This window comes from Xiphophorus maculatus, chromosome 18 (assembly GCF_002775205.1).
Source record: "Xiphophorus maculatus strain JP 163 A chromosome 18, X_maculatus-5.0-male, whole genome shotgun sequence".
In the NCBI taxonomy this organism is placed as follows: Eukaryota; Metazoa; Chordata; class Actinopteri; order Cyprinodontiformes; family Poeciliidae; genus Xiphophorus; species Xiphophorus maculatus.
Genome location: NC_036460.1, coordinates 22,275,959 through 22,497,695, shown reverse-complemented (window position 1 = coordinate 22,497,695; position 221,737 = coordinate 22,275,959). Strand labels below are relative to the sequence as shown.

The 221,737-nt window shown below is 38.3% G+C and overlaps 7 protein-coding genes across 11 annotated transcripts; 1 reads left to right on the top strand and 6 right to left on the bottom strand.

Moving 5' to 3' along the window:
* Window positions 1–5,624: 5,624 nt before the first annotated feature.
* On the bottom strand, window positions 5,625–20,510 carry LOC102228294 (prolactin-releasing peptide receptor-like). The gene is made up of 4 exons (XM_005804147.2): window positions 20,306–20,510; window positions 11,265–11,737; window positions 9,727–10,124; window positions 5,625–7,722 (listed from the first exon to the last, which is right to left on the bottom strand). Exons 2-4 carry the CDS (start codon window positions 11,725–11,727, stop codon window positions 7,429–7,431), a joined length of 1,155 nt encoding a protein of 384 aa, XP_005804204.1. The 5' UTR covers window positions 11,728–11,737; window positions 20,306–20,510; the 3' UTR covers window positions 5,625–7,428.
* An 11,956-nt stretch (window positions 20,511–32,466) lies between these two features.
* LOC102228043 (interferon-induced very large GTPase 1-like) lies at window positions 32,467–40,591 on the bottom strand. 2 transcript variants are annotated; one of them, XM_023350825.1, is made up of 4 exons: window positions 40,362–40,591; window positions 38,695–38,833; window positions 33,488–38,195; window positions 32,467–33,345 (listed from the first exon to the last, which is right to left on the bottom strand). In XM_023350825.1, exons 2-4 carry the CDS (start codon window positions 38,735–38,737, stop codon window positions 33,207–33,209), a joined length of 4,890 nt encoding a protein of 1,629 aa, XP_023206593.1. In that variant the 5' UTR covers window positions 38,738–38,833; window positions 40,362–40,591; the 3' UTR covers window positions 32,467–33,206. The 2 variants fall into 2 exon arrangements, with proteins under 2 accessions (XP_023206593.1, XP_014326154.1); XM_014470668.2 differs by lacking the exon at window positions 40,362–40,591 and having other exon boundaries at window positions 38,695–39,015.
* Window positions 40,592–46,089: 5,498 nt separating this feature from the next.
* On the bottom strand, window positions 46,090–156,206 carry LOC102220268 (Down syndrome cell adhesion molecule-like protein 1 homolog). Of its 4 annotated transcripts, none has more exons than XM_023351424.1 (35): window positions 155,983–156,206; window positions 143,465–143,785; window positions 133,921–134,067; window positions 91,641–91,787; window positions 91,233–91,511; window positions 90,232–90,507; window positions 89,030–89,329; window positions 85,621–85,763; window positions 85,331–85,460; window positions 82,241–82,519; window positions 80,734–80,862; window positions 80,456–80,635; window positions 79,006–79,211; window positions 78,003–78,099; window positions 77,749–77,877; window positions 77,479–77,646; window positions 77,255–77,325; window positions 76,195–76,435; window positions 72,384–72,530; window positions 71,483–71,638; window positions 68,358–68,497; window positions 63,692–63,845; window positions 61,104–61,221; window positions 60,871–61,034; window positions 60,628–60,726; window positions 57,292–57,480; window positions 55,504–55,632; window positions 55,167–55,325; window positions 54,879–55,037; window positions 53,480–53,510; window positions 53,213–53,331; window positions 52,919–53,071; window positions 52,419–52,613; window positions 51,971–52,279; window positions 46,090–51,406 (listed from the first exon to the last, which is right to left on the bottom strand). In XM_023351424.1, exons 1-35 carry the CDS (start codon window positions 156,023–156,025, stop codon window positions 50,832–50,834), a joined length of 6,282 nt encoding a protein of 2,093 aa, XP_023207192.1. In that variant the 5' UTR covers window positions 156,026–156,206; the 3' UTR covers window positions 46,090–50,831. The 4 variants fall into 4 exon arrangements, with proteins under 4 accessions (XP_023207192.1, XP_023207193.1, XP_023207194.1 ...); XM_023351425.1 differs by having other exon boundaries at window positions 52,958–53,071; XM_023351426.1 differs by lacking the exons at window positions 133,921–134,067; window positions 143,465–143,785; window positions 155,983–156,206 and adding exons at window positions 110,331–110,431; window positions 110,608–110,693.
* A 9,601-nt stretch (window positions 156,207–165,807) lies between these two features.
* On the bottom strand, window positions 165,808–168,907 carry LOC111612058 (sodium/potassium-transporting ATPase subunit gamma-like). The gene is made up of 6 exons (XM_023351938.1): window positions 168,759–168,907; window positions 167,576–167,624; window positions 166,914–166,949; window positions 166,614–166,688; window positions 166,297–166,328; window positions 165,808–165,951 (listed from the first exon to the last, which is right to left on the bottom strand). The coding sequence occupies exons 1-6, from the start codon at window positions 168,822–168,824 to the stop codon at window positions 165,922–165,924; spliced, it is 288 nt and encodes a 95-aa protein (XP_023207706.1). The 5' UTR covers window positions 168,825–168,907; the 3' UTR covers window positions 165,808–165,921.
* Window positions 168,908–169,190: 283 nt separating this feature from the next.
* LOC102220005 (FXYD domain-containing ion transport regulator 6-like) lies at window positions 169,191–180,740 on the bottom strand. The gene is made up of 8 exons (XM_005804116.3): window positions 180,446–180,740; window positions 175,348–175,401; window positions 174,944–174,967; window positions 173,425–173,460; window positions 173,216–173,290; window positions 172,965–173,001; window positions 172,798–172,847; window positions 169,191–171,421 (listed from the first exon to the last, which is right to left on the bottom strand). Exons 2-8 carry the CDS (start codon window positions 175,394–175,396, stop codon window positions 171,384–171,386), a joined length of 309 nt encoding a protein of 102 aa, XP_005804173.1. The 5' UTR covers window positions 175,397–175,401; window positions 180,446–180,740; the 3' UTR covers window positions 169,191–171,383.
* Window positions 180,741–182,111: 1,371 nt separating this feature from the next.
* On the bottom strand, window positions 182,112–193,173 carry LOC102227785 (transmembrane protease serine 13-like). The gene is made up of 13 exons (XM_005804145.3): window positions 192,941–193,173; window positions 189,138–189,312; window positions 188,921–189,028; window positions 187,860–188,024; window positions 187,430–187,556; window positions 186,965–187,060; window positions 186,831–186,874; window positions 185,555–185,717; window positions 185,181–185,350; window positions 184,571–184,669; window positions 183,590–183,732; window positions 182,756–182,908; window positions 182,112–182,653 (listed from the first exon to the last, which is right to left on the bottom strand). The coding sequence occupies exons 1-13, from the start codon at window positions 192,956–192,958 to the stop codon at window positions 182,639–182,641; spliced, it is 1,476 nt and encodes a 491-aa protein (XP_005804202.1). The 5' UTR covers window positions 192,959–193,173; the 3' UTR covers window positions 182,112–182,638.
* Window positions 193,174–201,634: 8,461 nt separating this feature from the next.
* On the top strand, window positions 201,635–206,472 carry LOC102227526. The gene is made up of 7 exons (XM_023350772.1): window positions 201,635–201,879; window positions 202,641–202,761; window positions 202,915–203,096; window positions 203,185–203,330; window positions 203,488–203,659; window positions 204,787–204,905; window positions 205,001–206,472. The coding sequence occupies exons 1-7, from the start codon at window positions 201,816–201,818 to the stop codon at window positions 205,874–205,876; spliced, it is 1,680 nt and encodes a 559-aa protein (XP_023206540.1). The 5' UTR covers window positions 201,635–201,815; the 3' UTR covers window positions 205,877–206,472.
* The last annotated feature ends 15,265 nt before the right edge of the window (window positions 206,473–221,737 follow it).

Here is a 221,737-nt window from a genome sequence, read left to right as displayed (position 1 = left end):
ACTAAGAGAGTTATGCACTACATGTAAGTTAAGAACAGCACAATAACTGTCCCTTTGATCTTGTAAATGTAAAGTTTGACTAAATTAAAGTTGCAGTCTGACAAAATTGAAGTTGTCATCAGACGTCCTGTGGCATCAAACGCAGGTTATTAAAGATTTCTTTCTTTCTCCTGACTCAGCTTTAATGAGCCGCCTCAGGTTGCTGATGGACTCCTTGGTGAATCAATATGGTTTCATTGATTTGCTGTTATGACTCATGGCCTTATTGTGTGATGAAAGCTAGGTCTAAATGCGCTGTACAGACGAGCTATTCTTAGACATTATTTTTAGTGCTCAGTCAATTATTGTAGCCTACACAAAAGTGCACTCAGAAGAGAATAATTTTTCATCTCTTTTTCCTCTATGCCCATCATAGTTTCTAAATTATACCTGATTGCTGTTCTCCAGCTGCTTGTTATGCTATTGTATACCTTTAATGAAACAGCAAGCTTTTGTAATTAAACTGAATTTACAACCACAAATCAGGGATGGGCAGTCAACAAACTAGCAATTAATCATCGTGATCATTGTCAACTAAGGTGTGTTATAAGTATTAAAGGCAAAATGTGTTTTCTACTGATGCGGTGACTGGAGCTGTGTGAAGTGGGCTTTTGAATGTAGAGCTCTTAATTGCTTTTGTGATATTGATCTTGTGTTGTAAGAAGATCAATACATTAAGCTTTGTTCACCAAGAGACACCCAAACAACCCGATCTATGATGAAGCTGAAACTTTTGCGTGGTATGCAGTAAGCAGAAAGCTACTAAGATAAGATAAAGCTCTATTATGCTCTCACGTACTGGAATGATGAATGATTTCTGATGATTTATACTGACGGTTATCAGCAAAAACAAACGGGGGTGATGAGGATGGCGCATCAAATGCGGCACAGCGGGACAGCAATAAAGGTATAAAATAACTGGTAATAAATTATAAATATTCTCTCATCTAATCAAAAAATCCCAGATGGTGGTTGGTTGCTCACCTGCACTGACACCAAAATAAAGAAGGTTCCTATCAATGGATAGGATTCCTGTTTCAGCTAAGCTACAGTATACGCTCAAGTACACATAAAATGCCTTACAAGTATTTATTGAAAACCGGCTAAGAGGACTGATGAGCTCTGAGTGAAATCTGCTTTTCTCTATAGCCGCATGATGTCCCAGTTGATTATTCAGTATACTGGACAGATGAAGCAGCAGCACATTTTTCACATTTTTAAAGGGGGCTGAGGTCAGTGCTGTGTGAGGCAGAAATTTAGAAGCTCCAAGGAGGAGCTGAGTCTTGATGAGGGATTAACCTTGTGTTGTATAAAGCTGAAAGAAAGTCAGTTTTACATAATAGTCCTCCTGTAGCAAACGTGAACAACGACCCCAAGCAGGCTGTCACACCAGAAATGGTCTTGAACTCAACAAAATCAATGTTATGGACTGACCACCTTAAAGCTCTGCTCTCAGTCCTGAGAAGCTTGTGGAAGCAAATCCAAAATGTTTTCCTTTGTCATGTAGATTTAAAGGTAATTCTACCAATAGACTGATTTAAACTCAAACAGTGAGAAAATTGCTATATCTTGTATTTTGTTCTTTTGCTGCAATGCCACAATCTGGGAATTGACCACACTATTTCCACATTACCTCAGTGTGTGGATTTGTTTGCTGTTACTATAATAAAAGGGGAATTTTGTTCATTGTCATTTCCCTATTCCAAATGCAAAAATACTTCCTACAGCAGATTGTTAACCACAAGCAAAGATTTTTATTTTGTTTTTTTCCATGGAATCGGAAAATGCGATCTTCATAAAAAGGAGGCCTAATTTCTTTGCAGCAAGCATTTTTGGCAGAGATTTGTGCACATATGTTGACGGGACGCTAAGAAACTGGGTTTTTTTTTTTTACTTTGACCTAAAGTCAAAGTTAAAATCATGTTGAAATCATTGGTGTAACTCCATTTTCTGATTTTAACACCATGTGACCATGTTTACAAACATTTATAAGTTTTTCCAAAGAACAATAACTCTTCTTATTTCTTGTGTTAAATTGCAATTGTGCTTTTTTTAAAACGTGTGTGTACTGTTCAACAGTAATCTTTCATCGATCTTGAATCAAACATTAACCACTGCGAGGCCTGGTTTCAACAACCTTTGCATAATGAAAACCTGATGTGCCCCTCTGGACACAGGATAGAGATGATTTTAATACGTATTATACACGTTTTAGCATTTGGATGTGTTCGGAAGAATTCCCCCTGAGAAACCTAAGACGACTGTGACTCCCAGCATCACAAAGATTGTATCTATTGAGAAAAGCAGAATGAAGTCGTTCTTTATTGCTTGACCGCAGTTAACTTGAAGCTGCAGCTGTTACAGATATTGCATTACAAACAGCAAGGATGACTTCAAGATATACTTTACAATAAGAAGATAGGGAAGAGAGAATTTTTCTTTTTACCATAAACCCCAGCAGAGGATCTAAAAAACGTTTCTCGGGGGACCCGCTCTTCCAATTTCAGCTCAATGTTCCTAGACATAATTTTGAGTCCTTTTGCTAATAATCCATGAACTATCACTGCTACGCAGCCCTACTAAATGAACAGTTCGTTCATTATATGAGCTTTGTAGCTCATTTATTTCTTCATTAGCTTGCTTGTTTGCATATTTCAACATTACATTTAAGCAGTATCAGTATTTAGCCAAATCTGTAAAACCTTTTAAAAACTTATTTACTTTTTTTTTTGGTTAAACTTAATGTTTAGTTTTTAAATGCAAACATATTAATGTTGTCCAGTTTTGTCAAAATTTCTTAAGCTCCTTTCCCAAACATGTTCACTAAATGAAGGAATTTACAAAATATCTAGTTTATTGTTATAAAATTTAAATTTTAGGAACCTGCAGAGTTTCTGTAAAACAACTTCTGCTAAAACAACAGGAGGATGTGAGTAGGTTGTAAATTTAAATGAACTCAACAGTTCACTGTGAGTAGTGTAGTGTTAAAGAATTATCAGCTTATAACAAACTGTGAAAGTAGGAGAGACAGTGTATTTTACATGCACCAAGTCATAGTTTGGCTTTAAATGTGCCGAGTAAGATGTTTGTTTGTTAGTTTTTTAAACAAACAAGCATTGTGTAATGCAGAATTAAACTGTCGACATTTTGATTCACTTCACAAAGTGAATGTTGACAGTTTAATGAATGTTTTAATGCATAATGCTTTGGGCGATAAGCTCATGTTTGCTGACACTGAGCGCTCATTCAAATTCAATTTGCAACTAATGTGAAAACACTTTCATATCAAATTTCATAAGACAGGAAAACATAGCTAACCTTTAACTCTATAGTGGGAGAGTGGCTACACATAATTACTTATTATTATTATTAATGAATTTTTTAAATAACAAACATTATTAATAATAATAATAATAATGATTATCATCATAGGGGTAATGAAAATAAAAGAAACAATAGCTTCACATCCTAAATACAAAGTCTTGGCAAAATAAATCTTGATGAAACATACCTATTATTATGTAAACATTAAATTTCATAGAAAAAAGCTACGCAGTGTTATTGGTATTTTAATGCAAAATGTATTTTTTCGTGTTTGAAAAAATACATGAAAACATCATGTTTCATGTTTGACAAAAATAATTGCGCGTCTATGCTGTACTTGGATTATGTTTTAAAAGACAGTGTGTGTGGGAACTAGTAAATGTGGAGCATGTCAAAAATGAAAGAAAACATTAGACTCATATCAGTCTTAACCAAACTGAAAGCACCCAGTTACCTTGGCTTGGCCACCTCCACCCTTCATCGCCGTCTCTTCCTCCCCCTCACTGTTCTGTCTTGTCTATTCCTGCTTTGTGTTTGCATTACTGGCAGAAGTGAGTAATTTTTTGCATGTTTGTGATTTGTTAATTCCAGTGAAGGAGCAGTGGTCCACCCATTTTCCTGTGTCTGTGCAGAAGTTCATAAGCCTAGTCTTAGTCAAGAGTTTGTGAAGCAACGTCTGACCCGTATGCTTTTTACCTGCCTGCTCTGTTGTGACTCATAGAGAAGATTAAGTCATAGAGCTCCTTCTAAGAATTTTACTCTGTGCTTTGTGAAACTAATAACACGAAGGACACACACAAAGCTAAGCAAGCAAAACAAGTTTTGTGTGTCTTTAGTACATGCAAAACTTCTTCAGTCTGTAACATCTGCTGTGTTGCAAGACAGCTATGTTCCAGAGAACTGCAAAGTAATGGTGACTGTGAAAAAATGTCCAGACAACCGCTGAGTGGTTTCTGATGGCATGTCATGTTAGAAAAATCTTAAAGCACATAGATTTCTATGTTCCAGTGCATACCTCAGATTGTGTATTGTTTTCTACTGATGTGCTTTTGACTTTTAAAGGAATCAGCGCTTCCAAGCATCTGAAGTATTTTGTTTTTGACAGGGGGGAATTTGAGTTATAGACATGTGCAACACATTACCAGGTCATTAACTGAAAAATAAACCTTTTAAAGTGGATTCTGATATGTGAGATGTAGTTTTTCCGGATCTGGACCTCTTGACAGATGGAGGGAAAGTTCATGCAGCTTTAATTAATTTCAGTGCCACAATGTGTTTCTTTTTTTTTTTTAATCATTATTAATTTCTCTCTAACTTCTTTACAGAAAACAATGTTACATCCACAAAGTTTAATGTATTTCACTAGAATTTTATGTGTTAGAACAACATAAAGTGTAGCATAGTTGTGAAGCGAAGGTTAATTATACACAGTTTTCAGCATTTCTTTGCAACTACAAACAATAAAGGTGCTGCATGCATTGGTGTTCAGCACTCCAAAGTTAATGCTATGGAATTACAGCTGCACGTCTTTTAGGATACACGTCTAGAAGATGTGCGCAGTTGTCTGCTTGATGTTGTCTTCGTCCTCGGCTCTGTCATTCACCTGATGCACCTGGGCTGCATGAGTGTCGTTTCTTAGCAGGCTGCTGCCACAATACCCGAGAGTCACTTCCTCATCAACTTACCTGCTTTAAAGGCCCCGGCATGCTTATTGTTTGCTAGATTATTAATGCTAATGGTAATTCTAGTTTCTGGCTTTCTATATTGCTAATTTCTCTGGTACATATACCACAGCTTGGCTCGCACGCCACTCAAAACTTCTCCAAAACTTTATCTTTGAACTATTTGGTGTTGCTTGTTCCACAGTGCTTTATGGTACCCCATAAAACAGTTGTATTTATGGAAAATGACATTTACATTGCAGTTGGCTTGGCTTGTGAAGGCAATTGGTTGTGCTGTTTTATTTAGGAGTATCAGAGTAAAGGGGGCTGAATATAAATGGATGCCACAATTTTTAGATGTTTATTTGTTAAAGAGAATATACTGTATCCGTTTCCTTCCGTATCCATGTTTTTGTTGGAATAGGTTGGCAGTTATAACATGACAAAATGCACAAAAGGTCAAGAGATTTGAATACGTTTGCAGATTACTGAATGTCACTTTCCTTGAGAAGGGAGTTAATATTTATGATGAATAAGTAATTACTTGAAATGATTTGCTAAATGTTGCCACAGAGTTTCATATCATTACAGAAGATTGCAGATCCTGAAATGCTCATCGATATTTATTCATGATTCATAAATCTGCAAAGGATCTTCTTTAGAAAAATCCGCAATGAATGTCACAGAGGGACAACCACAATGGAAAATTTACAGTTTATTTGAATTTTATTGCAGATCCTGAAATGTTTACCGCCATTTATTTATAATTCATCTTCTTTAGAAAAATCAGCAATGAATGACACAGAGGGACAACCACAATGGAAAATTTACTGTTTATTTTTACTTCCCTCTCCACCCCTATTACATCAACTGACTTCTGTGAAAGTTTGATCTTCTTCTTCTCATTCCTGCATTTTATTGAAACACTTTCTAACAATACTAAACAAATATTTATTTTCTCAGGTTACCAGGGAATAGGCATGGAAAGAACATTAGGAGACAGCCCCAACTATAATTAACATTTTTATTAGCAAATCTAAGCCATAAGTCTCCAACCGCGTCAGAACCAAGTTAAAATCACTAGATTAAAATCACTCTTTGTTAGAGGTGGATCTTGACAAGGAATTCACCGAAGAATATATTCCTATAAATCAATAAGAGGACTCAGCTGTCGGGCAACACGCAGCACGGTAATATGATTGTTAAAATGTAAGAGCTGGCGTTTGTGCCGCTGTCGATGGGAGCTGTTAATGCCTTTATGCCGTGCTGGGTGTTTCTGCTCCTACAGGTACCTTCACCAAATAGTTCATGTGTTTTGGGATTGCTGTTGGACAAGCAGACTAGATATTCTTGTACTATTTTGGTAAAACCCCTTTCACTCTTAGATTATTCTACTCTTTTATTTTCAAAAAATAAAAAAATAAAAAAACTGAGGTCAAGTAATTGTAATAACTTATTTTTCTGGTTTAAAAATGATTTGCCATAGGTGCTTTGAAACCATTGATCATGCTTGACAATAGCTCAGTAAGAGTGGTGTCACTGCAGAGATGCTTATGAGTGACTGTTCTGGTTATGCTCTGAATATTAAGATAAGTATTAAATTAATTTAGCTTCTCCAGACACATCCAAATGACTGTTTATCAACTCTTTATGAATCTGACATTTCGAACGCTGGCATTGCAATCATTTGGATTTTTGTGGGTTTTTTTTCTGTTTTAATCCATTTCCCTCATAACCTGAAAATGCACACTATTTACAAAAACAAATATTTCTAAATTGAAAAGATGTCACTGTGAAGTAAAAGCATCTAAATAAAACAGCACACTATATAAATAAAAAAAATAAGCCAGTTAATGCACATTTCATCACTAAATCAAGGTGATTTATAAGGCAAGCGAGGCAGAAACAAAAGAAAGAAAAAATACACATTTGCCATGTGTATAATAAAAGAAATATACTTCATTTGCACTTTTCCTCTTCTTGGCTTGTACTCCATATCTGGTGTGAAGGATTCATTGTTCAGCCTGCTTTCTGAAGTGCTTTTATCCATTGTCACTAGTCTGAGCCTCAGTCTTCAGCATGTGTCTCCAGCCTCAGGGCTGGTTTATGCCTCTGCTGAGCTTTCTAAAACTTCAGTCAGCTGAATGTCGAGGCCACAAGCTTTGCTATTCAAGAAAAACACAGATATCCAAAAGGATGGCTTAAGCTGTCTTGTACGTCATCATCAAGCTTGGCATCATACACCCTGGTATAAATCATTGCCTGTTTGTGGTATCTGTGGTGAGACACAAAACAGGACTAAATGTCTTGAGGTTAATAAAAAAGCTGAAAAGCCATGAGGGAAAATGGTTTAAACGAACACTGAGCCTGTGTTTGGCATTTTCTCATATTTCTGAACATCAATTTAAATGTTAGGATGAATCATGTGGCTTTGCATGACAGGAGCTGTTACTGAAGACGCCTCAAACACTCCGCTCCTGGACGGCGCGCGCTCAACCATTTCCCCTCTACGACTGCGGCAAGGACAGAGGTAGCCTTTCAGATGCATGCGCACCTTGCTGTGCAGAGAGGCGTAGATGAAAGGGTTGTAACATGCAGAGCTCATAGCCACTAAATGGCAGCAAACTTGCAGGACGTTTATGTAGCGTTTCCCAATGATAAGGAACTCTGGGTCCAAGTCCAGCAAAAGGTTCAGCACCTGAACAATATGAGACATATGGAAAAAAAAAGTATTTAATTTAGAGTACATGAAGAGGAAATGGAGGAAGAAGGCGATGCTCCACTATGATCTTCCTGTCTGAAAGACGGGAGCATCTGAAGTATTTCCTGTGACTGTAACTGAAACAAGTGAGGGGGTGGATAAATCAACAAACATAGTGCCACTTCATAGCACCATCAAGTAACTGTTACCTTCAGTTGTTATAAGAAATGCTGTATATATCAAGTATGCTGAATTTAATGCCTTGAAATTGGGTCTCTTTCTCTTTAACTTCTCTTTAACCCAGCTGCTGTCTTAAGCGATGGGGTCATTTGGACCCTGTGTGCACGGGACAAGCCCCGCCCCACACTGGTGAAAGTTCAACAAGGTTTTATTATATAAACGTTTAATGTAAGCAAATACTGAGCTGTCCCCAGATGTTCTAACACCATGCAGTGTAATGAAGTTCTGCTGCTGTCGGGATTATGATCCAGGATGGCACTAGGAGGAGGGATAGGTGATTAATAATAACCGTGGAGATACTAAATAATGAACTGATTACAAATGCTCAGGGCTTATGGGTGCTGAAAAAAAAAAAAAAATCAAAGAGAATGGACTGAAGAGAATCAGTCCATTCACAGAGGTTGGGGTTGACAACCTCTGTAGACCTAATGAAGTAGCCACTCGTTTCTAAATTACACACACAGGAAAAAACTGGATAATTTTAGAAATTTCAACAGAACAAACGTGTTTATTTTATAGTAATATTAAGTAACCTCAATGAATTTTTGTTCTCAGGTTGTAGAACAGAGAACAGCATCGAACCCAAAAGCAAAAAGCATATTTTCATAGTTCAATAATTCCAACTTGAAACATTTACATTTAGGAGAATAAGAAAATCATTTAAAGCCCAGTAAAATTAAAGAGACCAAAGAAGCTCATTTTCCATTAGTTTTATTCTGTTTCACTTGCAGAGACTATTTGCATGAAAGCAAATTAAAAATGGCTGAAGGACCCTTTCATATTATTTTCATTCATTATAGGAAAAAGAAAATGTTTCATGTTATTATTGGTCAAAGTCATTAAAACCCAATGAGGAGGGTTTAAAGAGTCAAATGTGTGCAAGTTTACACACTCCTGGACTGTATTAGCTTCAGCCTGTGGGACCACATATTACAGATTTCTAATAATTAAAGATGTCCGAAAAGTTACCTGATGCAGGTAAGTTATTGACCCCTAGTAGCAGAAATTAATTTAAAAAAAAAAAGTCTTATGTCCCTTTGAGTTTTTCATTCAAAAACCGCTTTAGCAGTTTAGAAGATACCAACACATTCTGAAGTGTCAGTGAGGTGATTGTATTTGACCACGGTAGTACTAACCTGTTTAACATAATCTGCCAACATCAATCAAAGGGTTACTATCTTTGACATGCAGAGATTATGCTTATGAAGATGATTTCCTGTTTGTGGCATGAAAAAAAAGCAAGCGACAGCCCGGCACGATTGCAAATGTGTCTGTAGGCTGCATGGAACGCCACTGTTGTTGTGAAATGAGTCTTTCTCACCTGTTAAGCTTTGCAGCATAATCAGAGTGACCTTAAAATGATGCCCTCATCACCCACTACGCTGTGTAACTTCATCCTCTCCTTAGTCCTTGTAATAATGAAATCCTAATCTTTTAGTCTTTCGTAGCTCATTGAGAAAATAGTGTCGGATTTGCGGACTCTATTACTTCAACATGGCTCTCGGTCATAAATGATGCAGAAAATCTAATCTCGCTGGCAATAAAAGTTTCATTTTTGGCCTCTTCCCTGCTGTTGTGTTTATCATTTGCCGGTTGATACCAATAGACGTAGAATGGAAATTTGGTCTCCTGACATTCAGCTGAATCAGATAGAAAAGGGGGGTAATAAATAAATAAATAAATAATAATAATAAACAGTAAACACTGGTAAACATCAAGTGGCTAGTTATTTGCTTTTGGTTTTGCTTGCTCGGTAATTACCTGAAGAGGCAGCCAGCACAGTGCAAATGCTAGCACTGAGGCCACCAACAGAGTAAAGGTCTTTTTTCTTCTTTGACTCCAGCGCTGTTGACTGCTGGATGCCTCCCCAGGCACTGAATAGCGCTTAAGGCTAACAGTGATGGCACAGTAGGAGATGCTGACGGACAGCAGCGGGATCATGTAGGAGGTTGCAAGGATGAAGCAGGAGTATAACAACCGCAGATTGCCACTGTCGGGCCAGAATTCCTCACACACCACCAAGTCGATCCCACTGGGACGAAGGTCCAGGTAGCGTGTGTAAAAAGACGGAGGTGCAGCCAAGGCAAGAGACAAAAGCCAGACACCCAGAGTCACTGCACCACAGCCCCAGACAGAAATTCTTTTCCTTACTGGGTGAGCTGCGATGAGGAAATGAAAAAAAAAAACAAATGGAAATAAACAAGAAGGAAAGCATTAGGAACTTATTGCTTTCAAATCCACTTAAGAGAACTAATAATATACTGACTTGGACAAACCTGTTGGCTCTCCTGATCAAGAAGTGTGCAAAAAAGCCCTAAAATGAATTAATATTGTATTCCTCTATGCATATTGTCAAACTAAAAGGCTTAAAAAAAATCTAACTTTTGGTTTGAGTTAGGAATCCAATGTTAAGAAAAAATTAACATTAAAGAGAAGCACGTTATTCGTTTGAAATAAACAAAACTTAAGCATTTATTTTTGTTTTTGTTTTAAATTGATTAATATTTTCAGGAACTTCTAATTAGTAATCCATCACTTCCTGTAAATATGACTTGACATAAAGGCCCATCTGTTTTGACAACTGGTCATTACACTACATGAGCATCCATAATTATCTTGCCACTACTAACAATAAGGAGAATTTTGGTAAACTGCAGCATATAGTGGCATCAGGTCGCCATAACAACCAATAATTTAGTTTTAAAATTTTATTTAACCCTTATTTCAACAGGAAATAAATAAATAAAAAAAAAACAATTGAGATTAAAAACAGATTTTTCGTTGGAATCCTGGCCAAGAGGCAGCAAGAAATACAACACAGGAAGCAATTAGCAATATGCCCACCGTGCTAACTGATTGATTTAGATTAATGCAGAAGAAAAATAGTGTCTTACCAAACATCACAAATGTATGAATGAAGTATGGTAAAGCTGAAAAGCCTAAGATTGGGAGTTTAAGCAGCAAATACTCAAGATGGGTCTGGTTTTGATCAAAATACTAAAGTATGGTGGAGGATCTGAGATGCTGTGGGTCTTTCACTTGCAAATGTACCTTGTTACATCATCAAATGATTATTTTTATTTCTTTTTTTGTTATTTTACAATAAAAGATAAATTAATTTTAAGGTTCTTTAGGCATCTTTACTGGAGTAAATGGCAATATTCTCTTAGATCAATACATTATCTACCATATTAATGTAAATATATAGCTTTATATGGTGCTTAGTTTCTATGCAGATGATATTTATTGAGTATATGCAATAAATTCATATTCCAAAGCATAAATGTTAAGTTATTTACCTACAACAATGTAGCGATCAACAGCAATGGCTGTGAGTGAAAGCACCGAGGCAAACACTGTGGCACACTGCAGCAAGGGCACCAAGTGGCAGAGAGGTTGTCCGAAAGCCCAGCCATGGCTGTCGAAGGCGTAAGACACAGTCAGTGGGACACAACTTAAACACATCAGCAGGTCGCCAGCCGCTAAATTACCAATGAAGAAGTTGGTGGCATTGTGGAGCTTTTTGTCTGCCAAAATACAGGCCAACAAAAATGAGTTTCCAACACCTGCCACAACCACCACCAGGCAGTAGAGAGGCAAAAAAAGAGGTTTGAACCGTTGAAGAAGCTCCATCCCAACAAACATGTCCAGTGGGTCACTGTGATTGAGTCCTTGGCCTTTGTTGCCTTCTGGTCCTCCTGTTGGTTGAGTAATGTTTCCAGTCAAACCAAAGCCCTTATTCATAAAGATGTCCATGTCCATGCAGGTAAACCTTAAAAGAAAGGCAAAAATGAATCATTAATTACTCAAATTTGATGAATGTAATTAGTCATTATCAAGGGATTTCAATACCATGGCTAGTCTGACTAATTTAGAGTTATTGTATCTAAAATAAGACAGAATTAGTCACCATGACTACCTATGATGATTGCATGTTTAATGGGCAGGAGTTTTACTTTTATGGTTTAATTCTTGAACAAACATGTATGGCACAGAAAACGTCTGCAAACCTACAAGTTGCTCTCAAAACAGACCACAAGGATGGTCTACATTTTCATTTGTGACTGTGCATTGCAGGAGTGGGCAACTCCAGGCCTCGAGGGCCGGTCTCCTGCAACTTTTAGATGTGTCTCTACTTCAACACATCTGTGTCATATAATGAGGTCATTAGCAGGACTCTGGTAAACTTGACTGCACTTGGGAGGTGATTCAGCTGTTGGATTCAAGTGTGTTGGACCAGGGAGACATCTAAGAGTTGCAGGACTCCGGCCCTCAAGGACCAGGACTGCCCACCCCTGATTTAGAGGGGTCGATTGTGTTGTAAAAGTAGCTTGTTGCCAGAAGATGAGGCACAAGGCAGCTTGTGTTGCATCATGCTGTGCACATTGGCTGAGAAAAACAGAGTGCGAACGGGAAAATGGACCCCAGGGAAGGAAGTAGCAACATCATAGACTTCCTGCCAGGGACGTCCCATAACATAGTTTGGCCCACAGACAACCGAAGAAACTCTCAATCCATTTGAGTGTGATATTTGCTCTGACTAACTATAAATGATAGTTCACCTATGAAAACTTAATGCTAGTTTAGTTTCTTATGTCTCAGGTCTTCTGAAACAACTCGGATCACTGGACTTCAACTGTGGGTGAGTTTTTTCCCAAAATGTAGAAACATTTAAAGACACATTTGAGTCAATAAGAAGTTTTCTGGTAGTATGAGGTGTAGCGGTATAGAGTGGATGCCCCAAATATGGAGACTGCTGACCCGTTCCCTGCCTTCACTTTGAATAAAAACCCATTATTCTACAACAAATTAAAAGAAGAATTTTTGAGCCACATGCTCCTCGACTAGGTTTTATAACGACTGAAAGAGACATATTTTTCTTTACAGGTCGTGTAAGACTTATTTGTTTTGTCCTTAAGTTGCACATCACCTACAAGGATCCACACAGTCTGTTAGAATACCAGAAGTTTGACCTCTGGGTCACAAGAAACCAGTTGCCCAATATTAGCTGACATCATTTATGGTCAGAATGACAGCAGAATACGATCCGCTTATAAAAAAAGTCAACATTAATGTGTTTGTATAACTATGTTTCATCTTGATAAACAAATTCATACTCAGGCAGACAGCACAGGAGAATGTATAAATCCCTGATGCTTCTAAACATGCGTACACACTGACAATAATTATTCACTTGCAGATCTTTTTTTTTATGTCTAAATGAAACAGAGTTTGAGTATAAACTCTCCTAGGAGATCATTTAAAATATTTGTATGACTTCTCTGGGGAGCGTTCTAATGTGAAGGATACATTTTTCTGCTCCAGTGCGTCGCAACGCATCAGATGCTGGAACATTTTACTCACTAGTGGATTTGCTTCGAAGAGCTGCCAAATCCCAATTCTGGTTGCTGCTGCGTGCAGTTGTTAGATATACAGTGAAGTGCACACCAGCAGAGAAATATAATGAAAAGTGTGAATTTATCAGGCCTTAAATGTAGTTTTTGTAAGCACTCATATCAAAGATTAGCTCAGTCCTTTTTAACATAATCCAGAATAATAAGAATCTTTATCTGCCGCAATTGTGCCGAGATGAAAGCCATCTCTTTCATATCATCACATTCAATTTAGAGCTCAACAACGAGAAGAGACGTGCTTGGAAATCTTAATTTAAAAATCTGCTTTCAAGAGCATTTGGCAGGAGATTTAGTATTAATGGAGGCATAATTGTGTTGGTACTCTATGACAATTTCAAGCTTATTATTGACAATAAACCTTTAAAACTGAAACTTGCTAGTTCTCAAATATTTAACAAAATTCAACGATCTAGCATTGTTTGCGATTACTTTATATGTTCCTCGTTATTATTATTTTTGGCTCCATATTTGATGGCATTTTTCTCTATGACCAAGTCCATTCTCGTGAGGCACAGGACTGAGGTGGCTGCTCCCTATCGTCATGTGGCCTTTATGTTTTGGCAGCTAATAAAAGAGCAAACAGCTGCAGTGGCTACAGAGTAAAAAGCCATCTGAACCTAAAATGATTTTCAGATGCCTGTGAAGCTTTTTTTTTTTTCCACAATTGCTCCCTGTATCCAAAACAAAACTGTGACCTTTACCCGTACATCAGTGTTTCCAACATGTTAAAATAAAAACTAAATTGACCTGTTTTTATTACTTTAAATTTACTCGAAGACTTAAGGATTGTGAATGTCAGGATCGCCAGGATCGTCTACGGCTAAACGAAATGTGTGTACCTTGAGTTTTTCATTTGAGTGAAAAAACCCCCAAAAAACCAAATATATATACAGTATGTGTGTATATTATAGTTACTATTGACAAAAAATTGTGTTTTGTGTTAAAACCTCCTGTGTGCGTTTATGCGGCTTATCTGTGTGTGTCAGGAACTCGCCATCAGGTACGCTGTGCAACGTTACTGTGTGCCAAGCGCATTGCATGCATGTCACCCGTACTTGTGTGGATTAGGTCTGCGCTGGTTTTGTGCGCCACACGATGCGGGTTGGGCATGTGGTCGTGTGGGCCAGGTGCAGTGACAGTTTTGTCTTTTGTGCGCGCCCTCCGATAATCTCCTGCAGGCGCCCTTGATGAAAGCAAGGTGTTTTATTTGACTAAGGCTGATTATTCCAAGCAGCACAAACATCCCTCACAACACAAACCCCTTCACACTAGCTGAGATATAATTATTAATCTACTGAATACAGATTGGTGCTGTCACTAAACAGATTATCCATGGACTAAAAGGGTTTGCAGCAGGGAAAGCATGCCTATCTGTGGACAGGATGTGTGCGTAGCTAAGAATGCAGGGCTTTTATTGGCACCGCTCGAGTGTTTTGACATTTTGTTATATTACAACTGTAAAGCTCATGTTCCAAAGCATTAGGCCCTGTCCATGTGGAAACTTTTTTTTCACCCTCAAAAACAGGGAAAATATTTGTGGTAGTGCTGCAGCTGCTGCAGAACCTCATTGGTCAACTTCAAGAAATTATCTGTGCACCGTAATATTTCACTGACAAGCGAAGGCTGAGGAAAAAGAACATATTCAGGATGCTTGTGTAAGGGTGAGACCGACAAACGGGGCCTGACGAGCCTCATCACCACAAACACATAATGGTGGCAGTATGGTTCTGAAAGCTGCTAAGAGATGACAGAAAGATGGGTGAAGCTGAATACAGAGTGAAGCAAAAGAGGCTGCAAAAGACTGGAAACTGGGCCAAGCTTTATCTTCCAATAGAACAACAACTCTCGGCGTAATGCCAGAGATATGAATGGAATAGATTAGTTCAAATCATCCTTAACGCAGCTGCTTTGCAGAAGAGACTAGAAAAAATACTGGTCTCTACAAGTGCAAAGGTGCAGAGACATGCTCCAAAATACTTTCAGCTGTACCTGCTGCAAAAGTTGTTTCAGTGGGGCTCAACACAAATGCAGATCAAACTTTACAGTTTTATTTGTAGCAGTTTTTCAAATCATGCATTCTTCCTTCCACTTTGTAATTGTTTATCAATCTATTGTTCATGTGGAAGTCATAAACGATAAACATACAAATCCCAATAAAATGCACTGGAAATTGGTGTCTGTAGCATTACAGAATGTTTAAAAACACTATAAGGGTCATGAATGTTTTTGTACAGGATAAACTTTAACCTACAAATCAGTTGTTTAAAGTAACAGAGTAACATTTGGGGCATTTTGTCTTCTTGCCTCTTGTGCACATTGTATAACTGGGGTAACGTTTGAAACTTTGGTAAAACGGTCCTCTATTTTTAATTTTTAAAAAAGGGATAGGTCTGTTGACTACATAAAACATATTCAATACATTTTTTGAAAAAGATTATTGTCAGGTTATGAGATTTCACCTGGCCAGTTCAGTCTGCTTTGAGCTCCTTTACGAATGAGCTGTTTTAAGTCTATGTCTCTATTATGCAAATAAGCTGCTGCTGGCTGTGCCTCCAACTCAGTGTTAGGACTTAATAGAGGTGAAAATGGCTGCAAGCAGATGCTCAAATGTACAATGACACAGCTTTCACCCCTTCATTACAGAACGGTCAGAATGACCATGGGTGCGCTTTTATGAGCATTTTTTTTGTTTTTGTGGTTTTGAAAAGAGACATCCCCATTACATCCCTGTCTTTCAAGAATTACATCTGCTTCGCTCTTCTTGAGCACTGAGCTAAGACAGGACAGAACTTTCCTGTAATCGAAGTCTGTTGGTAAATCCTGTTGTCTACTGTCAGTAGTTTTCAAAAGAGTCCTTTGTTAAGTGATTTATGAAAACTATCATTTTGTTTTCTGGCAGTATGGCTGAGACGTTGCCATTAAAATGTAAAATGAAGCCAAGCAGCTCTGCTATCAGTGACTGGGAGAATACATGGCCATATGTTGTTCACCGCAAGCCAACAACAAAACACTAGTCTTTTCCAGCAGCCATTGTACAGTGTCTACATCAGTTAAACCAAACATAAAGGTCTTCTAATAATGAAGTGAGCATAGTTCTGTGGGGATGATGAGGAACTGGGCTAAACTGGGGTTGCTAGGTAAAAGGTGAAGTGCCTCACAATTGTGACTTAATAATCCAGAGGTTTTTGAAACAGCTCATGTTCCAAACCCCAAAACACATTAACTAATTGGTTGGGTGTTTTGTTTTAGCCTTTGAACTGCTACTAGAAGCACTACAGACCCAAATGGAAATACTATGATGCATAGCGGGGCTGGTGCTGCGGTTTTGCGGGTTGCATCTCTAAGTACTCATATTACGTAACTACTTCCAGTTTCACAGTTTTCTGGGAAAAACTGTGAACAATGCCTTCCTGTCTTACACTTGCACCATCCAGGCAAAGCAGGGCTCTGCTTTTGTGTAAGAACAACAACAAAGTGTCGGCCTCCCTCTGTATTTTAAATGAGGGAACATCCAAAGTAGCACAACATGTTTTGCTTCATGTTGTTTTCATCTGTAACATCCTGTAACAACACTGTATCAAATATTTATTAGCAATAAATTTACCTCTTTATGAGGGGAAATAATTTCACCTTCCCTTGAAAGCGGAAGCCGATTTCCTGATCTGATTGTTCTGGTAGAGTTGATTGTGTTGTTGATTGCAGTTCTGCTACATATTTTATGACTTGAGTATTCTTCAATATTTCTGTCGTATCAGGCTTCACATGATCAACGCACTATAAGGATAAATGGATTAAGTGTAACATGAGTAAACCTTTGTGTATTGGCTTTTCATCTCTGAAGACATTTGTGTTTCTGTTCACTTCAGCAGAAAAGCTCTACGTCGTTATTTAAACAACATGGACTCTTTCACCTTTAGCTGAAACGAAACGTCTTTCTAAAAAGTAAGTTGGTTTAAGAGGGTTTTTTTTGGACATTGCAAAATTTTTTTTCAAACAGTGGGAAGATTGTTGCCTTGAATGTACTTAGCAGATGCTACGTTTTAAGAAATGCTTTGGGTAACCTTGAGTTCATTTTTTTTCTGACTTATTTCAACAGGTTTGCTTATGTTATGATTATACATTTGGGTATATTTTCAAGAGATCTACAATATATGCAAGGCTTTTTGGTGCAACCAATTCTGTAACCATTACTTGTCATTGAGATCCACGCGACCCAGTATTGCAGCATTACAAATTATTTAATCTCATTCAAGCATATTTGTCTTCTGCCTTGTTGCCTCTACTAAAACAACTGTCCTACTGGAAGGCTACAAAAACTTTTCCTTGATAATTGATGATAGGAATTTCTTTTATCCTTAATTTCTTTTTTTAATCACTAGTATTAAGGAGACATTAACTACTGTCAAAGGTGCAGCATTGTGTTCTTTCCAAATACTTTGTGTAATTTCACAGCACAGTCAAGTAACTCTGCAATCTTCAGTTGTTATAAAAATTCTGTACATATGAAACATTTCTTAAAAGAAATTTCACTTAACAAACGAACGCTTTGAAACTAGCTTTTGTCTCTTTAAGAAGCTCCTGCTCTTTCTGACACTCCGCCTTCAGAATGTCATCACAACAATGTTTTTCCATTATGTTTTTGATCATCAGCCGGTGAGATTTTTTTTAAAATTGACATTAAAGTTATTTAAAGTGTCTGCTAGATCTTAGATCGTAATTTGATATATTTCTCTTTCTTTCTTGCAGATCAGATCATTTGAATACGTAAAGAAATATGTTGTGTAATTATTTGTGACAAATTAGATTCTATGAATTGTAAGTTATTAAGAAGCAGTGATTTAATGCAATGTTACTAAATTGTACGAATTGGAGTTGAATATGACCAATGACCAAGAGTGTTTGTAACACGAATCCCTGTGGAAATGGTGATAATAGTGCTGGCCAGACTTTTCTCTAAACTCCTAACTTCTGACGAACGATCGGTCTTTCAGTGATAAAGTCGGCTGCACAGACAAGTATTTATAGCTCTTTGCTGCAAATGAAAATGACTCAGATGAGTGATCAATTCTTAAACAGATGGACCCGCTTGAATGACTTAATATGTGCACTGCAGCGTCTCTGCAATCAGCGAAGGGGGCGGAAGTTAAACGGTTCTTCACGATCAATCCAAAACTTGTTGGTAACCATTACTTTCTCAGAATCGCTCCGCCCGAGAGCTGGCCGGGCCCGGTGTCAAACCAAAGTGTGTCTTTGATTGCTAATTTGTTATCCACATGTCGGTAATCCACAGCAGGAGCTTGCGCTCTGATCCCATCTGGTCTCCCAACATCTACCTTATCAGACGGCTTAGAAGGAACCCACCCTTGCCTAGTAACGCTGTTGCCATGGCCTTTGTGGAAATCATCCGGACCACACAGCTAATTTGCGAGGCGTGATGTGAATTGAGCACTCTCAAAATGCAAAACAGGAAGGACATCTACTGTTGATGCTCTCTCATCCTGCTTAGCTTGCTCTCTTGTATCCCCATCATTTTTTTCCACATTCATTTTTATCACTGTGTGACTCCACTGACATTTCCCTCTTTTGAGCACTTTGTTTGAATTTTAAACGTCCGTCATACCGAGTGTGCCGAGGCATCCAGACAGAGCTGGAGGCAGAAGTTGGATAAAAGTGAAACACAAATTAGGGCAAAGGTGAATCTATGCATTCCTAATGTGGTGACTTAATGCTTTCACTTACTGTCTAAATTGGGGATGTCAGATAAACAATCCATAATTTCCACTTAAACTTAAACTAGAGACAGTCTGCATATTAGAGTCAACAAATGACTGAAATTTTATTCTGTAACTATTCGCGTTTCTTCAGGTCTGGGAAAATAACGATTAGTTGCTGGTTAAATGTTATTTTCACCTGCCGACCATTTCGTTACTGAAGGTCAAAGCAACCCTAGAGGCATTGGTTTATTGAAAAAAAGGTTAGGTTAATTTAAGAAGTTACAGTCAGTATTTTTTTTTTGCCACTGAGAAGTTGAAGCAGCACTGGAGCCAATAAACAAAAGCAGCACAAACAAAAAGCTTTATTATATCCTCAGTTTTACAAATTTCTTGGATGAAAATTTGATTACTTCAGATGATCTTGTTTTTGTTTTAGATTCACTGAGAGTAGCTGCTCTGAGTGTACAAATGCTTAAGTTTCATTTTATTCAGTAAGTCATAAAATCAGGCAAAAACCAAAGAACTGGGCTTTTATAATTCCTTTCCTTTTCTCCGTAGTGTAATGCCTTGTGATTGCAGTCTGTGCAGCACACAATAAATGTTGTACGTTAAATGAATTCAAAACAGATAAAGTTGTTGACTTCTGTCACACATATTTTACATGTTTGGTGAAACATTCCTACAATGTAACTTTTATATTATTTTGTATTTAAATCAGGCATTCCATTCTATTTTAAAAGTATCTCCAAATAGAAAAAGATATACAGTATATCTGTTCAAGAAAACCGCATGGAAAACCACCAAAGCAAAATCTGCAGGCAGGAATGCATTTGTTTTCTCTAGCGCACCTTTGAAATGTCACACACAATCCTGCAGAGCCAGAACACCTTTAAAAATAACAAACGCTGCTAATCAGCATTCATCTTAAATTGGTTCAAATTACAGAGTGTTATGTTATGGTAATCAAATCATTTAAAAGCTTAATTTCTCTAATTCATTTTTTCCTTCTACTTTAAATGAATGAGAACACTTTCTAACAATCAGTTGCCTCACAGAGAAAGTAATTATTTTTAGATGACATTTCAAACCTACTGTATATATTTTAGCTAAATTCCAAAATAAATGATTTAAAAAAAAATTATTGTTTGGTTGTTTATGCATAAAAAAAACCCCTGCCAGTATTTCAGTATGTCATCAAAATAAAGATCTTACCTTTTCAAATTAGACAGAATTCCTTGTGTGCCTCTCCACTTTTTGCGAAAAACGCTCACTTTCTTTTCTTTTTATCCCTGTTGTGAAAAATCTCAAATATTATCACTGAACGAGCTCTTCCCGCAGCCTAAAAAAAGCCCACGTTATGTGGAGAATCGGGGAAGAAGATGGTGTGTCTCACTTAGCCCTCAATGAGAGTGACAGGGGAAAAAGGTGGGAGAGGGAAGAACCCACGGTACGTCTCTCCCTTCAAATCCTCACGAAATGTGCGCCCTCCCTCATTTGTTCCTTTATCGTGTCTGCATTTTTACACATTCACAAATACACACACACACACACACACACACCCCTACACCCACACACACAAAAGTGGCAACAGCCGGCTATTATTTGACCTCGGCTGGCAGAACGCCTGTTTTTTTGTTGTTTTTTTTTCTGCTGTATTTGATAGCCTTGATTGCCTTGCTGAGATATCAACTACCTGTGGAGGAGAAAGAGGGGGGTAAAAAAAAGAGAAAAGAACAACCATGTGAAAGATGGACAGAATTGTACCGCATGTTCTCAGAAAGAACCTGATCTCTGCTGACCGCTGCTAAGAAGGCAGAACTATTGTAGAAGGATGCAGCTTAGTGACTGTGAGGAATAATTTAAACATAAAACATTGGCAATATCTGCCACATTTTTGTCAGCTCAACCATTTACTTGATTATTTTAACACTTTCAAATGGTTTGTGTTTTATTAGGAAATATTTGTAAAGCCATGATGTCACCATTAGACTAATTTCTGTTTGCTCTCTCCCTCCATTGACATGAAGCCCACTCATGGATATCCTGCTGACTGTAATGAAACCATCATCAAATAACATTTGGACTGTTTTTTTTTTTTCTCATGCTGCCATTTCCATCATCCCCCTCTCAACCGATGCTTAAGGTTTGAAGAGATTTTGATACTTTGTGCAGACATTTGCTCCACAGCTTTTATTTCTTCTTTTTTTCTGACCATTTTTCACCACTGCAATTTCGGGGGACCAATCCAGTACAAGATGGAGCACTCAATAGAACAACCTATCCTGGGAAGAAAAAAAAAAAACCAACCCCCCACCAAAAACACATGAGATCTACAAGCAGAGGAGCAGAATAAAAAGAAAGAGATATATGGGTTGGTGAATCTCAAAGGAAGTCTTTGCAGCTGAAAGAAACTGAAGGTTTGAGTTGTGTGTGTCAGTAGAGAAGATAGAAACCAAAAGGAACTTTCTTCAGCCGTAGATGTTACATGTGAACAGTAAAGATAAACACATATAATCAGAAGGAACATAAACAAAGGGTTTAGATGTGTGAAAAGTAAATGTTGAACGTTTTACTCTCGAATCAAGTGCAATTTTCACGTTGCACACCGCTGAAATTAGATGTCAGATAAGTCCTCATATGCTTTGTTTTTAGGAGGTAAATTGACTAAAGATTATATATGATTTTGTCCTTTGCAGGTATAAAAGAAAAGCTTTTAGCAGTTTGGTCTCAGATGTATGGGCTGGCATTTATTTAACCTTGTTATCAAAATGTTTTAGCTGTCTGTGCAGCTGATTGTCAATATAATCGCTGTAAGAGTTTCATAAAAGGGCGTTGGGTGTTATGACTTGTGTAGAAATATTGCTTACAGGTGCAGGAGTCCTGAATAGATGTCGTTTAGGCAAATCTAAATTCTTGTAAGTGAAGAACACAAAGACCAGCAGACGTGGAAAGAAACCTTGGTGGAGTGGGAATTCAAGAAATCAAGAATTTTTATGTTTAATAACACTAAGATATGTTTTTTTAAAGGTGAAACAACAAAAAAATCTTGAAGAAATCTAGACAGCATATTTGTTTTAATACCATGTATAATTTAGATTTGATTTAAGTTGTGTAGGTTTTTTTGACTGTGTGTGTCTGAAAGGTGGTTGGATAAATTTCACTTGTTAAATGAAGTGTACAAAGCAACCAAAAGCATTTATTGGAACCATTTACTGAAATATTCAGTTTTTTTGCTACCACGTTATTTAAAACAAAGGAAAATAATAATAATTAAAAAGCTGTCAAACTATTTTTGTGGATACAATCTATTTCCTCAGTGAAGTTGGTTTCCATTCCAGGTCAAAATGTGATCATTCAGTTCAATAAACAGACATGGTCATATTCAGATGTGAACACATCATTGTATATTTTTAATAATTACAAATGTTTACAAGTTATGGATTGTTGCAAAGCAAATTAAGAAAAATAAGTAGAAGCTGTGGTCAGGATAAAAGAATCACAGTTTCCAACGTGTACAACTACAGCCACTGACCAAGCTCAAGTTAATTTAGACTTAAATAAATGTTTAAATCACTTCAGGAAACTAGTCAGTAATGAATAACACAAAATAAAGAGCTTCTAAATGGATCAGTGATTTTCATTAGCGTTTAATGTAACATCCCTCTGGCTTTGAGCTGTCAGGTTTTTCTCTTTTTGCATTCTCCTGTGTGGGGTTAATTATTCAATACTTTCATTGTGCAGTCCAAATATGTCAGTTTAAGTGAGTTTAATTGAAGGTGTGATTGTGAATATAACACCCTAATCTCATTTAAAATGAGTTCGATTGGATACTTTTAACAAGATAGAACAGACTTAACTATTGGCTATATGAACTGTGGTGTAAAATGTCATTGTGAAAATATCTTAGTACTATGAGGAAGGTCACCTATAGGTGGTTTAAAAGTCTGCATCTGTCACTTTCTTTGTTTTTGCACAGCTTCACAACCGCCTTTAGTTTTTTAGCAGCATTTTGTTGTACAATTTGGAACTGTCCTGCTCCCCTGGATAAGAGTGAGAGGGTGAAATCAATAAAAAGACGGATGGAGGAAAAGGTCTGATCTCTTGCAGATGTAGAGCCAGGTACCGAGTTCCTTTGTAAGTGTAAAAAAACGCCAGGAATGCAATTCGTCTCTGACATTTTGATTATTTTTGTTACCACTGAGAGTTAACCCAAGATCAGTCCATTAGCAGGGCCATCAGAGAGACATACTAGACAAAACACACACACACACACACACACCCACACCCCCAAAGACATTTTGAAACCACCAGTCAACTTGACATTGTCGCAGGACTCTAGAATACCTGGAGACACTAATCAACAGAATCTTCCCCAACTAAAATTCCTTTGAAAATGTTATTACAGTGAGGTGACAGTACTAATCACCCTGACCATAATGTGGACTACTTCATTCAGCATTTTGACAGCTACATATTGGTTAGCTGTAACTAAAAGTCGTCTGGGTTGAAGACATCCAAACATTAAACAAGTGGTCTCCATCTGTGTACTGTAGGGAATGTAGATTTCGGTCTGATCTCTAAGATTTTCAAGATGCTGCTAACATTTTCAAATCCGTCATGTACATGAAGGATACGGCTGTTCTCTATCAACTTCATGAGCAAGACTATTGCAAGAGTCTCGCTCTATTTTGTAGTTTGAGAAAATGTCTAATCTGACTTCATGTTAAACTGATACTGAAAATAGATACTTTCAGTCATCTTCTTTCAGTAGCAACCTCAATCCCAAGTGGTGATGTTATCACTTCAGCTGGATTTTTTCACTGATTGAAAGGGGGAAAAAAAAAGAGTTTCCAACCACTTGATCGCTGCATCGGGACCTTTAAGCTGAAATTCATCCAATTCCAGTTACCAGACTATTTTTTGTGCATCTCTACCCTTAAGTAATTTGAAAGTTGTTTTAGCTGGTTAGATACTATCACCACGATAAAATAAAGCGCAAGTAAATTTACTCGACACGATTAGTTGCACCCGAAACAATCAACCAACAGCAATAATACAGCAATGTGTTTTTGCTGCTTCTCTGTAACTATACTTCCAGTTTGACAATAGACGGTATGCTGTTGTTGGCAGCTTTGCAAATGTCAGACGTACAAGACTAAACAATGCATGAGCAACATCCTGCTGGTGCCATCCTTACAACTGAATTCTCTCTGCACAACTGGGTTTCTAAATGTCTGCAGCCACAGGTGATCTAAAAATATCTTTCAGATAGAAGGTCCAATGTGTGCAAAATAATCCACCGTGCGTCCCCCTGCTGCTTGCACTTTCCCCCTGCCCAGCTCAATCTGACATGATGCAACAATGTCAACTTTTTAATAATGAAATTTGAAAACAAGATTTTGGCAAACAAAATCACATTGATTTACAAATGATCAAACAGGAGGGGGGACCTTGTCATGGTATTATCCGGTGACGAGTTGTGTCCAGTTATTTGCTTTTCAGCAAACTCACAAAATGTTATTATGTCGAGAAAATGAAAACACAAGAAATTTGTTAGGGACAAATAGTCTCGCACACCATACAGAACACGCATTTTGCTTCTATTGTCAAAACAATTCACCACATTTTGGTCGGCATAGTTACCATTAAATTCATAGCCAACATGAAGAAAAAAAAGTAAAAAGCAAACAAATTGAGTCCCGAAAATTAAATCCGTTGCCAGGGAGCGACATTAACATTGGTTCATCTTTAAGTTAAAACTCAAAAAGGTTATCTGCTTTAAATGTTATTTGATTTGTTAAAAAATCAATTTTACTTCTTTTTTTTGGCATAATAATCTTTCAATCTGGAGAGACTCAGATGGAGATGAGAAGACAATTAGAAGAGTTTATTGACAAACAGGATTTAAAGTCTTTGGCGCTTTGGATAACGGTTATCGCAGCGTTAGCGGTGGGCTTCAGATGAGCATCCTGATGCTGTTAGGAACGTCATCCCCCAGGGCCCGGCACTGGTGGTGGAGGTTGAAGAGGGGTGCGGGCCTCAGGACCGGGCGAATGGAGGAGAAGGGGTGGTGGTGGGTTGAGCTCGGCTGGAGAGCGAAGGACGCCATGAATGAAGGTCCTTATCAGCTGGGACTCGGTCGATGATTGGACGTGACGTGGCTTGGTCCGGCGTTGATAGGTCGACGATTGTGGGCAGGTCGCTTCAATTAATGGGTCCCAGTGGGGATAAAGGAGTCTTCCGGTTTGAATTTGCGCCTAGGCTTCATTTTTGAAAATCCTCCTAAAATTAAATTTTCTCCAACCTGACCCTCGGTGGGTGTTTTAACCTCTGTCAAAAGAACACCAAAATGGTTTGTGGAAAATGTATAGCCTCTCCACTGTGAAATAATAACAGTCATACATCACACAGTGGTCAAATGATTTCACTTTACAGGTGAGTAAACCTCCTTTCCTCTCCAAGCGATTCTAGACTCCCATGCCAGCAACATCCAATAAAGGTTTTCTTTAACTCTCTCATCTTAGACATGGCTGAAGTGTGAGGTTCATGTGAGGTCTTGATAATTGTGGTATGTTTTTCCAATAAATGACAAAATTAGGTATAAATAGTGGGAAATGTACATACATACATATACACCGCATATGTGTATGCATACTTTTCACACACTCAAAACATGTTTATTTATTTATCTGTGTATTTATTTATTTATTTTGGTTAAAAAAAGTTTTGTGACATCATGAATGTTGCTTCATTAAACAGCAGTACAAAATCATTACCGATAATGAAAGTGCCACTCATGATTTATTTTGGTTTTCAAAAGTTTTTCTAATTTACAAAGACAGTCAACATTATATTGAAGTCCTGCTTGGTTTTATTTTGTTTGTTTGTTATGGTTTCTTGTAGACTTTGCTATTGATTTTGCGCTTCTTTTTAGATGTTCACCACAGCAGCGAATTAGTTTAAAGATGTGACTTGGCCAACCCAATGTCAATTAAATAAAGCAATGGCTCAATCTGCCGATGTTATGGGCTCCTCCACAACCTTCAGGGCTTTTTTCATCAGTCCAAAATACGCAACTGCTGCCTTGGAAAGCGCTGTGTCTGCCGCATGAACTCTGAAGTCATATGTGTAAATGTGAGTAGAGCCTCATTAAATGAAATCTGCTTTTGTGGTTTTTAGAGTTGAAAACTAGGCTACTTCACAGTATGTGCAGCGTTTGATTACCACTCAAATACGATATTTTCAGGATTCAACAGTGCGGCATGCCTACTTTAGTAAATGTCACGGACTTTCTAAATTTGCCCCTTAAGCACCTTCAGTAGCCAACAGTTTAGTCAGATTAGTCTGACTTCACAGCCGTCATGGCAAATATCTGCAGGTACAAGAGGCACCTGACTGAGATAAAACTGAATGCCATGGAGAACTGATGATGATTTTTCTAACAAAAGACACCCAAAACCCTTTGGTTTGTGTTCTCTGGAAAATTACTGCAGGATTTCACCAATGAAAGAAGAATAACTTTAGACTTCAAGCTTCGAGTTAAGTTTTTTCTGTTCCCTAAAAGTGAAAAGTACTATAAGTACTCCTGTTGAGAAATCAAGAAATTATATAGTGAACCTTCAATCATTTTTATATTTGCTATAAAGTACAATATTTTCTTGTCATTTACAACCTAAGGCGACCTGCTTGTATTGTACTGAAGAATTTGGTCACAGTGACAACAAGGCTGTGTTTCCATCTTCATTAAGATGGATTGATTTCTTTTAAATGGTAATTATCTCCATGAACCACCTTAAATGTGTTACTTATTCTATTGCACAAAAACGACACAAATATTTGCTCATCTATCCAAATAATTACATTTGGGTGTTCAAATTACCTCCGTGGTTACAGCTGCACAAACTCCAGACAGTCAAGTTGCTTCTATCAATATTTATGACAGAATAGGTCGCTCTCAAGTGCTCAGGAAAATCCAGTAATTAAGATGACTGGATCTCTTATGGAGAGATAAGACCTCTCCATAATTCTCGTGGTTTAAAAAGAAAGTTGAGCAGAGAGCAACTGATGTATCTGGTGACCCATCGCATATTACAACATCATTTTATAATAATTACACCCTTATCCCTCCTGCGGTCTTAGCGCGACTCTCAGGAGGAGGACGGCAAATGTCACTGTCGGACAGTGGAGAAGCTGGGGGGTCATCCCACCAGACTCACAGATTCCCAAACCACATACTCTCCCCACCCAAAACAAAAAACTTGCAGAAGGTTTTTACTCTGTGTGCCTGCCTGTGCAAAGAGTAAAAATCTTGTGGAGTCTAAATGAAGGTTGAAAGCCTTTTACAGTTGTTTAAAAACTGGAAATATTTTAAGGTTTTGATTATAATGTTTTGTTTTAAAATCAATACAAGCTTTTTGTTCTAAACCAGGATGTTCTCTCACTGATAAGAAACAGACACTGCAGTAATAAACTGGACTTTTGGGCTGCATAAAAACATTATTGAAAGTCAGGTACTCTGACTCTCATCCTAAACACTACCAGGACAACATAGTGTCACTGTTTGTGTCAGTTTCAAACTCGCAAAGCAATAATCACCATCTCCTATCAAGAGATAGGAGGTGGTCTCAGTTTAATTTTCTGAGACTGCAGAGTTCCTGGCTAAACTTTAAAAAAAATTCTCACAAAAGCAAAAATGTTAAATGTGCAAATGTTTTCAAAATGTGTGCTCACGACTCAGGATCATGATTGCAACAGACAAACAAGGTAACTATGAGCACACAATGGAAATAAAAAGTAGTCATGCTGAACTGGCCGGCCTGTAGTTATGATTCATTCTTTATAAATACTATGTGAAGGATTCAACATGACCCTGTACACAATTACAGCTTAGATGTGTTCGCCAGAAGAATGGCGGGGGAGAAACCACCTGAAATACCACTCTATGGGGTGTTTTCAGAAGAGAAATACCAATATTGTATAAGAGATGAACGCTTCCAACTTTTTGTGAAAAGTATGTTAAGCCTGGAATGCAGGAACTTCCCTCCCTAACGTAGAATTAAAAATGAGTTGAATTACTGCTGTTTGTACTTTCTTCACTCAGTTTCATTCTGCTGAAAAAACCAGAAGAACATCGATGGATAAAGTATTTAAAAATCTTTTAAACTCTGCACATTTTTAGCATTGGACTTACAGTTTCTGAATGTAATGTTTGCACAGCCTTATGTACTGAAAGCCACGGTGACAACATGAGGAGTCACCTTCCAGACAGAACAAGTGAATCAGCGAGGCTTTGTTTGAGCGCTGATGCGTTGGTGATGCTTCTGTTAGCTCAGGCACTGTTTGCTGCTGTTTTCTGTGGTTTTGTACCACGCTTAGCTTAGAGGGCGCCCCAGTTGAGTTGGATTAAGCTAATGTCCTTTTATTTGTAGTGTCACTGCTTCAAAAACTAAGATAAAATATAAAATCACCACTTCAGGAATTGTACAGTAGAGGAAGAAGCTGAAAAGAAATCACAGATATGACAGTTTAATTTGAAAACTGAATATAAAGGCATACACGATAGATGTCAGGTTCCAACTTTGGTGGATAGCAGTTCAGAAATCAGCTCTGGAGCCTTGTGGTCATTCGTTCATTTTTCTTTATACATTTTTGATCAGACTTGGATCTTTTCTGCCAGGCCACCATATATTTCCTACATGAATTTTTTAAGGGCCTTTGCTGTGTAGCAAGCGTATTATTATTATTATTATTATTATTATTATTATTATTATTATTATTATTATTATTATTATATAGACTTTCTTACCACCAAGCAGAGCTTTGATTTATAGAGTGCCCAAAAACAAAAGTTGCAAGATATGATACAAACCCATGTTTATTTCTTGTAAAAAGTAGTAACTCCATAGTGCTTTGGCTTACAGAAAAAGCCATACATCCACAAAGGTCTGGTTCTCTGTAAGTAAATCTCTCTTAGGAAACAATGCTTTTTATTCTAGATCATTTATCGTAGTATTACCTTCCTTTCATCATCTACAGTCCATAACTTTGACCATCTGTAGCCGTGTTTTATTAACCTTTAAAAATCATTTGCCATATATACTTTGAGATTTGCATTTTTTTTCCTTTCACTTTTATCTTAATGCTCAGTTTCATTCTGAATGATTTCACATCCCAAGTGGGCTGTTAGGGCGTTAGGGCCTTAAAGTCAAAGTATATTTTCTGATCACTGCAGTGCTTAGGCTGGAACCACTTTCCAAAGAAGCAGCCACATAGCGAGTCGGGATCCATCCTTCAGTGAATAGATGGATCCCATGAGATCCCAGAGACACCGATGCACATCAAAACAAGACATCTATTTCTCTGTGGTCTAGTATTTATACCATCGTACCAATTCTAGTTTCTTTTGCTGGTAGACAAGGATCAGCGAGGGCTTCCTGTTTATTTTGTGTCTATGCAGCCTGATAAATAAAATTGCCATAAACTGTATGTTTCATCAACCACATGTGCCAGTTTTTGCTCTCCATTTGCATGAGTAATCCTTGGTTTTTCTCATGTTCATTTCTTAGACAACTTTTCATAGATCAACTGCAGACAAGAAATATCTAAGACATGAATATTGTCTATATATCACAATTTTCCCTTTGTCAAAATTTGCTCCAAACCTTATATGCTTGTCCGTCTTTTCTGCCTCTAAAACATAAAACTTTGAGGAAAATGTGTCCATCCCTCACTAACAGGTACAAGAGACAATCAGTGCCAATCTTTTCACTTGTCAGTAGTTGGAACACTATACCTGATCTTTGTGCAAAATTCCCACTAAACTCCATCCCCAGGCACTTTACAAAACAAACAAGCCAATTCAATCTGTTTCAGTACAACTAAGTGTCCAGTGCACTGAAATTCAATTGATCGTGTGATGAAATTGCAAAAAATAAATAAATAAATAAAAATAAAATAAAAAATATCTAAGAAGCTCAGTTGATTGTAGAACAGAATCTGGCACAGAATGAACAGCAATCTACCCCTGAAAAAATTATTTCCTACAAAGGTTTTGCAAAGCAAAGAAAGAAAATTTTAAAAAAATAAATTAAACAAGCTGCAAGCCAAGGAAATGACTGTAACTTATCCCATTTTTTTGACATGTCATTTCAAGAAGTAACTTCATTTTTTATTTATTTTTCTACAGAGTAAATCAGTCTCTTTTGATTTATGTATTTTTTTTGCCAATGACTGTTGTACAAACACTGATTTTGCTGTGATTTGATAGTTTTTAATAATTAGTAGTTTTGGACTTTAACTGTAGAAAGTGTGACTATGATTCACTGGCAACATTACGCATCGTTGTGTGAAACTACCTTCTCTGATTAGACTACTGTATTCTAGAAATGAACATCTGACATTTTCAGCACTTTATTTGCCACTTGACGGCATGACCTTCACATTGCTGCAGTTCTATTTTCAGAAGGTTTTCATTCATCTTATTTCGGTCTTAAAGTCAAATATCACAGTTGAAGCAAGAAGATTCGTGGTGTGTCTCATTTTCATGTCGACCGTTTCTGTGTGATGAGGCAATCTGTTCACTCCCACTTGCTTGCGTAAAAAAGGGTAAATCTGTGTATCACAGACGGTATGTGGTGACAGTTGGCTGGCTATTTGTAATACTGTCAGGGGTGAAAGGCTGTCAGAACAATGAACACCTCAGAAGGAATTGGCTATGATAATTATGAGCTAATTTGAGGTGTGAGAGATGGGATACAACGATTTGGAGCTGGCAAAAAATTGAAGTATTGATGAAGAGTGTGTAAGTGGCACACTTCACGTGTAAAAGCACCGAGATTACAGTTTCATGTGAAAGCAAATCAATAAGACAAATGTTTTCATTTAGAAATCACACATAGAGAAAGAGAAGGCTTTTTATTTGTATTCTCAGCTGCTTTTTCATTATCTGTGTGTTTTATGTTGTGTGACCACCATTTGAAAATGTGTGTGACAGTAATGGTGTGTAAGTCATATGCATGTGGTATAGGTTTTTCTATCAAACATGTTTGTAGAATTAAACATGCAGAAGTGGTAAAAGTTCTCCAAGAATTTGCTCTTAAAGCTTCATGAAGAAAATTTATTTAAATGTGTCTTCTTAAGCAAAAAGACTTAAATGTAAATATATCAACAGATAATGATAAATTCCCTTAGAGAAATCCTAGAGATTAAATTAGTCTCAGTCTTATTATTCTCAGAGAGCCAGCAGAGATTCCTGCAGCTTACATTGCCATCTTGTGGATTTAATAATTTTTTGTTCTCCTTTAATGCACCCAAATCATTGGCCTCTTAAATTTAAAAAAAGAAAAGGTTTTTTTTTTGGAATCATACAAAACACACAGTTCGTTTAGCACTGCAAATACAACAGTAAAGTTCATTTAACCAGTCGTACTGCTTGTGTTATCCCATGTCTGCTTTTATTGGTTTATTAGCAGTTTGTAACAATCCTTGTAAGCTCTTACGGAGCATCTAAATTGTGAAACTCAGTTACAAAAAAATAAAAAATAAATTAAAATAAAAAATAACAACTGAATCAGCAAAAAAAAAACCCATTCAACTTATCAAGATTCAGTTGTAATCAGTTTTTCCTTTCTTATGCTGTTTGGTTAGGTGACCATCTGGTCATAACTATAGTTGCCATGCCGATATTTTCCTGTCAGCCAACCTGCAATGCTATTGTAAAGCTCATGAGGTATCAGAACTCCAAATTATGGATTGTAAAACTCTTCTCTGTAAAATGGTGGAGAAATAACAGTCTCTTTTTTGATCTTCAGTTTTCCTGCTCTACACACTTTCCCTATTAGCTTTTCAATAGTAAGTAAATTGTAGTGTGATTAATTAAAAGATCAATTCTTGATTACATTCATTACTGTTTCCCATTGTCTCATATAAAGCTTAATTAAACATAATTAGTTTTGATTTTTTTAAAATTTCCTTGTCATTAAATGTGTTTGAATTTGTTCATTGAGAAAGGATTATTTCATTCTTTGGACAGGTTTTACATGAATTAAGAGAGTGATATTGACAGAGTGATTGTGATATTTAATAAATTATAAAACTATAAAAACTATTGCATTAATAAAGTTTGCAATTAATTAACAGTGCTTAACACAGAGACGACACTTTGTATTTGAATTCTGCATCAAGCATATGCTGGCTGCTTCTTTGGGATTCAGATTAGTATCAGATGAGTAATTAGTAAACTTACTGGTGTCACAGTAAAAAGACAGAATGATTATCAGAATTTATTTATTTAGTACAACATACATTAAAAAAGTTAGACATAGAGAACATATTAAAAAAATTCTAAAGGAAACAAATAAAAATATTAATACAGATATCAATCAATAATCAATTATACTATTAATTTCACACAGTCATGTTGATCAAAAAATATTGTTTAACTACAGTCAATCAAGAAAAACAAAACTACATTGAGAAAAAAATGCACATTTTCATTAAAATATATTTAACAATGGAAACACATTAAGTGACGGAAAAAGATTAAGTGGTGAGAAATAAAGTAGCAACAATATAAAAAGGACAAGTTTTAAACACATTTTAACTTCAAAATCTAAGATAAAATATTGAGTTAATGGACATAAAAATATTTAGTAATTTGTGATTTTAGTTAAGTCGAGTTTCTTTTGTGTATGCTATTTTTTCACGTATCAGATACCACACTAAAAGAAATAAAAACAGCAGCAGCCTAACAAATGTATCATTTAAAATAATTTCACTAGCTTCAGACATTTTACAACTGTGTTAAAGTACGTTATTTTTCCAGGCTTGGTGGAATATTTTGCCATTTTGACATAATGACAATAAAAAAGCACACAACAGAATTTAAAATATGTATGAAAATAGTAACAGGTGAATAAAAATAATGAAAAAATGTAACATATCAGGTTTTAGACAAAATTCTCACATCAGGTTCACATTTTTCTTATTTTAAACATACGAAGTCAAAATAAGAACAGAATAAAAGATATTTAGAATAACTCACTGAACTACATGAAGAATATAAAAATTAATACGGCAATAAAAACTGAGTAAAAATAAAAGCCCCATTTTAGTTTCACTCTTTTCTGCCAAAGACTTCTTTCAAACCATCTAAGGCCTCCTCTTTTGTGATCTTCGTCCAATCCTCTGGAAACTTTGCAAGCTCTTGCTTGTGTTCTGCTGCAAACTTCTCATTAAACCTCACCAACACGTACCTGTAGATTCAAGAACAGAATCTTTATTTCAGATTTGATAAGTGCTGACAAACTGTACATTTGTTCAATGTACATTTAAAGCGTTATCTCAATGTTCAGCAATGCTATTGTAAAACTCATGAATAGTAAACACAGACAATACCTCCAGTAATTGTTGGCCTTTTGGCTGTTGAGGTCATCAGAAACATCACTCCAGTTCGTATCTTGCAAAGGAAGATTTTTACATATCATGAATTCTGCGTGTGAGTCCTTGCTGGTTTCTGAGCTACTGAGATGAAATGGAGAACAGATGTCACGAGGCAGTATGCCTTTGGGTCGATGAAGCAGAGAGCTGTGTATCTCATGGTCAAGCTCTACTTTGTCACAAGGGGCCTTGCATAGAGGGCATCTTTTGTCACAGCCTCTCACTATTTGGAGAAGGTGGTCCTGCGGCAGAATTGAAAGGTCATTGAGAACCTCGAGTACATCCACATTTTGGTTGAAGGTCTGACTGAGACCTAAGTGCATTGTGGCCAGTAACTCTAGTAAACACTTAACAAAGCAATCCCAATCTGTTGTGATGCTAAAGAGGGGACCATTTAGAGACTCCTTCTCAACGTTAATGTTTGCATCTTTCTCTAAAATGAGACAGACTCTCTCCAGCAGTGGCTTTGTATCACTGAGCACTCCACTGGCACCTTCTGTTGTTTGACTTACAGCTGCTGCAATCTGGCCTACAACTTCTCCAAGTCTTTGTTGCTTTAATTTACGAAGGCTGGTTATGTCAGCCAAGTGAGCAACCACTGTGTCATTAATCTTTGTTCGTCTGTAGTCTTCATAGAACAACAAATATTGTTCAAAGCTTTCAAAGCAATCTTCATTAATCAGATCTTCTAGTATGCTTTGGTGGAAAGCATGTGGAGACTGAAACTGCTTAGCTTTATTCTCAATCTCCTTTGCTATTTGTATCCCCAATGGCTGATTGATATATGCTAACACTAATGGTTTGATGACCATGGATATGAATGCTTGGGCCACCCTCTGGCACTGATCTCGTTTCCTAAACTGGTAAATGAACTCTGCTGCGTACTTATTCTTGGTTTCAGATATATATGTCAGAAGTTCTTTGTCCTTGCCAAAGCGGTCATGTAATTTTTGGAAATCTTGACATGCTGCATTGCACAGATGTATTTTTAAATCGACTTCAAAAGCTGATCGGATTTCCAATGACTTTTCTCTTAAACCATTTTCAATCATTTCTAACAGCTCAGTGATGTAGCTTTCTGAGAAATCTGCTGCTAAGCTGCATTTATTTGCACTAAACTTGTTGTATTCCTCTATGATTTTGTTCGCTGTCTTTTGAGCATCTAATTTTTGTTGCTTATTGTTGTCTTCAAGCATGTGTTTTAACCGGCTGCGATATCCAAAATGTTCATCACATACTTGGAAATTGGAAGTCTGCTTTTGGCCTACGACATTAAGTTTTTCCATGTGTTTCTGGAGGCCACGACTGATTAGATTCTGCCTCAGAACGTCTGCCACACTTGAACTAATGTCATCACTTTCTGAAGGTCTGAAGTCAAAACTGGAACACATCTTCTTCCACACACTCTCAAACTCCTCTTCCAGTTCGTGATCTTGAAGAAGAATATTGGTGGACTTGCTTGTCTCCACTAGTGCAACTAACTTGAACTCCTGCTCTCTTTCCAGTGATGTTTCAAATTTTTCAATTTGAGTCAAAGAACAGTGCGACTCATTGATTGTCTCCAACTTTTGCATGACCTCCTCAGAGGCTCTTTCCTGGAGTTTGCTCATGTTGCTCAAAAGCATAGGCATGAATGTTTCAGAATTCATTTTGAGATTTTCTTCTGACATCAGATAGCTTTCTGCTTTTGATTTGAGTTTGTGTACTTCTGATTTGACTTCCTCCTGCGCTTCTTTCTTCAACTCACTTAAAAGGGCATCTTGAGCGGTACCATCCAAAGCCTTTGTGGCAATGATTTTTGTTGTTGCCCCCATTAACCAGCTCTCCATGCTTTCCAGAAGACCATCTTCCCATTGGGAAAACTCTGTGCAGAGCAAAGAAAACCCTAAAGCCATGTTGATGTTCTGTAGACTAATGGAAAATGAATCACTTTTTACTGCATCCCACACCTTAGACAACCGTCCAATGAAATCTGACTCTTCAGACTTGGTTGAACATCTCTTTAGGGCTCCAAACAGGGTTTCCTTAAGCTTTAACACATCATTTGTGTATTGTTTATCAACTGTTTCAGAAAGAGACATATTGGGCCAAGGTCCTTTCACAAATGTGGTGCTGCTTGTATTTAATGCATAGAGATTGTTGACATTTTCTTTGTCTTCAGTCTGTAGCATCTTGCAAACATGCCTCAACTGGGAAGCTTGTAATACAGCGTCTAGGCCCTCATCTTGAACCAGGAGATTGCAAATAGGAAATACACCGCATTCTTTGGAGCGGAGGAGAGAACTGACCATGACCTTAAATGTTGTCTCGATCTCTTTGCCAGCATGAGGAGAAATGTTCTGGAGTAAAACATCACTTAATCCTATTGCAAATGTGGCCATCATATTGTCGTGACTTAACATATCAGTTTCAATTCCTCCTGAAGCTAAGCCAAGGCCTTCCACGTCAATTAACAAAAGAAGATCATAATCTAAGTCTTTTCTGCAATCATCAGGGAGACTTAGAACAGCCATATAAACCCCTCTGTTTGTTCTTTTCCATCCCTCTTGGAGTTCAACACCAAACAGGCCAGACAGAACCACAGCATTCCTAGCGTGATGATTGCCTAGGATCGTCAGCACTCTGGTCCTCAACTTCTCTTGATGTAGGAAGTGGTTCAGCTCTGCAAAGATGGAACCCAGCCAGCATATTGGGACGTTTGATGCATCTCCATCCATTAGTTCTAGTGGAACCCCATGGAGGAGAAGATCTGCTGCAAGCTTGGGCAAACGCAACACATTCTGACTTCCACTTGTATGTGTGAGCTCAAAAATCAGCCCCATCTCACGGAAAAAGTGTTCAATGCCTAAATTGTATGTTTTTGACTCAAGAGACTGTGAATACAAGGCTTTAGCATCTTCACATGAATCTTCAAGGTACAATTGTTCCTCGTTAGAACGTGATAACTCTGGTGTGGACTCCAAATGTTGAGTGGTGTTTTCTGTATTATGCAAAGGTTGTTCCTCCTCTTGTGTTGTTTTGATGCACTGAACAATGTCTGATCCTTCATTGTTTACTGGCTGTTCTTCAGTTTCCTCTTCAGAATCTGTACAGAAACTGTCACTATCTACACTGTTATCGGCTTCATGTTTAAGGTTTTCCAGTTGTTCTGTTTTTTCTGTCTGTGACTCTGGAAAACTGTTCAGTTTTTCGGTTTGTTGTAGTTGAAGCCTCAATTTGAGCCAAGTAAGGAAATAAGTCCTCTGAATTTTATCCTTTGTGAAAAGAGCGTCTATAAAAATCTTCATAGCTGGGGTCATTTTGTACCTTTTTAACTCTGCCAAGATGTCTTTCTTTTCTTCTTGAAGTTGGGGTTCAGTTTCTTTTTCTGATTTTCTGTGTTTGCTTTCCTCCTTATCTAACTCTGCCAGTTTGTGCCACAAATGCCCCTGCAAAGGGAGTTGTTTCTGTTGAAATTCAACTGATCCCTCATCTAAACCCTTCAATATTTCCTCCACTGTGGCCATTGCTTTTTTGCAGACTGGGCTTTCATCCACATTTAGGCCAATATCCAATGCTAATTTTGCTGCTGCCTCAAGTGTAACGGGTTTCAGATTGTCTGGTACCCAACTTTTAAGGATTTCACAAAGGTTGTTTGCCACTTTCTCCACACTCAAAGTACTCCCTGGAAGCACAGACTCTTTGGGAAGCCATAAACATTCTTGAAGGCTCTGTCCATCATATCCCATAGTTGTGTTCTCTTCTCCTTCTGTGCCGTAGACGTCGATTAGGATGAGCTTACTTGCCATGGCTTTGCAAGATTCAAGGAGTTGTTTCTCTTTCTCCTTAAAGTCTCCACAGAAAATTATAACAGCCGATGATGCTTGACATAAAAGTTTGAGACATCTCTCATGATGGCTGGCATCACCTCGTAAATTAGAGATAACAAAAGGGGCTTGGTATATATCTCTGTCGACATCTTCAGTGGGTAGATACCATCCAATCTCTACAAGGCCATTAGAGAGTCTTCGGGGAACTTGCCCTCCATCCATGCCCTTATGTATGAATATGTTTTTGCTTGATTTAGGTCCAGTCAGAACATAGTTAAGCACTTGTGACTTAGAGACACTGCAACGGCCAAGTTTTATACATGAAATAATTGGCAGAGGTGTACTTGCCAAATTGCCATTTTGTACTCTGCCATTAGTAACCAGAGAGTGCGATCTCCATTGGCCCAAAACACCTCTTAACGGCCAGAGAAGGAACTGACTGGGTTTCTCTGGATCAGCGTTTGGTAGGACCAAAGGCACAGCAAACTTGCACTGCATCATGCGCACAGTTATCTCCTGCTGCAGAAATGTGTCAGCAGATATAAAGACAGATGTGACCAGATCCAGGGGGTTGATAGCATTTTCTTCCAAACTGCTGAGTTTTTCCTCTGGTAATTTGCCATCCTCATTGAAAGGGTCAAGCTGAGTCTGGCAACAAGTGCTCCGGGCATCTTCACTAAGCAGCCAAAGGCGTCTGAGGAAAGTATTTGGGAGATCTTTGAGTTCTAGAGGCTGTTTATCCTCCAGAGTCCATGCGTTGATATTTAACACTGATGCAGAATCAAGTTGTCTAGTGCTATAGGCCTCTAGGCCAAGCTTATGAAGAATCTCTGCCTGGGCATTGTCCTTCAGAGGTCCTAGTGACAAAAAAATAAAAAATAAAAAATTATTCAAGGATGTAAAAACTGTATTTTAAATTGTACTTGTAATTTTGTAAATTTAAACATATTTTTAATAATGAATAGAAAAATGTTGAATAACATATTTTAAAAGGACTCTACTGATTTAAATTGTGCATATTTTGATTTCAAACCCAGCAATACACTGAATTACTGTTTCTATTTTATATAAATAGCATATGTGACAAGAAAAACATCATGTTCCAATCCTAAATATGTGCACATTGTGACATTTACAATCATAATAGAGTAGTTTACTGCAGTCAACTCTTAATCTCTGTTTTCACCCTGTCTAGGGTTTTAAATCACTAACAAGTTACAATAAGGCTGATTCATGACCTCAATTTGATGGCTAACTGAAAAGTACGAATATCTGGGGCATGCAGTTTATTCACAGTATTAAACCACCTGATTTTAACTACAACATACAGGGCAAACGACTGTTCAATAAACATACTTTTCTTTTTGCTGCTCGGTCTTTTGGTAAGCTTGAAAGACATTGTGAATGCCTCTGGGTAGCTTCACTCTCTGTCTTAAATTAGGTTTTCCTCCCTCATCTGGCACATCCGCTAGAGTCTGGGAAACTGGCTAGAAACCTGTGAAAAAAAATCAAAATGTCAGTGAAATAAATACAACAGCAACCACAAGATAGTAAAAAGCTTTGTTTTATTTAGTAGTAGAACAAATATGAAGATGTGACTTGGCTCGACATGCTGTCTCAAAGGAATGCTCGTTTGGTATGGAGATAATGCAGAGGGCCTGTTTTACCGGATTTTTATCTTCCCGATCTGGCCCTAACCGCACATCTTTCTTCATATTTTACATAACTACAATCCAGTGTCATCTGTTTTGAAAGAAGTGTGACATGCTGATAAGAAGACATTTTTTTAGCCAGACATAGAGACTATGAGACGAACAATAAAACCGGTTACTCAGCAAAGAGTTAATTAGAGCTGCTCTTAAGGTTTTGTTTGGCCACTGAAATAGCACACATCTAATGAAGAGGTCAGGAGAAAATGTAGAAGTTAGTTTGTTAGGCATTCCTATTTATTGCACTTAGAGTACATATTTTATTTATTTTTTTGTAATTTTGATTATTATATCTTACGGATAAGGAAAGCCGTAAATTCAGTGTATTGTAAATTTAGGCCATTGCATTTAATTGACAAAAAATATCTATTTTAAACAGAATTGTCAAGCTTCTGCGATCTATGTTTACTTCCGTGAGCTATATTCTTAGCTATAGGTGCTATTGTATGAATTGCTGCATGGAAACAATCCGTCTGCAGCATTGTTGGAAGCCCAGGTTGCTTTGATACAGGCTTCCAGGTAATGTGCATCCTTGTATCTGCTGTTTTTCATCTACCTCTTGATAAAAACTGATCGATTCTCTTTAGGTTCAGGTCAGATCAGGTTACTGGCCAATCAAGCTGAGCAACACCAGGGTCGTTGAACCAGCTTTTACTGCCTTTGGCAGTGTTGGCAAATGCCAAGTCCTGAAAATGAAATCAGCATCTCAGCTAAGCTTATCAGCTGAAAGAAGCATGAAGTCTTCCAAAATCTTCTTGTAGATTGCTGTGTCGACTGCTGACTTCTGAAAACACAGCTGATCAATACCAGCAGATGACATGGCACCTGATATCATAACTGCATGACAGTGACATTTTACACAAAGCAGATTCTTTAACTCTTCACGCTTCTTCCACTCTGAGACCTTGATGTCAAAATAAAATTCAAACCTTAACCTTTGCTCAAAAAAGGGTTTTGGATCACTGAGCAACACGCTTGTTGTCCAGGTGTAGGATGCACAAACTGCAGTTTCAGTCCACTCCTTGTAAAGTTCTAACAAATTCTTGATTTTGCTTGACAATCCTCCCTACGCTGCCGTTTTGCCTATATTTACTGATTAACTTTTTCCTAACTCACTTATTTCTTTCTCTTAACTCTCTGAATAGGAAGTTTTATAATGCATGAGTTTCACCTTTTGAAATAAGTGACTAAAAATAGAAAAACTTTCACAAAGTATTCTGCTCGTTTGAGATGTACTTATATATTGTTTATTATTGCATTCTTAATCATTCATACATTTCTAGCAGGTTTTGTCTTAAATCAGAGAATTCTTACCCCCTTTTGTTTCTCCTGTGCCTCTGCTTCATGGGAAGAGTCCAGACATCTGGTTGTCCCGTCACAAGTTAATTTATACCCATCGGTTCAGTGATGAAATACCCACCAGCACCTCCTCTCTAACCATATTGGAACAAAATGATCATTATTTACACCCACAGATACTGACAGAACACATTCAGGACCTGCAAGGAAATGGAGTGCTTGCTTTGGCAAAAATTCCTTGCATCACAGGCTTGACACTTAATCTTGATAATAGCACAGGATTGCAGTCTTTCACAGCGCTGCTGAAATGTATTCAGTTGCCAAAAGGATTATCATTTCCCTTCAGGGGTCAGTGACAAGGCTGCAGTCAGTGACGCACTAAAGCCTCGGACGTGTGTCATCTCTCAGAGGAAGGTCTCTTATTACAGAAGAGGAAGAGTTAGCATGGTGATGGTTAATTTTATTCACTTATAGCCTTTTTTGTAACTCTACCGATCTGTCCTCAGATGTGAGCTTTTTGCTACCGTACTTTAGAATTGCCAGTTGTATTTGGACGGACAATTTTTCCACAGAGTTCAAAGGACTCGGCTGAAGTTTAAGTTTGATGAGAGAGAATGCCAAAGACTGAGATGTGAGTCCTGACTGAAGTGGCACTTTAGTTGCGAACACAAAGTCTTACATTTGAAACTCGACTCAGGCTCAGTCTCTCATGAATAATCTTTATCTCAGGGAGCGAGGGGTGAAAATAATCCAACAGGTGAAAGTTATTTGAGAAAATGATCAATGAGGACATCAGATTTTACCAAGTTCCAAGGGCTGATTGACACAGTGACATTACACATCTCTTCTATGGTTTCAACAAAAGGTGCTAAATGAGTTAGACATCCAAGCTCATCTGTTATTATTTCATATTACAGCTAAACAGGAATCAAGATGTAGACAGCGCCTGAGATGTGCACATAATCCAGTTAGAAATTACATTTGTTTTCATAATCAGACTGTGAGCACTAAATTGTTCATGACAGCTTGTTTATGTTTATTGAAGCTATGTAATAACGGCCGCATGAAGCTTTTTCTTTCTAAGCATGCCAAAAGAGATTTCAAAGCTGTGATGCTTAGGTCTAACTAAGAACAGTGGCTCCTTGTGGCCAACTGAAGCCACTGCAGCCTCTCAAGAGCAAAACTGAAGTACTGGCGCTGTTTGAATCCAATGTGAACAATTAAACTGCAGCGTTGAACATCGTCAGTCATGTGACAGGGGTGTTAAAAGCTTAAACACTTTGCTTCAAATGACTCGGACTCAGGAGGAGCAAGACAAACTCCACAGTGTTTGTCCATTAAAAACATCATTAAACCAAGATATTTCTTTGAAGGGAGAGACACTAAACAAGTTAATATACTTAACTTGTTTATGTGCTCACTGCTTAGTTGTCATTATTACAAGTTTTTTTTTTTAAATAGAAGCACTTCCTGTTTCATACATTGAATTTGGCATTAACAGGTATCAACCTAGTTAACTTTAAACTTTAAACCCCAGCTTTTAAGTTGTTTGTATGTTTTTTCTTTACATGAACTGCATGCGTTAAAAAGATAAAGATGATCATAAGTTAGAATTAAGGATAGCAATTTGGATTCATGGTATACATCAGGTTTGGTTTAGCCAAATAAATGGCTTGCTATCATTTTAAATACAAATGTTTCAGAACATTATGCAAGATTAAGTGAATAAACAGGAACTTGGGATCCGTCCCACTCACTTACACTTATGGAGGGCATTAATATGTCACAACAGCAAAGGTCAAGATTAAATAGAGAATAACTTTCCTGATGGTTCAGAAGGCCCATTTAGGAAGGCAACAATTTTGCATCACTCTTTTCATAGGACATCTCCACTTATACATTGCATTATCAGTGGGTAAAGCTTTATAACTAAAGGCGACACAAAGAAAATTGTATAATATTTGCATTCGTAAATGCCACATAAAAACCCCCCACAAATACTGGAAAGCTGTACGTCCACCTGAGGGATAAGTGCTCTGCAGAGGAAAAGATTACAGCTTCTCTATTTCTGTCCTACAAAGCTCTTTAGCAGTCTTACCATTATGTGTCTGGAGCTGCGAGCGCGAGGCGTGTGTGTTTCATGAGCCTGAGAGACTTCTGCAAACGGACATAATCAACACTGTCTTCACATTGCCTTCCCCTGAGAAGTCCTCTGCTGAATTGCATGCCTGATTGCGCAGACTTATTTCTGCATGGACTTTTAACTTTCTGTTAGCTGAACTGAGGACTGCAACAGACAGCCAAGACCGTAAGGAATATTAAAGACTCAAATAATAGTGGTCAAGATGTTGATCACAATGCTAACGGCCATGTATGTGATGGTGAAAGTTGTAGAATCGGTAAGCTGATTTTATTAACATATGACTTACTGATAGACTGCTAAAGATCTGTGTTGAGAATCGTAGTTGCAGCAGTTCAATGCATACAAAATACATATTTTCTCTTCTCCAAATAATTTCTTTATGGAACTGAATTTTAATGTGACTTGCTGAAGGTAGCTATTACTGCAACCATTAATTTATATATCTTGCAGTGAGTTGCGTCAGTTTAAATCTGACTTATTCAATTAACATAAAAAAAACTCTGTGTGATTTGTCAGATATTTGCAATAGAAATTGTCTTCCAAGAAATGGAGATTCACTTTCAAACTTCAGAGTGTTTCGAAAGGAGGAAGAAAACACTCAAATGTAACTTCTAACCCAAGCCCCCCTCCCTTTTTTTTGCTTTTAGATTGGGGTCCGATTCGCACAGAAAGACGAACCTTTGCCTTACATGGTATCTCAGCCTTTGCCCTGGCAGGTTCACTCTGTCTCTCACAGCCGGAGGAGCAGCAAAGCAGAACAGGTTAGTCTTAACAAGCTTTCTGCTTCATTATTGCTGATGCTTTCTTACTACCCTCAGTTACCAAATTTATTTCTATGCATGTATCCAAATCTTCTGTCTTCTGGATTCCTTCAAAGTGTCTTGTCCACTATTTTGTACATATGACTGAATCGGCTGCCCCTCTCTTCGCTTGGCTGCGTTTTCATTTTCATGAACTCCTCAGTCCAGTGCTCTGTTACTTTAAGATAAACCACGTTGAAAGTTCACCAGCCAGCCGGAGCTCAACGTCATATAATGGCAGCTCCTCATAGAATCACAAAAATTTGACTTTAGTGGGATTTGCACCACAGGCAGCACCAGATATGTTCCCCAGTACAAATATGTAATTAAATTATGGGCTAGAATTTGTTTACTTTTTGACATTGTACTCCACCACAACTTTGTGTCCATAAACACTGCTGGTCTGTGTAACACAATAAAGTATTTTATTTATTTATTTTTTTTAAAATACGGTTATATTTGAGTTTAGATAAAATTACTTTCAAGAGTCTGATGAATCGTTACCTATAAGTCCATGGATGTTTGCATAAACTGGACACCTGCAAAGTCTCAGTTTGCCATCATGCTGAAGATTTTGAAAAGGTTCATGGGGAAAAAAAACACACACACAAAAAAACAAAACACATTTTTTCAAGCTTCAAAATATCTGATGGCAAATGACTGACAGTCTGAATAATTCCTAGCACCTCTCTTGTACCTTTGGTGGAGTTTTAGGGGCCTGATTTGAAAGGTACCTCTGTGATTGCTTGACAGCATAAGAAAAATAATTATAGACTCAATCTGACCGCAGCTTCATTTCACTTGTACCAGAGTGAGAGCAGAGTGCACACCTTTTTGTTAGTGTCACAAAACCGGTGTTCAAGCTGAATGCAGGCACCTAGCCAAATTTGCAGGTAAGCATGCCAAGACGGGACAGTTCTCCAACTCTGGCTCCCCCGCCAGTTCTCCACTTGAGCTGTAATCCCAATCAAGAGGATTTGTGTGTGAGGTCATTATTCAAGCTCTGGATAAAAAAAGGGCACATGGGTGAAATCACACATGCAGCTACCTGATGCCCAAAAAGAGCAGCCCATTTTTACGGCGTCAACGGATTCTACGAAAGCTAGCTCGATAAGCTATCCATGTGCTCAATCACTTCTGTATTCAAAGGAATGTGAACAATGTGTACTGCAACTTCCAGATAACTTTGTGTGTTTTTATCTGTTGATCAGATGGAGGCTTTAATTTTTACGAGCTTTCTAACAGAGTTTTTTGCTTTTGCAGTTTGACGGCTTCAGGAGGAACAGCATAGGCGTATACAGAAAGAGTAAGTCTCAGGACACTGACAGTTTACACTACCATGATTGGTTGTTCTTTAAAATGGATTTTAGAATAAGCCCAACTTTTTTTTTTTCTTTTTTCAGATTAAAACTTATGCTAAAATAATAATAATAAAAAAATCTTATAACACAATTAGTCACAGAATCACTCAAAAAAAATTATTTGATTTCATCGTTATTTCTTCGACTCTCTTGCTTCCTTTCATTCTCAGGCTCCTGTACCAGCAATGGCACATGTGGCACACCATCAGTTCCTCCTCTTAGCCCTATTGAAGTTGAAAAAGCAGCATCTACCATCCAGAACCACTTCAGGAAGTTCCAGCAGAAAAAAAACAAGACCGACAAATAGATGAACGGTGAGGGTTGGTGTGTTGCAGGTGCAGTTACTTTCAAAGGCTACAGGAAGCAGGTGGGCCATGTTGATTCACCTCAGATTAAACATAACAGCCTGTATGCTGTATACATGTATACTGAAATTAGTTCTGAAAATATATCACAGGAAACCAAGCAGTAACATAAAGCAGTAGCCTTTATGACAAACAAATTTTGTAGCGTCATTAAGAATTCAAGATGACAATTGATGTGAATTTGTGTGTCTGAATGAATGGTTTTCATGTGCATTGCTGCCAGGTGGACTGTTAAAATGTGTGTATTTTTTGAACATGATGCATGACTTGTTTTAAAAACGTGGCAAAAACTGTGAACATATTTTCCTTTCAAAGAATCCTTGTTGAATTTTAAACTCAGGATATAAATAAAATTGTCTAAGACTTTGTTGGATGTTTTTCTCTGATGTTTTCCCTTTTTTCTCTTTTATACTCATTTACGAATGTAAAGAAAAATGGCTTAAAATGGCTGGATTTCACAATCACATTAAACTCCAGCTCTTGCAGAACAAGAGGCGAGTGAAAACCTTATGGCAATCGTCTTTGCACACTCGCTCACATACTGATACTCAAAGGCAAGTTAAGAGAGACAAATTTAGCTTGTGGAATCCCCAGAGAGAACTCACACATACACAGGGAGAACATGCACACAGAAAGAGCCTGGGCTGGGATTTGAGTCCAGGATCACCTGACTTCAAGGTAACAGTGCTAAACAGGTGCACTAATGTACAGCCTTATACCAAGACATTCCTGGTCTCAGTATGGGGCTGGTTACACTGCAGCGACACAAAATGTGATATGTATTTTTCCATTCTGATGACTTTGATCAGGAGTTTGTTATATATATTTAACAGCTTATCCTGACAAAATAAAATTAAACTATGAACACGTTTTTACACTTAAGCAATTTCACTGAAATTTATTCGTTTTTGTCTCGATGAGTATGATTTTCACAAACTTCCTATTTCCGACTTTTACTTACTTTACCGGAAAAAATTGAACAAACATTCAAGGTATGCGCAGCATACGTTTAATCTCCCTGTTATTTTAGCATTGCTACTAAATAGACCTGAAAAAATAAACATCATCACAGTTTATAAAAAGATAGCTTTATTGCACAAGGTTTTAAGTACTCTTCTTCCCCCCCGCTTTTGTTTGTTTTGATAGAAAAGAGAATGTAGGGTTAAACACAAGCAATTGCAAACTGAAGCAATGTTTCCCAATAAAAGTTCAAAGAACAACTGCTGGATTCTTAAAATTCATATTTTTTTTATTAATGTCTGTTCATTTCACCTCTTCCCCTTTTTCTCTTTTATAACCAGGAAAATTTCAGAACATGCAACGCTGCTGCCCCTCACCCAAAAAACTCATTGACAAAAAAGGACCTCTAGATAAAAAAAAAAACAACAACAAAAATCCTGTGAAGTAAAAACAGAAATAAAAATTAAAACTATGCAACAAAACGCCCAATAAAATCAAACAACATCATTAGTTAACATTGCATGGTCCATTCAGACATGTTGTATCTGGTCCATGGATGAGGATAAAGCAGTTATTTGTTTAATTCTAAGTTTTCATTGAATCTTTATCACATCACCTGTACTTCAGAGTTTACATTGTGCCCTGGTTGCTAGTGAAGATGTCGAAAATAGTAGTCATTTATACAAAACACTTTTCATATGTACACAAGTCCTTTCTTATGGTGTAGAAATCATTGTATAAAGGTGGACAAAAGGCTACAGAGGAGGGAAGAGGAGAAGTTCTGATTGGTTGACAGATGTAGAAAAAAAACACCGATGTAAAATATAGGCAGTATGCAGGTCAGTTTGAAAGCATGTTGTATCATTTTAAAGAAAAATCCACCCAATGTAAATTACACATCATATAGCTGCAGTTATAGGCATGGATTTATTTGAGACATTAAATGACATTTTTAAAAGTTTTTTTGTTCTAAAAACAAAAAAACATTTTTCAATTATACGTTTTGAATTCAACGTTCAAGAAACGTTGAATTATTATACAACACATCTATGATGTAATAATTTTTAACTGGATAAACGGGTTTCCATGAACAAGGTCAAAATTACCCATTCATACTCAGACATACTATCAGACTACCACTAATATTTTCATAAACAATCGTAAAGTTCAAAGGGAAACAGTTTTCAAAGCTGCCATCGAGGTCCTGCTGTGATTCTGGGTGGATATTTAACATCTCTTTTTCTTTTGAAAGTTTAATTTATGTCCAAGTTTCAAACATCAGCACACAAATAATTCTTGTTCTTGTGGTCAAGTAGCTCAGTGTTTGCCTCTTCTGACCACTTGCTCCAGAGGCCACTTGGCCCATCCATCTGAGCACCTAAAATGTCAATTTATGGAGCAGGGACCTCTTTTCCAGTTTGTGTATAAAACATGGCTAAATTTGAGTGTTTGGAAGGGTTAGTTTGGCTGAAGTTAACCTTCAAGAGCTGCTGTGACTTTACCTTCTTGAGGTATTTTGCTTAGAGGACGGCCATCGGCAGAAACTCAAAATACTGCACTGCCATCCACCCTGAACCATACAAAGTCGTCTTGATGTTGACAAGCAGCATATGGTTTCTATGCAGCTGCCAGGTGAGATTTTGCCAAACAATACAGAGGAGTTACGTAGATTTGAGAAAAGCCACAATAAATGGAAACATGTTCACCCAGATCTTTTTTTTTTTTTAATCATTGAAGTTTAATGTTGTATTGTCAGTCCATCTTGAAATAATTAATCTAAAGCCTAAAAATAATGGGATTTATACATTTATTGCAACCCTATTAATATTGTAGTTCTATTTCAGTGAACTTCCCAAATTGCAGTGCTTACAAAGAAAATTGGAAATCTCAAATTTACAAAAATTGTGTGAGTCTAATGAAAAAGTTGTTTCTTGGTTAATACAGAAATATTAGTTCACACACCATTTCAATTTGCAGTTAAGATGGGGTGGAAATTTCTTTGAAAAGTAATACATTCACTTTAAGCAAACTGACTGAAAATTGGAGGGAAAGCATGTTGGTAGGAAGTTTATTTCATCTGTCCAACCAAAATCCATATAGTTGGAGTAAGGAAGCCCTTATGGGGGAAAAAAACAGGCTTAATCCTTTTCCAAACTCATACTTTTTCCCAGGACAAGTGTTTGCATAACTTAAAATGAAAAAGGCAAGTAAATGCATCTTAACACTACGTATAGAAATCAACACATATCCATTCTTCGATTCCAAAATACATTAAAAAAAATTAATTCTTACAGTTATCTGCAGTAATATCTATCACTGGCCTGGAGAAATACGCAACCTGCTTGTGTTCTTTAGTTGTAGTTTGGTAGTGGCGTTGAGTCTGTGAACACAAATATTTGGAAGGTACAATACAACAAACCACAAGAGGCTCAATCACTTTATAAGCTTTTCCTTTTAACCGTTTTCTTTTGCAACACCACACTTCCTGCACTATCTGAGACCACAATAAACCAGCAACACATCTCGCACTATATTTTCACTTTCCTGTGCTTGTCCTTTTCAAAATCACCCGGGAGTTAACGTCTCATTTCTCGAGTCCCAGTTTCACCAGTAACTTTCACACCACTTTCGTTCTCTCCAAGGTCTTCCATCCACAGCTGTGCTACCCGTTTAAACCTCCCGTCTTCCTGTTTCGTTATCATTTACTGTGATGCTTCACTCGGAGCGATTGTCTTGTGATCTTTTAATATATATTTTCAATTAGAACGGCTTTTATATGTCTCTGCTCTTTATTCATATATTTGCTATATATTTGAATAGAAATATATATGTACATACTTTTTTTTTTTTAAAACAAACATATATGATATCTTTTTTCTATTGCGAGAGCCCTGATGTTACGTTTTACCAATGCAAAACTTTTGGAGCAACTCTTTTCTTTCTTTTTTTTTTTTTTTGGAACAATTATTGTTATGAGATTACAAACTTTGGGATAAGAAATGAAGAATGAAAACAAAAGAGGAAAAAAAAACCATTTCAACCATAGTATTAAAATGTAAATTCAAAAAAGTTGGAGAAACTTGATTTTTTTTTTAAGCAAATTCTTCAGATTCTTTTAACACTACATGATTTCATTGTGTGTTCATTTATTCAAAATCATACAAATACATTTCTCAAAAATTTGCTGAATGCGCGCATTCAAACTGTCACTGAAAGTTAAGCATTTCTGCACAGACGTGGATAAAGGATACCTCTTGTTCGGTTGGTCTGTCTTTGTCTGGCCAGCATGCTAGTAGTACATCACAGTGACACTGTATGAATGTGATGGGGGACGGGGCAGGAGGAAAGGAGAGTGGATGATGGAAGTGTTGTGAAGGCGGCAGTGAAATGATGGGATTGTGAACTGTAAGGGAGATTCCTAAAAATATGTTTTATTTTTGTCCAGATAAAAGTAAATATAACTAAACAGGACCCTCTAATGCCTTGCAAAACTATAAATACTCCTTGAACTTTTTTCATATTTCCTTAGATGCGACCTCAAACCTGAATGTAGTTGGCTGTTGCAATGTGACAAAATGTGAAATAAATAAAGGGGGGTGAATACTTTTGCAAGGCACCGCATTTCTAATCCTCAAATAAAAGCTTATGTCCTTCATTAGCATTTGTATAACTCACCTACACCATGTTGTTAGCAACAGATATCAAATCTTAAAATAAAAAAATACTAGAGTAAATTAAATTTAAATTGAGTTAAATTGTCAGCATCATCGTTATCATTCTGTGTTTTCATAGGTACAAAAAGAAAAAAAAAATGGGGAGGGTTTTGTTTTGTTTAGACACAGACTTCTGCCCGAGAATTCAGCATACAGATTGGTTTTAAAAAGGTCCATTGTTGGTGTGTGCCTGCCACATGTACACATATATATTTACACATATACATCCACACACACACGCCCGCACACCCCCACACTCACTCACTCACAACATTTCTGTTACTTGGATCCTTTCAAACTGTTTCCTAGTGCACATGGGGTTATACTTCCATCGTCTGAAAACAAACTTAAACCTTTTTGGATAAATAAAAAAAAAGAATCTAGATTTCACTCAATGATGCTTGACATTTTTAGCTCCTCTTTCTATAAAATCTTCCATTGTGACCGCAATGCTGGGTCATCCATTGCATGTACAAGAGTCATTCCTCTGCCTCTAATGTATGGATCTATGATGGACTAACCTTACAGAGCCAAAGTAACACAGAGGCTGGGGATTTGTGCATACAGCAAAAGCATTCTGCCGTGGCACAGTGCTGAGATATGAACGAATCTTCCATCAGAGAACATAAAGGTTACATATTGTTTTTTAAAAAAAGAAAGAAAAAAAGAAACGTCAACACACATCTTAAGCAACCTGGTTCAATCTACAGCTGTCTTGTTATAGAAAGCAAGACAGTGCAAGTTAAAAGCATTTTGTGCATAAGTTCTGTGTCCTTGCCTGAAAATGAAGATAGACTGAACAGATAGATCATTTTTGTTTTGGCAAGTGATTTCCAGGGTGATTTAAAAAATAGAAAGAGCGAGAGAGAGAGAAAGAGAGAAATTACACAAATATAACGGAACACAATCAGGCAGAAAGAAAGGCAAGCCCCTGTGCTGTGGACACCCAACTCTGACCCCTTGAAACAGTTGTGTTGACGGGAGCCCAACCAGCTCCCTGCAGGCTGGCACAGCACAGGCACTGACGGGTAAGCTGTGCATGTGTATGTTTGTCACCCCGATTCACCATAGAGGCTCCAGGCAAACGCTGGCTGAACCAGCATTGTATTAAGAGTTACAGTGACAGGCCTCGCTATTGGCAGGCTACACCAGTGTGTAGGACTTGGAGTAGGCTCCTGACCCCCCATCCCTCTGCTTCTGCAGTCTGCCTAATCCCGAAGAGCTGCTCTCCAGGAGAGAGTCTCTGGATCCTCCCATTTTGGAGGAGGAAGAAGAGGCACCTCCAGGGGTCGCCCCTGAGGTCCCTGCTGCCCCACCGCCAGAGGAAGATGATGCGCTCCCTGCAGCAGCGGTGGCTGCAGCGGCGGCAGCAGCACTCTGAGCCGCAGAAGCAGCGGAGCCAGGCATGGTGAGAGTCCGCTGGGGAAGCGTGGAGCTGCTGGAGCTAGCAGACAAGCCTCCACCGCCGCCTCCTGTTGCTCCTCCAGAAGACGCCCCAGAGGAAGTGAGGTTTGACAGGCCAGAGTGGCCCATGGTCAGAGCCTGTTGCTTTGCAGAGTCCATAGTCACGTGACGGCCCTGGCTGTGGTACGCTCGCTGGGCTAGGCCACGAATAGAGGCTTCACGTGGTGGAACTACTGGACATGGGTCATGGTGTTCTGACTGCTTTCGGAAAAAGGGATCGGACTTCATGTACAGGGGCAGGTTGCAGTAGTCGCCTGGAGAGGAAAAAAAAGCTCAAATCTAACTTTAAGATCTCGCTCAAAGCAAAAGGCTATAAATGTTGAATTAAAAATTATCTATCTGAAGAAAATTTCAAAGATTTTCAGTGGCAAATTGTGTTTGACTGTGGACATAAGACTTGCTGTGGACAAGGTATTTTAAATTGGACCCTTGAAGATGGACAAATGATGGAAGATGGAAAAAGACCTTCCTGTTTGAAAGGCTCTGTTCTGTTAATCATATGACATTTCAAACAATGACTGGAACATTATACTGCATTTCTGAGTGGTTTGACAAAACCATTTACTGTGTCTACAATTTGTATTATGTCCTTGCTTGGTATACATCATTGGAATCTCAAAAATTCAGCTGTCTTGTTGTAGAAAGACAGCTGTACATAAGAAAATGCAGATGTACATGGAAAGGGTATCAAAACCATAGCATAGCATAACAGTACATAAGAGCACTAATGGGTTTTAAATACGGATCATATTACCGTATTTTCATATATGCATAGATACTCTAAAATAAATGGGAAACATTATGCAGCGGCCACTTACTCTTGGCGCGGTGTGGAATGGGCACGGCTACATTCTTGCCACGATCGTAGTCTTGGGGTTTGGGCGGTGAGGCAGTGAAACGGCAGATACCGGGCTCTGATGGTGTGCTCATAGACGTCATACTGTCTGCGTTGTCATTGGTACCTGTAGTCATCTGATCAGATGAGCTGTCGGATATAAAGCACTCTGTAATCTCAAATTTGGCATGCTGCAGGTGTTCCTCCAGCTTTGCATGCTCGTAGGCTCTTGCCAGTTCTTCGTAGGTGGAGGAGGCACTCTCGGTGGACACCATGCTGTTGCGCCCCTTGTCTGTGACATAAGAGAAAGTACATTTTGTCCAGTATTTTATGCACTCAAGTGCTCAAAAATCACATTCTCCTCCACTCCTCCGCACAGTTTATTTGATACTTGTTAATGGCTTTAAGTGTCATTTCACCCTTGTACCAACCTGTGTCCTGTGAGAGGCTGGCACTGTAGCTGTCACTCTCTGTGACAGTGATACCATGCTGAGAACCAACTGTGCGCCAGTCTGAAGTGAGAGTGCGGGCTGGCGTTGAAGCCTGACACTTGGTCAGAGTCCACTGACTGGAGTAGCGGTTCCTGATGCTGTGGGCTGACTTAACACTCTTCCTTGACACTGGGTCTGGTAGCAAGCAGAAAAAAAACAAACAAATAAATAAATGAGACGCACATATGAACAAACAGAGTTTACAGTCAAGAAAATGGATGAACATTTACAGAAAAAACAAAAACAAAAACCACAGCCTAACATTTGTGAACCAATATTTGTCCCCAGTACCGTGACAAAAAGTTGATATGTGACAAGAAATTGAGCAGAAAAGCAGAAAATTTTCACAGTCAATGTTTATACCAATTACTCTATGATAAATATGGCATTTGCAATAGAGGTTTCTGGTAAAATGAACAGTGATGGAAAAGAACACATACTGGTTCCTGGTCTGATGTCAGACATGTCTATCAAAGGACCTGTGTTTTGGATGAGGGCAGGGTGATGGACAGAAACACCAGTGCAGAAGCTCTGAGGATTCCCAGTTTGGTTGAACTCTGTGTCTGTCACAGGAATAGTGGCCTTGTCATCTCCTACAACAAGTAAAACAAATTTAGTTCATCAAACATACAAAGTTCCTAGTAACTATTATTAATATACAGACTACTTAATCCAGTAAATGTGAAACATGCACAACCTTCTCATTGTTTTTTTTTTGTTTTTTTCTCTCTCACCGATTTGCTTGATGCCTTCTTTGTCCTCAATTAGCAGCTGCACTCTGGGGATGTCAATGTGTAGCCGTGGGCCCTGAGGAGGTCCTTTCACTGGCGTGTCAAAGCTGCGGTTGTTTTTACTAATTCAGAGAAACAAGATTAGCATACACGATCACCTGTGTCTTTCAGAAAATTCATAAAGCTGACTTTCAGGGTAAATTTAAGTTTTTTCTTTACATAAATCTAAATAAAATGTTGGAATTTGGGTCACAAAATAATGTATCTCACCTGATGAGCATCTCTGCCAGACTTTTGGCATCTAAGAGAACAGGAAATATAATATACATATAGTTATATAGATATAAATTATTATTCTTTTATTTGTTAATACATTTATATAATAGCCACAAGTCATTGTGATATTTTCTCTGTGCTTCAATGGATCTCTTAGATGCAAATGTCTTAATTTTGTTTAAATGCACAACAGTGCCAACAACTACAAAATAGGGCCACGAGGATCAAATTCTGTTGTTTTTGATATGGGATTTCAAGGAAGGACAGGACAAGCTACATGAGTCTCAATTTTGTTGTATTTATATCAGCTCTTTGTCCTGTTTAGCAGGCCAGTTTCTGGTGTCTGTCACTCAGTGTTAAACTATGATTTATGATACCAGCATAATGAAACTCAGAAAACTCCACTATAGCTTCTGGCTTGGGATGGCTACCCAAAGACAATAAGTGGTCTACCTATGGCTTTCCCACTGAAAACTTTGTTTGACATGATCCTGTAGAAAATATCTGATTTCCCGGATCTGTGTCCTAAATCTAGGATCAATCTCAAAAACGTCAAAGCAATTTATGCTAACATATTTTATTTTAACCTTAAAACCTTGACCACTTATTTTGTAAATAACCAATTAAACATTGTGTTCAACACAATGCAAAAGTGATGAATAAAGAATAAGTAGCTGCTATGTTTTGAGCTGAGAGATGTTTCCACTTTGATCTTAGTCCATCTCCTACCAGCTGTTAGTCTGAAGTCTTCAAAACCACGTAATCTGGAGTCATCTTATAAAGACTTCTCAGGCTTGGTGATGACACTCAGTAATATGAAAGCTGTAGAATCTGGCACCACTTTAAGGTCAAAAACTACAGGTACAAAACATTTAAGGTAAAAAACAAAAAAGAAATGGCGAAAGTGTGACAGCAGTATTTGAGCACTTTGAGATTGCTGTGGCTAGCCATTAGCTTCTAACTATACTAGGATTAGGACCTGCTTTAGAGTTTCTTATCAACTCCAAACTGAAGGGCTATTTCACAGTTTTTAATTAGTTTGGTCAAAACATTTTACGATGCAGGCAACTTGCAGTATATTCATTATTTGTGAAAACAACAAACTAAGCAATGTGAAAACTTCCTGGCATTAAAACCACCTTTGAATCAGTTACTGAATACTGAAATGGACTGAATAATACTACAATAACTGCAAAAAATTCTGTGGTTTTCTATATTTCTGAAAACAATTTTTTATTCTGCCCCAAAAAATATTGCTGAAATCCCACGAGAGGAAATCAATGTTGCTGCACCAATAATACTAAATAAAACTGCCAGGGATCGGAACGGAATCTCACTCTGCTTTACTTTTACTGTGTTTATGCGTTTTCTCTTTTCTCACACAGTCACTTACCTCGGAGTCTCTTCAGCCTCTTCTCTTTGCGTTTCTTGCGAATGGCGACAAACAGCAGCGCAACCCCAAGAGTCACCAGAATCACAGGACAGCCGATTGAAAACAGCTTCTTCACATCGTCATTTTTTTCCAAGGGGGACTTAATGGGAGGAATGGTGCCTGTATACAACCAGGAGGATATTGGCAATGTCTTTTTTGTGACTGTAGTATTTTAGGTCGTACTGTTAAAATAAAATGTTGACCACCAAAGATAATCACTCAAAACAAAGAGAAAGAATATCTACTCACTGCCATCATAGTTGGGTGTTGAAAACTGAGAACTCTGGTTGCCACAGCCAGCACTGTTACATGCTTTCATCTTCAACTCATACCAGGTGCCTTCACGTAGTTCTGCCAGAAACACGTCTGTGGTGGCGTTGGTGCGGACATGCTGCCATGTCCACATACCTGTACAAATGCAAACTTTCATCTCAAGTTCGTTTTATTTTACTATGGGATTACCTGAAAAACTGTCAATAAAGGCTGCACAATCTTGATAAATGTATGCTTATAGATGTTTTTTTATTTCTTTTTTTTATCAAGAACATATTTAGTAGTTAAAAAAACTGAAGAACAAATGTTCCACCTTTTGGTCTGAATTCCAGTGTCATTGAGGTGATTGGACAGCCTCCGCTGGCCCAGCCCTGCAGGTTGAGGCGAGCATGGGTGGAGTTGACGTAGGTGAAGATAGGCTGGTCCTTGTTGAACTGAGGTTCTGAAAAAGCAAAACACCAAGATGGATCAATTTATATTTGTCTATTGGCATAAATATTATCAGTTATTATGAAATAGACCAGCATTGGTGGTAGATGAAGTATTTTTACAACTAAGAAAAATCTAAGAATCCAGTGCCTCGTCCTCACTAAATGGCCTTTCAGCGAACGTCAATAAGGGACTTGCCAAATATCAAACTTCAGGTAGTATCTTCACAAGGTTTCTTGCTTTTGCCATGATATTAAGTCACCTATTTTGCATCACGGCATGTTCATCTCCTGAACACAGACCTCGTCTCCATCCTAAAGTCTACAGTATGACTGCTGGACATTCCTATGATGTTTAAACTTTAGTGTAATAGTTTGAATACAAATTTGGCACCTTTAGAGATGAGGAATTTGTCATCAAGGATGAACCAGACATGACGAGGTTAATTTTTTTTTCTTGATCACATAACTGATTTCTTTTTATTTCCCCATGATGTAACCAAAGGAAGCAGTGTGTTACGATGCTGCTTAAAAATACACCCACAGTTCCCCTCTACTGCACTTCCCTCCAACTCTGCATTCTATTTCTATACTGTCTGACAGAACCTCGTTAATGCTCTTCTTTTTAAGTAACTTATATAACGTTGAAATTTACTACACCGTTATGCCCTCCTTTAAAGTCACTTTGGATAAAAGCATCTGCTAAATGTAAAAACATAAATTAAGTCATCAAAACAGTTATGACATCATCATTCTGGTGTTCAGAAATTGTAAGATATAGCAATCTTGGTGAATCTCAACTTCTGGCTTTTACTAAAGAAATAAAAAATATCTCCATCTCTCCTTATTCTGGCATTTAGCACAGAGAAATAATTTGTGGTTATCATAGCTGTTCCAAAACAGGAAGTGTTTAATTAAATCTCAGATAGTAACGAAAAAAAGGCTATGTTTTATCATACAGTGCAAGTAATCATCTGGTTTCAACTACACAACTATATATATTCCATTCTAATTAGTTTATTGATTATGTCACTGCAGAGTATTTGCAAACTTTGGCTCTGGTCAGTAAATTACACCTGTTTAATCGTCTCCTGCTCTCTTTTTCACATAAACTGGGTTTTATTCCCAGCAAAGCCGTTCACATATTTCCTCACTGAAGTTGTCAGAAAGAAAAATGAGTCTTACTTTGAGAGAAAATGTGCCCATTAGGACTACATTTTTTCTTAATCATGGCCACTGCCGGTGCTACATGAAACTGGTGTTTCTTGATACGACATCTAATCTGTACTTGACTATACTTACTGTATCTAAGCAATGGTAAAAGAGCAAAGTCATAAGGGACTGAATAAATTAGACTGCAGTTTTACTTCTATGCTCAACTCTGCTGCATCTCCAAACCAACACCTACTATAACACTTTTAAACTCAAAGTTCTCGAAAAAGTTACTGTGAATACATGGGTGCTTGTTTATGTTAATGCACAGCACTAATGTAATTATAATAAAGCTTGTGCAAAAATAAGTATAACTTTAAAACTAAAGTTACATGCTACATACATGATATCCCAGCTTTTAAAGGGGATCTTCCTTCTTTTTTACCATGATATTGTTTCCTCTTTTATATGTCTGTTAATGTTGCTGTAAATGTTTCAGATTCAACTTTTTCTGCCGCTACCTCGCCCGTGGGTCTTTGCCTCAATGATCTCGCTGATGCGTCCAGCTCCAACGCTGTTCTTGGCAGCCAGCTTGACTTTGTACCAGGTCCCACAGCGCAGGTTTTCCAGTTTAAATGAACGCTCTGATGAACTGATGAAAACATCTTTCCATTCTTCTGTGTTATCAACAGAATACTGTAGCACAAAGCCTACACGGAAAGAAAGGCAAACAATACTCATAATGATCCTTGTTCTTTTGTACCCAAGTCAAAATATACATCCAAATGGACAACATAGTGATTTAATGGGAAATTCTAACAGATTTGGAAAAAGTTAGGGAATTAGTTATTCTGATCTGATTTTTTACATCACAAAAAATGGCATTTTATGAGGGGTATATACAGTTTTAAGATCTGCTGCTAACTATGATTACTTTTGAGTTCTTCTTATCAGCCCCTTCGAAATGTTATGATGTTGGTACCTTTAGTGTCCACCAGATGGCAATGAAAGACTACCCTTTGCTATCAGTGAAATCCAAATAGACAAAGTGTTGCTGCTTTCCATCTACGCCGCCATTAGTTACCTACAAACGCAAAGCCTGGGATGGCGCTGACTGAGCATCTATGCAAATGCGGGTTTGCAATATGGTGACTGTTTTTATAATCAGCTTCCTTGCAGAGCCAGCTCCCTCCTGCTACGGGAGTATTTCTATCTATCCTCTATCTGTCTTTGCCTCTTTTTCATCTGTATGTAATTATGCATATCTGAATCACAAAAAAGTGTCCACTCTGTATTTTGTACTGTCTGCTTTCCCCTCATTTTTTTTCTAACAGATGGTGTGACAGAGTCCGAAGCATTGCACTGGTTACTGCGCATAATTTGAGCTGTGTTTTGAAGTTTTAAAGTCTGCCACAGAACAGAATAGCACAGCTACAAAGCTGTAATAACGCAAGAAGATACTAACTTAAAACTGATTTTAAAAGAATACTGATTTTGCCACCTTATAGTATTTGTAAATCTAGTTCTCAGTACCTTTTCTTTATCATTCCTGTGCAAACTGAATGGAAAACTCAGAACGAGCATAAATGTTTACTTTTGCCAATTTAGAATTAATGCAGAAATGTTTGTTTATGGGAACCTTGAGCATTGCCTTGCACAGATGGCCTTACAAGCAGGTAGGCATTCTGGTATTCACAAAAGATATACAGATGGGATTATGCATATATGCAGCACAGAACGATGTATGCAAATACCAGAGTGTGGAGCACCATTACTTGAAATACAAAACTACACGTCCAGCAAACTGTTTTATTGCTTTCCATTTGGATGTGCACATTGAATGCACAAGAGTTTTTCTATTCGTTTGCTTGTTTTTCTGAGGATTTCTTGTAGGTTGGTTAATGGTATGTAAAAAAAAAAAGGGTCAGATTTGGGTATGATAAACACTTAATGAAATCACTTTTGAAATCATAGTTCATTCTTTTTTTTTATTAACAAATACTACACAAAATTAAACCCTGGACAAAGTTATACACAATGTTAGAAAATGACCACACAGCTGGTGTTTGATGTGTCATATAGGTAATAACTGCAGCATGAAATCAGACAGCTGAATCTGCAACACTCCCACCACCCCTCTATCCTGACAAATGGGATGAACAAAGACAGCAGCTGAAACTTCATTTGCATGCATGCCCATTCAGCCACACACACTGCAGCCTTCCACACAAAGAGATCACCAATAATACGATAATCAGATAGACACACAGTCAACAGGGAAGCATAAAAGCAGGACACCACTCAATGAATTGATGGATCAAACAAACACTAAAAATGTGGCAGGTAACAAAAAACATCAAAAGCAAACAGTGATATACAGAAAGAAGACAGTATGAATTTAGTGGTGACTTTTTCATCACATATAATCAAAAAGTTACTTATCAAGTAATTAATTTCATACATTGTACACAGTAAATCCATCAAACAGAGAAATACATTTTAAGGGTTTATTCCTGTTAATTTAAAGAAAAGGGCTTGAATGTAAAGGAAACCCAAAATGCAGTTTCTCAGAAAACTAGAATGTTACATAACATCAATAAAATACTTAAATTGCAAAACTGTCAGGCTTCTGAACAGCATGTCCGTGAACTGTAAATTAAAGTGCTTCTGGAAAGTATTTACATCGCTTCAATTTTCTCACGTTTCACTATGTTACAGCCTTATTCAGAAGTGTACAAAGTCAGTCTTCAGAGGTTTCTGCAGTTTAAACGTAGTTTACCTGTGGTCAACTCAGTTGAATGGACTTGTCTTGGAAAGGCACACACCTGTCTATATAAGTTGACATCATGTAAGGCCAGGTCAGAGGTCAAACACCAAGCATAAAATCAAAGGAATTGTCTATGAACCTCAGAGACAGGTTTGTCTTGAGGCACAAATATGGGGAAGGATCCAGAAATATTTCTGCAGTTTTGAAGGTCCCAATGAGCTCAGTGGGCTCCATCATTGGCAAAAGGAAGAAGTTTGGAAAAACCAGGACACTTCCTAGAGCTGGCTGGTCATTTAAACTGAGCAATCGGTGGAGAAAAGCCTTAGTCAGGGAGGTGAGCAAGAACCTGATGGTCACTAAGTCAGACCTCCACCATTCCTCAGTGGAGAGAGGAGAACCTTCCAGGAGACACAAACTCTGCAGCGATCTATTGCTGGTAGAACGGCCGGACAAAAACCACTCCTTAACTAAAGATAAAGTATTTTTGAGTTCAATTGAATTTGAAACCAGGTACGATTCCATCACCAGACCACCAGTGAAGCATGGTGGTGGCAGAATCATTCTATGGGAACATTTTATTCTATGTGTAATGAAACTCTATGCAAAGAAATTCACTTTCTGAGATGATTGGCAAAATATATTGCTCCTTTATGCAATATTCAAATTCTTTGAGATGTAAAGGTTAACCAGGGCAGGGAAATGAGAAGGGGAAAAGTATTCTGAATCTTATAAAATTGTAAGAGAAAGAAAATGTAAATCTACATTTAAAAAATCCAAAATCCAACCAAAATGAATTAAGACAAGGAACTAACTAAAATGGTAAGAGATAAGGAAAAGAAAACACAATAGAGAAATGGTCAAAAAGAGAAAACAAACTGAAGCTAAAAGCAACAAGAGATCACAACAGAAGCAATGTGAATACGTTCCGGATGCACTGCAAAATCAACGTCTCATCTCTCTCTCACTAAGCCAGTCTGGTGTCTTGACTTGTCATGTCAGCTGAATTGATCATTACAATTTATCATTGTGTTGGGACAACACAAAGAAACCTATACCATTAACCAACCTACAAGAAAGAAACCCAACTCACCTCTGATGGAGCTTCCTCCATTGTCCCCTGGAATCCAGGCGAGAGTAATGGAGGAGGTGGAGGTGGTGGAAACGGTAAGACGAGGCTGATCTGGAGGGACTGTAGAAGAGCATAGAGAGTTCAGAGCCTGTTCTTTCCTGCTCCGGCAGAATCATGGCTGCTCATGAACGGTTTGTTCAATAGATTCTTTTTTTTTTCTTTTCATGAATGCCACATGCTGCAGCTGAACCCATATTCTCATACCTTGCACCAAAAGGTTGACTATGATGGTGTCGAAGCCCAATGTGTTGGTGGCTGTGCAGGTGTAATAACCAGAGTCTTCAGCTTTGACGGATCGCAGGACCAGCGTCCCATTGGCCAGAATGAGGCGCTGTCCATCGAGAGACACTGGGATTGCTGTGTCCTCACTAAAAGAAGTGAAGAAGCGATTATAAAAGAACAGTGACAGATGCACAGTACATGGGAAGGATGCTCACCTGTCTTTGGTCCATTTGATTGTAGGTGTTGGTTCACCTACGGAACTACAAGGCAGACGCACCTCCTTCATCCAAGGAGTGGTTACCGTACCTCCAAATGACAAGATTTTGGCAGGGGCTGTTCAACACAAAGAAAGATTCAAATGAAAGAAGTACATTTAATATACGTATAGAGAAATAGCTTGAGGTGACTCGAATCTAACATACAAAGATGTGTGAATAGTTTTATTAAAAAGTCATCTCTTTTGTAAGCAATTGGTACACTCTTAACTATTTTAATTATTCTGCTGCCTTTACTTTATACCTCAATTAAAACCAGAAATAAGCTTGGAAAAAAAGAAAAGCCATCCTTCATTGTGGTACCATAAACCCAAACATAAAAATATTTGCATATATTTACAAAGTTAATTAAATTACATATTAAAGAATAACTGTTTTTTTTTTTATATTAGTTGGGCCACATTTATTGGTTCTCCTGGTAATACTTTGTGCAGCCTTAATTTGGTGACTTTGTGAGCTAATAATTTTGAGTAATATAGTAACTTCTTGACTTAAGCACATTTCTTAATGTGCTTAAACTAATGGCTGCATTTTTATAAGAGATGTTTATAAAAAAATTATGCTGGTGTAATGAATGATAAATGTATTTATTTTACTTCTAGAATTTTTTTCACATATGAATCCCAGGAAATTCATAAGAATTTATTATGTTATCCATAAAAAATGTAGAAAAAAATGATGATTATTAGAGGACAGAGAGGGAGCATAGAGGACACAAAAAACATCCTCTCTGGTTGCCACATAACCTCTTTTTTCAATGCTACTCCACCACCTGCTCTCTCTTTTTCTTTCCCACACTTGGCATCTAAATGGTTGTGCTCTAGTGCACTTATGTTAAGGTTAAATTAGGTATTGACTATTCCAGCCTGGAGGACACTGTTATTTTACAGCTGCTGATCAGATGAGCCCGGCACTCACACCAGCAAGCCAGCAAACCTTTGCCCTTGGAGGTCAGAAGGATGAGCAGATAAAAGAAAACGGACAGTGCATTCATACAACTTTTTCCACCTTTGAATCTGAAAGCCTATTGATTAACTGTAACTGACACGCTCATTTCCTAAACACACCGCCTCTATCTTGTTTTGCTTGGGAGTTCTCTCCACTCCCGTTTAGTCATTTTCTCTTTCCCCTTTTGCCTTCCTCCTGTTGTCTTTCCTGCTGGCTGTCTCCCCTCCTGATCATCTCCCTGGCTGGAGGCATTTTATCTGGTGCACTCTGAACTCCAAAATCAATAGCACACCTCTGTGAAGTCTTAACAGGCAGCAGCACAGAAGGAATCAAGAGACAAAAAAGAAAAACCTCGATACAGTGAGCCGAATAAGGGGCAAAGTGAGAAGAAGCTGAGTGATATGAAGAAAAAACATCCTTCAGGAATCGTTGCTTTTGTTTCAAACAAAGTCAGCAAGAGGTTTGAAGAGCAGCAACTACTCCAGACTTAATAGTGTCAAAGTGCTTCATGAGAATGAAAGAAGATGCAAGCAGTGAAAATCAATTAACACAGTAGACTCAAAGTAAATGTGTCAGAAATTGCTTTTAACATAATCTTTTATCTTGTAAAAACACCAGATAATGACAACTTTCTGCTGTCTTTCAAAGTATCACATCTGTAAATAATGGACAATATGGCTGTATAATTTGAGAATCCTCTCCAAAGCATGAATTACATACGAGGCAATGATTTTTAAAATAGCGAAGCCCTTTAATTTAAAGAAAAAATTGAAGTTATTAAATCTTTCAGACTTGTGCTTGAAAGAAAGCAATGGAGCAAGACCTTTGACAAAGTCAGTATCAAGCCGGTATGCAGATTAAAGTCCTTTCTACGAGATGCCGGAGAAAGTTCAGAATGAGTTTAAATTACGTGGTGGAGAACAGCTCTGTACTGACCCTCACTTTTTTGCTGCTGGAAAGAAGGCTGCTATACTTTTCCTTAGCCCTGAAGGAAAACAAACTTGGCTCTTGGGTAAGATTTTTGGTCATGAATAACATGGACACTCATTTTGACAAGCTATAAGAAGCATGTATGTGAAGCAGGCAACAGAAGACTTGAGCAGATAGCCAAACAAATTACTCACAAATATAAAATTTTTCTCTCTCTGTTAGTCTCTAAACAGAAGAAAAGCCAAAATAACTTTTTTCTAATTATTTTGCTGCATAACCATTTGAAAACTAAGACTAAATTTAGTTTATTACATTTTATTATTCACTAAATATCAAAAACCAACAAAAAAACACACACAAAAAAAAACATTACTACAAATTAAGTAAATACTGGGTTAAGAAACTTTTGCATCAGTCACCAACTTATTTTTCTGCTTTAAATAAAAGCAATACAATGATTATCAAAATTGTAGTTGTACATTTGTGTAAATAGTCTGATACCTTGAAAATGAGTTATTTCTACTTACGAGTAATCATACCACTAAAAACGTCCAACCGCTGCTTGCCATTAGGTGGAATATGTTGTGACTGAAATCTATAAATATGTTTAGTAGTCATAATCGATGTCACAGTGCCATAAAAGGCCTCACCCTTTGCAGCAGGCTCCACTGTAACTTTGTCGCTGATGTTACCGCGGCCGGCAGTGGTGACAGCAGCAGCCCAGATCAGGTACTGCTGCCGGTGGTTCAGGTGGGTGATTCGGTAAAGAAGAAGTTCTGGGTTAGCTTCATACTCACTTGGCAGCTGAAAGAAAGCAGACAAAGCATGGGGTCAAACATGACAGACAAATCTGGCGGCGTTATAAAATGGTCACTTTGTTCCAATACTCTGGGACTTGTCTAGTAAAAAAAAAAAAGATAAAATAATCAAGGCTACAGTAAAATTTTCAGAGATAAGTGGACCTATCTCTGAAAAGTGAGCTGTGTAACTGGTTTTAGTCTCTCCTGAGGTTTAGGGTACCTCTCTACTGGGGTGACTGGTTCTGTGGGAAGAGTAGTTGTCTTGAAATCTGAAAGCTATAAACATGGACCAGACACTGAGCCCCAAGTGGCTTACTGATCTCTGTATTGTAGTACAGAATTATACTGTAAAATTTGTTTCTATTTAAAATCCAATTGGACATATAAAGCAATATATGGCGATTGGACCATTGCCAAGGTCTTGAGCCGGAAAAGGGTAGAGTGCCTTCTCCGGGTCGGGGGGTGTCCTGCCCCCAAGTGGAGGAATTTAAGTATCTTGGGATCTTGTTCACGAACGAGGGAAGAAGGGAGATCAACAGGCAGATTGGTGCAGCGTCTGCTGTGAAGCGGCCGCTGTACTGCTCTGTCGTGGTGAAGAGAGAGATGAGTCAAAAAGCGAAGCTCTTGATTTACTGGTCGATCTACGTTCCCACCCTCATCTATGGTCATGAGCTTTGGATCATGACCGAAAAAACGAGATCATGGATACAAGCGGCCGAAATGGGTTTTCTCCGTAGGGTGTCTGGGCTCTCCCTTAGAGATAGGGTGAGAAGCCCAGTCATCCGGGAGGGACTCAGAGCAGAGCCGCTGCTCTTTCACATTGAGAGGAGCCAGTTGAGGTGGCTCGGGCATCTGGTCAGGATGCCTCCTGGACGCCTCCCTGGTGAGGTGTTCGAGGCACGTCCCACCGGGAGGAGGCCCCGGGGAAGACCCAGGACACGCTGGAGGGACTATGTCTCTCGGCTGGCCTGGGAACGCCTTGGTCCCCAGGAGGAGCTGGAACAAGTGGCTGGGGAGAGGGAAGTCTGGGCCTCCCTTCTGTAGCTGCTACCCCCGCGACCCGACCCCGGATAAGCGGAAGAAAATGGATGGATGGACATATATATAGCTTTAAATTTAATTGCTTGAAGTGGTTGGCATGACTAGAAAATGACTCCAGCAATTTAATATAATTGCCCTGTATTTAGCTTACCAGACGTTGACCCGATTCCCTGTCCCTGGTAAAGAAAATAATTCCTACAGCATAATAATACCACCACCTTACTTAAATAATCAGATGACTTTTGAAGGCACCTTGTTTGCACTGGGTTTTACTCTAGATGACTGGAAATAAATACATGCCACTTTTCAAATTCTCATTGTAAAATCATTAGATAAACTTGAATAATTTTTTTACTAATTTGAATAATGAACAACTCTTTGTTGGACTGTGTTACATACAATCCCAGTAAGACACATTGTTGTCTGTGTAGCTTGGCAAAATGCGATAATGCTGAAGCGGTACGGAGACTTTCACAGGATACAGTAGATGTGATGTGAAGGACTGAGTGAACATCATTGCTGTATATTTTGTTTCAACTGTGTTGAAGTAGAACAGATAAAATGATGAGACAAGGTTATAGAGGTTTGGGGGCATGTTACACTTGTTATAAGGCAAAACTGTCTGAATGTATAAAGCTAGAAAAGTGGGTAGAGAGGGTAAAAAAAAAAGATGTGAAGGTTTTACTGGGGGAAGGGAAACCCCCTTGCCCTTTCCTCCACCGTTCTCCTGGGAGGACAAACACAGATATGACAGAGCAAGACAACAGGGAACAGACTAATGAGTCAGTTGGAGATATCATGAACAGTCATATCTACAGAAGGGATCTTTGATGGAGGAGAGGCGAGGAGAGTCACATAAACAGAGAAGGAGACATGGCTATAAAAACACACATAGACTGAGGCACTGACACACAAACAGATGCACACACAGAGTGGCACACACGACCTGGAGGTGGATATGTAATTGCAGTGTGTTTAACCCGGCCATGTGTCTGCTGTCTAGACATGTACGCATCACTGTCCCCTCAGCACACACACATGCAATCCCACATTCACAGAGAGAAAAATCACTATTTTTTCTTACTGCCAATCACGATTCTCCTACCCACCAATTATACCTGTATTCCCTCAACTCCTACTCCACACCTACTCTTCAGCTAACTCAGCCTTCTCGTGACACACACACACACACACACACACACACAATCCAGATGAACAGACACACACTTTCACACAGTTGTCCTTGGCCATTCAGTCCGTTTCTGTGCTTTCATCTATGAATAGAGTCATAAAAAGAAAACGACATCACAAATGTAACACATTTGAGCGCCGGCATCATTTCACATCTTCCATCAGCTAAATCACGTTTTACCACACCTCAGTGATTTAACACTAACTTACATTTCTGACAAAAGCAGCTTGATGAAAGGAAGGTTGTGATACAGGAGTCAAGTGGGTTGAAAAGTCAGAGGAAAAGTCACACGAGTAAGATCTGTGAAAGCTGCTGAGCTCAGATCTTTTAGTGCTGAATGGTGCAACGAAACCTCGGCTGGTGGCCGGGACATCAGTTTGATTAGTAATGATGGTGACCAGTCAATTGGAAATACTGAAAAATAAGACCTCTTCCAATAAGTATCAATGTTGTGGTAGCCACTGTTGAGTGAGCAACTAAGTCAAAAAGAAAACATTGTTATTTTCAGTTTTTCATTTGGAGGAAGCACAAAAGATATGAGAGCCATTTCAAGTATTACCAACATTTGCTAACTATGTTAAATGTACCAGTCACTTGTATAAGATTCCAAATTCAACTTACTATATAAACTACACAATTATTTGGTCTGGTTTTTAATTACTCAAAAATGCTGTTTTATAGAGAATACTCTCCAACACCCAATGTCGTCTCTTCTTCTGCTACAAATAACGATCACTTACTGAAGAAAAAAAAAAATTAAATGTTAATTTCTTATATTGTACTTCCTTGAGAGAATTAGGCAGTACAAAGCTTTACAGAAACTGGCTATGCATTTCTGATTGGTGTATGTTTAGTAAGTACAATGCTTTAATCAGATTTATGTCTTTCTTTTTTTTTACTCCCACGAACAAGTCATCATTGTCAAAATTACTGAAATTTGTCTCTAATGTGTTCGTTCCCTTTTGTGTGTGCCATTCTTATCTGGTTTCCCTGCCTCTTTATCCAATGCACCATCTTTTCCTTTCTTTCGCCACTGCTCATCCATCTCCTCATTTTCCTCTGTCACCACTTTTCCCTATTATTCCACTTATCTATGCATCTATCCACAGATAACCCCATGTGTTTTCAACAGTTCCCTCATAATCACACATCCCTTTAAATATTTCTCTGCACATTTGTCTCCATATCCTCTGCAGTGAGAGAAGGAAAAGGATGGATGGATGGATTGACACATGGAAGGATGGATGATTGTACAGTGTAGGTGGGAAAATCTTGGGAGGAAGGATTGACAGAGTGTGTACTGCTGTAACGGATATTAAAATATTCCTCTTGCGTGGAGATAGCGGTGATCCGGGGAACGATAGAGCAAGATAATGAAAAGAGGAACAAAAGTACTCCCCGCGCGGAGTGTCTGACCCCCTCCTTTCCCTCCCTCCCTCTCTCCAGTCGCACTCATTTACATAGTAATCATCCCAAACTCTGCATGGGAGCTTGGGAGACAGAAAGAAAGGCCGAAAGAAAGAGATAGATGGATAGATGCGTAGATATAAAGAATAATTTGTGAGGGAGGGAGGTAAAGAACAAGATGGATTTATTTTTTTCTTGAAAGGTCCGTGGGGTGCGTGCGTGTGCTTGGATGTGTATCGATGGCAGATGTATTTCTTGGTTTTGAATTCACACGGTCATAAAAAAACATTAAACGCATACTGTGTATGAATGAAGCACTTTGTCCCTGGCGTGATAAATTTCAGAGTGTTTTTCTACTCAAATGTGTGCACCCCTGCGTGTGTGTGCGTGCATGCGTGCGAGAGAGAGATAGAAAGAGTGGGAGTGAGAGTGTGTGTTTGCTCTCGGCTTGTTTTCCACCCAGGTTTGATGAACAGATGAGGTTGTCCTGGCAACGTGATGAGACGCAGATATGTAAATGAAGCTGGAGGGTGAGCTTGCATGCACACACACTGCAGTATGAGGGGAGCTAATTTCACGCACACATCTTGCTGAGACTGCAGCAATAGGCCTCAGACACACACACACATGCACGCCAACAGCGAAGCACAGACACATGCATAGAAACTCAGAAACAACAAAAGCAGTACAGCCCTTAATTAAATGAAACTGCCACCAACATACAGAATGCACAACAGAAGGTCTTTCTGTTTCATAAGAAATTTTTAAAATACAAATCTGTCCTTGCTTATTACTTAGCCACATTAAAGTCTCCCTCGTACCAGTTTTTAATCATTTATCAGTACTAAAATCCACCACACCCCTACGGTAACTCACCGGTTGGCCGGAACCAGAGCTGGAGCAGTAGATGGTGTACTTGCGGATGATTCCATTTGGTTTGTGAGGGGGTAACCACGATACTACGACACTGCTGGCAGAGGAGGGCACTGCTTTAATGCCAGCTGGAGGTCCGGGATCTGAATCACACAAAGAAAAAAACCCATCAATCTAAGATATTTACTCCACGTTAAAATATACAATTTTAACTATCTTGATCAATTTTGTATATTAGTGGTATAAAATAAAAGAGTTTGGGAAAACAATATTGAAAAACAGTTATTTTAATGCAATGGCTAAGCAAAAAGCTCAGCCACAATTACATGACTCATGTAATTGTGGCTGATGTAAAAATGTGAACGTGTTCTTTCAGAGTCAGAATGCTCCAGATTTGATGATTTGTCCCCCTCTGGCCTGAGTCTGCACTGACCAATGGGCAGCGTAAGCCACTCAAGACTGTAGTGATGATGGTGGACATCCAGACAGCACCCCCTCACACTCCTTCCCTCACAATCCTTAACAGCACTGTGTCTACTGTTGACTGTTTGTTTGAAACAAGTTGCAGTTAGTTGCAATCACTGACCATTAAAGTCTTTAAGTAAAAATATTATACAGTCCAAAAATCCTTGGTAAAATTTTTAAGAATAATGCACCAAATGATGTAATCGTCTTATTTTCTCACCATCTTGTAACTGAGTTGTGTAATGTTGGCTCATGATTTTATTTCAAGGCTGTAAACTACTTGTCATTATACTGATATGTCAGAAGCCACAGTACCAATTTTGTTAAATGCTTGCGTGTAAAGCAGTAGGAGTCTTATGGAGGGTTGTGTGGTCTTTGCAGAGTTGGGATATTAGGAAGATAAATAATAATTAGCATTTTTAATAATTTGTATTTCAGTTTGAAATGCTCTTCCCTAAATATCCTTTGGCCTTTTCACAAAATTATATAAAATCAGCTCCAGCATAAAACCAATACTGCTGCAAAGATGAACGTCTCATTAAACTGTCTTGGCCTTTATAAACGGAGCTAGTCATGGCCTCAACAATGCATGCACATAAATTTGTGAAAAAGTGTCGGAAAACATTATACTTTGTAAAAATGAAATGCTGCTCACACCTCACATCTATCTACGCTGTTGTGTGACCAACGTCCCTGTTGAATAAAAGGCCTAACAGCTGTAGACCTACTTCTACTACCTCCATGTTGCTGTAGGTATACTAACTTACTCAGGCAGAAGAAGGAGGTATTTAAGGCCTTAGATGAAAGTGTTTTGTGAAAGTGGCTTCAAAATGTATAGAATATACAGAATTAAACATCAAAACGGTGTTGCTTAGACATTAGCGAAGATATTTTAGTAGTAAAATAGTAGATTAGTTTGAAATAAGATATGTTGGCTTTTGTAGAAAGGCAGGCACTGATATTAGGTGAAACAAATATAGAATAGAATTTTTATTTTAAATTTTTTTTAACCAAGTGTCGTTTTCCAGCTGGTTTCACCACAGTTTTATTTTCTCTGGTATTATTAATAATTTGTTGTTCCATTAATAACTGCAAACTTTCTTATTAACATATATCCAGTAAGATGTGACACCTGACTCTGCCAATATTTCAACATAATATTTCCAGGTATTTTACTTAAACAATGATTTACATTAAAAGCAAACAATTCTCCTTGCTTTATTTTCTCCACAAAATCATCTTATGTTTTTGTCAATCTGCTGTTGAGCATCAGTGTCGTGCACAGATGTCATGCTGACTAGGATTCAAAAATAAACCTTTTGGTTTTAACAAGAACGGCCTTTAGTTGTGACCTTGCTCTTGGCATGATATTTGACCACATATGTAAAAAGTAACATTGGAAGTGAATTAATGGCAGAGATCACACTAATTGAAAACATTCAATTTAAATTAAGCTGGTAGTTATTTAGATTTTTATTAGCATTAGATGGGTAATAATTTTAATTTGGCTATCTTCAACTGTTCTACAGTTACAGCAAATAAAAATTAAATGCAATCATGAGATAAAAACCACAAAACTGCTAAAATGTAAGCTAAAAACAAAACAACAACAAATCAAAAAGAAAAGAGCCCGGGGTCTCCAGAACCTTAAAAAAACAACTATATAAATAAATGGCCATGTTAAAAGTTCTTATGCTTACTGTCCAGTGTGTTTGGGCATCCAAGAGACAGAAGCATAAGATGTCAGGCTGAGAACTGGCTGTTTGCACAATTTCATTGCAAACACTTTTCCATGTGTTACAGACAGAACCGAATGCGAAGAGAAGGGTTAAGCCAAGAGAGACAGATAACGTTTGTGAAGAGGTTGCCCCTGGACACAGTGTCAACACATATCAGGGGTAAAAAGACAGACTCCGACAGACACACTCAAAGACTAAGAAAATACACACATTTGAAGAGCTCTTGCACAGAGGCCAGCTCATAAAATGGAGATACGGCAAGGAAAAGAGAATAAAGGCCTTTTTTGAAATGACACTTCTTAGAATCTATCTCCCCCCTCCTCTCTAGCACTCCCTCATTTTCTCCATCTCGAGATGCCTGCCTCCTTCGCTGACTGGCCCCAGGGATGGAGAGGAGAGGCGGATACGGATGTAATCCACAGCCCGCCAGTGTAAGCACAAAATTAATTCTCTCTAAGCCACAAAGAATTAATCCCTTTCCTCTTGCTTCGCTGTGAGCTACTCGCACACAAACAATAATGAACGGTGCACACATATGCAGCGATACGTGCACACCAACTCAAAGACTTGTCCACATGCAAAGACAGTTCTAACCCCCTCGATGCACACACATACCCACCCCTTCACACACACTGACTGACACCCTTAGGGTTCTTTGCAGCACACACTTTTTGGCTTCTTAATTTTCATTAGCACTGGTAATGGCATATCAGAGCACAAAGAGGTTGTTAATCAGCAACCTCAGCCTTACAAAGAGCCCCTCTGCACACACTGGCTCCCTGCCTCCCACACTGCTGCCTAAACTGGGAGGAAAAATCCTTAAAGCTGTTTCAAAAAACAGCGTCAAGGCAAATGAAACATTATTGTGGGTAATTTAATTACCTGGCTTATCTAAGCTGATACACCGAATAAATGTAAACTTACAGTCTTCACGGGTTTGGATATACAGGACGTTGCTCCGAACACCGTCTCCGGCCTGGGTGAAGGCCAGAACCTGGATGCTGTAGTTGGTGAACTTCTCAAGGCCTTTGAGCTCCACCTGCTCCTTGGTGGTTGTAATGTTTTGCATTTCACCCCACTCTGGGGACAGGATTGGTGAAAGTCAAACTCTAAACTGAGGCATCAAATGATCACAGTTTGAGTATTTACAAGCTTCTCCACACACTGGCACAGAAAAAGACATTTTTATCTCTTACTTAAGAAACATAGGATATTTCTTAAATCCAGAAATATAATATCATAAGTTTGAGTACAGTCATTTGGATGAGAAATAAAACCCATGTTTCAAATGAATATTTTTAATCACATCACTGCTGACAAATTAATTCATGCCATTGCTGGTAAAACTTTGTATAGAGTCCTTTTTGCCAGTGGAACAGCACCATGACAATGTTCTTATATAGCATGGTTGGAACGCTATATAAGAAAAAGAGTGACATTTGACCATTTCTCTCATCACCATCATCATCTCTTCTCTTCAGCTCGTAATACATATTCTCCATATGTATTACGAGCAAGGTTTGGGGAAGCAAGGTTTGGGGAATAACATGGACATTGAATGAGGTTGCTTCTATCTGGGATGTAATTTCTACGTAAATCTGGTCATTTGTTTTGACATAGTCAAAACAAACATAGTCAAACAAAATTGACTATGTTTAGGTTTTTGGTATAGTGTACCAGATTTCTTTTATTAAGTCTCATCAATCCAGACTCCATTGATTTGTGTAATTTGCATAATGATTAAAAGTCACCAGAAACTGAGATCAACTTAAAAACACAAAAAATATAATTAAAAAGAATTATTTTGACAGACAGACAGTCGTACCTCCGTCTGGGAACACAGCCCAGAACACAACACGATATCCCTTCAGTACACCATGGAGAGTCATTCTAGGAGGTTCAGCCCAGTTGATCACCGCCTCATCTGACGTTACGGAGATGGCTCGTACGTTCTGAGGAGGCTGACTAGGCACTAAAGATGAGAGAGAAAGACGTACGTACTGCTAATGTGTCTTTAGTATTTAACCACATGTGTCTAAATGTTTAACTAAAAATAACAGGTAATCACAAAAGGACAAAGGAAATAAATGTTACGGAAATGTTACTTTTCAAAACAAATAATTTATGGAGGAGTGACAATGGAGAGTACATGGTTTTGTCTAAGAAATAAACAACCGTACAGATGTGGTTGCACCTTTTCAGATTTCATACAGGTCTATACTAAGTGGAAAGTTGACCACAGACGTCTACACATAGGCAGTTAATCAAAATGTCAACAGTGTAATCAGGAAATCTAAGTTTTAATTGAGTAAACCCTGTTAACCACGTGATAAAAGTACACAGCTAACCATAGTTGTTAAAGAGAACTTGAATCCATGTTGGGAGGTCAAAGCTTTACAAAAATTTAATTGGAATTGACCCCAAACCTCTGATCAGTGAATATTTAACTTAAACTACTGTGCCAGTCTTTGGTTTGTAGGAATAAGCCATTGTTGGTACAGAGAGAACAAGGAACACATATCGAACGGCCCCTGGTGCACATATGTAAAACAAAATGTTCACTCGAATGTTTCACAATGAAAAAAATACAATTTCACATCAAGAAAGGCAATATTGAATCATCCAAAACATTAAACGTGGCCAATTTAAAGGATACCGCCACAAAATTTGGCAATAAATCATTTTGATACACCTATTCGACATTTCCACATCCAACCTAGATTATGTAAAACAGAGTAGTGATTAAAACTTATTAAAACAACTACAACAAAACCCTGCCATGCTTCTACTTTGATGTATAGGATCATCTCTCTTTCTCCATACAAGCCCCACTCTGTCTCTTCTAGCCCAGGTGTCTTTGGTATTGGCTGCAACTGACCACCAGCCATTCAGGCTTTGAATTACTCCCACTGTTGAAGATGAACAGAAGTCAACTTGTGAAAGGAGTAAGGACAGGAAGAGAGGAAGAGAGTTGACTAAAAGACAGCATGCAATCAAAGAAGGAGACGGTGCCAAGTCCACCAGAGAATTTCTCTGCAGCTGGTGGAGAGAGTAAAGGAAGTGAAGGGGGGAGGATGGAGGAAGGGAGACAGAAATAAACGAGGGTTAGAAAACAAAAACAGAGCTTTGCATTAATAGATCTTTGAAGCTAATGATAAATAATGAGGATGCATCAAAAGATAGCCCAATATCCATATTTAGACCTTGCACAGAGGCAAAGTAAGAATTAGAATGCAGGCAAAGAAAGTAGACGCCTAAAAACATCTAAGATTTGGCTTTTGCTTAGCTGCTCAACAAATTCATACGTTTGTTAGAATGATTAGGAAAGAACAAAACAAGAAGAAGTGCAGATTTTTGGAAAACCCTGCTAATATATCGAAGGCCATTGTGATCTAAATCCACAATAAGGAGTAGATGGAGAAAAGAGACAGAATATAAATGGGGGAATTGAGGAGGAGAGTTAAAAGCAAAGGGGGAGAAAGATGAAAAGAGGGAGAAGAGAGACAAAGCACTCAGCTGTGGATAATTACAGCAGGAAGCCAGGAGAGGGAAAGAGAGAAAGACAGACAGAGAGACAAGCTAATTATAATTATTTTTAGTATGCTTGTTGGTATCATTATTATCATAATGGCCATCAATATCACTGTCGCCAGGGTTACAACCACAGGAAGGAACCAGGAGGTCTATGTCTCTTCTGGACCAATGAGGCTCAACCAACTGTGGACAATTATGCGACGCATGTGTTTATGTGTACTTGAATGTTTTGTACATGATAAAAAATTTTGAGAATTGGATTAAAAATAAATGGAAATATATAGTGCTCTATATCATTCAGAGCAAATGCATGAGTATAAATAAAATAATCAAAAATTGTGTTCTTTGAAGCCTGAAAAAAAACCATGTGATGTTGCTTTTGTGGTTAAAAAATATCATAAGCTTGTAATGGTAGATTTCCGACAAAGACAAATATTACATTTTGGTTGTTTGGCAATGTTTTCAGGTATAAAATGTGGGACATTTTGTGGGTAAATTATCTTTTTTAGCCAGTAACTTTAAGTAATTTTCTATATTTAACTTTTTCTCTGCTCTTAGCTGGGCCATCTTTGGTAAAATGCTTTAGACAGATTTTCAATCATTCAAACTGTAAGTACTCTATTTAATACTAGAACAACATTTGATTTACTGAAAACAAAACAGCAAAGCTTTAATATAAAAGCAAAATTGTTTCAAGACAGAAAGTACATGAGTCTACTGTCTCTCATCTTCCTGTCATGTTTTATACGAAGTCTACGTAGATCAATGTGTTTTTATTCCCAAAATATTAATGACAGTCTTTTTATGTGGCCAGGCAGAGTTAATATCAGTCATGTGCTTTTTTTCACATGATTGTGACTGTGACTGACTGTGTGTGTTTATGTACTCAAGTTTTTTGTTTTAGTTGTGTGCATTGTGCATTTTTGCACGGTTGCTTTTGTTGCTAGAAACTTAAAGAAAATGTCCATTTTATATTCTTTTAATAGACAAGAGTCTTGTCTTATCTAATCTGAAATCCTATTTGAGACACTTTCTAACTTCTATTTTCAGTTTTAGTGGTGCCAATGTCAGAGCTTCTCATCAGGGCTGTGGAGAACTCAGTGTTTGAATGTACCTTTAAAAGTGTTAGTACACACAAAATAGTGGCATCATGACATCTTCTTGCAGAAATACCAAAATAAAAGTGACATTTATGAAGTTAAACACTCCTTAGGGTTCTGTCCCCTACATACATTCAGAATACTACTTTTACAAAGAAATGTTTTTAATGACAAAAGCATAACACTCCAAGCTGGTTCCCTGGCTGTGGAAAATCAGGAACTGGCTCTTGCATCGTCAAGGTTTCGCACTGTTACTGCTTTTGAGAATAACCTTAAATAAGGTGCAAGAAAGAAGGTTAATGGATTTTGATCAAATTTCTTGAAATATTGCACTAAAAAAACATTTTTAATGAGTCTGTGCACAACAACCACGTGAATGGTTGGAAGGCGCTATTGAGAATGACGCCTTTTGACATTAGTGACACTGTTGCATACCTGACATACACACAAAAAATTTTCAAATGCTGTCCCAAACTGTGTAATACTAGAAAACATGCCTTAGCAGCTCATTTAATCATTTGTTCACTCACTCAGAAATATTCTGTTTATCCCTCAGTAGTCAGGGGGCACAACTGCTTCTCCACATGTATTTACTGAGATCACTCAGTTTCCTGAAATGCACTATGTTGTGTCTTTGAGACTATCTGTGTCCTTGGTGCAGAAACATTTGAATTCTAGCAGCACAGCATTTATCGTTGCCTAGAGAAGACGAGTGAGAATATAACAATTGTGGATTGCAAATCAGAGAATGACTTGACAGAGATTATTGTACAAAGAGAAAGCTAAAACAAGGGCAAACAATTGCAGTATATGTAGATCAGAGAAAAAGAAGAGTGGAGGTGAAAAGACTCATAGCGCTGGCAGATAAATGTTTATAATGATCCATGCTGTTTAACTTGTTTTACTACTGCTGGTCAACAATGGATCTGAATCCTCAATGAAGATGAATCACCAGTAATAATGATGACACCTGATGTGTGTTTTGTTTGTGGTAAACCTTACCATCCTCCAGTGTTGTCGCATTGATCTCTGAGCTTGAAGGTCCTGTGCCTGCTCTGTTGAAGGCCTGGACAACCACGCCGTACTGAGCAAACTTCTTCAGGTTGTCCAGGGTGTAGACCTCACTGTCCCCAGTGGCTTTCATCTCAACAATGCTGTACTGGCCGTTGCTGCCAGGGCCATTCTCTCTGTAGCCGATCTGATAACCGCGGATAACCCCATTCTGTAGCTCTTTTCTTGGAGCCTGCAGAGAAATGTAGCAAGAACAGAAAAAGTGTATTAGTTATGGTATTTGGTACCTCCAGCTGCTATTAGAAAATTATTTCGTCTGGTGCAGTGAGACTAAGATATTGTAAAGGTTGGTGCTTTGAGCTTGCAACAAAGCACCAACGACATACCCCTACTTATGCTACATTTGGTAACTTAACACATTGAAAAGTAACTTTAACATAAAAAATTCTAACACTGGCATCCTGTAGCTCAGACAAAAAATTTTACAGTACTGGTGTTAGTTTATAAATCACTGAATGGCTTAGCATCACATTACAATAAAGATCTGTTGTATCAACCTCCCTGAAGACCTCTCAGGTTTTCTGGTTCTGGTCTGCATGCCCAGAACCAGAACCAAACACAGAGAAGCAGCATTCAGCTTCTATGCACCACAAATCTGTAACAAACTTTCAGAAAACTCCAAAACAGCTGAAAGACTGACTTCCTCTAAATCAAGACTAAAAACTCACATGTTTAGAAATACTTTGTACCATAATAAATGAAACATTGATCAACATACTGGACATGTATTGATGAATTTGATCATTTCACTTGTCAAAATGTAATGTTTGTGACTGGTTTCTCAATTGTCAACTGCATGGTGTTTTGATAACTTTTTAATTTAAATTCTTGTGTTTTATGATGTTCAACACTGTTTTATGAAGTGCACATTTCAGCACTTTGTTGCTGAATTTATCCTATACAAATACATTTGATTGATTAACTGAATAGAGAAGCTTGCTTACAGGAGCAAAACTATTAAGGAAGCAAGGTACATGTTGTATAAACTTGCCTTCCAGGTCACCCGGATGCTTTGAGAGGTGACTGGCTGAAGGACGACATCCATTGGAGGACCATCAGGCTCTGCGCAGTGAAAGACAAAGTCAAAGTCTGTATCATTAATTCCCATTAAAACACAGTTTAGGGTTTTACTATTTGTAGTACATCTTATTTTTTTAAAAAGAATTCGAACCAACATAAATGCAAAAGTAAAGAAAGTGCAGTTCAGAAACCTACGTGCTTCTTCGGTGCTGATGGTGAGCTCTTTACTGGCCTCACTCTTGCCTATTGCATTGTATGAGAACATACGGATACTGTAGACGGATGCAGGGTGGAGGTCTACTATGTTGGCCTGATTGTTTGTGGGAGATATATTTCGAGTGGCATGCTTCAGCTCCCAAGTATCTGTCAAGACGAAAAATGAAATAAATATAATTTTAGTAACCAACAGTTACAGTAAATTATAAAATGCTCTGTTGCGTCAACAAGCAGTCTAGTTGAAGTTACCTGTCTTGTTTTTGTATTCAATGTCATAGGAGGTAATGACGCTATTTCCATCAAATCTTTGTGTCCATCGAAGATTCATGCTACGATCTTTTACTTCTCGCACTTCTAGCTCTGGAGGGTCTGGAGGCTCTGAGAAATTTAAGGAGAATTTAAGAACTAAATAACACAAACACACCAGATGGTGCAACAAAAAGTGGGGAAGTGTTAGCAATGCAGTTTTTAATTTATATGAAAATATTGACTTGAATGAATACCTTGCACAGTGAGTTGGATAAGGCCTCGTCCTTCTCCATAAGAGTTGATGGCATGACAGGAGAAGAAGACTGAATCTTCACGCTCTGCTGGCTTTAGCTACAGAGAGAAATGCAGAAAGAGAAGCGTCAAAGAGACAAAACAACTCATTCACACTGCTGGAATGTTGTGTTGGGGAGAGTCTTAATGACTGTTTCTTCTGTGTGTTTGTTAGAAACTGTTTAGGTGACATTGCATTACATCAGTTGAAATTATGAAAATTTTTTGATGCCTGTCATACATTTTGATTCACAATTTGCTGTCCGGCTACCAGATCAAAGTTTCAAAGTTGTAGTTTTGTTAATTTATAATTGTTAATTATTTTCTAATTCTTAATGCATCAAGAATAATCCTCAAAGAACTCAACACAATATCAACCCACTGTACAATAATTAGTAAATACCTCTCTTCTCTTTACGGGTGTTACTAATAATGTGAGTAGTATGTACATCGTTTTAAAAATGTACTTTCAGTAGTTCTGTTTTAATTGTTGTTAAGATTTAATTACTTTATTCATATCAGAACAATCTCAATCCCATTACAAGAAGATTGGTAACATTATACTAAAAAGCAATATTAGATAGGTGAAAAAACAGCAAGATCTCTATATTCAAGATAAAATATCTTTTTATACTAATACTGTGTGAACTGTATAAAATTTTACATCTTTGTGATATTCCGATGTGATTGGTCAGACACTCAGAAGCGCTAGTATGCTTTCTGATAGTTTAGGGGACTCAATACTTCGATGAGGCACCGCTAAGATTCACTATGTGTAGCCCAGCAATGCAAACCTTCACCACTTCACCCATCCCACCAAGGTAAAACCTCTAAATAAAAACATTTGTGGACAACAGGAAACGTGAAAAAAATTAAAGTAAGCTATTTGTCAAAGATGTGAGTAAAAAACACACAGTTGTCTGATTTCATCAGCTTAGCGTTCTCCTATAAACAAATGTGTTTTACCTTGAGAGTAGACAACACCTCATCTGTCTTTTCATTGGGGCTTGTGGTTATGGAGTACCGGGGGTTGCGATCTGGGTCAATCACTGTGTCACCTCTTTCCCAACGGATGATGATGGGCCATTCTCCTCTGGCTGTGCAGTTCAGCTCCTTCACATGACCCTTTTTGGCCATGGTAGTGTTGGGGTGACTGGTGATCATTGCTGGGACTAATGGGAGAGAGGAAATCGAGTGTAAGATGAAAGGAAGGTGTGGGCAAATAGGTAGAAGCAAAGGAAATCACTAAATAGATAGGGATGCTGGATGACAGAGATAAAAGAGGAATGAAAGAAAAGTCAAGAGTAAGTCAAGAGTACTAAGCAGAATTTAAGTGAAAAGAGACAGACGTGAAAGAGCAGAGAGAGGTATAGGATAGCTGGCAGTGGAAGGAGGAGCTCAGAGTAACAGAGTTCCAATGCATTAGAGCAATCAAGAGCTGTGGTCATTGAGGTAAAGTCAATAAACCTCCTTTCTCATTCTCCAATAGTTAACATAAGGGGAGTAAGTGAACGAAGAGGCAAAAACAATACACTCCACCTTTCGTGTACGATACACATATCCCTCACATACTCAATCTTCTAAGTCCAACACGCGCACTCACGCCCACACACCCACAGTATCGATCTGACGAGGGTTCTGCTGTTTTGTTTTCATCACTTATTCATCCCACTCGCCGTCTTTTCCGCTTTTCCCGCTTCTCCGCTGAGCGAAACAGACAGAATTGAGGGAGGCAGAGGAGAGGAACGGTTTAATCAATAACACTAACACGAGAAGGAGAAAGGAGTGCACCGGAGAGAGCGGGGCAGCCCCATGGATAGAAAAACATCTTGAGAACAGTAGATGCAGTTATCTGCACCTTGTTTTACTAGATTGTGTGCGCAAGTGTTAAAAACTGCCAGATATCAAGCTTAACGTCTCTCTTGTGAGAACAGCTGAATTGCAAGATCAATGCACTGCAAGTTACAGAATACATTAGCCTTGGATGGTGCTGTACTTGATAGTAATAATCTTTGTTTTTGGATTTATGAGTGTGTGCACATATACTGTTTCCTTTTCATTTTTATACAAGGCTTGGAGGTTCCTGACAGGCAGAGCGGGATAGAGTCATTGATTACAGATAACGATCAAGCTCAAAGTCTTTTTGACTGTCTCAACACAGATCCCATGAGTCAAAAGATCAATGGCTCAGTTATCTTCTCACTGTCTATTACAGGTTTGCAAACAAACTGCTCTCACTCGGGGGTGCTCTTTTTTCCCCTCTGTTAATCGTCACCTTTGCTTCATCAATCCGAAGGTACTGCGAGCTAATTTATTGGCTTGATGGTGCAAGGATCCTAATAAAGCAAAATCAGAGCCTCCTAAATGTTCCATCTCTACTCCTACCTCGTTTCCATGTGTGCATTTGTATACTCACTCTTAACAGTGAGGACCATACTCTTGCTGATGTCCGAACCCACGCCATTGGAGGCCTGACAGAGGTAGAAACCTCGATCTTCCTCCAGTACATGTCTGATCAGCAGGGAGCCATTAGTCATGATCTGAATGCGGCCAGTTAGAGGAACCGGGTGGTACTGCTGTGGGTTTCCAATCCCAGCTGGACAAAAGGTGAGAGCCAAACAGGGAAGGTTATTGTAAAGTATTTTTCAGGCAAATGTTGACAGAAGAATATGACACATGCACATCGGTATGTACCTAAAGCTCCTCTGGCGTGCTTCCACATGACCTTAGGAGGAGGGTATCCATCAACAGAACAGTTCAAGATTGCTGATTTGCCATAGATGCCATCCTGGTTGTTGGGCTGCACAACAAATCGTGGAGGAACTGGAAAATCATTTAAAAAAATGTGCTTCAGTACAAGTCAAAAGCCAATTAATTTCAATTTAGGTGAGTGTCAAAACTTTTGACCTGAGTGTATTTAAGATTCTGTGCAAGTCACATACACCATCATCTGCATTCATGTGTATGCATAGGCTAAAAATAAAACTTTGCTATTTTCTTTTAACGTATTGCAAATTTCTTAGCTGCTTTCACACATCTGTCCAGAGACGACATGTGAGGATGAACCAGTTGATGCAGGCTTGTTTGTGCTGTGATGACAAGCTGATTTTATCCAAGTACATGTACTGTATGTAGGACTGTTTAACCATCAAAAGATGTTCCATGTTGCTCGGCTTACAACAGACAGCCTTCATCTGATCTGAAAGTGTAGCAGTTTAAAAGTGAATTTGAAACCTTGAAAATATGAGCTGTTTTAGAAGACAGGAGTTCTTATGCTGACTCTGTTGTGAGTATCAACGTGCTACACCTTGATCTTGGAGACTGAGATCACTCTGGCCACCATCTGTTGTAATGAATACATGGATGCTTGTAAGTCTAGTCTACTCCACTTCAAAAATCTGAACAATAATATTAGTATTTGATGTAATATGTGGCTCCATAAACTCACAATTTATGTGTGAAAGACATTAAGGCCAATGAAAAATAAACAAATAAATCAAATTTATTCCAGATTTATTGCTTCTTTTTATTTCATAATTTATAAAAGGGAAATAGCAGTTGTTTTACATTGATTTTAAATACTTTCAACAAGACTTACAATTAATCTTTTTTACAACTAACTTTACAACTTCACAACAACTGAATTTACAAGGTAAAAATTGTTTAATTACAGCCACATTCACGATATACAGTACAGACCAAAAGTTTGGACACACCTTTTAATTCAATGAGTTTCCTTTATTTTCATGACTATTGACATTGTAGATTCACACTGAAGGCATCAAAACTATGAATAACACATGTGGAAATATGCACTAAACAAAAAAGTGTAAAACAACTGAAAATACCCCTAATATTCTAGTTTCTTCAAAGTAGCAACCTTTTGCTGTGATTACTGCTTTACACACACTCTGCATTTTCTTGATGAGCTTCAAGAGGTAGTCACCTGAAATGGTTTTCACTTCATAGGTCAACCTGCCCTGTCAGGTTAATAAGTGGGATTTCTTGCCTTATAAATAGTCATGAAAATAAAGAAAACTCATTGAATTAGAAGGTGTGTCCAAACTTTTGGTCTGTACTGTAAATGTTAAGAATAATCTCTTATCAGTCTCACGGTGCCTTTTTATTTTCCAGCTCTCCTGAAGCTAATTCTCTAATTATACCAAATATTTTTGTGCCTATAGCCTTCTTGTTTGCTTACCTGTAACTGTGAGCTGCCTCTCTGTGCTGACAGTAGCAGCATCGTTGCTAGCGATGCAGGTGTAGTTGCCGTTGTGTTTGAGCGACACTTTGGAAATCTGCAGTGAACTCATAAACTCCTTTGTGTCAATGGTGATCCCCGAGGAGGGCACGATCTCCTGGCCGTCCTTACGCCAGGTGATTCGTATGGGCATGTCTCCAGATGACACCACACAGGCGATGTACATCAATTTACCGATGGAGGTTGGGGGAAAGTCAAACGGCTGGATCAGCGGGGGGACTAAAAGGGTAAGAGACAGAATAAATGAAAGAGAAAAACCGAGGTAAAGGAATAAGAAGAATTTAGTTGAAGAAAAAGAGAAGAAGGTGCAATAAAAAGGGAAAAAAGTGCTCTTTTCAAAAAATCTGCCCATAGAATCACTTATTTCCTTCTGACAATATCATTAACATGTCTCTTTCTCTGTTAATAAAGTAATCTAATACTAATGATGTCTTGTGTCTATCTTCTTACCCTGATATCTTAAAGATTAAAAACTTCCATCGACAAAACTTGGGCAACTAACCCACTAAACCCTCCACAGTGGCCCTCACCAACTGCTCCACTCCAACCCACCCTGCCCTGCTCAAGCCAACCCATAATAGCTGCTCTAATTAGAGCACCATCCATAGGGGAGAAAAACTGTGTTGGCATGGATACCAGCTGACGCTGATGATTTGAAGAGGGGGATGACAATGGGGGCTGGGAGGGGGGTCTTGGTGTTTCAGCAGAGACATCTGGGAGATTTTATCTGGGCCTCATTAACATTCATCTAATTAAATCAGAGGCATGATGGGCACAAATTCAAGTAAACACATACCTACATCAACAAACAGCAAGAAGAATGTGCATATGCACACACATGTAAGTGGTAGCCTGCTCCTAAACTTAAACACTGCAGCATGCAAAACAAGGAAACAACAAAAATCTCACACGTCGAGGGAACGAACACAACCCACACTCACACTTCACAACTTCCTGGAACAAACATGTTGTTCTGTTGCAGCTAAGGACAGCACGTAACATTAGGAAGAAAAAATATTCACAACACATACTTTTCATTTATACGAACGCGTGCAATGAGCGAGGAGCACACAAAACTTATACAATAGCCCTCCTGCTCTCTTTAATTGCTGAGTGGCTGAGAGCTTGCACTTGGCCTCTCTGCCCCCTAATCAGGGGTCATTAGAGGGAATGCACAGAGCTTTCTTTTTTCTTCTCATTCCGTTTCACTAAAACAGTCCTGCTTCTAACCATTCCAACAATCACTCTGTTTATGGCACTAAACCAAAGTAGATTAAAAAGGATCATAATTCCTCTTCACTGATTTGTTCTTTGTCACTGCTATGAATGATAATCCTAACAACCAACCTGATTGACAAATCCTTCATAAAAAACATTATGAAGTAGAAAGAACTTCAAGCATCCTGGAGCAGCACTGATTAACATATTCAAAAATGGCTTAACCTGAGACTGGGTTGAAGACAAGCAAAGAACTGATTACAAGTTGTCTCAGAGCCAAAGACAAAAGTGCACCATAACATAAAAGGTGAATGAAAGGTTTCAGCAGGCAGATCTGAGATTGTTGATCGTTTATAAAGTGAACAAGATTGAAGGACAATAATGGATTTCATATTGGAAAAACATCAGTGGAAAAATCAAGTTTTTGACAATTTCTTTGTGAAGGTAAAGTTAAAGGAACAAACTCCAGAAAGCTGAATCAAATCTGATGGGGTTTCATGTTCTATACAATGCATTGTGAGGCTTTCAAGTGCTTAAAAATTACACATCAGTAATTACGTGTGGGCATTGTGTAAAATATTGTAAAAAAAAAACAACAAAAAACTATGCTATTAAATACATATATTACGCGTCAAAAATTTTAATTTGTTGTCCTCTCCCGGTGCTATGCAGATATATTTACATTCTTTTTGAGTCATAGTTTTCAGTCTGTTCATTTTTCTCTATTACCTATTACGTTTTCTCGCCTATTACATCACTACATTTGCTGTGGAAATGCTAAACAAGGGCATGGACTTCTGGCTCAGTTTTGCGAATCTGCCATTTTTTTTCCTCACAGTGATCTAAATACATTTATTGTCATTCTTGTTGCTCATTCATTAACCATGTCACGACTTTCTTTACTTCATTCAAATTGTGGTAGCATTAATATTTTAATAGGTATCTGACATGCATGGACACTATAGTTAAACTACGCTCCATGTTGCAGGTAGTTGGTATGGATGACGAGTGTAAATACTGTAATAACGCCATTCTGATCCATTCATTTGAATGCATGGCTCTGCAGGTTCGTTGTCTGTATTCTCCTGCTCTGGGTCAGATCCTGGCTTAAACATGCTGGGTTTTTGTTGACATCTTTATCTTTGGAATAAAAAGTTTCTCTTCCGGTAGATATCGCTGCTATCGGACCACAAAAATGACCAAAAGGGATAGAATGGAGCGCTACCCCTTGGAAGGAGGTGGGGTGTGAAATATCTCATTCACATAATGTTTAAGTACATATAAAATGCTGTAGGATTGCAGAGATAAACTGTCTTTGCACTTATGATGGGATTTGTCACATTAAACGCAAAGGACACACAGTGCTGTACAAGGTCTAGTAGTGCACACATAGATGTTGGAGCTAGAGTCAGAATTATTCCTAGTGAAAAAAGATTTTGAACAACTTAGAACTACACTCACATGAAAATATTATTATAATCGAACTTAGTAGATAATTTAACTTCCCATGACTGTCAGAGTCAACCAAATCAACATTTGATTAAAAATTAAGATGCTAACAAAAAGAAAAGTTATTTAGGATGCTACCTATACGTAGCAGAGAGAGTGTCTAGATAAAATATTGTACTTATGTGTAGCAGCACATTGAATTTTGCACATTCAAATGGTCTATCTGAACTCCAACTGGATCATGCGTACGAGCAGAAATCATGTACAACCGAGGAAGTGTCCAGTTGTAGTGTTAGATGACGTTCCACACCTCCTTTCAGTAAGTCAGATATCATATTCAGTAGTGTCATGTCTGTAACTGACCTTTGACGGTGACATAAATGGTTTGTGTGATGAATAGCTGTGGCTGGATCAGCACGCTGCACACATAGGCGCCCTCATCCATGCCTTTCTGAACATCGCTGAGCTTAAGTGTCCCATTCTCAAACACCACCTGGAGAAGTATCATGAATGTATTAGCATGCACTGATACGTCATCAGTAACACAGAAGGGTAATTGTGAAGAGTATGTTTTTGGACTGTAGGAAGAACATAAAAAATCCCCTTATTTGTGCAGTGTGCATTATATTTTACGAGTTTAAAGTGGACCTCACCTGACGATGGTTGTCAGGCAGCAGAATTCCCTCCTTGTACCAGTTAATTGAGTAATAAGGATACCCAATTACTCTGCAGTTTATGAAAGTGTTTCTTCCTGCCACCGCTGTAATATTCTTCATAGGCCTAATCCTCGGAGGCCCTGATTTGGAGAAAGAGATAAATACAGATATGTGGGGAAAGAAAGAGAGGTACAATCAGAGAAAGAAAAAGAAAGAGGGGAAAAAGAAGATTATTAGTTTATGGTGCCAATAGCAGGTCTTGGAATTTTAGGAATAATGCCGAAAGGGGAGGTGGAAAAGGAAGGGAGTTGGGGAGAGGGGTAAGGAAAAAAGACAGAACTCAGACAAAAAAGTTTCGAAAAAAATAAAGTTTAGAAAGAGATAGAGGTTAAGACATCTTCTGATTTTCTGGTAAAATGGCATTTTAAATCTGGAGCTGTATTGGAATACCCGAATGAGGGCTATTGAAAATATATCGCATAAAATTGTTATGAGATGTGCCTGTTCCTCTATATCTACATAGACCAGAAGAAAGATTATCAATAAAGCTCTTATTTTTCTCATTCTGGAGAGGAGATGAGATTTTGTTTAAAGCTCTTTATCAACAAAAACAAAAAACAGAACTGACTGCATTAACTACAAAGGCAAAAAAATCTAAGTAAGTGAATGCAGGAAAACTTACATGGTTTTGTTTTATTTTTTTTCTAGTTTATTTAAATATTTCTGGATTATTTGAAGGAGGTGGATCTATATCTAAGCCTAAGAATAGCAGTCTGTTAATTTATGCTGACTGATTGGTCCTGAAAGGTAAGACACCTCCACAGCAACTGACAAAGCAATTTTCAACATCTCAAATATTAATTTTTTGTGACTCCCCATTTTTAATGCATTTTGTGTTTCTCTTGCAAATACCAACGTATGTTTTCTGTGCTGTTTTGTTGTCTATCTATGACTAATATTATAAAAATATACAAGAATGAATTCTATGAAATTTGCTGGAGTCATTGTCAAAGGAAAAAGTCACGAAATACTGTTTATTCCTATCCATCTACAGTAGTAAAAGAAGCTCCCATGTTGGAGCAAAATGCTTCTTCAGAAAACTATGTGTAATTTGACAGAAAACGTTTAGCATTTTTGGCAGAAATTGAGAGCCATCTCTCAGTCATCCGTCACTTCGTCTTTGACCTTCTCACCATTGTTCATCTTGTTTTTGCTTTTTCTGACACCCTCTCCTATACCCCTGCCATCTTTTGGTCTCTTATTTTTTTTCTCTCCCTTTCCTCCTTCTCTCAGCATGTTCTGAGCTTTGAAGTCACAACTCTGACGAGTCAGAGATGTATTATTCAGGAGCTCCATCACATATATGCACACACGCCCATGTGAACGCACACACTCAGGCTTAACATAAATATGTGTTCAGCTACGTCTGTACATCTCTGTGAACTTGGTTGCTCAGTGAAAAGGATAATTTGAATAAAGCAAACCATAGTGAGTGGGAAAGCAGAATAGCATGATTGGGCTTTGTGAAGTCTGGTCATAAGTATGCGTGTCAATGTATGTGTGGCCGCACCATTTCTGACAGTTTGTGTAGCATGGATGGCTAAAACTCTCTGACACTGGAGCTCATTCTCACTTCAATAATCTTTCTGGCATGTTTGCTTAGAGCAGACTTGCATGTCACAACTATACATCTCACCAAAAGGAAAAGAGACAGAGAAAATGAGAAAGAGAGAGAGACTGAGAGAATGATACAACTTTGTTCATTGGCGTCACTCTTTATCAATGTCATCCCAGACAACAGTAGCTTCATCCCTTCTCTCACCAAAGTTTACAATCAGCTGCTCCACTTATAAGAAGCTGTCTTCTTCTTTTAGTTGTTCTCTTGTTTCACCCAATCTTCCTCGAGTACATAATCATTTACTTCCTTCTCATCTTAGGTTTCATGGGTGAATTTTCGATAATGGCTTCTTAAATTGCTATGACTAGATGTATAGCCAATGTACAGTCTGCTTTTAACTAATTTGAAGCATATATGTGTGTATGTGTACATGTGCATAGTGTGTATGTAATATATTTTCTCATATTACCCACACAAAGTGTAATGTACTTTATTGAGACCAACTGTAGGGCATAATTGTGAAGTCGAATGAGCCAGCAGTAGAAATATTTTTCACCGCAGCTAAAATCGCTAGTCCATTGGCACTTTACCAAATTTCCACAAACTTGTGACGTTCATAATTAGTTGATTCGATGTCAATGCATTCTCTTGCCTGAGCTATAAATACCTGTAGTTCCACCAGGATTACCATTGTCCTCTTGGCTGCTTCTCTGATCATTGCTGTCCTTCCGTAGCTTAGCGGCGTACATTGGCCATTTGTGTCTGAAATGTAGTGTTTAAATCAGGCCTAAAAATCCAACCTGACCTGACCCGAGCCCATACACATTGTATCCAAGCCTGACCCAACCCAGCTAATTAACTCTAATTAGAGGCCTGAGACCAAAGGTAGTTTAAAATTCATCCAGATATCTGACTTTGCACTCTGCTGGTTTGTAAGTGTTACTTCCCTTGTTTTTTAGCTTTTGTTTTGCATATTCCAGCTCAACTTTCTCACTTGTTGTAAATGTAGGGTGAACCAAGTGCAAATCTTCTGGGATATGCGATAGGGGCCCAGCAGGATGGAGCCATGTGTGCATATACAAGCTAATACACGTCTGCACCTTATTTTCTTTGTTTCCTCACCAGGGTAACCTACTTTCTCCTCTATTTGTACTTTTATAAGTAGATTAACACATCTTTATATTATGCATTCTTGTTTAGTTTTCTCTGTGTTGTATGCTTATTAAAAATGAGCCAAAGAAGCCCAAGCTCGACCACCAACCATATAATTTTAGCCCGACCGGTTTGGGCCATAGATCTAAACTCCACTAAAAAGATTCGCAGTTCTGTCGCTCTCCATTTTCAGATGTTGGACTAAACAGTGCTTATATGGTGATTTAAAATGGTTGTTTAAAATGGTTGTTCAAACAGATAGGTTGTGGAGGTATCTTAATGTGAATTGTGTATGCATCACTACTGTAAAATATATATGCTCAGAGGTTTTGATTACATAAAATGGCAAAAAAAAAAAAAATGACACAAAGAAAAAAAGACACAACAAATATAATTTCCAGAAAAAACAAGAAATAAAATTTTAGAAAAATCTAGAAATTTTAGAAATATTTATTTTTAGAACAAAATTAAAAAGGTGTGAAAAATAAAACTATATAGAGGAGAAAAGACAGACATACAGAGCCAGAAATAGAGCAAAAGGAGGGTCCAGTAGAGGTTATTGGTCAGGGTAGGGTGGGGGGGGGATCAGGCTATGGGAAGCCTCTGTATGACTGATATTGAAAAGTAGACAGGCACCTCTTACGTTTATGCGCGCTTGGTACTCAGCACTACCAGCCGAGTTTCGTGCGGCGCACCGATACACTCCTCCATCACGAATCTGCGGGCTGCTGACGTTGACGAAGCTAACGGTGCTCCCATCGGAGAGCGTGTACTGGCTGGATCTCACACGTGACAGATCCCGAGCCACGGGCTCGTCATCCAGGGTCCAGGTGATGGTAGGCGGAGGGGCTCCTTTGGCAGCACACATCAGGGAGAATGGCTCACCAGGGAGCACCACTCGTTCGCTGAAGGAGGCGACAATACGGGGCGTACCATCTAAGACAAAAAATTATAAGGCAAAAAAATAAGAAATAGGAAATCACCCAACAGCGGTACTTTATTCCAGCTCTCATTTCTTCTAGGCCCTCGTAAAACACTTTGCCTGCACCATCAAGCAATTAGAAGAAAGTGCTTTGTGCTGTATATTTTGTGACATTTACCCACCAGCTAAGGTCTTTTAGGACTCGCTGTGGAAAGCCATGTGCAGTCCATATTTTTGTGGTTGTGTGAGCTGTCTGCACTGGCACAGAAAGTAAAACTCTTAGTAAGAGTTTAAGGCCAAACACAAAGTGGTAAAAGAAAACAATGGGTATGATTATGAACTCTTAGGTTTTGGGGTTTTTTTAAAAGTTTTTTTTCTTCTTCTACTCTGAGTAGTGTTTCAGTGTATAAAACAGCATTTCTATAAATCTACAATAAAAGAAAAGTAAAATACAAATTATTAACATAATGATAATGACAATTGTACCAACAGTGAGTTTATTAAAAACAAATGGGTTTTTTTCCCCCTACATAGACAAAAAAAATAAGGTTACATTTTTCATTATCTTATGTGATTTTAGGTTACTGGAATATAAGTTGATCTTTTAACAAATCTTTACAGAGATGCTGGTAAAGATGTTGGATGTTTTGAACAGCAAAAATTATCCTTTTCATGGATTTGTGCCTTCTCAAAATCAATAAATGAACATATTAGCAATCAACTGCATTACACATTCACCTATAAAGCAAAGGTCCAACATTGTTCACCAACATTTTTTGTTTGTCTAAATATGTTAAAATACTGCTGAACTACTATATCATTGAGACTAAAAACAAACCCTTATTCTAGCCTTAATGCGAGTAAGATTACAGAACAGAGAGAAAATAGTTAATATTAGACCTTTTTTATTTTTTACCTTCCAGCAGTATGATGGAGAAGTCCTGGGCAGTCTGGCCCTTTCGTGAGGCAAAGCACTGGTAAGCTCCAGAATGTCTTTTTTGTGCAGCAGAAATGAAGAGTGTCTCATTGTGTGCTCCTTGGATGGAAAAGTGCTGATCAGGCATCACAGGTTCTGTGTTACGGTACCAGGAAACAGTAAAGTGGGGGGAACCCTGGACAGCACAGGAGAGGATTACTGTACTGCTGATCCCCGTCTTGAGGTTCTTTGGAGACAAAGTGACCCGCAGTGGTTCTAGAGATGAGGAAAAAAATAGATGACAATACCTTAGATGGAGGCAAGTAAGTACCTACATATTGAAGGAACAAAAGTTGGTATATGTCAGCATCCCAGGCACAGGATGGAAATTTTCTTATGAGCTACACTGTGCTGGCTAAGCAACACAAATCATATTTTGGTGTGTATTTCTTGTCTATGTTTCAGTTCCTGTGTCTGTCGGGGGGTGTGTGTGTGTTTGTGTGTGATTGAGATTGTGTGCTGAGCAGCAAGGAAAAACCAAGACAGGAAGACAGAGAGGGAAAAAATGTCAGTGAGCAATAAAGCAGCTGGTGTGATGAGCTGGGAGCTGCTGAATGTGTGTGAGACCATGTGTGTCTGTGTGTCACTGCATCTGCATGGGTAAGATGGGGTTTTTTTCACAGAATTAGTGCATGTATCCATGACTCCAAGTCTGTGAATGTTCTACCATATATGATCTGTCACTTAAGGTTTGAGGTTTGCACTGTAATATGGTCACTCTGCTCAAAAACGTGTATAAAATACAAAATAAGAAGTGAGTTTTAAGCAATTGGGGTGTGGGACTTGCTGACTAGCTTGCTTTTATCCTCAATAAATCATAAAGAGTCCCAAATAATAAGTCTAACTTTAGGAGCTTGAAGTTTATATAGTTATACCCAAGCCTTAGAATGAGACTAAAGTCAAAATGTCTTAATAAAGTCATATCTACCCTGACTACCTACCTATAACATTGAGATGACCCGTCACCTCTTTGGAGCCAAAGCTGTTCGTGACTTCACAAATGTAGTTGCCACTGTCCTCAAGTCTTAAGTCAGAGATAGTGAGGCCAGTGATGCGGCGTGTCCAGCGAGAGTCAGCTGGCAGTGGTCGACCATCCTTCAACCATCGGATGGTGGGATTTGGATATCCGGAGGCAATGCAGGGCAGCTCCACGCTGTGTCCAACCTGCATCTCACCAGACTGGAAACTATCCAGCACAGATGGGGGGGACTCCTTAGGGTCTAAAAGTGATCACAGAAATGTGATTTTGATTCAGATTAATATGCTCATCAAAAATATTCTAAGAGACCAAAAGTCAAAGCATGATGCATTAGTAACAAATGAAAAAGAAAACAAGTTTCTTTACCTACCCTTTACAGAGAGCCTGGCTCCATTACTCTGGCGGGTCTCTCCACTGTACTTGTGCTTTGTGATGCAACGGTAGGTGGACAAAGCATCTTCCTTCTGCACTTCTGAGATATATAAAGCGCCAAATGAGGTCAGGAAGAAACGATTACCTGTAAAAGAGTGGAGAAGTGCAAGCTGGTCATTTTGGTATTCTGTCAAAGGTAATTCCCGCATGCAGTGTGCCCTATGTCACTCCTTTGACCTATAAACCATTGAGACATACAACCACTTCAGTGATGAAACCCATTCTGCAAAAAATACCTTCCGTGCTGTTACTTATAAAAACACATAAAAAACTAAAAAAATATTGAGGATAACTGATCTAAGGGATGGAGAGCTAGATTTTTTCACACACAGATTTCACAAACATTTTTTTTAAAAACATCTGTAATTGAAGACAAATTATATTGAGGTAATTTATAGGACATTTTACACTCTTCTCAGTATACTTGAGCAGGAGTTCCTATATCCATGCCTCAAGGGTCATTGTTCTGCAACCTTTAGATGTGTCCCCAGTCCAGCCTCCTCAGTATCCAGTAACCCATCTAAAAGTTGCAAGACACTGGGTTTCAAAGCCTAGATTTAAAGACCCCTGCACTAGGAGCTGGTTGTTTTATGCCAAAGAAGCATTCAAAAGGCTTGCTTTGTTTTTTGACATTAAAATTTTTTTAATATGATCTTAAAGAATCAGAATTCCAGATGAAGTTATTTTATTGAAGTCTACAATCTAAACTTTCAGCTAAAGATGATCAAATGCTGCCCAGACCGCTTAAAAGCCTGTAGTTCTCCAATTTGGCACGGAATAAAAGGTTTTGAATCAGACACTAAGCTTAGTGTCATTAGCAACCATTAGGTGTGGAACAAGGGTTGTTGATGCTTCCACTGTGTCTTCTGTAGTTTTTGACAAAGGAAATCAAAATAAATTGTCTTAAATACCACATAAGCACACATACAAGTTATTATTTCTACCCTTTTTAGGACTTTATATTGGCTTCCTTTCATTTTTCATTTTTGTGGCTGTATTTATTCCTGACCTATCCAATTTGTTGGAAAAATCGGCCGTAAAAGTTGAGAAATGATAAAACACACACTAACAGACATCAGAGTAGTTGTGAATAATTCTTTGCAAGCATCTGTGAGTATTTTTAGTTATTTTTTCCTTAATGGCATACATGACTGTCAGCCAGAGCACTTACAATCATAAAGTTCACACACATGTGTTTTCATGTGAGTCAGACTGTTGTGCTGAGTGCTAAGCAACGTAAGCTGTAATTTCAAAGCCTGCCCTTTTGTTCCAACCTGGGTATTATACCTTATAGGATAATATGCACTTGGTGAGCGGAGCCCTGTGTAACACATTGCTACACCCTTGTCACAACATGCCTGAAGAAAGAAAGACGGAGCACGAAGGGGGTGATCGGGTAGGAGGGGAGTGAGAAATTCAGAGACTATTACAACTGAAGACAAAGTAAAGCAGCATAGAGGACATAAATGAAAATAGGCTTGTCAAGAGACAATGTGAAGGAAACTTACTCCACCACTTATCCATCAGTTTTATTCTCCTCTCAATGTTTTTATAAATACAAAAGCAAAACAAGTAAAAAAATAAATAAATAAAATCAACATCAGGAATCTGGTATCCTCACAATTGTAGTTTAGTGTGGTATAGAGTTAAGCTATTACACATTTACACAAGCCAGTCAATTCAAGACAAGCTGCCCACAACAAAGGTCACAAAAGTCTTACTTTGGTTAGTTTATTGAATTATCATTTTGTGATCAAACCCTAATTTGCTATCCCAAACAAACATCACAAATTAAGCATGACATATGATTTCGATTTAAAAAAAAAAACAAAAGGATCCACACTTAGAGATTTTTATCAATTAAAGTAGCAATTAAAGACCTGTTGTCATAACATTCTACACTTCTCATACGGAGAAGCAGCATTACGTTTATAATAAAGTACTGAACAGTTAATTTATTTACATACGTTTATTTGATAGGGAAAGACATACATCGGACAAACTGAACAGCAGTCCCATGTTTGCGTCATAGTGCTTTTAGCAACAGCTAATTTGCAGCTATTGCTGCGTCCCTAGATGGGCTTTTAAACAGTACATCTTAAAACTATTAAAAATTGAAGTAATAATCATTTAAAATAGCACAGCTGTAACATAATGTTTACAACATCTACACAATCATGTACATAAGACATGATTGTGAGAAAGAACATTAAGTGTGAATACAGTTCTGTCTTGGACATAACCAGAGTTTTGTTAATCTGATTACAGACTTTAAATTGACAGGAAGTGAGTTCCGTACAGCAGATCCTCTCAGACAGAGCACTTTGAGCAAAAGTGGTTCTACGAAAGGGAACCTTACAATTTAAATTTAAAGACGCTGTAGTAGATCTGCTGTTACCCTGCAATCTCTGTATACAACCGTTGAATGGTGTAGGTGCAAATCTGTTTAAACACTTAAAAATCAATGATACTTGGAGTTGAAGAGTTGATGCAACAGGACAAGGTTCAGCTAGGTAAGTTTCTAGTATGAACCCAACCTCAGCTGCATTACAAATTTGTCAGTGTCAGGTAACTCTTTTAATTGAGTGATAGGAATACTGAGAAGTCTATATTCAATAAAAAATATTGAATATATTGTTTATATAAATAAACCTTGATTTATGGATTTCCATAATTTCTTGCCCCATGTCCGCTCCCATTTGTGGTCTTATGGTTTTCTGGCCCTCCCTCATTCTGCCTTTATTTTGGCACAGCTTGTATTTAATTTCTAGTCACCGCCTATCCTCCTGCTGTCTACAGAGATGAGACACACCTAAAACAGTGGAGAGGGTGCAGGCAGGGATGAAGGGAGGCAGCAGTGAAGAGGAAGGGTCTGAGGGCCTACAGGGAGGAGGATGGCAGATGGAGATTGATGGAGGGAGAGATGAGAAGATAAAGAGAAACATGCCGCTGGGAGTGACAGAGGAGGGAGTGAGAGTGATGAGGGGCCTACAGGCCTGAGAGCTGAACACAACTAAAAACAATTCTACGTCTTTCTCCATCTCGCCCTCCGTTCGCAAACCTCTCCTCGTGGGAGAGATCAATTCTCGTCTAGTCTGCCTACGCCTCCAGGAGTAGGCTGCTGTGGTTGAGTGTGTGTTTGTATGTGTTCCTGCATGTGTTTTTGTGTTTATTTTATTTATTTATTTATTTTGCTGTTGGAGGAAGGATGGGAATTTTGAATCTCACACCTATGGGAGTTGCACAATCACTTCACTCCCTCCTTATTTAAAAAAAAATATTTACAGTTCCTTTAGTTCCCTTTTCTATTTTGCGTGCCGCCCTATAGTCCTCCTTCTGCCCTCTACCTAATTCCACTCACCCCAACATTTACAGTGCTCTTCTTCCCCGTATTACACAGGGTGGGGGTCTGTGAGTAATGGAATCAGTTCAGCTGATCTGCCTGAGGCAGGAAGTCATGCCAGGAGCAGAAGCCTCGGCTCGATCTTTGCACATTTTCTGGAAATCCACAGACATACATGAAAATAACAAGACAGAGAAACAGGAATGGAGAAGAAAGGGATCATGGGGCCCAGGAGTATCAATTGTCTTCCACAGAGTTTCTCCAGAGAGAGAACACCCCTCTTCCTAAGTATTGAGAGGTGATTAAGAAAAGTGCAGCTAAATGTGCACTGTGTATGGCTGCTATTCTTTTAACAAATTATTGTTAAGTAGGATAAATAAAAATAGAACTAGTAGAAGGAGCCAAAAAGAAAATGAAAAATCTTTAAAGAAACGTATTCACCAGGAAGAATGGACAAACCCCCAGATAGGAAAATGGTGCATATTTTAAAACGTTAACTAGAAGATGGACGTAAGGTAAAGATGGAAACAGATAACAGAAGATGTACGCAGGAAACAGTCATTCAGTGGCAAACTGAGCTGAAAAGGAAATGGCGTAAGTACCGGGGGATTCTTCTTGGTGCTGCCATGCAAATGAGAGCGGCGCTGCAGCTATACTAACTAACAGCAATTCACACTGTTGGACTCATCACTTATTAATGCTCCACAGCTCTCCCCTCTCTTCTCCCCCCCACTTCCCTCCCATCTCTTTCTCTTTACCCATTCTCCCTCTCTCGTGCTCTCGCCAGGATCTCTCTTTTTGTTCACTCTTTCGCTCGCTGTTGCTAGGGCCTGGGCACTCACGTGACAGCAGCTGGGTAGGGGGCGCTGCAGTGGCACACGACAACGAGGGCGAGTGTGCATTTTTATGCACTTAGCGCACATGCACGTGTGTGCGGCAGAGTAACCTTCATTAGAGGTAAAAAAAAAAAAAAAAAGAAGAAGAAGAGAGGAATCAGCCATTTAAATGAAGGCAATGTAAATCAGAGGAGAGGAACTGCTGAATGGATCTGTTACTGATTCGCATGCCGAGACCTTAGGCCACAGAGGGGCTTGCCGCATCACTCGTTGCATAGTGCCACTTTGTTTTGCACTCTTGACTTCTAAAACACGTCCTGGAGTTTGGCACTGGTGCTACTGTCAAAGATTGCCCTCCATAGTTCAGCGCCGAAGTGACCACGGGTGCTGTGCACAGTGCAGGCCAGCAGTCGCACAAATGGACTTCTCAGAAATGCGCACTGACTCAAACACACACAATGCATCTTACAAGCTACATGCTTGTACTCCAACTATTTCACAATCCACATTTAGAGTGTGCACCTAACAAACTGTGAGCCGAGCATTTTCTCTACAGAGATGACACAGCAATGGGAAGACAGTGGAGTACACCTACACATCCCTTATTTATTCGCCTGATTTGTCCTGTTTTTTGTTTTTTTTTCTCTTTTCCCATTTCCACATTTTTCATTACAGATATAATTTTACCAATTAAGCTCCCTACCAGACATAGAATGTAAATGATTAAATATCTTGGCGATCCTTATCAAAGATGCATGCCTGTATTGACATTTATGCTGTTAGCGAATCATTAAAACTGTGTTAGCAGATGAAGTGGATCGTTGGTGCATACTTGTTTTTAATAAAAGATGTCAGGAAAATATTTAACACTGAGAGGCAAAGAATACCGTGTAGCATAACTCCAGGACTAGAACAAGTATATATAGCTTACAGCAATTTAATGGTAATAAGTAGGAGCAGGCTTGCATCAAACCAATAAAATGAGTGTAGTAGAAAGTTTGGCTTGAAATGCACCAATTCAGATGCCCAACACTGACCATTGGAAATAGCAATTTTTCTTGTTTGTAGATGTTGCTTGATTGGTGCTAAAAAGGTCAAATACTAAAAAATCATATTGTTTTCCTTATTTATTACATTTTTAGAAACATCAAACACCCCTGTGTATTTTATGCACTTTTACATTGTCATAAAAATCGGATCAAGCTTAGGAATTTGATGCATAAATGGAAATACCATTATAATTAATATAGGTTTAAAGTGATATTTTAATTGAGGCAGCATGTTTCTTCTGACTGGAAGTTCAGTAATAGCATTGGTTTGGAGCCCAACTTCAGTTGAATCTGACATAAAGCATAACCTGGTTTAGAGCTCATCACTAAAGATACATTTATTGTTGGTAGAAAATGTCTTGGTGTTGCATTTTCAGGTTTGCTGCTTATTACTTCAACTGAAACATATTTATTTTAAAAATACCAAAACTTACATGTCTTTAGATGTGGTAGCAGGGATAAGATCAAGTTAAAATTACTGCTGCAACTATATTTTAAAACCGTTTTCAAATGTCTGTTAAAAAAATGTGTGCCTACAGTTTACAAAAATCTACAGAACATTATCTGCACTTAGTACATGAACGATAATTATTCTACTTAAAAATCATCAACAACAACAAAAACAACTGCAAAGGCAATATCAACTCATTACATAATGATATTTAAAATATATGAAGAGCTCTGATGCTGAATCACAAATTAAGAGCTGTTGTTTAAAAATCTCAATATTCAATGTCTCTGCACTCTGTTGAAATATCATTTTCTGAAGAATATTGCAGAAGTAGGGTGGATTGTCTGGGAGTAATAGAATATATTCTTATGTGGTTTAATTTATGAGTACTTTTAGTCCTGGTAGGGGAAGATAGTACCTTCCAAAAGTGACTCCTTTAGATTTTTATGTTTCTAAAACAAGAAATGTTTAAAAAGTCATATACTTTACTTATATTACAAACTCTGACAAGAGAGGCATTAAGAGAATCAAGCAATGTGAGCAATTTAAACATGGCTGGCATCCCACTTTAATGGCACATGTGTTGAGATTTGCCTGCAAAAATATATTTCTTTTCCAAGCAGCTATTCTTCAGCTGTAAAGCAGTGAATAAGGAAGAGGCTTTGAAATACAGTCAGACAAGATCCCTGCACCTCTACTTCCTGGTAGGATTTCATTCCTTTCCATAGCTAATTCATTTCATAATTACCAAGGGCCTATTATGGTTGATTTGAAAGATGCGCTGGGAAAGCTTACTAAAAGCTATTTCATTTGAGCTCCTAATACTGTGTCTGAACTACCTCCTTGTGTTATGCATTACAGCAGACACCGATTACATATTATTGCACATCAGTCAGTGCTTGTCTTCATTTAGCCCAGAAAATTCGCTGACATTTTGAATTCCCTTTACCCATTTGTCCGTTCCCATCTAGTCTAGACAAAGATGTTGAAAGTCAAGCCAAAATTTCAACTACATTTTGACAACCGGTGACTTTACGCCGACAGCTCCTACAGTCAAAATCTCATGTTTTTAAAGAGAAGGTTATGTAGACTTTTTGGAAGTGGGGAGAAATGCCACCACCCATCAGCTGGGACAATAGCTGATTACAATGGACACTGATTACTGATATTTGCCATACACTGATTACAATACATGACGACTGTGAACTGCAAAAACACAAAATCTCACCAAATATTTTTGCATAGTATTTAGTGCAAATATGTTAGTACACAAAGGACAAAATTAACTTACAAGTAACTTTTCAGCAAGATATAAGAGCTTTTTTAGGTCAATAATTCCTTAGCATTTATTCCATTTGCAGATTATTTAACTTATAACAAGACCTTTTTTCCTGTACAAACATTGTTGACCAAAGACTTTAAAGCCACTTCAGAACGTCCATTTGATCCATTATCTGCCCTTTCTTGCGTCTTGTCGCATGAAAATTTAGACAAAGAAAGAAATTACCAGATATTTCCACAAACGCTTTGGGTTGTTGTGTCTGTAGCTTAGAAATAACTGAGCTGATGATCTCACGTGAAGCATCGGCAACAGCAAATGATGAAAACTAATTTGGATAATAAGTTGAAAATGGTAGACAATATTTTCTTCATTTCAATGCACTGGATGCATTGGGACATTCAGCATGAAGACTGAGGCACAAAGCTCAGTTATGGGAAAAACCGTCTTATGCTCAAATTAATGGTGCAAGTTACAGACCATCCCTCTTTGGTGGTTCCACCATTTCAGCTACATTCTCTGAAGGCGTTCAAAGGTTGTGATCTCACCAGATCAACTTAACTGGTATGACTACAAAATCATCCATGTTTAGGAGATTTTGGTTGCACATTAATCTGAAAGGGGTTACACTGCTTTCTTGGAAAGAGACAGGTGCTGCTACTTAATTTCCAGCATCTAACGAAAGAGAGCTCTTCATTAGATATGCCCAATATTGTTTGACTGTGTATTTTTAAGTTCCATTAAATGAAATTAAATTAGCTGTCATTTTCAATTGACACGTTTGTATTGATGAGGGAAATAGTATTTATCTGTGTATTAAGCATGAAGTGAGTGCAAAATAATTGTGGAGAACTGCATGCATGCATCTGTAGAGGATAAAGATTGGATTGTAATAAAATGTCCCCATCCTCCTAAATCCCCCTGCTGCCCTCTGCCCCTACCTGCCATATTAACACACCCATTACAAGGGCAGATGAATGAAAATGAACAGAGCTGTGGCGTGATTCCCTGAGTGTCAAATCAATACGGCTACCCTTCTTTCTCTCTCCCTCTCTTCCTCTGTCACCCTCCCAGCCCCCCTTCATCTTTTTTTCTCTGCTGCTATCATTTTCCTATTCTCCTCTCCTCTGTTGGGTCTGAAGAATTGGCATGTGTTTGACAAAGGGAAATCTACACCTAGTGACAATAGGCGCTCTCCCAGTTTGAGCCCCCCCACCACCACCCTCTTCCCTGGTTTCGCTCTCATATGAAATGAATGATGCTTGTCTCTATTTCCTCTCTATTCACATTCAAAGCAGCTAGAAATAGTGAAGTGCTTCTGAGAACGAACCCGATACAGAAAGAGCCACAAGGATGGCGTATTACCGGCGCTTTCTTTAACTCAATCAGAGACCAGAACCTTGCGAAAGGACCAGTAAGAGGTTAAGTCAAAATAATAAAAGAAGGTTAATAAAGAGGAAATGTGTGAATTTTATTGACTTATTCTTTCCATCTCCTTCCATGAGTCTGGAATTGAGGCAGAATGATTTCTAAAGAAAAGGCCGACAGACTCCTACTACATTCTTATCTTTAAACAAGTGTTACAGTTTTCAACTCCCAACCCTTGACCTTTTCATCTGCCAGCTCGGTTACGTCTGTTTTCCACGGTTAGTTCGAATCAGTGATCTGAGGATGGCCATGGTGAGGGCCAATGGACCCATTTAAAAGAAACAAAAAAAACCCAAAAAACATACTTCACTGTCAGTTCCAGCTGCTGCCCTCCCCAACACCACCAAGTCTCCTCTTCCTTTGTCTTTTACTCTGAGTATCTGATTCCTTGGTTTCTCAATTTCTCTCATTTTCTGATGCTGCAACTCTGGATCCGTTTCTATATTGGTTATTAGAAGGTGACACCCCACAGACCCACACACCCTTCAACTCATGTCTCAGTGTGGAGGGCTTGAAAAAGAAGAGCAAGAAGCAAAACAAATAAAGCGCAAATATGCACTCTTCCAAATGAAAAGATGTTTGTCTCAGTCCACCACCCTTGCTCTAGGGAAGGCCTCTAAAGAACTAAAACAACCTTAATCAGAATCGCCATACTGTATATATGTATATATACATACACACACACACACACACACACAAGAGGCAGTGATGTATGTTGTAAAAAGAAAAAAATAGTTAAAAAGGAGGTGAAATAACATAAAATGACAATTGTTATACACTGCAGTTTCCAAAAATTGCTACCTTTCCATAATGTCACACAGGCTAAAGTCAGACTAGTTAAATGTAACGCTTCCAAAATTCACATCACGTCAGCTAAAATTTGCATTTAATTTATTGTCTTTTTATAGGAGAGGTCAAAATAAAAGAGTGCCCATTTGTGAAGTGAAAGAAAACTGATAATGTTTTACAAATGTGTTCGTTTGTATTAAATCCTGTAATGAAACCAGATTTCACTCAGCTGCACATCTTTTTAAGATATTTATTTATCTACCAGGTTTGCCCCACTAAACCATTCCAAGCTCTGGCTGTAGGTTTTCGGTCATTGACGTGACAATGAACTTCCACCTCAGTCTCAAATCATTTCCACCCTGACAGGGTGTATTCCAGTTTTCTTTGTATTTGGCCCCAGCCATCTTCCGATCTGTCTCTGCTGAAGAAAAGAATTCCCACAGCATGAGACAGCCACCACAATTTTTCTCTGTGGTGAATTAGCTGTGACCTCCATCAGCACAACAGATTCTCCCACATAAGCCATGGACCCCTGCATCCACATGAACCTCGTGTTACCTTCTCTGATTGGTCTGTCAGTTAGGGTGTCTTGGTTTGCAGTTGTCCCATATTCTTTCCATTTTCAAAAGATGGATTAAACTATTATGTGTTCAATACATGGGATATGGTTTGACTTATTTTTGCTAGCAATTACTCAACAACCAATCTGCTGTGCTCCTTGGTCTGAACAAGATGTTGGTTAATGACTCGCATGCACTGAATCAACCTTTGTTAGAAAAGCCATAAATATGCAAGCTGCAAGATGGCAGAGCTTGCTTGCCTGACAAGTGGAGTTAAAAGGTGCACTACAACATAAAATGACACATCATGTCATTTTGATTAGCTCTCTGTGTATCTACACAAAATGTATTCAGCTAAGTGTACATTTACTTCATTTTGGTCGCTAGCAATAGCAAATAAACACAGACTTCTGATCTGTCAACTTGTGTGTTTTTAAATATTTATTCCTGTCAATAATAGACACAGACATGCTCGACAGTCATGAGAAGGCTAGTAGGGCATCTCTAAGACCATGATGCACGAGCTAATTAAACTTTGCTAGAATGTTTTACTTCCGTTGTGGCAAAACACAAAACCAACACAATGAAAACTCAAAATTTACACGTAGATCTGCTTAGTTTCATTGTCATCTATCAAAAAGGAACTAGCATGAAAAAGCAAGCAGAAGATGAATTGTGGATGTTATTCAAAAGTGGCACTTAAAACCCGTTCTGTGAGCTCTGGAACTTGACTCCACTTTGATTTGTTGTGTACATGCCTGTGTGTACATGAGAAGGAGAGTGTGCTGACACATGTGATAAACTCTCACACAAATCAATAAAGCCTTGCCCTTTGTAAAGCCATGTTCTCCTCGGTGGGAGTACTACAGTCCCTCAGGATGTAAGCACCACCCCTGTGACATATTCTGAATCTCAGAGAGCAGCAGGGTCACTGGGGAGCAAAGCCTGTGCACGAATGAGTGCACCTTACACAGCAAGACATATGAGGGGGAAGGAGAATCGGGGGGAGGATTTGCGCTTTCCATCGCATTCCTACGGAGGCTCCGCTTGTTTGCCGGGCCACTTTCATGATGTCCCCTCTACACTGTTGCTGGGCATCTTGGCGACACAGACCCAAAAGAGGATGAGGAGGAGGAGCCTGCACACGAGAAGGAAATGAGGGGTGACTGGAAGCAAATAAGCTGCAGAGACAGATGTTGCAGATTGGAACGGAGGAGTGGTGACATTCTTAAAAGTGGGTCCCCCAGACGTTGTGGGGAGGCCTGAGGGGCCTGGAGTGCCTGAGGTACATTCTTGGAAAAGGAAAGGAGGAGGGTCATCACAGCAGAACAAGCAGCTATCTCTGCACGAGTGTCTTTCCGTCTCTTCTGCCTCACTGCCCTCCTACACTCTGTCCCACTTTAGCCCAATGTCACTGCCCGAGCAGGGGGGAGGGTGAACTTAAAAAAAAAAATGCAGGAGCAAGAGAATGAGCAGGAAAGAGGATAAATCAAGACAAACATAGATAAAGAATACAAAGGAGATAAACAAAGGGCAAACAGGAAATGATGAATCTAAAAATGTAATAGTTAAAGAGGATGAGGGGGACACAGATCCTCTAGCTACAGGTCCGTCACACACTCAAGTTTTTAAGATTTCTTTCCCTCAGATCTCTTTTTGCCTGCCCATCACACAAACATATCGCTCTCAAGAATTATGTAGAGTTACACAAGCAGTCAAGCACACAGTCCCTAGTGCAAATACACCTCTATGCAGACAGGCAGGACATGCTTCCACATACACACACACACACCATGATGGCAAATCAAGCGTGTTTTGCGGTTTGTAGACATGGTCTCCTCGTGTAGTGATGTGTTATTCTTGGAGATAGGCAACATTATGTGGAATACAAATATACTACAAACTAAATCTGCCACTGAGTATCAAACATGCAAGATTAGAGTACTCAACCCGCTGATTATTGCTACTTTTCATGTTCAACCCTTCGTGTTGTTGTCTTCTTCTTTTTGTTTCCATAGTCAGCTTTTAAATTAACCTAACTTAGCTGATATCTCTTCAGGCAACCAATAAGAACATGTCAAAGCTTTCATAAAGCACATTTTAATACGTAGGTAAAATGTATGAAGAACTCTTGCTGAACCAAAATGTGCTAATGTTCTTAATAATGGGTGGTTGTCACCGTTAGATGGGTAATGTCTGCAAAGAAATTGCTGTGGTTCTGCTTCTGACATTTCGAGGTTTACATTTATGCAAAAAGAGAGGTCAGTTAGAAGAGCCAAACCATAACCTTTAAATTGGATCACCAAGACCTAAATCCCAGTGAAAGCAAAACTTTGATTTGCCCTGGATAGGAGAGTGTCGATTAGAGAAGCAGCCAAGAGACCTACAGTTCAGCTGGGAGAATCTGTCATAAACTCCTTTGCAGTCTGCGACAAGCTATGCTGGACATGGAGAAACATTTAGACCAAATCTGAAAAGTTTCTCTTTATGCAAAATGATGTGTGTGAAAAATTGTACTCTACTCAATATTTAAAGTAAAACATAGTGGTGGCATGCTATTGGGGGTGTTTTCCTTTAACAGTGAAATCAAAGCTTGTCATAATTGCGGAAAAGATGAATTGAGCTAAATATTGGGTAATATCGGAAGAAAAACTGTATTATGTTCAAAATCTTAAAAATGGGTCTTCATCCAGTCCTTATGAGGTTGAGCTATTTTTCTAAAGATTTTAATGTTTACATGCGTGAAGCTGGAATGTGTAAATACCAAAAGACTTGCAAACTGTGATTGGAGTGAAAGGTGGTTCTACACAGTATTGGCTGTATACACATGCATGCCAAATGATTGTCATTTGTATGAAACTATTTATCCTTCTCTTTCCATGTCATTGATATTTACTGCATTTTGTTAGTCTTTTCCATTAAATTGCAATAACATATTATGTAGTTTGAGGTTGAAACATGACAAAATGTTGAAAGGAAATGAATCTTTTTGTAAATTGCTGTATGTCAAGTATGCAGCAGTATCTCAACAAAATGTCACCTTCAGGTAAAAATAATTGCAAGCCCTGACAGATTCTTATTTAAGATTATTTACATTCAAACAGGAAGTTTGTTTCTGAAAGGAAATGAGACAGGCCTCTCAAGATAAAAAAAATAATGCAAAATGCCATGTTGAAGATTATTTAGATCCTTCTCAATGCAAAACAGCTTTTTGCACCATCTTACATGTGTTACAACTTTTAAGTTATATTGGGTGATGACTCCAAATCTTTGATGTTGAAAGGCCTTCTTGTCATCAACCTATTCTTTCATTACCTCACATATTCGGTCATGATCCAAAATATTAACAACATCCAGCAAGACAAAAAACCCTTTGGTAAAAGAAAATAATTATACATTTCACCCTAACTCTTGTAGCACATGTTAGTCTGAAATGACTGAAAAAAAAACAACAAAAAAACATTTTAGCAAGGACTGCAAGTATTTGTTCAACATTTAAGTGTGCCATATGTTTAAACCATGATCATTTTATGAGGTAGGACATCAGGTGTAATGTTAAAAAGAGATGAACATGCAGTCAGGTTTTGCACAATCAACCTGATTGTGCAAAACCATGGCATCTAAATGCCATGGTGACTCCTCAGTCTACTGTTTGTGTTTTTGATCTTTTTATCATATGGATGTTTTGGATTAGTGTCTCATCATACACACCTCTTAATGAACTTTCCAACCGTGTATACATATGAAAAATGCAATCTGCAACACAGCAGAATGATATATGAAATCAATTTCCAGTAACATGTTCATATGTCTGATATCTTACTAGTTTTATGTAAAATTCCTTCCTCTTTCCAGTCTATCTGCAGTCTTGTAACATCAGTTTGTTGAAGAGGGAGGTCTCATCAAGGGCTGGCACTGCATAATTTGGCAAGAGGCAGCATCTGCCAAGGTCACTCAACATGCATGTGTGTGTGGCACGATCTCTGTTGTGTTGCTCAAACCCAGGATTTTGCATTTAAAGAAAAAAAGCTCCACAAACATTGACTAATTTAATATCCGAGTTTGTAAAGCTGGATGCAGAGAGGAGGCCATTTTTTGAGGGAATCTGCAGCATACAAACAGGCAACGTTTGCTGCTGCCACCGCTACTTATCTGTAAATGGGCCAGCAACTGAAGCCGAACCTCAAATCACCGTAATGAGATAGAGTGATGTCCACATTTGCAAAGAAAGAAGAAGAGACAGTGAATTAGGATTTTAAGTAGAGACAGAGAAAGATGTGGCAGCAAACTATGTACAGTGAAAGCAGCAAAGAATAAGGGAGAGCCAGAAAGATTCCTCTGCATCTCTGATTTGGTTGGCTGATATTCATCAGAGCGACGGAGCACAGGGAGGAGTGGATGGAGTGAGGCAGCAACCAGGGTGGGGGGAATAGTGGCAAAATAGAAAAAAAATGTGTATCTCTAAAAGCCATTTGTTGCTGTTAAGCTTTCCTGCTTGGCAGAGCTGCTGTCTTCTGCACCAACCACTTCTTATGTAGTTGACTTATAAAAAGCAAAACCTCATCTAGGGGGAGAAAATTTAAGAACAACATACAATCATATTGAGCATCCTTAAGATGTTTCTGCAGCTTAAAATGGAGTCCAACTGTGGTAAATTGAGTTGATTGGACTTGATTTGAAAAGACACACACCTATCTATATAAGGTTCCACAGTGCTGGTCAGAGGTTAAACACCAAGCAAAAAATCAAAGGAATTGTCTGTAGATTTCCAAGAAAAGGATCGTCTAGAAGTTCTTCGGAAAGACACAGAAAAATGATTGATAATATGAAGGTCCCAATGACCTCAATGGGCTTCATCGTTCATAAATGGAAGAATTTTGGAACCAGCAACACTCTTTCCAGAACTGGCAAGCCATGAAAACAGCATGAATTGGGGTGAAGCGCCATAGTCAGGGAGGTGACCAAGAACCCAATGATGAATCTGTCAGAGTGCCAGCGTTCCTCTGTGGAAGGAGGAGAACCTTCCAGAATGACAAGCATCTCTGGATCATCATGCTATTGCGAGGTAAAGAGGTAAAGATAAATGCAGCAACAGACAGAGACATCCTGGAAAAAAACTTGCTCCAAAGCATCTTGACCTCAAACTGAGAGATCATTTTTCAGCAGGACAACGACCCAAAGCACATGACCAAGATTGCAAAGGAGAAGCTTCAGAATCACCCTGTGAATGTCATGGAGGGGCCAAGCCAGAGTCCAAACTTGGCATCATACTCAAAAAGACTTGAGGCTGTAATGGCTGCCAAATGTGGCTCAACAAAGTATTACGCAAAGGCTGTAAGTTCTTATACAAATCTTTTTTTCTTAATATGCAAAAAGCAAAACTTTTTTCACCTTGTTTTGATAAGGTACTCGTGTGTAGAATGTTGAGGAAATAATTAAACCAATTTGGAATAAGGCTGAAACATAACATGTGAAAAATGAAGTGAAACTTTCTACACACACTGTATGACCTTTCACTTATGGCCCAAACCAACACAAATAGTGGCCATCCCATTCTCCAGACCGAAACCTAGAGCTCAGCTCAACAGAAGTAAGTATAAAAGAAGATCCAGAACTCAACCAAGCTCCAGGGGAAGAAGGGTTTGACTATCAGGTGCTCACCAATTCTTAAAGATCGCCCACAAAACCAAACTCTGGAGTAGAGCATTCTACATCTTCAAACAGGTCCACCAGACTTCCTACTCAGTCCAAAGTTTGCTGATCAGTCTTGCCCGTCATTCATTGAAGTTACTGATGCGTCTTACTTGGGGGTTTTCTGGGTATACATCATTGGAGGGAGACCCAAGGCCAGACACAGAACATGCTGGAGGGACGATATCATCTTTATATCATCTTTAGTATTTTTGAAGAAAATAACACCTTTTTGGGAATATTTTTGAATTCATTGACATAAAAAGAAGTACAAACTATTGTCATATAATTATTGTCTTATACTACTTACTCTCTTTGTTTTTTTAAAGGTTTTGTTGGCTCTCATGGCCTTTATTTGAAAGTAGTTCGACAGGAAACAGGGTAATGAGAAAGGGGGAAGACATGCGGCAAATCTCGCCAAGCTGGGAATCGAACCTGCAACCACCGTCACGAGGACTAAGGCCTCAATATGCGGGTCGTGCTTTGCCCCTGCGCCACCACAGCACCTCACTTACTCTCCTTGTTGACAATACCTGGCCATGTAGAGGGCAAATACTCAACGTGAACAAACAAGGTATTTGTAATAAATGCTGCCAAACAGAAGATTTAAACTGTTCCAAAACATTGTGAAATATTTTATTTTAAAAATGCTAAGCTTCAGAAACTCGAAGAGAAAGAGAAAGCTGGGAGGGCGGGATGGAGGAAGAAGAGAGGGAATGTGACAGAGTGGTGACAGAGAGAGAGAGCGAGCAGGGCACTCTGTATGTGTGTGTGTTGTCTGTGTGTCAGAACTGTGTGTGTGTCTGTGCTCGTGTCCCGAGGCGCAGGCAAACATTAGCTGCATTAAGTGAGCTGACAGGTCCCTCCCCATTACCACTACTGGTGGCCCAGGGAGGCAGAGAGAGACAGAGCAGGGCAAGAAATGGAAAAGACACTGTGGCTCCTATGAAATGTTTGTACAACTCAAAACAAATGTGTCCTCCTTCTGTGCACATGCAGACGTGATGACATAGCTGCTTAGAAAAATATGCCTCAACGTTGGCCACAATCATGCAAAAATGGCACTCTATGGAAACAATGATTACTGGCATAAAACACACACAGGAGCCAGAAAAAGTCTAAACCCCTGTTTCAACTCATAGGCAATGCATTTTTCCTCAGTGTACAGAAAAACACTCTCCATGCATCATATATACTGACAGTGATTCACTGTCTCACAGTACACAGCAAACACAGACTCGTGTGTATGAATATGTGTACTGCTAAAATATTGATTGTTGCCTTGTCTGGGGGTCAGGGTTAAAGACCTTCTACTACTCCCAGTCTTCTAATATTCCCTCACAGCACCACCAACCCCCTCTGCTACAACACGTACACAGAGATTAGTCCCTTGGGGGGCATTTCCATTTTTAGAGCATCTTAATAGCCTAATACTACACTTACTACAATGTGCCATGTAAAATGGCTGAGCTTTCTGTTAATACAACTCAGATGGAGTGTCGTTCATCATAGATACTAATACAGAAGACAGGTAGACAGATCATTACACAAGTTTAGCTATTTTTTTTTCACAGCCGAATGGCAGGAGGTCAACTTTGTGACAACTCGGCTTCCTGAAAAAGAGCACCGAGGACAGTAATGAGATGAAGGAGGAGGAGAAGTGGCATAGATGTTGCAGAAAAAGAAGTGCAGAGAGGGTGAAAGGGAAAAAATGGATGATGTGCAAAATAAGCAGGATAGCCAACTGGGAGGCAAAGAAGAAGAAAAGAAGGGAAAGACAGCAAAAGCAAAGGAGGTAGTTGACCCCTGGCAACACAGAGCTTCACTCTAGTGCAAGAAAGTGGGGGTTGTGAGGAGTGGGATGTTTGTTCGTGAAGATGTTCTTCCTCAAATGCAGTGTCTCAGCACTGTGGTCTGCATGCGTGAACAGATCGGCGTGTTTGTGTGTGTGTAATCTCCCCAGAGCAAATCCCCTTTTAGCCAAAGCAGGGAAGAATAGAGAAGAAAAGGAAAAGCCATCTTTATCCAAATCCAATTGCAGCTGGAAGGAAAGAGCGGCGCGAGGGAGGCAGAGGAGGAGAATAGAGGAGGAGAAGACGTCGTAATTTGTCTGAGGGATTACAAGAGGTGCTGGCAGAGCACGACTGCTTACTTTGCTTGTAAGCAGGCTTTGGTGTGTGTGTGTGTGTGTGTGTATTCCACGACCTAACCCTGTGAATTCAGTGCATTTTAAAATAAGCAGCAATATTTTCACAACACAAGTAGCACTGAAAAAAAACCTCAACAGGTCTTCTTACTTCAAGTAGACATTTGAGCCTTTCATGGTCTTTGAGAGCTGGCGAGCAAACCCTTTCAGTTTAGTGCAGTCTTCTTGTGCCATTATTATTCCTCTGCCTATTTTATTTGCCACATGTTGCGACTAAAATAAGTGTAGGACCATACCTCATAAATCATGCCCCATGCTGAGATGACAACCACCCGCTCCTCTAATGGTGTTCTTCTGGAGATCTAGTGTCTGCAGAGGCCACTGGAGTACAACAAGCTCATCGTCATGTTCAAGAAACCAGTCTGAAACCATGTAGCTTTATCTTGACAGAAGTAGCTATCAGAAGATGGGTACAATACTGTACCCATCTTCTGATACCCATCTTCTTAGTATAGTTGGTTAGCAACTATACTAAAATAGGCTGTTGTGTATAAACGCTCAGTTGACATTCGGCGACCCAAACTGTGCCAAGGATAAATAGCCTATCCACCAGCAGCCTGTAGCATTTATACAAGACCAGAGGGATCCATCCCATCACGTTGTTTATTCTCACCCTATCATTTGAACATTGGAGCTTAAAAATAATACTTATCAGACCAGTCTGCATTTTCCCAACCTGCCATTTTTAAATTTTGGTTTGACCTCTGAAAATTAGCCTCACCATACTGCTCTTAGTTACCAGAAGCTGAACCTGATATAGTCCGTTCATGCTGGAAACCTTTGAGTCCAACAGTGTTCAGAAGTGATTGAGCAACTGTTGCCTTGTTTTGTCATATAAAACTAGTCTGCCAATTTTCATCTGACCTCTAACATCCACAAGCAATGTTCACCTAACAACTGCTTCACGCTGAATGTATTTTCTTTTCGTATCATTCTTGGCAAACTTTGGTTTTGTACAAATGCTATCCTAACAGACATCTTTCAATCTCTACTTACCCGAGAAGACCCTGCGTCATCGTCCCTGTTCCTGCCCTCTCCTGTAGTGTGTCCTCCCTGACTTTGCTCTTTCTATTGCGACAATAAAGATTTCTGCACTTCTGCACAGAAATTAAAGAGGATTGGGTTTATTTTTTAGCATGAACTAACAACAAAGGGATGCAACATGGCCTAAAAATACTAACGTTAGTATTCTTGAACAGCTTAACGTAATATATCGGCATATATTAGCTAGTCCTCGTTTAGCTAACATTATCTGCAGTATTACTCAACTTACTCGGTTTGATAAGGGAAAAAAATGTGCAGTTTTTAGGTGTTTGCTGGCTCAGACTGGAAGCTGGAACATGTCTTCCCTCGCTGCCCCCACAGGTGAAAAATCAAAAATCAACGTCACAGCGTAAACACTCGTGATGCGTTTAAAGACGGCTCGGAAAAAATACAGGAGGCACGGGATAAGAGCAGAGCAGGTGACATGTCTACCCACAAAGCTAGTCACAAAGAATCATGGTGTTGATGCTAGCAGGTGCTGCCTAAACCCAGGTGAGGTTGACATGAGCTCGGCAAATAAAACACATGGAGTGATGCTGTCCAAAAAGTTTAAGCTTATTTTCACTGATACAATGTAGCCGTGCTATCAAATGCCCCAAAGAGACTGTTCAGCATTGAGAAGCTTTTCTTCAGTCCAAACATGTTGCAAATCCGTCGACAGTTTCTTATGAGAAGTTCAAGAAGCGTGTTTTTTGAGATGCAGCCAAATATAATGTACACATGGATGGATGGATGGATGGATGGATGGATGGATGGATGGATGGATGGATGGATGGATGGATGGATGGACGGACCTGCAAACAGTATCCATGTATAGAAAATGATTCTGTAAATGTTACCAATTACTCCTACTTTTGCAGATATGACTTGTGCTAAAATCAATAAACCAAATCAATGTACCAAATCAATAAACTACATCAAGGTAAACAGATACATTGATTGTTTTTTATATTTTAGATACAATAAATTAAACATAATTTGAAGGCATTTGTTGTCCAAAGCTTTGTTGAAAAGCACAACACTTCAGGGGGGGGGGAAAATCAAGTAATTCATTTCATAAGATTAAGATTGTTGAATAAAAGAAAAGGGGGGAAACAGTCAACTACAGTAAGACGGCTAAAGAAGCTTTAGGTCAGAGTTTGGTTGTCAGTTTGATGCGATATAAACGTTAGAAACACATGAATTCGTACATCTGCCTGGAGCAGGGTAAGACTTAAGGACAGTGGAGTCAGATAAGTGTCAGGGTAAAATAGCATCAGTGTCTTTCTTTGTTTTTGTGAGTGACAGTGATGCAAGGCAGTCTGCCTGAAAACACAGACATAAACCACGCAACAACACAAACATGCACTAATATGACTGCCCAGAGGCCTTATGCAACCATAGCTGTTTTGGTGTGACACACAGCATACACTGCACATCACATCAAATCCACAGCAGCTTCTTACCAAGAAACTTGTGGACCTCAATGACACATAGATACCCTGCTTCAACAAATGATGACACACTTCTACAGATATATTCAGACTGCAGTGACACACACATATAAAAAATATGTATGAGAGACCGAACAGTAAAATGAATTCACACTTCATATGTGTAAAACATCGGTCAGTGATATTGGGTAGTGATACATTATAGACAACAGGATTCTGTTTGTTTTTAATGGAAGCGATTGTAAAAAGTGAGTCATAAGCTTTGTACAAGCAATACGGTTAACAAAGACAGTTTAAAATTTTGGAGCTTTTACATTAAAAATGTTGAGTTGTGTTAACATGAAGAGAATAGTTGTTACATAAATGTTGTACTTTAATTTTCCAATTTTTTTTCAGAACTGTAATTTCATTTACAGTAATAATTACCACTCAGTACAATCCAGAATATAAAACAATGATCTTCCTGACTCTAGGTTCAAACATGCAAGCACAGCAGGATAATATGTTATTCCTGTTTGTTTACTCTTAATACTCTATGCAGTGTGTTTTGTATCAGTGATTCATCAATGCAGAATTAACTTAGTTTTTCCAATTATGAATCTTACCTTCAGTCTTACCAGATTTCTATGGAAATATAATAAAGTACAATCAATCTTCAGCCATGTTGCAAGTGCACTTACAAAGAGTGGTAAACATTGCGTAACTCAACTTGAGAAAGCTTCAATACCGAACGGATAAAATGCATGAAATTGTGCTCCGGGGATGTCTGAAAAACGCATTGAAATGCCCTGGAGATATTCAGTAGCACTGAATGTAGCAGTGAAAAGGGAAGTGGTGAGGTCGTGCAGTTTTACAAAGTAACATTGTCAACATATACAAGAGACAGAGAAAATTTGTGTACATGAAAAACTAGTCTATCGCAGCAGGACCTCAGTCAGCAAAGGGGAAACCAGAAGAGAAATCTCATGCAAAATACTCGCTTGTATTTGTGTATGGCTACACATTTACACCGTGGAAAGAAAAGCTGTAGGATAATTATAGGATTAGGATTATTGTATATAGTAAATTGATTATGCACGCCCTCCTCCTTCTTTCAATGGGCTATTCAGCTGTCATAGAAAAAACAACCAGATAATTATCTTTTTGTATTGTTTCAAGTCACGAGATGCGATCTTGGTAATTTTAACTGTTTAGTGTAATAGATCTGGCAATTGAGAAATACAGAATCCCTCTTCTTCAAAAGACAGAGCAGGAATTATGGAAAAGAAAAGGAATGGCTGCAGAAATAAATCTCACTGTGTTCAAAGGGATCCCAAGATTAGTTGAACACATTGGACTAAATGTTTTAATTTTCCCATTAATTCTGATGGAAAATTACTTTAACATACAACCAGAGCTAATATGGAATATTATAATATTATCTAGTACAAGTATTGTCTTCTTTACAATTTCTTGTTTGTGTTTTATATACTTTTTTGACATCTCTTTTTGCTTAGATATAGTTTTTCATTATTTTCTCTGACAAAGCAACAGGTAGGTCTTGAATGACTGGAGAAAATAGGTTGTGTAAGTTTCCCCTTTCTCCTCTTGCTCCTCTTCCAGTTGGATGGATGGAGGTGAGGAGTAAAAGAATGGGAGAACAAACGAACAAAAAAAAGACAAAGAATGTAAGCCCCCACAGTAGCACTTAAAGTAAGTCTGCATTATTGATGAAGAGACAAAGGAAAACATTTATTTATCTTTGCAGATGTGAAGCTAAGGTGATCCCCACAGAGTTGGAGGAGGGCGAGAAAAAGAGAGTAAAACACAGTCAAGTGATAGAGAAAGGCCCTGTTGAAAGACAGATGTCTACAAAAACTTCAGTGTGTTTGTGTGTAAATAATATATAAGGTCAGGGCTGAGATACGGCCTGTACATTTCCATGATCTGTTGAGGGATTTCCTAAGGGCTGACGGATCAAGACCACACCATGGAATTATTTATGAGTCCTAAACAGGCGTCACACCACTTTCAGTGTTCAACACAACGCTAAATCTGATGTTCAAGACCCATGGTCATACACTATCATTTTTGGCTTGCTTTGTACTTAAAACAACAAACATAAATGAACACAGATGAGTGACTAGTTTTCCTCCACATTTGTTTTTACTCTGTTTTTTAGCATTTTATCAGACTGATTGTTTAACTCTCACATTTTGAAGAACACTCACAGAATCAAAGTGCAAACAAATCCTAATTATGCAGTCTTCCTGAACAACTTGTAATCCCAGCACTGCTGTGTAATATCATTATACCTGTGATATAGCGCCTTGTAAAGGTATTTATGCCTGTAGTGGAACTTTTTCTGATATGGTTACATAATAGCAATAAATTGTCATTTATTTTACAGGCATTTTATGTTAAAGGCTTAGTCAAAACCACTGCTTAATTTTGATGTGAAATAAAAATGATAAATGATTTTCAAAGCCTTCTCCAAAGCAAGAGCACACAGTATAGTTGAAGAAAGAATGTGTTTTCCATAATCAAAGGCATGAATACACACCTTTAGAACACAATACGTTTTTTTTTGTGTGCCACAGAATAATATTCTGACAACTATTAAAAGATTTGGTTCACTTCTTTAACAAATCTGACACTAAGTGTGGTGCATGTTTTGACAAATATAAATATTCTAGGTTATCTTGACCTTCACATTGTTGTGCCAAATGAACACTCTCCTCCCTTTGGTCCTACTGCCATCTGCAGAAATATACCGCTCAGTAAGAAACAACCAATCAGAGCCAGGAGGAGGGTCTTAGCTCTCAATCATGCTTGTGTAGGGGCTGCTCACACCCTCCCCCTTGGTCGCTGCTATGTTAAAGTTGCTTCTCCCCAGCAGAGCTGCAGGGTAGTAAGTATGGCCAACGATGAAGGCGAATAAACAGTTTTCCTGTTAAGGTAAATTGTTTCTGTGGCATTAGCGCCCCTGCAGCAAACTGGCAATCTTGAGCAGCATGTAACCAAGCGACCTTCCTCTTCACTCTGATTATTTCTGACATAACAGCAACAACAGATAGCATAGGACCACAGGGAGGTAGAGGAGTTGCATTTTGTTATGTCAGGACATAGTGACAATTTTAACCAACAGATAAAAACATATTTGTTTTTATAAAAGTTACTGATTGCAGCTTTAACCTTTGATTATATAAGAGATTTGGAGTCAGACTTGACTCCAAATCTCAAATTCAAGTCAAGTCTAACGTTTTTATTTACAACATAAATGCAACCCTAGTCTAAGTGTCAGTACTGAGCCCTCATTCTTGGGGTAAAGTGTGTTTTTTCTTATCCCAGTGAAGGGATGCTTTTAAAATGAAAAAATGGATAGCGTGACCCAGACTTATCAAAATTCTAAAAATATTTTCACTTTTTATGCCTTTATCCATATTTATTTTTTACATATATATTTCAGTTTCAGTAGTGATGAGGCTTCGTGTCAGCCGATCAAAGCTTTCACAAGCAGGAACTTTTCCCGCACGTCGCATTAATCTGATGTTTGCTCTAGAATGACCCATTGTCCAGCTGGGACAGATGGATTTCCTAGGAACTGACATGTGAAAGTGGCTGAGCCTGCATGTATGTACAGGCCGGATTTTATCGGCATGGCTATACATTGTGTGTATTTGTGCTTGTGTGCAGAGGGGGGCCGTTAGGGGATAAGCACTCAATAACAGCTGACACTGAACTGCCCTCTGCTCTCACTCACACAAAGAACTATGATTATATTACTGTTTGACTGCCTGTCCCCTTTCCCTCAACCCCCCTCACAACACTCCCCACTGTCAGCCCCTATTCTGCCAAGCCCTGTGTGCTCTCCACAGCTAAGATAATTACCACTATTGTGTGTTGCACACACACACACACACACGCACACACACACACACACACACACACACACACACACACACACACACACACACACACACACACACACACACACACACACACACACACACACGCACACACACACCCATGCAAAGTGTGCCACGTGCTTGCCAGCTACCCCATCTGTCTCCGGCTCTCACTATCACTTTTTTTCTCCCCCTTGTTCCTCTGATCAGTTTTGTTATTGTTTCTGTGGCAACATTCACTCTCTGGTATGAGAGAAATCATTTTTACAGATGGAAGAAATTGGTGTAACTTTCAAGTTTTTTCACAGGTTAGTGTTACTCAGTCAGCAGTTGTCTCCTTTTGAGACGAAACATACAAACATAATCCACGGTTGCTCAGTCTATTGAATAGAGTGACATAAGCAATAGAAAGCTACATAAACTATCTGGCAGACTTATCACTGAATAATGATTGCTGAATCGATATTCTTTTTAATGTATTATTATCCACTCTCCAATTCCTCTTCATCAGTCTTTCTCGTCTTCTCTAACTTCACTACTTAACAAAGAAGATGAAAAGCAGAGAATTGAGATTGAGTAGCTATTGAATGGAGAGTGGTTTGTGCGACAGTGGCGTCGTCTTCCTTTCTTCCCTTTTGCTTTCCCTTTCGTTCCTGCGCCGGTTAAACTTTAATGCGTTTTCCCCACTCAAGTACTCAGGGAAACTCCTCACAAATGGCTTTGGTTGCAGAAACACCAGAGTGGTTGTTGCGTGGCTTCTGTGTGTGTATGCTGGCATTGTAAGAGACTCAGATTTAAGTGGGCTTGTGGCTGTGTCTGTATGTGTGTGGTGATGTGTGGGGCAACAATATGATGTTGAAGTGGCGTTTACACGAGCGAGCGAAGCTGTGGACAAATGTAGCCGTTAATACAGAAACCTCTTTCTGCCATTTCTCCGTCAGTCCTTTTTTTTTGTTGGCTTTGTTCATTTTCTTCTGCAAGCTGCAACAAACCTACACTTGAGCAATCTAATCTCTCCCAGTATTTTTTTATGCTAATGTCCATCAAGGAAAAAGTATTTTTAAACATTCATATCTTTGAAATTTTCTTCCAGGACTTTGATTGCTGAAAAACAATTTACAATAGTCTCTACATCCCGGCAACAGTTATACCTGAAGTTATTTAGACCCCTGGAAAATCTGGGTGTAAAGAATGTTTTAAAGTTTCCAATGTGTTTTAATTCCACTTTGATTAGCATTAAGATTTGAGCAGGCCAACAAGATTCTTGACTTCAGTCTGAAAGAGAATCTGTGGAGGGAGCCACAGGTTTGGATGATGGAAAGATGGCTTTCCAAACTGAAAGACTTACTGCTAATCACCAAATATAAGTAATCAAAATATAAGTAGAAACATGCAAAGGGATGGTGAGGTTGGTTTCAAATGCAAAATTACTGTAAAGCCAATAACAACAATTTCTCGTGCTTATTGAGAAAATGCCATTTTTCAGACATTTTTTTTAAACACTTTTTTTCTTCAAATTTCAAACTCCATTTAAGTTATTTTATTGTCTTTTGAGGGATGCCTGTCTTGCTACTTATAAGAAACAAACTCACGGTTTAAATTCTTTAAATTTGCCAGTTTGTAGAAACACCTTAAAATAAAAATTAAACTTTTACAGATACAGAAATAAAGACTGAAAAAGGTTGATTTTCTGTATTGATTTAGAAATTAAAAATTGTTTTTGTCTTTAATCTTACAGAAAATCACTAGGCGACATATTTTTACTTATATGGTAGAGGAAAACTATTATTTTTAAACTTTCTCTTATTTCAATACAATCTAACAAGGCTTCCTTTGGAAGAGAAAGAAGCCCACATCTTCACAGATCCTCCACCATGCTTCACAGCAGTTGACCAGTCTCATTGTTATCTATTTAAAGGTTCAATAAACCTTTAGTAAATTCTATATATTCATAGTCTTAATGATTTACATCAGAAAAGGTTTTTTCTGATATGCCTTCCAAAAAAACCTCTTTGCATGTTGTTGTTGTGAGTTGGTGCAGATGAACGTCACTCCTTGCTGCTTTTCAAAAACAGGACAGTTCATAGGTGCAATTATGCTGAAGATTAGCTTGTTCTATGGCTTTTTGCTTGTCTTTACCAGGGGCTGGCATTAGGCGTGGAGGATGCAGTAATACAATCACTCCAGGTGAAAACCTTAAGACAAGCTCCCAAAATGAGGTTAACAGTGACTTCTGCTGGAGAGAAGGACAGAGACTGTTAATGCAGGCAAAACAAGATAGAGAGAGGGGAAAGAGGAGCACCTCCCTTAGCGGCTGCCATGTGGCTTTAGCCATCTGTTGGCAGAGTCAAAATTAATTAGCTCCACTCATTACTAGTTTGCAAGAGTGCTGTGTTCTAAACCAGACACCAGTTCTCTAACTTTCTTATGATCACCCGTTGCCTGACCAAAACCCGTCCACACCTCCTGTTGCAGTCTGTAAAGTAAAATAGGATTTTGTACATTCAAGACCATAATCAGATTATTATTGAAAACCTGAAAAGGTCCAGCTGTGACAGTTGTTTTAAAAAATCCAATATAAGTGAAATGTTCCAGAAATCAATAGTTTATAAAACCAATAAAAAGACTGTGTGTGGGTGTGAGCAGATGTGGAACTGCCCTGTTGATGTGAACCAGTAGAAACACATGTCCAGTTAAACTGAGGAATTTTATCTGAAGTTTTATCTGAAGTGTAATGAGTATAGTTTATTATCAGATTTTAGAGCGAGGCAAGTGTTGGACGGCTGTTTCACGTGTTTCTGATTCAGGCACGTCAGATTTAAAGTAATGCTTCAAAAACGCATCTCTTGCTTTCAAAGCTGCTCCTTTTCCCCCAGCTTAAAAAAAACTGTCAGTGTGAGGAGAGAAAAAATATTCTTCAGCTTAAGGGGGGACAACTAAATACTCAACTATTTTGAGACATTAAATCAAATAAACTAATAAATTCGCAGCTCAATAGTAAATGATAAATGGCCTGTTAAATTTTGATAAATACAGTCGTGATGTGAAAATCTGCTGTATCATCTCATCTTGTGTAGTAGACACTACACAGAATATATAAAGATGCTATTCCAAATTTTACAGTAAATTATAATTACATTGAGCTATCTGATATTTACAGATCTTTTGATGTCATCTATTTGGACACACCTTCTTCACCCTTCGCCCTCCCTTTTTTTGCTCTCTTTGCCTTCCTCTGCCCTCTTATCCCACTTTCCTCTCTCTTCCTCGGGGACTGCTCTGTGCCACCACAGAGACGACAGATGGGGCTCAACATCATTCAGAGAGGGGAAGGGGTGGGGAGAGAGAACAGGGGAAGGCTGCATTCATTATTTACATCACTTGGTATTGGAATATTAATGCTAAAAGCAATCGGGCAACCCTTCATTAAATTAACTAGAAATGTAGGAAAAGATAGGAGAGGTAAGATGGAAGGAGAGGAGAGGAAGGGAGGCAGAGGCACGGGAGAGAGAAAAAGGCACACTCAGTTAAATGGGTCCTAAAATTAGTGAAGCAAAAACACCTCCATTAAGAAAACCTCCATCTCTTTCCTCTCTTTTCCTGCACTCTAACTCTCCTCTCCTCACTCCCTTATTCTAAACACCTCTTTGTCCCTCATACTCAGAAAAATCACTGCTTTACCCTCAAGTCCCTGCTCAAGAGAAATATGCATCTCTTTGCTGTCCCTCTTAAGTGCCTGTTCAAAATTTAAACATGCTTATGGTGGCAGAATGTGTCTTTGGTCTCCATGTGCATCTCCCCAGAGAGAATTCCGCTGTCTTTCATTCTCAATATCACTCCCTCCTTGGCAACTGCTCTTTTTCTTTATGTTATCTCCCTTTCCACTTACATTTCTTATTCCAACCTCCCTATCTCTCTTTTTCTCGCTACGTACCATTGACACATCGGACATACAAGTGCATAAACATCCAGTGCTTGCGCAGGAATGCATAAACGAACACACACACGTACACACAAATGCATGCGTGCACATATGCAGAAACATGCAAATGCCAATTTGAAAGTCTAAAATTATGCATACAGGCAGTAAAGGAACACATCCAGATGAACGCATACTGACAGAACCAGAATGGCTCTCTGCTGCACAGCAACACATTGCGTAAATGCAAAACCACTCTCCCTATTAGTGGAAAGCTGCGACGTGCTGTTGACTTCTGGAGAGGAAGCGGTACTAGTGTGTCTGCCAGTTATCTGATGCCACTGTTACCTGCCCCTCAAACTGTCCACAGCCCTGCACATACCCTAGGTAGTGCTCCATGTTTGCTCAACTTCAAATTAGACATTGTGCATGAAGAAGATATGTATATTCTCTATTTGGGTGAAAATGAAAGTCCAGAAAAGGACACAAATCATTTTGAAAGAATCTGCCATCCTTGCTTCTATTTTCATAATAGAAGATTCAAACTACATAATGACAACTTTAATATATTAAAATTTAAACAACTCAATCATTCTTTAAGAGGACTGCTTAGATTTACTTTACCACGTCATTTATTTTGTTTGTAAATTTCAACAGCATCAAATAGGATAAGAAGTGATAAAGAAAATGTAACCCGTCAACTGTTAAGTTTTAACAGGTTGCTTTTGATGTGTAATTTGAACCTTAATTGTCACTTCACTGAAACTGAATTTAGCAGCTCTTCTTCTTCTGGCCATGCAATTTGTTTGCAAGTTTTTGCTTTCCTATGTGTGTCCATATTACCTGCACCATTCAAGCACAAGTCTGGGATAAAATGCTGGCTTCTTTAAATTCCCCTCTTAAGACAGCAGCATAAACTGAATTAAGAGTTGCCACTGCAAACATTTCCATTTGCAAAACCCAGATATCAATACAAGAATGACAGAGAATGTGTATATATTCAGTATATACAAATTAGTCAAATTAGACTGGTCCATATGCTTAATCTGAAAATGCGGAAATTCAAAATACAACCTTAAATGAATTTTATTAAAGATTTTATTAAGGATTTTTTTAAAAATAACACATTTTTATGACTACACTCAAAATGCAGCAAACAAGCACAGTATAGAGTACTGGCTGCAATGGCGTAAAGCTCTGATCGTGTCTGCCTGCTTGTGTTACACCTAAAGAAAGGAGAGACACATGATAGACCTTTCTGACAAAGCATCAGGTAACCATTTAAAAGCAAATGTCCTATTATTGCACATGCTGCTTTGATCTAAATCCACTGTGTATATTTTTTAATTCTCTGTTTTACCATTTTCCTCTTCTTATGGGAATGTGATCTATACCAGTATTTATCTGGTTTAAAAATCAAGTCTACAACAATATACACCACAGATTTAGGCTTTGGCAGAATTTGGCCACATCATGCTTCCATGTTTTACCGAGACGTTGTCCATTTCAATTTATTTATCTCGACAATTAACAATGTGGGTAATTTATAAGGATGAATGTCAAATTAAAAGTACCTTTCAAAAATGAACCTTTAAGCAGGTACTAGGCATAATCTTAATAAGCCTCCATCAATGTATTAAAAATGTTTAATATTAATCTGATGGATAATGCAATTTTAAATGCTGTGTTATTAGATAAAAGCAAAAAACAAAAATCTTATAATTACCAGTAATAAGCGCTTGAAAACATCAGTCTGTGTGTAATTAATCTACATAGTAACGTGTCTTACTTGGAGAATTGAGTTCTTGAAATAATATCACTTTTCAATAATAATCTAATTTACTGAATATGACTGTAGTGTTACCTTCTTACTCTGCTTTGTATTTGCATTTTTAACATGGTAATATATTGTTAGGGACACACATCACAAATTAGCTTAGAAATTTGCTGTTGTGGACATGTAAAAAATTCGGCAGCTTGTAGACCCTATAAATTTATTTCAGTGCCTACAGGTAGAGTTTTCCTCTCTGTCTTTGTGTGCTCCAGCTTCTAATGTTATATCTAATGTACCACAGCGTGCAACAATTGAAGCCAGTATAATGGATTTCATTATGTAGAGAGGCTGCATGTGACACACCATGTATTTTCAACTCGGCTGCAGAAATATAGTCAACAAGGATGAATGAGCTGTAGTGCAAACACTCAACCGTCAATCTGTGCTCATACACAAGAGCTCTGTCCACGAGAACCGGCTAGGCGAGGGGGTTACCGTGTCTGTGTTTGTGTGTGCAGGCGGCTGCAAAAAAAGAATGCATAAAGGCTAGAATGACGTTAAACTGAAATGTATATGAGATTCAAATGACTTCCTTTCTCCCTTTTTACCCTCCCTTTTCAACCCCCTTCATAGTTTTTCTTCAGGGAGCCTTACTCAGCTTTGCTTTAATGCAAAAACACTGGCTGCTGCTTCTGTCTCTCTCTAACAAAAGAGCCCATACAAATACAGACACGCACTTACACTATCATGAGGCTGCTGCATGTATGTTTACAAAAATATGTGAAATTTGCATTCCAGTTTTTATTACTAGTATTGAGGTTGATGAGGACTCACGACTTTCACTGAAAGATTTTTTTTGTTATTGTAAAAATATCTGTAACTTCTTTTTCTTTTTTTTTCTTTTTACTTTTTTGTCAATGGGGAGTTTGAGTCTTCTCATATTAAGCACCCTATTCATTTACTGGTATCCATATTAAAGATATTAGCTTTTTTCTCAAGTGTGTTAGAGTTTTAGGAAATGTTAATTAGTAATCCGAGTTCCTGTTTCTTTGAAAGATAATATGGCTGCTTCTTTCTCTTAAGCACATTACAAGAAGAGAACATGTCACTCAAGGCACATGTGAAATTATCTTCAAGCAGTCCTCTACAAGAAAAAGACTACCCATCTAAACATTTAGAACAGTGTATAAATAGCTTAAATCAACAGGGACCCATGTTTATCTTGGTACAGCACCGATCAAGAAGGATCATATGAGAGGTAAAACAAAATAAAAAATAAAAAACAACCTCGACTGATCACTATTAGAGGTCATCATCAAAGAGCGGCATCAAGAGAGCACTAATTCTTTATAGCAAACATGATACACGATTTGCTCGCAAACACATTATTTGGACAAAATGGCAGAAAAGATGTTTTTTTTGCCTACCATTAGATAACTTAAGATGTATAGTTTGCCAAACATGCTGTGGCTTTACCTGGTACCATGTGCTCTGTTGATCTCAGAGTAATAAAAATGTGAAAAGTATGAAAAAAATTGACTAGCACACTGGATGATCTGTGGTGATGTGGGCCTGTTTTTCTTCCTACCGTCATAGAATGACCATAAACTCTTGTACTTCCTTTAAATGAAAAGCAGGTGATCTCTGCAGGTGTGAGTGAGAGTGGAAAGCAGAATTCTGGATCATCAACAAAGATCGAGCAAAGTGGGTTGATCAAAGACCCCTTTCTCTGTATATTTCAGCATTGTAAAATAAATTGGAGCTCTACTACAAAAAGACTCGTGTCAAGCTCTAAATGGTTTCTGGATCCTGGGAGATACAGACAGTAGTTCACAGGCTGTAGACAACAGAACTATCAATCACCTTCACCTCACATCACTGCATACATTTGAAGAGGAATGGATCAAATATTAAGGTCATGTGACCCTTTGCCAGGCTTCAAAGACAAACTGATACATTTATATAAAGTCCAAAATGGCAGACATCATAGACGAAAGCAAACATAAGGTTAAGAGTTTTTATTTTATGTATACGTACTAATCTAAGAGGACTTGTTTTTGTAAAATGCTGTTTTAATACATATTTATGCAAAATAACGTGACACATTTGAACAGCTTAAATAGTAAGACATTACCTGAACTTGAAAGTGTTTGATCTTCTTGTCTAGTTGGTAATTCAAAGAAAGAATAACACCTAATTTAGTTTCCTGTCAACTCATAAACTTTTGATTTAAGTGTTGTGCTACAACAGATCCAACATCTAACATTTTTGGTCATTTTAAGTGACTGCAAACTTCCTGCCTTTCATTCCTCCATTTGAATAGAAACTTGTTTGAATTCAGTGGAGCTCCAACTATTACTCAGCTTAAAATTTCAGTCTGATGAAGCCAAGAGAACCAAAACAACTTTAAAAAGTGGCAGATTCTAAGTCCACAAACCAGGCACTCTCCTGCCTCAGGCTGTGCCTTAAGGCAAACAAACTTGTTGGCCATGGACAACACTGACACTATCGCAGAAAGTAAAATGCATTTCCTGCTGTTGAGACAGATAATGCAGTCCATATTAACCACAATAGCACTCCATGTGGGATGCAGTAAGAAATCTTTTCTACCTCATATAAACTCTAAGGTAAAGTAAGATAGGGACTTAGATCATGAATCAGAGTTTAAATCAACTAAAATATAGTATCAAGCAGAAAATAAGTCCAGTTTGACACCATCACCAATAAGTAGTGCTTCACACTATCAAAATGTTCAGAATTTGCAAAAATCAATAGCACTACATGGTCGTTTACCCCACCAATCAATACTGAACTGTAATCTGGTGGCAGATCAGAGGCGTTTCTACCAATAGGAGGTGCAAAAGCCGCGACAGCTGACTTTGATCTATTGACTACAAAGAAAAACACTCAACATGACGCCATCAAGGGAAAGCTACATTCTCTATGATTCTTTAGTAGGACAGATGACTATAGATGCTCCACTACAAGCCCTCCAAAGCGTCTTGGAGACAATGCCAGCAAGAGTGCAGAACAGATGTCTTTCATCTCCAAAAGAAAATAACTAAACACAGCAGGCTGTGAAAAGTTTCCAGGATGTTGTATCATTGGTTTTAATTGTGGTCTTTTCAGACAGAGACAAAAATAATTCCACAGTTTAGGAATTAAATTAGCTGAAATATAATTTATTTATACTCCCTAAATGTCAAAGTATGCTCACTTAAAGCACACAAAAATATTATTCCATTTCTAATGTTGTCAAGCCTCACTGTCATGATGTTTTCAATGCATTTACAATGTTGACATGATTGTTAGACACTATATTCACCAGAGCGAAGTTCAGTTTCAACCTGTGAAATCGGAGCCAAGTTTCAAACGGTAGCAAACATGGGCATGGTGGAGCAGGATGTGATGATGTACGCTCTGAGAAACTGACAAAAGTCAAGGCAGTGCAGGAGAAAAGGGGATCTGTGTGGCCCTTAAAAAGGTTGGGAATGAAAAAGTAATATAATTTTTCTTATTGTCTTCTTTTTTACAACATGAGCTACATAGTGCCACACTGCCCTCAATATTAACAGCGGCTGTCATCAATGGCATAGACAAGTCAACAAAATTCATTTGAGTGAGCGCTGACGTTTTCACACACTATGTTTACACCACACAAACAAGACACTGCTGCAGCACTATGACTCACTAATAACATTGCTCTCCCTCTATGCAAACACTTCACTTACCTCAGCATGCTAGTGGTTAAAGCTAAAAGTGAAACTGATGGTAAGACCTAGTTTTGGATCAACTTGGATAATAGTCATCTGAGCACATGGGGGGCATCCAGATCATTCAGCTGATCACCTTATGTCAAAACACAACAGATCAGTCACAACACATAAAATTCAGCAATTAATTTGTCACCCTTGATGCCAATACACATGCATTGTTGAAAATTGAACTTCAACCAAAGCAACACCATTAATTCAACGTTTTACCAGGATTGAATGTTCCAGATAGTCTCTTTAATGTCCTTACATTAGGACCCAGGTAACACATTTACAAGATGACAGCATACCTGGCAAGATAAGAAACAGCGAGAATTCACCTTTAAAACCTCCACTTCACATAACCCAGCAATGTATTTCTTTGTAAAGAACAAAAGATCACATCTAGAATCTAAAGTTTTACATTTACAATGCTGGAAGTATTCGGTGCAAAAAAATTCGATCAGTATTAGAGGAGTAAATCATGTTTGTTTGTGTTGTTTTTCCCATGTTGTAAAGAGGGGAAGAAGAGAGTATGTCTAAAAATATGCATTAAACGCCAGTGAACTATTGACGGGTGAGCACTTAGATGCCAGCATATGTCTTGCGGGAGTCCTCAGGCCATAACATACATCCCAGAGAGCTCATTGATTAGCTATTAATAAAGCACAGAGATTCCATTGCTGACAGGGGAGCTCAGGCTCACACACACACACACATTTCGACGTAAGCACACTCACAGCTGCACAACAGAATATAGAAGGTTCCCTGAGTTGAAAGAACAGGATAGAATAATAATATTAATAACAATAGTGATATAATTAGAAATTAAACAAGATGCAGTATGTCAAAAAAGACAGAAAACTGAGAACAGATAAATTATGTAAAAAAAAAAGATAAACAAAAGGAAACATTTGCATGTCTCTCCATGTCATTTCACATTTATTTGCTACAGTTTTCATCCATTTTGTGCCTGATCCTTCACCCCAGTGCTCTCTGTCTCCATATACTCCTCCTCTTCTTCTTCCTGCTTCCTTTATGTCCCACTTCAACTACTCTGTCGCTCGCTTTCTTTCTTCTGCATGTACATCTTCAGGTCACGGGTCATTAAGTCAGCTCCAGCAGGGATATGTTGGAACAGGATATTTCTCATACTACCCTGCCCCCACGGCACTATTGAAACACAAATATGCATAAACACTTGCATCTCTGAAAATACATGTAAAAATGCTTGGTTCATACTTATTCTCATTGCTTTTTTTTACACATACCTTTCATGTATTGTTGATGTTGGTCAACTTACTCAATACTTAAGAATGCAATAGTGCATAATTTATTTTTGCACAAAATACAAATTCGGATGCAAACAACACTCGCATCTAAAAAGCACATAGCCTCTGAACAGAAAAAGTCATGTTTGGTCTGTCCTTTGAACAGACAGGTATTTCTATATTTTCTAATATTTTGAGGTTGTAAATCACATTTAATAGTTGTGCATTGTGTTTGGAAACCACACAATAAAATGATAGAATTTTATCTTTGCATCCACAGACAAGATATGCATGAAACAGATGTGTGTTTATAAAAATGAATCACGTTGCATTTTCTTTGTAAAGCAAGTAGGAAACAACATCAACATCTTAGAGTACTTTGAGAGGTAAAATCTAAAAGTGCTGATAGAGTTGATAGTGGTATTGGTGCATGCCGGCCCATTTAAAGCACTAATTGCACTGTGCTTTAGTAATTACAGATTACTAAAGTCCATCACACAATTGACTAAACACAACATAATAATCCTCAAGACTCTGTGGACTGACGGGACAAATGTCGAATGTTTTTGGAAGGTATTCATCACATTACTAACACTGCAGTTCTAAAAAAGAAGCCGTTTCATTATTTGAAACAAGAAAAAGTAAGAAAAACTTTTTTTACAGCACCGTGTGTAACCAACTTTGTCACAATCAGGTAAAAACCTGGCTTCAAAACCACACACACACACAGCAAAGTTCACACACACATACAAATGTGCATATCAGAGCTCTTCTCCACCCTGGTTGTTGTGCACTGTCAAACAACATTAGATTGTATGAGGTGTCAGTGGGATAATTAGAATAACACGTTCGCTGCATTCTTCATTATATGTGTCATCACCACTTACTGGCTGAACTTCCTCACTGACACCACCCCAACCTTCAAACCCTCACACCCAAACAAACAATCACACCACCTTACTCCAACTTAACTGATGTCTTCTTTTTCTGGGGGTGGAGAAGTGGTGGTGGTGGTGGTGGGGTGGGGGGGTAGTCATGCTCCCCATTAAAAATGGCCTCCAGCAAAAACCTAATTGTCTGAACTTACATCGTGTATTTTTCCACTAATTAGTTCCTTGGGAAGGCAGCATGATGCACAAAGTTGAGGAGCAGCAGCACGATTTCAGGAGGAGGGTGTTGGCAAGAGATCATGGCGGGAGATGAGTAAGGCTCTGACGTCGGCTCTGGATTTGGCAAAATATCTGAAGGCGACTCTGTCTGCTTTCGCTGTAATGGAAGGAAGCAGTGAAGCATGTGTCCACGGAGTCAAAAGAGATGTTGAAAACACTGGAAAAACCCCCAAAACAAAACAAACAAACAACAACACAGCTAGCAATGATCTCGGGCACAAAACGCGAGGACGGCAACAGTACAGAACGAAAGGCACGTTGGTCTGCGGGAGGTTGTGGGGGCAGGGGGGTGCATAAAGCCCAGACAAACTCACACAAGCGGCCTTGCACACACCTTGTGGTTAATGAATAACTAACAAGCAGAAAGGAAAGGGAGCCTTCTCTTCTGAGTGAGGCCAAATGAATTCACAGAGGCGCTATGCAAATGTTCCCTGGGCTAACGAGACTGCCTGCATGATTGGAGTGCCATTGAAATTCTCCTCGTGCGCAGCCCTCTCTCACTTCCTACCTCCATCATATCCTCCTTCAATCTCCCTCCATCTCTCCCGCCATTTCAGTCAGAACGTCCATGTTCTTTCTATCTATCTATCTATCTATCTATCTATCTTCAAATCAGGTTTTCTGCACAGATAAACACTGCAGGTCTATCATTGCCTGGACAGCAGTGAATGCCCCTGTGTCTGACTCTTTCTTTCCGTCTGTCTCACCGACAAACACCCTCACACACCCCTACACCCTCCAGCCCACCCCAAACACACACACACACACCAGCGCACGCCCACAGACACAGAGTCCGTTCAAACAGAGCAAGCTCAGAGTCGCTCTGCACCTGTTCTCTCTGTAAAACATCCAAACACGAGTGCTGAATAAATAACCCAACCTAACACACATCACAGCCAGGTTCTCATACACAAACACGCACACACCACAGCCCATAAACACACATCAATAAGTAAACACCACCCATTTCCCCTCCCCGGTTACCCTGCTGCCTGCCCTCTTCCCCTACCTTTTACGTGAGGTATAAACTTCTCTGCTCCTAAAGGAAATCACACATAGATGTGTATAATGGTTAATGGTCAGACACTAACGGCAGATATAACAAAAGGACAAAGAGAGACACAGGAGAAAAGATGGAGGAACTTGTCAGATGCATCTTTAATGACTGGGGGCTTTAAAGCTCCTGCTCTTCTCCTTCCTTCTCCCTTGGGTGCTGGGGACAGCAAGAAAACTAAAACATACACCTCTCTCTTTATCCATCCCCACACCCTCTCATGCGTCCTTATCTACCTACCTAACTTATTCCATCGTCTCTCCACCCCGTACTCGCTTTGCCATCTGCATAATTTAGCATGTCATGCTTTTGTGCCACTTTATGTTCCCCTGTTTTCTGCTTATTCTGTGGTTTTTGGGCCTATCTCTTGTTCACTTAGAGGGCTGATGGAGTGGATGGAACAGGCCAGGCATTGTCACTTCACTATCTCCTAATAAGTGCCTCTAAAAAGGAAGGACTAGAGGGGAAGAAAGTTAGGAGTGGATAGACGGAGGGATGGAGAGAGCTAGCAGGCCTCTACAGAGAGGATACAAAATGGAGACTAGGGCAGGAGATGCAGCAGCTGTGGCGACACTGCACTTTACTCAGAGAGGCATGTAGTGCGTGTCAAAGAGGCAGCTTCAATCAGTGAACAACATCACATTTTATTCTTCACTTTCTTCTTTAGGGGAAGGGTTCCTTTTCTTTTTTTCTGCCAATTAGTTGAATGTTCATTTGAGTTCCTCTAACTCAATTTATGCTGCATTTCTGAAGGTAAGGAGGTAGAGTGTTGATAGTCAGTATTTCAGGTTATCTCCATTTCTGGATAATGGCTCTCTTCTTAGAAATGGCTTTGAGCAGATATCTACATCAGTACCTATGTTTTTCTTCTGTTTTTTTTTTTATTTTTTATTCATTCACTCCAAAGATTTTTGTTCTCTAAACCATCAACAACAGACTAATTAATGCATAAATACTCTTGCAAACTAACAAAGACAACACAGCATACTGTTTCCACTTTGTGCACACTAAACCTTTTTTAAAATAAAATATATATATTTTATATATATAAATAAATTAGTCAAAATTGGAATTAGAAGGGCAGTCCTCAGGAAAGGTTAGAATTTTATTTCGGATAGAAAAAAAACAATCTCCTCTAATTGTAGTGTGTGTAATACCGTGTTTTAGTCATAAAATGTTGGAAGCTTTGTGAGGGAGGTGACCACAGACAGTGTTTTGAAACATATGGTAATCAATATCAAAAACCTCAGTTGCTTATATGCAAATCTGCATGTACTGGAGCGTTGACGTGATGGACGCAATTAACAGTTTCAGCGAGGACAGGTTGACCGTCTTCCATCCCAGGAAGGAACAGAAATATGCATCACTGTCCTCTGTTTGCCGGTGTGTATGCATGTGTGTGAGCATGACTGTGGTGGAGCTGAGCGATGGTGATGCACTAATAAAAATCAAGCAGCGATGCATCCTCACACCTTCCTCATTCCGCCTGCCGGATTGCACCGGTTTCCATGGCGACCGGATAAAACTCACACTGTTTTAAGCTCCAACTGGAGGAGGAGATTCACACAGTCTCATACACACACACACCCCCGTACGCAGATGAAGTTCCTTATTACACATCTGTCAGATTGTAGTCCTTCAGTTGCCTAACTGACAAGAAAACAAATGCTAATTTTATTATAAGTGACGGCGACACCAGCAAACCATCAATTAAACGGAGAGACGCAGCTATACGGAGAAGCGGTGCGAGAGCGGCGGTTTTGACAGCTGAGTAAAAACCACAAGAGCTAGTCTAAACACTTGGCCCTCCTCTGTTTGACTATCAGCCTGTCTGTCTGTAAATTTGTCCGTACCGCCCAACATTGCTCTATGTGCAGGCCACAAAGGCAAACAGATTTGGCTGTCAAATACTGACACGACACCCAAGAAGGGTCGAATCGCAGTGAGGCCAGCTGTCAGCAAACACCCTCCTCTCTCTTCATCAAAACCCATTCATACTCAGTTTTATTGACCAACATAGCCGTCTGTGTGACATATGTCATCTTGTCAAGCCGACACCTAGCATGCTCTGTCTCTAATAAATGGCAAAGCACCAGAGCATCTCGAGTGCTCAAGTGAAGGCTGAAAGTTGAGCATGCAACCAGGAGCTGATGGATGAAGGGGATGAATGGACGGATGGATGGAGGCATGCACGAACGCCTCTAATTGGAACTCGGTGTGGGTCAGTGTTTGTGTAAGTGTTTCTGTGTGGGGCCATCGACACAGGCCACCAGTCTGTACCATGGAGGGAAAGAGATGAGAAGAGCCTTTGAGCCGAAGATGGTCGAAAAGAAGAGCACCACTGTCTTACCAATAGGACCTATTCATCAGCTGTGAGGAGAGAGGAGGAGGAGTGACTGAGAAAATTGGGAGGAAAAAATAAAGCTCCACAATGTCTTTAGATTAACATTTTTGACAGGATAGCAAAGCATGGTTTCATTAAGGATCCCAAAATCATCATTTCTAGTGGATCTTTGAGCCCTGATATGAATATATCACACTTAATTCCCTTTTTTTTTTTTTAACTGTAACACAAAAAACATCAAGAATTAATGTGACTGCAGGTGATACAAAGAAAAATAAAGTGTAAATTTATGTAAACAGCTTGGTAGATTTACAATTATTATAGCACTACTTGCTCATGCCCTATTTTAAGTGGAATAAAAGCTCTGAATCTGAATCTCGTGTTACTCCTAGTTAGATAAACAAATCTTAGTTAAAATCGTGCATCCACCTTATTGTTGCTGATTGACTGTGGATCCAACCTGTGTTAAGAAACAGAAATGCAATATGTTCTTATAGCTGATTGTGTGAGCTATAGAGAGCTGTGTTTTGCAATTTGGCAAAAAAAAAAAAAAGTTTGTTTGTTTAGATAACAAACACTTACTGAGAAGTGGAATGAATTTGGGATGAATAAGGGATTTTCCATCTGTTGTTAACAGATCAGGTATCAAGATAAATGTGGTTGAAAGATCAAAATCGGAAGAGTTAGCAAAAACCATCTTTAAGTTAAGTCGTGACTTTGTCAGCAAAACTCCCCGGAGAAAACCTTTACCAGCGCCTATAAAAAGTAATCATTCCCTTGGATGTTTTACCCTTATATTTCTTTTACAAATTATTTATGATGAATCAAATTTGGCCTTTTTGACAAAAAAAAAAAAAAAAAGAAATAAAAAGACGAAAACACTTTTTTAATGTCAAAGTGAAAACTCCATGCTACCTGACAGAGCTTGAAAAGTATTACAAAGCAGAGTGGAGAAAAATTGCAGAGTTCAGATGTGATTTTAGCAAAAGGTGCATAATCTAACTACTGCTTGGAATATTTGTGCAATCATTTAACAATCATTAAACTTTATGTTAAATATCTGTATTTATTTTTGTCATTTTGTACAAACCAGTTTCTACTTTAACATGAAAAGGATTTTTGTAAGTTTTTTTTCTTTGTTAAGGAAGCCAAATTTTGTTGGGCATGACTGATTTGCAAAAGCAACAAAAAGGGTAAAACATCCAAATGGGCGACTGCTTTTTATGGGCTATATGGTATGGACACCACAGATTGCATAAAATCTTGGCATCTACATCCCTGAGCTGATAGCAAAAAATTGCCAGTTAAAATACACAATGGAATAAAAAGCCAGCAGACTTAAAGTCATGGATACTATCTGTATTTCTCCTGGCTATATCACTGGAGTCCAAGAAGGGTTGTGTTGGGAGCTAACCCCAGATGACTTCCCGTTATCTCTAAGGTTAAGTACAGTCACCCTATGGAAGCAGCTCATTTTGACTATATGCATCTATTTATTTATCTTTGCAAAACAGTACATCCTTATTTCATTCTTTTAGGGTTAAGGTCTTTTTCAGGAAATCACTTATTTACACTTTGGTGTGTGGGCGTGTGTGAGTGAGGAAGAGGAAGAGCGAGAGAGAGAGAGAGAAAGCGACTATCCCAACATGCTTTTACTTGTTTATGTGTGCATGTTTTACCAAATGATCAATACCATACTCCCACTGAGCGCTTAGCACACAAACGTGATACACTGACTTTTACTAACAAAGCACACACGCAGACACACTGAGCTATGAGTCAAACAGACTTGCCTGGTCTCACCACTCTCACACTGAGAGATCCGTGACAAGAGAGAGGGGAATCCAACAACAAGCTTTATCGATCCAGACTGGAAACCCCCCTCGGGCCACACACATACATATACGCACCAGTGTTGAGTTGGATCAATGGGTGCTGCTGTGTGAAGGATAGAATTGTACAAAAAGAGGAGCACAAACACACCTTTATGCACAAAGGCGCATGCACTGTACAGAGACGAAGTAAGCACTCTGTATCAGAGAGGGCGATAAGGGGCAGAAGGAGCAAAACGTATCATCTGACCTGAACAGTCTCATCTGACAGCCTGCAATTTGGCGTTGCTCTATAGAGCAGACGTTAACACCATGCCACGCACACCTGAACACATTCACATTCACATGCACAAATGTCAATGCACACTGAAAGAATAGATACTTGCAAGCTCAGTTTCAAAGTGATATTGCTTCTCCGTTGAATGATTTAAAGAAAGGATCATGTGGAGTAAAGAGAGCTGCTCCGAGACGCAGCAAAGATATGGCTGCTCAATTTTTTCACGAGCAGTGACACAAATGTATCACTCATCCGACTGTGTACCGTCTCAAGCTTTCTCAGTCAACATTCACACACCCACATGGGCACAAGTCGAGTTTCCTTTATGTTTTTATTAAGAGCACTAAAGGGATGGTATGTTTCCACAACATGTCTGCATGTATTTTACGTGACCAGAAATATTCCCAAACAGCTGAATTTGTCGTTTTTGAATGCAGAGGAAAAGTCAGGTGACATTCTTTTACTGAATGAGCGGCAGTGTGAAGCAATAGTACTGATGCCGACCGGTAGAAAAACCTGCAGTTTCTCCACAATTTAGTTTGACAACCCATGTAAAGAACTTTTAAACTATGGGAATTGTATGGTGAAAAATGTTATACCCAAACAAGCATTGCAAAAACAAAACATATTTATCACTGTAAAAAGATAATAACCAACATTCTGTTAAATTTCTTCATCTAATTTCTCCCTGAAGCAAATAAAACACAACGAGCGAGTCATGACATCAGTATTTTAGCGATTGGCTGACAAAACCTGTCAAACTAATTTCCAACTGCAACGTAACGGTGTTTGGTGAATCACTGATGACAACTGTATCCTGAATGTCCTACCAGGGATGATGGAAACGGTGTCTTTCTCCCAGGACACCACGCTGACGTACTCTTGAACAGCTGAAGGGATGAGGCACTTGAATACGGCAATGTTACCCCGCATGGAATGCTGGTCTGCCACTCGGACTGTGTAGGGCTCCCTGAACACTGGGTTATAGGAAAGAAAAGGAAGAATGTTAGTTATTTAAAGCAGCATTGTGTTTGTAACCCGGACGCTAATAAAAATGAAGCATCTTAATTTTTTTAAAATTAAAGTGCATCACGTTTGAGAAGCTGAAAGAATAGTTATAAAACACATCATCAGTTGAGAAGCAGCACATCAGATTATCTATACAAGTAGATACAAAAAGCTTGTCGCATTTTCATGTGGCATTGACAATTGCAACTTTGTGTTTTATTAAAATGAATGGAAACTAAGTTTATAGAGAGCTAAGACCAAAGAAGCAAAGGTGTTTCTCAATTTGAACTGGTGTCATTTTAGGCACTTTTTAAAAAAGTATTCATATCACTATAGTATTTTATTTCATCACCCTACAATCACAATTTTCACATCTCTTTTGGATCATCAGCATAGCAAGCAATTGGATGAAGTGAAAAAAATATATAAATTCCTTTTGATATTAGAAAGTGAGACATGCTTGTATTTTAAGATTAAGAGCAGATTACTAAACAGTGTTCAGTCTGTAATTCGTTTCCAGTATAAATAAAACTGTTCTGTAAAGAACCCATATGTTTGTGTGAGAACTTTGTTGAAAGGACAGTACTATGAAAACCAAGAGCAAGCGACAAGTCAAAGAGAAAACTGTGGAGAAGGTAAAGCAGAGTTAAGGTTATTAAATATTATGTTTAACATTTCAAACATTTCAAAGATCACTGCTGAAAACTGAGAGCGTATGGGGTAACTTAAAACCTAAAAAAAAACCTAAACTGCCCTTTCTGTGCTTTTGTAGGATGTGAGGAATCTTAGCAAATAAAAAAAGTTAAAGTAGTAAGTAGTACTCCATGTGTAGACATCATAATCTGAAAATTAGTGACACATAATATTTTCTAACTTGGAAAAAAAAAAAAGGTTTTCAATGCCTCTTTTTTTATGTCATCACTGTCCAGCCTCACCAAATGATGAATGCAGGGACAGATCAGAAAACAATGCTTTCTGGTGTTCAGTTTAACCACATTAGGACAGCGATGCACTTTTTAGCCCCAGACTTAAAGCCACAGTTTGATTGTAAGAAGGCCTGACTTTGAGCTGCGTTGGAAGGGATGCACAGTGATCGGCCCCTGGCCTTTTAAGGCGCAGCGCCACAGATGCTATGAGACGGCAAGGAGTGGAGGACCGCTCACAGCCGATGGAGCTGTCACATGCAGGCGCCAGGCATCAAAAACACACCCTCTGCTCATGGCACACTGAGCTCCAGACTACGAATCTGTGCCAGTGTACAGAAAGGACGGTAGTGATTAAGACGGGCCTAATGATAAAAACAGTAGCCTGTAGCTAACCAAATTATCTCTCCAGTTAATTCTGTCACATTTGGATTAGTGGAAAAATGTGAATTGTTGAATCAAAGCATACATTCATTAGATAAATTAAGTGAGGTGAAATTAAATGAATGGATTATTTTGATAAGAAGGAGAGACAGGTAGCTCAAGGGCACACCCACTGGACAGAATCATCGGTGTATTGGTTTCTAACCCAAACTGTGGAGCTTATTTGTTTAAAGTTAACTCACTAGATTATTTTTTTTCTCTTTGATGTGCACAAAAAGGAGAATATCTGACATGAATAAGATGAGAAAAACACAATTACAGAAATCAGATAGGGTCTAGACTGATATTGGGGACGGATTCTGGCAATCTATCAGCCGGGCCTCACTTTAGAAATTAGGACAGTAATGGCTTAACAATGTAAAATGTACACGCGCGCACACACACACATCAAACTGGGAGTGGCCTCACCCCTCCCGCTCTCTTCCTCCAGCTCTCCAGTGATATAATTAACGCCTCGCCTGAAGGCCAGTTTCCTTGGTCATTAATAATGCTTTATGCCAGCCGCTACTGTCACTGGAACCCAGTGGAACCAAAGCCAATGTCCTTGTCGAAACGGTGGAGAGTCTTTCACCTTAAAGTTCGAGCTTTATTCTCCCAAGTCTTTTGTCTCATTCTATCTATTGATTTCACAGTTGTACTTTATTCATAAGCGCCTGAACCATGGACCCCGTCTTTCTTCTTTGGTGGCTTGTGAAGGAGCACAGAGTGTAGCGTATGTGTGAACCTGACAAATATTGATATACTTTTATTAAATTTAATTCAATTTTATCAAAGTTTTATTTAGAAGGTTTTTTGTGTGTGTTGGTTTGACAATGTAAAACATTTTCGAGTACTTTTTTTTATGTTTGATGATTTATCTTAGAAAACCGCTCTAGATTTCACAGAGACAAAGAGACAGAAGATTCAGTTCTTTGTAAATGTGTTTATTCCCCTTGAACATCAATGTATATTAGGACTTCATTCAATCAGACGACATAAACTTGACCATAATGATGTGAAAATTTTTAGGAATAAAACTGAAAAGTGTGGCATGCATTTCTATTCAGTCTCCCTCAATTAGTAATTTATAGACATGGTTTTCAGTGGAAAGAATTTTTTTTACCCATTATTTGCAGAATAACTAAAAGACTAAGATGAGATTGAGAGCATCTGGAAAAAGTATTTTCTTCAAGACTTGCAGCTTATGTTTGACTGGGCAATTCCAACAAGTAATTGGCTGGCTGCACATTGAAAGTCATATTATGCAATGTGGTGAAATCCATTAATATGTCAAGAGCCACAAACTGCTTCATCACAAAAAATGTCAATACAAAAAGCAAAAACACAATAATGATGCAAAGTTTCCCCAGCTTTCTGAAGCACCTGACAGATCTTCTTGCAGTATTTCCCTTTATCTAGCTACCGACGTCTTCCAACTAACTCCTTATAGTTGTGCCTGCTTTTGTTATTTTCAGAAGATGACCGAATGTTGTATGTTGTTTTAAAAGTTGAAAGCTTTAAATTCAAATTTCACATCTTTCTGATGTGATCTTCAAACTCAACGCTATTTGGAGTTTGTTTTTGAAATGAGGCGATCTTGGTTGACTTGCATTATATTTGGAGACATTGTAAACACACAATACACCACGTATTTTTTTTAGGTTCCAACATGACAAAATGCAGGAGACAGGATGGAGATCATTTTGCCGCCACTTTGGTAACCAGAAGCAGAGCATCGACGAGAGCTCAAAAGCTAAAATAAAAAAATCATTCTCATTAGGCCTTTGTTTGACTTCCTTAAATTAAACAACTCTAGCGTTTCATTGATGCCACCTAGCACTGGATCAATAGCCTGGATCGACACAAGAGCCTCGGCTGTTGTGACCGAGCCAATCCTTTCAATCATTTATTTACTCTCCTGGTGACCTGGCTCCCTTCTGTCAATAGAAAGTAGAATCCCAAATGCCCACTGAGGCTCTCCGAGAGTGTTTAAAATCAGCCTGACAGCTTGTAAATACTTGCCACAACGATGACAGATATCACATTTCAGTTCAGTGGAAGTTCATATCCAGTCAAGGTCACTTGTTTTACACTTCACACCCTTTCGAAGGGTGTTGCGCAACAGTTCCTTTACCCACTTGAAATCTGTCAAATAAGGTCTAGCAGCGACCACAATAAGAGGCCACTGTTGTGATTTATTGCACGTTATTCAAAGACCTTATAGAGACACAAGGGCAGCTTCGTAACATGATGTAAAATAGTCGGACTGATTTGTGTGTAAATTGCACTCCCCCACCCCCCTATCGCATGCGCAGCAGAATTATTAGGATGTTACTGATGCCTGACTATAAGTAGCTGGGTTGCCAGGAAACGAGCTAAAACATGGGTCTGGGCGCACTGGGCGCACTGGGAGGCGAGTCTTGTATCACTGTCGCTTCAATAATTAACGACAGGGAAACCAAATACTGCATTTACTAATTTATAAAGCAAGCTGAGAATACGAAGAGATTGTGGAGGAACATGATGAAACACAAGAGATCCTAATGTACGTGGCTTTCATTATCAACTGAAAATGTTATAGATTAAAAAATAAATAAAATAAAAACAAAGCCCTCTTTGGAAACTTGTTTTTATGTTAGAAATAAACTACCAGTTTGAGAAGAGATGCTGAGGACAAATTAAGAAAGAGGATCTATGCACACTCTTTCCAGAGCTTTGCAGTTTTGTGTATTTTAGCTGGAACAAAGAAGAGGTAAGGTTAGCCGCAACGAACAGGTGTCCTTCCTTCATTGTATTGTGTCTGTGTAAACAGCTGTTAGGTAAATGAAACTTAAAACCCTTTGACTCGTACAGCCCATTCTACCACAGCATTACTGCATGTGTGCACTGAAGTCTCTTGTTAATCATTTATGCTGGAAGTTATATGAAAATAAAAACGGACTGTTCTTTCATGACATTCAGTGATCAAGGCAAAGGGCAACTATTAATTAATCTTCTGTCTTTCTGATTATATGGATTTTTGGTTTTCCAACTGATGCCAGCAGAAAAAAATAAAAATAAATATATATATTAGCAGACACAAGAATGTTCGGTGACTCTTCTGCTTGGCCTCCATTAATATGGATGCACTCAGGAGAGGAGAGTTTTGGAAGGAGTGTCCTATTACATTTAGTGTAAAACTTATTCAGCGTTTCAGATGTGCAAAGTCATGCCAACAGTCAAACATGATGATGGTGGTGGTGGTACGATGGATTCAGGTTGCATACTTCTGTGGGACATGACCTCTGCCAGAAAACTCTCATGGAGAACGTCAGGCTAAGTTTGTGATCTTAGACTCAAGCTCCATTGGGCTTTGCAGTGGAACAATGACCTGACGTGCGCCAGCAAATACACACCTGGATGGCTCCAGAACAAAAAAACAAGATGTTAGAGTGGCTTACTCAAAGAGAGAGGTAATACTTTGAAAGCCACATGTTGTATTTACTCAATTTTTTCTCATTTTTCTCAATCTGACATCAAAATTAGCGTGCTGATCTAAAACATTAAGTTGGACTAAAGAACTAAAATAGAAGAGGTTTTGTCAGCGAGAAGAGCACAACACCTTGTAGATAAAATCAAACTGGACTTTGTGTAAGTGGAAAGATCTGGAAAATATTTGTCCCTTTATGCGTGTCATGTTAGAATGAATGGATTTGTTTGTTGACACATTTGGCAGCTTTGTTTCCAGCAGGAAGAAGGTCCTCGGTTCAACTTCCGTCATTTTGAATGAAGTTTGCATTTTCTCCCCATGCCTGCTTGCTTTCTCACCAGGGACTTTGTGTTCTCTCACAACCCAAAACCGTGCATGCTAGGATATTAGCATGTGTGTTCCGGTCTGGCGACGTGTCCAGTGCAGACTCCGAGTAGTGACTACTAATGTCTTCCACTGGTATTTAAGTTTTCACTACCTATCAGTGGACTCAAAATAGTTTAAAACGTCCAACAATAGTTCCTGTTTATGAACATAAAAAAAAAAGAATCCACAGGATTATGGCTTATGACTTTTCTTTCACAACGTAACTTTTATTTTGTTGTTATTCCTGGTGATAAGTCATTTAGAAACATTTACCTCACAGCACCTTCTTACCCACAGAAGCAGTAGGAGTAGGATTTAGAAGCAGGACATTATGTGCTTTCATCCAATTTTTAGTCTGATGCTTGAAATTTTAAAACTTTTTTTTGTTATTTTTTTGACACTTCAGCCCCTAGAGTTACAAAACAGCATACTCACACTTTATCACAGCTTTTTTACAAAACAAAGCAACAAAAAACCTAAAATGAGTGCTGAACTAAATTCATTTTGACTTAAATTGCATAAAAAAATAAAATAAAATTTTATTTTATTATTTTAAATAAAATAAAATAAAAAGTCTGGGAGTTTTTGCCAAAAAAAAAAAAAAAAAAAAAAAAAGAGAGCCAAGTAAAAAATATCTTAAAAAAAAAAAAATAAATAAAAAACCTACCCAGTTTGTCTTCTGTGAAAGTAAAGGTATTCAGACTGGTGATAATGTTATTATTGGACTACTTGCAGCATGTATGGGAGAGAAGGAAGAAAATAGGATAGGAGGAATAAAGAAAAAAATAGAGATGGAAAAGAGACAGAGAAGGAAAACCGCATGGATGGCGAGGAGGGGGTGGGGCAGATTTTTGTGGAGGGTGTCTCACTGCGACTTGTCAGCTGTCATCATTCTCGTGCACCACCTGAGACGGGGTATGCCACACCCCGGCGCTCATGCCTGGGTTGCCCGTGGCAACCACAGACAGAGGGTTTTCATGTGCACGCACGTGCTTGTGGGAGAAAGAGTGAAGGCGTGCCTTTGTGCTGCGTTAGGCTCCAGAGGTAATGAGGTGCTCACACATGCACATGAGCCTGGCTATGGAGCTGTAGAGTTGTGGTTGCCTCAGCATTTAATTGATTAATTGTTGTAATTATTTGGAAAGGAAGGTCACTTCAACGCTGAGGCTATCTGGAAGGTCACTCTGACGCTGGAGGGGCTCTCATCCTCTGGGGACCACATAGGCCATATGGGTGTGTTTGAGTGAGGAGGAGATTTCAGGTCCGTTTTAAGAAATACATTTACCTGTGTATGCATGCGTGAGTTGGGGAGCTAATGACTGCCTCTTTATGTGGCTGCAAAGAATGAACAAATTCAACAATGTACGCATGTAGCTTTTAATGTGACCCAAAAATCCACTTCTTTTCATATCTTTATATGTCTGTGGCTCATCTTTTCTGCCAAACAACCTGGCAGCCAAAAATTGTACAGTGAATGGCTCAGTGTGTATTTTAGCATTTAGCACCTTGTAAGGACCATTTTTCTCCCAACAAATACTGCTTTGAGAGAACATATTTTGCCTTATGGAGCCCAAAGCCCTGCTCCCACAAAAGAAGTGCTGTTTTAGGGTTAGTGGGTTAAGTTTAGGACTAAGGTATGAATGGAGTTTAGGTTAACTTTAGGGTTAGGCATGTACTGGTAATGGCTAAGTTCAAGGTTAGGTTATCAAGATGAATTAAAAAAATTAAATGGAAGTCAATGTAAAGTCCTTGTGAAGATAAAAAAGAAAACAGTGTGTGTTGGGGTGTGTGTGTGTAGTTCTGGGACTTTCCAGTCCATGGACAGATGGAGAGACTGGGAGACTAGCTTGCTGGCATGAGCTGTACGCAAGCTGGAGTGGATGGGAGTCTGCTAGTTGTCTGTGCGAGTTCATAGGGGTGAGAATATAAATGTACAAATCTGTTGTATGTATACCTATATGCGTTACATTAATCATGCGTGTGTTTGGGATTTTTTACTGTATCTGCGTGTGTTTGTGAAGATGAGCAATAATGCCTTCTATAAGCATGTTCATCACTTCCCTCCAGCTCTGACCTTGGCAGGAAGAGCAGACGGGTCACTGAGCCAACTGTTTGTGTGGTTGTGGGTCTGTCCTCTAAAGAATCTAACTAGTTCACAGGGTCACAGCATGGCATTTTAGGACACTTGAACAGATATTGGACCAAGATAGCTGTTTTGACAAGAGCTTAAAATTACTCCATGGGTTGAAAAAAAAAAGGTGAGATAATTTCTTTTCGATTTTCTTCCTATGATTTTAATAAAATTTGTTTCAAATTGAAGATGTTTAGAAACTCTACCTCCCTTTTTTTGTGGAAGGTACCAGCTGAATTGTTGCATGAAATCATACACACTGAGCTTTTCCCAGCTTGTCACCTTTCATACAGGTCAGGGAAAAAGTTATAGAGAGGTTCACAACATGTTCATATCTAAAGCTTTTTTTTTTTTTTTTTAAAGTCTCTCAGAGTACTGTTGAACTCATCATCTGATAATACAAACAGAATGGCACCGAGACATTGGAGTCCAACTAAACTGACAGGTCAGGAAAGGACAGCAGTGGTGGTTTAGAGTTTGTGACTGTGGAAAAACTGGAAAAAAAATACACTAAATTTTCAAAATTCATCTAAATTTATGGTGCTATATCCATAAAACGTTTCATGAAAATTTTAAAGTTAAGTGAGCTTTATGTAGTGCCTGCTTTAACTTATCTGCCCATTAAAGTCAGATTGGATAAATTTGATAAAAACTGTGATCTCTGACAAAAGCATTGCAGATCTGTTTTCTTCATTATGTTAAAACTCTGTGTAGTGACATAAAATATAATATTTTTATTAGTCATAAATCACCTCCTGTTTGTCTCCTGTTGAGGCAGGAAATGTGACTACATTATGACAAACGATATGTTTCATGTTAGAAAATCCAGCCTAACTGGCAAATTTAAGAGATGCTGGGTAAACACGGTCTCCAACCCATTTGCGACTGAAACATCAGCTCTAAAGTGGGGGTTGAATGTTTACAGTCCAAGCTTTTAGGGCCTCTTCATGTCAATCATAATGAGATTACCAAGCCAAACAAGGGTGTTACCGAGCTTGCTGTGGAGAACCACACCTAACTTTGGATGATAACCCATTGGCGTGCCCCGAATGACTATGTACGGCTTTAATTTTATTTCCAAAGTTCATGTTTTATTGGTCAATGTGATGGATACTTAGACTTTTCTTCACATTGTTGGAGAGTAATAAAGAGAGAGAGATCTTGGAACTGACATAGAAGACAGTTCTTTTTTTTTTTTTTTTTTCCTGGTGAACCATTTCTGCGTAGATTTAATCAAATGTTTTGTATCATCGTCCCCATCGTCCCATGGAAAGCCCCGGTGATGACCCATTTTCAGTTTTCTGGTAGAGGCCAGCATATTCTCACTCAAAATCTCTTGGCGTTTCAGAAACGTTTGATGCTGTGTGCTTAACCGAGGCGAAATGAGACAAGTGCGTGGCGCACACCTGAGCTACACTAAAACCAAATGGGACTTTGCTCCTGCTCGTCTCTGGCTCTGTGAGAGGTGGACTATGCCCCTTGACAGGTTGCCAGTACAGTAGGAGAGAAAAAGTTTTTTTTTCCTGGCACGACTCCCAAACGTGTTGTTGGCATGTTTATGATATCTATTTGCTGTTGTGGAGTCAAAGTGACTCCAAACCTTTATTTGCTGAAGTTAAGTGAGCTTTGTGAGATTTTGTTATGATGCTTCTGATTTTCTATGATGAGTGTATAAACCTAGATTTACCTTATAAAAAGGCAGAGTAAAAGTTTTTTTTTGTCAAGATTATTTCCATTGAAATAAAAACATTTAAAAAACTAGCAACCTTAAAGCAAGTATTAAACATATTTTTAATCAAGTCATCATCTCTGTATTAAAAAGTTTGAATTTTTATTTGATACAAGATTCTAATGTTAAATTTTAATAACAAAGCAGAAAATTATGATTGACACAAACAAATGCTTGAAAACTTCTGTCTGTGTGTAATTAACCTATTTCACTTAGTGAAATAAGATTGTACAAAGAAATTAGCTTTTCAACTTGCTGAATTTGTCTGCATGCGCAAAATGTCAGATTATTTACTTCACTTGCTTGCAGCTTGCCTGAGCCTCACCTGCTTTAACGTGGATGCTGGGGCTTCGGATCTTGCCCGCTTGATTCTCCGCGGTGCAGAAGTACTCGTTGTCGTGGATGATGCTGTTGTAAGCAGAGGGGGAGAAAGGGTAGAGCTGGAGGGTGCCGTTGGCATGCACGTGGCGTATGTGGGGCACGTCGTAAATGTCGTCTCCGGCAGCCAGGTACCAGCGCAGGACGGCATGGGGGGCGCCGCCCGCAGGGCAGGGCAGGGACACCCCCACCGAGCTGGAGAAGGTCACTCGCTGCAGGGAGGCGTTCACAAAGTACAGCCGAGTAGAGACAACATCCTCACTGTTGGCTGTTAGGGTGACAGAGACAGGGAGAACCCGTTAGAGGCGACTTCACGTACCAAACAAGTACGAAAAAAGACAACCACTGTTCAGTTTTAAACAGCAACAATGAACAGTGGTTTTGGATGTTCCCTGCGACAGACTGGCGACCTGTCCAGGGTGTACCCCGCCTCTCGCCCGGAACGTTAACCAGAGATAGGCACCAGCACTCCTCCTGACCTCTCTAAGGGACAAGGGTGGTAAAAAAAAATGGCTTGATGTATGGTTTAGGATGCAAAATTGGGTAATTTAGACTATCTGAAAAATAGGAAAGATAATCATTCTAGTTCATTCTGTATAAGAAAAATCTAACAGAGCATTTAACTCCTCAGGACTTCGAATTCTTTATGAAACTTCCACCCGAATAACATCTTGCAATTGACTCAATCCAGTTTCACAATTCTAAAGAAAAAGCTCAACAACCTTGGAGTCTCTTGACAAGAGATGCCTAAGAGAATTCTTTAAAACAGTAAGTGGCTGTTTTAAAAGTTATTGTCACAATAGCAAGTAAAGTTGTGAAAAAAAAAGTCCACAAACTGTAAAGAAGAAACAGCAGATTGGTTGCAAATTAAGAAATACAACTTTTAGTCAAGGCAATGTAAGGCAGTCTCTTACTTTTGAAGTTCAAAGACATTGTCTAAGGATAAATGAATGAAAATAAGAAAAATTTCTAACTAGAGCTGCACAATACCTATGGAGTCATACTTGTAACAATGAGTATGATTCTTATTCAATGGATCCCATTCCATTGATGGAGGAAGAATCTAATTGCAACTAATGTATTTGCAGCATAACAATACCAAATGTTGCAAAAAAAGGGCTTTGGCAACAATTGTTGAAACCGAATTGTTTGAAATATGTAAATTATAATAAATTTGTAGTTAGTGTATAACATATTTTAAAATAGGGGAAGTCAGGATATGCTTTCTTTCTCTACCTACTTATTTATGGGCCCTTGTTTTGTTTTCTTGCTTGGTTTTTGACTAAATTTATTTGTATGTGAAATAAAATCAATCATTTACTCAAAAGTGTATGTCTTTTTTGTATTTAAATGCTTCCTAAGCTTGACTTTTTTTTATTTGTACAATCAAAACTATCGGTAAACCGTTGGTCATTTTCTCTCCATTTCACAGATATGTTAAATTACCTTCTTGTTTATTTGTTTAAAATATACAAAGACAAACTTGTCAAGCACCTTAATTTGTCACTTGAATAGTGCTCATTCAGCTGCCCTCAAAAATTTTCACAAAAAAAAAGTAACATGACAGGAAGACATAATTGATTTCTGAACTCTTTGAGTTAAAACATTAGCATTGTTGTTTATAAATAAATATGAACTTGTTTTCTTTGCATTATTTGTGGTGTGAAAGAACTGCATCTCTTTTGTGATTTTGATCATTCTCTGTAAATAAATACTACATTTTTACTTGGGATTTCAGAGATTTGTTGTGAGTAGTTCATAGAATAAAACAACAATGTTCGTTTCACTCAAACATATACCTATAAAGAGTGAAATCAGAGAACAGATCAATTTGCAGCAGTCTTAATTTTTTTCAGAGCTGTATGCTCATCAATTTCACATTAACCCAAACAACTTCCTTCATGTTCCAAACTACTGCAAATTGCTGCAAATTGTCTAATGCCATATGCATTTTTCAACCATCAGTAATGCAATAAGCTGCACCCACCCAACTCTGAGTAGGGCAAAAAATATATCACAACTTCAACCTATTTCTTCGGATTATGTCCTGTAAGCTAGGGGAGTTGTTCCTTGTGATTCTCCTGGCCTCAGCTAGGAGAAACTCTCTCTGTTGCTGTTTGAGTTAAGGAACTGGAAACCACACATGGCTCACTGTTAAGCAATACTGCCGTGGCACAGATTAAGTACGGCTAGCAGATACGCTTTTCATCCCCTCTCAAAATACCCTTATTCAAACTAAAGTGGGGTATTAAGACATCCATAAAAATCTCTGTTTCTGTGTATGTTTGGCTGGGATTATGGAGGGGAAAGGAAGGGAGGGGGGAACTGAGGATCGTAAGGAAGTGCTGAGCTCAGCTTGGCTGCAGGCCAGGGGGAGATGTGATGCCCCAAGCCAGAGAATTTTTTATTTCAGACATTGATACTTAATTAATTCCTTTTTTTTCCTGGATTGTATCAACAATGCCTGGGTTTATTCAATCCAATCTTTTCAATTTTCTACATCCTCAGAGAATAAAGGGGCTCGTTCATCAATTGAGGTTTAAAGACGGCGTTGAATTGCTCTTAATCTTGAATTTTTACTAATCGTTTCCGCCATTGTTAATAGTAGTTGACAACAGCAAGATAAGATAAAGGGACCATGAATTTAGGTTCTCTTTGGATTTGAGTACAAAACAAAAAAGTGAAAAACTGTGGCTGTATGATAATGCTGTTGCTACCAGTTGTTAAATGCTCTGACTGTTGCCTTAATTTTTAATCAGAATCATTTGGAGAAAATCAAGCAATACAAAATATAAACAAACATTTCAGATGAAAAAACAAAACAAAACACCAAAACAGTTTTTGTCTTGTATGACATAGTTGGACCAGAAATAATACATTTTCTACTACAATATATAGACTTGTTTATGCAGCTTTGTATAAAAGGGATATTTTTGGCCTTTATATTTGCTGTTCCACACACTGGAGCACCCTGTCAATTTAGTTTCTCTTTGCTTTGTTTTTAATAGTATAAATATGTCATTTTAGAAGTTAAAACTGACCATAGGAAGAAGGAAGACTGTCACTGACATCTTTTAGTGGTTTCCTCACGTTAGCATCCCTCATTAGAGTGTTGCTCAGCAGCACATTGCGGTGCTCTCCATGGTGCTGAAAGTGAAGATCGGTTTCCCTCAGAGCCTTTGAAAACGATTGACACCGAATCAAACAGCACCAATGGATTGAACTTGACCTAAATTCCTATTTTTGAAGAGAGTAGCTGCTACAACATTGTCTCACTATCTGCTTGTCATCTTTACTGTGCTCGTGCACACACATACATCCACAGGCCCATCCACATGCATCCGAGCAGCGATTGCATTTTTTTTCCCACCTCTCTCTCTTTCTCTTTGTACTCCCCTGCCTTTGCTGTTGGCTGAGTTTGACATCAAAACTGAGCCAGTGATTTAACAATAACCTCTCTATCCCTTTGACATCACCTCACACAGAAAGAAACGTACACACATTCACTCTCTCAGTTGCTTCTGAGCACCTTTGTACCCGAGAGCCTCCTCCTCTCCCCTTCCAACCAACCACCCATATCCTGTCAGGAATAATGCACTCCTGATCTCTAAGTCAGCTGTAGAATAACACACATACACACACCCCCACAAAAACTAGGAAAGTCGGACATCAGTTTCCCACAGCGGTGTGATTACAATGTGGATGAGTTAAACAGGAAATATTATGTGGATTTAACACTTTCGTTCTGGCCATCAAATCACACACCGTCGCCGGTCAGATAAGTGGCAGGAAAAGACCAGAGGTGCTGTGTTTGATTAACACAAATTTAGATGTTTTTGATGTAAAACAAAGCCATTTTAGACAATTTAAAGATTTTCTCACCTTAATAAGCCTTCTATCCTCTATAGTTAAACTAAAAGATAAACAAAAACAACGCTGCCACAAGACCTTCCGTTCTGGTTTTGTTGTACTTTTTTTTTTTTTTCATGAACAACAACAACCCAAACACACAAAGCCAAACAAGACTCAAACGAGAAACACCACCCCTACAGTGAAACACATCAGTCGCAGCATCATACTTTGGGATTGCTTTCTCTATTTTTCCTTTTGGAACAGCTAATAACTTTCTGCTTGAAGGCTGAAGATGAAGGGGGGATTTTGGGATGAGAGAGTCCCTAGTCACACCCCACAACTAAATTTTAAGATGTTTCCCTTCAAGTTTAAACACTTGAATTAAGCTTAAACTGCCTCACCAGCATGCAGATTTGTTCTATAGCGCTATGCTAATCAGCTAATATTGGAACCAGGTGTGCTGCAGCAGAGGTGTGTCTAAATGTTGCAGGACACCATGCAACCGTTGAGGACTGGAGTTTAAAACCACTGGATTGCAGTGAAGAAGATTGAACCTGTTCTTTTTGAAACACGAAGGAGGATATATTCTGCGAGGTGAACCATTAAACCTAACTTTTTTTATGTGTTTCTTGTTTTGGTGCATTTTATTTATTTATTTTACTAAAACATGTCTTAGCAATGCACCCCAACACATTCACATGTCTCCACTTGTTTTTGCTGTGGATATGAAAATGGAGTATGAATATGTATGCTGTAGAGGCAAGGATATTGCCTATGGTGAACCTCTATGCATAATGCAGCTTTTTGTGTCTCATCTAGATTCATTCAGGAACACATACACACACGCGCACGCGCACACACACACACGCAGACTCGAATTCACACCATAACAATCATGTGGATAGAAAAACAGGGCAATAAATCCCTCACTATGCCTTTTCAACTCTTTTTTCCTTCAGTCACAAAGTCACATAAAGACAGTTCAAGTTCAATTCATAGGAACATATCTGCAAGTAGATTTTGGAAGCTCTAAACTATGCAGCTGCGTTTCAACTTAGAAGTTTAGATACTCTAATCATTTGCATTAATGTCATATAAACAGTTAAACAAATATGGACTGAACAGCTTTAGTATATATTTTCTTAATTCACACAGGTTCAACTCAAGCTCCAATCTATACATACATCCTTGAGGGTAAAATGATTCCTTGAGTCATTGGATTAAAAAATATCATAGAGAGACAAAGGTTTTCTGATTTGATGCTTTGCTTATTTTATATGGCTGTGTATTCTGCTGTAATGTCTTTTTAAACATAGCTTCATGGTTTAGGGGGACAGGTATTGAGCATATGCAACATGCAAGGATGTTAGTGAGGAGAAAACAGAACACTATAAGTTTTGGTCTCTGCCACCAAAGTATATCAGTGCAACATCACAAAGGACAATGCAAATGGATGCATTTACATCATCTATACTTGCTTATCTTTGCAGGGTGACTTTTACTTGTTCCATTCAGTAAACGAGCCTTTACCTTTTTCAGGAATATTTAGTCTCTTATTCCACAAGTGGGTCAGGAAAATCTCTGAAATCCTAACAGGACTGAGCCACCATATTCATTTTAAAACCCTGACATGAAACAAATCTCTTTACTTGCCCGGGATGACACTACATCAACTTCTCCTGGTGAACAACAAGGTTACATTGTCCAGTGCTTATATCAACTTACCAGTCAAATGCAAAAAATCAATCAGCAGCTTTCCAGCTTGGCCTCTTCCAACATCCGGCTGCCACACCTTCCACACATCATTGTCCACATTCGCAGCCCTCACTGCCCAAGAAGCTGCTTCGCCCATTCCTGAGAGCTTCTTTGGGGAAATTGGCCAATAAGTTGGGTTCTTCTTACAATGTTCCCTTCGGTTCTATCCAAGAATGGCATCACTGTACTGTGATTTTCTGTACTGACCATAATAATATCTCTTACCTTCAGGAAGCCAAGCCCTTGAACCCTTGCCAAACAAGATGGTCAATCTTCCTCTCTCACTTTAATCCTCCTGCCATCAGTGCTCAGACAATACAAAACCAGATGCTCTCTCCAGACAATTATCCTCTGGTAAAGATCCAACCTTTGACACCATTCTTCCACCTCTTGTGTAGTTGGCTCTGTTCACAACTCCATTCTGAAAGCCCAAAGTACTGAACCTAATCCTAGTAATAGTCTCCCTAACTGGACTACAGTCCATTAGTTCACAAGAAGGTCCACATGCCATCCTGGTGTGGGATGTACCATTTCTTTCATCCAGCACTTTTTTTGGTTGCCCACTATACACAGGGATGTAAAAGAGTACATTCAGGCTTGTCACATATGTTCCCACGTCCCAAACCCTAGCTCCTCCAAGGGCTTTTGCAACCTTTGTTTGTTCCTGATCACCTGTGGTCCCATATTCCATCATTCTAGCCATTGTGGACCACTTCTCAAAATTCTTCCACTCCACCCCTCTGAAGAAACTTACTACCTCACTAGAAACCACTCAGCTACTGGTTAAATACGTCTTTTGGCCTCACAGGTCCTTTCTGACAGGGGCCCTCAAATTGTCTCCAAGCTTTGGGAATACTTCTGCTCGGCTTTCGGGACCGAGATCGCTCTCAGCTCTGGATTCCATCCTTAGACTTTGAGGAAGCCCTCCTGCCTGTTCCCTTCCAGTCAGTCATCCTAGAGATTGCAGCTTCCCCATGATTGTCCTACCTCTGCAAAGTGCATTATCACTATTATCAGTCTGAATGCCTCATCTCTGTCCTCCAGACATTGCTGTACAACCTGGAAAATCAGACCTCTGTCACAGCACTTTTGTGAAATATCAAAGAAATGTAAATGAGCACCCTTTGTTAACACTCCCAGGTAGCTGATCAGGTTTGGGGACAATTCTTCTGAAACTTTAAGGGCTGCTTTTTTTTTTTATCTGGTTTCCAGAGTGTCAATATTCAATGGCCATATCTTCATTTGATTTTTTAATTGTTATTATTATTATTTCCATGCGTTTGACATCGTTTAGAAAGCTTAGCATCCACATTTTCAAAAATCTGTAAATAACTCAAAATGCCCCCGGGAAGACTCATTTCCTGGTTTTGGTATGGCCAGTCACATTTACCTCTTCCATTCTGTGTGGAAATCTTTAACCTTTTTTAAGATTGTCGCCACCCTTGATTGGGTCAGTAAAATTCCCTGAAATCATGACAACCACTGCTGGCCAGACTTAAAAAACCTGTAGCATGCAGTCAACATTTAATTAGACTGCATGACATCTCCAATTAAGACTCTTATGCTAAACCATGGACATTAGAGTGCTTGTGTTTTTGTAGAGTAAGGAGTGTAAAAGCACAAGGCAACATTGTCCCTCCAGGTTTTTGTGAGCACACTTTTGGGGTTTTGGTTCATTTTAGAAACTGCCATTTCAATTTTGTTGACATTTTTCTCGCTTTGATAGGGAGTGAATTTGCCAGAATGGTTTGCCTTAGGAACAGTACATCACACCAACTGGCCAACGAAGTGAGCGTGTTCAAAATAAACAAAATGTTCAGACAGAATGTGAGGCAGAGTGACTTTTTTTTCTTTTCTCGCTTTTGTGCTGCATTCATCTACCAAGCACTCCACAATAAAGAAACAAACCGCTTGTCTGAGCACAATGATGATAGCAACTTAACTTTAAAGTGATGTGTAGAGGTTATTCTGCGGAGTTGTAAAAGCATAGACACAATGCACTTCAGTCAAATCTGACGTTGGAGGAAATTATGCATAGAAGATAAGACTCACTCATATTGTGAAGCATTTTCACAGAAGACTAGATGAGCTTCCATTTTAACTGTGTACAGTTTTGAAACAATTGTATTTTATTTGTATGTAATATAAGTGTCAGACTCATATAAAGTTCTACAAATTTGCCAAGCTGCACAAATCTCCAAATAAACTGCAAAGTTCATTTTGGGGACAAGACAGATCAGGAATGAAGTTGAGAAGTTTAAAGCAATGTAGGCTTTAAAATCTCACTGTTCAATCCATCATCCAGAAATGGAAAGAGGATGACGCAACTGTAAACCTAGCAAGATAAGGCCGTTGACCTAAACACAGAGATCCACAGGTCAGGTTGGGGAATCTGTCCACAGGACAACTACTAATTACGCACTCAACAAATATGTTCTTAAAGGAAGATTGGCAAGAAGAATGTCATTGATAAAAAAAAGAATTAAAAAAAACCTTAAGAAGTCCTGTTTGCCAGACGCCATGTTGGGGACAAAGCAAACATGTTAAAAAATGTGATTTGGCAAGTAAAGTTTGGTCAGAGAAAATTAAAACTTTACTTTTAGGCCAAAATGCAAAACGCCATGTGTGGTGGAGAACTAAAACTGTACAACACCACTCTGAACACACCGTATCCACTGTCGTGGTGGAAGCTTTATGCTCTGGGGAAGCTGGTCAGAGTTGAACATGACTGCAGCCAAATACCCTGCAGTCTAGGAAGAAAACCTGTTTGAGTCTGCAAAAGATTTTAGACTGGGTTCACCTTTAAGCAGGACAAGGGCCCATGAACATGAAGCCAGAGCTATAGTGGAATGGTTTAAAACAAAACAGATTCATGTGTTAGAATGGCCCAGTCAAAGTCCAGACCTAAACCCAATCAAGAATCTGTGGTAGGATCTGAAAACTGCTGCTCACAAATGCCCTCCATCTGAACTGTCTTGAGCCTGAGTTATTTTGCAAAAAAGAATAAGTAAAAGTTTCAGTCCCAAGATGTGCAAATCCGGTAGAGACAACAATCCCTAAAACCCTTGCAAATGGAACTGAAGCAAAATAATGTTCCACAAAGTATTGACTCATAGGTGGCTGAATACTGTTACACTCCGGACTTTTCAGTTTACTATTTGTATAAAATGTTTCAAATCCTGTATAATTTTCTTTCTACTTCATAATTGAATACCTCTTTGTTTTGGTCTTTTACATTAAATTCCACATAAATATATTTATGTTTGTGATTGTAATGTGACAAAATATAAAAAAATTAAAGGGCTATGAATAGTTTTGCAAGCCATTGTATCAGTAATTAGCTGCATATTTTTCCTGCTTTCTTTCAGAACAAATGTAATTGCTGTAGTATGAAACATCAACTCTGTGATGGCCAACATGTGGAAGTTTTTTCAATTTTTCACAGACTAAATCATTTTGTAGATTAAACTGTCCTACTGCTTCAAATGGAGATAACTGAACAATTCTTTACTATTCACATACATTTTTATAGAATGAAATATTTCTGAATAAAAATAATTGAATACCAACAGTCTTTCTGAAAAATATACCTCCAATAGTGTAGTACGGAAAAGGCAAATTAACAATGCGTATGATAACTAAGACAACTATTTTCTTTTGAAAACATTTCATAAACAGAGCTGACCCCTAAAATAACAGAACTGCAATATTCCCCACAGTGTCTTTCAATCAGTCTTCATGGTTTTGTTGGCGTCTAGGATTGTGGATTGGCTTTGTAAAATTTTGTGCAATTATTAATGACACATTTATTTCTCATCTTCTGTCAGTCTTTAGTTTTCTACACAGGTGATCATCTCAGCATCCTTCTCCATTACACTAAACCCTCTGCATCCTTCATTACATCTATGAAGCTTCTCTTCTCTGTAATTTTATTCTGAATATTTGCATTGTCATAATATTGAACATAAACCAAACTAAGCTTACACTGCAGGACAAAGTTGTTGCCTTCCTCACACTGGCCCCTCATGTATGGTCACGGGTTTCTACTTCTCAGAGGTTAACTTGAACCTTGCTCTGAGTTTTTCCTAGCGCCTCTGTCATCCAATTAATGCAACAAGATGAGATCGGATTACTAACCTAGAAGAAGCATCAATGCCATTTTTTTCTGCCGTTTATTTTTACTCATTGATGTCTGTGATTTCAGATGTAACTGAGTAAAGTATTTAAAACAAGCTGAAGTCAAAGTAAAGGTTTAGGTCTGTAGACTCCTTTAAAGAAATGCAAAGTTTTCTGTCGTTAAGTACAGAAAACTTGTACTTAGCTACAGTAGTTACTTTTTACCCCTTGCAGAGTTTGAGTGTAGCAGAATTAACAATTTCCAACATTTGTGTTAGAAGCTTCAATTGCTAGTATAAATGAAAGCATCTCTCATTAGTATAATAATGTTATTGTATTTGGCAGGCTGGAAGAAATTGTAATGAGAAGTTATCAAAAGAAAAAAAATGAAAAAAAATGTTTTTAAATAGTAAACCATGTTGTTGTTTTCTGTTTTTTTTATTGCACATTAAATTTAGTTCAGGGAATGTGGTTGAGAACAAGGTGGTGCAGATCACCACATGACATTTTCTTTTAGCATTTTTTGGAGTTACGAGTTGGTGCTTTTAAACCTGCGCACATAAGCAAAGATCCTGATTTCCCAGTTGATTTCCATTGAGTGCAATAATTATTTCTGCCCTCTTCCTTTTGATCGGGCCTGGATCCGGCCTATAGGGCCTGGGGTAACATTCCCATACATCCCTGACCCGAGTATGACTCAGTTTTATTTCCCCAATATGACAAGCAGCCTTCCAAATTATGACAAAGAATGAGTGCGTCTCTCCTCCTTTCCTTTTGCTTACATGTATCCATTTATCCACCCATCCCTCTCCACTCCGCACTCAGACACGGGTTCAGGTGTGCTGATACGCAGCCAAACTAACGCAACAAAAGGCCATCAGTGACGGGCAGAAAAAGGAAATGCATATAAAAAAAATATTTCAAGCAAATACCCTCAATTCTGGCGTAAAGAAAACACAAGAGGCAAGCAGATGATAGTGTGCCATATCGGGTGGCGCGGCGCTGCCAGGAAAATACGCAGTACTAATGCATATGCATGTATGATAATAGACCTTAGTCTTTCGCCATAAAATTGGACAATATCATCAATTAATATATTCTTAAAGGAGAAAAGCGATCAGATGTTTGATCCGTGCAAAACCAGAGGGAGCATGGCTCTGAAAAATCTACGGAAAAATTGAAGTTTGTTTTCCACTGCGTTATCTACATCTCTCCCATCTCAAGCACTCTTTCCGCTCCAGTGGCTGCTTGCAGCCCCCAACCCTCCTCCCATCACCACACATATACACGCACACACATTCACATGGAAACCTACACACGCGCACACACCCCCACGATACATTTCGTTCAGTCACGGGACAGGGGAATGTACAGTGCGTAAAATCGAAATAGACCCTGTAATCCAATTACATACAACAAAAAACAGCCCAGGAGTCCCCCACCGCGCAGGTGCACCCCAGCAAAGGGCACCGCCAAGGCCAGCGACTACAAACATCTAACACTCAAGAAACAAACGTTAGTTCATATGAATAAACTTCTAGAATGGTATATCAATCATATTTAAGCATCCAGATTCAAAGTCGCTTGTCAAGGCAGCAGATTGAACTAAGATTCTCTTGATTTTCTTTCTTTATATATACATATATATATCCTCACTAATTCTTACATGAATTCTTAAATGTTTTCGGGGTTTTTTTTAAAGAAAGGGGAGAAAACGACTAATTATCTTGCATCTGCAGTGTTCAGAGCAAGGCCAATCAGTACAATGTAGTGGCACAGAAAATGGTGGATGAATAATTAGAGCAAGGATGATAACAACTGAGTCACTCCGACATTTTAGCAGAGGAAACCCAACTATAACTGGATCTTTCTCGCATTTTAAAACACCTAAGTGGAAAGCATCACCTGAAAATCTCCTTTATCTCATCAAAATCTACTGACCCTCTTTGCTCTGCTTTCGCAGGAATTAAACAACTAAGCAAAAATCCTCAGAAACATCCATTTTTGGCACCTATAACAAAAAAAAAACGAGATAAACGGGGAAAGATGCTTTTACTCCTAACACTCCATTCTTTGCCTTCTGTACTTCCAACACACACATTTGCGCGCGCACACACACAGAGACTCAAACTCGCTCTCTAACATCTTGCTTGGACAGAAAAGATCTGCAAAAGCTTTAAACTTCTCTATCCACTCGGACTTTTCAGAGGAAACAGCCCCAGAGCCCCACCATCGGCGCTCTTCATGAGCACAGATTGCTATCAGCCTCTCCTCCTATTCAACAGCCTCCATATTCACGGCACATTCTCATATTCATCATGCAAAATCGCTAATGCCACTGCTTTTTTTTTCTTTTTTTGTGGTTGCAATAAGGATGCAGTTTATGCTCAACTTTATATACTTATGTTTTTTTTATGCTTCACACAAATAAAAGTGATTGCTGATTTTTGTGTTCCTAGTGTTCTCTTTGTAATTTATTTGCGCCTAATCAGATTAATCACCATGGGGGCATGCAGACGTTAATCCAAGCAGCAATTTATGATAAATTGATGGCTGATATAAGAATAAACACCTTCAAAACGAAGAGAAAAAGTTTCTTATCTTCTTCAAGCAGTGATTTGGAGTTTGGTGCGTGTTCTTTAGAACATGTTTAATTCCAAATCCATCAACTAGTCAACTTCAGCATCTTTTTAGAGAGGAGGCAACATGCAGACAAGGCAAACACTCAAATCTCCAGCTTACCTTCTTGCAAAGAAAACAGCAGGAGTAAAGTTACAAGCCACATGCCATTAATAGCAGTTATATTTCACAGGAATGTTGTGCAGTCCCCCCCAAAAAAAGAAAAACGCACGGCGCCGCGTTCGCCCAGTCGAGGCTCCGTGCACAGGACTGGATCTTTTCTCTGATGCTCCCCGGCGGTCTTCTCCAGCCCTGGTCCCAACACTCTCCAGCGCCGAAAAAGCGAAGAGCCGTGGAAAGAACCGCCTCTGCTCCCCGTTCTCCCCTCCCCTTACCGGGACAGGCTGCTGCTCGCTCCACCCCCGCTATCCAAATGATGCCCCGTGTATTGGAGAGATACAATGATAACGCACTGTTTAAAAGTGCGGGTGGGAAAAAAAAAACTCGCTGGAGACAGCACTTTTACGAGCAATAACCTGGGGAGTTCACACTCTAAACTGAGGAAAATCCGAGTTCAAACTAAATATAAACTCTCTTGCATGAAAGTTTAAAGAGGTTTGGGCTGATTTTCTCAATCGTAAAACAATCTTGAAACTGAGTGCGATATTAAAACTAAAAAAGGACCATGAAATGTTAAAGTTCTAGGTGAGCTGGATGAGAGGAAGCGCAAAGATGCAGTCCGCTTCCTTCAAATGGAAAGACAGAACGCGCTCTGCGCTGCGTCCACAGACAGCGTGTCCTTTACGCAGATGATAATTCTGATAATAATGTTAAGAAAATAGTTATTGAGGCCCAAATTAAGGAAAAAATTGAGAATAGAACCAATAACTTTACTGACATGGGCTATAATTTAATAGACAATCTTGGAGGGTCGCTCCAAGATTGTATGAGTTACTGGTGACGGAATACAGCTATTTGATTCAGGTGTGTTGGAGCAGAGATGCGTCTAAAAGTTGCATGATGGTAGCAGGACTGAACTTGGACATCCCTGACATGCAGCTTTAAATAGCAGGTGTGAAAAGAGACACATCCAAGTATTTTGCAAGTTCTGGGTCATGGAGCAAATTTGAATGTATAGCCAGCATGTTTCCTGGTCACAACGTAAACACTCTTTTACATTTGCAAGTAAGAAATGTTTATGGACCGGTAACCTGGTCAGTGTGTAGCCCATCTTTTAACTGTTGATGGCTGGGATATGCTTCACCACCTTGTGATCCACAACAGGACATTATCTGGCTCTTTGTACTGACCTCCAAGGAATACCTCACTTATTGTCATAGCAAATGTACAGCTCATCTGATATATAACAGTCTTTGCTTGACATAAACTCCCAAACAGCTCTCTGCCTGGCTTAGAACACAACCCACTTGGAGGTAAAACCAAACCAGCAAACTTATTTTCTTAAAACTCCCCAGCATCTGTCCTGATGGTACCAACCAAGCATTTGGGTTGAAGAAATGACCCAGCAGGTTTTAGAGTGTAAGGCGATGTTTTGAGAGGCATAATCAAACAGCATTTCTTGTCGTTTAGTGGAGCTGAGGCAAGCTGTGGAGCCCTTTCACTCCCACTGAGGAGCCGTTGTAGTGTGCCAGGGAAGGAAGCAGATTCTGCCTCCACTCTTTATTATGTAACAGGTGGAAACCCACAAACCCACGCGATCTGTCTCTCTTTTTCTCTCTGACACACACGGAGCCAAAAAACGGGAATACACAAACACCATGCAGTAAAAGTGATATACACAGAGGCAGAGTGAGTACTTGTGTGGATGTAAATCTTTTGGAGCATCAAGCGCACTAAGCATGGTGTGGTTTGGCATTCTGACGGCATGACAATATTCATAAACAAAACTCCATGGTTTTTGTGATGCTTATGTACAAATTTTAAACCAAAATCTATACCTAATCTAATTGCTTTTATTTATTTGGATTGTAATACATTGACCAAAGTAAAAAAAATATCTAAAAATGAAAATCTTGTCAAATTCGCAAACAATTTTTAGGAAAATTATACCCCAATCATTCTATTTTGTACTTCTTTTTTTTTTTGCAACGTTGCTGAAAAGTATTTTAAATTTAAAAACTGATCAGTTGTTTTCATTATAAATCTATCAATGTGCCTGGTCAGAGCCAAGCAAACAAATGCTGCATCACAAAATAGACAACCCTAGTCCGTTACTTCCAGTAAGTGTTGCAAGAAATATTCATTTCCGTCAATAATATTTTAGAATACGTCAGTATTTAATAATGCTGTCATGGCCGAATATTTTTAACACAGAAAATAACAACGGCAACAAAAAATAATAAACTGTTATGAAGTTTAACTAGGCAGAAAGAAACTGAGACACTCAGGTCAAAGTACACAGGTGATTAAGAACACAAAAATAAAACACCAGATGGAACAACATCACCAAAATAGCCAAACTAAGCTCAAAGTCCAACAGATTGTGGCCAAAACCATTTGAGGGTTTGCAATCATCACCAGTTAGAATTTGTTAAGTCAATAAATCACAGGCGCTAGGTAGCCTGTCTGTCTCAACCTTTTCATCCGACTGTTCTTTGCAAACATCATCACTTCTTTCCTGCATTCTGCTACCTCACTGTTCTTCTGCAGGCCCCAGAAACAAACAGGCCATCGGACAGGACTCAACACACTAAAGCTCTTTGCACAGAAGCATCAGCCATCTGCCTTGTATGATAACACACGAGGTCTGTCTCCTAAAAGCAATGTGGCAAGATGGTTAGGGGGATGACGCGAGTTGGTGTGACAGCACCAAGCAGGTTATGCTATACGTCAGCCAGTGATCGTCATGGGGACTGACAGTTTGAGCTCGGCCGGCCAGGCAGCCGGGCCAGAGAAAAAGCAAGTAGCTCCCGGAGAGCTCCAGAGACTGAAAACAGCAGTCCAGGACAGGCCCACCACACCCATTTCCTACTATCCCTTTCCATATCGCTATGCACCACTGTTCTTCAACTGATAAGGGAGGAGGACATAAAGGATATGCAATAGGAAAAGTGGAAGGAAGAGAGTTTGTTGACTGAAAAACAGAAGGTCTTAATGTGTAGACAATCAGAGACACCCCTCAGGCGCTGTCAAACATGCCAGGATCATATTTGCATTGATGTGTCCAGTATTAATGCGTTTCTCAAAGCCCAGTGAAACGTCTGCAAGGTTAAAATTAGGAGGAAAGTGTGCATGGCTTTGCTGCTTAGCTCTGCGCAAGGTCACAGAGATCAAAACGAGAACGAAGAGAAGTGCCGGTATGGGAATGATGGAGGACAGTTTTGATTGGTGGAGCAAACTGAATCAGTTGATTGGTCAAATGGCATAGGTTGTGAATCCTTAAACAAATGGGATGATTTCAGGCAGAACACACACTCTAGAAACGCATAAAAGAGACCACAGATTGTTGTAGACTTTAGAGTTTCTCAGCGGGGCCAGCCTTTCCGTCTCCGCTTGCTGCATTAGGCTAAAACAAATCACACACACACACGACCGTATACAGCAGCACGTTAACAGGAAGCTACCAGCCAATCCTGTGTTTGCCTTCAACTAAGCATGCGTGATAGTTTTAGCAGAAAGTGTCTCAGCACATCTGAGAATGTGTATGTATGACGGTGAAGCACGGGACGAACATCTCCGGCTGTTCTCGTCGGGGATTCATTTGCTCAAACGTGGTTGTGTTTGCACAGGCATGACAGTACATGCACATAAGACATCGAGGGGTGTTAATTTATTCAAATGAGCTGAAGAGGATAGTTATGGACTGGGGTGAGGGGCAGTGGAGGTGTATTTTCTGTTGAAGGCGGGGCAAAGAGAGAGGGAAGCGGGAGGGTTTCAACCAGAATTCATGTCTTCATATTTTCTATTGCTGTTTTTCCCCCCCGATTTGCAAATGAGACCATCTGCATGCTCCAAGAGACGTGCAAGGTAAAAAGACAAACATATGTGAAATACGGAGAGCAAAATGAATATGAGGAGTGAAGAGATTCAGACGCAGACGTAGCACCTTCCGACACAAACATCATGCCAAGATGACAGCTGTACTTCCAAGATGGCTGCTGCTGGAGGCGTCCTCTTTGGGACAACCTGGAGATCTGCTGCTCTTACTCCAAATTCGGTGACGCCTCAATGTAGTTTTTGGCTTCAGGTTTCATTTTCAATAATATAAAGTGAAATATGCAATGCTTAGTAAAAACAAATAATAATAATTTAAAAAATGGTCAAATCATAGCAATTTGAATATGTTAAACACCTTAGATGCATGCCATATGCGCAGATATTGATCAGAGATATCTGGTGACACCCAGTGGCCATAGTTGAAGATGTTATCAATAATATGATTACAGCACATACCGACTTAGTTCTCTTTTGGCCATTAATGAAAAAGTTTTATGTGACTGAAAGTAGATTTCTTGAACATTAGATCAGTGTCAGATTTTTGACATGTAATGTTATTTTTTAAAAATATTTCCTTAGTTAAAGATATTTGTTTCTCAAACTGTCCAAAAAAAAAAAACATAAACAGACTTTGTTTAGGAATTTTGTTTTTATCTATATTTATAGTTTAGATTTTTTTAAGCTCAGTCTGCATGGAATACGAGTGACCCTGTGATCACAATATACATGGAGAGATGATTTTATGAATGTTTTTGAGTCAAAGATAAAAACATGTCTCCAAATATTAAGACAAAAAGAATTTTGTTGGCAAAACTGATGAAGTAGTGCAGAAAAATAAAATCTCATAATAAATCGATCTTTAATTGTAGCTGTAAATTCTCACACTAAAAGGTTTTGAGAACTGTATTCTTTAATTTGCCAATTTAAGAAAAAAAAAAATCTTTAACAAAATTACCAGTGTCAAAATTATCAATATTGCTTTTAAGACTTTTACCAATAGCACAGCTTTGTTTGTTCCTACAACATTTCACAGAGTTGGAGTTTCTTTGCACAAGCTCTGTGGATCATTCAGACTTGTGGGTCCCCTCTCCAATTCACCCCAGAGATTTTAGAGGATTTTAATCTTGGTTTTGATATAGCCATAGTGGAAGGTTGATTTTGTGTCTGTTTAACCCATATGTGTCGAATTTTTCAAATGTTTTGCATCATCTGCTGAAATATCCAGCAATGACCCAGTTTTACTTTACTGGTAAAGACTAACATTTTTTTTTTTCTGGCATCAATTCTAAACAACCAGTTGGTATATAGTAAGTAATTGTTGTCATGGAGATGTGTTTTTTTTCAAAATGCCACTCTTTGCGTCAGTTTTCTAGCAGCTTATTTGGAGAATTATATATTTTACCTCCATTACCAACTTGCTCACTGTGAGTGGCGGTAAGATAAGCAAGGGTCCGCATTCAACAGAGTGACTAATAACGTCGGGCCCCTGTGTCACGTGATAGTTACTGTACAATGGAAACGCATGAAGAACTAGTGCATAACGTTGAAATACAAAAACGTCAAACTCCATTTCAGTACCAAGAAATGTAGTCGAAACCGTTTAACAGCAGTATTTTTCAGAGATAAAGAAGTAATTACAGTGCAACAGTATTTTCATCAAATTAACCAGGACAAAACCACCAAGCAGCACTTATTTAGAAGAAATATATATCACAGTTGCTTGTCTCTGTAAAATTAAACAGTTTTAACCAAACTTGGTTAAAAGATTAGTACCAAGTTTCACTGGAAGTGACAAACCGTATCTCACTGTATTCACTTGTCCGTTTCTAGAGACGTTGATGATACAAGTGAAGATTAATTTATTGAGGCTTTTTACACAACTATGCCAGAGATACCAGCAACTGTGAAGCATGCTGCAAATCGACTTTGGAGCCAAGACAGACTAAAAATCTGCAAGGGTGCAAGCTTAGCTGTGTTCAGTGTGATCAAAACTCTTATTCTCCTGCTGAGCCACATTTGATTGTTGGTGGGCAGGCACAACCTTTCAAACTAACCAATAAGACTATTCTGTCTCTTGACTGGTAATTTTGAAACGAGGCAAAGAAGCTTGGAGAGCAGTTAACAAATCAGAAGACTTAGTTGTTCAGTAAAACAAAAAAGACTTGTGCAGGGTTAGGAAAACAGAGTAGATTGTCTGAACATAGGCCTCATACATGCCAAAATCTGTCTGACAGAATGAAAGATGAAAAAGGGTTTAGCTTAACTGCAACCTCAAAAGGATGAAGTGGGGATAAAATCACTGAAAGAAGAACTGTCTCAAACAGCCTCTCTCATTCTGGTAGTATCATTTGTTTAATAAATCTTTAAACGTTACCCATCAGCTCATTCTTAATTTATTTCTTAGTTACTAAAAGGTGAAAATGGCTCCGTTTGTTGAAGTTATTCGTCCTTGTTTCCTTTAAATTAATGCAACAAATGTGATCACACACACATCGTTGAACGAGACCAACAGTATACGAAACTGAGCAGCCATTCAAAGAAACTGCAGTAATTGGACCATTTAAAGAGTCGTACAAATAAGGGTCAAACAAACAGAATGAAACCACTGTGGACAGTCATCTCTTTGACTTTCTGGTCCGTTGCATAATATTAAGTCAACAACAAATGGTTACATAGGAAAGGAAAACGGACCCAAGACAGAAGGAGACGAGAAAAAGCATGAGCTGATGAAACGTGATCCTTTGAAACATTTTATGAAAATAGAACTAAACACACTTGTGTGCTCTTAGCTCACACCTTACCAACTATAACCAAGCAAACTCTGAAAGAATATAGAAACACGAGGTCAAAGAAAAAAAGAAACTAAAGAACAACATCTTGCTATTCTATTGCAATGCCACAAATTATTCTTTGGTAAATTACTTGCCATTTAAAAGTGACCAAAACCACACTAGTACGGACTACCTGCTTGTCCTTATAGTACTGATGCAGGTCATTTGTGAAGTGAAGCACAAATTACCTGCATTTATTTTCAGGGCTGACTTGTGTATTTTTGAGCTCAAATTTTTTACCTTTATAATTGATATGCAATCTATAATCTAAAGTTTTTTTTCCTAATATGGTCAGTGTTACAATATATCACAAAAGAATTAAAATCTCTTAATATTTTACAAATGTTGTCAAATTACAACCACAAATGGGTATGTTTATAATGCAACGTATAAATTGAAAATATGCATTTAATTATGCAACCAAAACAAAGTAGTGCATAATTCCTGAGTGGCGGTGACATGCACACGTTTTTGCCCCCAGACCCATTTGAACTATAAATTTGATGAGTGGGTCATTTGTACGTTGCCCTCTCGACTGCAGTACCCCTAAATAAAATCATGAACAAGCTCGAGTAGTATGAACAGTTTCACAAGGCACCGCTGTTCCTCGTATGTCTTTAAGCGTTTCATAAAGATGCTAAGTAAGGAAGTGTTAAATGCCTCCACCTGTTTGCTTTTTGCAGGAAACCCCTGAGGCTGTTTGTTTTCTGGGCAGGCCTCTGAACAGTAGCCAGTCCCATAAAGACTCGTGGGAACTCTGTCTGATCAGCTCTCACACCTGTCCAGCATAATTTGCAGCAGTATGTGGTTCTGTTGCTCTCTAAACTTCCCCCTACTGAGGCGATGTTATCAGGTGGCTTCTCACGCTTACCTCAACTGAAACCCTGACGGAAAACAGCTGAAATTAGCCCTGGAGATGCTGCTGGTATCAGGGGTGGGGGTGAAAAACTGTCTACTTCACTACAAAGCAGCAACTTTTACAACTTCATTTTTTTTAATGAAGTTCATTTCGGGTGGGAACAAAGAGGAGTGACAGACAGAGATGGATGGAGAACTGGGGGTCCTTGGGACTCACTCGCTTGACAGCGCCTGTCTCTACTTGTAATGACTTATTTATTCTGGGGTTATTAATCTGGTGTGGTTTTTCTGTTGATATGATTTATATGCTTTGTCAGCTATGAAGGCATCATTAAAAATAAAAAAAAATAAAAAAGAGGCCCACGCTATCACGGATCAGCTTCAGTAGACCGATGTAAGTGCTTGATCCAGTTTTTGTTTAGTGACCAACGGCAACAGGAGATCGCTTTTTTTTTTTTTCTTCTTTTTCATTGGGACCACAAAACATGACCCGTCTTCATTTATCTGATGAGCTTCATCTGTTCGGAGAATTAGTTCCTCTGTCGATGTTGTTTCCGCCCTGATGTTTTTAAACAAAACAAAAAAATAAATAATAAATGACATAGCTTGCACAAACAGATCTTTAGATCTCTGACCGTCCTTCAACAACTTTTCACTTGCTTGTTATTTCCCTCAGTGTTTCCTGTGTCTTCAAACAGGAGCTTGGAGTTTTCGGCCTTGGAGAGCTTTTGCAGCCGGTCGTGTTGTTTTTCTCTTGCCCAGTAGCCCCATCTTGTGTTTTCTTTTTCTCACTACCAAGAAGCCAAGCTCCAAATGCATTCTTTTTGATTTTCCTTCATTAAATTCTTTGGAATTAATGCATCTTTCAGTGAGTGAATAATGGGGGGAAAAAAAGATCTTTCTCTATTTTTTTTAATCATTTTAATGTTATTAACACTGTATGTGTTGTTCCTTTGTAGCACTGACTGCTTGTTTACTGTTGTTGCGCTGATGGAAAGGGAACCTCTGACCCCGTCTCAAGTGTTGTCCAGCTTCTAACAAGCTTCCTTGCAGGATTGTCCTGCATAAAGTTTCGACAATCGATCCACCAACTCTGACCGGCTTCTATCTCCCTGCTGAAGAAAAACATTCCCACAGCATAATCCTGCCATCACCTTTTCTCAATAGTATTTTCAGCAGCATTGGCTTATTTACACACATGGCAATTTGCATGTAGACATCAAAGCTGTTTCTAATCTGACCACAGCACCTTGCTCCAAGTGTTTGCTTTATCCCCTACATGGCTCATGGTAAGCTTTAAATGGGACGTCTTTACTGGGTTTTTTCCTTCTGTTACTTTTCCATAAAGGGCCAGATTTGTGAAGTGTACAATAAATATAACTCTTTGCAACAAATTTACTCACCTTAGTTGTGGTTTTCTGCAGCTCCCCCAGAGTTATGGACCTTCTGGCTGTTTTCTCTGAGTGATGTTTTACTTGCCCACTGCACCATGTCTTGGTAGGTTTGCACTATAGCCACGTTGTTTTCATTTCCGGGAGAGGGATTGAAAATTTCTTCTTGAATTGTTCAAAACCGTGTGCATTGTTTAATAACCTGAACCTACTTGAAGATCCTCCACAGATTTACCTCTAACCTGTCTGCTGTGTGCCTTTTTCTTTATGAAAAACCTCCATGGCCTTCATGTAGCAGCTGTGTTTTAGATTAAATGACACAGCTGATCTCCATTAGCTAATTAGGGGATTTTGTTCAGGAGTATGACTGTACTGACACAGCACTGCCATTTTCCCACTCAAACACAGTCAAATAAATGTTCCATTTGCATTTTTGTCTGATTGTAAGTATAAACAAGTATAAATCATGTTCTGTTCAAATATTGCTCTTTAAGGTGTAAAGAACACCAGTGTTAAAATGATCTATGTCCTCAGATGTAGCAACCGTACTGCAAAGCTAAAAATGACACATTCACATAAACACAACAGGTAGTTTTAACTCACAACTAACTACCAGTGCATTTAATGCACCGAAACTGTCTATGGGGAAAAAACAAAACCTGCAGGTTACTTGATTACAGCTCTCGATGGTTATTTTAAAATTGTTAAATGAGGAATTACACTTACACTGAACAAACACAGAAAAGGGGAAAAACCCAAACACAAAGAGCAGGCGAGCAGCTCATGAAAATGGAAGGAAGTTTTCTTTACTGCATTTAGTATTTGTTCTTTTTCTGTGTTTGAAATTCAGGTATCTTCTTCTTGCTCTTGTTCTTGTGGCTCAAGGAATCAGTGATTACAAGTACAGCGCATTTCGGTTACATATACTTTATTAATACAAAATGTTTTCATGTCACACACTTAACAATTGACAGTAGCATATTCTTGCATCCTTTTGTGTTTTTCGGTTGCTTCCACTGCTTGGCTCAGTAATCTTCTTCTGCAACAGGTTTACGCTGAGGATAACAAATGTGTTAGATTTAATGTAATCACCATTAAATGTTAATATCAGCTTTTATGACCAAAACATTTTTAAAATAATTTTTAAAAATCAGTACATCATTAATATTTTAAACCAGTGGCTTTCAACTCACAATCTAAAGGTGGTGGTTTCTATTAGGCCAACCAAACATGAAGACAAATAAAGCAGCTTAAATAAGCATTTCTAAGTAGAAGTAAAAGTCTCTAGTCGGTGTTTCATCCTGGCACAGTCGCACACATTTGCAAACCACTGATTAAAAATGTGATTCCCATTATGACCAGCAGATGTCCCTTTAAAACCACGTGAGATTTGGACTTACCTTGGTTTTGCCACAGTTTCTGACCTTGTTACCTAAGAAGAAAAAGAAAATATATATATATTTTTATTTGTATCAAAATCAAAACATCAGTTTATGGAAGCATTGCAGTAGCCAAGCCCCATAAACAGAATATTAATATTTTCTGGCTGCCTTTTAACTGCTTGTTTTGAAGCCAATGATGTCTTTCCAGCCAAAAACTGACTGGAGGAATCGAGATTCAACACTGGCATGTCACTGTTCTCTTTTTCACTATATCTCTTTAAAGGCCCAATCGTGCAAACCTGAAATGCTCATACATAAGGTTGAGAAAGACTTACCAAGCAACAGAACAAAGGAAAGGAGCACGACCACCCCGGCAAAGACCAGTCCTCCCACACGCAGAGTTTTATAGTCTGAAAATTTGCACAAAAAAACATCACCAAGTCATCACAATTACTCAAAGTCTGTGACTCTAACCCTATATTCTACTTTTCTCTTTTTATGCTCAATAATCCTTCTGTTTTCCTTTAATTGCCCATTTAAAAAACTGCTTTTTTATGCCTTATAATTCATGCTGGCGATATATGCAGCACACTGTTCTGTTGTCAAATGTAGATTTCCAGGAAACAACTACTCACCGTATGTAAAGTCTGCATCCCAGTCAGTTACTGCATCTGAGCGGAGACAAGGAGTGGACACAAGCAGAAAACTTAAAAAAAATTAAGAAGGATGTTTTTAAAGTGAAAATATAACAGGTTTTATTTTACTTTCTAAGTAATCTACCCCTTGTTAAGCATAAATTAACTGTGTAATTGTTTATATTGGAGAACAGATCGCATCAATGACACAGAAAGTCATTAATAAAATACTACCTTCGGTGTCATTAGCTCGCTGCAGGTTTTGGCATATTTGCTTCCACTGTGCACAATACATTTAGCACCAACTCAGTATTAACTTGATAAACAATGAGCAACAGAATATGCAAAATGGAAGATGTTTATTTCCCTGCTATCCCTGACACAATACCACCTTAAATGGTGGGGGCTAGTGCCCGTATCAAAAATCACCTCAGTGACAAGGTACTGCAATGCTAAGGGATGCTTGCTTGTTTATGTTTATGCTCAAGTTTGAAAGAAGCAGAATAAAAATTGGATATCAGCTTGTGTGTAGCAAGGTAGGATTTGTTAGTTTGCAGCTGTTTGTTGTCCTGAGAGTGACTGTGATTGCGTAATTGCACGGTGCCATGCTAAAGTGTTTTTCTACTGACTGTTATCAAGTGGTAATGAATGGCTTCACTCACCTTTTGCGGAAGACATGGTGTTTTGTCTGTGTGAGTTCTCTTGACTCAGCTGTACGAACAGAAAGCAAAAAGGGAACAAAACTTTAATAACAAATACATACCGCATCCGGTGGGCCATCAAAATCCAAATTATTAAATCATTTATTACAGTTCTTTGTCACATTGCTGAGTATTCTCAGCAGGTTTGATGTCTGAATGCTTTTTCTAGGGGTATAGGTGAAAGTATTTTTGTTTAAGATGGCCTTTATTTTCATTTTATTGTACACCTAACAGCTGTTGAAGTTCATTAATTTCAGCTTCTTTATTTTAGATGAACGCTCAATGAAAGGCACAGAAACTCTATACGGTGTGTGTTCTGACAAATTGCCTCATTAGGTTTCCTGCTGCAGCCACAATGTGACTTCTTTGATCTTTGCTGGGAATTTAAAGAGGCTAATGGTATTATTGATCTTTTACTCTCCATTCCTTCTTCCATTACCCTTGAACTACACACACACACACACACCCGCACGCACACACACAGAGAAAACCTTTTCATTCGAGCTACATCTTTTGACCTATAATCATTAACTCACAGATTAACAGACTAACATTTTCCTTGGCTGTCTCTCCTTTCAGCTGAAACCTCACTGAATTATGGACTTCACTGCTATATGTATTATGTGACCTGGCCTTTTCCATTCACCAGTGAGCTTGAGGACATTCACCAAGGGGAAAGATGTTACTCATTAATGCATTATGGCTCCAATATTCATTAACCTTGAACCTTGAACAGTCAGAAAGTAATAGACGGAGTATGAAAAACTTAGCTGTGCTTTCCACAGTGTTGATACAAAGTGACTTTAACAAAGACGTACAGCAAAAACAATCTCTAAAAAAAAGTGAAATTGATAAGAACATCCAAATGAAGTAATCTAAATACTTCATTTGTTACTTTCTTTACATATCTACCTATTTAATGTGTATCACTGTTTTGGAGAAAATACTTTTTACAATACATACAAATTGTATCTGTTTCACACAAAATATGATGTCAACTTTGCTACGAAGAAACTCGACCCTTTCTTACACAGTTGTGATATACACTACACCTGTGAGCACCATAAGTACGAATCTGAAATAATTTTCAATGACAAACATGGTTTATTTATGAAATATTCTCACAAAACAAGGAATAACCTACCTGAGGTGCTGAAGGTTCTGTATTACCTCTGTCCAGGTGTGTGTGGGCTTGTGTGGGTGGTCCCATCTGCAAGCCATCTTCCTAACTTACAGATCCACCCCCTTGCGCACACACACATACTTACGCACATACAAGTTTTCCATTCCTTCCACCATACTTCAGTGCAACCGCTCGGTTACAAATTTACAGTCTCATAAACTTAGTGCAGGTATAGAGGAGAAGAGACAACCTTTGGAATCGTGAAAGAAAAAGAGGAGGGCGTTATAATCTACGTTGTTGCAAATAAAGCCCGTGCTGCTTCAAAGCTTTGACAGTGAAACAACCTTGACTGACATTGATGGAGGGTCAGTGTCATCTTAATGCTTTCAAGCATAAAACACTCTGGAGAAAAGGAGATGTTTTACAGGAAAAAAAAAAAGATTAAAGGCACACTCTGTCTTTAAACACACTTTTATTCAATTATGCCAAGAGCACAACAGGTTGCTACACAACAAGGCTTTATGCAGGAGATGAACACAGCAGTAGTTGTACAGCAGTCTGTTCCCACTCTTTGCTTTAGCTCGCATTTAGCTACTTTTAATATAGACTGACACAGAAATAACACAGCTTTTGAGGTTAAACCTCTCAAACAGACCATCCACACTTTGTCTTTCAGAGAACGTGTTGTCATTTAAAAAAAAAAAACAAAACAAACTGTGACACTGGAAAGCAAAAATAATAACAGGGAAAAAAAACACTTCCCCTGCTTTAAAGAGCTTGCAGAGCTAGTGACTGCAAGTGGAGGGGAAGCTAATCACTGCCTGCTAGAGACCAGTTAATCCCAGTGGAGCCAGTGACGCAGCAGTGCAGTAGATATGTGGAGAAGAAAGGCAGTGACACAGCTGATGTGTGAGCTCTCTCCACTTCAGGTGGTTAAAAAAAAACAAAACACACACGACAGCGGAGGAGCCCGTGCAGATACCTGCGAATCCCGCTCAGAGAGCAGTGGTGAGATTGTCTTGTAAAAGGCTAATCATGTCTACATGGACAGATACACAGTCAGAGCAGATGTGATGTGTTCACAATCCTGCACACCAAACAATAAACATCCAGGGCCGGACTTAAGAAGAAAAAGGGACCAAGTCACTAACCTGACGATACTGTATTTTGGGGGTTGTTGTTGTTAAAGATGCAGTATGTAACTTTTTTTACAAAAAACGTGTTTAACTTATTTGATAAAACTGTCACTATGTCGTGATAGTATAAAACAGATGATCTGTGGAAAAGTTTAAGCTCCTCTGCCTTCTCCGTGAGGTCCCATTGCTACCTGCAAAAATACACCAGTCAGTCAGAAATAACCCATCAGAGCCAGGAGGAGGGTCTTAGCACTGTCAATCAACTTCATGTATGTGCTGCTCACACCCTTCTTGTTATCTGCTTTGCTACACCTCCTTCCTGACAAGGGAGCTTGCCGTGAACATGCATGCTAGCAAGCATGACCACCAACTGACGGCAGATAAACTGTTTTCTTGTAATTGTCAGCTGTTTCCTCCCCATTAGCAGAGCTGCAGCTCATACATCAGAGTGATTGATAGCACTAAGACACTCCTACTGGCTCTGACAGAGCAGTGCCTTTCTGCATTTGGCAGTAAGACCACAGTTCTAGCATAGGTGGTGTAATATTTTGGGCCAACACGTCTCTTTTCAGCAGATACAGTACATGTCTTGATACGCTGCAAATAATCTGATGAATCAAAGGGACACAAGCACCGAAAACCAGTTCAAAAATACTTGCTCACCTCTCAGTTGTGTTTTGTTATGATTCAGTTTGTTTTGATTGAACTGAATCATATAATGAAATTTGATTTCATACAATATAATATAGGATCAGGTAAAAAAAAAAAAAAGATTTCCAATGGATAACTATTAAATTAGTTAATTGTGCTAATTGACTTACAATCTCAACACAATAAACTACACTCAAATATATATATAAAAAACATATGCTATGCAACATGTTAGTTACACTAAGTGTGTTTGTTTTTTTACTTCATTCATAAACTTTAATCTTTCACTGGAATGGATTTACCCTGTTTGCCACAAACTCCTAAATCCAGCCCTGTACACACATTCACACAAACACGCCTAACCATTCAAACACACACATAGGATATTTGACTAAATAGCTCATATGTAAAGTATTTAAATTTAAATACTGTATATATGCATATATCTTATAATATACATGAGACCATTTTTTTCCTCAGGACGGCTGAGGAAACGAGCAACAGATTCACGAATCCTAAAACCTAAAGTCAATTAGTAGAAGAACAATGAAACATCTGAACTCACAACACTAAAAACATCTCAAGAATTTATAAGACAAACTTGTGCCAAAGTTGCCACAACAAACTGCAGTGAAAGACTGTCACAGAAAAGGCACAGCATTTGACAAGAGCACTGAAGGACTACTCACAAAAAAAATTAACACCTGGCAAAAGATCTACTCACTTGTTACATTTTTAAACGGATACACCTTGTCCTCACCCTCCCGTACAACTAACTAGAATAAACCTCACGTCGTTTTTTTTTTTCTTTTTATATATATATTATTGTTGCTTCCTTTCAGAAACCGCTGATGTTGCCTCAGTTTTCTGCTGGAGTCTCTTTGGCAGCCGCTGCAGCTGAAATGGGTCAGAGAAATAGGTTTAAGATTCAGTACAGTGGAGTATGCCAGCTACCATGCAAGGTATTTATAGTCTGCAAAAAGTAGCCCACGACTTGGAAGGAAAACGATACTTTCTTTGTACAATTTAATAAACCAAAATGCGAAGAATGTGTCATGCATTTGTTTTCAACCTCGTTTTTACTGATTGTCCTTAGATAAATCCAGTGCTACCATTTGCTTTGTATGTGCCAAATAGAGAGATATGTAGCTGAATTTAAGTATAAACACGGCTGTTCTGTAAAAGGACTTAGAGAAGTTTACGGGAACAAACAGCATCATGAGAATCGCAGCAGACAAGTCGAGAAGAGTTAAGCCAGATTCCTGTTTTAAAAACATATTCCACGCTTTGAAAATCCAACAGACCACTGTTTAATTATTCAAAAATAGAAAGGAAATGAGAAAATCTGCAAAGCTACCAAGTCTCCTAATAAATTGATAGACCAGGCAAGAAAATAATTAGAAACAGCCAATAGGCAGTGGGGGACCAACTATCGGTCACGCACGCTACTAATTTTTGCTTTGAAGACAAGTACTAAGAGGAAAGTGATTGCTGAAAGAAAGCATAGGAAGTCCTGTGTAAGATATAAGGGGATCAAGTCAATAAAGTAAAAAAAATAATATATTGGATTTTGTGGCTGTTATGGGACAAAATGGGGTGAAAATAGTGTACATGTTCCATTAGGATTAATTCTTAATAGAGGAAACATCAAATTGTATATGCAAAAAGGCACCTCCAGCCTGGATCTTTGTCATGTTAAATTTTACTTTGTCAACAAATTTGGTGAAGTTTTAGTCTTACATCTGACAGAAATGACTTTAACGTAAAGTAACTCATGACAAGGACTAAGAGTTTTTAGAAGTCAAAAGTGTCACCACTGAGACTGCTTCAATTGAATGCGTTTTGAAAGTCAAAAAATGCAGCATGTATGAGATTAGCTTTAGAAAATGATCAACCAACATTACGCTGTTCTTATTTTCACTATGAGCAGCCAGGTTCAACTTATCGCTCAGCAGACTTCTACTTTATTTATTCAACACTTTATAAAGCTTGAAAATCGCCAATACAAGGAATTTTTGCTCACTTAAAGTAAAAAAAAAAATCAAAAAACATTCAGATATAATTTTTAATAGCCTTTGATGGAATATGAAACAGGTTAGAATACACATTATTAACATATACTAAAATATATCATAGCAGTAGACACAATATGTTGAAAGCAAAGCAAGCAAACTAATACTAAAGAAAAGAGGTTTGCTAAATTCAACACAGAATTTGTTATGTGTGTTTTGGTCGCTCTCAAAGGCATCAACTTATATTTATGTGATTGTTACCCTTGGTGACAATGAGGTTCTCCTCTTGTGCCTCCTCGTCTCCAGGCGCCCTGCAGAGAGAGTTTACAGGTTGTCAGCATAACTAAGTAATGATGGACAAAAACATTCAAGGTCTGTTATGACTAAGTTTTCTTCTTCTCTTCACCTCAGCAGAAACTCAGGCTTACCTGGGCTTTTGTTTTCCTCCACAGCGACATCGTCGACCTACAAGCAGACACAAATCATCACCTGACCTCTAAATATGTCATAAGAATGACATATCTCTTACGTTATCATAGTTAAGAGTGGGGTTAAAAATGTAAAGAAGTGCTAATATAATTATGAGGACAACCTGTGAGACCTTTACTTTTGATTCTGTTTGAAATTATTTTGAGTGCATGTAGATGTGGTCAAACAGAGAAATCAGAAATCTTCTTACTGAGGATTAGAAGGATGCCCAGCATAAACAGGATCACAGCAAACGTCAATCCCCCAATTCTCAAACTTTCATAATCTGAAAAAAAAAAAAAAAAGAAATGCAATAATTTACACATCTTGTAAAAAAAATGCATTAGCTATTGATTTCATCCATATGTCTGATAACACTTTGGTCACGCAGCGTTTGCAAGTCGTCTGCTTTAAACTTACCATAAATGAAAGGATTTTCAGCCACTGAATGCTCCTCTGTGAATGTATAGAACAAAGAAAATCTTACAGGACAAATAAAAAGATGCTTTTGTCTTTTGTGCTATCCTCAGTTACAATTTAAATACGTTTCAAAGTAATTTAATGATATCTCTTAAAATACATTTTTAATGTATTTAATGTATTTCCCACCTGTAGCTGAACTCATTTAAGAAATTGGCAGCGCCACAAAGTGTATTATACATATTAGCCAGAAAGTTCAATTTTCATTTCAGAGGACACTCCACCTTGTGATTGCTGTGTCCCCTACAGATGAATTCTGGCTAATTGCAAATCGGACCTCCTGCGGTTTTCGTTCTGCAGCAGTTTTACTTCTTCCCAGTCTTCCATGAATCCTTCTACAGATTTTTCCACCAAGCTGTGGATGTTGCAGCTTCGAAAAGGTTTCCATTGGCCTGATGGCTGCTTCTCTTTTTAATGCTTTCCAGCACCAGCCGTCAGTTTGATAGCTTCTCAGCTATGACATTTCCCCCCCCATTTTGTATAATAGATTGAACTGCACTTTATGAGATGTTCAGAGGTTTATAACCTAATCATAATTTAAACTTCTCAGCACCTTTTTTTCTGACCTACAAGTTTTGTTTCTTGGACTTTATGATGATGATGTTTGATCACTATGTGGCCATCTATGTGAGATGTATTTATATTTAGATTAATTTACACAGCCGGATTGTATTTTCTAAATGCATGGCTCATGACGTCAGTCTATTATACAGGATTTTAATTTGGTGGTAAGAGCCTAAAGAGGGCAAAACAAATTATATTTCATATTTTTATTGGTGAAAAAAATGAAAATCATATACGTATATTATTTACTTCCACTTCACAATGATGAACTTTGCTTTGTCTCTTTCTTGTTTCTTTTGAATAACAACAACAAAATGGCGTATAAAAAAATCCAAAAAATTCCTAAAAGAGAGCAGGAACATGCAGAGGCTTATCCAGTTTTTACCCCAAAGCTTGCCTATGTTTTCTTAATCAAATCAGGAACTTGTCTACATATACTACTTTAAGTCACCTGAAATCCTATCAATATACATTGAGATTTGTGGCTGTAATGTTACAAAGTAAAACAAGTTCAAGAGGAATTAATGCTTTTCAATGCATTGTAGGGCATCCTCTTCAAAGCTAAGTATTTCTTAATAGTATTTTGGAAAAGTCTGTTGGACTTTTACCAAAGGAAATATTTTTTTTCCTACTAGAAATAAGTTAAAACTAATATAAAAAACTGCCTAAGTCCAAAAACGCACAACAGAAACAACATTGGAGAGCCTCAAGAACAACTGATCAAGATCAACAATTTTAGCAGTTTTAATTTTGTCACACAAAAAAAACATCACTAATTTGGTATTGATATTTTTGCACTTTTGCCACTGTTTACTCTTGTGCACATGTCCTTATGGGGATGATCTTGAAACCAAATGTTCAGTTTTAACCCTGTTAGTAAATGTAGGGCACTTACCCATAACACTGGGGTCTGATTCAGCTGAAAAGCACAGACAAGATGAGGAGATTAGAGGAAGACCGAAGGAAAAAGAAGCAACACAGGAAAAGAGTTGGAAATGATTTGATGTATGTTTGTTTTCACAAGTATCTCAAAATTGCACAGGTTATATTTTTAAGCAGAAAAAGACTATTTTATATATCATTTATTTTAAGAGACCTCACACATTGAGTGGGTGAGCCAGTGTGTACATGTGACTCATAAAGCCTTCAGGTGGTAATTGATATTTTGCCAAACATCTCACCCAGGCTGGCTTTGCTTTCCCCATTAAGCAACCCTGTCTGCCCAAACAGCGCCTCCTTATGGGTGCTTTGTGAATGTGCAGGCGTGTTTCTTTTTTTGGTAAGCAGGGGAGCACTTACCAGCTACACACACCAGGAGTGAGGAGAGGAAGAGCAAAACCGTTTCCATGGCAACTGTTGACAGAGTAAGAAAGAGTGAAAAGGAGAAGACATAAGAAACTCCAGTGAATGAGGTAAAACACGCTGCTACAGCCATATACATTTGCATATGTCACTTGAAAATTTTGATTGTTTTACGTGTTAATGCTTAAGGCGTAAATTCAAATTTACAATCAACAGGAACCAAACGACACATCGTCAGCCACGTCCAAACCTCTGGGGGTTGACAGATGTTTAAAAGCCCGCAGATATAGCTTTTTTTTAATCCTGCATAATTATCCCTGTTTGGAGCCACACAGGTTCAGTCTCTTCCAAGCATACAGAAAGCTATCGTCCCAAAGGACAACACATAACCTTGACCTATTTTCATATAGACTGCTCAGTGTGCTCACACACGCATCCACTGTGTCTCATACCGTATGTGCTCTGAATCAACCATCACCATTTATATCTGACCTGTTTCCGGGATGAATTGGTCAAAATAAACCAATCCCCACATCGGCTGTCTCCACATATTGAAAAGAAAATTCTGAAGGCAATCTAAAGCCACACTTAGCAGGGCTTCACAGTTTAATTCTGAGGTTCCTGAAGGTTTTATTAAGTCTCCTGCTTTACAGTTCTTGTTTTAAAGGGTTAAACAGGTCGCATACCTCACCATTTGATTCACTGCAGGTCTGTTTAGGTCCATTTGGCTGCTTGTCCTTTCTGAGCCTCATTACAGTATCAGCAGAAACAAATCATAAACATCGCATCGCTGCACATGTGCACTCACTGTGTCAGCCTTTTGTAAATAGTAGTTTATAAGCTCTTCAAACATCTCTGAAATAATGAAAGAAATACAGAAGAGAACAAACATGCTCCACTAGACTAAAGGTTTCTACACCTGACGTGTTTATTAAGAGAACAAAACAAACAACTATTACATACTTTACTTTGTTTACCTTCATTTATATTGACAATTATGTTCTGTTCTAATCCTTAATTAATTTTTTAGGTTAATTCCTGCTGCATATGAGTTTCCACCAAAGCATTTATATTAAAGTTACAAATAATTTGGTGTTTTCATCAAATTTGGAATGGACTAGACAGATACATCATTTTACCATTTTATATGTAGTGTTCGATTGTCGACCTTATGAGCTAATCTGAATGATCCTATGTGACAGTGTGTCACATTTGCATATTTTAGGAGGTTTTTTGTTTTCACAGCAGATTTGATGACTGAAGGTTGTCCCCAAACTGTACATCATATATGTTCAATTCAAATAAATCATTTAACAACTCTTTGATCTTACATTTTTATGTCATTCATTTTTTAGAACATTATTTCCAATTTATTTGGTAAATTCTAGTCCTTATTTAAATGTTTTTTTATGTGTTTTCCTGTAGTGCTTTCTCCTTCTTTAGCTCAATTTGTTTTGGGCTATTTCTTCATTCTAAGCCTTATTTGTCTGCATAATAGATCCCTTTAAAAATCGCATCATTCTAACTTGCCACATCTTAACAAAACTACAAATACATAAAACAGATCTTTGCTTTTTTTCTTCTTGAATCCTCACCCTTTCCCAGGATTTACACACATGTGATGCTGTGGCCAAATTAAGAGAAGAAGGGACAGAACAGGGCGAACAGGACAATTCTGTGAAAATAATCCACCCGATTTAGAAAACACAGAACATTTGTGTAGCATCAGAGGCCGTTGTGTAAAGCGACTTCTTGCAACTGCAGATATGTATCTTGTCACTTCTACTTATAGTCATGTTATAATGCAATTTTGCAATTACTGGGAACCAGAGCCATAAAGAGGCCATTTTTTTCCAGATGCTGCTTCTGTACTCACTTTTTTTTTTTTTTTTTTTTTTGTTGCAATGTCATATTTATTTTAGATTGAAAATTCACACTTGTTGCCACCAATTAAAATGTGTTGATTTTGACCACTAGCATTGCCCTATTAAGATAACACTTTGTGCATTTTGTTGCATCTCCATTGACTAGAATCCACAACCAGCCAGCACTGCTCTGAATCTGCTACCAAAATAAAACATGAACATATCAGAGTGGGATTATAATTTGTGAGAATTTTTAATGTATGTGACCACATTCATTCAAAAAGGCCTTAAACATACTTTTATGTCCCTCTATTACACATGCAGCAGTTGTGTGAAGATATATATTATCCTATACATATTTCTCCTGTTTTTGCTTTTTTTCCTTCAGTTTAATCAATATCAAACACATTTTTAAACCATACAAAGTGAGTATAGCACTTCTATTTTCAAGTGTTGATTTAAATTTTCAAGGGAGAAAATCTACACAAATCCTCCTGGCACAATGGGAAAAAAGTAATTGCCTTAATGCTTAAATCATTAATTACCTTTAATGAACCACATTTTTTTGGAAAGCTGAGTCTAATTTTACTAACCACACAGAGACATAATTAACCAACTGATTTAAATGAAACCTGTCTGACAATGTGAAGAAGGCAAAAAATAAATAGCAAATAGCAACACATCACATTTAACTTAAATAGATTCGAGAACATATGAAAATCTAAGAAAGAAAAAGAAAAACATTTCTAGCGCTTTGGGACTCCAATGAACCACAGTGGAAGCATTTCTCCACAAAAGAAGAAAACATGCAGTGGTGAAGTTTAGAAGAAGTGGTCGGCCCCTCAAAGTTACCCTAAGAGTGCAAGATTGACTCACAACATCTAAAACTCCACAGGCTTCAATTGCTTCAGTTACAATTCAAGAATAAGTAAAGAACCTGGCCATAGATGGAATCCATGGCAGAGTTACAAAGCTAGCAGCTACATACACAGAATACACACACATTTTGCTTAAAAACATCTTAATGATCCCTAAGACTTTTGGGAAAGTATTCTGTGGACTGATGAAACAAAAGTGAAAATTTTAGGAAGGTTGACATGACACAACATAACATGAGACAGCAATTCAAAGTTAAAATGGTGGAGGAAGTGAGATGGGCAGTTTAGCTGAAGCAGGACAGAATTGATGGAAGAAGAATCCTGAAAAGAAAACTCTCCAGCCACGTATTTGTGACCTTAAGCTCAAAACACGCTTGTGTGATGATCCAAATCCCACCTGCAAGTCCACCCCCGAAGGATTCAGGACAAGTTGATTGTTTCAGAGAGGTGTAGTCAAATTTCAGACATAAATCTCATACCAATGGTGGGGGTTATTCATAAAACAAATTTTTTTTAAAAACTCCAATGTGGGTGAAATGCAACAGTTGCGCAGAGAAGAATCAGGCAGGATTTCTCTGCATGGCATGTAAAATACTCACTTTCAGTTATCACAAACACTTGATGGACATTGTTGCTGCCAAAGGAGGAAAAACCAATTAAGCTTGCTTTATTCAGAGGGCCAACGAGCTTTTTCCATTTTCTGTTGTTAGTCTTTTTAAAATGTCCATCTTAGTGTACTAAATTTGCTTGTCTCCATGCTCAGAATTCCCCCACTGAGGGACAAATAAAGAACTAACCTATTCTAGACACTTCATATCAAAGAGAGGAGGAGAACAAGGAGGGGGGAAAATAACACAACAGATGGAGAGGCTTTTTTTTTTTTTTTACAAGACAGGGACAAGGAGAGGGCAAGCAGAGAGACGGTCAAGGTAGGAGACATGAACCACACCCTGTGGTTCATGTCTGTTAAAAAACACACTGTCTGTTGAGAAAGCTTAGCAAGGGGCATTTAGGGGAGACACTGTCTGAGGTGAGGACGGTGGAGAGGCAGTCTATTGTATAGAAGTCACATAGTGTATGAAATGTGAGAATGCATAAAATAATAAAAAATGATACGAGACTCATCGTTCACATGAAGGGGGGAAAAGGAGGAGCTTATACGAGCAGGATGAAAATATTTAAGCTTGTTGATTTTTTTAGATGTATTTGCTGGACAAAAACACATTTATACAGTTTTACATTTTTCGGGAAGAAACAAAAGGGTCATATAAAGTATGATTTTGTTCCAGATAAACTACCACGAGCCTCACGATCCATTATCACAGCTGGTTTTAAAATAATGTCATAGTGGTCCTCTTGTGGTTGACCATATTTTTATTCCATTTAATGTAAATCAAACCAACGATAAGGAAAGTTTTCATTCATTCACTCCTTTCTTTCTTTTTGAATCTAGGATAAATACATGGGTCACACTGGCCTCCATAAACCATGTGCAGTAACCTGCCCCTTTATATCCGCCATCATCATAATAAAAATGTTAAATCACCATGACAACAATGTGCGTCGTTCCAACAGTATCCAATAAGAAATCGCAGCTGAATGAGAAAGAGGAATAGATGGTGGCCTTATATCAAAACACATGCAGGGACAATATATCAGTCAGTGTACATTTATAAGCAAAGAAAAACAGAAAAAAAAACGGGTGTGGTCCACAGCTTTAAAATCAAAAGTGCAAGGTTTTATTTCACTAAAACTGTAAAATCCTCCAGAAATGCACAAGTCAAATATGATTGGGAAATGAAGTTGATCCTACAAGGTCATCAATAACATTTACATCTATAACGAGTAAGACTATTAGCCTAAGCCACCCTTACGTGTAATGACATCGTCATTACTCTGGAGCAAAATTATTCCCATCAAGTCTGTGACGGCAGCGCATCGGTCCTCCCCAACCTGTGGATCATGTTCTGGAGGGTGAAACAAAGACACCACTCGTATCTGAGCTGGTGTTTCTTTTTCTGCGGAGCCCTGAGAGATTAAATAGAACTTGATATTTATGTCAAAAACAAAAAAAACAAACAAAAAAAAAACGTACTCATCTGATAAGCAATCAGAGAAAGTCAATTAATCACGATGCGACCCGTGTTTTCTTGCGTGTGGTGTCTCGCCAGCAGACACACCCTCACGGTTTGACTGGAAGTGTTGTTAATTGCGTCCCTGCAAGTTATTTAGACCGCGGAACCGCATTGTGCCTGCTGAATGTCTAAATGCACGTGAACACATCATTTCCCAGAAAACATGCACGGCAGTGGCAGTGCAAGAAATCAATCAAATATGCGCTCATCAACTTACCTGTCGTTTCTCCGGAGGACGCTTGGGTTTGTATTTGTATAATATATCTCCGCCCGCGACAATCAGTGAATCAATCTGCTTGTTTCACTAACGACTTGGTTTCGACAAGACAGCTCATCTGTTTATATTGGCGCACAACGATCATGTAGACACGACTTCTCCTGGAAAAAAAAAAACCAGACGTGATGGATAACAACGTGGTTCCTGCAGCAACAGCTTTTCTCCGTGTGTTGGATCCTGTCGCTACCCTTTCTCTGTCTCTCTCCGTCTTTGCTCGCTCGGCAGAGACTGGTAATATATAGATTCCAGCATACGGATTATTCTTTTTGTCTCATATTTATAGCATATACTGGCGCATCACAATTAGAATATCTTCTAAAACTTTTATTGACAAATATAAAGGCTTAAAACCTTTATGTTGATTTTCAAGAATATGTCTTACAAAAATGGAAAATTAGTTTTCCACGTAGTAATATTACATAACGTGTGTTACCACAGTTACATTGACAAAGTAATCCGACTATTTAGATTCATTTTCAAAAACCGGAATTAGTTAATTTATTGATTTTACCTCATTCTTTATTGAAAAAATATAAATAGTAACACACAGTAACTTGGATACCTTTAATCTGGTTAGGATATTACTAATTTACTCGTTATTAAAAAGAAAGAAAAAAAAGAAGTGGCCTCACTTACTAAGGAACAGGATACTGGCGAGACAAAAAAGGCGGGTTGTTTAGAGCATAAATGTGGAGCTATTGAATTGTTTGTTCATATCATGTAACAGTAAACGCATCCAACACATGACTGGCGACTTATTTTGCATGAATGCATCAATGCGGCGTGACGTGGAGGCAATCAGTCTGTGGCTGGTCTGCAGCTCGATTTGCGTTACTTTGGTCTGGTGTCCATCATCTTTTAATCAGACACAAAGCAGCAAAGAAAATTAAACTAATACGTTTGACAATGTTGACCGATACCTAGCCTGGTCAATGCCTTCTTAAGCAATTCTGCTCAATTCTCATCTCCCTTCAGTGCTCTGTCTGGAGTTTCTCCCATTGAGCTGGATTTCTCTGGTAGGATTTCAGCTGTGTTCATCAACGAACAGAAGGGGAAGTTGTGAATGAAGTTGTGAATGTCAATTTTATGTGCTAGAATGACAACGGTGGAAGTGAACAAAGCTGTGTTGGCCTGACTTCCAAATATTGAATTAACATCAACAGCCATCTGGTCCGGCTCGGCACTTCTCTCTTTGCAGTGGGGGAACGTTGTTTACAGGTAAGCGCCATAACTTCAATCTAGTGCATTTCATTTGTCACGCCCAAGCAATTTGGTTTTAAAAATGTAAACATGTTGTCCACACATCCAGCAAGTGACTGCTTCCCAATAGATTCCAGACCTTTTGTATGAAGCAAAGCGTGGAACCAAGTTCTTGCGGAAAATAAAATCAATGTATTGACAAAGTCTCTCTGCAGGGAATCTCGAAGTGTTCTTAAACTTCCTGTTGGATGGCTGCACACAGTGGACTAAAGACAGGAAATGACATGGCTCCCAAAATCATCTATGGAAGCTTCACAATGGACTTAAAGAAATTGTGTGCCTCTCCAACTGTGGGAACTCATAAAAAGAAGAAAATAGGTGAACAAAGAACACAATAAAAACAAAATCCACAAAAATTTGTTTATATTCACAAAATTCCAAAAACATGTATCAAATCTCTTTGATTTCAGTATAAAGTAAAATGTACATTTCTAAACTGTAAACAGACAGACAACAATAACCAGACGTTGCCCTAAGAAGAACATACCTATTGACAATCTCTCTCTACATATATATATATTTATAAATTTATATTCCTTCATCATTTTTAAAGTCTACCTTTGATCAGTGGAATTATGATAATAAGGTCTGTCATTGGCAAAAATTAAATATAGAAAGGTGAGCCATTTTTGAAGCCCAGCTAATGTAAGAGTGAAACACCCAAAATCAAAAGTGCTACATTGATATTGAATCAACTTCTTTAGTATTTATTATCTTTCTAGTTAACTTATCTTTCCCCCATAAGCCAACATGTAACCTTTTATATGATTGTTTTCAGTCTGTAGCTTCTTCTCATCACTATGTTGCAATTTCTTCATCAAACATGAGTTTGCAGTGCAGACTTCATTAGCCAGGCTGGTCATGTAGGAGATATTAAGGTTTCACTTGCTGTGAGAGAAAAAAAAAAAAAAAGAGGAAGCAATGTTGAAAATCAGTGCAAATATGAACATCAACATGGTCAGAAAAAAAAAAGTAATTCGCAATTCTTACCTGCAATTTGCTGTAGACCCAAGAAAGAACACTGCTCACTCTGGTGTAGACACCAGGCTTGTTTACGTCACCACAACCCGATCCCCAGCTGGTGAGCCCCACCAGGTACCAACGACTGTCTCCTTTACAAACCAAAGGTCCTCCACTGTCACCCTAAATCATACGCATTAAAAGTTAGCAAAGACTGTTACCTGTAATTTTTGTGTCTAATCAAAAAGAGGGGGAAATTCACAAGAAAGTGTAATTTGCCCTGTTCTTTGCTTTTCACGTGTCATCTGCTGTATTTCTGCCTCATGTTCACAATAGGGTTAAAATAAAGTACATGCAGACACAAACACGGCCATCAAAACCACTAAACAGTGACAATTTACATCCATTTCTAAATGACTACTTTAGAAAAGACAGAATCTTTTCAGTCTCAAACACAGCAAAATACAAAGTGAAAGGCACAGAAATATTTCAGATGTCTAAAATTTTAAATATTGTTCCATGTGACACAGAATCCCTGGCACAGTGTGTTGAAATGTTTCACAATCAAATTTTATATTTTGAATTTTCAAAAAAACAACAACTGGATTTTAAACTATTTCAAAAATTGTTTTCAAAAATGGTCCCTCTTTTCTTAAAATGTTTTAAAAAAAATTTGCTCCAGCTTTCAGCAGATGTTTTTTTTTTTTACCTATCAACCATGATATGAGCAGCTTTGGTGTTGGAGAAGATCTCATAGCACAACAGTGTTTAGGTGAATATAGATATTTGTCGTTTGATTTAGCACACACAAATAGCTTTATGAATTTACCTCAGAATTGACTGATTGTCATAAAATAGCCTCACCTGACAGGAATCTTTGCCTCCTTCCAATTTCCCAGCACAAATCATATTACTGGTCACTGCACCTCCGTATACCGATGGAGTGTTGCACACCTGTGTGCTAATGATGTCCACACTCACTTCCATTAGGTCCTTTGAGACGGTTCCTTTTATTGGAAACAATAAAAGTGAAATATGAGTGAGTGAAATATGCAAGTAATGCCTAAGAACAGATATAATTTAATATTTGTGTGCAGTATCATAGCAACTGTTACAAATTTTTAGGATTTTATTTGACTACATTTTTAGATTATTCAAATAAAACAGGGCCTTCTCCCTCATTTCCGCAATGTCTCACTCAATTAATGATTGATTATGTAGTTAATATACAAGCTGCTGACAGATTATTTGTGTTCTTTTAGTGACACTGACATTTCTTTACTAATGTTCTACCCTCGCTTTTATGCAGCTTTCAAGTCAAACTCCACATTTTCAAAACCCGCTAATACGCAGACTTAAACAGCAGCACTCATTGTCAAAGTGACACACTTTGTTTCCAAAAAGCTCCAACCATGCCAAAACATTTAAAATATGAAACAAAAGCCAATTTGTTTCGCATATGCCTTATTCAAAGGCAATTATTGCCTTCGAATAACACAATTTGCAATCAGCTGTATGAACTCTTTCAATTAATAATCACATAATGGACAAGAAAATACAGCACTTGCTCGTCAGTGTAGCCCAAGGGTATTTAAAGTGGAGAGCTAACCCTTCTCAGAGAAAAAAACAAAAAACAAAAACAGAGAACTGCTCCCCCCCTAAACTACATTTGCTATTATTTTTGTAAACATTTTGCTGCTTCTATGCTTCATGTTCTATTCATACGTTTCACTGATGTTGTAGGGTTTACTTGCTTTATCAATGTGCTATCATGCATTTAGTGAGATAGCAAAAGTATATTTTTCATTGAAACGAGTCACAGCATTTTCTTTTTTTTTTTTTTACCTGATCCTGCCTTAGTAGTGCCAAAACCAGACGTCCAGCAACTGGTTCCCTGTGGAAAGTCCTGGCCATTGAGTGGAAGGCAGACTGGCTGAACATAATCTGCAAAACGAAGATGCATTTAACTTCAGTAAATTCATCAGTAGCTTTGTGCTTCCTTGAGGAAATTAAAGGACAGACAAAGTGTGTTTTATCAAATTATCAAAGTGAGACTAGATAAAGCTCAGGTTTACCTGCAAGGGAAGCACATTTTGCTAGTAACGCATTAACAACACTGTACTGTATTCTTTTGAAAATGCAACAGACCTTCACAGGACAATTACAATTTTCTCTGAAGTTGTCTCAGGCAGTTTGTCCTGACAGTCAACTAAATTACATAATGGAGGTTATTTTTTACTGCGCCCATCATGTAAAATCCCAATAAAATACACACAACAAAGACATGAATGTTTTCTAAGACACCATATGTACTGTTTAACCTTACTATTACAATTTAGACACTTCAATAGCTGGAGTTTCCAGCAGTAGTGGCTTATTTTTACAAAAAAAAAAGGTTCCTAATGCTCCTAAAAATTTCTCAAAAAGTAGCACTAGAGGTAAAAATGACTCTCACCATTAAAAGTAACTTGAGATGTAAGCTTAAGAAGAGCAACGTCTTGGTCACTGGTCCTGCCGTTGTAGTTCTCGTTGAGTATGATCTTCTGAACCAGGTAGGGCTGAGTTAGTTTATCCAGAGACACAATTCCAGCATACACTTTCCAGTTTTCAGCAGAGAGGTACTCACTGTGGTGACAGTACAATACATTTTTCACCATAGAAAAAAGTTAACTAGTCACGGTTTATTTCAAAATCTCGGTTTTCCATGAACTCAAAACATAAATACGATGTTCTGCAGTTTTAATGTAGCTTACAGGTTTTACGTTGTGAACGATAGAGCTCACCGAGTGAAAAAGTAAGCTCTGCGGTAGGAATTCCTGTATCACTCACTTGGGGAAACAATGAGCAGCGGTCAGCACAAAATCCGGTGAGATCAGGACACCACCACAGACGTGGGATCCTTTGAATTGAAGCGACACCTGCCAAGGCCACTGACCCGATTTAGACACAGTGCCCCCAATGATCCGGGATGTAGCCGGCTGTTTGCCACAGTCTGAGGAAGAGAAAAGTGCATAGGAAAAAGATTTATTTATTCAAGGTTGATTTCATTTGTTTTTTTTCTTTTTTGTTCAGCTGCTGTAGAATGGTAAAAAGTTGGCCCCTTGAAGTTAGCATCAGTTTGTCTTTTTATGTTCTCAGTTGGTCTTATTTTAGTGACTCATTCACCACCTGTGTCATATAAACTTCAGTGGTATCAGTCCTTAGCCACTCCTTAGCATGCTCCTTCCTTCCAGGTGTCTCAGAATGTTTAGCCTACCTTTGATTCCCGCACTACAGTGTTTGTTTTGCTTTGCATGGCTAAGATATTTATGCAGGATTTTATTTATTTGGCTATTGTTGGCTTTCAGAGATGGCTTTTGCATATTCCTGTCACGCTGTAAGAGGGACTCTCCGAGTGTTACGACTTCATTCGTCAATAAAACATGCCTCTTGATTGACTGCAGAAGAACTGCAGAATGCAGCAAGAAATGCATGCCTGTTGCTCTAAGGTGCCTACATGAATGGTTGGTTGTTTGGTATTCATCTGTGCTTCCCTGTAATTTACTGGGAACTTATAAGTATACTCTGGTTCTCCCAGATTTTCCTCTGGAGAGGCATCACTCACCTCATAACCATGCAAAGTTTAAGCAGGTATAGTGAAAGGACAGATTAGTAATATTTAGGCCTGCCTTCATGTATTGGACCACACTTGGACTGGCAAGTGATCGATTTGACAACTGATTTAGTTCTAAACTGGATCTAAAATGGTTTAAATTGTCCAGTACATGCAGAAACAGGTGGTTGCAGGCGGCAAGAACAACAGTACAAAGCAGTGAGAGAAGGCGTCATCTCAGCAGATGGGTAAGTAGTGTGGGAAAAAGCAGGCAAATAAAAGCGTAAACATGGGCACAATTTTTTCCCCCTATAAATCATTTTAAACCTTTGTAGTCTTTTTTTATAAGAGCTCCTATTCAATATTTACATTTCAAAACTATTAATGTGACAAGAAAAAAAAAAGTTAAGCGAAACTCTGGGAGCACAAGGCTTTACATGAGTTAAAACAAACAATGAAGGAAAGAAAATGGACGCTGTTGTGTGACTGTAGGAACAGATGGAGGCTTCTTACCCACACACTGCAGGGAGACGGTCTTGCCGTTTGGACAGGAAGAACTGCAGAATGCAGCAAGAAATGCATGCCAGTTACCATAAGTACACGTTTGAAAGGAAACAGTTTGAGCATGACCTTATAAGCCAGTTTACCTGGTAGTAAAGAGACCCTGAACAAGAGAAGCTGAATTGCTGGTCAGTTTTAAAGCCTTGGATGGACTGGAATCAATTTCTTCACTTAAATAAGACCTGAAGAAGGAAAAATATATATATTCAGACAACTGAGAAAGCAAACCAGCCAACACAGCAGAAATTTCATCAAATCAGCCCTTGATTGGTGCTAGAAACTGACTCTGTTTCTGTCAAGCTGAGAGACGACAGCAATTTCTACAATTTTCAATTGAAGTCTAACCACACGGGCAACAGGGGAGGAGAAATGAAATGGAGCTCTGTGGGTATGATATAGTTTGCAGAATAAAAATCTAATTCTCACTGATGGCTGCTGTAACTGGATCTGATAGAGAGGTCTAAAAAGTACTTTAAAGAAGCCAAGGGATGTAAATGATTAATAAATCTCTGTCACTGTATAGTGTTTCTTTAAAACAGAAATTTGTTTACTGTCTTAATCCGAGCTGTGAGCAGACACGGTCAGAATATTCCTTGTTCCAGCCACTGTAACACACTGGTAGGAAGCGTCCATCTTGGGCTGTTTTCACCTCCAGGCTGTTGCTCGTTCCGAATTGAACTATAGAAGACATGGAGCGAGTTTGTTTTTTGTTAGCTTGTTTTTATGTTGTTGTTGTTGTTTTTTTGAGAAAAGGTGCATTTAGCTTAGCTATCCACGTTCTTTTGCACACATTTACAACCATAAACACATCCTTAAAGAGACCCAACCACATGTCACACTAACTTTCAACTCTTAGCATTCGTTTTATTATTCTCATTGGTTCATAGTTTGAAAAAACGTTGAAGAGATATCACTTTATAACAGTGTATTTTAATAAAAACCTGGCTGGTGAAGTCTGATTGTGTGCCTGTGTGTACTCACCACAGTTTGTTTCATCAGAGCCCAATTGGCAGTCCTTGATTGCGTCACACTGGACAGTGTGGTTGGAGCAGGTGTCATGCTGAAGCAAAACATTGTTTTCGTCAAGACTGTGTTTGCTGTTGTCACCATACTCTGCGTCCGCTAATGCCTTGGTGCCAAAATAAACTGTGGACGTTAAAGTGGAGATTATTAATTAATGAAATGATGTTCAACAAAAAAAAACAAAAAAAAAACAACAAAAACGATAAACTATAGTTTAAATGAAAATGGAACTTCTGTGTGTGAGAACAAGCTGTGCACATGTTTTGTTTATCTAACTGGGTTTTCCCTGGCAACCAAATTGATCAAAACAATGTTACAAAAAAAGTGAAGGGAAGACTTTGTCAACCCAAGTTCCTTTGTTTGTTTTATTCTATGTGACCCGTTTTTATTACTGTATGACCTTTTCTGTGCAATGTGCTCAAACATTTCTGGGTAAGTAGAAACACTATTGCAGAAACCAAATGAAGCCCAGGATTTTAATGGGTTTTTTTTATGTTGTGACTTTACACAGCAAAATAACTCTATGTACCTTTTCTAAAACACAAAATACTCATGCTACCATTAGCTTAGAATTTACAAGCAAATTTCACTTCACAAAAAAAAACACTGTGAATAGGATGCGAGTTCATTGAAAACTGTCAGCTACTGTACATCCTTAAAAAAAAGAAATGTTAGAGCTAAGCACGTCTCAGTTCACACATTGTCAGAAAAGCACCATTGATTTTTACAATGTGAACCATGTTGTACTGATGAATGGTTGTGTGCAATTTAACTAGGGGTTTGGTGTCGAGGTGAAAATATCCTGATGAATAAACCCTGATGCTATTGATTTTGTGCAAACTGAATTATTTACTCAAGTTAATAAAATAGACATGACAAAAGTAGAGAGAAGAAGGAGCATATGCATGTCTTTAGGCTGTGTGTGTGTCATGGTTTAAAATGGTATCAGTGTTATGTTGGAGGAGCCAATTAATATTTATGACTACATTCACTCAAGTACATGACTAGACAAACTTTACCTCCAAGAAATATAGCGACTCCCAGCAGAACAAGCACCAGTAGAACCGCTGCTGCCACCTTGTAGAGCTGAGCCTTGTTTCCACAGCAGTTATTTTCCTTCTTAGGCACTGGATAGAAACAGAGAAGTCACAGATAAAAATAAATTTAAAAAAATTTAAAAAACAGATCTTTATGGTTTAGACTTGTTTAATCTCGACAACTGTAGATTTTACTCACGTAAACTGGGTTCAGTGACTGGGGGCGGAACAACGGGTGGGGGGTAGCGGGGGATATAACGGGGCTGGTTTGGGAGTGTCAGCCCTGGGTTTGAGCCATACACCACTTCTTCATATTGCCTGAGAGGGGGCTGAGTGTGTAGACCAGCAGGGTAGTAGGGAGGAGGAGGTGCGTCCTTAGGAAGAGACAGAGGAGAATGTAAAAAAACATGATATTAAATTGAGTTTGGTCATTAATATGGGATTTATTCTTGGGAAAGGAACATAGTGCTATATGTGATAAGCATAAGACAAAAAGGAAAACAATTTATGCTTGTCACTTGCATTTTGCTGCCAAGACTGATACCATAACATTATTTTTTTATGCAAAGAACCAAACCATTCAAGAATATATTTGAATCCACAACGGAGTAATAAGCTTGAAACACAAAAAATGAACGCATATTGGCAACTAAAACAAGAGGTTTAGAAATTCCATGGAGATTTTCTTTCTACCGCTTTCTTTTCCGTTCTCTTTTGCTCATGCGTTCACATAGCCATGTCAGAAATTTCCAACAAAAGCCTGAATCAATATTTGGATTTTTCAGAAAGATTGTGTGATGTCAGCATACAAAGGACATGTGATAAGAAGGAATGAAAAACTGAGACTGAGGATTGAAAAGGAGAAATTGGCATAGGCGTTCCAGCAAAGTTCACAAGGTTGATTTTACATAGCTCTACTTCCTGTTTCACCCAGTAGATGGTTGAAGTTTTGCTATTATTAGCAATGTTGCAACTAAAAATGGAAAGGTTGAAAAGAGAAGGGAAATATTTGTATGAGTAATTTTCCATTAGAGAAGGTTTTGCCATATTCTATTAGGAAACATGAAAAGTGCCCTACAAAAATATTTGTACACCAAATTTTTTTTAATTTATTGATTTTGTCACATTGCAAACACACGTCATGAAGTGAGGTTTTGTTGATGGTGGACCAAAACGCAGACAGGAACCGGGACGATGAATCATTTTTAATATTTTATTGAAAATATTAGAAAACAAAAATTTACAAAGATTGATGGAGCTAAAGCAAAAACACAAATCATAAATGCTGGGGAAAGAAACCATAAGGAGGCAATAAGAGAACACAGAAGTAATGCGATGTGAGATGCGAGTAGAAAAAAAGGATCCTGCGAGTAATGACTGAAATTGAGAAACTTAAATACTGAGGAGGTAGAATGCTGAACAAAAGACCTGAGACGATGAGCTGATTGGAGGTGCAAGTGGAGCAAGCAGGAAGCAAACTTAGGAGAGGGAGAGAGAAAATAACACAGGAGACAAGAGAATACACAGGAACCAGGAAATAATTCTAACAATAAAGAATTACCAGACTAAAGACACCTAATAAAATCTAAGTAACAAAGAAAAACTATAAGAAATAAACATAACCAGAAACACCAAGAAGAACGGAACTGATTGAAAACAGGAACAAGACAGATCTAACAAAAATAACAGAACAAAACTCAAAACAACCCCAGATATCACAACACATTGAATGTATTTTATGTGATACATCAACACTGCAGTGTATAATTGTGAAGTGAAAGTAATATTCTATGATGTTTATTCTTTCTGGATAGGCAAGACCCTCAATCAATACCCTATAAAACCACCTTTAACTGTAAGTGCACATTAAAAATGGCTCAACCTTGATCACACTGAAAGAATCGGAACAGCAGTTTTCAACTCTATGCACAAAGTTTTGGTTGGCTGTCAGTCTTTATGTTAGTTGAGCTCTACCAACATAAATGTTTTTAATCTCTATTCCTATGTATGTCGAGGGTCATTGTCCTGCTGGAAGTTGAACTTCCACCCAAGTATTAAATCTTTAACAACATCTAAAAGGTTTTCAAAGAGTACCCTGTATTTACCTCTATCCATTTTTTTCCCCACATGTGCAGTTTCCACATTTTAGCCAGAGAAGCCTGTTGTTTACATGTGCCAAGGCAGTTTTCCTCTACACAAAGCACATCTCATCATCGATGTCATTAAATTAAGACTGCATGCAGCATCAAAGTAAGTGGGTCACATTGTTTTATCATGACATGTGTTTTAGTTTGACCCCTGTGATGCTGCCCGAGACTCCCAGGTCATCCCCAGACCTCCCATTCCAACCAGTTCCCCCCATCAATCTGTACCAGTGCCCACTGCCAACATTCACCTCCATCAATCTTCCAATCATCTCTGATCAGTTTCCATCCTAGCCTGATCCTAACCAAATCCAACTCTCAAAAAATGATCCAGATTCATATCTTTTTTGCCTGTTCTTGGGTGATGCTGTTTGTATGAAAATAATCCTCTGATGGCTTCACAAAACGGGTGTATTTACACAGAATAAATCACACACTGTTACTCTTGGCGCTGGATCTTATTTCAGGGTATCAAATGGGGCTGAAGACAAATTAATCACAATTTTCAAATTTTAAAAAGTGAAAAATAGGATTATTCTCCTCTCGTCAAAAGATGAGTACTTTTGCATCACTGTATGGCTCACTGTATATATATATATGTCGATCTATTTAATGCTTTCTCTTTCTCTTCAACTGTTTCCAACACGTACTTTGACAGTAACATCGTTAATGAACGCCTGTCGTGAGATGTTTATGACTTTTCCTGTACGTGTTTATCAGAATATATGGGGTTTAAATGTGTTTTCAGAGACAACTTGCTACCTATGTGTGCAAAATCAAGGCAGGGAGATTTGACCAGTAAATAAGAAAATCCACCTAAAAACATGATATGCTTTCTTATTAAATCTATTTCACTACCTAAGTATTTTGGGACTATGGTTCTGATTTTTTTTTTGTTTGTTTTTTATTAGAAGCTTACCTTAAATCTCTGAAAGGTAAGATAACTTAAGAAAGTATCCTAGAAAAGAAACTTTCATAAATTCACAACATTTTACTGAGCCCCCATTTGTTTGCAGGGGAGTCGCATGACAGTCAAATTGGAAACTAAAATTCTTTAATGTTTCATGTAATGTGACTCAGCCTGTTTGAGCACAAGTTGGCACAACTATTCATTCCCTCCTTAGCTTCAGTATTTATAGAAAGTCGTGAATGTGACCGGACAAGTTTGTGATATGTAGTTTCTCTGCTCTAAATGAGGTTTACTGTACACAACATCTGGTTTTGTTGCTTAGGGAAAACATTTCCCAGATATTGTGTTATTGCTGCATTCATAGAGCTTGGCTTACAACTAAACTCAAGAGTTAATTTTATATTTTTTCCCCATTACTTAAATGTTTGAACTAATTTTTTTCTTCAGTATTGTACTTTCATAAACTCTTCATTTTCTTTTAAATTATTTTAAGTCTTATTTTTCCTCTTCAAAAACTAGAACATTGTGTGCTTGTAGCTCATTGTCAAGTTACTGGTATTCCTATCACAAAAGGTGTCAATTCCAACTACATTTTCACATGTTTAATTCTATAAGTTTGTACATTAACAGGATGTGTTGTACAGTAACTACAGCATATTGTCTGGATAACTAAAAGTTGTTTCTTTGAGGCATTTGAAACTGTCTCCAAAATAAGTTACTGAAAATCCCATGAGAAATCTTACCAGGAAGGCAAAATTGGTCTTTTTCACATCATAAAAAGTTTTTATCACACCCCACTTGGGTCCACAGACAACCAGCATTCTACACAGATTTAGACAGAGATTCTATCCAGCAAAACAAACACATCCACAATTCAAAGTGACATTTCAATTCTGATAAGCTTCACAAAATATTGAAGAAAAGATACAAATTGAGGTAAAAACCTACCGCATCTCTCTTTGCCATTGGATTTGGGACAGCAACAACTTGAGCGTGGAGGTAAAAGCAAGTGGGTGGAGCTTTTTCACAACCAGGTTATCTCTGTTGCAGCAATAGTCAGAACATGGTGGTGAAACATTAAACTTCTCTGTTCGTCTTTCTCCGTTTTATGTGAAGTTGGATTTTCAACAAACTGAAACATTAACTATAAGGGGTTGCTCTTTGTCGTCCCTCCTTATGGCCTCCCACTTCGTTTGAGCAGGTCATTCTTTGGTTCACAGAAATAGGCGTGCCCAGCAGTTTCTCACCTGCCAGGCCAGTCACACTGGTTTCACAGTGTGACTTTGCATCATAGCTCAGATTACTTCAGCTCAGCTGACAAAGACAGCCTCCATAAAAGTGCCAAAATGATTTTTTTTAAAAGAGGAAAAAAACACCTCAAAATACTGAATAGCGTAGCACCAAGATACATTATGAATTTGCTGTTTTATCAACCTTCCAGACCAAATCTAAAACAAACGTCAAGAAAACTGCAAAGCAGCTGAAACACAGTTCATTTTAATCAAGACTGAATGCACCTGTTTAGAGTTTCTTTTGAATCATAATGAAATGTCAAACACATTTGATGTGTACAGCATTGATTTTAACAATGACACTTGACAATATGTCAAGTGTTGGTTTTCACTTTATCCATGAGTTTGACATTTTCACAATGTAAAACACTTTGAACTGCCATCTTGTTGAAATATGCTATACAAATAGCCTTGATTGATACACAAGATACAAAGTGATTTTGTACAGTTAAAAATTGCTTGGCCCTCTCTCCAGGAGAGAACGGAAACTCAGTAAAGCCAACATGCAAGTCATAGTCCATTCACTGGGGGAAACAAGAAAACTCAAAGGCCACAGTCAGACTCTAAACCCAGAATCTTACCTGTTGTAAACAGCATTTTCATAAACAATTCAAATCTTGATCGTGGTTCTCAATTTTGGGCAACATTCAGCATCAGACACCGATAAGTGTCTAACCAATTGACTGGGTTTCTTAATCAAACTCAAGTTTAATTTTAAAGTCTCGGTTCAGGAAGAGCCCATAATCATACCGGATGCTATTGACCACAGAGACAATGTTTAAAGTGGGGGAGGGGGGGAAATAATTGTACTCTGAAGAAAAAGATTAGGCTTTTCAGTTTTAGTTGAAAAAAATAAATGTTCACAAGTCAGAGTCCACAACTCTGCATCAGGTCCACAGCTAAGAGTCCACAGTTCCTACCAATTCAGGCAGGGCAGCTCTCCACAAAATGAGGTTCCTGAATCAAAGGTAGCTCACCATCAGAGTCCACAAAGATGTCAAAAACATAACATTCATTTGGTTGAAGAACACTTCAGTTTAAATTACAAGACAAGTGTAGCTAGAGCTTTGAGCTTGTTTTCAAGGGGAAAAAAACTAATGTACTGTTTCAATTATTTGTTTCCATCTTATTACACAAAACACAAACTCATTAAACAGTACAAACCTTGATTTTGACAGTGTAAATGGGTCCAAAGCTTGTGTTCTGGTTGGCACCTATTGTGGCTGGTATAGCGCTGAGCTAACAGGTTTAGCTTCATGACTGGCAGCAAAAGGAAAGTTTGATAAATGACTTTGTAGTTTAGTTAGATCAACAAGAGGTTTTACTAACTAATGAACACTAGGAACTCACCACTGTGTGTAGAAAGGTCAGAAAGTTTTAAAACAGACCTCTCAGTCAGACAGAAAAACTGAGGAAACAGGAAGTGACATGCCTCGCTGCCTCTTTTTTTATACTCTTCAGGGAAGCCACAAAAATGCAGTTTGGTAACCAGGTGCAGCTGCTGAACCGTGGATTAAGTGTGTCTAGAAAAGTGATGGGCCAAACCTTACTTGCTACTGACCCCAATAACACTAGAAAACTGTTCACTTTTTCTCTGAGAAAATGAAAGCTTTTGTTTTTTTTAATTATAATGACGTTGAGGAATATCACGTCGTTTTCCGAGTACATATCCTCACTTGCACCAGCACAGTTACCTAAAAGGTAACTGTGCTGTTAATTACAGCTACAGGATATTCTCTTGAAGTTAGACCCAAGATTTGTGGGATTCCCACTAGTTGTATATTGCTATTACAATAAATATCACAAATATTGTGGTAAGATTTGAAGACTATGTTATCAACCCACCACATATATATATATATATATATATATATATATATATATATATATATATATATATATATATATATATATATATATATATATATATATATATTTAAAAGTGTTAGTCGGTTATTCATCACTTTTACACAAAGTTATTCAGTGCAGTTGCAAAAGGTTCAAAGAGCCAATTGCAATCCAGAGCAGACTACCAGTCTAGATACATGAAAAAAAACATGTATTGTTTTGTTTTTCTTTGGCAGTGTATTTGTTTTTAATATGTAAAATATGAGCAAAATCCAGTTTGTAGTTTTCTACATAATATTTGATAAAAAAAGTGAAATGTAATAATTCACTAATTTTAAATGAAAATCAAACAGCAACCCTTATTGATCTATTTGTTTATTCTTTGTTGTTGCTGCTGATTCATAATGAAAAAAAAATCAATAACCAAAATATGCTCATGAAAAGTGTTTTGGTGTTTCATTCATCTTTAAAAAAGGTAAATTTCCAAAGATAACCGATTTCCAAAATCTTGACCGGCCATCTACCACTAGAGGGCAGCATTACGTCGCTACTAGACATTATGTTTTACGCCCAAGACTGAATTTTATCAGAGTGATATGTCTGAATTAATAAAATCCATGCTGTGTACAGTTTTCTACTCTCTAGACACCAACAAAATTAGTGAGTATCTGGTGAATTCATATTACTCTTGGATCATTTAACTTTGTTGAATCTAAATGAATCTGAATCTAAAGACAAGTTATGGCCCATACAGTATATGATTGTTATTTTGTATGATTATTAACAATGAGATATTTGTTCTATATCCACTTTAATAATTGTATGTCAGTATATGCAATTTTTAATGAGTAGATGACGTATAAATTTATCTGCAAAATGCCAGTAAATGAAGTTCATCTTGTGACTCAGTTAAAGGGGAAGTTGAATTGTTATCAGATCAGTCAATTTAAGTTTTAGTTCTATAACCATGTAAATAGTTTTGGTATCAGCTGACCTTTCTTACTTTTTAACTCTCGATGCGTATTTCACCCAGGAAAATAACATATCAGAAGATTACTATTCAAAATCAGAAGCGTTCTAAAAATAATACTAATAATATGGTAACAGCAAAACATCTGCTGCAACTAAAGCCAGACCAAAAGTTTGCAAATCTAATATGTCAAATAAATAAATAAAAAGTGTTAGTGTTTCACCCCTCTGACCCAAACTGTCACCCTCAGAAGAATGAGATTGCTTAGAATATAGTCAACAAGCATCCAGGGAATAGGGTGAATCATAGATCAAAATCTGCTGGAGCACCAGGGTACCTTTCCATAGAACAAAGCAGCTCTTACATCATGGACTGAAAGACTATTGAGCGAGAAGGAAACAGCTCCAAAACACCTATAAAAAGGTGTTGGCACAATAACATTTATGGGAGAACCATTTTTTTAAACTGAGAAAATTGCACCATCAAGCACAGTGAAGGTAGTTCTACTTCCAGTGCCAGTGGTACTAGTTCAGAAGTGGAATAATAAAAAGGAAAAATCACAAAGTCTACAATTTCAAATCAAATCAGCATCTTTTGGACACTTGTACACTATTTAGTGCTCCAACAAAATAATGAATTCCATATGAAAAAAAAAATGGTGATGGATCATGTGGGATAACAGTAATTTTATAGAATGGCACAAAAATGAACCTTTCAGAATATAATGGTGCATTCTCAAAACGCAATGTATGAAAAATTAAATCTGTCAATTCTTAACGCTTGAGCGTTGACCTTTAATCTTAAATTTAAATGTTCCAGAGCTTCTGGTTTTGGTAAGTAAGATGGCCAAGTTAAGAGGTAAACAAACACTGTCACACTAAAAAGCCAAAGTTAAGCTTGAGCCTGAAATGGAAATGTCATTTTGATGAGTCATCCTGCCACCTTTCCAGTAGTTTTACTTTTTATTTTACATTGCTTGCACAAACATTGCCTAAAATGTAATTTTCTGTGATTGTTGTTAATATACATACCATACAGTAAACACAATGTTTCAGTCAACTTTTATCACTTTTTCTTCAGCATAATTTTGTAGTAAGATTTTGAAAGGCCCTACGAACACTTCAATCGTCATGTGTAAATCACGCTCTACCACCACTAGAGGCTGCTATGTTACATTCTCTGCCAATAAAGTTTGGAAGCCGTGGGGAAATCTCTTAGAACAAATAGTTAGTAAAAATAAAAATAAAAATCCCCCTTGTTTGAAAGACCTGTAGATAATCTCTGACATTTTCACAAGGACTACCCACATTTCACATTTACTCAGTATCTCTCTGTCCAAGCACAAGATAGAAATCAAAAAGTGACACCAGTGAGCAACCGACTGTTTTGTCTTTTTCAGGACTCCTACCAGGAAGTAAAACTTTTTAAAAAATTCCATTTGAGGAGGAGGTGAGAAGCCACCTCTCTTTACTTAAGAGAACTGTTGTTTCTCAGAAATGAAAAGCAAGAAATTATATTGGAGAAGAAATCAAAATAAGTAAATTAAGTTCTGCGAAGCCTGAAGGGACTTCTCTACTGTTCTATGATTAAAATAATAATGAACTACTTTACAAGAATCACTGAATCACTGAAAGCTACAAATGATCAGAATACATTCGGGTCAGTCTGGTCTAATTTATGTTAGGTAAAATAATAGTTCTAGTCAATGTGCTGTTGCCAAAATTATGGATGCCCAAAGTCCAGTGATTGAGGGAAAATATCTTGTATATGTGTATTCAGCTCTGCAGAATACACATAGGCTTGGTAATGAGCAAATCATTTGGGCCAACAGTGTTGGAGAAGGAATACAAGAAAAAGCAGGATAGCATTTTTGGGGGGTGTTAACATATCAGCTTGGGTTTACACTCTAGGTAATGATAGCATGCAGTCTTCTGTTAGCACAGTGAATAATATTAAATACATTCTAGCTAACATAATGGTGTTACCAACATGTTATTATTTCCATATTGGTAAATCTGAACATGAATAGCAGATAGTGTTAACTACCGTATTTTTCGGACTATAAGCCGCTACTTTTCCGCTTTGAACCATGAGGCTTCTATCCCTGTGCGGCTTTTCTATGGATTTTTTTTTTCTTCAACCACCAGGGGGCTCTTTAGCAGGAAGTGGATCACTGGAAGTCAAAATTGGAAATAAAAGAAGAAAGTGCTAATTTTCATTTAGAACAAGCACATGCTAGCAGCAGACATCATGGAAACAACACGAGGAAAAAAATGTGCCGCTTTTAAGTTGAGGAGTATCGATCTGGCAGTACAGGAGGGAAATAGGGCCGCTGCATGTAAACTCGGCGTGAACGAGTCCATGGTTCGGGTCCAATAGCAGATTTATTAAGGACGCTCCCTCTGCTGTGTCCTTCTGAAAAACCGACAGCGGCGGAGATACCAGCAGCTATATATTTAAAGCTATATATACGGCTTATATATGTACGTTTCCAATTTTTTTTTAATTGTAGGTTATAGTAAGGTGCTCTCTATAGTCCGGAAAATACGGTACTGGTATTATCATCATGTTAATACCCGTAGTTACAAATAGCTGCTTATGCTAGCATGTTAAATGTACTATGGTTATGCTAACAAATTAGCCCAAACTAGCCTATCACATATAGAGAGTCATAATCACATAGCCTAACTTTAAACATTTAAAGTGTCACTGGCACAATAAAACCACTTACACAATGCGGAACTTGCTTGAATTAAGCCAGAATTAAAGATGAATAGTTATCATATTCATTACCATTCAGTGGCTCGGAGGAGACAGATGTCCGGTTCCAACCGTTCCTGCCCAGAAACGTTGGAGTCATTGTTGATTCTTGAACTATGTGGCTCAAAACAGGGCTGCAGTCTTTCAGTGGAACCAGATCCCTCTTCTGTTCTCCAAAACTTTTCATTGGAATAAAAAATTCCCTCAATAATCAATGGGGGAAAAAAAGAAAATTTTTCAGTTGCTTTGGTTTAGATTTTTTTTTTTTTAAAAAGAAATTTTATTTTGCAGAATAGTTTTAGAACAGGGGTCTCAAACTCGCGGCCCGCGGGCCAACTGCGGCCCTCACGACGATAGTTTGTGGCCCCCGCGAGTTTGATATAATTGGCACTTTTCAGTGTTGTGTGCGGAGCTGAACGAACTTACCAATCACGGTAGAGTATATTGCTCTCGGGGGCGGGACATCGGCCGGGCCTATTTGCATTTTCTAGTTGTCATTATTTGCATGCGGTACATGCGCAATTTCCGCGGCCGCTCCCGCTTCACGTGCTTCAGCATCCAGTCTAGACCCGGAAGTTGCTGATCAGTGTAACGTAATTAAGGTTAGGCGCTGTAACGCTTGGGTTGTGTTTAAGGGAGGAGAGGAGGCGGCAGATTCGTCAGGACGGTCAAAAACTCACAACCACACTGGTACTGGGAATTCCACAGTGTTGTCCTTTAATAAATACGCTCTTCACCGACCTTACAAAGCCCGGTTGAACAGCTGCTATATTATCAGACATGAAAATTGAGCAGCGTCCAAACAACCCGTAACATTACTAAAAAGTTAGGGAGCTAACATGTCCGTCTAGCCCATTTCTCCCACGCTCTCTACAGAGAAGCCGTGGCGCATACTTCTGACATCATTAGCAATACTAGAAAATCTTAAAGAGACACTACACAATTACGGCTGTTACAGCGCCTGACTACGGCCAAATATGGTAATAGGCAATCAGAAAGGTTCGGCTGAGGAGACCGTGTGTGTGAATGCGGCCCAGCCTCACCCACACTCTACCTCCAGCGGCCCCCGGGTAAACTGAGTTTGAGACCCCTGTTTTAGAACAATCTATCATTCACCAATTCATTTTCAGGATTCAGTGCACAATGTTAATCTGAATTAATAAAAGTGCTTCCAGCACTATTTAATGAATTGTAAAAGTATATGCACCAATAACTTTTTCACATTATGTAATAGTATAATGTACAATTTACAATGTACTATGCTATTCACATTATGTAATAGTGTATTACATTGAACACTATGCTAGCTAGTGCTGTTTTTTTATGTAACTTTATTTCAACACAGAGATTGCATAGCAATAAAGTGGAAAGTAGTTTTTGAATCTTTTTGCAAAAACAATAAATGTGAAGGTGTGGTGAGCATTTTTACTCAGAAACCCTTAGTGCAGGGGTGTCAAACTCCAGTCCTCAAGGGCCGGTGTCCTGCAGTTTTTAGATGTGCCACAGGTACAAAACACTGGAATGAAATGACTTAATTGCCTCCTCCTTGTGTAGATCAGTTCTCCAGAGCCTTGCTAATGACCTAATTATTCCATTCCATTCAGGTGGTGCAGCAGAGGCACATCTAAAAGTTGCAGGACAGCGGCCCTCGAGGACTGGAGTTTGACACCCCTGCCTTAGTGAATATTTCTTAGAACCTTCTTTTGGTTCTTTTCAGCTGCATGTCTTTTGTGGTATGTCTCAACCCTCTTTGAACATAATGGCTTGAAAGAAAACCAAGCTATTGTTGCTGCTGCTGTATGTTTGTATTCCTTTTTCTCTGTGTGAACCTGCACTCCAGTAGTCTCACGTTTTTATACAGCCTCCAAAAGCTTTCTTCCAATATCAGCCTGTATTTATCCCCACCCATCTTCATTAACTCATACCAATCTGACTGACCTTCCTGAAGAAAATGATTCCATGCCGCTACCATCACAATGCTTCACTGTAGGGATGGTATTTTGAGAGTGTAAGGTTTCCTCCACAGACAGTACTGCATGTAGGCCAAAAAGCACTGTGACCTGTTATGACCTGGCTTCCTTTCTACTTTTGCTGTGTCCCTACAAAACACGCAAGGCTCAAAGGGTATATTTACTTTTGCAAGGTACTATTTGTTAAGGTTATGATGTAATTCTGCATTAGAATAATCGTAATTTATGGTGAAAAGGACCCACATGGATCCAAGTAATGAATAAGAAGTAATCAATAACAAGTCTTCTGACACAAACATACAAAACACATCTGCAATGCAGCTGAGCATGAATGCGGTTTTTCTGATGTGGCCTGTGACCTGAAAATTCAGATAGAGAGTATGCAATTTTTTGCACATAGTTATCTGCAGGTGAACAAAGTCTAAAATCCACCTTCCGGAATAAATTTGTATAGACTGTATGTATTTTATTTCTGTAAACTTGTGTAGAAAGAAGTAAGATAAGACATACAAATTCCCCCCACAATGTAGTGCTACTTTTTATGAAATAATGATGAAAGCCATAAAAAAAAGTGAAAGGGATATTCCCAATACTTTCCCCTTTCCTCTGTTTTGTACAGTGAGATGGCAGATCAGCCTGTGCACTGTGACTATGGAAAGGAAAATAAGACAAAGAAAAGAGGAAGTAAAGGCTGAGAGAGGAGGAGAGATGTGAAACCAGAAACCCCGTCACTGATGATGTCACAGCAGGAAACTCATCATCTAGACGGTGGGAGGGAGCGAAAGGAGATTTAGAGATAGGTTTTATTTTTTTCTTCAGATCAACAGCTATCGCAGAAGAGAAAGCCGCATCGGCGCCTTTGATAGTTTTCTACACTGATAATGGTTTCAGTGATCCCTCACTGATCATAGGAATGAAGGACTTTGCTGGGAGCTGTTGAAGGATTCTGACTGAGTGTTTATATTCTTCTCAAGAGCTTGAAAATGGATAAGAAATATAAGCCACTGATTTTGGTCTTCCTAATCCTATTCATCGGACATGTTTCAGGTAATTATAACCTTTACTGATCATAAATGTTAAGTCCTGTTTTAGATTTTAAAAGGTACTTGTCATACTGACTTGTTCAGTATCAGTGGATGGTGAAATTTGGTAATTTATAGTGGTAGTTAATACAGAGACTGTTTATAAGTTGTGAAAAACAACAACTTCTTAAAGTTATTTTTACTTCTCCCAAACGTTGGTGGAAAATTATAAGTGGAGTAAAGATAGCATAAGTAAATCTTAATATATAAAGTAAATTTTTCATAATTTTTATTGATCACACTTTGACAGATATTTACCCAAAAAATAAATATCAGTGAATATTAAATAAATATGAAATGCTTATTATTAAAGTATGAGTTTGATGGCGAGGAAGATGTGTTACAAATTTAAACTCAACCGTACTCTTAAGTGATATTCATGACGTTGATTACTAAAGTTGACCTTAGTGTTCAATTAGAACATTTTCTCTTTCTTTCTCATGAATAGGACACACACATAGGAAAGGGTAATGCTCTGTTCCCCTTCTGAAAAAAACCCCAGAGCCAGTACCAGTCCTATGATTTGCAACCAGACTTCCTCTTTTTTTCTCTCTACTCTTTGCAAGAATGTTTAAAGATAACTCTTCTCAGCATAAATTTAGCATAAATGTACATTGCAGATGTTTCCTCTCTGCAAGTCATGTTAAAGCAATCAGTGATTGGAAACGCTAAAATGACTGTACAAGCAGATGCTTAGATTTTTACATGATTTTTTTCTTGAAACAGGAACAGCCATTCCACCGCCTAGAAATATGGAAGTGCATATTTCAGAAGATGAAGTAACGGTTCGGTGGGAAAATCCTGAAAATGCCCCATCAGACCCAGTGTATAACTTTCAAATAGGAAGGTATGTTGAAGTTTTAAATATATAGTTGTTTTCAGAGAGTGAATTGCAACTGGAGTTACACATTTCAGTAGCAGTTCAGCTTTTATAAGACTCTGTACCATCTCATTAGTCGCATTTTTCTCATTTATTGACTGGTGAAAATTCTGCCTTCAGGTATGGCACATCAGACTGGGCTAATGTATCCAGCTGCATGGGGATCGCAAGGAACTACTGCATCCTTACCACACATATTAAAAAAATAAAAGAATATACAAGTTCCTATAAAGTCAGAGTTCAGCTCGTCAAAGGAGATCAACAGTCTGACTGGATATGGAAAAGATTTCTTCTAAATGAAGGTAAGTATTTCAGTTAGGGATGTATTAATTGTATCCAGATCAACTCAGCTTCAGTTGCAATAATTTTCAACATGTTCTCTATTCAAAGGTGAATTGCAGCCTCCTTCCTTTAGTTTGTGGGCTACTTCCAGCACACTTACAGTCTATGTCCATGAAAAGCCCATCTTGAGAGAAATCTATCCCTATGGAGTTGTCTACACGTTGTATTTGGAGGAAACTGATCAAGAAAACAAGGTGAGTCAGAGAATTAGACAGGACATAGCCTTCGGTAACCACAATATCACTTCAACTCACACGTCACTTATAAGCAGTAATAAACAAAATGAATATTGAGTAAAAGCCAGATACTTTACTCCAGATACGTAATTTTTCTTTTTTTTTGGATTGCCAGACTACCACAGTTTACCTGGAAGACGATGAGGGATTGCCTGAAGGGAGGAAGAAGACTTTCACTGGTCTCCAGTGGGAAAAAAAGTACTGCGTCAGCGTCGAAGTCAAAGCCAATGGTCGTATCTACAAAAGCAACGCGTCTGCAAAACAGTGCCTGCTCCTCCCAGAGCAAGGTAAAGTAAATTGTTTACACTTACCAGTAATTTAGAGAACTGTTCAAAACTTTTCAAAATCTTTAACATTTTCAAATTTTGTCACGATACAACAAATTAGTTTTTAAAAAAATCTAGAAAAGCATATCATGAGTTTTCATTGAGCTCCCTTTACTCTAATATATATAGATCCATCAATGTTACATGACCTTTTGAAAAAAAAAGATGACTTATAATTCTGTATAAATATCTACTACAGAAAATTTAAGGTCATTTTTGAAAACCCACCATTTTATTAGATTTTAATATAAAATGTATAAGAAATATTCTCTTCTACAGGATGTGGATATTTGTGGAAAATGATGTAATAAGAAATGTGTATAGTTTTCAAAGTAATTACTTTTTATTTTGCAATAAGCTATGCAAGGGAAACACCAGACATAAGAAAGAATTTCTGCTGGTCAGATTAGACTAAAACTGATTATTTTTTTTGGCCTATGCGCAAAGTATTATACATGACTGAAAACTTACTGCACATCACTTGAACACACCATTTCTCTGGTGTAAAACATGGAGGCGACAGAATCATTCTGTAGGACGTTGGTCAGAGTTGATGGAAAGATGGATGAGCAGAGCAGCTGAATGGAATCTGCAAAAGACCTGAGACTTTTAGGCAGAGGTTCAGGAAAATAACCCTAAGCATAAAGCCACAGCGAAACTAAATTTAGAATGTGTGGTGAGACTTGAAACTTGGTGCTCACAGATGCTTTGTTTTTCATAGCTTTTTTGCTATGACTGAGCAGACATTTCAGTCTCTTGAGAGCAAAGCTGGTAGTGACGCGTCCAAGACGCACCTCTTTAATACAGACTTGTACCACTGAATTTTTGCATCAAAAAACATGTTTCACAACTACGTATGCATTTGTGTTAATCAAGCACATAAAATTCCAACAGAATACAATGAAGTTTCTGTTTGCAACATTACAAAATGTGGAAAAGTTTGTTAATGAAGAAAAATTATCTGCATAAATCAAGATGATGTAATACAGGGAAAAAACATTCCCTAAAATTGCCTCAGTTTGTTATGTTTGCATACTTTTGCCTTGAACTGATCGGTTTGTAAAATGATTTTGTTTCTCTTCTTTCAGAATTTTACATAATAGCTGTATCATCCTTATCTAGTCTTGGGGCCCTGATAGTTGTCGTTGTTGTGATCTGCATTCCGTTGGTTTACCTAAAGCGGCCTGCAAAAACGCCTGTAGCATTGGTAAGATTAAAGAAAAAAACAACAACTAAAAATGAAAATGGTTAAAACATGACATGGCTCATAATTTCTTTTCATCTTCTCTTCCCCCGCTTTAGAAATCCCCTGTGAGTGGCTGGAAGCCGCTTTCTGTCACAGAAGGGTCCATGGAGGTGGTCACGGACAAAGGATGGTTTCTTTCCAGTTACAGACCTGACGCAAAACCCGCAGTGACCGAGACCAGTCTTACAGTAATAGAGGATGGTGAGGAGGAGAACAGGAGGACCAGCTTGGACAGCGGGGTCAGCGTAGAGGCGAACTCCTCGGCAGACAACAGAGGACAACATCAAGAGAGACAAGAGGACAGCGGCTGTGGGAGCATGGGAAGCCCGGAGATCTCAGCCCACAGTCACACAGATTACCCTATGCAGGATGAAAGCATGGAAGCGGATGATGTCAGCAAGAGGGAGGACAGCGGGATGGGATTGGATTGCCCACACCATTCCTCGTTCTTGAAACTTGACAGCCAGGACACAAAATCTCTTGTCGAGACAGTCATTGTTGGGAACTACCGCACCCAGAGCCCGTCTGAGATGCAGATTCAAAGCAGAGGCAGTGAGAACATGTTAAAACAGATCCCTGCACACTCAGTGTTGGCTGACGTGGTGACGGGATACAAGCCCGGGCCGCAGTCCTGTATCTGTTCACTAACAGGCCAGTGCAGCTGGTGCCACAGACACGGCAGTTACGGATCCGAAGGAACCAAACTGTGCAGAGCAGTGTGCATCGAAAACGTGCTGCTTGGTGGGACAAGTGACCTGGTGGACTCAAGCAGAGTCGGTAAAACACACATGGACTCTCTTATAATAAATTTGGAAGAGTCACTTTTACATGTGTCTGACACATTTCCCCTACTGACGTCAAAATACGAACAGGACAGCAACATGAACAATATATCCCTCTCCCTCTGTGACGTTCAGCTGACATCTGACTGACATGGTGTGGAATGCAACACTATTTATACATCCCTCCTGACGTACACATCACATTGAATATTTTGAAACGGAAGTGAATAGGTTGCGAAATGCTCTGAAAGATTCAGCCGGTAGGACGAAACAAATCAAGTCGCACTCTGGTTTTAACCCAAGCGGGGAAAAAAACAAGTTAAATGGGAAAACTACTGACTGTTAACCATCCCTGATGCCTTGTGAGCTTGTTGATTGAAGAAGTTCTTCAAACCTGCTTCTCTGGGTGAATCGTTGACTGACTAAACTGCACATGCCGGAAATGAAACCGGTACGAGGAGCACTGTGAAAAAAAACTGTGACAGTTACCCGCTTTAACATTTCACGACTTCACCTCCTCCGTCTACGACGTGTCGTCTTTCAAGTTCTTTTTTCTTTTTAATGGAGAACTGCTTCACGTACGCCTACAGTATTAAATGGAGCAGAAAAAGAAGCAAAAAAAAAAGGAGCGAAACGTTCATGCTGTTTTTGTTCAGCCTCAGCAAGTAGCCATCCTAGACTACATTCTGTTGAGACTACTTATGTTGTGTTTCTAAAAATAAATGTATTTATTTCATATTTCAAAACCATCTCTTTGGATTCTTCTAGAAAATTCCACCCATAATGTTCTCGGTCGCTCAGTAAACAAATGACACAACATTTAGGCAGGAAAACCCTGAAACAAAACATGTACGGGATCCCCAAATGCAGATGAACTACAGGAACCTGTGCTGTGGTTTTTTACACAACCTAAACTAGGAAACAAACACTTCCTCTGCACATACATCCACCGAGCTTAAAAAAATTCCCAGAGCACAGTTGTTTTTTTTGCCATGGTAAAAAGGAACACATTAAAACAGCAGGCCTTATTTTTTCCAGATACCATTAAAAAACATCATGTGACCTATTTCTTCTTATGTGCAATAAAGTTAAGAGGAAGTGAGACGATCTTTTTTGAAATGATGAACATTACAAAGTATTATGATAAATATATCTTGTCTGAATTACTCAAAGAGAGAACTGAATCCTGTCTAGTCTGTAGTCTTCTGCTTAATATGTGGATTATATATGTATAATTATGGTACATTCTAGGTTTTTACATATAGCTACGTCATAAAACTTTATAATCATTTCCCATTGTTTCTATTCAGGAAGGAGACAGTTTCTCTGTCCTAAAGTTGAACATCTTTTTGTGTAAAATGTGTGTTTTTAGCATGACAAAAAGCTAAATACCTTTTGAAAATGCTGATTGCTGTTAGTAAAAATGGTCATACCCGTAGTGTACTGAAATGGACCAAGCAGCCACTCAGAGAGGAAGAAGTCATTACTCCGAAACCAAAATAAAAAGCCAGGTTAACAAATTCGCTCATAAACAAAAAGACTTTTACTTTTTAAAGATATGCCCTGTGATCTAAATTTCAAATGTTTGGCCAAAACGACCATTTTAACATCCATCCATCCATTTTCTAACACCCTGGTCCCTAGTGGGGTTGGTAGGGGTGCTGATGCCCATCTCCAGCTAACGTTCCGGGCGAGAGGCGGGGTTCACCCTAGACAGGTCGCCAGTCTGTTGCAAGGCAACACAGACAGACAGGACACACAACCATGCACTCGCACTCACACCTAGGGAGAATTTAGAGAGACCAATTTACCTAACAGTCATGTTTTTGGACTGTGGGAGGAAGCCGGAGTTCCCGGAGAGAACCCACGCATTCAAACTCCATGCAGAAAGACCCCGGGCCGAGAATCGAATCGAACCCAGGACCTTCTTGCTGCAAGGCAACAGTGCTACCAACTGCACCACTGTGCAGCCCCCCCCGTTGTAACATATGGAAGAAAATGAGGGGATCTTGCAAGCTTGGAAACACCAGCTCCACTATGTAGGGGTGGCAAAAGCACATTGTGTGGGTATATTCCTACAGGCTGGGGTATTCCACTGGTGCATCAGCCAAGTAGTTAAATTCTTGACACAAGTGTGGATTAATTAGAGAAGCTGTAGCAAACCCTTTAGAACATACCTCTGTAGAATTGCACAGAAAATGCAGGAAATCTGCACAGCACCTCACACCAGCTGTCAAACACAAAGGTAGGGGATGATTTGGGCTACCTTGCAGCCTCAGAGTTAACCATAAGCTCCTTTTTATTCTAAGATATTCCAGAATCAAATGAGAAGCCACTCGTGTGACAGTGAGAGCTTACCTAAAACATGGTCATCAACAAGACAAACACAACAGCAAATCTTAAGCTGTTTAAGAGATAATCAAGGTATTGCAACAGCCTGCTCAAAATCAAAACCTCAACTAGGGTGAAATGCTGTGGCAGGAACTTAAGACAGCTGTGAACCTACAGAAACAAATGCCCCGAAACCTCAGCGAAGTGAGATGTTTTTAAGAAGAGTGGGCAACAATTCTTGCACAATGATGTGGGAGACTGATTAAGTCATACAGAGACTAACAACGTCAAGCCACGGTGACTAGTTGGCTCTACAAGTTGTTGAATCATGGTTAGCTTTTTGCTGTTATCAATGCCTGATAAGGCTAAAATTGAACGTGGTGCGCATTTTTATTTTTTAAAAGATAGGATCAAAGAATTATAGAACCTTGTGGAGCTCATTTAATTCTTACAGAGAGGATGTCATGATGTTAATCAGGAGATTAAGAAATAACAAAGCAAAATGAAAAAAAACTTTATGTCCCTAGTATTGCAATTTAAAATGCTGTAAGAAAACACAGTCAGGCTCAACTTTATGACCAGTGACAACCCACAAGTTGTCCATGTTGGTTGGACCCAAGTACAACCAACATGGTGTCGACTGTACTTGGGTCTCTCTTTTAATCATTGTACCTGTTAAGGAGCGAAAACCATCCAGTTTGGTGCAATCTAACAAACAAGCTACTTTAGCTTAGATTGCTGAGAGCGTTATGTGTGTGTGAGGAGATGGTGCCAAATGTCATTTCATTTCAGTTTGTTGCTAACGGGGCAGCAATTCTGCAGACTGGTCAGGGTTCCCATGCTTGTGCATTTAGACTTTGTTCACCTGCAGATAACTATGTGCAAAAGTTTGCATGCTCTCTATCTGAATTTTCAGGTCACAGGCTACATCAGAAAAACCGCATTCATGCTCAGCTGCATTGCAGATGTGTTTTGTATGTTTGTGTCAGAAGACTTATTGATTATAAGTGCCAACAATGGATGTAACAGTAGACATCAGAATGTGATCTGGACCATGAAGCAATGGAAGAAGGTGGTCGGTTCTGATGACGGATGCCGTCCTTTTGTTTTGTTGTTGTTTTTTTTACATCACACAGGTGCCGATGAAGGAAGAGGACTGCTAACCTGAGGAACTTTTGGCAGCAAAATACAAGCCAGCAGAGACAGTGTGTAACTTTGGGCTTTTAGTCTAAGGACTTCAAATATACAGTAGGTTGCCAACATATTGTTCCCAGAGACCACAGCATACTTTTGTGCATCCTGTAAAGTTCATGTGTTGATAGATCGAGACTGTCTTTGGAGAAAATGGGACCAACAAACTATAAGATATGTGGTCATAATGTTATGCCACAAGAATATACAATATTTTACAACAGTGATATTGCTAATCTTACTTTATATTGATCATAGGTATACTCACTGTAATCACTGTATTGGTGACTCTTGACCTAAATTTCTCATACATGTTGACTCTAGAGTATCTGGGTTTTGACTAGGTGTGTTTTGAACAGGTTGCACATAGAAGTGTTCTTGGTGATAACCTGAAATTGGAGTTATCAGTTTGGTTTTAATTGTGTTGTAAGCTATTTATTTAGAAACACAATGTCATATGAAAGGCACATTTACAATTGTTAAATTATACAAGTGTTTGCAACAAACCAAAAAGTGAAGCACACATTATCACTTGGCTTTCTAGTCAACTTGAGCATGCAACTCTCCGTTCATGCATACCCAATTGCCACTAACTGCAAGCTGATCTGCATGGGTTGTTGCGGTTTATGTACAGATGCATTTATTTAATTTCTTTTTTTTTTTTTGTAACAGTGCAAATCAGTAGTGCCACAAATATGAAAAATGACTTTCCCCTCTAATACAGAATAGAGTAATGCCCTCACATAAACATAACATCAAACATTAAAAAGTACCATTACAGTACAAATATATTTACACATAATTATATTCTGCATAGTATACTGTTACATGGGATTTTCTGGTGTCAATGAATGCTTAAAGTATATTTAAATAAGGACTGTTTCACAATGAATTTTGAATATGGTGCATTGCATCACTCAACTGTTGACAAGTAACAGCCTCATCCGAGTTTTTTAAGCCTGTCTTAATCTCCTTAAAGATTAAGACATCTTTAATCTTAAAAATCTTCATTTTTATCCTCTCTGACCGCTTTCTCACTCTCTTCTTGCCATCTGCCATTTTCCTTTTCTTTCATCCTCAGTATCGACCATATGCATAAACCCGAGCTAAAATATTTTTTTAATAAGATTGGAAAGTTAATTTAGGCCTCCGCAGATGTGAAACTTGAGTAGAGAACAAAATACCACCAAAGACAAACAAGCTAAAATACAGCACGTCTTAATTTTTTGTCTAACTAGGGCGCACAGGCAAGGCAGGTCAGCTCAAACCTAATGAATATAATCACATAGGTATGCACATCTAATAGAAATATACTATAACTTAATACGATTTAATAGGATAATTCACTAATCCGTTGTTTTTAAAAATTAGTCCAATTCTTTCCTCTTTATATTTTCTGCATCTTTCTAATATTGCAGGGAAAGTTGAGTTTAATTTATATCTGGGTCTGGGTATATAAGATGTGAGCAAGCTATTGTGAACCGCTTTTTGAAGGATGACCAAAGGCATATAGTAGTTTAAAAGGCAATTCTGCCAAATCCTAAGGAATGGTATGTAAACCTTTGTGTTGGTCAAAGAAATTTTGTCTGCAAGTTGCTCTTTCAATTGTAACTTCTTTTTATACATTGTTGAACTAATTTCTTGATTTAAAAAAAAATCAGTTTTTTGAAAGCCTTTTTATTGTTTTCAGTTGATGTAATAAACCTTCAACAATAAATCACTCAAAAAACCTAAATATTACATTCAATTTACATATGCTATACAGACATAAGGCATTTGCTATCTACAATCGAAACCACTAATTCAGAATCCTTTTAGTATATAAAGCTATCACCGAAAAAATAGCATACCATGTAGGTTTCTCTTCTACCAAATAGGGAATCAATCCAACACATAAAATGTCAGAAATGAACAATAACATTTATTTTAGCCTTTGTCAAAACCTTTGGAGTTCTGTTTTGAGACATCAAGAGCACAGATGTTTGTTTTTCACTCAACGCGATAGGCAACATCAAGTTACCCCACTGCAAACTGTTTTGAGGAAAAGAAAATCTTTAGCAAACAACTTCTAGTTTCGTTAGAGGAAAAACAGTGAGACATTGTAGTTCCACTAACCATAGAAAGTTTCAGATGGGCGGTAGACATGTGAATTTGGAGGGAAGTCACCCGCAGTTTATAAGAAAACTGATGTACCGGGTTCCTGTGGCTGAGTTGGTGAGATATTCTTCCCTTTGCCTCAGACAGTTACTATCAGCAGTGAACTCTGTCTCTTCTCCTCTCTGTTTCTCCGAGTGAGCATAACTGACTTATCATCACGAGACACCTCATGCTGTCGGTTTCTAGTGACACAAATCAAAACTGGCAACGTTAAATTGCACGACAATATCTATTTACAGATGAAGTGATTGCTTTATGTGTACTCTAGAATCAGAAGAGACAGCATTGGTTTTAAATTATCAACTGGAATACTTTTGCTTCAAGAAAAAAAAAGAGGAATTAAAGCTTTAACACAGTTATGCAAAGTTACCTATGCAGGAGTTACAAAGCAGAACAACATACAAAAATTAAGATGCGATCAAATAATGTCTTAAGTTTAACTACACAAACAGTAATGTAAGCTTTAAAAATAAGCTTCATGCTGCTTAAGGATGTGAAAAATGAGGTGGGCTCCTTTCATTGTGAAGGAGTTTTCCGAATTCCACAGACTTGTTATTTTACGGAGCTGCTGATTGTGAAGGGAGGTTTCGACTTTTTCAAGCCAACTTTGCTGTAAAGTCAAAACACAGCAATGTTGAGTGCTACCACAAGGCAATTTTAAATGAGGAAATAAAACTTGCATATACGGTTTTGAAAGAAAGGCCGAACAGAATAATACACTTACGTGAGCACTCTGTCTTTCACTGTTGGCTCTGCAAAGAAGAAAGAAACATAATGGGAAAGGTTTTCAGCAACAAAGGATGACTGTAGTTGTTTTGCTTCCGTGAGTATAAAGTTGCATACTGGTTTCGGGGATTTAAATATTAATCCAAAATCAGTCGAAAGTAACACGCGTTCCCTTTTTGATTCAACTCTGGAAAGTGGCAAATAGCAGGGAGACGAGAATATTGTAAACTCCTTATTCTGATGTATTGATCTATCAAAAAAGATGCCTACAAGGTTGATTTAACTTAAAGTATTACACTTCATGCATCATGTGTTAAATGGTGTTGCTTAAGTGGTCTTTAGCTGTATTTTGTATGTGGTGGGTGATATCCAAGATGCTGTAGCCCAAGTATTATTCATTTTTATCTTACTTTTTTTCTTGCAGCACTTTTTCAACTTCTTGCATTTATACTTGCAGCAGAATTGCACAATGCCAATAGTAAAGAGGATTGCCAGGATCCCGAAGCCCACAAGGATCCCAACCGCTGCTGAGTTCACGTTGCTTCCTGTGAACACAAACACAGATGGCCTTAGACTGGTTAACGTCCAGATATCCTCTGAAGCGTGTCGAAAACAAACAAGTAAAAAATACATGCTGCAAGAGTGGCATCTGAGTGTTTTTGAACTTATAACGTCTTTCATTATTGGTGTTAATTTTTACAAGATGAAGTAGACAGCATGGGCTTAATATAACCAGTTTGTACATATTTGTTATTAATGGATACTTTATTAAGACAGAAAAACGTCTGTGGAAAGACAAAAACTAGGTTGTGAGTCAAGTACCATACTACTCCATTTATAGAACACATCTCAAGTTCCTCACCCTAACATCATAAAAAGGCAGTATATAAAAAAAACTTGCAATCAATGTAAAGGTAAATGATTGTTAAAATTCAGAATGTCTTGCTTGGCTGTAAGACTTAATGACATAGAACTGAATCTTTCTTAAAAGCTGGATCCTTACCACTATTCCCCATGCCTGTCAAGCCACAATGACCGCTTTTCTTCTCTTCCCCTCTTCCTGCCTGCCAAAGTTGAGTTCTGTCACCCACTTCTTTGACTTGACATAAGATTTTCAGAAGATTATTTTACCCTGGATCTGAAGAGCTAAAACGGAGAGCTCTCTTTTCTGTCTGCTTTTGCCTACGTCTTCTTGTCATGTCCCCATACCAGACATTTTTTCAAACCGGTCCATCTCCTTTGCTTGTCCTGCCTACAACTCACTCTCCCTTCATTAGAAAACTTTTAAGTGATTCTGATGGGATGTTGTTGTCATTTTTATGCTTTAAAAGCTCGTTCCGGAGTACACTGATACTGTGGTGAAAGCCTCTTTTTTTTGCCCCAGTTTTGAAGAAACCCCAGCTATGAGCAAAACTAGAAACATCAAGGAAAGCAGCTGTACTTTTTAATCATCTGACCTCCATTACTACGTAAAGGTGGGGGTTAACACCTGTTTTGACAGATGACGTGGCACTCTTACAGGATAACTACGCTGTTGCTCTTTCTCATGGTGAAACCAAATTCAAAACAAATGACTCAGAAAGAAATATTAGTGCTTTTTACTAACTGACTCAGAAGTATACCAAGCAATGACTTCAAGTAAAAAAGTCCCAAATTCATTTGTATCCAAAACAGATAACTGTATGGGTAAGTGATTTATCTTATTTATTGATCTTAGCACAGTGTGGCATTTTCAAAATAAACTGGCATTCGTCTTCACTGCAAATGAATGCCTGTACAGATGTTTATATTTGTAATACAGAAAAAGGTAATGAAGTTGTTGCAATACAATGCCTTGCAAACTCATGCACACACCTCAAACTTTTTCCCATGGTGTCATGTTACGACCACATACTTCAACAGATTTTACTCGGATTTTAATAACATAGCAACACTAAGTAGGGTCATTATCTTCCTAATCAAATCCAAGCTATGCTAATCTCCCTTCAGTGCTTCACCTGGGCTTTTTCTCACTGACTTGGATTTTTCCAGTAGAATTCCAGTAGTTTTAGCCATTACAGAGGAGGAAGTGAACAATGTTGTTCACTTTGTGTTGCCTACGCTTCCAAAAATTGAATTAACATTAACAGCCATCTTGTTTTCTCGTCTCAGCATTTCTCTCTTTGCAGTTTTTTTTTTCTTCTTCTTCACAGAACAGGCAATTTTTCATAACGTCAAACTGATGCATTACATCACGGAGAAACTTTAGCGATTCGGTAAAATTGAAAACATCAGAGTCCACGCCTCCAGCAAACAATCGTCCAGACCCTATGTATGAAGCAAAGCGTACGGAAAGGGACTTTTTTTTTTTGTTGTTGTTTTTTTTAACCAGGATAGCTTAAATGTGAAATGGATGGGGGTAAAAAACAAAGTTTAAATTAATTTACAAATAAAAATCTGAAAGTTTTCTTTTTTTTTACCCCTCCAGGGGGTCTTTTGTGGGCTCTAGTGTCCCTTATATGACAGTAGGCTGACAGGAAACAGGGAAGGAGAGGGGGGAAGACATGTGGCAAATGTCGTCGGGTCGAACCCGCGACGGCCGCGTCAAGGACTGAAGGCCTCCAAATATGGGTCGCGCTAACCCCTACGCCACCACGGCACGCCCAATCTGACAGTTTTGACGTGCATTTGTATCCAGCCTTCATTACTCGGGTACTCTATATAAGGACACCTCTGCAGTGAGGTCATCTGTAGAGATCACCTCACTAGTAAAGAGTAAACTACACTTTTGTGTCATTCAGTCTCAATATAAATCAGTACAGCTGTTGTGTGAAGGTCAAAGGTTTGTTGACAAAATGCGAAAAGGTTCAAGAAGTTTCACTAGCTTTTCAAGGCACTGGTGAAGTTCAGTAGTGCAGCCATTTGTGTTAGAGGAAATCCTCTGAGGTTTTTCCCCAAAACCATTTGACCTTGCAAAGTCATGTCACCTACAATATTACACAAATTCTAACTTAAAAATAAAAGGTATTTAAGCAAACGCCCCTGTTTATTTTACCTATGCTAACACATAATTCTGAAAGCAGTGAGCATTTTGGGATCCATTTTGAAAGTTTGTCTCCATAACTTTATGTTATGACTGTTTGCTAAATGTTTATTAAGGTTATAACAGCTGCTAGGTAGGTAGAATACATCGCCTTTATCATATCATATTGTGTGAATATCTCTGTACATGTTTGAAAGCACGTGTCAGTCATCAACAAAGCATATATCAGTACCTTGTGGTTGAGAGTTTCCTGTTATTTAAGTTCGGTGAGTAAGTCTGTCTCTGACATCATGGGCTTAACTGCAAAACACAAAATGTCACAAAGATTTCTGAAGACAATAGATGTCTTCATTTAATTGAGGATAAAGCAAAAATGTTTTATCTTTCTCTTACTTGTATAAGAATATAAAATGTTGCTGATGCAAACTTAAGTACTTTAACTTAAATACTTTTATCAGAAAAATAAACTGACTTCCAATTTTCCCCATGTAGGGCATGTTTATGCTGCATCTTGACTTTTCCAAACTTCGAGTGGAAAATTTGAAAATTTATATTGGTCCAGCTCAACATCAAAATAGCCATGACATGCCATCTGTCTGAGGCAAAAGTTCAAAAGACATTCGATTACACAAAAGCAGGTGAGCAATTTAGGTCCATGTAAACCAGGAGGAAGGTGTGAGTCTCTGGGTTCTGGCAGCTACGATCATCCTGAGGTTGCTTGTACGAGAACGATTTATGGGTCATCAGGTGCGAGTGGTGGAAGTTCAGGAAATACTGGAAGTGAGCATCCGGTATCTGAGATCAGTAAAGACTATCTGCTACTGTTTGTAACAAAGGCTCATTCTCTTCTGCCATCCTGATCACTCACTTCTCAAACGTCCAACCTAGATTCTTCCCCCCTCCCTCCATCTCGTTGCCTGCGGTTGGTTTCCTATAATATCTTCACTGGATTAACTTTTATTCCGAATAAAAGAGTTGCCAGAAGTGTGACATCTGTCCTTGAAAGACAATTAAACTCTTTGAAAGCGGTGTAACCGTTTGTTATGAACTCAGTATTGGCAGTCTGATATACAGTATATGGCGTGTGTGGCTCTTTAGGCCACTTAATAGGTTTAAAACTCGATTTTAATCCTTAATTGTAGCATATTTATATCCAAATAAACAAAACATAAGTCTGGTATAAGAATTGCAAATGGCTACTTCTACAATATAGAGTTTCATAAAAATTAGGAAATAATCCGAAAGCCAAAATATAAAAAAGTTGAATAAAAATAAATGAGACAATAAATTGAGTTAATCTGATCTTCAATGATATGAATCAAATATTGCTATTTTAAAAACTGGCAGACAAAAGTGGATTTGGAATTATCAGTCAAAAAGACAAAAAAAAGTTTAGCTACTGTGACCTCTGACTAATATCGTACCAACATACAATCTATGTGTCAGTGTGGAAATGTCTGCCAATGCATGCCAGTCATAAAGATGAGGCTGTACACATTTCCACAGTCATTTTTTTTTTATATAGATGCACCTGAAGCTTCGAGGGGAAAAGAGTGTGCACCACATTTTCATAACCACCTTTGTACATGAGGCCGCTGGAAAGGATCCATTGAGATTAGTCAGATATGGATGAGGAGGAAGGAGGAAGCCTACAAACAAGTCCAAGCTCCTTTATTCCCAAAGCAGTTGAAAGAACAAGAGACAACTCAGTCACAGGTATGACAATGTCTGCTTTACTCTGTGCTTGTGCAAACGTCTGATTGACGAATGTTAACGATTGATGTAGAACAATCTTTAGTCTGCAGCAACCTTGGATATTTTTAGTTCCACAAGTTTTATGGGAACACGCCTAGTGAAGCATCAAGCCAGTGGTGTGCAGCGAAGAATGTGGAAATGGTTTTCTGCTGGCAGGCCTCATCATGCTACATAATTCATTTAACAAGAAAAGGAGAATCAATGACTTCCACTTGCAAAGAAATGTTATACTCTGTGAGAAGGGAGAGTTTTTGAGGGCAAGCGGTAAACCTTATTTTTAATGGGCAGTATTATGTGTTTTCAAGGCACATAGTGCGATTTTATAACACAATCAAGTAACTATGTTAACTACACTCGCTATAAAAATGCTATCAAATATGATAAAATAATTATTACTTCCTAATTTCACACCTTGAAATTGGCCCTCTATCTCTTTAAAAACTCCTGCTCATTATTAAACTCCGCCTTCAGAAAGTCATCACAGCATAGCTCCTCTGTTAACCCTTTAATAACAATTTTACAACGTTGCACTGAGAAGTAGCTGGTATGGTGAGCTCGGCAGGTGCACGGTTCCACCAGGTGTTTGCCAATTATTGCAGGCTAGTCTGAAGAGGAGTGGGGGAGCTGTGGTAGAGGCGGGAGCTGGGAAATCGCAGCTCTAAGGAGGAGCTGTGCATAGCTGAATGGTTGCCATGGAAATTAAAGGGTTTCTGTAACATGCACGAAAGAATAAAGGCAACACTACAGCTATGTTTTTAATGAGGGAATAAACAATATTATGACATGATGTAAAGCTAAAAATGAAGTCAATATTACATAGCAATTTCAACACATTGCACAAGCTCTAACATTGCATCTTGCAAGAGGTGACCCACACTGACGGGTATACAGCACAGAGGTCATGTTAGGCTTTTTTGTTTTCCATCATTTTGATTGACAGTATCACACAATCAGTCAACTGTATCTCACCACTGACAGAACAATGAAATTAAGTGACTAAACGTAAATTATGAGCGCTTCACCTGGTCCACATCTGGAAGAAAAATCTGTGCTAAAGTTTAGATCAGGCCAAAAAAAAAAATTCAACCCCACTCAACCGAGCCAGATGCAACCCGACTGATTAACTTTAATCGGAGGCCCATGCCTCAAGTAAACCCGACATATTCTTTTATTTAGGATTTTACTGCGTTTTGATTTTACACCATTTGAGTAAGCGGTGCAACTTCTCCCAGATTTTGTTTAACATCTTCCAGCTCCATTTTGTTGCTTGTTGAAATGCTGGATGAGTCAAATATACATATATATATAGATATATATATATATACTGGTCAAGTACGGAAAATATTCCATTAATGTGACCCTTGATACTGCATGTTAAGAACTATCTTTTTATCATGTGAATTTATCAGTATGTAGAAACCTTACTGGCTCCAGGCCCTAAAGTTAGATCAGTGGACCCCTTGTGACAACCACAGAAGACACATTACTCTGTTTCAATATGCTATCGAAGTAACAAAGCCAGAATACTGTCAGTATGGAAAAGCACATTGTGCTCTTCAACATATCTCTTTTGTTTGGCTCTTATTTTCCTCTCACAAACTAACCCTGTCATGTTTTGTGGCTGAAACTCATTTGAAAAATATAAATATTGGCAGTGCATGCAAATCTCTATATTTCCGTTGAATACAGCAAGAGTGGCCGGCTGTCTGGAGTTATGCACCGTCCATCATGCTTTGCATAGTGGATTTCACCTCTATTTTATAAGTGACAAGTCAAAGGTTATATTAGTGCAGGTTTTCTAATGCATGGATCTTATTCACATATGTGAATCACATCAACAACAACACAAACAACATTGTTCTTCAATTTGTTTGCTTTTGTCCAAAACTGTGAACATTGTTTTAAACCATATTCTGATATTCACTGAAATATTTATGTCCAATGAATATCGTTGCCTTCACTTTAGTAACATTTCTGAAAAATAGTTTCTTTCTCTTATTGTCACATTATCAGCTGTAGACAGACGGGTAAAGAAAATTACCCCCGCCTTTTTGTTCACACATTTACCGCTCACTTACAGTAAGCACAAGAAAAGGGTTTTCAGGAAAAAATATCTTTTTATCTTACTTCAAGGTAACAAGTTTCCAGTTTTTCCAGTAAAATCCCACAAGGAAATGACCACGGGAAAATGTAACTGATCCTTTTCACAAAGAGTAGGGAAATATTAGATTATAAAGCTGCTAGGCTTCACTATGGTATCACATATCCCTCTGCTAGTATTCGTGAATAGTTATTGCTGCATTCACCCTTCTTGGATTAAATAGTGAGTAGCATATTTCCCATTTCTGAGCAGGGGTTAACAGCTTTTCGTATACTGTAAATCCATCCATTCAGCAAGGAATGGCGTGACACACCCTTTACAGCAAAAACAGTCCCAAGGCTTTTTGCAAAATCTACACAACTAAATCCCTGTATAAAACGTTAAATTAAAGTCGGTTTTAATGACTACAAAGAGGAACTAACTTTAATAAAAATTAGGTCAAGCAATATGCTTGACCTATTTATTCATTTATTTTTATTAAATGAGAGCATTTATATTGCAGAAACAATACATATGGGTCAACACTTGACCATGGAGATGAGAAGATTTTTTTTTTTTTTCAAATCACACTTCCCACAAGGTGTCTAAAGCCCAATATTAAGTTTCACAAAATTTACGCCCAAGTGCGAAAACAAAGGACAAAACACCTCAATTGGTGGGTGGGAGTGGGAACAGGGGGGGTTGAATGTAGTGAGAGGGCTCATCGTGTGTGTTCAAGGATGTAGTGAGAGAGAGGGAGTGTGTGTGTTTGCTTTGCAGGAAGAGGAGGGCGGAGTGTTGGGATGAAGAAACATTGGAGGGTGTTTGCTTGTTGGAGCTATAAAAGTTGGTGCTGAAGGCCCTCCGAGGAAAAGATTGAACAATCTCCAACAGGAACTCTTGATCTCTGTCCAATTTTCTTGATACTTTTTGGATTCTACATTCACCAGCACCTACAGAATAAAAAAAATCATCCGTGGCAGGTGAGCAAAAACTATAATGATAATGATTGTGTAAATGTAATTACCAAGATGTTTTTATTACTTCCTCCTTCGTTTCCAAATTCAAACCTAAACTTCTTTTGATATCACAAAGTTAATTGTCTTTGTGTGTTTCAACGACTTACAATAATGGAATAATTATGGAGAAGAGCAGAATGAATGGCATGTGACCTGTCTGACAGGTATAAGTCTGACAACTCAAACTTTGGTCTCTTTCTGTCAAACGTTAACTGTTTATTTGCTTTTCTGATCAGAATGACAAACTGTTCACATGGAAATAACCTTCAGTGTGTGTGTTGTAATCCGTTTTAAAGGGTAATGTTTGTTCTCCTTCAACGTAAATCTGATAAGTTATACAAAGCTAAAAAAATTAAATCTGAATGCCATTTGCAAAATAAATCCCATCAGGCAAGTTGCAGGGGGACGTTCAGTAAATACCAATGTCTGCTTTTTGGTCCAGGAGGGGAAGCATTTAACTTTTACTGCCAAATATAAGGAAAGGTGAATATATACCATTCATTTAATTGTGGATGTGGATCCTATATTTTTTTTAATTATTATCGTTAATAAAACAATTTCTTTTGTGCCGGGGGCCTTTCTAATTGCACTAATCGTTCCACAATTTATGCACACCCCTGGGTATGGAAATGAAGAAAAGCTGCGTGGAACCACGCAGGATCTGCTTGGAGATGAATCTGGCTGGAGTGGACAGGAGCAGAGACAAACAAACTTTTACGTCATTTGATCTAAATTCTAAGTTACGCATCAAAGCAGAACTACTCATTCCACTGGGGCGGAGCTCTGAGGCATCGTGGAAATAGCATGACAGAATAACAACTGGATTAACAGAAGCTCAAGTGCGAACTTGGCTGTTAAAAACGTAAATCAGCCTAAAACGGATTCATTTGCGAGAGATATCCGCAAGACCTTTTGTTTTTATTTACAAAAATTTTATCTATCTAGGCTTTCATAGTGCAAGCTCTCAGCTACGATCATACTGAGGTTGCTTGTACAGAACGATATATGAGTCATCAGGTGCGAGTGGTGGATGGTGAGGAAATACTGGAAGTGAGCGTCCGGTATCTGAGATCAGTAAAGACTATCTGCTACTGTTTGTAACAAAGGCTCATTCTCTTCTGCCGTCCTGATCACTCACTTCTCAAACATCCAACCTAGATTCCTCCCCCCTCCCTCCATCTCGTTGCCTGCGGTTGGTTTCCTATAATATCTTCACTGGATTAATTTTGATCCCAAATAAAAGAGTTGCCAGAAGTGTGACATCTGTCCTTGAAAGAGAATTAAACTCTTTGAAAGCGGTGTAACCGTTTGTTATGAACTCAGTGTTGGCAGTCTGATACATCTGGCATGTGTGGCTCTTTAGGCCACTTAATAGGTTTGAAACTGAAAAACTAAGCAGGGATTCTCGATTTTAATCCTTTATTGTAGCATGTTTTGTTTATTTGGATGTAAATATAAGTCTGGTATAAGAATCGTAAATAGCTACTTCTACAATAAAGAGTTTCATAAAAATTAGGAAATAATCAGAAAGCCAAAATATGAAGTTGAATAAAAATAAATGAGACAATAAAGTGATTTAATCGGATCTTCAATGATATGCCTGTACATAGTAATAAATATTACATTTATTCAAGAATTATCACATTTTCTTCAAATTAAAAATTAGGGAAATATCCTACTTTAAATGTATAACTTGACAGTTCACGGTACCATCTCATACAGTAGATTTA

What these genes read in the sequence shown, in the direction of transcription:
- LOC102228294 (XM_005804147.2), bottom strand. Translation starts at nt 11,727, where the DNA reads ATGGACATGGACATCTTTATGAATAAGGGCTTTGGTTTGACTGGAAAC. An exon ending in TGATCGCTACATTGTTGTAG is followed by an intron (nt 10,125 to 11,264) that starts GTAAATAACTTA and finishes TCCTCATCGCAG; the next exon opens with CTCACCCAGTAAGGAAAAGA. An exon ending in TGTGCTGGCTGCCTCTTCAG is followed by an intron (nt 7,723 to 9,726) that starts GTAATTACCGAG and finishes CATATTGTTCAG; the next exon opens with GTGCTGAACCTTTTGCTGGA.
- LOC102228043 (XM_023350825.1), bottom strand. Translation starts at nt 38,737, where the DNA reads ATGTCTTTCAAGCTTACCAAAAGACCGAGCAGCAAAAAGAAAA. An exon ending in ACCGAGCAGCAAAAAGAAAA is followed by an intron (nt 38,196 to 38,694) that starts GTATGTTTATTG and finishes TTTTGTCACTAG; the next exon opens with GACCTCTGAAGGACAATGCC. An exon ending in AAGGCCAACAATTACTGGAG is followed by an intron (nt 33,346 to 33,487) that starts GTATTGTCTGTG and finishes TTGAATCTACAG; the next exon opens with GTACGTGTTGGTGAGGTTTA.
- LOC102220268 (XM_023351424.1), bottom strand. Translation starts at nt 156,025, where the DNA reads ATGTGGCTTGTAACTTTACTCCTGCTGTTTTCTTTGCAAGAAG. An exon ending in TGCCTGACAACCATCGTCAG is followed by an intron (nt 85,461 to 85,620) that starts GTGAGGTCCACT and finishes ATACTTCTCCAG; the next exon opens with GTGGTGTTTGAGAATGGGAC. An exon ending in TATGGTCCTCACTGTTAAGA is followed by an intron (nt 79,212 to 80,455) that starts GTGAGTATACAA and finishes CTCTCCCATTAG; the next exon opens with TCCCAGCAATGATCACCAGT.
- LOC111612058 (XM_023351938.1), bottom strand. Translation starts at nt 168,824, where the DNA reads ATGGGACCACCCACACAAGCCCACACACACCTGGACAGAGGTAATACA. An exon ending in TTCCTTTGTTCTGTTGCTTG is followed by an intron (nt 166,329 to 166,613) that starts GTAAGTCTTTCT and finishes TTTTCTTCTTAG; the next exon opens with GTAACAAGGTCAGAAACTGT. An exon ending in GAAACTGTGGCAAAACCAAG is followed by an intron (nt 165,952 to 166,296) that starts GTAAGTCCAAAT and finishes TGTTATCCTCAG; the next exon opens with CGTAAACCTGTTGCAGAAGA.
- LOC102220005 (XM_005804116.3), bottom strand. Translation starts at nt 175,396, where the DNA reads ATGGAAACGGTTTTGCTCTTCCTCTCCTCACTCCTGGTGTGTGTAGCT. An exon ending in ACTCCTGGTGTGTGTAGCTG is followed by an intron (nt 174,968 to 175,347) that starts GTAAGTGCTCCC and finishes TGTGCTTTTCAG; the next exon opens with CTGAATCAGACCCCAGTGTT. An exon ending in GGAGGAAAACAAAAGCCCAG is followed by an intron (nt 172,848 to 172,964) that starts GTAAGCCTGAGT and finishes CTCTCTCTGCAG; the next exon opens with GGCGCCTGGAGACGAGGAGG.
- LOC102227785 (XM_005804145.3), bottom strand. An exon ending in AGTCACTGAACCCAGTTTAC is followed by an intron (nt 189,029 to 189,137) that starts GTGAGTAAAATC and finishes GTTTCTATCCAG; the next exon opens with TGCCTAAGAAGGAAAATAAC. An exon ending in TCACAGCTCGGATTAAGACA is followed by an intron (nt 187,061 to 187,429) that starts GTAAACAAATTT and finishes TTCCTTCTTCAG; the next exon opens with GTCTTATTTAAGTGAAGAAA.
- LOC102227526 (XM_023350772.1), top strand. Translation starts at nt 201,816, where the DNA reads ATGGATAAGAAATATAAGCCACTGATTTTGGTCTTCCTAATCCTATTC. An exon ending in AAGATTTCTTCTAAATGAAG is followed by an intron (nt 203,097 to 203,184) that starts GTAAGTATTTCA and finishes CTCTATTCAAAG; the next exon opens with GTGAATTGCAGCCTCCTTCC. An exon ending in AAACTGATCAAGAAAACAAG is followed by an intron (nt 203,331 to 203,487) that starts GTGAGTCAGAGA and finishes TTGGATTGCCAG; the next exon opens with ACTACCACAGTTTACCTGGA.